This window comes from Capricornis sumatraensis, chromosome 3 (assembly GCF_032405125.1).
Source record: "Capricornis sumatraensis isolate serow.1 chromosome 3, serow.2, whole genome shotgun sequence".
Taxonomy (NCBI): Eukaryota; Metazoa; Chordata; class Mammalia; order Artiodactyla; family Bovidae; genus Capricornis; species Capricornis sumatraensis.
In genome coordinates this window covers 177,424,308-177,671,686 of record NC_091071.1, presented here as the reverse complement: position 1 = coordinate 177,671,686, position 247,379 = coordinate 177,424,308, and the positions used below count along the sequence as shown (strand labels likewise).

General features: G+C 53.5%; 3 protein-coding genes across 5 annotated transcripts; 1 reads left to right on the top strand and 2 right to left on the bottom strand.

Moving 5' to 3' along the window:
- Positions 1-11,313: 11,313 nt before the first annotated feature.
- Positions 11,314-17,580, bottom strand: LOC138075698 (aflatoxin B1 aldehyde reductase member 4-like). The gene is made up of 7 exons (XM_068967643.1): positions 17,253-17,580; positions 14,671-14,858; positions 14,399-14,503; positions 13,486-13,582; positions 13,171-13,270; positions 12,467-12,596; positions 11,314-11,694 (listed from the first exon to the last, which is right to left on the bottom strand). Exons 1-7 carry the CDS (start codon positions 17,578-17,580, stop codon positions 11,533-11,535), a joined length of 1,110 nt encoding a protein of 369 aa, XP_068823744.1. The 3' UTR covers positions 11,314-11,532.
- A 229-nt stretch (positions 17,581-17,809) lies between these two features.
- On the top strand, positions 17,810-37,398 carry SLC66A1 (solute carrier family 66 member 1). The gene is made up of 10 exons (XM_068968297.1): positions 17,810-17,844; positions 18,676-18,735; positions 23,059-23,273; positions 29,566-29,695; positions 30,300-30,387; positions 30,963-31,105; positions 31,255-31,347; positions 31,921-32,106; positions 33,384-34,464; positions 35,831-37,398. Exons 3-9 carry the CDS (start codon positions 23,110-23,112, stop codon positions 33,453-33,455), a joined length of 876 nt encoding a protein of 291 aa, XP_068824398.1. The 5' UTR covers positions 17,810-17,844; positions 18,676-18,735; positions 23,059-23,109; the 3' UTR covers positions 33,456-34,464; positions 35,831-37,398.
- Positions 37,399-40,617: 3,219 nt separating this feature from the next.
- On the bottom strand, positions 40,618-178,583 carry CAPZB (capping actin protein of muscle Z-line subunit beta). Of its 3 annotated transcripts, none has more exons than XM_068967252.1 (9): positions 178,490-178,583; positions 112,956-113,045; positions 80,152-80,273; positions 74,667-74,780; positions 58,267-58,408; positions 57,824-57,940; positions 45,718-45,783; positions 45,227-45,303; positions 40,618-41,342 (listed from the first exon to the last, which is right to left on the bottom strand). In XM_068967252.1, exons 1-9 carry the CDS (start codon positions 178,490-178,492, stop codon positions 41,255-41,257), a joined length of 819 nt encoding a protein of 272 aa, XP_068823353.1. In that variant the 5' UTR covers positions 178,493-178,583; the 3' UTR covers positions 40,618-41,254. The 3 variants fall into 3 exon arrangements, with proteins under 3 accessions (XP_068823353.1, XP_068823352.1, XP_068823354.1); XM_068967251.1 differs by lacking the exon at positions 178,490-178,583 and adding an exon at positions 177,155-177,244; XM_068967253.1 differs by lacking the exon at positions 40,618-41,342 and adding an exon at positions 43,796-43,913.
- Between the last annotated feature and the right edge of the window lie 68,796 nt (positions 178,584-247,379).

Below are 247,379 nucleotides of genomic sequence, written 5' to 3'. Positions count from 1 at the left end.
AGCAAGGTCCAATGCTGTAAAGAGCAGTATTGCATAGGAACCTGGAATGTCAGGTCCATGAATCAAGGCAAATTGGAAGTGGTCAAACAGGAGATGGCAAGAGTGAACGTCGACCTTCTAGGAATCAGCGAACTAAAATGGACTGGAATGGGTGAATTTAACTCAGATGACCATTATTATATCTACTACTGTGGGCAGGAACCCCTTAGAAGAAATGGAGTAGCCATCATGGTCAACAAAAGAGTCCGAAATGCAGTACTTGGATGCAATCTCAAAAACGACAGAATGATCTCTGTTCGTTTCCAAGGCAAACCATTCAGTATCACAGTAATCCAAGTCTATGCCCCAACCAATAACGCTGAAGAAGCTGAAGTTGAATGGTTCTATGAAGACCTACAAGACCTTTTAGAACTAACACTCAAAAAAGATGTCCTTTTCATTATGGGGGACTGGAATGCAAAAGTAGGAAGTCAAGAAACACCTGGAGTAACAGGCAAATTTGGCCTTGGAATACGGAATGAAGCAGGGCAAAGGCTAATAGAGTTTTGCCAAGAGAACGCACTGGTCATAGCAAACACCCTCTTCCAACAACACAAGAGAAGACTCTATACATGGACATCACCAGATGGTCAATACTGAAATCAGATTGATTATATTCTTTGCAGCCAAAGATGGAGAAGCTCTATACAGTCAGCAAAAACAAGACCAGGAGCTGACTGTGGCTCAGATCATTAACACCTTATTGCCAAATTCAGACTTAAATTGAAGAAAATAGGGAAAACCACTAGATCATTCAAGTATGACCTAAGTCAAATTCCTTGTGATTATACACTAGAAGTGAGAAATAGATTTAAGGGCCTAGATCTGATAGATAGAGTGCCTGATGAACTATGGACTGATGTTCGTGACATTGTACAGGAGACAGGGATCAAGACCATCCCCATGGAAAAGAAATGGCTGTCTGGGGAGGCCTTACAAATAGCTGTGAAAAGAAGAGAAGTCAAAAGCAAAGGAGAAAAGGAAAAATATAAGCATCTGAATGCAGAGTTCCAAAGAATAGCAAGGAGAGATAAGAAAGCCTTCCTCAGCGATCAATGCAAAGAAATAGAGGAAAACAACAGAAGGGGAAAGACTATAGATCTCTTCAAGAAAATTAGAGATCCCAAGGGAACATTTGATGCAAAGATGGGCTCAATAAAGGACAGAAATGGTATGGACCTAACAGAAGCAGAAGATATTAAAAAGAAGTGGCAAGAACACACAGAAGAACTGTATAAAAAAGATCTTCATGACCCAGATAATCATGATGGTGTGATCACTCACCTAGAGCCAGACATCCTGGAATGTGAAGTCAAGTGGGCCTTAGAAAGCATCACTACGAACAAAGCTAATGGAGGTGATGGAATTCCAATTGAGCTATTTCAAATCCTGAAAGATGATGCTGTGAAGGTGCTGTGCTCAATATGCCAGCAAATTTGGAAAACTCAGCAGTGGCCACAGGACTGGAAAAGGTCAGTTTTCATTCCAATCCCAAAGAAACGCAATGCCAGAGAATGCTCAAACTACTGCATAATTGCACTCATCTCACATGCTAGTAAAGTAATGCTCAAAATGCTCCAAGCCAGGTTTCAGCAATACGTGAACTGTGAACTTCTTGATGTTCAAGCTGGTCTTAGAAAAGGCAGAGGAACCAGAGATCAAATTGCCAACATCCACTGGGATCATGGAAAAAGCAAGAGAGTTCCAGAAAAACATCTATTTCTGCTTTATTGACTATGCCAAAGCCTTTGACTGTGTGGATCACAATACACTGTGGAAAATTCTGAAAGAGATGGGAATACCAGACCACCTGACCTGCCTCTTGAGAAACCTATATGCAGGTCAGGAAGCAACAGTTAGAACTGGACATGGAATAACAGACTGGTTCCAAATAGGAAAAGGAGTACATCAAGGCTGTATATTGTCGCCCTGCTTATTTAACTTATATGCAGAGCACATCTTGAGAAACGCTGGGCTAGAGGAAGCACAAGCTGGAATCAAGATTTCCAGGAGAAATATCAGTAAACTCAGATATGCAGATGACACCACCCTTATGGCAGAACATGAAGAGGAACTAAAAAGCCTCTTGATGAAAGTGAAAGAGGAGAGTGAAAAAGTTGGCTTAAAGCTCAACATTCAGAAAATGAAGATCATGGCATCTGGTCCCATCACTTCATGACAAATAGATGGGGAAACAGTGGAAACAGTGCCAGACTTTATTTTCTGGGGCTCCAAAATCACTGCAGATGGTGATTGCAGCCATGAAATTAAATGACACTTACTCCTTGGAGGAAAAGTTATGACCAAGCTAGTTAGCATATTCAAAAGCAGAGGCATTACTTTGCCAACAAAGGTCCGTCTAGTCAAGGCTATGGTTTTTCCAGTGGTCATGTATGGATGTGAGAGTTGGACTGTGAAGAAAGCTAAGCGCCGAAGAATTGATGCTTTTGAACTGTGGTGTTGGAGAAGACTCTTGAGAGTCCCTTGGACTGCAAGGAGATCCAACCAGTCCGTCCTAAAGGAAATCAATCCTGAATATTCATTGGAAGGACTGATGTTGAAGCTGAAGCTCCAATACTTTGGCCACCTAATGTGAAGAACTGACTCATTTGAAAAGACCCTGATGCTGGGAAAGATTGAGGGCAGGAGGAGAAGGGAACGACAGAGGATGAGATGGTTGGATGGCATCACCGACTCAATGGACATAAGTTTGAGTAAACTCTGGGTTTTGGTGATGGACAGGAGGGCCTGGCATGCTGCAGTCCGTGGGGTCTGCAGAACTGACTGAACTGATATCACACTCCATTGTATGAATGTACCACAAGTTGATTGGTTGTTTCCAATTTGGGGCTCTTGTGAATGAACTGACATAAACATTAATGTGTATGTATTTGAATACTGAGCTTCTCTTCTCAGGTGGCACTAGTGGTAAGGAACCCATCCGGCAATGCAGGAGACTTAAGAGGTGCAGTTTCCATCCCTGGGTCGGGAAGATCCCCTGGAGGAGGAAATGGCAACCCACTCCAGTATTCTTGCCTGGAGAATCCCATGGACAGAGGAGTCTGGCGGGCTACAGTCCATGGGGTCGCAAAAGAGTCGGACACGACTGAAGTGACGTAGCGTGCACTGGTGGCTCAGTGGTGAAGAATCCACCTGCCAATGCAGGAAACACAAGTTTGACCCCTGGGTGGGGAAGATCTCCCAGAAAAGGAAATGTCACCCCACTCCAGTATTCTTGCCTGGGTAATTCCATGGACGGAGGAACCCGGTGAGCTACAGTTGATGGGGTCGCAAAAGAGCTGGACACAGCTGAGCAACAAAACAACAATAAATTTGAACATATGTTTTTAAAAATATTTATTTTTATTTACTTATTTGGCTGTGCTGGGTCCTAGTTGTGGCATGTGGGATCTAGTTTCCTGACCAGGGATTGAACCCAGGCCCCCTGCATTGGGAACTTGGAGTCCTGGCCCCTGGACCAGCAGGAAAGTACCTGCACATGTGTTTTCCTTTCTCTTTGGCGCATATATAGAAGTGGGATTGCTAAATTATATGCAAATTATATTTGTAACTTTAGTTTTAGCAAAAGTGAAGGACCTCTGCTTACAGGAAGATAAAATAGACATATGTTTCCTCTTATTTCTCCTACTAAGTACAAATAAAAACCCTGGACACCGTGTGTAACATAAATATAAGAAGACTCTGAAGGTGGAAGGAAGAAGTCAGACTAGCTAGGGACCTCAGGACCCAAGGAATGACCAGGATAATTTTCCTGAGTTTTCTTTTTGTTTCTGATATCCTAGACTTAGAGCTGAAGAAGCCAGCAACCTGGAAATACTGACACAGATAGAAAAAGCCCCAACGAGAGCCTGCTTTTTCCAGCCGAGGAACTAGGGAAGGGGCATCATGGCAAGACGGAGAAGTTTTAGACAATAACTGCTTTACTGCACATGCCACAACACCGCAGAATAAAATGTGGGGTCCCCTCAGCACAGCCCTGGAAAACAAACACTGAGAAAAGATGGAAGTGGCGCAGCAATTTTTCAAGCGCTGAAAGGAAAGCGTCACCAACCTAGAATCTTATACCCAGCACTATATCCTTCTGGAATGAAGGGGGAATCAAAATATTCTCAGATAAAGAAAAATTATGATTTTGTTGCTAGCAGATCAATCCTTAGTGAATCGATAAAGGAAATTCTCTAAACAAACAGAAAATGATGAAAGAAGGAATCCTGGAACATCACAAAGGAAGAAAAAACATGGTAAGCGAAATATGGATAAATATGATAGGTTTTCCTTCTCTTAAAAGTTTTCTGAGTTATACTTGATGGTTGAAGCAAAGACTTGGGACTTCCCTGGTGGTCCAGTGGCCAAAACTCTGCAGGGGGCCTGGGTTCGACCACTGGTCAGGGACTAGACCCTGCACGCCCAACTAAGGGTTCACGTACTTCAGCTAAAGATCTCACAGGCCGCAGTGAAGAAGGAAGATTTCGCATGCTGCAACTAACACTGGTGCAGCCACATGTATAAATAAATTTTCTAATGACCTTACTACATATTTTCTACAGAAAGTCACTTACAGTATAATGATCCAGCCAAACTGAAAGTAACAGGATGGAGAAAGAAAGACAGTGAAAATATTGATCAAGAGCAAGCTAACATGGCTATACCACTACTACCACTAAGTCGCTTCAGTCGTGCCCCACTCTGTGTGACCCCATAGACGGCAGCCCACCAGGCTCCCCCGTCCCTGGGATTCTCCAGGCAAGAACACTGGAGTGGGGTGCCATTTCCTTCTCCAATGCATGAAAGTGAGAAGTGAAAGTGAAGTCGCTCAGTCGTGTCTGACTCTTCGTGACCCCATGGACTGCAGCCCACCAGGTTCCTCCATCCATGGGATTTTCCAGGCAAGAGTACTGGAGTGGGGTGCCATTGCCTTCTCCGACCATGGCTACAGAAGTGTCTAAGAAAGTAGACTTCAGAACAAAGAAAACTATTAGAGACAGAGAGGGATACTATGTAATGATGAAAAGAGTCAACACATAGAGGAACAGCAGTCCTAAAGAAACACCAGACAGCTGCCAAAACACGTGAAGCAAAAACTGATAGACCTGGAAATGGAAAGAGACGAATCCACCACTACCGTCGGAGACGTCGCACCCCTCTCTTAACAACTGGCAGAATAACTACCCAGAAAAATCAGCAAGGATACAGAAGAACTCAGAGGAGCCGTCAGTAGCAGAATCTAATCAACATTTATAGGATACTCCACTTAACGATCGTATATGGACTGTTTCAATGCCAGTATCTGGGTTATGACAGCGTAGTATAATTTTACAAGATGTTGGGGGCACTGGGAAAACGATACAGTGCATTTCTGTATTATTTGCTACAACTGCATACAAATCTAAAACTTTCTCAAAAATTAAAAACTTTAATTAAAAAAGAACACCTGTACTTTACTTCTCATTTAAGATTACGGTTGAGGGAATTCCTTGGCAGTCCAGTGGTTAGGACTCTGCTTTCACTGCCCTGGGCCCGGGTTCAATCCTTGGTCAGGGAACTAAGACCCCACAGACCACATGGTACAGCAAGAAAAAAAACAAAGTACAACTGGTTCTTGAACCACAAGGAGGAAAGGGGCGCTGACCCCCTGCGCAGTGGAAAATCTGCATTAACTTAGAGTCAGCCCTCTGCATATGAGGCTGCTCAGTACCCATGGTTCCCTCTTCCACGTCCTTGGGTTCAGCAAACTTTGGATTGTGCAGTACTGCGGTATTTACTACTGAGTAAAAAAAATCTGTATACATGGACCTGCCCAGTTCAAACCTATGTTGTTCAGGGGCCAACTGTCGTCAGAAGGTCATATATATTAAACTTATACTTCTAAGATCTGTTTTTAGCATGTACACAACATAATCTGAGACTTTAAAATTCTATCTTGATTTCAGGCAAAGATCATCTATAGATGAAACTGTTAGGGGAAACACTGACTGAAACCACGCCCTTGGACCAGGCACCATAGTAACCATTTGCAGGAGTTATTTTAGGACAGAAGGTGCTGGTAAGAAACAAGGAATTAACAAGCCACCACCAACCAGAAAAATCTGGGCAAGGTCAAAAGGAGAGAGGAGAGGCCAACCCGTATGTCCTACCAACTTCCCAGAATCTTCCTTGTTGGAATCCATCTTGGCTGAGCAATGTGTGTGCCACCAGGAAGTACCCGGAGTCAGAATGATTGGCCAGAGACAGCCCAGAAACTCTTCCCATTACTATAAAACCCGAGCCTGTGGGCCACCTGGCAGAGCCGTCCTCCTGGGCTCCCTGACCTGCTCTCTGCCCAGATGCCCCTTCCCCATAAGGTCCTTGCTCTGTCAGCATGCTTTTCTCCTCGGACAACTCATTCCCAGGTGTTAGACAAGAGCTCATCCTCGGACCCTGGACAGGGTACCCTTCCTGCAACGAAACCCTAAAATGAAAGATTGGGAACCCGACAGTGGAGGGAGCAGGCTGACACCACACGAACCCACTGCTTGATGTCAGCATTATCAGGAGCGGATCACCCCCGGTGTTGGTATCTCCTTGATGTTACGCATTGGGAAGTACAAGGGACCACTGATGAAGCATTCTTAACAGGGAAAAAAAAAAGTTGAACTAGAATATAATCAAGTCATTAGCACTTCCATTTGGTGAAAAATATGAGGAACAAGTTAAATGAAACTATGACTATGCAAAAAGAATGTGAGATGTCCTATAGGCCAACTGGTAGGTCCCTTCCATAAACAAATGCATGAAAAATGGTGAGACTGCTGAAGTTTAAACTAGACTTTTGAAATATAACAACCAAGTGTAATGTGTCAACCATGTCTTATCCTAATGGAAGCCAACTGAAACTTTTTTAATTTTTGATCTCCTGCATTGAAAACACAGAGTCTTAAGTACTGGACCGCTGGGAAAGTCCTGAAGCCACCTGAAACTTTTTAAAAACAATCAGGGATATTTGAATATAGCTGTGGTATTAAGTGACACAAAAGAATTGTTCATTTATTTTTAGTGACAGTGGCTTTGTAGTTAAGTAAGAAGTTGCCTGTTGTAATGCATGCCCCCTGGCATATATTGGCATCTCTAGTATCTCCAGCACAGTATTGAATGAGAGGTGTGAGAGTGACCTTGGGTAGCCTCCCCCCACAATGGCTTGAAGCGGGGCTTGGGTTCCCAGTCAGAGATTCAGGCCGTGTTGCGGCGCTGAGAGTACCAGATCCTAACCACTAGACCAGTGGCCACAGACAAGGGCTCTGGCCCTTCAGTTGTGCAGAAAAGGATTCCCACAAAGACGGAAAGTAGTGGAACAGGTATTTTTTAAGTGGGAAGAGTACAGTACATGTGGATAGATACGCTGCAGACTCGGAGAGAGAGGAGAGCCGCGCCCTTGTGGAGTCTGGATTACTTTTATCAGGCATGTCTTCCGGGTTTCCTTTGGCCAATCATTTCGATTTGCCTGGTTCACAGTCCCCAGATAGTATATCTCAGGCTCCTCCCATGTGGGCGCACACATCCCTTAGCCAAGATGGATTCTACCGCAAAGGCCTATGGGTAGAGTATCCCTTGATATCATTCCCCTTTGACCTCCAAGGAGCCCTTCTGTGCATGTGTGGTTGGGAAGGTCTCCTGACTTCGAGAATGAGGAATATGTGGTCTGGGCAGGGTCTGGCTACTTCTCTTCACTGTCCTGCTCTCCTCATCTTGGAGTTTCGGTTCACAGGGAATGACTGTCTAATCGGTTTGCTCTGGTGGGACCCATCTACCTCCTGCCTCAAGAGCAGACATCACTGCCTGGTTACCAATCTTAGAGGGAGAATTGTTTCACTATTAAGTATAATGGCAGCGATATGTTTTCTGAATATGCCGTTTTTCATTTTGAGGAAATTCCCTGTTCTTATTTTGCTGAGGGTTTTTTTTTTCTTTCTCCTTCATGAATGGGTATTGAACTTTGTTCAATGCTTTTTCTGCATCTATTGAGATAATCATAAGCGTTTTATTCTTTGACGCTAGTATGTGTGAATGCTAAGTCACTTCAGTCATGTCTGACTCTTTGGGACCCTAAGGACTGTAGCCCACAAGGCTCCTCCTCTGTCCATGGGATTCTCTGGGCAAGAATACAGGAGTGGGTTGCTGTGCCCTCCTCCAGGGGATCTTTCCAAGGGGATCTTTCCAACCCAGGGATCAAACCCCTGTTTGTCTCCTGCACTGGCAGGCAGGCTCCTTACCACTTGCGCCACCTGGGAAGTCCCTGGTGTTAGCACACTCAACTATATCGATTGTTTTCCTGCCACCTTGCAGGCCCCAGAACTCAGCTCTGTGGTTTTCTTGTTGGGACTTGCCAAAAGCTCCAGCCAGCATTTGTATTTAAGTACTGAAAGAACTCAAGCGAAAACACCTTTCAGGAATGAAAGCAAAATACTTTGTTCTGACAAAGGTTGGGGAGAATGCATAGGAGCCAGCTCTCACTATGGCAAATATGTGGAAAAATCCTTTAGAAGGAAGAAATGTTGGATTTATACACACACAAAAGGAAGAGTGCTGGAAATGATAAACGTGAGGATAAAGATAACTTTTAACCTTTTTTCATGTTTAGCCTTTTAAACAGATAAGTGAGTTTTTATAAAGTAAAAAATGCACTTACTATATGACTCAGCAGAAACTAACCCCAGTAGTCTTCATGAACCTACCTACAAAAACCTTTGACCCATAGAGTTCACTAACATCAACTGATTGATGTCATTGCAACACTGATTGCTTTGCAAATATAAAGCAAACTGTATTCTTGGGATGAAATGTAATGTCAGGGCGTGTTATCCTCATTGTATATTAGTGTATTCGGTTGGCCAGAGGTTTTGTAGGTGGGTTCCAGGAACAGCCTCGGGTCTCCCTTGAGCCAGCCCAGCGTTCTGAAGCAGCCCCTTAGCTCTCCCTGGCCTGTCAGGAGGTCAACCTGCCCCGCTGGGCTCGCAGCACCCTCAGTATCTCGGCCCCTTGCTCCCAATAAGCGCACTCCATTCCGAAATGCTCTGTGTCTGGAATTTTTTTTTCCAACCTGAGCTCAGACTGCCTCAACAGATTCCAAATGCACTCATCAAACCATGCAGTTCAGGCAGGGAATGGCCACTGTACTTTAGAGACGACATCCTCTAAGGTTCTCATGTTCAGTTCAGTCTCAGGCCACAGTGCCAATCCCTGTATCAACAAGACACAGAATTTTACAGAACACTCCCTCCACCTCAGTATAAACCTCTCAGGTTTCGTGTCTCCTCCCTCAAGGCAGGGGATGCATTGGCACAGAAGAGCTATTATTCTTCCTTAAAACAATAGACTATAGTTCTGTACTTGATCTCTTTAAGCTATTTCATAGACATTGCATTGAATCTTCTTAGGTCAGTTTTGGATTTCGTCATCTTAAGCAACAGAATTTTGGGGTGCTTTGCTGTGCAACAATAATTTTTATATTATGATTAATATGAGCAGATGGAGAAGGGAACGGCAACCCACTCCAGTTTTCTTGCCTGGAAAAGTCCGTGGACAGAGGAGCCCGGTGGGCTGCGATCCGTGGGGTTACACGCCTGAGCATGCGTGCACGAGGGTGGAGGGAGGTGGGTTGGCAGCAATAAGCTGGTAGAACTAAAAGAATTAGTAATAATAATGCGAGGAGGGTAATTACCCCACTTGGGGGAGCATCCATTTTATTATAAGACAGAGGAGGGTGTCTTTGTTGTAAATAAGACTTTACCTGCAGGGTGTGTGTCTCCTTTCATTAATAGATGGCGAGTAGGACCTTCCTTTGAACAGAATCTCTTTTCAAAAATTATTTATCTATTTATGGTTGTGCTGGGTCCCTTTTTTTCACATTTTTAAATTTTTTTCATTTTTAAAAATTCTTTTTATTTTAATTGGAGGCTAATTACTTAACAGTATTGTAGTGGTTGTTGCCATACATTGACATGAATCAGCCATGAGTGTACAGGTGTCCCCCATCCTGAACCCCCTCCCACCTCCCTCCCCATCGCATCCCTCAGGGTCGTCCCAGTGCACCAGCCCTGAGAGCCCTGTCTCATGCATGGAACCTGGACTGGTGATCTCTTTCACATATGGTAATATCCATGTTTCAGTGCTATTCTCCCAAATCATCCCACCCTCACCTTCTCCCACGGAGTCCAAAAGACTGTTGTTTACATCTGTGTCTCTTTTGCTGTCTCGCATATAGGGTCATCGCCACCATCGTTCTAAATTCCATACGTATGCGTTAGTATATGGTATTGGTGCTTTTCTTTCTGACTTACTTCGCTCTGTAGAATAGAGTCGTTTCATCCACCTCATTAGAACTGACTCAAATGCATCCTTTTTAAGTGCTGGGGCCTTGGCGCTGTGCGCGGGCTCTCTCCAGCTGTAGCGAGCGGTGATTCCTCTCGTTGCAGAGCACGGCTCCAGGGTATATGGGTAGCACATGGGCTTAATAGCTCCGTAGCTTGTGAGATCTTCCTGACCAGGGATTGAACCCATGTCCCCCGCATTGCCAGATGGATTCTTAACCCCTGGGCCTCCAGGGAAGTTCAACAAAGAGCCTTTGACTGGTGGGTTCGTCTGAATTTCCCAGTTTAGCCCCTTTCAGCACCTGCTGCCTCTTGGCCCACGAACCACCCCCGGCCCAGGGTGTGATTTTACCGCCCTGGGCATGTTCAGAAAGCAACCACCAGGCCTGGGATTGCGTTTCTTCTCCAGTCTTGGGTACTTCCTACGTGGAATAGGGACTTGATGGGGGAAATGGGGTTCCTGACTGCCAACACCACTCCCATCAAGAAGGAGACCCAGGAGCAGAGTGGAGAATCTGAGGTTGAGCAGAGGACGGGAGCAAGGAAAGTCGCCGATGAGGTGACTGTGCATTAAAATGCCCCGCAGCATCCTGGGGGGTTTTATCTTTCTTGGAAGGTTTTTGTCCAAATTATTCCCTTTCTGAGCATCCAGTGAGATAATTCGGACAGAAAATCCACCTCAGGGTGGACGGCCCTCTTTCCCTCTGTCATGTGGGAATGTGAGGGCCGCCTGCAGCCCCACCGAGAGGTCAGGCTGGGAGACCCCCCGCCGCCTCTGCCCCGGGGGCTCCAGCTCGAGGGTCCACCCCTCGGGCAGGAAGGCGCAGGCAGGGAGGAGACGAGTCACAGCAGCTGAGAGAGAAACCTGCGGGGCCCACTCAGTGATTGGGCCACAGGCAGGGCTAGCGCTGGCTTTATTCAGACGGGAAGCGCCCCAGAGGGGCTCAGCCCAAGGCGTTACACGTTGTGAAGGCACCTGGGAGGGAGACAGGGGTCTAGAAAAATAACGCGTGGATCCAGACGATGGAGGACGACCACGAAATCAGCTTAAGGCAAAGGCCGGCCAGGGAGAGAGCAGGAGAGGCGACGGAAGAGGGAGACACCTCCGGCGCCTGAGCCGGGCGGGGGCCTAGCGGAAGTAGCTGGGACAGTCGTGGGCGACCAGGCGCCAGGCCTGATCAAAGGCCTGCACGACGGCCGGCTCCAGGGGCTCCTCCTCAGTGGCCGCCAAGTTCTCTTCCAGCTGCTCCAGGCTGGACATGCCCAGGATGACCGCGTCCCCGTGGGCGCCCTGCAAGGGGAGACGGCCGGACGTCACGCACTGATACCCCACAGAGAACCCGTCACACACCCCCCCGCCCAGCCCTGCCCCTGCCAAGACCTGGGGTTGGGCAGACTCTTTATACGCTACATAGTTGTACAAAGCACTCATGATGCCTTCAAGGACTGTAACTGTGTGACCCCAAACCCGTCTTTTTCTGTCCTGCTGCCGCAACACTCACCCTCATTCAGACCTCAGTTTACAGCCCAGTTCTGCCATCAGCGGCTGTGTAAACTTGGTTTAGCTTTTTAACCCCCAAGACTCAGATCTCAGTTTTCACCATGCTTATGGGAATGAGAAATTACACAAAGCACCTAACTTCTATCTATCAAAAACCTGCTGTATACATGCCAGACACTATGCAACTGTGTACGGCTGGAGAAAAGGTGTAGCCAGGAAGACGGGGACACCAAAGAGAGGGAACCCCGACTCCCACAGAGGAGCAGGACCAGCAGGCTATATATGAAGTCCGTGACAACTTTCTCTCCCATTCACAGCTGTGTGCTCATCAGTAAAACTGGAATAATCCCACTTCATCAGGCCTAAGCAATCGTTCAATCCATGCTTGTAAAGCCCTCGCGACAGGGCCTGGTTCTTCGGCAGCTACCCAGAACAACAGGAAGGCTGCCTGAGAACTGGACCAGAGAGATTTCAGAGGGAAAAATGACTTAGAAATCATGCTGGCTCCTCAAAGAGAGCGGGGGCAGGGCTTCCAGGGATGGTGGGGGCGGGGGGAGGTTACCTGGAGCTGGGAATGGTGGTACATCCACCGGAGGGCGGCTGAGGTCATGCTGGGGGCGCTGGTGCCATACGCAGCCTGCAGGGCCTTCTCCACCAGGGCGATGCCCTCGAAGTGGTGCTCCTTCCAGTAGCTGGACAGGTGGGGACGGTAGCACGGGGTCAGGACCACGGGTCACACGGGGGGCCACTGCCTAAGAGCAACCCAGGAAGCCCCCGCAGCATGGAGGGGCCAGGGTCCCCTTGGGCAGGGCGTCTCCTGCTTTTCTGGGCAACAGAACCACCCAGGACGCTGGCTCCCTCACCAGAGACCTCAAGGATGTCTCTGCTCTTAAGAATGCAAACCCTGCCCTTACTTTACCTGGAAAAACAGGAAGCCAGGGCGGGGGCACAGCCCGGCCCCAGGCCTCCTGTTCCTCCATCTGGGGCCCTGTCTTTCCCCCTTGGCAGGTGACCAGTTTTCTTAGGCATGAGTTATGACCTGGAAGGTCGGCCATAAGGCCCAGGGGTCAGCATTCCTCACGGAGGTCCCAAGAAAACAAAATGAAGCCTTGCAGAGGGTTTCCTAATTCCTCCAGGAATCAAGAGAGCTAGGTCCAGGCAGCAAGGGAAGGCCCTGAAAGGAAAGCAGCCCCAGGGACGCCCCATTTTCAGACTGTGGGACCCCTCCCACTCTGCCCGTCCTAGCGCCGTCTGCCCCCAGCTCACCGATTCCTGTAGACCTCTGCCCAGCTGTTCCCAAAGAAGCGGCCCACGGGCTGTTTCCCGTCCTTGTCCTCATACTTGTACCTGCCGGTCAGCAGGCCTCCTGCGGGAAGGCTGCGGTCAGACCCCCAGGCACTGCCCCAGAGCCCGTCTGGCTGGAAGTGGGGGTGATGGCGGGGAACAGGACGAATGGAGGTCCTGGCAAACCCCTCCCCTTCCCAGGCCTGAGGCCAGGCTTCTCCCGGGTCAGGAAGGGGCAGAACGGGGTCAGGAAGGCCCTCCCACCCAGGGGAGCCTGTGCCCGCAGCCAGCCCGTACCAGCCAGAGGGTTGTAGGCGTAGAACCTCAGTCCAAAGCGCCGGAGGCAGGGCAGGAGCTCCGTCTCCACCTGCCGGGTGGTGGCGTTGTACATGCCCTGCAGCCAGAAGGGCCAGCTGAGCGGGGGCCCGGCCGGGGAGCCCCAGCCTGCTCTCAAAGTCTTCGGTCAAGACCCCCGGGACCCCAGCATGGTTTCCAGAGTCACTACTGGTGGACGGGGAGATGGGGCTGGGCCCCAGGAAGGGACGGCGGCCTGGCTCTGCCATCCCACACACATCCGCAGGCACCAGCCATGGGCTGGACCCCAAGCTCTCAAACACACGTGGACCTGGTGAGCTCTCTGCTTCAGGAGATGTCAGAGTCGAGTTAAAATCAAAGCAGAGTGGACGCTCCTGATGGTTCAGTGGTTAAGAATCCACCTTGCGATGCAAGGGGCACGGGTCTGAGCCCTGGTAGGGCAACTAAGCCTGAGAGCCGCAACCGGAGAGTCTGTGGGCCACAATTAGGGTCCCGTGTGACGCAGCTGAGACCCGAGGCAGCCAAACAAGCAAGCAAGCAAACAGGACGGGACAGATGAGCAAAGGTGGCTTCTGTGATCACGGCAGATTCTCAGAGATACTCGCTCAATGCATAAAGCTGGGATCTGGAGACTGGAGGACCCACGGGGCTGTCGGGAAAGCCTTCCAGAGGAAGAGGTATCTAAGTGACACCCAGGCACTCCTTCCAGGGAGAAGGGGCAGGCGAGTTTGGGCTGACCGCAGAGCCAGAAGCAGGCAGGAAGGGGGGCCAGGGCCTGAGGGCCCCGGGGGGCCGTCTACAGGCTGGGAGCAGGGGAGTGGGAGAGGGCGGGGGGCACAAGAGGACCTGGGATGGCAGGCGCCCTGGAGTTGGGCCTCTGCAGCCCCGGCCTCACCTGGTACACGGTGGGCAGGATCCAGCCATTGCTCCTGCACAGGGTACAGATCTCAGCCACCTCCCAGGCGGCATAGTTGGAGAGGCCGAGCTCCACGAACTTGCCCTGCGGGGGAGAGGCCACGGTCAGACTCCCCCGCAGCCTAGAAGGCCAGACCCAGAGACTGGAACCCTGGGCGTGGGGTCCGTCCCCTGCTCTGCTCCAGGACAGCCCTGGAGCCTCTGCTCTCTGGGCACCAACAGGCCAGGATGGGGAGTGGGGGACGCCCTCACCTCCTGGTGCAGCTGGTGGCAGGCGCGCAGCGTCTCTTCCACAGGCGTGCCGTGGTCCGGCGCGTGCAGATAGAAGAGGTCGACCCGGGGGCACTGCAGCCGCTGGAGGGACGTCTCCAGCTGGGACCGGAGGCTGTCAGGCTTCAGTGACTTCCCCTCCCAGGGATTGGCCTTGGTAGCAATTTTCACTTTGCAGGAAGAATGTAATGGTTAATATAACCACTTGCTAGCCACGTGACCCTGGAGAAATTACTTAGATTCTCTGAGTTTCAGTTCTCTAATCTACAACTCGAGGGTGTCCTCATGAGGATTAAATAGTGCCTCATGTGAGCTCCTGACATTCACTGCCGCCATTAGTCACCACTGCTGGCTGGTGAGCCTGGGGAAGAGCCCAAGTATTGGAGATGAAGGAATCACACTCCGGTCTCTGCCCTCAAGGCGCTCACAGGCTAGAAGCCGATGTTAAATAGGGAAGCGCACTGCAGGCCAGAGCAGACCTGCGTGTCCAACTGAGGAATTCCAGGGAGGGCTTCCTGACCCCCGAAACTGAGTCTCTAAAAAGAGTCGCAGCCAACAAGGGAGCACGTTTGGAGGGAGGGAACTTGGGCAAAGGCAAGAAAGCAGAGTAGGTGGAATACTGAGATATAAGAGCGTGAGCCCCAGGCAGGGAGCGCTGGGACACGAGACAAGAGAAGAGGGTCCAGACCCAATTCCAAAGGGTTTTCTCAAATCCCATCCATTGTTCAAAGGTTTCCTGACTGAGCCAGTCAGCTGCACCACAGACAGACACGCCTGGAGATGGAACAAGTATACACGCTGCTCCAAGAATTTGGGAAGAGATGCAGCTGAAAACACGGCCCCCGGCAGGTCCATGTGAGAGAGAGGAAGAAGGCGAAATGGGCAGAAGGCAGTGGCAGTCTGCCTCTCCCTTCTAGACTCCTGGAAGCATGCACCCCCACCCCCAGCAGAACAGGAGAGTGCTCTGTCATGCGAGCAGCTGGGAAGTGCTGTGAGGAATGCCTTCTCTCTGGGCGTCTCTGGTGGCCCAGTGGGTAGGACTCCGTGCCCCCACTTCAGGGGCTCGGGGTTTGATCCCTGGTGGGGAACTACTCAGGCCTCAGCCTCGCAATGCAACAAATACCGAAAATGGGAAGAATGCCAGCGCTCTGGATTCTGTCCTTTCCACACGTGGCAAAGGCAACTCGGTGGCTCAGAGGGGAGGACCAAGTCCCTCAGCTTCCAGCCCAGATTTTCTCCGTTCCCACACCTGTCAGCCCCCCTGCTGCACTCTTGGCGTGAACTTTGCCTGGGTCCCCCGCGAGGACTTGGACTCAGTGAGTGCCTGGCCTCAAAGAAGGAAGCGGGGCAGGGCCGGCGGGAGAAAAACCAGTTCAGGAACCAGATTTTCATTAGCCAAGGGAGGCAGCCAGGTGAGCTAGAGCGTGGGTCTGAGATGCACATTCCCAGTTCCTGTGGATCCACCAAGCTGTGACTCTAAGGCAAACCCAGAGGGCACCACCCACAAGGGCTGGGAAGGAAGAGCCTCAGGATGAAACAGAGGAGGCTCGTCCAATGGCATTAGGCCGATGAGGGACCATCCCTCCACACACACACATCACTCAAGCCACACCTGCCTCCAGGCCACCCTTCCACACACCAGGCCTGGCACAGCTATGCTCTCTGCCTCTCACACCCCTTTCTCTCATTCTCTGCCCAGCAAACTACAACTGGTCCTCGAGGGTCCAGCTCCGGGGCATTCTGAGCCTTTCCCAGGTCCTCCTCCTGCCCCTCACGCCTTCCTCCCTTAAAAGTGCTTCCTCTTCTAGGCTCCTCTGCCATCATTTGCTTCCGTCTTCCCCACTAGACGACGAGCTCCCTGGAGGCGGGTGATACCTCCATAAGAAGCTGGCACGGGGCTACAGAAGTGGACAGAAAGCCCTTACCCCCTCTCTCACGCCTCCCCACTCTTCAGCCCACCACCCCTGCTCTCCCAGCCTCGCCAGGGGCGATGCTGCAGCTCTCAGTGGGAGAGCCAGGGGTACTGCCAAATGAACGAAGTCTAGGGCCTGATGAAAGAAAAGGGAAGAGAAAAGGGAGCTCGGGCGGGGGGGGGCGGGGGGCGCCCCGGCAATGAAGGCAATGGGGAGAGGGGCGCAGGCCGAGCGCCTGGGGACCGGTTACGCGCACCGGGCAGCGTAGGAGGCGGGTTAAGGCACAGCTCTGGAGACCAGCGCCGCAAAGAGGAGCACCAAGAAAGCAACAGAGACAGGAAAGCGAGAACTAGGCTAGGCTCGGGTAAGACTCTGGGGCTACCGAGTTGCAACCCCAGAAGAGCGGAGGGGAAGGTGGTCCGGATAAAGCGCTCTTCAGCTGTCCGGACTGGATGCGCACGGAGCTCGAAGAGCGAGCCCGGGGGTCCACAAAGCTGCGGGACGGCGAGGGGAGGTCGGCGCCCCGGGAGCGGACGGAGCTGCCGGCCCTGGCCGCTGCGGGGGTGTGGCTGGGTCGGGTTGGCGTCCTGCGCACAGATCCGCGCGGCACGCGGCTGGGTGAGGACGGGCGGTCGGGGCGCCGGGCTTTACCTGTGCAGCCGCTGCCGCCCAGCCCGAGCCCCAGGCCGCCCAGGATGCTCTCGGGCAGGCCGTCGCTGTACATGAAGGCCGTGTCCAACTCAGCGTGGCCGCGCTCCAGGAAGGCGCGCACGGCCGCGGCGCTGGCTGGCGCGTCCATGCGGCGCCCCATCTCCATGGTGCCCAGCACGGTGGCGGGCCGGGCCGGGGAGCCAGAGGAGGCCCGCGGGGACCGAGACATGGCGGCGGCGGCGGCGGCGGTGCGCGCCCCGGGCAGCTGGGGGCTGCGAGCGCAGCGGACCGCAGCGCGGCCCACCGCGCGAGTCAAGGTCTTCAGCATGAGGCCGGCGCCTGCGCGCTCGGGCGCCTGGGCCCCGCCCACTCACGGCTGGGCGGGGCCCGGCGTAACCCCGCCCCTCCGCGCGCCCGGCTCGCTGGCCACGCCTCCAGGGACCGCCCCCACCGGGAGCGCCGTTCAGGAGGCGGAGCCACGCAGCTCCGGGGCGTGGCGAGGCGGGATGGGACGGGGCGGGGCCTCTGATCAGCTGACCCAGGCAGAATCCGGAGAACCGAGAAGCCGGGCGGTGCGGACGATCTAGACGCGGTAAGCCGAATTTGAGGCTGGGGCTGCGAGGGGCCGGGGAGGGGACCCCGGGCCTTCGCTGCCATATCTTTCCAACACCTTCCTCCAGCCCCGGGACGGTCCTGAGGGCTGCTGCCCCCACCTTGGGGCTCGAGATCCTGGAGCCAGGCTCTCTGGACTGGAATTGGCAGGCCCTCGGGGGCCCAATTCCCCACCGTCTTCCCCATCAGAAGCGACCATCACGACCTCTCCGGCCAGCCTTGCACAGAGGTTAGGGTCTGGGTCCGTTGTTCATCTCCCGACCCCGGCCGACTGGCCCCTTTTATTCTGACGGCTTTGTTTTTCCCTCAGGGGAGGGGGCCTCGCGGCGAACGAGCGCTGACCCCAGCGGCTTCCCTATGATTATCTTCACTAACAGGCGGCCCCGTGCTGGGCTGAGTCACTCGAAGGGAATTGTGACCGACGACCTGGAAGGCTGGAATGGGTGGTAGCCCCTAGCCGAGATGCTCCTCCACTCAGATGCGCCCCAAGTCTGCAGGGAGCCTGGATTGCTCCCTGTTACCACATCCCTAGGACAGGTTTCCAGAGTGCCTACATGGGCAGTCTGCCTTCGGAAGTATGAGGGCTGGCGTGGTCTTGTCTATTCAGCGCTTGCTGAAGCCTGCTGTTTGCCAGGGACTCTATGTGGGGGAGGGGAATGCTTCCACCAGAAGGGAGTAACACCATCCCTCCTTATTCTACTGAGTGTTTAATCTGTGCCAGGCACCATTCTGATCGCTCTGCCTGGATTATTTCATGTAACTCTGCAGCTAGCCTCCCAGGTGGATACTTACATTATTCCCCATTTTACAGGTTGGGACTCTGAGGCCCAGTCACTTGCCCAGGAATTCTACTCTAGCGGTCCTCAGGCAGGTCAGTTCCAGAGAGCTTTCGATTAGGTCTCGCTTCCTCCCTTTGTTTCTCTCCCTTTCTTCCTTCTTTCCTTCCTTTCTCTCTCTCCCACCCTCCCTCTCTGACTGTCTCTTGCTGTGTTTTGAACCTTTACCGTGCAGCTGTTGTGTCTAGGTTCTAAGAATAAGTTTCCAACTAGGATGACAGAGAGGAGTGAGCTTAAAAGCGGTGGTCCCTGAGGACTGTGATGAGCATTCTTCTGGTGTGTGGAGGAGGGCAGGGGAAGAGATGACAGGTGCTGTCCAGCCACTCCTGTGAGGCTCCTCTGTATTGAGAGGACAGTTTAGAACTGGTCTTAGTGTCTTTTTATTATGCCCTTCAGGGTGAGGGAGAAGCCTGGGGGAGGAGACAGCCTAGACCTAAGTCTGGAGACCTGGGAGGAGCCTCTGAAGGTCCAGAGGGAGGGACAGGAGATGGGGAGGGGCATCTGGAGTGCCCTGGGGCTCTGTCTCAAGGCATTTGTACGTATCTGGTAGATGAAGGCAGTTTCAGCAGCGAGCTCTCTGTGGCTCAGCTTGGGATCTAGAAGAGTTGCTGGCTGTTGCAGGGGATACCTTTTCCAGGGCTGCCATTCTCCAGATGTGATCGTGTACACAGAATCCGAGGGCTCGGGCTCTGCTGGGAAAGCTTCTTACATCCCTGCTCCCCAGCCCAGCCCCACGGATCCGGAAGTTCAAGCATGCGGCCTTCATGCTCACAGGCACCCCTGATCGGCTAGGCTTCAATAAAGTTAAAAGCACCACCAGCATCTATAAGGCACCCCTGAAGTACAGCTGCTAAAAAAAAAAAAAAAAAAAAACAAACCCTGTTGTGGTCCTCATCACACCTACAGACCTGGGCAACTTTTGTTTCAACCCTGGATATCCATTCACTCGGTGCTGTTGGCCAGAAGGTAGGCCCAGGCTGGCTTCCTACTTGGATCAGAACCTGTGAGTGATAGGCTCTATACGCAGCAGCCCTCAGGGGAAAGCACCTTCTGTTCGGGGCTCAGGTGTGTCTCAAAGGTGTGTATCCTGAGCCCAGAGCTGCATGGACAGGGGACCACCTACCCAGAGCCCTGGGCCCTGTGAGCCGAAGTACCTCCCTCAAGACACCCCTCCCTCCCTCACCAGGCATGTGTCCACCTTTTTAAAAAGAAATAATGTTATTGTATTTTTGGCTGTGCCGGGTCTCCACTGTTGGGCCAGTGGAGGCCACCCTCTTGTTCTGGTGCTCGAGCTTCTCGTTTCAGTGGCCCCTCTCTTTCAGTTTGCTGTCTGTTCTGTTTGGCTCTGGCTGGTCTGGGTCTTCACTGCTGCGCAGAGGCTGTCTCTCACTGCAACAAGCCGAGCGCAGGCTTGGTGGTTGTGCACAGCCTGGTCTGCGGCATGTGGGCTCTTCCTGGCCCAGGGATCGAACCCGTGTCTCCTGCATTGGTAGGTGGGTTTTTTTACCGCTGAGCTGCCAGGGAAGCCCTCCACCTTCTTTCTTCCTAGGAGTGGATAGCTAATCCCTTTTCCAGCGGAATTTCCCGACCCCCGAATTGAACCCTGGTCTCCTGCATTGCAGGCAGATTCTTTACCAACAGAGCCGTCAGGGAAGCCCCTCTTTCTTCACTCACCTGGTGAAAAGACAGGGGGAGAGTGGCCACGGGTTGCCTGAGATGCTAGTCTCTCATTCTCAGTCACTCCTGTGGCATCAGGCCCTGGGCTAAGAGCTTTGTGTGTGTTTTATCGGTACAGCAACTCCAGAGCATGAGCGTCGTTTTCCTCAATTTTTACCCAGACTCAGACAGTTACTTGCACAAGCCCACTCAGCCTTATCTTTAAATGAGGACAGTGTTCCCCTTGCAGAGAAGTTAATGAGGATGGTGGTGTCCTACCCTGATGACCTGCGGTGGTGTGTGGGTTCTATTGTGCAAGAAGAGGGTGGAGGAGGCGATCCAGGGGTAGGGTGGTTGGGGAGCAAAAGGATTGATTTCGAGGTGCCTTTGGTGCCGCAAAGTCACCCTTCCTACCTGGACTGGGTGTCAGCCTGGAGGCTGCATGTAAGATAGACGGCTCCAACCTCAGCTGTGTTGAAGGTCAGGGTGGGCCACTGAGGCACAGGAAGAGGCTTTCAGCCCCCCTTGCGAGGCCCCAGAGGGACTGCGGTAAGAACCAGCCAGGCAGTGACCTGCAGTGCCCTTACCCCCAGCTCCGGGGCCCGCTGGCAAGTCACATTAGCGCTGAGAGCCTGGAGCCTCCTGAGAAAAGCAGCAGACTCGCTTCCTTTCCCTGCCTGCTGCTCCCTGATTGCTGCGGCCTCAGCAGTTCCAGGGTCCAGCAGGGAATCTCAGCCCATTCGGGCAGCTGTAGCAAAGGACCATCGTCTAAGTGGCTTAGAAACAAACATGGATTTCTTACGGTTCTGGAGCCTGGGAAGTCTGCAGTCAGGATTCTGGGAGAGTCAGTGTCTGGTGAGGACCCACTTTCTAGTTCACGGATGGCTGTCTTCTCGCTGGGTCCTCAGCTGGCAGAAGGGCCAAGGGAGCTCCCTGGGGTCTTTTTTTTTTTTTAAATAAGGGCACTGATCCCATTCATGACCTAAATACTCCCCAAAGGCTGCACCTCAAAACACCATCGCCCTGCAGGGCAGGTTTCAACACACGAACCTGCGGGCAGGACATAGGACTGAGTCTGTAGCCTTGTCTACGGGTGTCGTTTTATGAGGCTCTTGGGCCTTCTGACGCTGACAGGAACTGAAAGTGGCTAGAGAAGGCCTCATCCTCAGTGAGGAAAGCCCCTCTGAGCGCAGTGAGAAAAGGGGAAGCTTTGGCTGCAGGAGGCCCTGGGCAGCCCTGCCAGACCACACGAGGGTGCTGCTGTGCCCAGGGACAGAAGTATGGTGCCATGAGCGCTTCCTGCCTGGGCGGCCCCGGGAAGTCGCTTTCCCGGGTCCTCTTGGACGTATCAGTAGCCCCCACTTCATAGAGGTGTGGGGTGTGTGTGTGTGTGTGTGTGTGTGTGTGTGTGTGTGCATCCGACTCTTTGTGACTCTTTGGGCTGTAGTCTGCCAGGCTCCTCTGTCCGTGGGATTTTTCAGGTAAGAATACTGGAGTGGGTTGCCATTTCCTCCTCCAGGGAATCTTCCCGACCCAGGGATTGAACCCGTGTCTCCTGTGTCTCCTGCATTGGCAGGCGGGTTCTTTACCTGCTGAGCCATGAGGGAAGTTGGTGTGCAGTGAAATGCAGAGAAGCTTACGCGGTGCTGAGCACACAGCTGGCGAACCACTCAGCGATCAGGGGTTGATCCTGCCCAGCAGAGACGCTCCGGCAGCCCCGCCTCCTCTCCCTCCCCTGAGACTGTCACTTAAGCAGTGACGGTCTGGGACAGACTCTGCTCTGGGACAGGCACCTGGAGGGGACTTCCCTACGCACCCCTGCAGCCAGCCAGCTCCTGGCATTGGTGGCGGTGAAAACAGGGAAGTGGCTCCCGGCTCTTGCCAGCAGATTCCCCTCACACGCGGGCTGCTGGGAGAACATGGCTTAGGAACGCCAAGCTTGAATTCCAGCCACCCATGTAACTTGGACTTACCTGGTCTTTCTCCGCTGCTTAGAGCACTGCTCCGACAACGTACTCTTTCTTTTTCTTTTTTTTTTGGTTGCACCATGTGGCTCTTGGGATAGTTCCCTGAGTCCACCACTGGATCAACAGGGAAGTCCCAGGACAGTCGTACTTTTTAATTTTTCTGGCCACGCGGCTTGCAGAGCTTCCCTGACCAGGGATCAAACCCGGGCCCCCTGCACTGGAAGCATGGAGGCTTAGCCCCGGGACCCTAGGGAAGTCCCTAGCCATATCTTAAAGCAGAGGATGTACCTAGAGCACCTGGTCTCAGCAGACCCTCGCAGCACGATTTACAAGAAGAAAAGGTTGGAAACTACGGAAACGTTCAAGAGTTAGAGCAAAGGTGGCATTGTTTGAGAGCTCCGTCCTCCCCGCTGGATTTATGAACTCACTGAACCCTCACGAGTGTATGGGGTGGAGGGAGGCATTGTCATCACCCCATCCTGCAGATGAGGAGACTGAGGCACGGCGAGGCAGAGCGGCTTGCCCGAAGTTACGGTGTCCACAGGCAGAGCGGGGACTCGCACGCACCTGTCTGACTGCAGAGCCAGTGTATGGCCACTTTGATCTCTGTCCTCACTGTGTCCTGGGGTTCAGGGGCTCCATCAGGGCCAGGCAGGAAGCCTGGGGTGGGCTTAGAGTGGCAGGACCACAGCGAGGACTGGACCTTCTGAGGCTGAAGGTTCCTCTCTTCTGCAGAGCCGTCTCCTGCCTCAGCACAAGGCTCCCTCCCTTCATCCCTCCGCAGCCATGGTCTCGGTGAAGCTGGGCCCCGCCAACTTCTCCAGCTGCCCCAACGGCTCCAGCCAGTGGATATGGGACGTGCTCGGCGAGTGCGCCCAGGACGGCTGGGACAAGGCCAGCGTGGGCCTGGGCTTGCTCTCCATCCTCTGCTTTGCGGCATCCACCTTCCCGTGAGTAGCACCAGGGCTGGGTTGCACGGGGTGGGCAGGAGGCTGTCCCGAGAAGGGGCTGCCTGGCTGGCCCTGGGCCTCTCCAGACTCACGCCAGGTGGGCACCCCCCAGCCCTGCTCACTCACTTCCAGCGCCCCCCGAGGGCCCTGCAGCAAGCCCCTCTGTAGGCCTCACCCAGAGCTCAGCCATGCTGATGCGCAGATGATAGTCATACCACCTGTTCACTGAGTTTCCCCGTGTACCCAGCTCTTTTCTAAGAACCTGACGTATTTTCACCCTATTTAATCCTCATAAGCTGAAGCGCTGATACTTTGGCCACCTAATGTGAAGAGCCCGCTCATTGGATGAGTCTTCCCTAATGCTGGGAAAGACTGAGGGCAGGAGGAGAAGGGGGCAACAGAGGGTGAGATGGTTGGATGGCATCACCAACTCGATGGACATGACTTTGAGCAAGCTCCGGGAGTTGGTGATGGACAAGGAGGCCTGGCGTGCTGCGGTCCATGGGGTCGCAGAGAGTTGGACACAACTGAGCGACTGAACAACAGTCTCCGTAACCACCCTGTGAAATGCGTACAGTTCCTCTCCGATCTTTACTGGAAACCCAGAGAGGTTAAGTAACTGGCTCTGGGTCGCACATCCAGTTAGAGGAGGCAGAGGAGTGGAGGACTGGGGCGCATCCGCTCGGCCTCTGTCCCGAGACCGTCTGGGGACGGGCACGCCGTGATTACAAAACAGCGTGGCCACTGCTGTGGTTGGGGAACACCAAGCCGGCGGGACCCGTACGTCCCCTCACTGCCCTGGGCCTCAGTTTTCTCGTTTGTAAAATGAGGATACTGTTCCCTACCTCACAGGGCTGCTATGAGGATCGCCTTTACACATTGTGCGAGGCAGTAAGGGGGGCCGGGGGCCAGGGAAGGGTGAGGTCAGCAAGGTCATCAAGGGCCCTGCAGGGTAAGAGCATTCTCCACCTTTAGGGCGTGTTACGATCTTTCTCCTCTGGCAGAAAGGGAAGTGGTTTAACTGAGAGATCGTTCATATGCTGTGGAGTTTGCCCCTTACGAGTATCCGTTCACGCTTTTAGTATCTGCAGAGCTGTGTGACCGTCACCACAGTCCGTTTTAGAACATTTTCACCACCCTGCAGAGAAAGCCGGGAAGAAAGGAGCCGTCCCTCATTTCCCTCTAAAGCTCGCGGCCCAGCCGCCACTCCGCTCTCTGTCTCCAGACGCCCCTGTTCTGGGCACTTCACATGAGTAGCTCATGCCGTGACGTGCCCTTCTGCGACTGGCCTCTTTCGCTCAGCATGCCTTCAGGGTTCATCCATGTTGTACGAAGCGAGTGTCAATACTTCATTGTTTTCTTAAAAATATTTATTTTTATTTTTTAAATTTATTTGATTGGCCGTGTCGGGTCTTAGTTGTGGTGCATGAGCTTAGCTGCCCAACCAGGGATCAGACCCGCGTTCCCCCGCATTGCCAAGCGGATCCTTAACCCCTGAACCGCCAGGGAGGTCCTAGCGCTTCACTCTGTTTCACATCTGAAGAGCAGTTTGTGTGTGTGCGTTTTGTTCATTCGTCCATCCATTGGTAGACACGTGGGTGACTTCTGCCTCTGGCCAGTGTGATGGAGACCGCTCTGCAGGTTCCCGTAGGCGTCCTCGTGGGACGTGTGTGTCTGCTTCTCCTGGGTGTGTGGCCAGGAGTGTACGGGTATACTGGGTCACTTGGTGGGTGTGTTCGGTCTGTGAACTGCGCTTTGTTTCCTTCTGGCTGTGCTGGGTCTTGGCCGCTGCGTGCAGGCTTCTCTGGCTGTGATGATCGGCGCTGCTCTGGTCCAGGTGTGGGGGCGTCTCGTTGCAGTGGCTTCGCCTGTTGGACTGCGCAGGCCTAGGCACCCCGCGGCGTGAGGAATCCCCTGGACCAGGGGCCAACCCTGCGTCTCCTGCACTGGCAGGTGGGCTGTTAACCCCTGGATCACCAGGGAAGTCCTGTCTTTAATCTCCTGAGGGACTGCCAGACTGTGTTTCCAAAGCAGTTGCACCATTATACGTTCCCACCTGCAGCATAGGAAGGTCCCAGTTCCTCTGAATCTCCATCGACACTTGTTATCGTCTATCTTTTTGATTACTGCCATCCTAGTGGGTGTGAAGTGGTGCCTCACTGTAGCTCTGACTTGTGTTTCCCTGATGGCTGGTGATATTAAGTAGCTGTCCATGTACTTATTGACCACCTTCTGTTCTCTTTGGAAAAAGGTCTGTTCAGACTCTTTGCCCACTTTCCAGTTGGATTATTTGTCTTTTTGTGGTTGAGTTCTTTGTATAGCCTAGGCATACTTCGCCAAGATTTTCTCCTGTTCTGTGGGTTGCCTTTTCACTTTCTGGATGGTGTCACACGAAGCACAGAATTTCAAAAACTTGATGATGCCCAGCTTGTCTAGTGTTTCTCCCGTTGCTCAGACTTCCGATGTGTATGGCTGTGTGCTGTGTGACTTCAGCCCTGACTCTGTGACCCCGTGGACTGTAGCCCGCCAGGCTCCATCCATGGGCATTCTGCACCAGGAGCACTAGAGTGGGTTGCCATGCCCTTCTCCAGGGGATCTTCCCCACCCAGGGGTCGAACCCACATCTCTTATGTCTCCTGCCCTGGCCGTGCTTTTGATGTGATTTCTAGAAAATGGTGGCCTATTCCTGGTAAAGAAGAGTCACCCTCATCTTTTCTTCTAAGAGTTTTATATAGATTTCTCGAAGTCTGACACCAGTTCTGATGTGTGTCTTTTCCCCACACAGTCAAGCAGTCAATTCTTACACTGTCTACGCCTGAAGACAGCTTCAGATCCCACAGATTAAGGACCCAGTCCTCCAGGTCCCAGAATAGTGCTCTCTTCTCCCCTCTTCAGAGACCAGTCCAGCGTGTCCCCAGTGCTTCAGACCTCCCGCTGTGGATCGGGGGTTCCCCCACCCCTCCTCAGGTTTGATTAGTTTGCTAGAGAGGCTCATGGAACTCAGCGAAGTGATTTTTACAGAGGCTTTATTACACAGTCATTGGTCATTAGTGACTGGGCTCACTCTAGCCTTTCTACCTTCTGGAGGTGGGTGAAGGGGGCAGGACAGCCCCCACCCCCAGCCGGAAAGGCTGTCTTAACCATCTGATCACACAGTTGGTCCTTATCCTCAGGCAACCTAAAGGCTTTCCAAAAATCAACTCGTTAAGGCTACAAAAGACGACTCTCTCCCTCTCTCTCTATTTTTCTCTCTTTCTCTCACCCCTTAGGACATTCCAGGGGTTTTAGTAGCTTTGTAGGGAGCAGGGAAGAAAACCAAATTTGCATCTTTCTTGTTATAAATCATGGCATCACAAGTCAGCTCTTGATGCAGAGCTTCGGTTCAGCTTGAGCTGTGTTTCGTATGTGGTGTAGAGGTGGGGGTCCACCCTCACTCCTTTGCACGTGGCGCCCAGCTGTCCCAGCACCAGGGGTTAAAAAGACTGCCATCACCCTCTGTCCCCGCATGCTGCTGGGAAGTCGACTTGTTTCTCACTCACCTTGTCCCAGCTGCCACTCCGGATGTGCCAAAAGAAGGCGGAGCTCCCGTTAGAGAAAGGGGGAGAGGGCCAGGGAGAGACTGGAGGCACAGAGGCTGCCTCGGAGGCTGTGCCAGGTGCTGGCAAGCGGTGGGGTCAGGGCGGCCGGCTCGGTGGCCTTGAGGAGGCAAGCTGGCCGGAGCTGGATGACCAGTGGAGGGAAAAGAGGGGCTTTCCATTCTAGGGTGCGGGCGTCTCCAAAGCCACAAGGAAAGGGCTAAGACGTCTCCTTTCCAGCAGGGCATGATGCCAGCCTTGTGCCTGGCTGATTAACCAGGGACGGGGCATCAGAGGCTTGGGAGAAGCCCCAGGTGAGGATGGAAAGGCAGCCACCTGCCTGCTTCTCCTTAGGGCTCAGCCTTTCGTGAGGGTGACGGAATGGCCTGTCCCTGAGACGTACGGAGACTCAAGTCACTGTGTCCTGGGAGGGACTTCACTCGGGGCCGTGTCAAACTTAGGGGCCTCCTCAGGGCCAGGCCCTGACGGGACACGGTCCCGTCCCTCAGCAGGCTTGAGTCCGGCAGGAGGTGGCTGGCGCGGACAGCGCTCTCTTCCGAGACGGGCCTGAGCAGGAACTGAAGTTTCCTGAAGGGCTGCCTGCTGAGGCGAAGTTTGGGGGGGGAAAGTGCAGAGGCGGGGGGCCTGCAGGCCTGGGGGCCCGGTCAGGATGTGCTCAGGAGGGCAGGGGTCCTTGCTGAAGACAGTGGGAGGCTCTGAAAGATTTTGGCAAGACGGGGGATTTTAGAAAGATCCTTGAGGGCTTCCCTGGCGGGCCCGGGGGTTAAGATCCGCCTTTCAGTGAGGAAGCCTGGGCCTGATCCCTGGTCAGGGAACTAAGAGCCCACAGGCCATGCTGTGTGACCAAAACAGTAAATAAAAATGAGAAAGAGAAGAAAGGTCCTGCGGGGGAGGCTGGAACTTCGGGGCGCAGGCTCACAGAGGGTGGGGCGCTCAGCAGGAGGCGGCGGGGGAGGCCCAGGGCCCGGCCCAGCTGCCTGCTTTCTGTCTGCAGCGATCGGGGTGAGGTCCTGTTTAGCTGTTCCCTTTTACTAATTTAAATACACGCAGACGACTCAAGAGAAGTAAGCGGCAGGTGGCCTTGGCGGAACGACTCAGAGCAGGGCTGGAGCCCGGGAGCCAGGATATGAGTCCTGGTTCCTGGACTTTCCACCCCCAGAGAGGCCCATCAGCGACAGGGACTTGACCCCTTGGCATCTGTAGTGAGACAGCCGCAGCCTCGCCCCTTCTCTGATGCCCTTGATGATAACAGGCACAGGCGAGGTCTGGCCCATCTTATCTTCCATCTCCCTGCAGATAGGGCGGCGGCCACAGCCATCCGTCCTTCACGCCACCCCCCACCCCAGACCCCTCCATAGAAGGGAGGACCCTGGGTCTCTGGGACACAAAGCGTCGGGACCCTCTGAGCCCTGGTCCCAGTGAGAGCCTGCTCTGGGGGGAATCTGTACCCCACCTGACTCTAGCAGGATGCACATCCCAGAGAGATGGGCTGGAAGGGATTCCCCAGTGAGAAGCCCCGAAGGGCAAAGATGCCACCCAAGGGGGGTCGGTCCCCAGTGGCCCCTGTGCGGCCGCGCCCCAGCCCTGGTCTCCCACATTTACCCTCCACGTGGTGTCACAGCTCTGAGCACACATCTCCCTCCTCCCCCACGACCGCCTCCTCCCCCACGACCCCCTCCTCCCCAACTCCCTCCTCCCCCACGACCCCCTCCTCCCCAACGTCTCCCTCCTCCCCACTGTCTCCCTCCTCCCCCACTGTCTCCCTCCTCCCCCACGACCACCTCCTCCCCAACTCCCTCCTCCCCCACGACCCCCTCCTCCCCAACGTCTCCCTCCTCCCCATTGTCTCCCTCCTCCCCAACGTCTCCCTCCTCCCCACTGTCTCCCTCCTCCCCCACAACCCCCTCCTCCCCCACGACCCCCTCCTCCCCAATGTCTCCCTCCTCCCCACTGTCTCCCTCCTCCCCCACGACCGCCTCCTCCCCCACGACCCCCTCCTCCCCAACGTCTCCCTCCTTCCCACTGTCTCCCTCCTCCCCCACAACCCCCTCCTCCCCAACTCCCTCCTCCCCCGTCTCCCTCCTCCCCCACGACTCCCTCCTCCCCAACTCCCTCCTCCCCAACGTCCCCCTCCTCCCCCATGACCCCCTCCTTCCCCACCACTCCCTCCTCCTCCCCGACTCCCTCCTTCCCTACATCTCCCTCCTTCCCATGACTCCCTCCCCATCCTCCTCCCCCTCCTCTCCCTCCCCCCATATCCCCCTCGTCCCCCACGACCCCCTCCTCCTTGTCTCCCTCCTCCACCCACTGTCTCCCTCCTCCCCCACGACTGCCTCCTCCCCCACGACCCCCTCCTCCCCAACTCCCTCCTCCCCCACGACCCCCTCCTCCCCAACGTCTCCCTCCTCCCCCACGACCCCCTCCTCCCCAACTCCCTCCCCATTGTCTCCCTCCTCCCCGACTCCCTCCTCCCCAACTCCCTCCTCCCCCTGTCTCCCTCCTCCCCCATGACCCCCTCCTTCCCCACCACTCCCTCCTCCTCCCCGACTCCCTCCTTCCCTACATCTCCCTCCTTCCCATGACTCCCTCCCCCATCCTCCTCCCCCTCCTCTCCCTCCCCCCATATCCCCCTCGTCCCCCACGACCCCCTCCTCCTTGTCTCCCTCCTCCACCCACGTCTCCCTCCTCCCCCATAGCCAGTACATCAAGGCCTGCAAGACGGGCAACATGGACCAGGCCCTGTCCCTGTGGTTCCTCCTGGGCTGGATCGGCGGAGACTCCTGCAATCTCATCGGCTCCTTCCTCGCTGACCAGCTGCCCCTGCAGGTGGGCCGGTCCCCAAGCAGGGTGGGCTGCCAGGGACAGCCACGGCAGAGGCATCCTTCCATCTAGTGAGGGCCCCCCTCAGCCTGCTGCCCGACGTGACAACGGGCTGGTCACTGCCCTCTTGTGGGCCTCAGTTTTCCCATCTACAAAATTAGCACATCAAACCAGAGGATGGCTGGGGTCTTTGACCTGAGATGCTAAGATCCTGATGAAGCTTTCAGGGCCTGGGGCCCTGGAGGAGGAAGCTTTCCCCATGGGAAGCCTGGATATCACCCTTCTCCTGTGACTGGGTGGAGCTGAGACTCGAAATCGGGACCCTCTTGTCTCCCCAAGGGGCGCCGTGAGGAACTGCTCCAGGGTCAGGCCGGACGGCAGCCTCCGCTTGACTGGTACCCCATTTTGTGCTGCCAGGCCCTCCCCTACCTGATGTCTAGCTCTGCCAGGTTAGGAATTGCCACCCCCTCCGCTCCAGACCTGCAAACGGAAGTCCCGAGCGGAGAAGGCCAGGGTCACCCGGCCGGCGTGAGGCCGAGCTGCCCGGTGCTGGCCTGTGGCCCCCAAGCCTGGGACCGCCGCCAGCGCCCTGGCCCACCCCCTCTTGCAGGCCTACACGGCCGTGTACTACGTCCTGGCCGACGTGCTGATGCTGTCTCTGTACTTCTACTGCAAGCTTAAGAAGCGCCCCTCTCCGTGTGAGTGCGGGGGCCCCTGGGCGTCAGGGGCTGGGGGGGCCTGGGAGGCGGGGAGGAGGCAGTGTCCCATTGCTGGTGACACAGCGAACCCCAGAAAGGCTTCCTCTGGCCTTATCTCACCGCCGCGGCCTGATCCCCCGATGAACCGGGGGCAGTGAGCACGCCCGGGCAGGAGCACGGGGCGTCCCCGTCATGTGCACAGCCTCCTTCAGTGAGCGCAGCATCGGCTGCTCTTCTGCACCCGGCCCACAGCCCATCGCTGCCCTGATGTGTTCCCCAGGGGTCAGATCCCCGGCTTCACAGGAAACGACCCAGGCTCGTGGGGCGGGGCTTCATGAGCACGTCCATACTCCGTAACCCGCTCCCTGCCCCCACCGCCCTCACTGAGTCACCTTACAACCCTACGAGAAGGGTAGCCTCGTTATACCCATTCTGCAGATGAGGGATGAAAGCTCAGAGAAGTTAGGTCACTTGCCCAAGGTCACACAGCCACTGAGGGGCAAGGCCAGGACTCAGCCCTGTCTGTCTGCCCGCACTCAGACCCCTCATCTCAGCGTCCCCCTGCTCATGTCCAGGGTCTGCCCCCATCAACTCTCTGCTCTTGTTCATCCTGGGCGTGGCGTGCACCACCCCACTGCTGAGAAGCGCTGGCTCGGGGGCTGCCCCGAGGGAGGTCTTCCGGGGGCGGACACTCTTGTCCGTGGAGCCGGGCAATAAGGTGAGATGCAGGCATGAGAGGGTGGAGTGGGGTTGGGGGTCTGGCGTGGCCACATGGTTGGGGGGATCGCTCCCCAGAAGGGAGCTTGGGGCCCTCGCCCTTCACCCTTGGCCTCTGCGGGGCACCGAGCAGCCTCCCCACCCTCTCAGCCCTTCACGGAAAAGGAGGTCATTGGCTTCGCCATCGGCTCCGTGTCCAGCGCGCTGTACCTGTTCTCCCGGCTGCCTCAGATCCGCACCAACGTGAGCCGTGGGCAGGGGGCAGGGCCGTGGGCAGGGCCGGCTGGCAGCTTGGTCCCCTGGGTGAAGGACTGGCATGGGGTGCGGGGTCTTCGTGGAGCAGGTCCGGTCTACTCTCACTGTTGGCTTGGGTAACTGAATCCGGTTCTCCAAGCCTCCTTGTCTGCCTCTGGAAATGGGCATCAGATGCCAGCCTGCTGTCTGGGGTACAGGACCCCTGCGTGCCCCGGGGAGGTAGGAGGTCAGGTGGGAGCGAGAGGCTGAGGGCAGGAGGCGAGGAACCAGGGCCGTGGGGGCTTGCTGAGCTGAGCTGGCATGGGGCTGAGGAGCGGGCAGCTTGGGGCTGGCAGGGTGGCGCAGCCCCAGTCTCCTGCCGACCTGGGCGAGGATGTTGGAACGGGGATGAGGAATCAGGCCCTGGAAGGGACAGTCTGGGCCCCAGGCCTGTGTTGGGCACTGGTCACACCCTGTGCAGTCAGCTCAGTGTAACAGGGCAGACAGGCACGTGGATAGTTTTGGTCCAGAGAGACAGGAACACTGTTGGAGGTCTCTGACCCTCTCCTCTCCTGTCTCCAGTTCCTGCGGAAGTCGACCCAGGGGATCTCGTACTCATTGTTCGCTTTGGTGATGCTGGGGAACACGCTGTATGGACTGAGCGTGCTGCTCAAAAACCCCGAGGAGGGCCAGAGCGAGGGCAGCTACGTGCTGCACCACCTGCCCTGGCTCGTGGGCAGCCTGGGCGTCCTGCTGCTCGACACCATCGTATCCTTCAGGCTGTGAGGGTGGGTGGGGCGGCTGGGGCTGCAGCAGCCTCCCCTGCACACGATGTCAGCATCCGTGCATCCACCTACCCATCATCCAGCCATCCTTCTATCCATCCACATATCCCATCCATCCATCCATCCATCCATGTATCCCATCTATCCATCCATCCATCCATCCATCCATCATCCATCTATCTATCCATCTGTCCATCCTTCTATCTATCCATGCATCCATCCATCCTTGTATCCATCCATGCATCCATCCACCCATTCAAGAGTCAAACCTCCCATGTGCTGGGCACCCCTGAAAGGTACCAGACCCAGTCGTGAGCAAGAACAGATGGCCCTTGCCTCGGGGAGCTTACAGCTCAGTGGGGAGGCTGACAGGACACACATAATCATAAGTAATTCATTGCGGTGCCACCAAGTACCGTGGAGAAAAGCTGTAAATGTGTGTGACCAGGGGGCTGTCCTGGTTTAGAGGCTCAGCAGAGGCCTCCGTGAGTGCCATTTGAACTGTGCCCTGAAAGAGAAGAAGTTAGGGGGGCAAGGGCAAGGGAAGAATGTTTGCGGCAGCGGTTTGTGCAAAGGCCCTGGGGAACAGGGCATAAACCAGCCCATCCAGGCCGCAGAAGGGAAGCTGCACCTTGGAGACCCAGGAGCATTGGAGCCAGAGAAACTCGAGTTCCAGTCCTGGCTCCTCTGTGTCCTGTGTGACGCGGGGCACTCTGCATGCCCCCATCTTGGTGTCTCATCGGGTTGCGGGGCAGTCACATGAGCTGAGGCCTCTGGAAGTCCTCGGCAGTGGGCCTCGCACACCGCGCGTGCTCAGTGAGGGTCTGCGGGCGGGGGGCCAGGCAGGGCGTTACTTTAATCTCCTTCGGCAGAAGGTAAATGTAGCCCTTGTTTCAGTGTCTGTGGCGTTCATGGTGGCTGCAAAGAGATGAAGAAAAGCTAAGCTCTAGTGTCCCCAGATCCCTGCCCACCACCATCGCCACTTGGGGGACCCCCGAGGATATCAGAGGAGGGGAGGAAGGCCAGACGGTGAGGCTGGGGTCAGAGGAGGCTGCCTTGGGGAGGGGGACCCCGGCACTGGACCTGGCAGATGGATGGGGTTTGGCGAGGGGGACAAACAGGCTGGGAGGCCACGGCTGACCCTGCCCAGCCGGCAGGATGCAGGGCAGGGAGAGAGGGCAGAGGGGAGCAGCTCTGAATGGGCCCCCCGGGGCGGGGCCAGCCCACCTCTGTATGTTGGGCCTTGACGCCGACCCCCAGATCTCCGTGCAGTTCTTCCTGTACCGGCATGCTGCCCCCTCGTCCGAGCGCCAGCCGCTCCTCCCCAGCTGAACAGGACCGGGCCAAGCCCGGGCCTGGGGCGGGGTGGTGCCCGGGGCCTCTCGACGCCCCCAGGAAGGGAGAAGCGCGCAGTGATGGGGCTCCTCGCCCTGGTCTAGGCCAGGGGGGCACCGGGGAGCCCAGAACTGTCAGCCCAACCGCCCCCCAGCACCCTCAAAGGCTCGTGAGCTGAAGCCCTGGCTGACCACCTCTTGCAGGAAAACGGCCCCTGGCCCATCACCCCCACTTGGGACTTGTCCTCCCCGGGGCCTGAGGCCACTCTCCCTGGAGCCCGGGGACCAGCTGCAGCAGACACTCACCTCTCAGAGGCCCTGAGCCCCGTGACGCACCTACCTCACTGCCTGTCACCCCCTTGGCACCCCTCACCCCCCAAGGAGGGGCCCAGGCGCACCCAGGCCTGCTCCGTGCACCGCACGCGGCCTAGTAAACGGTACTCCCAGGCGGCCTGTGGTGGTCTTCCCCAGATGCCAGGCTCTGGGGAATGGGGAGGGATGGGAGTCAGGCCCCAGGTGGGCCTGAGGGCTCAGAGTATGGGAGATCTAGGCCGGAGGGGGCTGTGTCTGCTGGCCTGTCCCTGCCTAGCCTCCCGGGCCTCTGGGTTCTTCAACCTGTTTCCTCCGTGACGGCTCCACACCTGGTGGTAAGGATGCAGCGGCGAGAAAAGACCCTCCAACAGGGGGTCCCCGCTCTGTGGCGCTCAGCAAGAAGCAGGACAGATAAGGTTCAGACCTTGGTTCCGCACCTCCGCTTCCCTGTGCCACACTTAGCTCATCTGTGCAATGGGACGATAGTACCACCACTTCTCATGCCCTTCTAAGGAGCAAATAAAATGGTGTGGTTATGGAGGTTACCCCAAGTCTGGCGGCAGTCAAAGCTCCATGAAGGTTAGCTTTGGTCATTTTTTGATGGCGGAGGACAATCAGATTCCCCTGGAAATCGGGGAGACCTTCCAGGAGGAGGTGACACGGCAGACGGATGAGCAGGAGATAACCCCGGGGAGGTAAGGGTGTTGCAGGTGGGCAGGGTGGAGAGGAGGGCGGAGCTTAGCCCGGAGCTCTAGCTCCTCTGCCCCAGCCTCCGTGTGTCTCCCAGACCCCATGCCGAGTCCACTTCCTCTTGGCCGCAACCTTGTGGGGGCCTGGGGACAAAGCTCCCCTCTGGCCCCACACACCGCTCCCTGGCCTGCCCAGGTCCCAGGAGCCATCGGGGTGGGAGGCACCAGGTGAGGCTGAAAGCTGGTAGGGAGGAGGCGGGCCTCAGCGTGAGCCTGTCTCTCAGCATTTTCCTTCTCCAGCCTCGGGATGCCTGGCCCAGTCTGGTGCCACAAATACTGCCAAAGGCAGCTCTTCTCTCCACCCTGGCCCACACTGTGCTGGGCACCTGGGGTGGACCAACTCTGGTCCTCACCGTCAAAGAGGGGAGATGGTTGCCGGGCTGTGGAGGGAAGGACTGGCCAGAAGGTACAATCTGCTGGAGGAACGAGGCAATCAGGGAAGGCTTCCTGGAGGAGGGCCCTGGAGCAGTCGAGGGAACAGTGTGTGCAAAGGCCGAGGGTGGGAGTCAGGGCCGCCCCCTACGTGGGGCTGATGTGAAGACGGTGGTGGGGGCTGGGCCGGATGCCCAGGCTGGTGGCAGGCGGCTGGATTTGGCAGGGGCGGGTGGCGAGAAGGAGGGAACTGGGGTCTGGGGTTCGCTGGGCGCTGGGGCGAGGGGGCCCCGTCACCTCAGCTCCATCCTAGATGGGCCTGCAGCTGATGTTTGCTGAGCACACGCTGTGTGGGGTCCGGGCCGTACCCTCTCGCTGCCCACAACCCCCTTGGAGGGAGGTGCGGTCATCGTGGCCATTTTCCAGATGGGAATACAGGCTCGGAAGAGCTAAGCAGCGTGCCCAGGGCCTGGGGCCAGAAGCAGTTCCTTCTGCCTGAGGCCACTCACTGCAGACACCGCCCCCCACGCCCCGCCCCCGGCGGCCGTCAGAGGCCCCGCCCTTGGCTGGGGGTCCAGCCCCACCCTTGCTCGTGGGGGCGGCACCACCCTGTTGGGCTCAGGCCCCCTCCCCACTGTCCCTAGCAGCACCTCCCACGCCCACGTGCCAGCTGCTTCAGTGCCCTTTGCAGCCAGGGTCTGGCTCCACCCAGCACTGTGCCGGGCTGGCGGCCCCCCAGCCAGAGGACCTGGGGGCTCAGCGTGAAGCCAGGTGCGGGCCTGGGCTCGAGCTGGGCGAGAAAGAGACACAAGCCAGCCCGGCCCCTGCCCTGGGGGGTGACATAATCCTTTCCTTCTGGGGAACACCCCGTCTGGTGGGGTGACGGCTCTTGCTTGCAGGCACCACCCAGTCTAACGAGAGCTCTGTCTTTCCTCCTCAGTGAGTCCGATGGAGACACGGGCATGCCCTGTCTGACGGAGGCCATCGTGGTAGTGGGCTCACAAGGCAGGTTTGCCAGGTGAAGGCTCATCAGCGTGTCCACCCACACGTGTCCACCCAGGGGACGCCCTGGGTTCCTCCCAAAGTGGGCGGACCAGTCTGACCGTCGTTCAGTTCTATTGCCCAGACTGGGCTGTGCTCACTGGCCGGTGAGGTCCCCGAGGTGAAAGGTCCCGGGTGGACTGCCTTTCTCCCCTGGCTGCATGGCCTTCAGTCCCCGAAGCTAAGAAAAAGCAGAAACCTACAGTCCCCTCTCTTCACCCCTCCTCCTGCTGCACTTGGCTCTCATCGGAGAGGAATGGTGGGACCACAGGGCTCCCTGAAACAGAAGGCGCTGCATGTCCAAGCGTCAGCCTCATCAGTTAGCGTTAGTCCCATGGCAGGGAGTGGGGAGGAGCTAAAGAGCCCTGATGGCAGAAAGCGAAGAGAAACTAAAGAGCCGCTTGATGAGGGGGAAAGAGGAAAAAGCTGGCTTAAAACTCGACTTTCTAAAAGCTAAGATCACGAATTCCGGCCCCATGGCAAACAGTTGGGGAAACAATGGAAACAGTGAAAGACTTCATTTGGGCTCCAAAGCCACTGCAGATGGTGACTGTGGTCATGAAATTAAAAGACTCTTGCTCCTTGGAGGAAAAGCTATGACCGACCTAGACAGCATATTAAAAAGCAGAGACATTACTTTGCCAACAGTGTCAATCTAGTCAAAGCTATGGTTTTTCCAATAGTCATGTATGGATGTGAGAGTTGGACAATAAAGGTTGAGTGCTGAAGAATTGATGCTTTTGAACTCTGGTGTTGGAGAAGACTCTTGAGAGTCCCTTGGACTGCAAGGAGATCAAACCAGTCCATCCTAAAAGAAATATTTATTGGAAGGACGGATGCTAAAGCTGAAGTTCCAGTACTTTGGCCACCTGATGCGAAGAGCCAACTCATTGGAAAAGAACCTGACGCTGGGAAAGATTGAGGGCAGGAGGAGGGGACGACAGAGGATGAGATGGTTGGGTGGCATCACCGACTCGATGGACATGAGTTTGAGCAAACTCCGGGAGTTGGTGATGGACAGGGAAGCCTGGCATGCTGCAGTCTTTGGGGTCGCGAAGAGTTGGACACAACGGAGCGACTGAACAGCAAGGGAGTGGGGAATGCCTTGTGCTGTGATTAACAATCCAGAGGATAACTACGAATCTGTCCCCCAGCCCCGTGCCACCCATGACACAGCCACCCACCAGAGGCTCTGCACCCAGCGCACGTGAGGGCTCAAGAGACTTGTTGGCGAGTATTTCCCTACCTCCACCAGACCATATACCAATATCCCCCGTGACCATCACGTCCCCACGACAGGGGTGAACAAACGAGTGAGTGAAAGCCTGAAACACAGTCCCTCGAGAAGCCCTCAAGCGGAGAGGCACGTAACCATCACACAACTGTTGGACTGTACAGTTTATTTATTTTATATATATTTAAATATTTAAATTTTATTTAAGTATGAAAGTGTTAGTCTCTCTGTTGTGTCTGACTCTTTGTGACCTCATCGACTACAGCCCTCCAGGCTCCTCTGTCCGTGGAACTCTCCAGGCAAGAATACTGGAGTGGGTTGCCATTCCCTTCTCCAGGGGGTCTTCCCGATCCAGGAATCAAACCCAGGTCTCATGCACTGCGGGCAGATTCTTCACTGAGCCACCAGGGAGGCTCCTTATCTAAGCATAATTGATCTAGAAATGTGTTAGTTTCAGGTGTAGAGTAGAGTGACTCCATTAAGCATGGATTTCTACACCTTATTTTTTACGGCTATGCCAAGCAGCATGTGGGGTCTTACTTCCCTGCTGCTAAGTCGCTTCAGTCGTGTCCGACTCTGTGTGACCCCGTAGACGGCAGCCCACCAGGCTCCCCTGTCCCTGAGATTCTCCAGGCAAGAACACTGGAGTGGGTTGCCATTGCCTTCTCCAACGCATGAAAGTGAAAAGTGAAAGTGAAGTCGCTCAGTCGTGCCCAACTCTTGGCGACCCCGTGGACTGCAGCCCACCAGGCTCCTCTGTCCATGGGATTTTCCAGGCAACAGTACTGGAGTGGGGCGCCATTGCCTTCTCCACTGACCAGGGATCAAAATCGTGTCCCCTTGCAGAGGATGTGTGGAGTCCTAAACGCTGGGTCGCTGGGGAAGTCCCTGCATTTGAACACTAAATGGGTGAGCTGAATGTGAATTGTATCTCGGTAAAGCTGTCTGAATAAACATCACATCAGCTATTTTTAAAACTCGAATGGTGAGTTATGGGTTATGAAAATGAATCTTGCAACATTGCTGCTGACACAGTTACTACAAAATAACCTGTGTCCATGTGCGTGAGGAATGGGTGGTCAGTTAGGTGAGTGGAGGAAGTAAAGGATTTCATTCATTAGACTTGTCAGACATACACACACATATACACACGTATGCACACACACGTACGCACATATCCATGTGCACGCATATATATGATATTTAGTCATTCACAAGGAAGGTAGAGAATGGTCATATGAGTGTGTTCATGAAGTACTATTTTATTATTTAAAGTCATATTTTAAATTACTTAAGAAAGTAGGAAATTCAAACAAATGTTTAAAATACTGTCCCACATTTAACTATCTTTCAGAAAACTTCTTTAATGAGTTTATATAAAACACTATTTGTATTCTGAAATTCCCATCTTTTTAAAAAGCTAACTAGAGTTGAAGTGACAGAAATTATGTCCAAACTTTTTATAAAACAAGAAAAATTTTCAACAATGAATTTTAAAATATCAATAGACCACCTGTTTTGTGAACAGCTGAAAAGTGATTTGCAGAATCAGTAAGAAACCTCTCACGCATGAAGTAGGAGTTTTGTCTTAAGTATCGACTTGACATGGTGTGATTAAGTATAATCTGGATTTCCTGCTGAAGGTTTTACAGGTTTTAGTTACATTGAGAAAAAATGGTGACACATTTTAATTTATAATATTGAACTTCTATAATATTTATCATGTTTAATAATACTGTTTGGAATGAGACATACTGTCTTGTAATAATTTGCTATAGATACTTAAAATAACAAGCAACAATCACTGGTCAGAAGAAAAAGGTCCCCTCTCGGAAGCGCCAGCCAGGGGAGTAGGGTGAGCGAGGGGGCCGGCTACCCTGGGGGGCGGGCTGCCTGCCTCTGCCTGTGCTGAGGGCTTACAGCAAAGGCTGCCCCGGCCCCTCGGGGCCGCGGGGAGGGGGTGGCAGTGCAGAGGAGCCCAGAGCAGGTCCACAGGCCTGGGCTACCCTCCTGGCGGAATGGTCCCCTCGGGCCTGCCCTACAGCACAGCGGCTGCTTGCTCCAGGATCTGAATGAATGAAGGTTTGAGGACAGAGTCTTGGAATCTGGGGCTCAGGAAGGGTTCCATCCGAGAGGCTGGCCTGTTAAGGTTGCAGCAAGAGGGGAGTGGAAGGGCCGTGCAGAAGGAATCCCCGGGTCACCCGCTGGAGCCCTCGTGCTTCTAGAGACGGAGAACATCACTGGTGCCAGGCGTACCAGGGCGATTCCGGTGGGGCTGAGATCAGAAGGCAGGCGAGATCGGAAGCCCCGGGCCCAGACCAGACTCCTGCTGCCCCTCCCTCGCCTCAGCGACCTCCCATCATCTGTCAAGTGCCAAGCAAGCACCTCGGGTGCCCCTGGAGGGGGCATGTGATGCTGCCCCCAAGCCCCAGGAGTCAGCCGCAGCAGGGGACCCAGGGAGCCCCCGACCCCCCACAGCCCGTGTGCGGCTTCCCCAGCCTAGCATCCCTCTGCAGAACGCCGGGGGCCTGCCGGCCACCACGATGCCCACCTCCGTGCGAGCAGGGTCAGGACTGGCCAGGGGGTGGCCCTTAGCCAGGGGCTCACACCGCTCTCCTGCCACTTGCTTCCCCTCGCCGGGGACATCTGGTCTCTGAGCCCATGGTTCCTCATCACACCAGTCTGACTCAGAGCCGGAAAACAGCAGCGACGGCCCTTCCAGTGACGGCAGATTCTAGACCAGTAAGGTCAGGCCTCTCATACGCCGTAAGAGTTACAGCTTCTGGCTTTCAAGTGTTACTCCTGACCCCGAGGCTGAACACCTACTAACAATGAGCTCGCTTGTCTGAGCCAGGCATTCTGTCCCCAGGAGCCGAGAGGATGTCAGCTTGGCGGCACACCTGGAGGGCTGTCCCTGGCTCCACCCGCCTTCACTTGTCCACCTCCCTCATCTCCACCTGAAGGTCCTTGAAAGGCGCTGCGTCCAGGGGTCTCTCGTTCCCTGCCTCCATCTCAGCGGTGCTTTGCACTCAGAGACGCACCCCCATCTGGGAACTTTCTCATCAGACTCGGGAGAGAAGCCAGGACTGCGTCCGGACAGGTCATGCCTGTGCCCAGGTCTACCGAAGTGAAAGGGGATGGGGTCGGGGAGCCCCACCCCATCATGCCCGACCGCGTGACGGCCCCGGCTCTTCAGGACAGGCAGGGCGGGGTCTGTGCAGAGGCAGGCCCAGAGAAGCAGCTGCTCATTTGCTGTGCGGGCTCCGCACTCCCTCCACCCGACACCTGCCGTGTCCCCTGCCCCTGCTTGGGGTCAGCCCTCCAGCGGGGCAGCCAGAGTCGCGTGTCCTGGGAAAGTGGGGCAGGCGAGAAAGAACACAAGGCTGAGTCCCAGTTTCTTTTTATTTATTTATTTTTTGTTTTTTTTCTTTCTTTTTTTTTTAAGTATGGAAGCTCAAGTATAAGATGTAGATTTTTTTAAGCTTTACAAAAAAACAAAATAAAACAAAAACTCCTTTTGCATTCCATAAAAATTGACAGAAAAGCACCTGGCGAGAGGAGCAGGGCGGCCCGCAGGCCCCGCCCCCACCGCGGGCCGAGCTGAGGGCCACCTCTCCTTTCTCCCAGAGCTGTCCCCTGTCCCCCGCCGGCCCCCAGCCCCAAGCAACTCCCAAACACACGTGGAATCAGATTTCCAGTTTTTCTTCTCTCACACACCACAGTTATTTCATAAAATTTTTTTGTTTTACATTTTTTACACCAATGTAACAAAAAGGTGGGAGGGGAGGGAGGCAGACAGACAGTGTATTTTTATGCCGATAAACGGGTGGGGGGGGCCGGGGCGGACAGAAAACGCGGTCTCTATGGGAATACCGAGTTGTGATAGCAAAACGTGGTGGGGGAAGGAGGCCTCCGAGACCAGGGCTGTTTACCGGGTTTATTCTCGGGAGAGATGGCGCTGCGGTGGTGATGCGAGTTGTTGTGCGGCCTGTCGGGGAGGGAAGGGACGAGGCAGGGAGCAGGAAACGAGTGTCTAAGAAAGGAGCCTAACAGCGCACGGCGTCTCCGGTCAGTGGGGAGCAGAGGCTTTTAACACTGCTGCTTTCTCTTCAAAGCCTCCACCAGGTCGTTCTTAAGAGCTTCTTGTTTTGATTTGTCTGCGAAAGTCTGCACAGACCTGTGGGGTGGAGGGGGGAAGAATCGTCATGAGCAGGCAGAAGAGACAAGGAAAAGAGGGTGAGAGCTGCCATGCGGTGCGTCCGGGGTGGGGGGGCCGGGCGCCCCTCCACCCACGTCGCCTCTAGGAGCGGAGCTGCAAGCCGTGCGGGAAGGTCGGAGGGTGCAGAGGGGCCCAGAGCCGGAGGCTGGTCCCTCAGCACCTCACCGGGCCCTGCAGGGGAGGCCACGGCCCAGCCCTGCCCCAGGCTGGCTGTGACCTGGACTCTGGGCACACGTCACAACATGGGCCTGAACCACAAGTGGCTTCCGGGTCAACTCTTGGATTTGTGGGGAAACGCTCGTGTGAGTGCACGGACACAGGGGTTAGATGAGGTGAGCAACAGCTAAGCTTTGTGGACATTGTGTCATTTGTCATTCATAAGTGATTCCCAAGCACACTTCCCTCTCACAAGCATCACAGAGGAGTCCGAGCATTAGTCCCAATTTACAGATGAGGAAACTGAGGCTCTGAGAAATGCTGCTGGCAATGACCTTAGTGACCCTGGTCAAGGCTCCCCAATGTACAGGCTAACCAGGGGCTTGTTAAACTATGTACAGGCTTTATAGCAGTCTCAAGGCAGTAGAGAGCAAGGGCGGCAGGCTGCCTGGCAGGACCACGGTGGAGCCACAGGAACCTCAAGCTTGACACGCGCTGGCTGTGAAGCCGCACAGGAAGCAGAGACCAGACAATAACCCCTCAGCCAGTGCCAAACGGGGCTTAAGTACAATGAGGTAGGACCAGGAGCATCCATATGGAATGCTGGCTACTGAGTCCTGGGAACACCATGGGAAGCGCCCTCAGAAGGTAAAGAGGGTGGCAGAGACAAGACTCTCAGAGAGTCTGTGTACAGCTAAAAAGCCTCCCATGAGAAATGCTGGCATTTCGGCTGATGCTGCAGGACACACGCTTCTGAGCGCTCGCTCTGCTCTGCGGCAGCTCCCACGGCTTCCTGGCTGGAGCCGTGCTGGCTCTTCCGGGAGAGGCACGCCAGGCCTGGGCTGCACCCAGCACCCCCACCCCCACCCCCGACAAGGAGAAATGTCCAGAGGGAGGACCGGTAAGGGACAGAAGGTTAGGCCAGAGCAGCTGGAGGCAGGAAGGGAGAGCGCTTGTTCAGGGAAAGGAGCTCAGGAAGGTCATGGCCAAGCCACCAGGAACCAGCGTCTGCAGGAGGCTCTGTGTGTGTGTCTCAGACAGAAGTCGCCAGGCTGGGCAGCAGGGGATGGGGGCGCGGGGGTCCCATATCCCCACAGGGCCTGGCCAAGGGGAGGGGTCCAGAAGATTCTAGACCCACCCTGGAAGAGGAGGGCCTGGGGAGAACTGTACTGTATGGCATGCTTTTAAAGGCAGGGAGACAACCCAGGCCCGACGCCGGCGTGCACCCAGACCAGACGGCTGCAGCCACAGCAGAGGAGCCTCCTGGTTGCACAAGGGCCGCCCCCCGAGCCTCTTCTGGGCTGGGGCCCCGTGTCCAGCTCCCGGGCCTGGGAGGAAGCCCCTACTCCCGGGCTCTGCAGCCCTGCTCAGCTCGGCTCGCCCCCTCCTCTCTGGGGGTGCTGCCGGCTTTTGCACATCCGTATCCATCACATGCTCAAGTCATGTTCTTGGGTGTCGTCCACAAGCAAGACTTTCCCCTCTGTCAAGCATAAGGCATTTAGGATGATGGGTGCAGCTCATTGGGGGCGGAGGGCAGTGCTGGTCCCGGCGGCTCCAGGGGCACCTGGTCTGGGGGCACCAGGCCTGGCTCAGACATTATAGCCCCGCTCCGGGCTTCCCTGGTGGTTCAGAGATTAAAAATCTGCCTGCAGTGTGGGACAGCTGGGCTCCATCCCTGGGTCAGGAAGATCCCCCAGAGGAGGGAATTTTTACCCACTCCAGTATTCTTGCCTGGAGAATTCCATGGACAGAGGAGCCTGACAGGCTACAATCCACGGGGTCGCAGAGTCGGAGACGACTGGGCAACCAGCAGAGGGCTCTTAAGAGACCCAGCTCTGCGTCCCACTCTTAGACCCAGGGCGGTACACCTCAGATCAGCTGACCCAGGCAACTGCCCCCCGAAAAGGGATCTTTTTGAGCTTCCGGGGTCCTTGGTGGAAAGGTGGCAAAGCTCCGGCTGCACACAGAGCAGACAGAGAGGCCGCCCCAGCCTCCGGCGAAGCAGGCAGCCCCTGGGAGCGGCGTGGGTGACCATGACCCTGGCCTGCCGGCCTGCCCCACACGCAGCCCTGCCCGGAGTGCCGAGCACACACACTGCACACGTGATTCGGGCCCTGTTACGCAGGGCCAAGTCAGCAGTTACGGGGCGACTCCTGGCCGAGCGGACACGGGTTAGTGGTGTTTAAGGGGCTGGCAGGGTCTCGGCGGGCTGGTGAGTCCTGTTTAGTGGGGCGGCGCTCAGGCCTCTCGGGCAGGGTACCTGGAGCGGCTTAGTTATCGGGCTGGATGTGGGTCTGGCGCTGCGTCAGCACTTGGGAAAGCTCCCTCTGCAGCTGCAGGAACTTGGGGTTGTCGGGGATAACGTCAACAGATCTACAGAGAGCGCGCAGAGTGAGGGCCGTGGAGGAGCCCCAGTGTGGAGGAAGCGGGGGCCGCGGGCAGGAGAGGAGGCGTCCCTGGGGCGCAGCCGCTCAGGGCTGTGGGCGTCGGGGCCGCGGGGCTCGGGGGGGGGCGGGGCGGCTGTGGCTCTCAGGGGCCCGCCCAGCCCCGGCAGGCTCTCTGCGGCTCCCTTTGGTTCTCCAGCCTTTGCCCGGGATGGTGCAGGCCGACAGGCGTGTCTGGTGTGTCTGATGACGCAGGGGCCCCAGGCCGGGAAGCTCTGAGCAGAGAGGACTCCCCAGGCCCCGGGCTCAACAGCCGGAGGAGAGCAATGATGCGTGGGGTGAGCAGGGGAGTAAAGCCAGGGGCTAGACCAGGCTCCCCACAGATAGGGAATCAGAAAGGCAAGTCCAGAGCGGGCGCCACCCTTACAGCTGTCTGAGAGAGACTGAACTGCCTCCTCTAGGCGGACTCAAACCAGGGCCAGCCCAGGCCACTTCCTGCCACTGCCCAGCCTAGAGGGGTCTGTCCACAGGGGGCCTGCAGGGCCGGGGGCCAAGGCCAGGCCACGAGCCCCTGGACTCGCGGGGTGGCGATGAGACTCAGACCCCATCCTCCCTGCCTCGGGCCCCCACCCCAGCTCCTGGACGGGCGGGACGCCCCCGAGAGGAGTCCCTGCTCTAAGGTCACAGAGCTCGGGGTGGCAGAGGCTGCCTGAGACCTCAGGCTGGGACTCCAAGGCCGGGGCTCTCTCCCCCACAGCCTCCACTGCCCTCTGTGACCGGAAGCCCCTGAGCCTCCCTCAGCCTTCGCTGAAGAACCGTGGAAACAAGGCGTGGGGGGACTGGGGGTGGAGCCCTCTGCAGAAAGCAGCGGCCCAGGGCTCTCTCTGGGGGATGCTCCGCTGCCCCAAACCCAGCCAACTGGGGGCCATGCAACCTGCTGCGTCTCAGGGTCAGACCTGGGGGTCCTCAGGCCCCAGGGCCGGCAGCTACACGGAGAATCTTCAGGCAGGACTGGGCCCACGGGACCGAGAGGTGGCTGCGGGAAGGAGGGCACCACGGCCGTGAAGGCAGACGGTCCCCAGGAGACAAACGGAGGAGCTCAGCACGCACGTCTACCCTGAGAACAAGTCCTGCGCGTGGGGCTTTAGCTCGAAAACCTGCATCACCGACCCTGTCAGGCGGGCACTTCGGCCCTGGTTTGCAGAGGAGACTGGCCCCAGGCAGTGGAGCTGTTGAGCGGTGACCTCGGACCCACAACCCCCATCTCCCGGGTTCCACGGCCTGTGCTCCTGGGCACGTTACCTCAGCCCGTTGACGATGTCCTTTGTCTTCCCGAAGTAGATCTCGTTCAGCGTACTTCTGATTTTATTCTCCATGTCCTGGAAGGGAGGCGGCCAGTCAGGGGCACGGTCAGGAGGCGCCTGCCCCACGGGCACCCTGCAGTCCCCGCGGCGGCCACACGGGGGTGCGCGGGAGCCCCCGGCCAGGGCCTGGCCTGCCGTTAGTATGGGAGACACCCGAGTCCTCCCGTGGGCTCTGGGACAACTCTGCAGAGCAACCCCTTCTTCCGGAGGGCATGGGGAAGGCGGGGTGCTGAGGGCTGGCTGTGGAGGCGGGGCAGGGCTGAGGGCTTCCCGCGCTGAGTCCTCTGGGGGCAGCAGAGGAGGGGCCTCTGGCCCTGAGCCCGGCTCAGAAGGCACAGAAGACACCAGGCGGGGCCCGGAAATGGGCGCCGTGCTGCTGGAAGCTGGCGGGAAGCTGCCCGGGAGGCCCCGGGGGAGGCAGCTGCTCACCTCGACCAGGCGCCCGATGTTGGCTATGTGTGGAGAGCAGTCGCTCACGGTCTCATCCTTCTCCATCTGCAAGGGAACGGGAACACAGCTGAGTCAGAGCGCTGGGCGGGGGCGGCTGCCGGGCTGCACAGAACCTGCTGTCCTGGCCATGGGAAGCCCAGCACGAGGATCACAGGCCTGTCTCCGGGGGCATCTCCGGCTCCACAACACAGCCTCCCCGGCTCCACGGCAGGAGGGCACTTGCAGAGCTTCGGGCCGTGATGTCACGGTGAGCCTCTAAGGTGCCTGCCAGCGGCGGCCGTGCCTGGCAGCTACAGAGGGAGGGGTAGGGGGGGCAACAGCCCGGGTGTTAGACAGGGGACCCCAGGCTCAGGCCGAAGGGGCGACTCGCCCAAAGTCACACCCGCGGGGAAGGCAGAGCCCGGGTCACTGCCATGCCCACTTCCCAGCCTGTGTTCCGTCTACTCCTGCTGAAGGCACGGCCCCTCCTGGGGAGTGCGTGGCCAGAAAAGGACGTGCACCATCCACCACCTACAGCTACGAAAGCACTGCAGGAGAGCCTCCGCTTAGCCGTCTGGTGGCCCAGCTCTTGCCTTCCTCTCTGCTACACCTGTCGAGGGGGCACAGCTCTTTTCTCCCGACTTCCTGTCACTCATCCCAGTATTCTTCTTCTCAAATAATTCTCTCAGAGGCCCTCCGCTATTTTCCAAATTGTCCAAACCAATGACTTTTTTGAACTTGTGTCTCTTTAGTATCTAACAACGTAGATGGCCCTTCTGCAGGGACGATGGGGGCTCTGGAGGAGAGGTGCCCCGCGAGTTGGTTCTGGCCCAGGGATGAGCCCTCTGAGGGCCGACAGGAAAGGGGAGAAGGCAACGAGGCCCCTGACGTGAACGCCGAGTCACGGCACGACACCACGACTGCCCGCACTTCCTCCCCATGTTCGGGGCTTATTCTCTCCACGATCACACGTCCCTTCAGGGCAGATGCAGCTGTGACGCTCACGGGCACCGAGCGGACCACTAGGCGCCCGATGCCGCCCACCCCTACCAGCGCCTGACTGCAGTCACTGTTGCTGAGGAAACAGACCCTGGAGGTGCCCGAGAGACAGGACGCAGAGACAGGAGCCAGGTCAGGGAGGCGAGAGTGCAGGAGGAACTCAGATCAGTGAGAGTGCAGAGCGGAGGTGGACGGCTAACCACCTTCAGAGCTGGGGAACAGGGCAGGGCGGACGCCTGCGGTGGATGGCAGTCTGTGCAGAGGCTAAAGGCCTCCATCGCCTCACTGGGTTTGACCTCTCTTACCGATGAATTTCAGGGTGACTTCTAGGCTGGGAAGGGTACAACACACCCAGTTAAGAGGGAGACAGAGCTGGAAGCAGGTGGTGATAGCAGAGAAACAGATCGTTTAAAATGATTAGGCTTCAGGGCCAGACAAATCTGACTCCGAGACACAGACCTCCCTGAAAAGCTAGAGGACACTTCAGAGGTACCAGAACTCTGCAGAGGGCGGAGGCTGACTCCACTTTCATGACAGAAGGCAAACACTGGCCTGACGCTGATCCAGGCCACAACTTTTGATGGGACCAGTAAAAAAAAAAGCCATCTGCTGGAGCGTTTTCAAATCAGATGCTCCAGGAGCCAGTGCAGGCTGGCTGTGGACACGACCTACCGTGAGAGTCTCCAGTTTCTGGCGGTGACGGGGATGCTGGGCTGAGGAACACAGGCTCCTCGAGAGCGCGTCTTTGCGGCAGCTTCCCACCCAGGATCCCGCGGCTCTGGCTGGACCACAGCCCGCCGGCTCCCCGGGGCCGCCCGCAGGATTCCCTGCTGTGCCCTGGGTCTGTCTGTTTGTGCAGGACCTAAGGGAAGGCGCATAGGGTTCGTGGGGTGGGCCACCGGCATCAAGGGTGGAGGTGATGGACGGGTCGCTCCCAGACAGTGGCCCGGGTCGGTGGCGGAGCACAGAGCTTCCGGGCCTCGGTCTGTCTGCCCCTCCTCAGGACCACCACGCGCCCGAGGAAGCAGGCGGGCAGACATCACAGAGCCTGTCCAGATGACAGCCCTGCTGGGCCTTCCGCTGCAGTGTGCCTGCGTGCACCCGGGCAAACGCAGACCACATACTTTGGCTCAGACGTTAATCTCACTGAGAGCAACATGGGGAACAGGTCCAGCAGAGAGACTTGTGGGTTTTGGGTGATTTCCCTTGACAAGAATACGAGATGCCTGCTAGGACGGCGTTCGTGCACCTTTCAGGATCAAAATGAAACTGTTCCTGGTGCCCAGATCAGGGGCCGCGTGCCCACCCCCTTCCCTGATGGAGCTGCAGGGCCCCGTCTCGGCCCGGCCCCATCGGCACAGCCGGGTGCAGTCTGGGTTTCAGAGAGCCACGGACACGCTCTTCTGTGTCAAAGGTCTGCATGCCCCGAACCCAAGAAATGGGAAAGCACGTGGGCGTTTCAGGCCAGGAGGAGGAGGACACAGGAGGTCGTGGCCGCGCTCTGAAACCTGCTGCCTGGCAGGGCGGTCCAGCGATGCCCGTCACTGCCGAGGGCGGCGGAGCTGTCACAGCACCTGCTCACACAGCCAGGAGCTCTGGGTCCCCAGAGGGGTCCCTGGAGGAACAGGCGGCCCTGTGTCACGACACTACAAGCTGGGGAGGGGGGAAACCAGAGTGGAGTGACGGTCTGGAAGCCAAGTCCTCGCCTTCCAAAGCCAGGATGCCAAGTCTCTGAGAGGGAAGATGCCTGGCTCTGAGCAGACTGCTCTGTGGAGGGCTGGCCAAGCCGGAGAGGGGGTGAGATGCCAGCAGGACCGGCTGCTCTGCCCCACCCCTGGGCCCCCCAGGCACTCTAGCCAAGGGTCCCGGGGAGACTCGATCTTCAGAGATGCCAGGGGTCCCCACAAAGCAGGGGGTGTGCATGCTTGTGAACGTCACCACTTCAAGCATGAGAAGCGCCCCCGCCGGGCAGAGTCACAGCATCCGTGAGATGCGCTCGGCCCTGGCGGCTGGAGCGCGTGCACACATACTCAACAGGGGCCAGAACCCCGCCTGCCGGGGGAAGGATGGAGGCTGCCCACCCAATCCTGAAAGGTAATCTCGACACCAACACGCTGTCACCCAGGATTCTCTCCTCTCCCAGGGAGAAGGCTCCTGTGCCTGGCCTGATGGCCGCTCAGAGCTGCTCTTCTGGGCAAGGAGAGGCCTGGGGCTCTGGCCCAAGTGAATTACGTCCTCCCACAAATCAGTTTCCCCAGCTCCGCACGGCCGGTGGATCCCTGGCACACCCAGGGAAGCATGGAGGCGGTGAGCTCAATGAGAATCCCACCTTAAATGAGCACCTATCACCCAAAGCTGAGGCCAGGACCGGAGGCAAAGGGCTCAGGGCCGTGGGGTCAGTGAAGCCCCATCGGGTGTTGGACAGCTTGGGCATCATCTCTGCTTCAGAATCGGAGCTATCTTCCCACAAAGGGAGAGGCTGGCACTGCCAGGCTCTCAGAAGTCGAGAGGCCTGGGCAGGGGCATGAGCCTTCTCTGGGAGCAGACAAACTCTCTGGGAGGACCCAAGGGGCTGCGAAGCTCGAGGCCAGAAATCTGACCCCAAGGCAAAGGCCCAGCAGGGGCCCGGGGAAGGGAAGGAAGAGGGTGGGCTGGGAGGGGGACAGGGGCCTGGCACACAGACGTGTTTCCACAGCCCCCCTGCTGAATCCCTCCACACCTGGTCAGGGTCAGCTCACTGGCAGTGCTGACCCACCAAAAACAAAGCTATTTTTGCAACGCGGATATTATTACATCTCATAAAAGCGGCTGCCAGAGGAAAACATTTTTATGGGCTGTGGTCGCACAGATGTTCCACAAGGTGGTTCCAGCCGAGTCTGAAGTCAGAGCCCAGCTTGCCCACCCCCGTCCGGTACCCCCGGCTCCCCTCTGCGGCCGGGAGACGCGGAGGACACGGGCCTGTTTAGAAAGCAGGCTGTTTTCCTCAAAAGGGAAAACGTGAGCAGAGTGCCGAGCAGCGCTTCTCCGGGGCCCTGTGGGAAGCCAGCCTGGCAGGCGGCTCCCACTCTGCAGCCCTGGGGCCAGGCCTCGGCCCGGAAAGGCCTCCATCTCCTTGCTGCTGCTGTGCTCGGGATGAGCCAACACCCGCCCCGGGCCCCGAGTGGCGCCGGGCTCCACGGCTACACAGTTCCCGGCATTCGCCTCAGGCTGGCTCCAGGTCAGCCTGGGGCTGGAGACCAGGGCCTGGCACGCTGGCAAGCGGAAGATAGTGGTTGGACAGCCTCGCAGCAGAGCTTCCGTCCACCCAGTTCAGGAAAAATTTAATAGAGCCTAGCTTGCATGGTACATGGTACCAGCAGCAACAGCTACTATTTTATTTACCAGGCAGAACCTGTGCCTCAAGGCGGCTTTTATTTCTGCTCTAACAGTTTCCAAAGGGGCGTTATGGGCTCACTGGTAAAAATGCTGAACTTCAGAGAAGGGAAGTGGTTTGTCCAGGTCACACAGCTGGAAGGAGAATGGGCTGGGATTGGGACGACAGCCTGGATGATTCCAAAACCTGTTCTCTTCCAGAAGACTTCTCCATTCGCTCAACCTCATCCATGCTCCTTACGGGAAAAATCAAGGCCAGACCGCAACGCAGGGCTCAGACGTTCCAAGCGGCTCCGTCCCTGCCCTCCCTCAGATCTCCACTCCACTCCTGCCCGACCTTCCTGGTGGGGCACGGCACAGGGCGGCAGCCTCATGCTGGCTCGCCCCCTGGACCAAGCCGGGGCCGTTCCACCCCAGGTCACCAGACCTGCACGGGGGCGCCCCCAGAACCCACACCGTGAAGCCTCTCTACCCCGAACCTGGGAGCCTCAGAGAACAGGGACCAGCTGCAGCTGGGCCTCCCCCAGGAGAAGGCCCTCCCTGAACCACCCCCGGCCTGGTGCGGACTCGGCCTCCCCACATCTGCAAGGGAGGCCACGGGCCTCTGCCTGGCCCGAGCGCCCAGCAAGGGTCGAAGTGGGTTTCCCGGCCTCGACCCACAGGCAGGGGCGCCGGCTGGAGCCTCACTGCGTGCAGACGCCGCGCGGGGAGCAAGGGACTGGCCTCACCTCCCCACCCCACGAGACATTCCACCTTTGTTGTTAAATATTTAGAATCTGAGGAAAAAAAAAAAATCACACATCTGCAGGGCCCGGCCCATGGGTTTCCTTCCAGAGACCCGCGGTCCCGCCTTTTCCCACGTCCCTCTGACACACAGCAGTGACCTCGCGGTGCGGCATCCTCAGGCGTGCTGGTGCTCGGCCGGCGGCCTTCCCGCGGGGGCCCGGGGGCCAGCGCCTGCCCTCGCCCTGACAAGGTCGGGCTGTGAGAGCCCCTGTGAAGACCACCCCCACTTGCTTCCCACGGCCCCACGGCTGCAGGGACTTGCCAAAACATCGTGTCTGCTCTGTCTTCCAGGGATGTGTGGCCCTAAGGGACGCCCTTCGGTGAGGAGGAAACAAAGGCGGGGCTGCAGGTGGCGGGGAAGGCGCTGTCGTCTGAGCATCAGCACTGCTGGTGGGTCAGCCAGGCGGGCACGCTCACCGAGAGGGAAAGACAGTCAGCGCAAGCAGCTCCTACTGTCCACACCGAGCAAGGAGGGCACGGAGGCAAAGCCCGAGGAGCCAAGGAAAGGGGCCCTCAGGGACCGGGGGGGTGGGGCGGCAAATGCCGCCAAGCCCGAGCCGGGGCCAGGCACCAGGAGACTTAGACCCTCATCTCCCAGCAAAGGGGCCCGGGATCGATCCCCAGTCAGGGACCCAGACTCCATGTGCCACAGGTGCAGACCACACATCCACTGCTAAGACCTGGCCCGGCCTGTCACTCAAGACAGGCGGGGGAAGTGGGAACGCTGGGGAGCCTGGGGCACCCCAGGAAGGGCAGCCCAGGCTGGGGTGGCTGTGGCGTGGCCAGGATGTGCTGGCAGCCCACGAACCGGCTGGCGGCTCCCGACCCCTGGGGCCAGGGCGGCGGGGGCGCAGCACCGAGGCCCCGGGGAGACGGGGCCCTCCCTCCGCACACTCAGCGTCAGCAACTGCAGCCTCACAGAGGTACTCATGCCAGGGAAGAGCCCTCTGACCCCAGGGCACACACCTTTGGGGGGTCACCCCAAGATCCTCTAACCTACCCCTCCTCTCCTCCTCCTGCCTCTGCCCTTCCTTGTATTTCCTGCCATGACGCCCCTTCACTGACCCGCTGGCCACCCCTCTCCTGGGCGGGTCTAACGGCCCCCTCCTGCCAACCCGGCCTCCACTCCATGAACAGAGCCACCTTTTGAAGATACACATCTGATCGGTCGACTGCTTAAAAATCTTAAAGGCCTCCTCACTGCTTCCGGCGGTGAAGGCGTCTCCTGTGGTCAACCTGGTTCCTACAAGAGACACCCAAAGGGCAGCACGGCTGAGCACGGCCCAGGGAGGCCTGGCCCCTCCAGGTGTGGCCCACTCACCCACGGCCGCTGCCCCCCAAAGAGTCCCTGGGTGCCCACGGGGCAGCGTCCTGTCTACACTGAGCCAACTGCTCAACGCACGAGTGTGCAAATGCTCACTGAGCATCTCACGAATACCAGGCGTGGGGACAGGTTAAGACCAAAAGATGCATGTGGCAGAACGCAGCCTTTTCCCATTTTCCTAAGGGACAAAGCTGGGTTCACGTCCCAGCTCTGCCCGCCACTTCGTTAAGTCATCACGGGGCAAACTACTGAAAAGCCGGAACCCCAGTTTCCTCACCTGCTAAGTGATGCTATGCTGTCCACAACCTGACCCGTGGAGACAGCCCACGCCACCCGTGTCCACCCTATTGCTGATCCGCTCGGCTTTCCTGGAACCCCCTGGCTTCCCGTCCAAGAGAACCAGAGGCGTTTCCCCCAAGGTTCACCTGGGACAAACAGCTAAACCCACAACTCTCATTTCCCCGTTTGCGCAGAAACTATGCATCATCAGCTTAGATTTCATCTGTCACCCTTGTGGCCTCCCGGGCCCGCCTCCTGCAGTTACTTACACTGGAAACCAGCCCCGGCTTTAATGTGCCTCGGATGAGTTATGTGACTGGCCGCGAGGATGATGACAGAAGCCCGAGTTTCCTCATTAGAGCCGAGAGCACAAGGCAATCCACACAGGCCCGCGGCCCGGCCCGGCGCGCTGAGGACAGCCTCTCATCGGGCCGGCGTTTGGCTTGGCAGCAGGCGCCGTGCACGGCAAGCCGGAACCAGGCCCTGGCCGTGGGCTGACAGCTCTGATTTAAACTATTAGGAAGGCTGGGGATTAAATATTTGTCCAGGTCACTGTAAACTGGGTGGAATTATAAACAGTTCAGAGCGGTAAGTGATGCAGGAAGCCGTCTCCGGATACGGATTTAGGATTTTCCAGCACTCCTCGGGTGGCGGGGTGGGGGGAGCCAGCTGCCTGGGGGTTCCATTGCCCCACCTCATCAGTGCCTCCTGGAAAACAAGGGTCTGTTTCCTTGGGGAAGGATGGGCTCTGCCCAGCAAGCACTCGCCTTGGTTCTGGGAGGGTTTGGAGACAGCCCTGCCCTGAGGCCAGAGAAGGGGACCCCCGAGACCCCCTGTGGCTCCAGGCAGGTTTTCTGTGGGTGCCTGAGGCTCCGACTCCCAGTGCAGGCACGGGCCTTGCACTGCTTCTGTTCAAGAGCATGGAGACGCTCCTGCGACTGCAACGCAAGTGCAGGTAAGTTGCCAAGGCGAAGAGCTGACTCGCGGAAAAGACGCTGACGCTGGGGGGCCTGGGGGCAGGCGGAGAGGGGACGACCCAGGGTGAGACGGCTGGATGGCGTCGCCGCCTCGATGGACGCGAGTCTGAGTAGCTCCGGGAGTGGAGGATGGACAGGGAGGCCCGGCGTGCTGCGCTTCACGGGGTCGCAAAGAGTGGGACACGACTGAGCGACCGAACTGAACTGGAGGTCAAGAGTGACGGGACATATGTATACCTATGGCTGATTCATGGTGAGGTATGGAAGAAACCTGGAGAAGGAACTGGCAGCCCGCTCCAGAATTCTTGCCTGGAGGATCCCATGGACAGAGGAGCCTGGCGGGCTACAGTTCAAGGGGTTGTAAAGCGTTGGACACGACTGAGCAACTAACACAGGAACGCACGGAAGAAACCACTGCAATGCTGTTAGGTAATTATCCTCTAATTTAAAAAATACTCAATGAGTTAAAAAACCAAAAGTTACTAAGGGGTGTTCCTGGTGGCACAGAGCACAAGGATCCACCTGCCGGTGTAGGGTGCACAGGCTCTATCCCTGGCCTGGGAAGGTTCCACACGCCTCTGAGCTACTAAGCCCGCGGGCTGCAATGACTGGAGCCGGGGTGCCCAGAACGTGGGCTCCACAGCGAGAGGGGCCAGCACGTGGGACACCTGTGCGCCCGAGAGCAGGCGACCCAGCCCGCTGCAGCTAGAAAAAGCCCGTGTGCAGCGATGAAGCCCCCAGAACTAACCAAGCTCCCAACTGACAATTTCCGCCACGTTAAAAAACATTCAATGGCTATTAAAAGTATAATTATTTTACCGAAAAAAAAAATCTTGATATTAAAAGGGATCCTCATGGAGTTCCAGGCTGAAGACGTGAACAGATGTTCTCAGGGCTGCTGCAGGGCTGCCAGCCCGGCTTCCCCGAGGCCTGCGCGTCCTCTCCTGTTACACAGAGGCACCACCGGCCCGGGGCAAAGGCCTCCCCAAGGGATGGCCTGTTACGAGTCCTAAACGCGGACTCTTGAGCAAGGGTCTTGAACTTGCTTAGAAGCTTAAGGTAGCACATGAAGTAGGAACTGAAGGCTGCTCTAGGGGAGGGGGCACCTCGTGGTCCAAGCTCCCGGTTCACCTGACACACGCTTGGAAGGGACGTCTTGGAGACGAGCTGCTCATGATAACCTGAGCCAAAGACAGGCGAGAGACAGGCTCACAGCAGCTGTGATACTGTGACTCGTAAGGAACACGCACTTGGTCATTCGGACGACCCAAACCCATTCCTCATGTGCCTCTGGCCTTCATCCATGGCTCCTGGCTCACAGATCCCGAATCCCCTGGAGTTTCCTGAGTGAGAGCAGCAATGGCAGCATCTTTTACGATATTCGGGCACGTCTGCAGTTCCTGACATCAATCGCTTCGGGGACATAGAGGGGAAACAAGTGCCCTGTCACTCACAACAAGCTCTTTCCACCACGACTGGGTTTCTGTGAACACAGTGAGTTTTGGAAACCACTTCAGGATGGGGCCTGGTCACCAGGGGCACCAATCACTTTTAGTCCCTCTCCTGGTTTCCAGGCAGTCGGGGAAGAAGGGCTGGAGGTCAAATCAATCACCCATGAGTTAATCAATCACGCCTTTGTCAGGGAGCCTCTGTGTGTGTGTTAGCTGCTCAGTCGTATCAGACTCTTTATGACGCCATGGACTGTAGCCCTCAGGCTCCTCTGTCCGTGGAAGTCTCCTGGCAAGAATACTGGCGTGGATTGTCATTCCCTTCTCTAGGATCTTCCTGACCCAGGGATCAAACCCTGGTCTCCCGCATTGCAGGCAGATTCTTTACCGTCTGAGTCACCAGGGAAGCCCAAGGAGTCTCTGTGAAACCCCACAAAAGATGGGAATCAGAGAGCTTCCAGGCTGAGAAACCAACCGGCTTCCAGGTGCCACCGTGCAGGGCCCCAAAACTCCATCGGGACAGCAGACCTTGCTTGAGACCTCACCCTCTGGATCTCTTCAGTCTGGCTGTTGATCTGAAATGTTTCAACGTCTGCTGCAATAAACCTGCAGGCTAATGAGTAAATGGGTTTCTCTGGGTTCGGTGAGCAGCTCTAATAAATTAACGGACCCCAAGGAAGGGTCGTGGGGACCTCTGATGTGTAGCCAGTAGCTCAGAAGCGCAGGTGACAACCTGGACTCGCCACTGGAGTCTGAAGGTGTGTCTCGGGGGGGCGGGCAGGCTGGCGTTTGGGACTGAGCCCGGGATGCGCAGCCTGGCACTGTCTCCAGGTACAGTGACGTGCAGGACACTCTCCTGGGGTCGCGCAACGGTTGTTGGTGGCATGGGGCGTCACCCCCACCCCTGCCAAGATGGCACTGGGTGTGGAACCCAGAAAAGTAGTGTCTGTCAAATGTTAATGGGCACGTAAATTACTTGGAGACTTGTATGAAATGGGGGTCTCAATTTGGTAGGTCAGGGCGGGGCCCTCGCGCTCTGGATCTATGCCCAGCTCTGCGGTCCACGGCGCTGACGCAGGGCCCTCCTGCACTGGACTGCGGGCAGAAAGGTGCCACCGAGCTGCAGAGGGCGAGCCTCTCAGCGAGCCTGCCTGCCCCGCCAGGCTTGCAGGACCACAGCGACAGGGAACAGAGCAGAGCAAGGCTTCTCGCAACATCCAAGGAGCCTGAGGTGCAGGGACGCGCTGAGTCCTGAGGATGAGGAGGGTGAGGCCAAGCCTGCAGCCACCTGGTCCCAGCATGGCCGGGAGCAGGCGGCATTCAACCACAGGTAGCTCAAACAGCATCTATTTGGAAATGTGAAGTCTGCTTAGGTGGTGAATGAGAACCGAACCAGCTCACCCTAAAGACCGGCACCCCACAACTTCCTCTACGGAAGTCTCTGACAGCCATCCCGGAGAGCTCTGAGCTTGGCTGCGAATGACTACGAAGACAGACTCATTCATCTGAGTTAATGTGTGGGAACAAAGCCGGAAGGAACAACGAACCCAGGGATGATGGGAACCGAGACACAACCTATCTGTCATGCGCAGAAGGGACAGAGTCCAGAACGTGGGTCCACAGGGAAAACCTCGTTTTAAGCAAGATCAACCACACAGAAACAGAACGGGAAATCCCTGGAGCGTCAATAGTTCACGGGAAAGAGGTGGGAGCAGGGGCGCCAGCCCAGCCAACCGCACACCTGCGGGGCGCCCGCCAAGCGGCAGGGGACCCACACTGGAGAGCAGGTTCTCTCCTGATGCCACTTCCTGCAGAGGCTGACATGAAGGAAGCGGGTTACCCCCCAGGGCCGCGCACCCCGGGGTGCCACCAAGGAGGGCGGCACAGGGTGTCCCGTCGGGTTGGGAGATGCCCTCTGAACTCCTCTAATGTGCAGACGCTGTGCCTCACGCAGGCTGTGGACTGCTTTAGCCAGACACGCTCATTTTTTTTCTGAATGAGATGAACAGACACTCTGGGGGGTCTGGAGAGTGCCCTGCTTGGGTTTGGAGTGGATGATGCTGCTGACTGTCATTCCCTTGCGACCCCGTGTCCCTGGGGCACTGCTGGGGGTGGGGGGGCCAGAGCGGAGCAGAGAGGAGATGTGACCACGAGGCAGCTGCGGGGGGAGGCTGGTGACTGGTTCGGAGACTGAAGCAGGCTCTCCTCCTTCTGAAGCCCTGCAGCTTCCAGCTCAGCCGCTTCTCTCCTTCTGGGGACTGTGACAGCCACCCCCCAGCGGCCTGGTGCTCAGACCCCCTGGCCGCCATCACTGCTCACGCTGCCCACACCGACCCCCTGCAAAACTATGAAAAGCTGCCCAATTTCACTTCAGGAAACTGACTCCCCCTGTTCGTCTAACTCCACCCACAGGTAGTCACGTGACCCCAGCCCCCGGAAGTGATTCTGTTCTGGACAAGCAGCCCGAGCCAGCAGGGAGACGCTCTCCCCCAGGATGGCCAGAGGCCGCCAGGCGCCCCCATGCAGAGATTCGGGGTCCCGCCCACATCACGTGTGTCTTAGACCCCACTGGGCTGGACAACGACGGGACCGCACAAGTACGTGAGCTGACTTGTTTCCGTTTTTGCTTAAGCTGGTTTTTACTTCTGCCACCTGCGGGCAGAAGTCACAATTAAGAAATGAATCCATTCGAAAATGTAACCAGCAGCATGTCCCAAACATCACAGGAGCATCTTACCACAAATACCTTGACCCAAGGGGAAAAAATCTCCTGTGACTGAGTCTCAGCAATCACCCACAGGCCTGCGGGGGGACCCCATTAGTCACAGAGGCCGCCCCTGGACCCTGTGGGGGCGGCTGCCCACGCATCTCCACACACGGCCAGCGCTGGGGCTGGCCCGGGCACTGCCCACCCACTCTACCTGTCTGGTAAGGCTGCCTCCGAGGTTCATGGTGCCAGAGCCAGATTTGTTGGTTTGCAGCCACAGCATCACCGTGGAGGTCAGCTTGTAATGGGCGGTGCGACCACTGGACTTCTCCTGCAGGATGCGACAGAGATCAGAACCTCGCGTGTGACCCTGAGCTGAGCCCCAAGGGGCCCCTGAATTCAGGTCATTCGAGCCTTCCCTTCCTAAGACCTCACCGTGACGTGACCTTCTAAAGATCCCAAACGGCTTTTAAATTTAGGGCTCAATCTGCAATCATGTACCCCAGTCCTCCGGGGATCTTTTTCATCCGTGACGACTGCACTCCTGCCTTGCCTCTGTCCACGTGGCCGTGGGCACTTGCAGGAAGCAGCAGGTTTACACATCACAGCATCCCCTCATCACTCAGCATCCCCAGGGCAGCCGCGGGGGAGCCTCACCTGCACTTCCACCACGTGGATGGAGTCCCAGCAACCTTTGATCTTCTTTGAGCCATCTCCAGCCTTCTTTATGAGGATCACTCCAGCAAATCCATGATCCAGATCCCAGAGGTAGACAGATGAGACACCACCTTCAAAATACCTGCAGGAAACAGGCCCACATCTTGTTAAATGTTAAGCCCATCAAACTGCAGATTACCGCCCCAGGCCCCGGAGGGGGCGCGTTGGCCCAGAGTCGTCTGGACGTCCGTCTGGGTTTACAGGCCCTCCCTATGGGGGCGCCACGGGTGGTTCGCGGCTGGGTCCTGCGCGTCTGCTGGGCAGGGGAGAGGGTGCTGCGCCCTCTGGGGCCGGGGAGCGGGTCACAGAAGGAGCACAGAGCGAGGAGTCCTGAGCTGACTCTGAGCTTGAGCTGCTCCCAACACTAGCTCTGCGGCCTCTGCCAAGCTGGCTCAACGCCTCCAGGCTTCACATCACTTTCAGAGGAAGGATCCACTAACGTGTGTGACGTCTAACAGACACTCAACGGGGCTCACTACTATTGAGTCATCGTTACAGTCTGATATTCCTATCTTTGGGGATGGTTACTTTACCGGTAAAAAAGAAGAGGGGGAAAAAAAAAATACCCACAGCAACAACGGCCCAGACTCCTCCCGCTGAGAGCAGATAGGGCTCTCCTCCCCTCCGGGATGCTCCAGGGCCTGCACACCCCTGGGGTCTATGGGTCTTTCAGAGCACCGGCTGCGACAATGAGGCTGGAACTCAGCCTCCTCTGCAGGTCTGCGGCAATACTGAATCAGAGCTCCTGCTGCTGCTGAGTCGCTTCAGTCGTGCGACCCCAGAGACGGCCGCCCACCAAGCCCCCCCGTCCCTGGGATCCTCCAGGCAAGAATACTGGAGTGGGTTGCCATTGCCTTCTCCAATGCAGGAAAGTGAAAAGTGAAAGTGAAGACGCTCAGTCGTGTCGGACTCTTAGCGACCCCATGGACTGCAGCCCACCAGGCTCCTCCGTCCATGGGATTTTCCAGGCAAGAGTACTGGAGTGGGGCGCCACTGCCTTCTCCAATCAGAGCTCCTAATTCAGCTCAAATGCAAGAGGCTAAGAAAAGGCCAGAAGAGCCAAGAAAATCAGGAGAGGATCCCAAGTCCAAGGGCACAAGGCGGCGGCTGTGCATGCAGGTCTGAGGGACGCGGGAAGCAGAGGCTGCGTTCAGCGCCTCCCAACTAAGACCCGGGAAGAGCTCAGCTCTGGCGGCTCACGCATCCTCTCCTGGGAAGTCTGCGGCCTCTCTGACCCCAATTAACCCCGTGTGGATGGTGTGGCAGGCACGTTCCAGGTCCCTCCAGCAGGGCCTGGGCCACGCACGGCCTCAGACGCAACAGCAGGGCAGGCGCCGAAACACGTGGGCGGGGCATCAGGCGGACGGGGGTCCCCATCCCGGCCCGCCAGTCACCAGCTGTGCCGTGCGCCTACCCGCCCAACGACGACTCATCCACAGCAACGGCCTCGGTCTCCTTACGACACAAGGTCACTGTCTACTCTACAGGACTGTTCAGAGATAAAAACAATATGCGAGGACTTCCCCGGTGGTCCCGTGGGTGAGAACCCACCTGCCAACACAGGAGACACAGGTTCAGTGCCTGGTCCAGGAAGATGACCTGGCTCCTCCCACGAGCCGCAGGGGAACTAAGCCCGAGCACCCCAGCTACCAAGCCCACGGGCCCCGGGGCCTGGGGGCCGGAGCAGCCACTGCAGTGAGAGGCAGCGCACCAGAGAGAAGCCTCCGTGCGCTGCAGCTAGAGAGAGCCCAGGGGCAGCAACAAGACCCAGCACGACCAGACACAGACGCTTCACAGGAGGAGGCACCGGCCAAAGACGATCTCAGCAACAAGGAAGGAAAGCAAGCGTCTCTGTGAATTGTGCCTCGATGACGGTGTTACATAACGGCAATATAAATGGTAAACAGTGCTCTTTAGAGAATGCATGTGATGGATGTGCAAGAACTCTTTGTATTCTTGCCTGGATAACTTTGCTATAAATCTGAAACTCTTTCAGACTAAAAGTTTTTGCACAGAGGCCCCAGTGTGCGATCCACGCCAGGGTGAAACCAGGAGACCAGCGGACGGAAGAGGCAGGAGCCCCGTGCTGCTGAGCTGCAGGCCCCCGCCCCACCGCTTGGGCCCAGCGCAGGCCCCTGGGCTGGGTGCCCGCCCTGCCAGGACCCTCAGGCAGGCACTCCCATGCTGCAGGCCCTGGGGTGGCCCGGTCCCCCCGCTCAGGCCCAGCGCGGCCCCCTGGGCTGGGCGCCTGCAGCTCCCCAGAGCTCATCCTGCCAGGGCCCCTCAGGCAGGCTGCCCCTGCCGCTCATCCTGTGCTACCCACGCATCTAACTGTCAGCTGAGACTCATGGCTTCGTGTCCCCTGGCGAGCCGACCGCGAGGAGGGGACTGACGGCAGGAGGACATTTGGGGTGCCGGCCCCCGGGCTGAATGTCAGTCAGAAGACCGAGGCTGGGGCGGACTCCGGCTCCAGGTCAGGGCGGCGGTGCAGGGAAAGCGCAGGAGAAGGGAGAGAGCTGCTTGGGGGGCCCAGTAACCTCCAGGAAACTGGCCGGCACCGGGCACTCGGGGACCCCTCTCAGGATGGCTCTCTCCCTTGTTCTAGGTCTCTCTTTGAACCCAGAGAGGGCAAGGCTTCTGGCTCAGAGCCTGAGAATGCCTCCTCCGCCCACAGGGCCACCTGGATCTGGCCCGGCGTGCAGCGGGCTGGGTGCACACAGGGCCCCCCTGGATTGCCCGGCCCTCATGCAGGCGGGCAGACGGCGCGTCTTTCCAGGGCCCTGCCCGCTCGCTCTCCTGGGTTTTACCCCCTCCCCCCACCGCATCCACCAGGAAGCAGAGCAGTGCCACTGGGCAGGAGTGGGCAGCCCACAGCAGACCTGCCGACACCCGTTCTGGCGGGACAGGCGGCTGGCTTCCAGCGCACAGTTTCCCTTCTTGTCTGCATGTCGGGAGAGCAGCCCCACATCAAAAGGGAAAAAAACGACACCTTTTAAAATGCGGCTTTTCCGGCGCATAGCCTCTGGCCTCACCTGCCTCCCAGACCAGAGTGCTGTTCTCCCTGCTGGGGCTCGGGGCAGGGCAGGGCAGGCCATGCTGGGAGGGAGCCAGCTGAGGGCCTGGCAGATTGATAGCCCTTGCCCACATCACCCAGCGAGCGGTTCAGAAGCACCAGGCGGTCTGTGGTCGAGCCCTCAGTCCCCTCCCTGGGATCCCTGTTTTCTTCCAGCGGCGTCTGACACGGAAGGCGGAACCAGCCGCTCCCGGCTCCCCCTGGGGGCGGCGTTTCCCTGGCATCTCCACTGCCCCGTGGGCCACCCTGGCCAGGGCCCTTTATGTTCACGACTTGGGGACACACAAGGGCAGGGCAAGCTCGAGTCTGGTCTCATGGGGGTTACTATTCTTTCCTCCAAATTAAAAAAAAAATAATCGTTACAACATTGTTCTATGAAAGAGAAATTTAACATCTAGCCCCCAACACCATAAATCAACGTTTCCCATAAGCCTCATTTCTCCAAGCCCTGCTCCGGTCCACGCCCAGACGCTTGCTTGCATGTAACTGGAAGCACAGCAAGGGGACTGCGCTGGGCGTGGCTTTTCCCCCTCGGCCGGAGCCACGCGTACCTTCGGGGGCCACGTGACCGCCAGAACTGGTTTTAACAGCGGGGACGGTATTATGGTGGGTGGTGTCCGAATTTACAGTCCCTCTGACTTTTGATAAAGCAGTGATGGCAGCTGCACCCCAGGGGCCACGGTTCCTCGTGCACTCAAGCTCGGACTCGCATTCCACTCCGCCTAAAGGGACCTCCGGGGACGTGTGTGGCTGCAAGTCTCGACCTGACGCTCGAAGGCAGAAGGCGCAGGGATGAGAGAGCAGGCAGGGCTGGCTCAGCACCGCCCAGAACGCCAGCCGCTGGGGGAAGGTGCCTGCGGGGCACAGACAGCCTGCGCCCCGCGGTTTATGGCCCAGCTCTGAGCGCGAAGCATTAATTAAAGAAGGGACCTGAACAGGTTTCCGGAAACTCATTCCTACCTACCTTACTTTGATCATAATGACATGAAACGGGGGAGGAAAAAAATAATTCTTATGTGGTTCACATTTATGAGTTTTTACAGAAAGGCTTTTGTGGGTATTTTAAGAATGTGCTAAAATGTTGTCTGAAACCACATAAAGCCATCTGAGGAGCCGCCCGCCAGAACTAACAGCGCGCACATGGAAGCACTTTAGCCGGCCTTTGTATATTTAATAAGTCAAATAGTATTAATATTGTTTAAATGCTAGCATGCCATTTCAACAAGGCGGCTCCGCCATCGCCGGGGACGTGAATGGGGTTCGCCTGGCGGTCTGTGCTCTGACTTGGCTCCGTTGGGGACACTGGGGACCCCGTCACAGGATCGCGGCCACAGCCCCACTGAGCTGGGCTCGACGGAAATGGTCCCCAGTCAAGTGGGCCGCCTGGGGAGCATCGTTAAAACGTGGATGCCCCAAACTGAACCCCTTGGGCGTCTCTCAGGCCTTCAGGGAGCGAGGGCTGAAACCCACACACGTGGTAAGGCTGTCAGTCGGTGGGGACACGGTGAAGAAGCTGCCGTGGAAAGATGGGCCAGGAAACCCCGGGCCCTTCAGATCCCAGGATCATCAGGAGTAGCGGATGGGAGAGCAGCCCAGACCAGCCCAGTAACGAGAGGAAAACGCGGCTTTGCAGTCCGCTCGAGAGGGAGCGCCGTCAACCATGGGCTCCAGTCTCGGTGGCTTTCAAGACCTCCCCAGCCAAGATGGACGTTTCTTAAGGCAAAGGTAGCCATGCAGAGCTCAGACAGCAGGGACTACAGTCAGGCGGCACTTGGGCTGGCTCTGTAAGTCCCACCGTCTGAAAAACACCATGCTGACTACAACCAGGTTTTATAAACTTCAAAAAGGCCGAGACCCCAGGAGCCGGGAGTCGTGGGCAAGCGCCTGGGTGGAGGGCCACTGACCTGCACAGCCAGCCGCGGTGGCGTGCCTGGGCGGGTGGCCTCTTTATCAGTGAGCCCCTGCACCCGGGTCAGTGAAGCGCCCCGGGCGGCCGTGACTCTGTTCTCCCCAGAGAGCCATTCCTCCCCCTGAAATGCCCTCCTCCACTGGGCCAGAGTCAGGGTCACACATACAGATTCTATGACCGAAAGTCTCCAACCTCAGGACTTCTGGGGAGGAGAAGAGAAAAAGGGAAAAATATAATACTTCACTCTCAAAATGATCTACTTCACCAAAGAAAGGAATAAGAAACAACCACCTATTCTGGCTCCCTGAGCTTTATGGGGTGTTTGAGGCTGAGGTATGCATGGAGACGGGGATGGAAACTCGGCTCAGGAATCTGGGCTGTGACCCGCCTTGGCCAACATGGGGCTGCGCGTGTAACAGGAAAGGCAGGACCGGACGGGCTTCAAGGCTGGCCTCCCTCCCTCCCGTCAAATCGCCTCCTGGGAGCCGGGCTAGACTCAGCTCTAACGCAGAGGCCCCAGCAAGTGACGATCACACACCACGACCTGCACGCAAGAGCCACGGCCGGCACAGCTCTGCGGGCACAGGCCCTCCGCGGCTTCACTCCGACGTGCAGGCCTTCAGCCGGGAGCGGGCGAGGCTGTGGGTCTCTGGCAGGGCGATGACCACCCCCCACCCCGGAGGCGGAGGACGCGGGTCACCCCCAGACCCAGACTGGTCAGGGGAGGGGCCACCACCAGGCCCCGCCCCCAGGTGCTGGGCTGAGCGCTGCACAAGCAGGCTTCCTTAAGGAAAGCCGGGAGGAACACGAGGGGGACGCGTGGGGTGCCCGTGTGGTGCGCTCATTCCTCAGAAACGCTGGCCCTGACGACGCTCCAGGATCTGGAGGCTACGGGAGGGCTGGTGTGAGGGCGGCTCCGAGAGCCGTGGTGCAGCCTCCTAACCCCTCGTCACGTGCACTGGCTCACACACCTCCAGGGATGGTCGGTTCTGCCAGGGTTTTCAGGACCCCTGCCCGCGGCCTCGGGACAGGTGTGTGGCAGAAACGCCTGCAGCACACAGGTGCGGACGGGCGGACGGGCTCGGGTGCACGCTGCTGTGACGCCGGGCACGGACGGGCGGACGGGCTCGGGCTCACGCTGCTGTGACGCCGGGCGCTCGGCAGGCACAGCTGGGCGGACGCGCTCGGGCTCGCGCTGCTGTGACGCCGGGCGCTCGGCAGGCACAGCTGGGTGGAGGCTGTGGCGCTCTACAGCCTCTTTACAAGGCTTGTGCTTCTGTCCAGGAAGAGGGATGATGAAGGCCTCGCCAGGAACAATGGCCCTCGGATCTGACCGCGCGCCCCGGGAGACATGGACAGTCAAGGTCTTCCCGAGTTTCAGAGCCACTGCCCGAAGCCTGCCAGCTGTGTCACGGGGTGTGCGTACGTTATCTTAGAGTTAAGATCACGGACACCCAGGGAGAGAAAGGAACGCAGCCGGGTCACACAGCAGAGGGGGGGAGCTGGCGGGGCCCCAGAGCCGTGCCCTGTTCCACTGGCCTGGGTGCAGCCTGTGACGTTGGACTCAAGTAAGCTCACCACCCCCACGCAGATGTTTCAAGGTGGATGAGCAAAAAGGGCAGGGAGGCAGGGGTCTCCAGGAGTCAGGCGGCGCTGAGCACCCCACACAGGGAACTCTGGAAAGGAGGGCCTTCCACTCGCAGGGGGTGGCAGGGGCTGCTGGCTGAGCCTCTGTGAGACCACCACCCTGGGCACCTGCACAGAACTGCTTTCCCAGGGAGCCCGGGAGGACCAGGGAGGCCCACCGCCAGTGGGAGCAGATCCTTGCTTCACCCCAACACACGCAGCCGCGAAGCCCGACGCGCGGCCCTGGAGGCGGCAGTCCCTGGCGCTGACCGGGATCTGTCTATAAATGGAGTTGTTCTCTGCCCGCTCCTGTTTTCCATTTAACTTTCTTCCAGCAGATGACAATCAATGAGTGCCAAGGCACGCAGGCCCTGGGCACAGCCTCAGGACCAGGCAAAGGGGACCGAGTGGCTGGGCTGTCACTGGGCTCCAGGCTGGGAGCAGTAGGCGGCCGTCTGGACCCCGCCTGCAGGGGCTCCAGGCACCTCCGCTGACGACCCCACCTCAGAAACTTACACCACGAGAGCCGGAAGCACTCAACTCCCCCCAGGGTGGACGGGCTTCTCCCCGCTTGCCTCCCACACAATCAGAGCAGTGCAGCTGAGGCGACCCTGACCTCCCTTAGCTGCTTCCTGCACCTCACCCCAGCCCAGGTCCGCAGGCAGGGCGGGTTCTGAGAGACCCTCCGATGGACGCGTGGCTGAAGACACAAAGAATGTATGTGGAAACTCTAACTACGCTGCCAACGTGCTCAGAGCCAAAGGTGGTGCCCCCCGCTCTAGCCCTCTGTCCCCACAGGACAGGATTCGCAGCAGGGGCAGCCGTGACAGAGCCTCCACGCACAGAGAGGCCCTGCACCTCTGGGCAAAGCAGACGAATCCAAAGGGGCAGACGAATCCAAAGGGGCAGATGGCAAGGGTGAGGGCCAAGGTGGGCGGTCCAGGACTCGCCTTCCCGAGAACTTTCCTGAACACTTCTTTGACATCAGCTCACGCTGCTCACTGCTCCCACCTGTTTCCCACCTGGGTTCTCATTCTGGAGACCTGGGGAGCTTGGACCGGCCATCTCTGGGGGCGGGGAGGGGGGCGGACACAGGGTAACCTCAGGCCACAGGTGCTACACAGTCAGACCAGGAGGAGCCCAGGTCAGGGCCTGCCTCCCCAGCCTGCAGAGCCTTGGGGGGACAGCAGAGGTCGTATAGTGAGCACTGCCCATGCGCTCCAGGACCCGCAGCCCCTTCCCTGGGTGTGGAGGACGACCCCCCGGCCACGCCGCACCGGGGCCTCTGCAGCTCTCTCCACCCTCCGGGCCACGCCGCACCGGGGCCTCTGCAGCTCTCTCCACCCTCCGGCCCTGGCGGCCTGCGCTCTCCCGCCTCACCTGCACGCCCCTCGGCTCAGAGAAGCCCGCCCGCTCCTCCTGGTCTGGGTACACAGCCTGGCCTGGCTACCCATGACCACCTGAGGCTCCATGATTCGCCAGGAGGACTCACTGGACTCAGAAGAGCCATGCTCGTGGCCCCGAGTCACTCCAGGGAAAGGAGACAGCAGAGGCCGTGGAGGAAACCAGGGGTGGGCTCCCGGCACCAAGCCGCGTGGAGTGCCCTCAGTTCCCAGCGACGGGCAGCGGAGCGCCCCAGAGTCTCAACACCCACGGCTCTTCCTGGTGAGCCCTCTGCCTTGTACATAGGCTCTGGGAGAGGGAGGCTGCAGCTCAGCACAAACCACGGTGTCTACGGGACAGTCTCCGCACCGTGACCATTCCTATCAGGGAGAACAGGAAGCCCCCAAGTCCAAGTTCCCGGAGGCCAGCCCAGGGCCACCCTGTGGGGAGCGTGGCCTCCGGCGTGTGATGCTGGGATGTCCCCTGCGACAGGGACGCTGCTCTGGGGCCCCACGGCCCCGCTGTAGGTGTTCCCCCCTTCCGCAGTGCCCGCTTTCTGGTCTTCCTTAGTGCTTCCCAAGCGAGTCCTTTATGCCTCAGTTCACTTCGTCCCCTGGGGACCCCTTGCCCGGGTGGCACCCGCACCGCTGAGAGCACCGCAGGGTCTCGGGAAACCCCGGAGGCTCGGCCACAAGGACTGCCTCCCATCACTGCACACGGCGACCACTGCAGCCCGCTGCTGAAGCAGACCTCCTTGCGGCCTCGCTGAGTGCTGGCCGGGCCCCACCAGAGCCTGCAGCCTCCTGAGCGCGGCCCGCTGTCCTGCGTCTGGGGAGGAGCACCGCCCCACGGCCACAACCGCAAATACACCCGACCCAGGACCGCACACACGGGACTGCTGCCCAACGAGGATGGTTCCGTTACCCTCGAGTGGACACAGGGAGCCTTGGGAGGGGAACAGCAACCCCCACCAAGAAGGCCACGGCTCACTGAGAGACAAGGAGACAGAGGCTCAGCAAGCGGACCCCTGGCCCACCGTCAGCGAGCAAGGACACAACAGAGGACTGAGGCCCGGCCTCCTCCACAGCACAGCTCCTGCCCGCTCTGCAGCCTGACCCGGACACAGTCCTGGGGTCAGAGCCAGCTCCTGGGAGGTATCTGGGCCCACCCACCCTGTTACCTGCTTCCCAGACTTCTGCTGGGCTTCCTGGGTGGCGCGAGTGCTAAAGAGCCCGCCCGCCATTGCAGGAGACACAAGAGACGCAGGTGTGACCCCAGGTCGGGAAGACCGCCTGGAGGAGGGCACGGCCACCCACCCCAGTGTTCTTGCCCGGAGAACCCCATGGACAGAGGAGCCTGGCGGGCTGCAGCCCCTGAGGCCACAGAGTCGGACACGGCTGAGTGAGCACACCCACGCACATGCACGCACACGCCTGCCACTCCCGCTCCGTCGGCAAGCCTCCCGCTGCCACCTACGGGTCCCATCGGGACAGACACAAGCTCCTGGCCCAACGCTCACGTCCCAGGAAGAGGTGGCCCCTCGGGGCCCAGGGTACGAGGTCTCAGTTTTGAGGACACAAGAAACCTGGGCAACTTTTTCCTTACACGCCCCTGGATGTCCTGCACTTGCCAGCTGGTGTTGCTCAAGCACCATCTGACGGAGGCACGGGGGATGGAAGGGAGGCAGGAAGGAGCGGAAACAGCCACAACTGTAACGCGGGCCCCAGGGCAGGGAGAGGAGGCAGAGGACCGCAGCCGCTGCCGGGAGAGGCTCACGGGCCCTGCGCCTGCCACAGGGGCGCCAGCCTCGTTTCACTCTGTAAACTTCTTCCAGACAAGAGCGGCTGATTAGAAAACCTAATTAAAGCACTTGAAGATTATCTCAGACCCAAAGCAAGGAAGAACACAAAGTGCCTTCCCGCCCCACGCCTCCGACCCCTCGACTCTGGCCTTCATTAAGCTTTGATTTCAATCAATTGCACACCCACTAAAATTAACTTATAAGGCCAATAAATTGCAACCGCATGTTCGAAGGTATTATCTGCTGTGAGCCAAGAGTCGAGGATCGCAGAGCGTGGGGCAAGCTGTCTGGCACAGATGGGAGCAATCATGTCTGAGAGAAAGCAGTGCCAGGCCCCTGGTCAGAACATCTGGGCTCGGAAGAATCCGGGCTGACCGAGGGCCCAGTGTGGAAGCCAGAGCGGGGAAGGCTTCCTCTCTTCCCTGGGAACCTGGGAACGCAAAGCGCTGACCGCGGGGTACGCGGCGGCCTGCTGGTGGCTCATACCGCAAACGAGATGCTTCTCTGGCAGCAGCAAGTGCCAACCCAGGCCTGGGCCTGAGAAAGCGGAGGCTCTGCCAGTAAAGCAGCACCCCCGTGAGCCAGCTGCCTCAGAGGTGGCCCTTCCCGCTCCAGCTCCCGGCATCCAGGGGCTACTGGGGCTGGAGACCACCTCAGGGCGTGGCGGGGGAGACTGGGAGCCGCTGGGGTGCTGGCAGCCAGGGTGGGGAGGCCTGGGAAGGAGAGTGATGACATTCCAGACGGGCGAGCAGGCCACGGCCTCCCCCGGCGCAAACACTCCAGGGAAACCCGCCTGTCATCTCCTGAGGACTTTCAGCAGACGGACTGTTCCAATCTAGAATCAGAGCTGTGCAATCAACAGCTGCCTAACAGTTATTCTCCTGGGCAAGTTTCCCACCAGGATCCCTCTCTGTCACTAGCGATGGCAAAGCAGGAAAGCAGTAATTGTGGAAGGGATGGGAGGGAAAGAAGGCGGCAGGGAGCCGGGAGGAACGGGGCTTCACGGGAACCAGGCAGGACCCTGGCTCAGCTCTCTGGGCCCCCAGGCACCTCGTGCCCGCTGTGGGAAAGCAGGCACGCTCCCAGCTGCTGGCACTTCTAAGCCACACTGCAGAAACCCTGTGCTCGGGCAGGAGAGGGGGCACCCAGAGGTGGCAAGCCGGGGGGCCTGCTCATCAGTCGGTCCCGGCCTGGCCTCTCACTCAGACTGTATCAATTCAATGTGCCGATGACTCATCCTAATCCCTACAGAGTCAGAACCTCGACGGCTGGGCGATCCAAGCCCGGAGCCCGAGCACAGAAGCCAAGGCCTTCCTCTGGGAAGACGGTGATGGAGCCTCCAGCCCCCATGCCAGAGAAACGCCTCTGGGGGCTGGCGAGCCCCCCTCTCCAGGCAGGCTGGCTGGCCTGCTGCCGCCCAGGACACCTGGCTGGGCCGCAGCTCAGCTCCACCTCCACGCTCACCGCGGACTCCTTCCCCGCGTCTTGTTAGGAGAATGCCAGGAGGCGGAAGGCTGGGGGACCAGGGCCGGGAACCAGGAGCTGTCTTCACTCCCAGGCCCTCAGGTTCTGGCTGAAGACATAAACCAGAGGAGGGCCCCGGGGCGCGGAACGGCAGGAAAGGGTGCCTTTGGCCCATTTTTGTTTTTCTTTGGTTGACCCCCCCGCCCTCCGTGAGAGGAGCTCAGTGCGCCTGCCTGGTGTAGATGAGGCTCCTTCCTGCTGGGAGCCACTCAACGAGGAGCCCCTGGAGGCGCCTCTCGGCAGGAAGGGCTCCAAGCCCGAGGGCAGCGTCCCATCCCCTGGGGCGGGGGGGGGTGGTCGAGAGGCCAGAGCACAAGGCAAACCCAGTCCTAGTCCTGCGACCCACCAGGACCCCAGAATTCAGGAGCAGCAGGGGTTAAAGTCCGGGTGAGCACAGGGGAGGGCCCGCCTGCCGCAGTCCTCAGTCACCAGGGCACAGGCCTGGAGTCCGCCCCCAGAGTCACGGGCACCCGCCTCTCCTACGGAAGCCCTGCAATCACTCGCTTCCCTCTGGGTCTGCCCAAGGCTCTGGGCGCCTGTCCACAAGCCCAGGACACGGGCCATCTCCTCAGCCTCTCAGGCAGCGGCTCAGCGACAGAGCCAGTGGACGCGAGGCAGTGTCACCCTTCTGCCTGAGCCCGTTTGTTGACGTGTAAGGAAGCAAGTGTTGGAGGAGACTCTTGAGACTCCTTTGGACTGCAAGGAGATCCAGCCAGGCCATCCTAAAGGAGATCAGTCCTGGGTGTTCACTGGAAGGACTGATGTTGAAGCTGAAACTCCAATACTTTGGGCGCCTCGTGCGAAGAGCTTACTCAATGGAAAAGACCTTGATGCTGAGAAAGATAGAAGGCAGGAGAAGGGGACGACAGAGGATGAGATGGCTGGATAACATCGCCAACTCAATGGACATGAATTTGCGTGGATTCCGGGAGTTGGTGACGGACAAGGAGGCCTGGGATGCTGCGGTTCATGGGGTCGCAAAGAGTCAGACACGACTGAGCGCCTGAACTGAACTGAAGCAAGCTAGGGGGAAGGCTCCATGGAGGAGCGCTGCGGCTTCCTTCACTGTGTGTGTTTGTGCACGCTCAGCTGTGTCCAATTCTTTGCAGCCCCATGGACTGTAGCCTGCCAGGCTCCTCTGTCCATGGGATTCTCCAAGTAAGAATGCTGCAGGGGGTGCCATTTCCTCCTCCAGGGGGCCTTCCCGACCCGGGGACTGAAGACCGAAACCACGTCTATCGCGTCTCCTGCAGTGGCAGGTAGAGTGTTTATCGAGAGCACCACGGCAGCAGCAGAGGAGGCTTCCCTGCTGCGGGGAGAGGCCTAGACTAGGGAGGGGCAGGAATGAAGGACAGGGTGAAAGGCGAGGCCCTGGCCCCAGGAAAGCTGCAGTGACCCCTGGCCTGCGCTGACCAAGGCAGGGCCGAGGCCTCTGAGCCCTGGGCTGATCTCCGTCTGCCCCAGAACCACAGCGGGCAGGGTTCAAGGTCACTGACCTCTGACGACCCACAGCGCACTTTGACAACAGGAAGTGGGCAAGATACTAGGGGGTTGGGGGAAGGAGGGGAAAGGAAGGAAAGAAAGAAAAAGGAAACTTGGATTTGTAATTATTAAATGAGAATGGGTTGGCTCAGCAACTGGGGAAATGGTCCTGACATGGGCCTCAGGAGAGGGCGTCCCTGCGCACTGACGACTCTGACCACCCAACGACAACTCCCAGCACGGTCCCTCTGGGGGCCTGGGACCGCTGTGACGGGATGACCAGGCCGCGCCCACATACGAGGGAGGGAAAGGCGCCCTGCCCTCGCCTGTGGGCGCCGCCTGGAGGCCGCAGACCGTCCCCTCCCGCCTAGAAGAGCACACTGATTCAGCTGGGGGCAGAACAGCAGCCTCCAGGCCCGGACCCCAGCTCCACAGACCCTCCCAGGACCTCAGGGGCAGAAGAGCATCCTCTGGGCCTGGACCCCAGCTCCACAGACCCTCCCAGGACCTCAGGGGTGGCTCTGGGCCCAGATTCCACCTCTCCAGACAGTCCCAGAAACTCAGGGCTGGCTTGTCCTGTGAGACTCCCCCCTCCCCACTTCCCCGCAGGTCAGCTCACCTTCAGAGGGGAGCAGAGGCAACACGCACAGGTCCACAGAGATGTGGGTCATCAAGGCGGAAAGCCCCTTCAAGGGGGACTCTGCCCAGGCGGGGGAACCTTCTCAGGAGGCGATGCGGAGTTAGACCTGGGGGATGAAACCCGCCTCCGGCCAATTCCGAGCGGGTTAACCGCCTGGAGGACCTCCCTGAGCAGGGCCCTCATGGCCTGGCAGACAACTCCCACGTACCCTACAGAACCAATGTTCCGACAGGGAAGCCTTGTGAAGGGGGACGGGGAAATGCTCTACCGTATGAGGCCAGCCAAGGCCTCACAGACGGCACATGCTGAACAGACCACACGTCATTAAGACACGTGAAGCAGCAAGCCAGCAGGCAGGAGGGGGCAGTCAGAGAGGACACGCACCTCTTCCCAGGCCTGCCCCCACCCGACTCCACGGCAGCACAAGGGGGGCAGCACACGTGGTCACCGTACCCAGGGATCGCCACTCGGACGCTTACGCCTACACGCAGCCCGAACTGGCCTTGTTCCGATCCTCGAAGGACCCATGAGCCACCCTGCCTGGCTGCCCCTTCCCACCAGGGCACCAGAGCCCAGGTCAGCTCCCGGACAGGCGCTCCGACCCTGCCACGCAAACCCCGGTCACTCTCTGTCCCATCACCCTTCAGGGCACCGACCCACTATCACTCTATCGTCTGTGTGTCCACAGCGGGCGCTCCACGCGGGCAAGGACATGGCCGTCTGGACTCAAGGCCGGAGCCCTAGGACTCGGCGAGCATCTGGCTTGCATCAAACAGGCCAATGCTGGTCAAGTCAATGCGTTAAGTTCTGGACCCTGGAGTTGGATAAGGATGGTTTTAAACTGGAATAGAACCTGTGAAATACCTATGAATCTGTAAAACGGGGATAACCCTCTTGCACGGGACGACGTGAAGATTCAATAAGACCGAGAGAGGCAGTGGACGCCAGGCTCGCCCAGGTACTGGCTAGTAACTACTGCTATCAGCACTGCCGTTTCACTATCAACATTATCATTAACCCACGAAACTGACTCCACTTGGGAATCCCCGCTCAGCAGCTGGACAGGCTCCCTGCCACATGGCTGGGTAAGAACAACCACAAATGAACCAGAAACGCCAGCAACAAGACCACTCCTCGTGAAGGAGCTGCGCTGCTACAGGGCAACGTTCTCGATGTCGTGACTCCTCAGCCACTGGAGTTTACTCTAACGGTGAGACTCGATAATTTGTGGAGACATCAGGCAAACATAGACTCAAACGCTAGCTCTTCACCTCGAGGTCCTGCGTGTGGGGGGTTCACTTAGCCTCTGGGAATCCGAGTCTCATCAGTAAAAATGGGAACATCAACTGCCCCAGAGGTTCTTGAAAGGATTAAAGATACTGCATGTAAAACGCTGGCACGTGACCGAGTGAAGACAAAGCCGACTTGTGCCGTGACGCACCTGGGGCGGCGCAGATGTTAAGGGCCTCGGTTCCAGCTTCCTCGGAGCCGTGCTTTTGCTTCTGTGTTGTGGGTCTTTTTGTTGACACACGTGTCAGATGGACATATATAATTCTGTATGGTGTATTATATATATCAAATCTGCTAAAAACTGGACCACCACGCCCGCTGTCTGCAAGATGGAGCCTGAGCTCCTTCTCCAAGGGCGGCACCACCGCGTCCGGACGGCACCGCAGCAGGCCGGGTGCTTCGTTTCTCTCGTCGCTTTTTCCCACCTGCATCCTAGGCCAGGGCCAGGGTCAGGGTGGGCACACTCTAGCCTGAAGGCCAGATGCCACCCACCTCCAGGCTCAAGAGAGGCCTTACGGTTTTAAAGGCTGTGGGATGTGTGCTTAGCTGCTCAGTCATGTCCGACTCTTGTGACCCCAGGGACTGCAGCCCACCGGGCCCCTGTGTCCATGGGATTCTCCAGGCAAGAATACTGGAGTGGGTTGCCATTTCCTCCTCCAGGGGATCTTCCCAAACCAGGAATTGAACCCGGGTCTCCTTCACTGCAGGCAGTCTTTACCAACTGAGCTACGAGGGAAGGATAATTATACATAAAAAAGAAAGAATAAAGAAGTGACAGGACTTATGTGGCCTGCAAAGCCTAGAGTGTTCACCATCTGGCCCTTTACAGACATACGTGCCAAGTCCTCCCCTGAATCACTGGGTCCGTACTGAGGTAGCACTGCGTGTATTATAGGTTTGCTGTATTTTCAATACAGAGCGTAATTAAAAATGAGAATCTATTAAGAAAAAAATGCTTTGGAGATAATCTTCTCTGGAGCCTTTCCATGCGTGGTGCATGGAGTGAGTGGCTGCCCTTTCTGGGGGTGCAGCAGGAGGCAGAAATCTAAGCAGATGCAGCAAAAACACTTTCCCAAGTGCATGGGGTCGCAAAAGAGACACGCCTCAGTGACTAAAGTACAACGGCACAGTGCAGGCCGAGGCCCCCAGCGACTCCCCCACATCCCCCCCGGCCTCGGAGACTGGTCTGGGAGCAGGGCCCTGGGCCCCAGGCGAGAACCGTCAGGTAGGCGGTACCGTAAAACCCAGAGGGGCCTCTGCGGACAGACGGACCCGGGTTTGACCCCTCGCTCTGCCTCTGGCCTCTGACACAATTCAATGAGTTGTTCTGAGCTGATCTCTTCCTCGGCAAACATGGGGACTACCAGAGCACCAGGCTGGGGAAGATCTGAGACGACGGGTACGGGGCATCGGGCCTGGAGTCCTGCATGTGGGCGGTGCTCACGACGCAGGGCGGCGCCCGGACACGCCAGCCGCCTCTCAGGACGGGCCCAGGGACCACACTCCCGCCCAGCGTCCTGCAGGGCGCTCAGAGCTGCCCCTGGTCAGGCCCGCCGGGGGGCTGGTCGTGTCTCCTCTCCGACCTACGTATCAGGGGAGCCCCTTAACTCACAGGTCTCGGTACTGGTCAAAGGCGTTGTTGGCTTCCACCTCCAGCTTCCTCAGGCGAGCAGAAGGCATGGCCCCATCTTCCAGGGGAGGGTCATACTTGTTACTCCATGGTGACCTGCAGGGCAGAGGGAGAAGGTCACACGACTCGTTCCAGGGAGACGGGGCCGTCGAGCCCGTCAGCCCCAGCTTCTGAGAGTGCAGAGGAGCGGCCGCGACCCGCAGGCCCTGGCCACAGACGTGGCCTTCTTTCTCGAGGTTCGGAGAGCAAGGGCTCAGGCTGTCAGACCTGGGCGTGGCCGCCAGGCCCCAGCTCTCACTAGCTGTGTGTTTCCGGCACGTGTCTTGACTTCTCTGAGCCCCTTTCTCCTCGTGTGTAAACGGAGGCCACTCTTTACCCACAGGTCTGCTTTGCGGAGCAGAGGAGGAAGGTACACCAACCGCCCAGAGACCCGCATCTAGCTAAGTGGGCAACAAACGCCACCTCCTTCTCGTCTTCCAAAGACCTGCCTTTGTTCTCACCGCTGCACTGGTGAAGGCAGACCCCTCAGTCCTTCCTGACTCGCCAGCCATTCTGGAGAAAATGTGACTCTCCTCCCAGATCGTCTCAGACAATTAAGGATCAAAATGAGAGCTGTCAGTTAGGGCAGCAAGAGGCCGCAGATCACACGTAAGGACACCCCAGGGACGGAGCCCTCCCCGTGGCAGAGGAGGGCCCTCCAGCCTCCACGGGCTGTGTGCACACAGAGCACTGCCAGGTAATGAGAACCAGCCTCGCTTTTTCCAGCCCAAAGACTCGCTGTGCTTTTAAAAATGTATTTTGCCACATCAGGAAAGCATTTAACCACAGAGAGTGCTGGGAAGGCGGCTGTAAGGGGAACTCACTCGTTAATTCCCGCAGGTGGACTTCACAGGGCTGGGGGCGCAGAGAGAGAATTACAAAGGTGAGAGGGAAAAACAGAGGAGGGCAGGGCAACACAGAATCCGGACAAAGTCCTTCACAGCCTGGGCCGTAAAGACCGAGACGCGCCCGTGGTCAGAAACCCCACTGCCTTTCCCATTTCCCTGCCTGCCCACACCACTCCACGTCGCGAAGGACTCAGGGCTGACTGATTTGGGACTGATGGTAAGGGGCAAAAGGCATCCCCATCCCCTTAACAAGTCCTGCATACAAACATCTTTCTTCCTGGTATCTGACACCCGGCTCCTACTTCAGCAAGATCCGTCATGTCAGCCGGGCAACCTCCACACTGCCCTCGGGCAGAGGGCCCCCCCTTTCAAAGCTGCGGGTCCACACAGGTGAGGGCAGAGTCGCTGTGCCCGAGGGTCTCCCTGCACCAGCTGCCCCCAGAGCAGGAGGTGCTTGGGCACCCTTCTTTCCATGCCAGCCCCCCACCTCACCCACCCACTCGTGTCAGGAGAACTTGCGACAGTGGCCTGAGACGCCCCTGCTGCCCCGTGACCAGCAGACAGCCTGCGGGTTACACTGGGCCATGCCCAGGCCACTGGCAAGGGTGCCGGGACCCGCCAGGGCCCCTCCTGGCTTGGAGGGCAGGGCCGTTCTCATCGTGCTCACCCCTCAGAACGGCGCTGCCCGGCACAACTTCCCCGACAACAGCAGTGTTCTGCATCTGTGCGTCCAGGACGGTAGCCGGGAGCTTCAGGTGGCTCCTGAGCACTTGTGTGGCTGCGGAATTGAATCCTAAAACTTTACTGAATTGGAAACTAGTTTAGACGGTCATCTTGAGAAGCTGAGCTTCCGGAGGGCAGGGCATGTCTGTCCTGCTTCCCCCCGTTTGCTCCCCACCTGGAAGGGGGCCTGGCACTCCACCACATGCTCGAGAACAACAGCAAGGCAGGAGGGCGCAATCATCACTGCACGCCCGTCTCCACACTGACACGCAGCAGGAGGGACCGTTCCTCTGCCTGTCCGCTCACCCCCTGGCCGCGGTCACAGCCCGGCCCCCCAACCTTGCCCCAGGCAGCAAGGGTGCCCTGGGCAGTAGCCCGCGGCGCGCTCTGCCCTCGTGGCCCGGCGCCCAGCACGGAGCTTGCGAGCTGAAGCCTGCCAGCATGGGGCGGGGAGGAAAGGACCCCCGGCCATTCTGGCAAATGCTCCTCCGAACTGACAGAGATGAAGCAACTCCCTGCTCTTTCTGCTGGGGGACGCCTAAGAATTAAAAAAAAAAAAACAACGAAGACCTCTTACGGGGCCCAAAGATGAAGAGGGCTGTCACCGCCAGTATTTATACGTAAACCAGGAGGTTTCGTACCTCCGCTCGCCAAGAGGGTGAAAAGGAAGCCGAGTGTGAGACCCCCCACCCCTCGCCTGCCCGGCCGGCACCCTCAAGAGATCTGCCCTTTGCGGCCATGGTGAAGCGTCCCCCGCTGTCCGGGGGGCTGGAAGACCCACCCCAGCTGGCTTTTGTTTAAAGGCGACCCAACTGAGACATAGGAGCCCATCTCTCTTGCTGACTGGGAGTCTGGAATTTTCAAGAAGCCTGTAACTCACATCTCCCCTGGCTCACAGACGACAGCATTTCTAGCCGTTAGTCCTGGAGCCGGGGTAATTGTAGCTGGGGGAAAAAAAATCATAACATTACCCAGAATATTCTGAGTGGAAGGGGCACTCAGAACACATTAAAGAGCTTAAATGGAGGCCATTTGAAAAAAGACAGATGGACAGGAACGCTTAGATTTCAAAAGTCAGGCCTTTCATTTCCCTCAGAGAATGCTTTTTGTTTCAGCTAACAGGTTTCAAACAGCGCTCCTGGCAAACCATCACACCATAAGGATCTTATTTAAGCAAACGATCAAACACAGTTAGGACAGAAATGTGTGGAGAAAATCAGAAGACCTTGAAGTTGTATACCAAGAAGACAAAAAATGAAAGCCCTGTGCCCGGGCTCCTCTTTGGTCGAAGACCCCCAGCCCCCCGGGAGCCCCCAGGAATGTGGGTGGGAGCCGGCAGCGTGACCCAGCGGGGCCATGGGTCCCATGTCCCCAGGAAACCCGGCAAACTTGCCTGGAGTGGGAAACGACCCCAGCCTTCCACTGTTCACTGGGTAACAGCTGTCTCATACAGCAAGCCCGAATTTTCAGGAGGAAACAAGAAATGTAACGATGATGTTGACTCAGCAAGCCTCAGCCCTGGGGCTCCTCTTCCAGGACGCCCCCCTGAACCCTGTGTCTGATGACGCACTCCGCGGCATCCTTTCATCACGGGCTCCCTGGCCTGCCAGCCCACTTAGCGCCCTTGGGGCCTCGCCCCCACTGAGGACGGGACGCGGCCCTCTGCCCACGATCCGGGCCGTGGCCAGACCCCTCAGGCTGAGCCAGACCTGCCTCAGGCAGTCTCACCACCTTGAAGCCGGACGCCCACCTCTGTACGTCCATCCCTACCCAGACCTCCCTGGAGTCAAGAATACACACAGGCTGTCTGATTCCATCTGCTGGGCATCTGGAGCTTAAGATGCCCCCAGAGCCCTCCTCACCTCCACGCTCAGGGACCCCGCCGCCTCTCCAGCTGCTCCTCCCCGACCCCCTCCACCAGCAAACCCCACTGGCTCTATGTCTAAACCCGACCTCAAACCCGACCACCTCTCCCCGTCTCCGCTCTAGGCTCCAGTCTGGATCAGGCCGAAGGACATCCTTTACCCAGCTTCCATCTGAAGCTAGGAAAGAGACACCATCCTAGGACAGCTGTCCAGTCTCCCTTAAGCAGCATTAGTGCTTTGTAATTTCCGCCCCAAGTTCTGGAGAACGGCTACCCATCCCCAAATTCTTGCCTGGAGAATCCCCACAGACAGAGCAGCCGGGTGGCTACAGCCCATGGGGCCGGACACGACTGAGCGAGTGACACTTTCACGCCACTGCACTTTCTGTGCTGTGTGGCACTTCAGGGGCGTTACCTCCCTTAACCCCCACGTGCCCGCACCGAGCCTGCGTCACCCTCGCCTTACCCTGCAAGAGCGCCCTCCACCCCAGCTCCCCTCCCTGCCGGGCTCACTGCGTCCCACCCAGGGCCTTCACGCGGGACGCTCTGCCCCCAACCTGTGCGGGAGGGAGCCTTCTCGCCCTGAGGGCTCACGTCAGCCCCGACCACCCGTCACGCCCGCCTCTCCCTGTCTTCTCCGTATCTCCATCTGCTCTTCAACCATCTCCACGGTTCCCACGTCTGCTTGCTCTCTGGAGTCCTCAGCAGGACACAGAAGCCGCGCAGAAGAGTGCCGAAGGGCCTGGCGGACGAGTGCCTGCTCACACAGACGCGCGGCTGAGCGTGCTGTGAGAAGAGCGAGCCCGGTCACGTCCAGCTGACGCTCGAGAGCCCAGAGACTGATCATCAGAGTCCCAGCTGCTCCAGCAGGCGGTGCTGCCCCAGAGCCGCTTTTACTTCTTAGGGCCCACCCGTCCCCCAAAGAGCACGAGGCCAATGCATCAAGACTCAGCTCAGGTTCTGTGGCCTCCACATAAACCTAAGGCACCATCCTCCAAGGCACTGACTACCACCACCCATCCCAGGAATACCAGACAGGCTTAAGGATTCCTCATCTTTCCCCCACTCCACCTGTATCAGGCCCTCCCTGACGGCTCAGGTGCTGAAGAAGCCGCCTGCAGTGCAGGAGACCCGGCTTGATTCCTGGTCGGGGAAGATCCCCTGGAGAAGGGACACTCCAGTATTCTTGGGCTTCCCTGGTGGCTCAGATGGTAAAGAATCCGCCTGCAACGTGAGAGACCTGGGTTCCATCCCTGGGTGGGGAAGATCCCCTGGAGAAGAGAAAGGCTACCCACTCCAGTCTTTTGGCCTCGAGAATTCCATGGACTGTATAGTCCATGGGGTCACAAAGAGTCAGACATGACCAAGTGACTTTCACTTTCACCCTTTTTTAATATTTAAGAACTTCTATGCACCTTTAAAAACCTAGCTCACACATCACCTCCTTCAGAAAGTCTTCCTGGAGTCAACCTCGGCCTTCTCTATGCTGCCCTCAAATAAGCCTGGCCATGGCTGCAGCAATCAAGTCACAAAGTGACCAGACCCCGGTGTGTGCGCTGCTCGAGCCTGGTGATCGCCAGGGGGCAGGGATGAGCACTGACCCAGTAACTCACGGCTCTGGAAGGGGTGAAGGCGGAACAAGGGGAGAGCTGCATGTCTGACAAGCTTCACTCACATGCCCTCAAGTACACAGGCCCTCCCGCACTGGGGATCCCTGTCACAGGGACACCCTGGACCTTCTCCTTTGCAGGATTCGATGAGAGTTTTAATGAAGTAGCTAGCTGTTTTTCAGCAACCTCTCTCTTCCGTTGGACTGTGAGCCCCCAGAGCAGAGGCCTGCTGTTCACTGCTACATCTCCCATGAGCACTAGGGGCGCTCCACAAACACCGGCTGGTCGAGGCCGGGTGGACGGAAGGATGGAAGCATGGGCAGGACAAGAGAGGAAGGCTGGGCTGCTGGCGGCGGCAGTGGGCGCCCGGGGCGCGGGCTCACCTGTAGGAGTCCCCGTCCCTGTTGTAGTCACACAAGAGGTAGTCCTTCCCCACCACCTTGTCTCTGGCGATTTTCAGCGGCTGGTCAACCGAGGACAGGAGGTCTTCACACAGGCTGGGCACCTGGGGGGAGAGAGGAAAAGGCAGAGCCGGGGTCAGGACCACACGTCACGCCCCGGCTGGCTAGCGGCACCGCAGCTGGCCCGTGGTCAGCATGTTGAACATCTGGCCCTTGGTGCCCTGCCAGAATCAGGGGCCCGTTCCTTTCTTTTCCATATGTGTCTGACACCAACTGCGTCCCGCTGTAAAGAAACCAGTTCTTGGATTACAGTGGAGCGTGAGCTCCCACACGGCATTCCCTCTACCTGTGTGCGGCTTTAATGATGGGGCCGCCAGGGTGGCCCAGCACATCTAAGTCCGTGTGTGCTGGGACCTGGTCTCTGGGGGGCAAAGCACAAGCTGGAGTCCTGAGAAGAAGGGAAACACTTCACACACACAGGAACCCAGAGAACTCGGGGGAAGAAGAGCCTGTCCGTGCCGGGCACTCCACAGGCTCCCACACTGGGTGGAGTTTCCAGCTCTTTCCAAGCCCCCGGCCAAGCAGTACCAGGTCGGTGCATAGCATCAGCCCTACCTGCGGCAAAGGTAGCTTCCCGCCAGCTTCCCCCACGCCGAGCTCCAGCTGCTGCGCTCAGGCTGACCGTCCTGGGACCCCTCACTGAGGAGGGGGCCCTGGAATCCCAGGGCAAACGCTGCTAAACTGGACGCAGAGCTCTGCTCGGAACCAGGCCTCTGGCCTCTTCCTCCCAACTCAAACATCAACTTCCACCAAAATATTCCAGGCAGGGAGGGCTGCGTCCTCAGGAACAGATTCCTCCAGGCTTGAGTCACTTCCACGCTATCTTTTCAACGTGCTGACTTACTCGCTTCATGGGCCTGGGTTAACAGAGGCCCCGCCGTATCGTTTACCAGACAAGTGGGCCTCCAATGGCACCAACAACCCTTCCACATGGAAAAGTTAGATCATGTGGCAGACACCCAGCAGAGGTGCTGACACCCACGCCAGTCCCTGGGTGCCCTGGAAGACCCTCGCTGCGACCAGAGACACGGACAGGGGTCGCCGCCACCTCGGAGACCACCAGCCTCCACGGGCTTCTCGAGGCGCCTCTGCTGACTGTGGGGTGCTTCTGAGCTCAGCCTGGAAGGCGTTGTCTGGCACCCCCAGGAGGCGGCGGCCGTGCCCTGTGACTCACAGCTGTTTCATGTGAGCAAAACACTGGGCAGCACCCTAGACACACACACACACACACGTGCACACACATACACACATGTGCACACACACGCGCACAGACGCACCATTAGCCCCTTTACACGACGCGCTTATTTCAGTATTCCTTCTGGATGCAAAACCCACCTGTGTGCCCAACTCCCTGCCCAAAATAAGACACACAAACAAAAATGGGGCTGTTTTCAGTTAGTGCTGGTGCTGAGGACACCGGGCGTCGGTCATGTGTCGCGCCCTGCGCCAGGCCCTTTACAGATGGTATGCTGCCCACTGGAAGCTCACGCCGTCTTCTGAAGTCGTGGTGCATTATTCCCACCCTAAATATTCATTGGAAGGACTGACGCTGAAGCTCCAACACTTTCCACTTTCGAGTGGAAAGAGCCGACTCACTGGAAAAGACCCCGATGCTGGGAAAGATCGAGGACAGGAGGAGAAGGGGATGACAGAGGATGAGATGGCTAGATAGCATCAACTACTCAATGGACACGTGAATCTGAGAAAACTCCAGGAGACGGTGGAGGACAGGAGAGGCTGGTGTGCTGCAGTCCATGGGGTTGCTAAGAGTAGGACACGACTTAGCAACTGAACAAGAGGAAGGAGCGTGCACGCCCAAGGCACGCCCGCTGGGAAATGACCCCACCACGGCTCAGCTATGGAAGGCCACAGAGTCTTTCACGTAGAGAAGTCCAAATCAAGGCAAGGAAGATTTTAGTAGCTTCCGCCCAGGGCAGCTGGGATTTGAAGTGGCCTTGCTTTCCTGTCGGTGGCCACGTGAAATGGCCCCAGGCACCTATGTGCCTGCCTAGCACGTGACAGCCTCTCCCTGGCATCACTGTTCCCTTGCGCTGGAACCTTGGCTTACCTGTTGGGCCCTGACACTACTGGCCTGATTCACCCTGGACTATAGTAAAGACCAAGCGAACAGGCTCTGAAGTCACACTTCCTCATTCCACTCCTCACTGGCCTCTTGGCCTGGGGCAACTTACTGGACTTCTTTCCCACCTGCAGAGTGGGATAAAGAAGAACCAACCCAGCTGGAGGTGACGCCTTCGATCGGGACTCAGCACAGCGCCCAGTGGAGGGGGCAAGTGTGCCCATCAGGAACCGATGCACTGATGTCCCTGCCGCCCCGCCCCGCCCTCCACACTGTCCCTGCCTGCTGTTCTCAGCCAGCAGTTCCGGCCTGGGCAGTAGTAGCTCCAGCCTAGGTCACACCTGAACGTACTATACCGCCCCAGGCACTGGAGGGAAATGCACCACTGAGAGCCGGCTCTGCCCAGAGCCACACTGCCCTCTCCCCCCAGCCCTGCCAGGGATGCTCCCAAGACGATGGGACTTGGTATGAAACAGGCTTGACTTCACTCCTATCCAAGAGGCTAATGTGTGGAACAAAGGTATCTCAGTAATTTCTTCCAAGCACTTACAGTAACACTGAAACCATCTTTGTTTTTTTTTTTAACACTGATTTTTCACTCTCTCCCCAGAATATAAGTTTTTCCAGGGCAAGGACTTTGATCCTGTTCACCACAGAATCCTTGGTCCCTGGACAGTGAATGACACACAGCAAGCCCTTGAAACACGGCAGGGGTGGGGAGAAAGGGAGGAGTTTTACAGCACGTGTGTGTGTGTATGCGTGTGTGTGCATGCGTGTGTGTGAGCCAAGTAGTTTCAGTCGTGTCCGACTCTCTGCGACCCCATGGACCACAGCCTGCCGGGCCCATCTCTGTCCATGGGATGCCATGCCCTCCTCCAGGGGATCTTCCCGACCCAGAGATGGAACCCACATCTCCTGCAGTGGCAGGCGGCTTCTCCACTGCTGGCACCACCTAGAGGCCCCCGTTACAACATGGGGCCCCCCGGAGGCCAAGCAGCTCTACATTAATAACTTGATGCACAGCAAGACTCTTCATCCAGAGTGCCTGGTCAAGAACTAAACTTTGATGGTCACCAACGACAGTGTCAGTGCGGCTCCAACCAGGCGTCTCAGACACGAGCCGGCGGTGTGGCTCCAGAGCAGCAGAGACAGCGGGAGTCTTAGCGGAGGTCCTGGGTGTGTGCCTCTGTGTGCGTGTCCTGGGTGAGTGTGTCCTGGGTGTGTGTGTATGTATGCAAGAGTCTTAGTGGAAGTCCCGGGTGTATGTCCTGGGTGTGTGTGTATGTATGCAAGAGTCTTAGTGGAAGTCCCGGGTGTATGTCCTGGGTGTGTGTGTCCTGGGTGAGTGTATCCTAGGTGTGTGTCTATATGTGTGTGTCCTGGGTGTGTATGTATGCGAGAGTCTTAGTGGAAGTCCCAGGTGTATGTCCTGGGTGTGTGTGTCCTGGGTGAGTGTGTCCTGGGTGTGTGTCTATATATGTGTGTGTCCTGGGTGTGTGTGTATGTATGCGGGAGTCTTAGTGGAAGTCCCAGGTGTGTGTCCTGGGTGAGTGTGTCCTGGGTGTGTGTGTATGTATGCGGGAGTCTTAGTGGAAGTCCTGGGTGTGTCCTGGGTGAGTGTGTCCTGGGTGTGTATGTACGCAGGAGTCTTAGTGGAAGTCCTGGGTGTGTGTGTCCTGGGTGAGTGTGTCCTGGGTGTGTGTGTCCTGGGTGTGTGTGGGTGTGTGTCCTGGGTGTGTATGTATGTGGGAGTCTTAGTGGAAGTCCCGGGTGTGTGGGTGTGTTTGTTACCACATGACCCCAAGGAGCACAGCCACAGTACAGGCTAAGAACCGAGAGACCTGGGTTCGCGCCCCTGCCTGCTGCTGACTCGCCACGCAGGCCAGGGCTGGGCCCGAGGTGGTTTGTCTGGCAAACAGCAGGGGCGCCGCATCAGACACAGACGGCTGCTGCGCTGCGGTAGGGGCCTCACGGCTTCAGTGCAGACGATTCGGGTAAAGACAGACTCTCATCAAAACGATGTCGAGCTGCTCGTATGGGTAAGCGTATTCACCCTTTATTTGAGAATGCCTTCTTTTTTTGAGGAGGCGGGGCAGGGGATATTAAAATGTCTGAAATTTTATGAGAGGATGGGTTTTGTTTTAAAGGTTCACAACCCAGTGACCTCCTCCTCCTCTTCTTTAAATGTTTCTGGTCTGGTTAAAGCAAAAAAAACGAGGCAGCCAGTTTTCTGCAAAGTGGGATCCAGTCCTTTCTGCCGCCCAAGCAGATCTGGGTATTTTCTAGGTTGGCATAAAGGCGTAGAAGCGCCCCCTGCCACACCACTTTGTAACTCAAGTCCTTCGAAGAACAAAGCAGATTAAAGCAACAGGGCTGCCACAGGGCCCCGCCATCCACATGGTCGGCCATCTCTATGCTGCCAGCACCCGCCAAGGGCAACCAGAGGGCCTCAGCTGCTGCTGCATGCCGGGAAGAGTGCTTCTGGGCCGCAGAAGGTGGTGGACGGCTCGCCTTCTCTCTGCCAGGGCAGCTGGGCCGGGGGTGCAGCAGGCATCCGGAGACCCCCTCCCTGCGTTCCTGGGCACAGCATAGCTGTGGAGACTGTACCTGAGTGCCCGGATCTGGCCCACCTGGAAGGTCTGCGCCTGGACTCCTCAGAATCTATGGCCGGGAACTAGCCCGCCTCAGGAAAACTCACATCTGAACCGCGACTCACAAAGCCACAGCGGACCACAGACACACTCAGGGCACTCGCGAGTGACGGCTGCCTCGCCCAACGGGGAGAAGCACGGGGCGGTGACTTCTGCCTCCCAGACAGACTCTCAACGTGGGCCACATCCTTGTATACAACCTTCGCCCCACCCGTCCCGTTTCTCTGATCAAAGATAAGACGCTCTGTAGGAATAACCTGACTGCCATCACGGGGAAGGGGGAGTGTGGGCTTCACGGCGAGCCTCCACATCTGCACAGCGGTCAGGACCTGACCCAGCCCCGGCTCAGTGGGATGTGTCCTGATCCTCCCTCTCCCCACCCCTCCACTTTCGCCTGCGCCCTCGGAAACCACCACGCTGTCCTACGCACTGTTCCGGGACACACAAGTCTAAGCACGCGTTCCTCCACTTAAAAACCCTCCCTTCTTCTGGATAAGGGAATGCACTGGTCAGTTAGATTCTTGTTTCAGATACATAATGAATAATATTTTAGTATAAGAATGCCTGGCTTCCCTCGTGGCTCAGATGGAAAAGTGTCTGCCTGCAATGCGGGAGACCCAGGTTTGATCCTTGGGTGGGGAAGATCTCCTGGAGAAGGGAATGGCAACCCACTCCCGTACTCTTGCCTGGAAAATCCCACGGACGGAGGAGCCTGGTGGGCTACACTCATGGGGTTGCAAAGAGTTGGACACAGCTAAGCAACTTCACTTCATCATAAGTATGTCTAATTATACTGATCCTATGATACTGATCCTACCACCCTGCAGGGATAAGCCCAAACTCCCAACTTCTTTATCAAGATGCCAAATTCTTTGGATTCCGCAGTGACATGGATGTGAACTGAACCCCAAGCGCTCTGGGGATGGCTGTCCTAACGCTGGCCTTGGCCACCAGGTTACTCCTTACTCTGCACTTGGCATTCTTCACTGAGCCCTGAGTCGGCTCTCCCAGAGGCTGGTCCCCGACCCGAGCCAGCAATGCACACACTGGCGGGTGCTCCAGCTGCTCGCGGAAGTGGGTGTCAGTCCTGTGATCTGAGGCCACAGGGTTTATCTCTGAAATCCAGTCAATCAGTTAATGACTCTCTCCCTGCCCTCATCCCAACCCTACCCCACCTCCTCCTCTTGTCAAATGCTTACAACAGGGAAGAAATCACATTAAGTCTCAGGGATCACGAGCTTGCAAGCAATTTAAAAGGAAGGACAGGTCCAGACAAAGCTGGGAGATCCCTTCAATGTGCGTTTCCTCTGCGGCCTTGTGGCCCGAGGCAGCCCTGTCGACCACTCGAGGGTGGATGGTTTCTGTCCAGGCTGCCCATCTGATCTGCTTAACGGCCTTTGCGAGCAAGGTCCAGAAAACACAAAGGTGTCAGACCAATCCAAACTGTTGGGGGGGATTTAAGCCTAATTCCAAGTGATGTGGAATAATAAACAAGGCTGCCTGGGCCAAGACAGCCGTCCCGCCCTCCTCCTGGTGGTGAAGTTCAGCCCTCCACCACTGGTACCCACCACCACCCGGCTCACAGGTGCCCACAGGCAAGACGGGGTGACATGGGCGCGGCGGGGGGTGTGTGTGGCTGTGATAAGCCCAGAAGGTGGAAGGCAGTAGAGAGGCCAGTAGGCCTCGATCCACAGCCTCAGGGGACACCGTAAGCAAGAGAAGAATCGAGAGGAGGAGGAAGGAACCGCCGGCGCCTGGTGGGGCCCGCCGGGCGCTGTAAACTCCGCCTGTGCCGCCTCCTTGAATCCTCCGAACGGCCCTGCATACAGACTCGTGGTCCCTCTTCCAAAGAAGGGCCTTATGGAAGTCACCTGCCCCAAGCCACACAGCTCCCAGCCAGTGTCTAAGAAGAGACATGCGAGATGCAGCTGGGTTAAAAAAACACCAACAGGAATTACATCCCCTCTTGCTGTTGCCCCAGACGGCATACTTTCCCACTATCGAGCCCAACAGCTGATCACATGAAGAGATACAAATCAGAAGCTTCCGGCCACGAGCGAGGCTTGTGTTCAGGCCGCCATATGGTTCTACTTTGTCTCTTCCCCTTCTCCAATAGTTATTAATGTTGAAAAAAACTGCTCAACCAGAAAGAGAAACTCGAGATGAACCTTAAAAAAAAAAAAAGCACAAAAGCCAGGCCAGTTCAACTCCATGGATAACCTAATTCATGGCGCCCGGTACCTCAGCTTTTTGTTTTTTTTTTTTTTTTAAATAGGGCCAAATGAACACATTCTGTCTTTTGATCTGCGCGCTGGCTGAGAGCCCGCCACCAGAGAGATAAGAATCGAAAACAGACCCTGCTCGCTGGGTCGCACGCTCAGATGGGGAACGTGGCCGCAACCACGGCTGGGCAGAGCACAGCGGGTCAAAATGCCGGAGCTCCCTGCCTGCGGCCAGCAGAGGTCTCTGCTTACAACCTATTCCTTTTATTTTTTCCAGGGCCTCAAACTTCCCCCGATTCTCCCTAATAAAAATTTAAAAATGAGAGTGTTTCTAGTGACACACGCCCGCATCACAAATCCAACCTATGGGGAAACACCAACCCCCAAATCAAAGCCAGGTTCAAATCCTTGGTCTGCCACTTCCTGGCAGAGTGCACCCTTCCTGAACCTCGGAACTGGGGGCTGCAGAGCCTGCCTCTATGATCTTGAGTACCAGGCGCGCGTGAGGTGCCGTGGATTCAGAGGCAGACGAGGTGGACGGGTGCAGCCCTGCTCTTGCAAAGCGAACTCCAACTGCTGGAAACAGGCAAGGCGGGAGGAGCCTCCCCAAGGGCTGAGGGCCGTGACAGGAGGGGGGCTGCAGGGGCCAGGGACCCAGGAGGCAGACTGAGAGGACCAGGAGTGAAGGAGTGGGGAGGCGCTGCCTTGGGGAGAGGGCAGCCGGCACGGGCCTCGGAGAGGACTCGGAGGAGGCGCGAGTCTGGAGAATGCGGAGGGGCCTCGGCTGGGGGAGCGGAGCCTGTGGGCCCCTTCCAGTGTGACGCCAGGCCTTGCACTGTTTTATAAAGCACCACCCCCACCAATCTCCCAGGTTTAAGCACGCGCTCGAGGACCCATCTGTGAAGGCGGGCCCAGGCCCCGACGGGCGGACACGGTGAGGGGCTGCCGCTCCCACTGCCCCTCCAACAGGCTCTGGAGGGAGGAGAGCTGGGGAGGACCTGGGGTCTGCACGGCCCCTGCCTGCCCCCCTCCACCCCTGCTGCACTGTGGGCCAGGACCCCCGCACCAACCAGCATGGCCCAACCCCAAGGCCTCCAGCCCCCTCGTGTCTCGGGTCCTGACCGTCTCCCAACGAGACTATCGAAGGCCTCGCAGGCAGTGCCCTTCAGTGCAAGTTCAGGCTCTTCATCTGCAGACTGAGCGCTCTGGGAGGGCACTTGGATGGAGGGCTTCCCAGGAGGCTCAGAGCCAAAGAATGTGCCGCAGTGCGGGAGACGCAGGTTCAGTCTCTGCGTCGGGAAGGTCCTCTGGAGGGGAAATGGCAACTGGCTCCAGTGCCTCTGCCTGGGAATCCCACGGACAGAGGAGTCTGGTGGGCCACAGTCCATGGGGTCACCAGAGTCGGACCCGACTTACTGATTAAACACCACCACCACACTGAAGGAAAACGTGAACTGCACATGATGAGCATTAAGAAGCAACTTCCCGATTTCAGCAACATTATAACGTGCGTGAGCTGTGCCTCTTGGATCCGGGCCCCGGCTCGAGCTCGGTATCAGCACGCACTGCCCGCCGGGTTCTGCCACCAAGGGTCTAACACACGTGCAGCTGCCAACGTTCGGGAATCGGTTCCGATCGACACACACTACTCTGCTTGGAGACCCATCTCTCACGTGCCATTAACAACAGAGAGCTTTCTCAGCAAACAGTAAGCCCGTGCTTCTTCTCTGAGGCAGGTGCCTCAGACCACCCCCAGATGGGGGCAATAGAAACTCCCCAAATAATAAACAAACGCAGACTTCCTGGGCTAGGTTTCAGCCCCTCATCCCCCAGGGCTCGGCCTCCGGGAAGCTCACAGCCTGGAGTGAGAGGCCAGAAAGGTTTTTCTAAGGGAGAGTCAGAACAAAGAGAAGACAGGCTGAAAGGAGAAATTAAAATCAGGATACGTGGGTCGCCCAGGGCACACAAGGTTCCTGGTTTCCACGTGTAACCCTACGCTTCCCGAAGGGGGCGGACCAGGTGCTCGGTGCCTAATTAAATTCGCCGTTCCCTGGCCAGCAGTGACCTCATCACCTGTGTGCACAGAGGGGCCAGGGTTTTCCTAAGCTGCCTGCCTCTCTAAGAGCTGGACCCCAGGGATTGGGCACGCTACACAAGCACCTTCGAGAAGTCAGAGGCAGAGACTCACTGCATCCCACGTTACCCAGACTCCGTCCAGAGGGCTGCACACAGCCACTGAGCTATGGTCAGGGGCTGCAGCACACAGGGCGGCCACCGCCTCGGCCTCGGGGGGCAGCGGGCAGAGGTGCCACCCTCCAGCCCGGGCCCAGCCTCCTGCTGCAGCCCTGCCCACGAGCCCCCCCCACCATCGCTGTCCCCCAGCCCGTCTCTCGGCCTGGATCACCTGTCCCCCAGTGCCACCTGGAGAGCCCCACTTCTCCTGCAAGGTCCCCTTCCACACACGCCCAAGGCTTCCTCAGCCACGGCGATCCCATCATCCACGGTCTGCGGGCCGTGCCCGATACCCTGGACCAGACCCAGCCTGGGGCCCAAGATTCAGGGTGGGGGGCTCTTTCCTCAGGGCAGGGAGGTCTGCACGCCCCAGGCCAAGTGGGATACTGGTAGGGCTTCCTAAATGTCCAGTCAGTGGGACTGTTCTGAACTGTGGAAAACCAGGGCCACTTGGGGGGAGCTCTGATCCCTCTTTTATCTCCTTCTGGCCGTGCTGGGTCTTGGCCGTGGCCCGCAGGATCTTCCGTCTTTGCTGCAGCTTGCAGGACCTTTTCTGTTGTTGCAACACGCGGGATCTTCATGGCGGCATGTGGCATCGTTTCCTGACCAGGGATCAAACCCCAGCGCCCTGCACAGCGAGTTCGGAGTCTTGGCCGCTGGACCACCAGGGAAGTCCCCAAGTTCTGACCTTCTGAAGCTCCCCCAAACGTCCCGAGCTAGACCAGGGACTGGCTGGGTGAGCGAGATGGACACGGAGGGCCATGGCCGGGGAGGCGCCGCGTCACCGTGACCTCCCGAGTCCGGCACAGACTCAAGCTTCCGCACCCTGTCCCCGGGGGTTGCCAACCGCTCTGCCCCCCAACTCCACGCAGGTGCCCCCAGGAGCTGCGCCCACAGCCTCCCTCAGTAAGGGAGGCTCCTGAGACAGAGCGGAAACCTCCTCCCAGGCAGCCCGCAGCCCTGCTTTCTCAGGCTGAGGGTGAAAAAGCATTATTAAGGTGCTGGCTGCATTCTTACAAATCACCCCCCAACTTTCTGGGGAAAAGACCAGGTAAAAATACATGAAAACTCATTTTTGCAAAGACAAAGCGATTTCATGGGCAGGACAGAGGATCCCTCTGTTTTAGTTTTACTATTTTAACATCATCAGTATTAAGGTGAAGATCCTAAGGACTGCACACCTTTCTTTTTAAGTGCCTGCTATGCACGAAACACTCTTCTAAGCATGGAATACATATCCTCATTTTAAAATCATGGCAACCCTGTACGAACCAGTTTATGCCAAATTTCTTACTACTCACAGAGGAGTACACAGAGGCACAGAGAGGCCGAGCTCGCACAGTTTGGAGGCGGCAGTCAGAACTGAAGGAAACCCACCCACTCCCACCCCGGGCCCCTCAGAGCCCTGCAGGGTGGCCTGGGAGCTCATGAGCCTCAGGGCCACGCAGCCACTGAGCCACATGCCACAGTCCTGGCTCTGCCCACCACACGTTCCAAACTCTCGTGACCGCCACCTTCTGAACCACCCGGACAGTGCACCAGCCCGTTAGGATTTGGCGACACTACTGATGCCACGTGTGCGTGTGTGCGCGCGTGTTTCTGAGAGGCAGGGAGGGCCAGCGCTGGTGCGCCACGTTATAGGAGACAGACCCGGCAAAGCTGGTGGCTCTTTTTTTTTTTTCCTTTCCCCTCCCTTAGCACAAAAACCATCCGGGCTGGCTGACCACAACGTTTCACACCGGATTCCTTCCACTGGATGGATGTCTCAGCAAGGTTTTGTTTTCATTTCACTGAGTCACTCAGAGAAAATGACCGCACACCAAGGGAAGCTGTAACTCTTCCTACTGAGGAAACAGCTCCACTCAGGAGCAACAGATGTGTGCCCTGTGCTGGCCGTGTCTGCCCTGATCAAGAGCGCCTCTGTGTTTCCACTTTGGCTCATTAGGAAGTAAAACTCAAATCCGCCAGATACAGTCTGCCTAAGTGTGTGAGAGATGAAATCCGCGTCCCCAGGCCGAAAATCTCAGAGGAGAGACAGCAGGGCACAGGGGAGGTGCTCTGGGCCCTGGAAGGGGAGGACTGGATGCCACAGACACGAGGTGCACCACCCGGAGTGCCTCTGGGGTGGCGGAGGTGCGGGCGAGGCTAGGGAACAGGTCTCAAGGGGCTGATGCCTCCACTTGGCCATAAAAACTGAAGCCCGCAGATGGGGAGTGGGTCACAGAGAAGCCGGCGGGACTGCCTACCTGGTCAGAGAAGTGAGGCGTGGAGTGTCGAGCACAGAGGGTCACACGACTCTGTGAAGATGCGGAAAGACCCCTGCACACTTTAAGGGGGGTGTGATAGTACATGGGTTATATCTACATAATCACAGTTATCTCTCTCTCTTTTTTTAAAGACTCAATGGAGAGAACATTCCAGGCAGACAGCACAGGAATACCCAGGGAACTATTATAAGTTCAGTGAAAATACAAAAACACCACTTGGGGTTTCTAGCAGGTAAGAGGATGCTACGTGACCTAAGTTCCAGTGTAAAAAGTGACCCCCAAGCACGAGGCATCCGGAGCAGGTCGGATCTGCTCGAGCATCTTCCCAGCTGCTTACAACCTTCCGCTCTCCTACATCACAACAGATCAACGCAGCACCGGGCGGGGACGCACCACCGCCTGGAGGCTGGGGCGGGTCTCAGTGAAGCGGGGCTGGATCACCAGATGAGCCACAGCTGCCCTGGGCCTCAGTGTCCTCATCTCGAAAATGGACCCAAACTGAACAAGGTGGGGCTGTGCTTCTCCAAGGCAGAGAAGAGGCAGTCGGTGGGGGGGTGGGTGCCGGTGGAGACGTGGGGGCCCCGGGTGGTTAAGAGGAAGAGAGGAAGTCTGGGCCCACCTCCGTCTGTTTTGTTCCAGTTTGGCAAAAGACTGAGTTTGAAAGGAGGGCTCCACTCGCTTTTAAAAGGAAAAAAACACTTAACTAGATGACGAGCAAGCGTCACTTCAGTGTTAAGATCCTACAAAATCTCACAGGACAAGACTTAAGTTCACTAACTTACTATCTCTATGGCCATTCAGGATACGGTGGCTCAGATGGTAAAGCGCCTGCCTACAACATGGGAGACCGGGCTTCAGTCTCTGGGTTGGGAAGATCAGAAGGCAATGGCACCCCACTCCAGCACTCTTGCCTGGAAAATCCCATGGACAGAGGAGCCTGGTGGGCTACAGTCCACGGGGTCACAGAGTTGGACACGGCTGAGGGCTGTCACTTTCACTTTATAAGAAAAAAAGTTGTGACGTTATTAAGAAAACAAAAAAAGTTTGACATTCTTCCTCAAAACAAAATGTCTACGCAGGAAGGTCCTGGGTGAGACCCCAAAGTACCGAAACTAAGCTCCGGGCCCGTCTCCGAGGTGCCCACGTGGGAATGACCCACCACAGGGGAAGAAAGGAAAAGCCTGTGGCTGCAGGATGCACTTCTCTGAACTCTGGCCCAAACTTAAAGTCCTAGGAAAGCTCTCTATTGGTAAAACCCAAATCGTCCCCCTTCCCTCTCCAAGGAGCGGTTTCCCCAGAGCTCCCACTCCAGCTACTCCCTAACCACATGCCCGGCCTTGCTGCTCCCCACGGTCAGGCCGGCATCCAGGACGTGAACGACAGCCCCCTCACTCATCTGAGGTCCTGCAGGACCCGGTCCCCAGCCAGCTTCAAAGGCGGGGACGCCAAGGGTGTGAATCAGCCTCCCCAGCCAGACACGCCCTAAGGGGGCGATCCAGGCTCTCCTGCTCCAGGACCAGCGCCCGCGGCCAGCACCGGGGCTCCTGACGGCCGGCCGCAGAAAGGAGACGCTCTCTGCTTCTGCTGGCCCGGCACCTCCCTCCAGCTCACCTGCACCATCAACCAGAGGGCGGGGTCTGACCCAGACTCCTTGTCCCTCTTCACGAAGTGCTCTGAGCACACCACAAAGCCCTGCTCTGTAAGGGCCCCCAGCAACAGGGTGCCTGCCACACAGTTCCTGAGATGCTCTGAGAGCCAGACAGACTCCAACTAGAAACTATCAGGGCAAGGCCACGGCAGGGGTCTTCAGGCGTTCATGATGACTCAGGCCTCCGGGGCCAGCTGATAAGAACGAGGCGGGGCAGGTGGAGCGCAGCCTCCTGCCGACACCCCGGCCACTACCGAGGCCAGACCCTTCCGAAGTCCGTCCCTGAGCCTGCGTGGCACTTGCGCTGAACAGAAGCACCGAGGACACAGCTCTCGCGCTGATTTTACCCAGAGTGAGGCCAGCACAACCCTGCAGTCCCTCACCTAGAGGTTACCGGAGCACGGCCGCCGCTGCCAGCGCCGTGCTGACACTCAGACCTAAGGACCACAACAAAGCGAGCCCAGAGCATCTGCACACGCAGTCCAAGAGAGACGTAAGCTTCCTCTGTGGAGGCGGAATAAACGCCAAAAGAAATAAAACCTTCCCCCCAAACAAAAGTGGGGCTTTCAAGGAGACTTGCTGAGTGGGGCAAACATTTTGGAAAGATGGAATTTTAAACACAAACACCAAAGGGCAGAGATTTGAGGCAGAAGAGCTATGCACGCAGCTGGGAGGCCCTTTAATTAGGGAAAGATTTGCAAAGCCTGCGGAGCATCGGGCAGATCTCCCCTGGTCTCCGGTATGGGAAGAATGTGTAAAGCAGTGGGGTAGTCGACAAGTTCGAATCTGCTGGACACTCTCACCAAGGAGGCGCGTGACCTGGTCCCTGGCCGCCTTTCAGGGGTCCCAGTTCAGTTCAGTTCAGTCGCTCAGTCATGTCGGACTCTTTGCAACCCCATGAATTGCAGCACGCCAGGCCTCCCTGTCCATCACCAACTCCCGGAGTTCACTCAGACTCACGTCCATCGAGTCAGTAATGCCATCCAGCCATCTCATCCTCTGTCATCCCCTTCTCCTCCTGCCCCCAATTCCTCCCAGCATCAAGTCTTTCCCAATGAGTCAACTCTTTGCATGAGGTGGCCAAAGTACTGCAGTTTCAGCTTTAGCATCATTCCTTCCAAAGAAATCCCAGGGCTGATCTCCTTCAGAATGGACTGGTTGGATCTCCTTGCAGTCCAAGGGACTCTCAAGAGTCTTCTCCAACACCACAGTTCAAAAGCATCAATTCTTCGGCGCTCAGCCTTCTTCACAGTCCAACTCTCACATCCACACATGACTACTGGAAAAACCATAGCCTTGACTAGACGGACCTTAGTCGGCAAACTAATGTCTCTGCTTTTGCATATGCTATCTAAGTTGGTCATAACTTTTCTTCCAAGGAGTAAGCGTCTTAATTTCATGGCTGCAATCACCATCTGCAGTGATTTTGGAGCCCCCCAAAATAAAGTCTGACACTGTTTCCACTGTTTCCCCATCTAATTCCCATGGAATGATGGGACTGGATGCCATGATCTTCATTTTCTTAATGTTGAGCTTTAAGCCAACTTTTTCACTCTCCTCTTTCACTTTCATCAAGAGGCTTTTTAGTTCCTCTTCACTTTCTGCCATAAGGGTGGTGTCATCTGCATACCTGAGGTTATTGATATTTCTCCCGGCAATCTTGATTCCAGCTTGTGTTTCTTCCAGTCCAGCGTTTCTCATGATGTACTCTGCATATAAGTTAAATAAGCAGGGTGACAATATACAGCCTTGACATACTCCTTTTCCTATTTGGAACCAGTCTGTTGTTCCATGTCCAGTTCGAACTGTTGCTTCCTGACCTGCATACAGATTACTCAAGAGGCAGGTTAGGCCCCAGGGGTCCTTAAAGCAACCAAAGAGGACTGCCAGGTCTTGGACAAGACAGGCGGGACCTTCTCCTTCCTAGGGGTGCCTCCCACAGACAGCATGCAGGAAAGCTTTTCTGTAGGGGAGATTTAAGGCAAAAACAGAAGTCAAGGGGAAACTACCCGGGCCCTCCCACCCCGCCCCGCCCCGCCCTAGGAACTGTTTTTTCCCTTTGCGTGTACTACGCAGCACTCTCAGCCATTTCCAATGGACTTAAATATCCTGCGTGCAGGCAGACGATCTACAATCACATGGGAAGATGGGATCCCCTGCTCTGTTCAGAGGGAACCCTGGACTCCCGCGGGGCCGGATCGGAAGTGGCGGCTCTCCCCAAAGAGCCGCCGTCCACACTGGCCCTCTCCTTTCGGGGCGTGAGGACACTCAGTGCAGGTGGCGGTGGGCCACCGGGACTTGGCTCTGCTGCGGAGGACACCCTGTGTGAGGGCGCCCAGCAGGTAGGAGAAGAGTCACCAAACCTCAATAAGGGCCCCAAAGGCAGACTCTGCACCCCTCTCCTCCACCAAAACCCAAGAGCTCAGGAAAAGATGGAAAGTCAAAAGTTGAGTCTGGGGTCCCTCGGGGGCAGCAGCTGTTACGGAGCAGAGCTGCAAAGGTGGCCCTCAACAGGGCACCAGACTGGCAGGATACAGGACGTCGCGGGTTGCTGTGGGTCAAACAGGACAGAGGCAGGGGGCGCTGGCAGCTCCGAAAAGCACATTGTCTCGGAAGGGCCAGTAAGGCCATGCCTCCTAGAGAGGCATGATGTGGGCAGAGGCACGTGGAGTTACCTTAGGAAAGGGCCCGTTTCCCGGCTCCAATCTTAAAAAATTACACAGCGCTAACTGATCGCTGGCCCTTCCCTCACCCGCCGAGAAAGTCTGAGCAGCGACCAGCAGCTGGCCCTCAGCGAAGCTGGCATGTGCAGCCATCACCCGTGTGCTGGCAGGGAGCCGTGAGGCCCGAGCCGGGGCCCACGCTCAGGGACGGGACCTGGGGCAGAAACGCATGACCCCTGCCCTGCCCAGCCGGCTCCCTTGCTGCCGCCCTGCTGGACGGTGTCCTAGGTGCCACCTACTCTGAGGGGCTTTCCCTGAAACCCACTCACCCAGGGAGGGCTTGGTGCCCTGGGCGGCGCTTGCACAGAACTCTGCCTTGCTCTCACGGGAACCCTTGCAGCAGAGCCTCCTGGCCATCTGCTCCCCCTCTTTAAGGACACAGAGCTCACTGCGCCATTGCTGACCCCAGGGCTTCAGCTTCGGCTGCAGCCCTCAGGAGCCTCCCCTGAGTGCCCGTCACGCACCCCATGAAGGAGGGCAGAGCAGACACGCTCCCCGTCCTCAGGGGCTGAGAGCACAGGTGAGCCCCATGGCTGGGGAGGTGCAGGGGGGTGGGGGGTGAGGGACAAGTGGAGGCGGGCAGGGACACCAGGCTGGGCGTGAAGGTGTGCTCCCAGTGAGGGGACAGCGCAGACCCAGCAAGGCAGGGCATGGGGCCTGCAGGAGACCCTGGAGCAGGGGGCCTCGGGGCAGGCAGGAGGGGGCCACAGGGCCAGGTCACGTGTACTCAGACGGAGACTGCCATCTGGGCTCAACCCTGCTGACAGGCAGGAGTGAGGAAGGGCCACACACGGTGAGCACCGCACGTGCAAGGCTCCTCTGGCTGCAGGCGGGGGACCACGGCCACAGAGGGCCTGGGGCTGGAAGGGTCACCGCTGATCTCGGAGGGGCAGCACAAGGGAGGCTCCCTGGACTGCTCCACACGGGGACAGACACCCCTTCGGCCGGCTGGCTGGCTGGAGGCGGCGGTGCTCTCTCAAAGTGACCGCTCTGGGCTCGTGGATCGTGTCTCCACTCGCCTCTGGGGGTTCTGAGCTGCGCCCAGCGCCGCTGGGGCCTGCCCCGCCCCTGGGTGCCCAGCGGTCACGCGTCTGCTTACCCCACTGTCCTGAGCAAGGCCCCCCACTCCTGCCGGGAGAGAGCACCGTCTCCCAGAACCTGATGACGCAGGCCTCCCCCTCCTTAGAAGGACGCTGGACAGTCCCGAGCAGGGCCAAGGGCTCAGGGGGCGGACTGCCCGCCCCTCCACTCACCGCCCGCTGTCCTCGGGGCCGCGAGGTCTGCCCTGTGGTCACGGCAGCCCAGGCTGCCACTGACCCAGCGTGGCGGAGACTGGGGCCGGCGTCCTTCTCCTCCCGGCACACATGGGGAAGCCGAGGCAGAGAACTCAAGCCGCCTCCCTGAGGTCACCCAGACGTGCAGGGCACACCCGGAGGCCGCAGAGTCAGGCCCCAAGAGTCTTTGCGACTTGCAGTGACTTCTGCCTTTCCACAGGCTGCCCCCGCCTGGGGGCACCAGCCCTGAGGATGAGGGGCTGCGGTCTCCGGAGTTGCGTCAGCTTCGCGAGGCACCGCGGTCTCCCTGCAAGCCTTGGCTTCGGACGACGCAGCGTTGACAGAGCCTCACCACGCCCCTGCCCCTCGCCGAGCTTGGGGGTGGGTGAGATCACGGCCTCGTCAGGGCTTCCCCGGGGGCCCTAGCGGGAAAGAACCCCCGTGCCGATGCAGGGGATGTAAGAACCATGGGTTGGCTCCCTGGGTTGGGAAGATCCCCTGGAGAATGGCATGGCAACCCACTCAGTATTCTCGCCTGGAGAATCCCAGAGACAGAGGAGCCTGGCAGGCTACAGTCCATGGGATCACAAAGAGTCGGACTCAACCGAAGCGATTTTGTGCACACGTGCACACACGCATTAACCAGTATCTGCTGAGCTCCGACGGGGTGGTCGAGCACCACGCAGTGTCTGGGACACGGGTAAGCACAGCTCCATCCCACAGGCGCTTCCAAGCCAGAGGGTCCCGGGCGCCAATACCACAAATTCACAGCACACCATCGACCGCGAGAGCTCTCAGCCAGGCCCTCCCGTGTGAGACAAGGCTTCCCAGACACGCGGGCTGAGAAGACGAAGCACCAGCGAACAGGCAGGAAGACGCTGGGGGGCCCACGGCAGGCGGGCACCGCTGGGGGCCTGGGCCACACCCCTGCTCCCGGCCGTCGTCCACACACACTCAGACACTCGTGTGACGTGTGAAGAAAGACCCACTTGTGTGAAGGATGAGCGCTTCCAGCCCGGGGCCAATCTCCTCAAGGGTTCTGTTCCGAACCCAGGTGTCACTTCAGCTTCTAGTCACCAGTAATTGAGGGTGCCTGTACATTCCAGAAGAGCGGACGCGGAGACGAACGCTAATGAAGCCTCTTCTGTATTTGGCTTCGAACCTCGAGAGGCCTGCTGTCAGACGCTTACTCCGAAGCCTCCGTCTGACGTGACTCCTACCACCACCGTCTGTAACGTCCAGTCTGCCCTTAGCTTGAAGGATTCAGTTACACAGAAGCGAAGAGGCCCACGGGACCCCCGAGTCTGGAGTCTCAGAAGAGCCGCTCACACCTGCCCTCCTGCCCCCCGAACGCCCGCAGTCTGGAGGGGAACCGTTGGCGGGGGTGGGCACGGCCCGCACGGCCCCCTCGTGAGGCCTCTCATGGGCAGGCTCTGTGCGTCTGTGACTGACAGGCTCTCTGATGAACCTTAATTGTGAGTGCGATGGGCCCAGGAAGCCAGCAACAGATGTGGCAGAGGGGCAGCCGCAAACCGTCCGGCTGATGGATAGCAAGCGTCTGGCCTGATGGGGCTGCTGACCCACAGAAAGAGGGGGGCGGCGTCCCTGCTCAGCCCTGCACCGTTTCTGCAGCTCTGACCCCTTCATGCGAGCGCGAGGAAGCCCACTCGTGTGAAGGTGAGCGTCTCTGCCACGCCCATCTGCCATCCCCCGACAGAAAGCACGGGGGCAGCAGTGCCACTGCGGGGTGTACCCATGGCCCGGCCGCGGGGACCATGTGAGTGTTGCCACAGACACCTGTGCCTCCGACTGCATCCCGGCTCAGAACTACGGGAGCCCCGACTGGACGCCCTTTCAACACGGGAAGGTGAAAGCCACACTCTGAAGACGGACCAGCATCCTGCTGGTGCTAACGACTGTGACGGTATCTGCGTCCAGTCCGCCGTCTGCTGGTGACCTGCGCTGACAGCAGAGAGCTGCTCGGGGGAGCCGTGGGGCACAGAGCAGGCGGGGAGGGGCGTCTAACCCTGCTGCCTACTGATCAGCCGCAAGGCTCCGACCAGCTCGGCAAAGCTTCCAGCTTCTTCATCTGTAAAATGGGGCTCTCAAGAGTCTGCTCCAACACCACAGTTCAAAGGAATCAGTTCTTCAGCACTCAGCGTTCTTTTTTGTGGTGCTGGAGAAGACTCTTGAGAGTCCCTTGGACTGCAAGGAGATCCAACCAGTCCATCCTAAAGGACATCAGTCCTGGGTGTTCATTGGAAGGACTGATGCTAAAGCTGAAACTCCAATACTTTGGCTACCAGATGCGAAGAACTGACTCATCTGAAAAGACCCTGAGGCTAGGAAAGATTGAGGGCAGGAGGAGAAAGGGATGACAGAGGATGAGATGGTTGGATGGCATCACCGAGTCAATGGACATGGGTTTGGGTGGACTCTGGGAGTTGTGATGGACAGGGAGGCCTGGCGTGCTGCAGCTCATGGGGTCGCAAAGAGCTGGACATGACTGAGCAACTGAACTGAACTGAAAATGGGGCTAGAGAAGACTGACCTTGTGGTCAATGGGAAAGGTATCTTGAGCCGCCTCTGGCAGCTGACACTTATTGAGTAAAGCCAGAAGACCGGCATGGTGTTTATTTGCTTGCACTTGACCACATCACAATTATACTAGTCTGGGGGGACCTTAGAACCCCACTCAGGCCCTCAAGGCCATGTACTGCGCTAAAGCTTTCCATTCACCATCTCCAGTTCTCAAGATCCGTGTCGTCAGACTCGTTTCCTAGACGGGGAACTCGAGACTCTGAGGACACGCCGCTAAGCTGTGATGGAGACGAGAGCAGAGTGTGGCTGGGCCTTCAGAGTGTGAGCCGAGTGTGGCTGGGCATTCAGAGTGCACGGCACTCGACTGACTCACACCCAACTGCTCACACTAGGAGCTGCCCTAAAAACACCTAACCAAGAATTTCACAGAACCGTGACCTCCAAGTATATGCAAAAAAAAAGGGTACTTTAGCCTGGCGAATGGGGGTGTGGGTGGGGCACAGGGAGAAGGAAAGCACTAAATAGCCCGTCTCTAAGGGAAGCGCAAAGCAAACAGCACTGCTTCCAGCCCGCCCCACAACGCCACTCTGTGGCTGATGACGCACGTGTGGGGTGAGAACAGGCAGGAGTCAGTGAGAGGCTAAAAGAGCCCCCAGCACAAGCAGCGGCTTCAGGGAGGCTCCGAGGGGCCACCAGCCATGGAGCAGAGAACCACCGCCAGCTGACTGCCAAAGACCCTTAGGGGTGGGACTGGGTCTCAGGCTGGAGAGCAGGTGCCTGGGGTCACACTGGCCACATGGACGAGGCAGAGAAAGGTCAGACGGGTTCAAGCCAGGGGCAAGAGACAAGCAGTCTTGATGAGCTGCAAGAGCGAAGGGAACGAAAGTGCAGGTGGGAGAAAGCAGGACACTGGAAACAAAGGGACCCCGAGGGCTCAGTGCTCCCGGGCGGCTGGCCCTGGGGGTCAGACGTGGTTACAGGTGGGCTCCTGGTCCCGGAGGCCCCAGGGGTCAGACCCCGTCACAGGCGGGCTCCTGGGCGGCTCCCCTGGAGCAAATGCCACAGGGCCAAATGACCTGGATCCTCCCTGGATGCTAAGATCAACCTTAAAACCCCTCTCTGCCTTGTTGGACAATCCAACGACTGTTTAGGGTTCCCGCCCCAGGCTTCCAAAGGACTCCAAACGATGACCGACCAGGAGGAGTTACGCATCCTGGGAACTGGAGCAGGAGGAAGAACGGCTGCCAGAGCAATGAGCAAGGGGTGTGGAAGAAACCCAACCATCCAGGGACCCCCCAGCCCCGACCAGGGCAGACGGAGAAGCAAGCAGGCTATCAGACTACCCCATCTCTGCAGAACGACAAACACCATCACCAGTCATGGAGCCACTCAGCCACGGGCTTTGGGGGTGTGGGCAGCGGCCATCACCAGCTATGGAGCCACTCAGCCACGGTCTGACCCTGGCCTCCTCCACGGGCTTGGGGGGTGTGGGCAGCAGCGTTTCCCAGCTTTCTGTGCAGGGACCCCAACACGGGAGCCTGGGGAAGGCGGAGGCGGGGGGAGTCCACCCTCAGTGCCTCTCCGGGGGCCACGGCACCTCCTCCCTTCCAGGAGAGACCAACCAAGTCTGCGATTGGGCACTGGCTCGTAACACCCCCCAACCCCCGCCCCCTGAAGGTCAAGGCCCGGGCGGCCTCCACCTGTGAAAACAGCCAGACAGGTTGCTTGGAACATGAGCACATAGCCACCAGGCAGGCGGAACATGGGGGTCAGCAAGCAGGTCCGAGGAAGCCAGTGAAGGAAGAAAAAGCCTCAGTGAGCACTTTCCAAGCACCTGCCTTTCCTGCACACGTCAGCGCTTCGTGGAGACCCCAGGTCTCACGACGGCCCCAGGAATGCAGGCTCTCACTGCCACCTAGGATCCTGGAAGCAGCTCTGGGGTCAAAGGAAGCTGCCTGCGGTCTCGGAGCTGGAAGGCGGGCCCCAGGTCTGGCCAGCCTGGCTCTGCCGGACAGCAGGCAGCCAGCGGATGTCACTTGCCTCTCTCCACAGAACCAGCCTTCAGGGCAGGGCAGGCTACAGACTCACAGAGCTGAGGGAAGTCGGTGCCTCTTCTGCCAGCAGAGGGGGCCCGGAAAGCAGTGACATCAACTCAAGGGTGTCCACGGGGATGCTCTTTTAGTTCTGGGTGACGGAGCCCAGATGTTCAGCCTGACACCAGCCAGCTGCCGCTTCAGAGGGGGAGCCGGAGACCCCTGCAGGTCACAGGGCAAGCTGGCAGCCCCTGAAGGCACAGCGCAGGCCCTGACGGCCAACAGGGCTGCTCCATGGCGCGGCGCTGCCTCCCGCCCACCGAACGAGCTCCATGACCAGGAGAGCCAGGACGCTGCACCACGCATTTGAGAAAGTTCCAAACACCACGCGTAGGGCGGCTGCCCAAAAGGATCTAGAACCCAGGTCATCTCCCATGCTGGAGAAGGGCATGGCAACCCACTCCAGTGTTCGTGCCTGGAGAATCCCACAGACAGAAGAGCCTGGCGGGCTACAGTCCACGGGGCCGCAAAGAGCCGGACACAGCTGAGCAACTGAGTGTGTGTCTCACACGTACGCCACAAGCCCTCCAGGAGACCCGTGTTCTCCACACTGGAGTGCGTGACGATAAGTTAGAGAGATGGTGGGCTAAAGGAGAGAGGGCTCTTCTTTTTCCAACTGTAGGACTTCTCAGAACCTTTAAATGTGGCAATATGGGGAGAAGCTTCTAGAAGGTAATTAAGAGTACGCCATGTTTCTCCAACTGCTCGTTGTCTTTGTTCCTCAAGAGACTCAACACCAAAGGGCGCTGAGCAATGTCACGAAAGCTGGGGCAGGCGTAAGTTGCACCATGCCCTGAGCAGAAGAAGGCTCAGCGGGGCAGGGGCCTTCCCAGCCAGCTCATCTCGTCTTGTCTGCAGACGAGGCCTCTGCCCCGCCTCCTCTGTGGCATCTCGCTGTCCCTGTGTTCTCACTGCTGGGGGCAACAGGGCGCAGCAGTGCAGGACCCTGGGCTGCCTGGGCTCACAGCCTCACTCCTCGGTTACCACAAGCTGCCGAAGCCCCTGCTGCTGCTTCCCCCAGGTGGGCACGGAACAGCCTCAGAAGAGGTTTTCTGAAAAGTTAAGGAGATACATTCCCTGCCAGAAGCTACAAGCTATCTTTGAGTTTGTTCTCTGCCTTTTAACTTCACTTTGTTGAAACTTTAAAATTAAATTTGCACATTTCAAGCCCATCACACTGGCATGAGCTTCCGTGCCTGGTGAAGGCCTTCCCCCCAACTCCCAACATCAGTATCACTACTGTTCTCCACCCCCCGGTTCTCTCGTGTTCATGTAATACTGGTGCCTTAGTCCATCAGGAGTGTGAGGACACGCTGCTAAAGATATTTAGCTTCGTTTCCTTCACAACTATTAGCTGTTTCAGCTATTTTATTGAACGATCAACTTGTTTCTCGCAGTGAAGCGTGACTATCGCTTGTAACACACCCTAAGCGCCTACATCCCGGGGCCTGTGCTGAGCGGTGGGCCGCCTGTGCTCTGGCCTTGCTGCCCCCCGAGGGCAGCCTGCTCCGGGGCGGCACGCTGTCCCGCTGTCACCAGTGGGATCTTACCCTCCCACCCCCTGGCGTCATTTGCACTCTAAGCGGTTTACGCCAGCGTGGACTTTGGTACCTTCGATTTAAAGGCAGTCGCTTTACTGACCTGTCCCTTTAGTTCCTGCAGGGCAAGAATCTGCTTTTCCTAAAAAGTTTAGGCCTGCTTTAGTAGCTTAGAGAACAGGGCCACACTGCTCGGGTTTCGACAGGACGCCTTTCTAAGGGGCGCTCTGTCTGCAGTGCGCACAATGCTGTGTGTGTGTGTGTGCGTGCGCGCACAGAACGCCTTTCTAAGGGGCGCTCTGTCTGCAGCGCGCACAATGCTGTGTGTGTGTGTGTGTGTGTGTGTGTGTGTGTGTGTGTGTGTGTTGGGGTGGGGGCATCTCCTAAGAAGCATTCACCCTGGCACAGCTCTGTGTGTGTGTATGTTGGAGTGGGAGTGTCTCCTAAGAAGTGTCCACCTTGGCGCAGCTGTGTGTGTGTGTGTGTGTGTAGAGGTGGGGGCATCTCCTAAGAAGCGTTCACCTTGGCACAGCTGTGTGTGGGGGTCTATCTGTGTGTGTATCTGTGTGTGGTGTGTGCCGGGATGGGGCCGTCTAAGAAGTGTCCACCTTAGCACAGCTGTGTGTGTGTGTGTGTATCTGTGTGTGCGTGGTGATGAGGGGATCTCCTATAGAAGCGTCCACCTTGGTGCAGTGGGCCCCACAGCCAGCCCAGGCAGAATGGGGCAGCAGTTTCCTTGCTCATCCCAGTCTGAAGGGGCTTCACAGCAGAAGACAGATTCTAAGGGTCTTTTGTTCCTGAGGTCCTTATAAGTTCCATGGTGTCCATCTGCCCCCATCACAAGTAACTTATAGTTTCACTGTAGGAGATGGTCTGGCCTTAGGAGGACATGTCAGAAACGATCTGTTTTCCTTGTTAAAGGCAGCAGTTCAATGGACAACACACCAGAATCAACAGCGGGGCCTGGCTCTGCCCTCCCCTCGGTCGTGGCTCAGGCCCGGGGCTCACGGGTGCTGGGACAGCCTCGGTTTCGTCTGTAAAAGCGGTCCCTCCCACCTGCCTCACAGAGCGGCCGTGGAAACGAAACACGGTAACGGGGGAGACCTGTTAACAGCGAGGCCCTTCCACCAGCTCCTGACACTTGACGGACCTCCACTGTGGCGAGTCATTTCCCTCTGTCATCACTGAAAAAGGTCTTCTGACAAATGACAAGAGGGGGGTCAGATTCTCAATCTGAGACCAAACCAAAAAGTTTCCATCTTGCCCTTGATGGTCTAACAGAAGCATACTACTCGGAGGCCGACACCAAAGCAGACGGGAGGTCCCTAACTTTCAAGTCGCCGAGCTCGGAGAATTCCAAGCCCGCAGACACAGTAGTAACCTCCTCGGCTGCTCCAGAATGCTCGGGACGCATCCCTGGAGTCGGCTCCTGGCAGACCCCTCTGCTCCCTGTGAGCACACCCACAGCACAGCACGGGGCCTTGTGCTCTTCTCCTTTAATTGGTTTCAAGTTCTAAGGCTCTGGACTGCATGATCAGGAGGCAATCCAGGCCATCCTGCACTGGATCAAATGAGGGTCTGTTAGTCTGCACGTAACAGAACTCATCAGAATTCCAAGCAACTTCCAGCCATCCCTATGGGGGAATCAGAGGAGTGCCCCCAGGAAGCCCTGTTTCCTCTAAGTAAATCACGCCATTTCATCCTGACATCAATCACCATCAGGTGGCGGGGTCCTCGTCTCGCCAACAGGCTGGAGTCATGAAGGGCCACCTCCACCGCGGTCTGGAGCGGGGAACAGAGGGCCAAACCGGGCACCCAGAGTCCGGGGTCTGCTTTTTCCCTCAGCCTTGCTTTCGTCACTACAGCTGCAGGCCATTTGACGAGCAAAAAACACTTGCATGAAAAGGCTCACCACAACTTTGCAAGGAATGGAGTTCATTAAAATCCTGCCGGAGGCCCTTGGCAGGAATGCTTTTTCCCCTTGTAAAAGGGACCTGCAGCACCAGTCTCCTGAAGGAGAGCTCAGGATAAGCTCAGAAACATCAGGCTGGAGGGGTCCCTGAAGAGCACCGGTGTCCATTCTTTCCCCAGGGCGGGCTCCAGAGACAGCACTGGCTGGGGAGAGAACGCTTCCTGTAGACCCCACGACACAGGCAAGAGCGGAAGCCCAGTGCCCCTACCTCCAGCAGAAACCCACAAGCCACTTGCCAAGGCGTGAGTGGAGGCTGACTCCCTGCCTCCTCCGTGCCTGCAGAGCTACGGAGCCCTGGCTCCAGGCAGGGGAGCCCCCTCCCCTTGGCTCTCGGGCGCCCCGACAGCAGGGAAACCTACATGCGGTGGGGAGGCCCAGCCAAAAGGCCCCGCTGAGCATCTCCAAACAAGGTTCCTGAGCATGGGGGGGGGGGTGGTGTCGGGGTGTCCTACTTCCCGGAACACCAACTGGACTCAGGGATTTGGTGAAGAAAGCATTCTTTTTTATGTTAAAATGTCTTGCATGTGGGCAAGTTATGAACTGGAATGCAATTTTTTTTTAAAGACAAAACAAAATTCTTTGCTAGAGACGGCCACTTTTGGCTTTGCCCTCAAAACTCCAGAGGTATGTAAATATTTGCTCTCCTCAGGAATCCTTTGTCAGGGAAACTTTGGGAAAAGAACCTAAGGGACGGTGAGAGGCGGGGGGAGAGGTGGCCACAGCCAGGGAGAAGAGAGCGCAAAGCTCCCTGAAGAGCCGGACCGTTGTTACTCAGAAGCAAAGACACGACCGTGCCTGCCGGGTGCGTGACAGACAGGGAGCGAAGCTGGCGCGGCCAAGCCGTCCTCCTTTCAGAAAACCTCGCCTGAATTCCTGATTAAGCGCTGGCGCCGCAGAGCCAGGCCTTTCATCTCGCACCCGCGGCACCCAGAATGGCGTGTGGCACCCAGGATGTCAGATGCTTACAGGAAGAACTCGGCTCCTCAACTCAGGACAGGCGTCCTCGGAGCTCATCAGCTGGTCAAGTCCAAAGGGGCGAGAAGCTCCATCTGAAACTGTCCCTCTTTCGGATCCAGCTCTAGGATCCCTGCGTCTTTTCTTCCCCGTGACAGAGAAGCTGAGGAATACAGGCGGCACACTTCTTCCCGAGCTGCACGGTGTGAGCTTCGCACGGAGTGCTCACGAAATGCTGACTGAACCCACTCCCTCCTCCCCTGCTAAGTCTAAGACTGCTTCAGAAAGCAGACGTGTTTAAATACCGTCTTTGAGATAAAGGAGGAAAGCACGCTGGTGTGGGACTGTTTTAAGCAGCAACAATCCCGGGGAATCCAGGCAGGCAGAAAACACAGGAGGCCTGGTCAGTGTTGACCACAGATGGAGCAGGTCACGCCTGGCCTCGAGGTCCCAAGGAAGGCTCAGCTTCATCTCCTGGGGACAGAACTTGAGTTTGATGCTCTCACGACAGACAGCTATCACTGAGAAAACCATTCCCAGATTTCATGGGTTCAGCTACTAAAGACTGAAAACTAACAACATGTAGCAGAGGTCAGATAGATAATCAGTGATATTAGTGACCGTTAAATAACAACAGCAGCCTCAATGTTAATCACAGAGGCGTGAGAGCGTGGCTCCAGCGTCCTGGCCAACACAAGCTGGAGGTCTCCACCACTGGCTCACGGGGCCCATGCTGAGGTGCGCCCTGCGCATGCCGGCCTCCTAATCTGCCAAGTGGGATCTCCCCGTGGACCTCCGTATCTACAAGTGGCCCGTTTCTGTGAGCTGCTCAAAGTGTAGGTACTGCTGAGGCTGCCCTTCTATTTCTGGAGGGCAATTCTGGCTGCTAAGAGGAAATATGCTGAAATGAAAACCGATCAAGTTCTCAACTCCCTGGTCAGAGCATCAGGCCCTTGTACCTCTAACTCACAGACTGAGTAGGATGGCCTGGGTGCTTTAACCCCTCAGTGGAGTAAATCCAGTAAGTCCACCCAAGAGCTGGACCTTTGGGTGACGATAAGCAAAGGAGGGAGGAAGAATTAAAAAATGAAGTGACTGACATTTGCAGGCAAAGATGTTTCTGCTTAGTTAAACAGATTTAGGTCTATTTTTGGTTTGCTCTTAAAAAGGCAAAGGACGGCTGCCCTGCTGGGTGCCAATTTTCAGAAACAAACTCCTTCCTCAGCTCAGGGCTCAAAATACACCCCAGTGGAGAAGTTTCGGTGCTTGCTGCCAGTGTGCAGAGTAAAGCCATAGAAGGTCAAAGTTGAGGAAGCCAAGGGACCATCTTAAAGTCATGTGATTCTAGGCCCACATGGACCTGCGGGCATTTCTGAAGCAGCTTAACCATGGCTTCTGGCTGGCTTCACTTGAGCACAATGGGATTAATAAGTAATAAAATGATGCTTTGGCCATCTGCAAAGGAAGGTCATTTTCCACCAATCAGAGCACGCATCATAATCCCAGGCAGCAAAAGCTCAGACAGAGGAAAGAAAAAAGCACACCGACCTGGCATGCTAAATCGGGCTGCCTCGGCCCAAAGCTGCCAGGCACCCTCCACGTCTCTTTAATGCTCCTCGGGAATCGGGCCACTAGTGGACCCAATGGATTCCCCGCACTTCCCTGGCTCCGACATCTAAGCGAGGCCATTCCCTTCATGGGCAATGCTGGCAAATCCCAATGTTCAGTCTCAAGAGCTGGAGGCTTTTCTTGAGAACAGCACCACCTCCCCGTCATTACTGGGGGCAGGTAAGCTGGGGAGGAATGGCTGTGATGAACGCCAGGCCGGGCCGATAGCGGCTCTGAGAACGTCTGCCTGATCCCAGATTACAGGGAACAAAGGCCTGGACGCACGGCTTCTAGACGGGCTCAAGACAGGGCGAGTCTCCTCAATTACCGCTTTGAAGAGGAACTAAAACTGCCAGTGAATTTCAGGGCCACAGCGCTACACCCAGCACAGACTGACTAACAAGAATGAAGGAATTCTGCTCATCCAGTTAGAAAGAAAAAACAAAAGCAAAAAAACAGAACAAAACACAGACAGACCTGTCACGCCCAGGGAAAATGGAAGAAAAATAGCACTGGTGAAAGATAAACAATCAAAGAAGTAACTTCCAGGACCTACAAAACCTGCCCAAGTGCTCTGAATCCATCACAGTGCAAGGCAGGGGCCTCGGACGGGTTTCTGAGGCATGTCAGTAGAGTTTTAACGAGGCATGCCTCATCAGACCCTAATTCAGTGCAAAGTCAGGCTCCATTTCCATCTGGACACTCATCATACTTCAAGTTAAAAAAGGAGCGGGGGACTTCCTTGGAGGTCCAGTGGTCGAGCCTTCACCCTCCACTGCAGGAGGTGGGGGGGTTCGACCCCTGGTCAGGGAGCTAGGATCCCACATGCCCTGAAGCCAAAAGACCAAAGCACAAAACAGAAGCAATGTTGTAACAAATAGGTAACTTAAAAAATGGTGCATGTTAAAAAAATTTTTTTTTTTTTTAAATAAAAGGCTGGCCCCACACGGCCCAGTGCCCAGTGAAGCAGTGGGCCACAGCGGGCTGCACACCCCGAGTGGCCAGCCCACAGGGAGCAGCTCCAAGTCTCCGGCTGTTTCCCATAATACCGTCTGTTTTAAATGCTGTACATCACTAATAACATTTCCCCTACAAAGAGGTAAGACAGACAGATGAGGAAGAGGCACCACATTTAACCTGTGGCTGCGGTGTCAGCAATACGAAGTAAAGGCACCCAGCACCACCCTGCTTCTCCCTCAGAGTTTAAATCATCCAGTAAAGGAGGAGCGGTCCCACGTACACTGGAGGGGTATTGTGAAAATCAGTGCGCGCGCGCATCAGTAGTGTCTGGCTCTCTGAGGCCCCGCAGGCTGTGGTCCTGCAGGCCCCTCTGTCCGCGGAGCTTTCCAGGCGAGAGTCCGGGACCATGCTGCGGCCCTGCAGGGCCCCTCTGTCCGCGGAGCTTTCCAGGCGAGAGTCCGGGACCGTGCTGCGGCCCTGCAGGGCCCCTCTGTCCGCGGAGCTTTCCAGGCGAGAGTCCGGGACCGTGCTGCGGTCCTGCAGGCCCCTCTGTCCGCGGAGCTTTCCAGGCGAGAGTCCGGGACCGTGCTGCGGCCCTGCAGGGCCCCTCTGTCCGCGGAGCTTTCCAGGCGAGAGTCCGGGACTGTGCTGCGGCCCTGCAGGGCCCCTCTGTCCGCGGAGCTTTCCAGGCGAGAGTCCGGGACTGTGCTGCGGTCCTGCAGGCCCCTCTGTCCGCGGAGCTTTGCAGGCGAGAGTCCGGGACTGTGCTGCGGTCCATTTTCCTCCTCCAGGGTGTCTTCCTGACGAAGGAATCGAACCTGCATCTCCAGGGCCTCCTGCACTGTAGGCGGATTCCTTACCTGCTGAGCCACCAGGGAAGCCCACATATAACGCGTACGCAGACATAAAGAGGCCAACGGCAGAGCCCATGACTCTACTGAAAAGCTTAGTCATGAACCAGGTATTACGATATACAGTTACAAGTTTATAAACAGTTGGAATACACTCAAGTCGCTTGCTCAGATGACGAAGGCTTACGATCTGTAAGGTTTGGCTGAGGGAGCATTCCCAGCGGTTTGAATTTTAAAACTGCCCCTTTTCTCCTCTCTTCTTTTTGGAAAATTAGATGAAATAACTAGTGTCCAGCTCAGTCCTGAGGACGCAGCACGTGCTCACCGAACGTTAGCTGCTGACCCCCAACCTCCACCCGCCTCCGTCCCTTCTCCAGTCATTCTTCTACAGATAACGTTGCAGGTGGGAGAACAGCCCCGACAGCGACCTCTGGGGTGCCGCTTCCTCCCCGTGGCCCGTCAGGGGCTCCACAGCGCGGGACCCCACCTGGGCCAGTGCTGTCCTGCAAACTAACCCCCGAGGCGGGCTGTCATCCGGCCAAGGCGAAGGGTGGCCTGTGACTCACTCCTGCATTCACCATCAGCGCTGCGACTTCCCTTTTGAGCCCAAGGAGAACCGGCCTACACAGCTCAGGAACCCACTGACCAGGTTTCCAGCAAAGCGGCTACATGCACGTCTCTGCAGCAGGGACGAGGGCGCCACTGAGACAGGACACAGCTGTAGGAAAACACTCCAGTTGCCATAAGAACAAAACAGCCCGCGAAACACCAAGAAGACTCTACCGAGAAAAACCTGCCCATCATCTCTGACTTCCACATTTGCTCTGTTCCCAAAACATAGTAGTAACTCAACTGCAAGCTGAATCGCCATGCAGCCGGGCACAGCGTGACGCTCAGCAGAGGAGCAGCAGCGTGGCCTCCGAGCTGACCGGCTGAGGGGCCTGATCCTACCCGTGGCTTCTGCCTACCCCGGGCCGCGGCTGGCCAGCTAGAGCTCTCCAAGGAAAACAAGCCGTGCAGCTCGGCCCAGCCTGCCTCTCGCGCTGCGACCTGACGGGACTGCTGAGAGGTAACCAAGGCCATGCCAGAGAAAGCGCTCGGTACAACGCACTGCCCACGAGGGACAGGAGTCATTTCAGATGAGCGTGAGGGAACAGAAGGCTGTGGTGATGATGGGGCGATGGTGACGATGCCACGTCAAATCCAAGCCCTCCTGATGACTTCTAAGGACACCTCCCACCCATCCAACTCGATGTTTCATCATTTCCCAACAAAGACCGTTTCTCTGACTCACATTTCACATGCCTATGCCATGTCTGAGCCAATGTTTAAAAATTAGGATCTCTCACATAGAACTCCCAATGTACGGCACTCCCAGAGAAATCTGGAAACAAGCCCCAGAGAATCAGAGCTCCCAGGGCAAGAAGCAACAAGAGTAAACGGCACACTGGCCAGACCTCGTCTGCACACCAAGGCCGCTTAGGCCTTGTGGCTGGCCCTTGTCAGGTGCCGGGTGTGGGACCCCCGATTCTGAGCACATAGTGGGTTTGCGTGCAACTCAATTCAGCCTGTTCCCTCACACTCACCTGAAATGACTCACTGCCCAGCCAGGACCTGCCGCCGTTTCTAGCCACCTCTGCCCCGTTTCTATCACAAGCGCCAGGAGCGGGCTTTCTCATCACGGCTCTCTTCCTGGAGAACCCTTCTCCTTCCTTCCTTCCAGAACTATTACACAGAAAAGGCAGCAAGCTCACAGGTCCGTCCACCAGCTCGCCCTGTCCACACAGCGGCCTCTGTTTTGGACCCTGTGTCTCTATAGACTGACAGCTGCACCATGGACCTTGGGGACTGCTGGCAAGAGTTTCATCTGTGAATGGCCTGAGTCTCCTGCAGTAACGTTCTTCCCCAGTAAAACGGTTCTGAATGCATACAAGGGAACTAAGGACATCGCCACAGCATTTGAACAAGTTATCGAGCTGCTACCCTTAAAAGACATCTGACTGGTGAGCAACAGCTGGTGACTGGTCATCCCTCTGAGAAGCTGAGGGGACACAGTGGCAACAACAGGGGCTGATCGGGGCAGGCTCAGGTTGCCACCCGGGGCCAGAACCCACCGGCCAAATGATCTAGTACCTCAGCTGTCTCTTGATCTTATTTGACTTCTTTGCATGATTTCTCACAGTTTCATAGGTTTTTTTAACACTTTAAACATTTTCAAATAACATTATGGTGCCAGTGACTCTCTGGCATCATTCTGAGACCAGTCACTCAATGTATGTATATATACATGAATAAACAAATGCTTTTTTAAAAGATACACGTGTTTAGTTATCTTGAAATCCCATTACAAAATAATCATTTTGTGATATCTCAGTTAAGTGCATACATATAATATTTTAAAAACAGTTTTACTAATCAAAGAAGAAATCTAAATAGAATTACATTCTACTCCAATCAATACTGTCACAAAATCCCAAAAGTTTCCACAGAGGACCACAGGGAAATCACTCTTGATGATCTCGTGTTGAAACTGCATTGTTTCCCATGCTAAAGAGTAAGAGATTTTTCAATACAGAAAGTGTCTGTCTAAAAACGTTCCCTTCTGGATCATTTGTTCTCATACAAATAAATATTTTAAAAATAGATGTGATGAGCTCTTTAAAAGCCCAGTTTTGTGCTCTGTGCCATTTCAAGTTAGAAGTGAAGCCACTGAGGCACCTGGGAGGCTGGATTTTTGTCCTGCTTTGGCTGGAGAAACGCCCACAGCGGCAGAGACTAGCACAGCCTGGAGCCAGGTCCTCTGGGGTGCATGCGGCCCCTGCCTCCCGAGCCTAACTGCAAGCATCCAGCGCGTGGAAGCACGGCCGCTGGAGGATGGGGTGCACAGTGTTCGCTTCAGAGCCCCCATCTTGGCTTTATGAGCACAGCCAGCGCAGGAAGAGGGAGAGTCAGGGGAAACTCCTCCCCTCTCTGGAGGAGCCTCGTAAGCCAGCGGCGGCGTCTAGCTGGGGGGGAGCTGTCTTGTGTGGTCTGAACTCCACGTGGAACAGGTGTATAAGGCAGCCTAGTATGGCCCCAACCCCAGAGGAAACCGCACAAACAAGGCACCTACCAGATCGATCAGGTCACTGAGGTTTTTCTCGATTTGCTGCGGAGGCAGACGCCTCATCAAGTCCAAGGCACAGTCCAGCTGCTGATCACTCTGCCAAAAGACAAACAGGAGTGTCTGAGTCATTCTGCCGATAGAAACACCAAAACCCCCTGTTTCAAAGGCGCTCCGACAGCTGCAGCTTGCCCAGGTATCCTGAGAGCAGACAGGCCTGCTGCGGGCCCACTGCCACGGCTCCTGGGGGGGAGACCGGCCGGGCCCTCCAGGATGGCAGCATCCGTCTCAAGTGGAGGATTCAAAAGATAGTTACATTTGCGGAAGGGGGCTGAGGGGTTCGGAAAGCTGCCCTGCTCAACACACATCTCAAAGTCTCGCGCACTTCCCTTCTCCACCTCGACAGGCTGGCAGCCGTAGGGCCCCTAACTGGTTCTGCCGTGAAAAGGCTCAAGAAGCAGTCAGGCTTTATTCTCTGCTGTCACCTGGTCGTGACCGCCAGGACATGTCACCAGGTGTGGCTGCCCGATGAGCTCCAAGCCAAGGACAAAAAAGGCAAAGAACAAGACACGCGCCGACATGTAAGGGCTGCAGTCATTCATCCGAGGCTGGGCCTACCTTCCCAGGCGCCAGGCCCTTGCAAAACAGACCAAGAGCTCCCTCCCGCTGGCCAGGTGGACAAGGGCGTAAGCTGGGGTCGGCACTCTGCAGGGCCAGGAGGATAAAGACTGCTCTCGCTCTCACACTCATTTCTTCATTTAATATTCATACTGCACAGTTTCCCTGATGGCCCACTGGTAAAGCATCCACCTGCCAATGCAAGAGACTCAGGTTCGAGCCCTGGTCCGGGAAGATCCTGCCTGCCTCAGAGCAACGAAGCCCGCGAGCCACAGTTACCAAGCCTGTGCCCTGGAGCCCAGGAGCCGTAACTATGAAGTCCTCGTGCTCGGAGCCTGCGCTCCGCCCAAGAGAGGTCACCTCAGTGAGAACCCCATGTTCCACAACTGGACAGCAGCCCCTGCTCTCTGCAGTAAGAGAAAGGCTCGCATGCACTGAAGACCCAGCACAGTCAAAAGAAAGAAACTCTAACATTCACGCTGTGGACACACACCGAGAGCCTCTAACATTCACGCTGTGGACACACCCCGAGAGCCTCTAACATTCACGCTGTGGACACACACCGAGAGCCTCTAACATTCACGCTGTGGACACACACTGAGAGCCACCGTCAGGCATGGCAAAGAGCAATGAGCCGCGGAGGGAGGGAGCCAGGAACTGAGTTGGGGTGAGACCGGGGAGTGCAAGCCATTATAATTCAGTGCGCAGTGGGCTCTCACACAGAAGGAAGCCAGGGCTGCGGACCTGGGAAGACGACGAGGACTACCGCATGTGATGCTAGGAAGTGCAAGTAAGGCAGGCGGGGCCCCCGACACAGCCAACCGGAGGCGCGTCTGATCTGCAGCCTTAATCTGCTCTGTGCAGACCCGTCTCAGGTCTGAAAGCCCTAAACCAACAAGCTCCAGAATCTTTATAAACTACACGAGGTAATCCTGGAAACGCTACATTTGACAGTAATAAAATATAAACTCTGAATCCGACCACCTGCACTTCCATGTACATCAACCACAAACAGGCTGTGGGACAAAGACCCGCTTTATACACACGCAGAGACAGAACGCATATGCTAGCTGAAGGCAGTTTCCCTCCCAGGTAATCGATAGAGCATATACAGCAGGCTGTTTGTAAAAAAAGAAAACCAAAACAAAACCCCTGGCCCCTGGCTCAAGATGACTATCAACGAGAACTCAGACACGACAAACAGGCTGTACTCCGCAAAGAGACCTACGCACACTCCAGAAACCATACACACTTGTTCTGCTCAGTGAGACTTCCCAGCAGCCAGGTATTCCCCACGTGTGCCAGGACCTCTATGCCAGCCAAGCCCCCGGGATGCGCGTCTGGCCCACCGACGTGGAACACACTTCAGTACTTCTAGGCTCAAGAACACACACATAAACTAATTGGACGCTGCCGACCTCTACTCAGTGCTCTGTTCTGCCATTCATTAACTTAGGACCTTGGGCCAATTTCTTAACCTCTAGGGACATCTATTCACCCTGTGAAGGGTCAGAAAGGGAGCTACATTTAAAATGGAGCCAGACGGCCAGAAGGGGGAGCTCTCAAGCACCAACACACACAACACCAGTGACACACTCCAGCTGGGAGAGAGGACCCTGCATGCCAGGAGGAAAGAGGATTTCTCCTTGTCCAGCGGCAAGCCCAGCCCAGGGGAAGACATCACCACCTCGAACCCCCGAACTCTCCCCTTCCTCCAACGGCCATTCCCTCTAAGCACCCCTTCTCGACTTCCTCCTTTTTCTCTATAAAGTAAGGTTCCTCCCCTTTGTTTGCTATACTTTGCTTCTTTTTCCTAAACTGTAATTCTTTGCAATTCCCAAATAAGTCCATTTTGCTGGTACAGTAACCAGCTATTTTATTTCTAAAGGTTGATAATCCATAAAATGAGGATACTATCTACTTCACAGAGTTGTCAGGATGATTTAGAGAATACTTGTGAAATGCATAATACATATTAGTATATATTTGATTAGGAGTGTTTTTGTGTATGCACACAAATACATATTTCAATTTTTAAAAATATTTTTAAATAAAATATTTTGTAACATTTGCCCCACTCAAGCCAACCCAGAAGTCTCTCCTATTGTTCTCAACAGAAGCTAGCTGTCCAAAACTCTGTAAATAGCTCTGTACTCCCTTGGCCACGCAAGAAGAGAAAACCCTAAATGAATCAAGTCAAACTAGTTAGAAAGTATAAACTAATGAGCCAAAGACCTTAACAGATGTCTCATCAAAGAAGACACACAGATGGTAAATAGCACCATCTGAAAAGGTGCTCAACATCACACGTCACCAGAGAAACACAAAGCAAAATGAGATTCTATTACACATCCATCTGAATGGATCGAATCCAGAATTCTGTTAACACCAAAAGCTGAAAAGAACGTGGCACCACAGTAACTCTGATCCGTTGTCAGAGGATACGCAAAACGGTGCACCCACTTCCAAAGACAGCTTGGCAGTTTCTTCCAAAACTCAACATACTCTTACCACACAATCCAGCAACCATGCTGGAAATGAATGTTCTCACGAAGGCCTGCCCTCAACTGTCTATGGCGGCTTTATTCATAACTGCCAAAACTTGGAAGCAGTCAAGACAGCTTCAGCAGCTGAGTGGATAAAGAAACTGTAGTAACACAGACAAGGGGGTGTTATGACGCCACGAAAGGGCATGCGGGAGACAAATTCTGCACGCCCACCAAGTGGCAGAAGCTACTCTGGAGAGGGTACATACTGAATGAGTCCAGCTATGACCTTTCGGAAAAGACAAAACTACACAGACAATTAAAAAAAACACCAGTGGTTGCTAGGGGCTGGAAGGGAGAGTGGGATGAGCACAGCACGGGAATTTCAGGGCAGTGACACTATACTCTACATGTAGTGGCGACAATGGCAGGCAGCTGTCATTCGGGGCGTCCCGGCAGCTCAAATGGCAAAGAATCTGCCTACAACGCAGGAGATGTGAGTTCGATCCCTGGGTCGGGAAGACCCCCTGGAGAAGGAACTGGCAACCCACTCCAGCATTCTTGCCTGGGAGATCCCATGGACAGAGGAGCCTGCATGGGGTCACAAAGAGTCGGACATGACTCAGTGAAACACACACACACACACACACACACACACACACACACACACACGGGCTGACCTGCCTGCCTGCCTGGCTGTGCTGTGTGCAGGTATCAGGGGGATGTGTCGTTTCAAATCTGTCCAAACCCACAGGATGCACAGCCACCAAGAGTGAGCCTGAATGGAGACCATGGATCCTGAGTGATGGGGATGCAGGGCGGGGGCGCCAGCTCTGACTCTCGCAGGGGACGCCCACCGCGGGAGAGGCCCAGGGTGCAGGGGAGATGTCTGCATCTCCTGCTGACCTTTGCCGCGCACCTAGAAGCGCTCTTTAAAAAAAAACAAACCGGCGTTTCCCAACTGGGATGGATTCTGCCCTCCTCACAGCCCCCCAGGAGATGTGAGGACCATACGGAGACATTTTCAGCTGTCATCACTGTGCAGGAGGGGACCTAACGGGAAAGCGCCCAGGACGCTTCTAAACGAACATCCTGCGACGCACAGAACAGACCCCAACAACCTGACCCAACAGGGCAGTAATGCCCAGCTGGAGAGACCTCAGCTTAGAAGAATTGTTCTGGGGAATTACAAACTCCCAGACTCTGGTTAAAGCCAAGAATCCGGAAAACTGCACACACACAGAACATTTTATGTACAATTCTAACTGACAGACTACCCATAACCCTAAAATGTCTGGTATTTGAAAACAGTCTCACCTAGATATTAACAATGTTCCTAAGAACAAGGGAAAGTTCTTAAATATAAGCCTGCTGCTGCTGCTACTAAGTCGCTTCAGTCGTGTCCGACTCTGTGCGACCCCAGAGACGGCAGCCCACCAGGCTCCCCCGTCCCTGGGATTCCCCAGGCAAGAACACTGGAGTGGGTTGCCATTTCCTTCTCCAATGCATGAAAGTGAAAAGTGAAAGTGAAGTCGCTCAGTCGTGTCCGACTCTTAGCGACCCCATGGACTGCAGCCTACCAGGCTCCTCCGTCCATGGGATTTTCTAGGCAAGAGTGCTGGAGTGGGTGCCATTGCCTTCTCTGAAATATATAAGCCTAGCTACACTGAATCTTTAATTCAGACATAATGGGAAGTTCAGAAGGGATTAACCAGAAGCTGAGTATTTAGAAAAAGGAACACAACTTGACCAGAAAAGGTCAACATGAAAAGACCTGTTTTCATGCTTCCTAGGAGCCTGTTCACATGTCCCCCACCCCAATGCACTGACCACAGCCCCACCCCTCGAGGTGCCGGTAGCATGAAGGCTTTCCTTCTGGACAGTCCTCTGACTGCATTGAGTTTGGAGGCATTAAAATATTACTGCAAAATGGTCTAACTTGTATTTTGCATCAATCCCAACAATCTCAATAGGAAATACTCACTACAAATTTCTAAGGCTAAGGATGTCTTCAGCTCAGTTCAGTCGCTCAGTAGTGTCCAACTCTTTGTGACCCCATGAACCGCAGCACACCAGGCCTCCCTGTCCATCACCAACTCCTGGAGTCCACCCAAACCCATGTCCACTGAGTCAGTGATGCCATCCAACCATCTCATCCTCTGTCGTCCCCTTCCCCTCCTGCCCTCAATCTTTCCCAGCATCAGCGTCTTTTCAAAATGAGTCAGCTCTTCACCAAAGCACTGGAGTTTCAGCTCCAACGTCAAGTCCTTCCAAATATTAAACACCTGGAACACCCAGGACTGGTCTCCTTTAGGATGGACTGGTTGGATCTCCTTGCAGTCCAAGGGACTCTCAAGTCTTCTCCAGCACCACAGTTCAAAAGCATCAATTCCTCAGTGCTCAGTTTTCTTCAGTCCAACTCTCACATCCATACATCACCACCGGAAAAACCATAGCCTTGACTAGACGGACCTTTGTTGACAGAGTGATGTCTCTGCTTTTTAATATGCTGTCTAGGTTGGTCATAACTTTCCTTCCAAGGAGTAAGGATGTCTGTCGTTAAATTAGTAAATGACTAAAAAGCTTCCCATAAAGCCAACCAACATGGGAAAACTTAATGACAGCTTGCAAAAAAATTTTAAATTATAGTTAACTGGAGCCCTCTGCTTAGGAGTCATCCCAAATCCTTAGAGGCCCAAACAGGAAATAGCTCAAGAGGAGGAAGAAAACATGGCTGGTCCACAGCTACAAGCAACATGAGTGGCCCCAGAAATAGAATGAGAGTGGGGCTGGGGAAGCAAGTCCCAGAGGACTACAGAGGGCGCTGCCACTTTCAAAAAGCTCAAAACCCAGCAGTACTGAACTCTTCTCTTTAAACTAAGACAGCAAGGCTTTCTTTCCCATTTGCTAAGACAAGGGAATGATAAATACAAAATTCGGAAGAGGGAGAAGGAGCCACAAGGGAAAAATAAAACTTGCCATTCATCGAGGTCCTGCATGAAATAATGGACTCAAAGATATTCATAATATCAGGATGCTTAAACTTACCCATGTGTTAGTATGGTCCTTTACAGCTATCAGCGATCTAAATATTTCTGAGTGGATGTGTGTACAGTTTCAGACTTTCGCACGCGGCTGTCCAATTTCCCCAACTCCATTCAGTGAAGAGACTGCCTCCACTGTATACTCATTCTTGACTCCTCTATCCAAAGTGAACTGACCATACATGCATGGGTTGATTTCTGAGTTCTCTTTTTTATTGTCACTGTTTCACTTCACTCAATATTTTTTAAAGGTAACAGGAAAAAAAAAAAAAACGAGAGCAAGCAAGGACAGGCACTGGGATTAAGGAGCCCAGAGTCTAAAGCCTGTGGAGGGGAGGAAGGAAGGTGTTCTTGCGTGGAACCTACCCCCACCCAGCGTCTGACTTCAGCGCCAGGACCGGGCGCTGAGAGCCTCGCCTTTGCCCCAGTGCGATCCCTTCACGACCACCACCTGGGTAACCACAGGAGCTTGGCAGGAGGCGGGTAGGGGGCTCTGCGACCCCTGTAAGATCTTCCCTCAGGGCAGGAGCTCAAGGCCTCTTGGGGCTTTCGCCTCCAGCCCTTAGCGTGGGGTCAGGAGTGCTCTGCTTTGGTCTTAGCCGCATGGCCTGGGATCTGGGGAGAGGACGCTAAGATTTCCCCTGGTGGGCTGCGCACCTTCCCCAGGGTAAGAGCAGATGCACCCGCCCTGCCCTTCAACACCCCCTGCAGGCCTGCGACTAGGTTTCAGCTCCACCACAGAGCCCTGAGTGGGCACAGGGACGGAAACCTAGTCCCGACCCTCGAGGAGCCGGCCGCAGAAGAGCCCAGGGTCACGAGGCGAGTGTGAGGTCCCCGACCAGGGGTCACGGGAGCCGCAGAGACAAGGCAGCTCGCGGTGCACCGCGAGTGCGCCTCATCGTGAACCAATTCGTCCCCTAGGCTCTCCAGGCTCTTTATTTTCTGCACTGTCACCCTGTGACCGGGGGTTTCCACGAGACGGTTCCTTCGAAATCCTAACTGGTCCTAGACACACTTCCCTTTCATCAAAGGAGCTTTCCCGGCTCCCCCTTCCACTGGTGGCATTTTTCAGGCTGAAAGGTAAAAAGGACAAGAATGACCGTTTTGCGTCACTCTGGAATTGTCTACCCGTTCCATTAGCTGTTGAATAGTTTGAGTGTTCCCGAGGTGACAAGCACTGGTTCTGACACCGTCTCCAGGGGTTCACGGAGCAGTCAGAGTCCACACAGAGAAAGACGGCAGAGGAGTCCTTGCTGGGTGTCGGCACACAGAGAGGACGGCCAGCCCGCTTTGCACTGCTGAGGCTCGCGGCATCTATTTAGACCTCTGGTTGTGTTTTTCAGGACATCAACAGCGAGGGAACGTTTTCACTCTGCTGGTTTCTCACACGGCTTGAAGAAACACAGGAAGTGCTTAAAATCACCTGATGACAAGTAAAACAACTGCTAATACTTTTTCAGGACAGTGAGTCAAACAAAACACTATAGCTGAAGAGATACCCTGGGATTTTCAGAGGCTGGGCGATGCTGCTAAGCATCTGCACGCAGTGGAACCTGCCGGCCACAGGAACTCCAAGGGCAAAGACTAACTCGGAAATCAGCAACAACGGCGACTCCACCTCCAGCTGGGGGTGCAGAGGACAGGACATGTCCTAGCCGGGGCTAAGCTCAAAGCTTAATGAAAGGAACACCTCTATCCACAGAAACGAGAAACCCTGGAGCAAATGTGCACGAGTGGTGCTGGGACCATCAAAGACTCCTCAGCAAGAGGGGAGGGCGCCCGTGGCCCGTTAGGCCTGGCTGCGCAAGGCTGCCCCAGGCTAACGTGGAGACCATGGGTGCGACCTGGCTGCGCAAGGCTGCCCCGGCTAGCACACAGACCACGGGTGCGACCTGGCTGCACAAGGCTGCCCCAGCTAACGCGCAGACCACGGGCGCGACCAGACAGAGAGGCTGGGAAAGGCTGTGGCCTGGCTCCAGGAGGAGCGAGGGGGCAGCGCAAGGCCGGCTTCAGCCCAAACCCCAGGGGGCAGCGGTTTTCTCGGCAGGCTCCAGGGAAAGGAACGGAACCTCAGTGCTCCCAGCAGCTTTGCGTTGGTCGACTTCGTAAGTACAGCTTCTGTGGCATTCTGCTTGGCCTTTAAAACTCTAAAACCTGCTTCTCCAGGAGGGACTGCTAACTGCTAAGTTGCTTCAGTCGTGTCCGTCTCTGGGTGACCCCAGAGACGGCAGCCCACTAGGCTCCCCCGTCCCTGGGATTCTCCAGGCAAGAACACTGGAGTGGGCTGCCATTTCCTTCCCAGGAGGGATTAGGAGCCCCAAAGATTTCTCCACAGAGGACTGAGAGGAATATGTCATGTCTTAGAGAATGAAGCAGACTAGTTTCCAAAAACCCGCCTGAACAAGCTCTCCCACCCCTCGCCTGTCTTGCAGCGTGACTCGGCCATTGCCCCCGCTGAGGGGTGGAGCCCACGTCCCCCCAGCCCCCTTTGGGATGGGGAGTCTTCTGACTCCTACAATCAGCAGGGCCGACCTCGGTCACTTCTGAGCCATAAGAGGTCATTCATCCTCCCCCTTGCCTGCTCAACACTCGGGCCTGCCGCCCCGCAAGCCACGCTGTGGGGAAGAACCGCCTGATGAAGACAGCCCACCTGAAGAGACGCTTGCACGGTGAAGGGAGAACCCTGGCCAGCCTGCAGGTGCTGCCGGCTTCAACAGCCTGAGATCCTGAGCCAGAACTGCCCGGCCGAGGCTCTCCCCTGAATTTCCAGCCCCAGAACCAATTGAGATAACACGTGACTGCGGCTCTTTGTGGTCACCAGGTTCTGGAGTGGCTCTGTGAGATGGCCACAGTAACTGACGCAGGAGGAGGCCCGTGGCGCCTGGGGGAGCCAGTGTGACCAGGGGTGGGGCTGGAGAGGGCGGGAGGGCCAAAGACTGTAAGAGGCAGGACACACAGGTCAAGGGAGCCTGCTAGAAACGAGGGGTCTGAGATGCCTGAGCTTTCCAGTGGGGGCCCTCTGCCCCGCACCAGACGATGCCACAGCCTCACTGGTGTGTGTATGACTGTGCGCGCCCTTTTAAAACAGCGTCTTTCATTTCAAGGACACGCAGGAACTTCAAACTGCTCTGCTCTCGGAGCAGAAGCCCCGCCTGGCCTGCTCCAGGGACTGTACTTAACAGCATCTGTCTATACATAAACAACCAGCCAAAGCTTCAAGGCCTTTATAGTTTGTTCTTAAATTCATCAAGTCCTTCCCTCGTTTACATTCCCAAGAGGCTTAGCAAATACTTCACAGACAACACAAAGGCCAACTTCGCTGGAACCCAGGCTGATTTATCACAAGTTTATGGAGTCTAAAGGCACCGTGGTTTTTGTCTTGTATAATCTGTGACCCAACAGGCAACTCTGTTTAAAAGCTGAATCTGTTTTCTGCCATGTGGGCTGGGAACAATGTGTGCCGGGGGCTAAATGGGGAAGATTTGCAGGGCGGCCCGGCCAACCGCTCATCTGCAGGCCACTGGGAAACTGCACAGTTTGGATTAACAAAAAGAAAAAGTGTTTCCTTGCCCTGACTGAGTGCCCTCTGGTTGAATCCTCTGCGAGGGAAGCGGTGATGACAGCGGCCGGAGGGCGGCAGTCCACCAGGCACACACATGGCGTGCCTTCCCACGGGAAATTCCAAACCCTACACCAAGCCCCGCAAAGCCACAGGGGAAGCCCACCTGGCTGACCAAGCCTCCACTGAGGCTCTTCACTGCTGGGTCATCTTCAACACAAAATTAACCGTTTCAAGGTGAAAGCAATTCAGTGCCTTGGGACAATGTTGTTTTGATCACCATGAAAACATAAACACAAGTCTCTGCTTTAAAAAAAATATTCTTAAGCTAGTGCTTAAGAGTCCGTACTTCCAGCACGGTGGGAAGGGGTGGGTGGGTGTGCGAGTTCAATCCCTGGGCGGGGAACTAAGATCCCACATGCCAAAAAAAATAAAACGAAATTAAAATTAAAAAATAACAGAAGTCCTGCCAGGATCACAGGGATTTAGATCCAGATGGACCTTCCAAGTTCATCTAAGGCCTGACCCCCTGTTTTACAGACAGACAGTGAGGCTCAGAGGAAGCTGTGCAGGGCCCCACGGTCAGCGGCAGAACCAGCGCGGGCCCCGGGTGGTGCGGGGAGAGCGTGCTCCCACACTGGGCCTCCTCCCACCCGACTCTGGCCCCGCGCCGCCGCCGCGGGAGGAGGCACCGCCCGCGAGCTGAACGGCTGAGACGCGCGCGGCCCCTGCCCACGAGGGGGACACGGCCGGCCGGCGCCGCGGGGAGCAAGGGCCGTGGGCCCTCCACAGAGCTGACCTTCCAGACGCCCGAGGCGCCCGAGCACGCGCGGATTCCGGTCTCCGCAGCAGCTCCTGGGGCCAGCGCCGAGGCGCGGACGAGCCACCTTTCCATTAACCCTGAGAGGGGCTGCCTCTAATGCTTCCGCACGGCAGCGCAGGAGCGCGGTGACAGCGCCTCACCGGCAGAGGGGCACCGGCGGGCGGCCCGCTCCCGCAGCGCGCTCCGCCCCGCTTTCTGCATTCCTCCACCTCTCCGGTCAGGCCACCAGCCACATTCCCTGCCCTCACCTGCCATGGCTGGGGAATCAGAAGCCTGCAGACAAACAGAACACAACAGGGAACAGACCCAACCGCGAGAGGAGCAGCAAGTCGCAGAGTCAAACACTTGGGTCCAGAGTCACCGTCCCAGAGTCGGTGAGCACCTGACACCGCATGAAGCTAGGTGTGTGTGTGTGGTGTGTGCGGTGTGTGTGTGTGGTGTGTGGTGTAGTCTGTGTGTGTGTGTGGTGTGGTGTGTGTGTGGTGTGTGTATGTGTGGTGTGTGTGGTGTGGTGTGTGTGTGGTGTGGTCTGTGTGGTTGGTGTGTGTGTGGTGTGGTGTGTGTATGGTGTGGTATGGTGTGTGTGGTGTGATGTGTGAGTGTGTGTGTGTGTATGGTGTGGTGTGTGTGTGGTATGTGTATGTTGTGGTGTGTGTGGTGTGTGTGTGTGGTGTGGTGTGTGTGTGTGGTGTGGTGTGTGTGTGGTGTGGGGTGTGGGGTGTGTGTGGTGTGTGTGGTGTGGTGTGTGTGTGGTGTGGTCTGTGTGTGTGGTGTGGGGTGTGTGGGGTGTGTGTGGTGTGGTGTGTGTGTGTATGGTGTGGTGTGTGTGTGTGGTGTGGTATGGTGTGTGTGGTGTGATGTGTGAGTGTGTGTGTGGGTGTGTGTTGTGGTTCTTCCCCTTTCCCTGCGAGGGGAATGAAGCAGGTCAGCCCTTCATCCTCGCAGCGCCGGGCGAGTCTGGCCCCCAGGGCGTCCCCAGGCCCGCGTGAGTGCTGGCGCTCTCCCGGGCTGGGAAGCACACAGCTTATCTGCCAGGACTTCTACACAATAGCTTTTGGGTGCTCCAGGGCCCTTTCCTCCCTCATTTTCTGCTCACTTGACACAAGTTTTCCATTTAGGCTGCCAGGAGTCTCAAGAAAGGCAGGTGGAGTGTTATTTCAAGTTTCCAAGTCATTAAGTACCGACAGAAAATGGCAGACTTCCCAACTCCCACCCCACCAACACCCTCCTCCCAGTTTGTAAGGAGTGCATTGCTCCCCTGAAACCAGAATGGGAGACGGGACAGAACTTCTGGGGAGAAAACAATAAAGAGCTGACCACAGTCCATGTTCACCCACAGCAGACCTCCTGCCCTTTGTCCTCCTGGGTTCTGTTCAGCTTTCTTTCCTCAGTCCTCTGACCCTCTCTTCAGCCCAGAATGGCACCAAGACATGGTCTTGCCATTTTGCTTTTCTCCCTGTTTACTGGAGTCCCCAGGGTCAGCTTCCCTGGTGGCTCAGACGGTGAAGAATCTGCCTGTAATGCAGGAGACCCAGGTTTGATCCCTGGGTCGGGAAGATCCCCTGGAGAAGGGAATGGCAACCCACTTCAGTACCCTTGCCTGGAGAATCCCGTGGACAGAGGAGCCTGGAGGGCTGCAGTCTACTACAGTCCATGGGGTTACAAAGAGTGAGACACGACTGAGCCTCTAACACTTTCCCCAAGGCCAGCTGAGGCCATCAGAAACATACAAACGGCACAGTCCTAGCAGAGACCCCAAATTAGCTCAACTTCCCCTCCAGCAACGAGAATGTCCAAGTGCCTCTCCCCCTGATGTTTACTCTGCAGCAAAACCTAGCAACCTCCATACAGGCTCCATGTTGACTCCTTCAGCGATCGGCTGATTTTCCCGTACACATCCTTCAGGGAATGAAGGGTCCAAAATGAATCACTCAGGAGGTGGAGTGCTCTCTCGGCTGTGGGGTGGGGAAGGGAAAGGTTTCCAATACTCAATGTTTACATTCCCCAAATCTCTTAACTGCAGACCAGGGGACAGCTTCTCTGCAGGGACAAAGCTAACGTGGTGAGTTTGGTGCACAGTGAAAATTCCCAACCAGAGTCAGCAACTGGGGTCTGCAAGGAGGCACCAGGGTGCAAGCGCACTCTACCTGCTCAGGCAGAGTCCCTGCTGGGAGCAAGGCACGCAGCACAGGGTGTATTCTGGAAGCAGATAAGGGTCCCTCCTCTGGCACCCTCCACCTCTATCGGCCCCGGCTCGCAACCTCAGAGAGCCTGCCGACCGTCCTGCGTGTGGGCACTCCAGTTCCAATCAGCACTCAGCCTAAAGGCATAGTCTTTTCTCGGGCTTCCACTCTGGGCCACCGGAGGGCCGGGCACTGTCTGTGCGGCTTTCGGGAAAGCCTCACAGCAGCTTTGTGAGATGGGCACCGTCACCCTGGCTTTACAGGCAGTAAACCGAGGCTCAGAAAGGTCCGGATCCTGAACACGCACGACAGAGGAGGACACAGAATGAAATCCACGTTCTGCCTCCTGTGAACACACGCTGTGTGTGTGTGTGCACGTGCGTCTAAGTCCAGATCCTGAGCACGCACGACAGAGAAGGACAAAAAACGAAACCCACGTTCTGCCTCCTGTGAACACACACTCTGTGTTTGTGTGTGTGTGTGTGTGTGTGAGTGTTCCATTGCTAAATCGCATCAGACTCTTTGCAACTCCATGGACTTCAGGATGCCAGGGTTCTCTGTCCTTCACTGTCTCCCAGAGTTTGCTCAAATTCATGTCCGTTGAGTCAGTGACGCCATCTAACCATCTCTCTAGAGAATGCTACACAACCCAGACTGGAAGAAAGTTAACTTCAAGGGACTGGGAAGAACAACTTGCTAGCTCAAGAAATCAGGCAGGGGCAGCAAGTCTCTGATTCCAGGCTGGGCAAACGAGGGCCAGCTCGACCTCCTAACAGACTCTGAAACCTCCTGTCCCCCTGCACTGCAGACTCTATTCTTACAAACACTATCAGTGATGGGTGCATTTCTCGAAAAAGGCACAGACTGTCTCTCTTGTAGATGGTTTCCGGACTCCTCAGAAGATCTGCAAGGCGCCATGACCTACTGTCTGATCGTGGATGTTTCACAGATGTCTACAGCTGCTGCCTCTGCAGGGTCCTGGCGGGTTTCACGTAACAAGAGACTGATCCCTCCACTTTGTCAACTGGTAGCTAAAGACACAGGTAGGGGGATCCCAAGGAGTCTTCAATGGATGCCTTGCATGCCGTCCACTTCCACCTTGATGGCAGAAGAAATTCAAGAAGCCGCTCACCAAAGTCAAAGATGACTGGAACAGAGCATCCTTGTATTCCACAGAAGAGTTAAAAGAATTTTGCGGGGGGAGAAACATCATCCACGTGTTCATGGACGAAGGCTGAGGAAAGGATACTCCTTTCTCATGGCAGAAGCAGCCAATTCACATGAACCTTCCTCTAAACTGAGATGGGCTGGAGGAAATTCGCAACATTTTGGCTGCGGGTTTCTGCCAGTAACACACTGCACATGCTTCCAGAGGACTGGCCCAAAGCGCCACCAGCACAGAAGGACAAGCTGCGGTGGGAAAGCTGGAAGATTTAGAGGATGCGAGGGAGATGAAGCCTCCTTCCAAGCACTTCAGCTAGAAGAGGGCAGTGCCGCCTTCTGACTTGCATCCAACGGGCAGCGTGAGGAAAAGAGGAACACGGGGCCAAAACATCCACCAAAACAGCTGGCCCACTTCTTCCCTGGTCCCTGACCTCTCATTTCAGACGCCAGCGGGAGGCAGCACAGAAAGCCCCATCTCCGCCTGCCCCATCCAGGTCAAGGGCAGCTCCTTCGCATGGCGCCACACCTCACTACCAACCACGGGCACAGCACAGCCCAGTACAGGGAATCCCGCAACAATGCCAGGCCCTCTGGCGCTCCCAAACACAACCCAAAGCTTCCACCGCCTTTGGTGACGATGAAGGACAATGGAAAGTTTCCCCAACCCGTGACGGATTTGAAATCCAACTCAAGATCTGGTACAAGGCTCTCCTCGTCCAGCTGTCAGGACCCACCGGACGGGGAGGTGCCTAAAGGCGAGGTCCTTCCAGCTTCCTTATCTAGGACCTAAAACAGATCCCCTCGCCAGGCTCCAAGTGGCACAGAAGACCCCAGGAGTCAGACAGACGTGGGTTCAAATCTTTCAACGCCACCTCCTAGAAATGGAGATCTGGGAAAGTCCTTCACATTCCAGAGTCTCAATTCAGTCATCTGTTAAATAAAACTAATAATAACACCTACCCTGCAGCCTTGTTTTGAGAATTTTATAAAGTGTGTATACAGAAACTAGCAGAGTTTCTGGAACGCACTAAGTGCTCAGTTAAACAGCAGATACTATCGCCAACCTCTTCCACGGAATCTAGCTTCGGGGGCACAGGACTCAGCATTCCCACATGGCATTAACACGCCACCTACCCGCGTCTGCGGTTCACACTGCCCGAGGGCACGCCAGCTGGGCAGCCACGGATAGGGGCTGAGCAATCAAACCGGACGTGGCCGCCTCTTCTGGGCCAGAGCAAACTGGTCTTTTCCTCTCTCAAAAGACAGGTTTCCTTCGAGAACAGCTCGCCAACAAGACGTTTTCACGAGCTCCAAACCTTCTTTCCATCCTTCACTGAACACTGAGTGCTATGTCTCGAGAAGGTTGCTGGCTGAGCGAGGAGCTTAAAAGTCCTTCAGTGAGTAAAACTAATTAAATGAAGGGAAGCACCAAGTGCCAACCCCAAGATATCTTTGTCACTGGAGGGCAACCGCTTTGCAGGGGTGCCTTAGCTTTTGCTGTGCGGCAGTGCAGGTCGGCTGCCCCGGCGTACATATCCCTGCCCTCTCTTGCGCCTCCCTCCCCTCCCGCTCCCACCAATCCTCCGGGCCGTCAAGGGGCACCAGGCTGGGCTCCCCTGCTACACGGCAGCTTCCCACCAGCGACCTGCTTCACACAGGGCAGCATATACATGTCAGGGCCACTCTCTCCACTTCCCCATTCTCTCCTTCCCCCGCTTCTATGTCCACACCAAGGCAGCTTCTTGAAAACTGGACACTGGATCTACCCTGGTGGTCCAATGGTTAAGATTTGGTGCTTCCAGGGCAGAGGGCGTGGGCTCAATCCCTGGTCAGGGAACTAGGGTCTCGCACGCCCCATGGGGCACAGAGTAAAAACAATAAAAGAAAGAAACAGAAACCAGAGACTAAGCTCAAATGCTGCCCAGCACCATGGAAACCGCCTCTGCCTCTACCGCCCAGAGGAGACCCCGCCAGCAAACACCGCCACCGCCAACAACGCCTGTCGCCGGGCAGGGACTCCACGGCAGGACCACACTTACGGGCTTAGAAGGCACTAATAGAGACAACAGCTAAAACTTACTAACATTGCTCCAAGGGCTTTAAATGCCACTGTCTCCCCTAATCGCACAGAAGTGGAAAGTGTGGCGCCGGGAGGGTCCCCTGGTAACAGCTGGGGCGGGGCTTCAGCCTGCCTGTGACCCCAAGGCCTGCCCTGTGCTGTCAGGCAGCCAGGCCACCACCTGCTGCCACCACGCTCCCTTTTTGTCCTAAGGACCTCGGCGGCCACCGCTTTGTTTTCAAGGCTCCAAAAGAAGAGCAAAGAGCTTTGCACAGCTGAGCAGCCTGGGAGGGAGGCAACATAGCGCTCCAGCTGACAGTGCAGGCTGGAGAGAAAGGCCTGAGTTCAACCCTGACCCCGCCAGGTCTCAGCCGTGTGCCCCTGGAAGAGTGACTAAGCTCTTCCGTGCCTTACTCAGGTCTCCCCATCTACAGATCAGGCGTAACCACAGCGCTCCCTGGCAGTCTGGTGGTTAGGACGCCGTGCTCTCACTGCTGGAGGCGCGATCTCTGGTAGAGGCCCTCAAGGTTCGATCTCGGGTAGAGGAACTAAGATCCCACAAGGCCCGTGTTGCAGTTAAGAAAGAAAGAAAACAAAAAACGAACAACAACAACAAACAACCGAAAATCCCCCCAAACGACAGCAAGACACCCACAGGCAGTTAATTAAGCAGCACCACATCATATACTGGCATTTTAAGGGTCAAGCGGGGGTCGTCCTATAGAGCACTCAGCACACAGTTGGGACACGGTCACCGAGTGCATTTTACATGGAAGATCAACAGAGAAGAGCAAGGAAGAAAAGGTAGTTGGATACAACCCAAAATTTCAGAATAAAGGCTTCGCGGGCTTTCCGCCAAGTGCTGGGACACAGGGCTGGGCTTGTGTGTGTCCAGACGCAGTGCCAGCGGGGCCTCAGGACAGCAGAGCCCCACGGGCTGACGGTCTGATCAGAGAAGGGCCAGACGAGGCTCGGAACTGTGGGCTGAGCTATTTCAACATGCGCCTCTACAGAGCCAAAGTTCAAGGATGGCTTGTCTTATAATGCTTTACGACTCTGAACACTCAACTTCTCAGAACAGCGTTCTCCTGGTCCACAGGAGATAAAACCGTATCTCATCCAGATACAAATATCCACTGACTGATCACTTTCACTGAAAGCAGTCTTGCAATTTGGGACCTTCAGTAAGTAAGGGTATTCCAAGAAAATAACATCTGAGGACCAGGTGCTGAACAACTCAAGGGCCAGGATGTTATCACCCCGGTCACCTCCAGCTCAGACAGTCCTCACCCACAGAGGAAGGTGACACTCAGAGCAGGCAGTGCACAGCGGAGCCTCACGCGACATGCTCTCCTAAACAAGCTTTTGAGTGGGATGCTTGCTAAATTTCCAATACAGGAAATAAATGGTGACATCAATCACTTCCTGTCTCTTGGTCACAGGAATAAATAGAGACGGCAGAGTCAGCTGGCCTACGGCGCTCAGAGCCCTTCTGCATGGTCTGAAAGGGCTTGATGTGAAATGGAGAATCTGTGCAACTGGAAAAGCGATCAGGAACCAGACACACTGGGCAGTGAAACTCCCAGCAAGGCGGCCTTCGAGGTCTCCACGGCTCGCAAGGCATTTTCCCCGGGTTCCCAGCAGCCCAGGGAAACTGAACACACTGTTTACCAGGGACCCCAGAGAAGCCAGCCTCAACTCACCAGCGGGACAGCTTCATGGACACAGAGAGAAGACATGCTTGCTGCACTTTGCCAATTTCCTTACATTTCACTCCTAAGTTCTGAGACCGAAACGAACGGGAGGCGCCACAGGAGAGCTTAACAAAGCAGAGGGGCTGTTTTGCTAGGCTCCTGCCTCCAACGTGAAGGGAGAAATCAATTCACTTTCCCCTCTAACCCGTGAATCCCAGGAGAGGGCCAGTGTTTGGATGGCCTACAAACGCTCAGCTTCCCCGCAGTGCCCCAGACGGGGATCCATCCATCCACGTATTGTTCTTACCTCCCACCTCCTCCCTGTTTGGGGGAGGGGGCCGGGCACACAGTTCCGAGGTCACGCTCCTCACTTGAGGGATCGTGGGAATGCTTACGGACACACTTGCCCCAGTGCCGCCAGCTGGATCGCCACGTCCTGATGGGCTGGGGAGGACGGGGGCGCATGGAGGCAGATGTTCTGTGTTATCGTAAAACAAACAGACAAGGATCACGCTGTGCACCCCTGAAATACGTGCCGCCCTGGGCTTCGGTTAGAGCCCAGCAAAGCCGGGGGAGAAAAGAAAAGCAACAAAGCGCCGGCCACTCTTCCCCCCCTCCGGAGTGTAGTGCCGCCCGAGAGCTCAGGGGCCGCAGGTTAGAATGAGAAAATTCAATTAGGAAGCAAGGATGAGGCAACCCAGAGCATGCCAAGCAGAAGAGGAGGTCTTCCCAAGGTCCCAGCGCCGAGCGGCACCTCAAAGCGCCCTGGAAGGTGACCCGGGGGCTTCCCATGCCCTCCGAGGGATCCGGGGCCTTGTCCTAGCTTTTACTCGTGGAACTGGAATCTGGACCAGGTCTGCCCTACACCATGCGCTTTCCCGTGCGGCTTCCCTAGCGGGCCTTGGCACAGAAGCCAGGGCTGGAGCAAGGTCCCCGCTCTCAGATGCGCGGAGCTGTTCCCAGTCTACACGGACAGGTGCCCAGCTCCCCACTGGAGGCTCACGGGCTCTGAGGGGCCATCAAGGTCACCAGCAAGGGCTATCCTTTGCTCCTCTAGGGTTCCTCCATAGCCAAGGGCAGGCAGCTGGTCAGTGTTGGGAAAATGGCTTCGCTGACGCTCACAGGATTAAATCCAGAGCAAGGGGGCAGGGGCAGGAATCTGTTTCCAATCAGTGATGGAAAACAGATTTCCTCTTCAGCCAGGATTCTTCCTTGCACGATGTGACCATCAGTGGGCTCCACCCGAGACCAGAGAAAAGCAAGGCGGTATGGAGCATGGTGATACACGCTAAGAGATGAGCCCGTCACAGTCAGCAAACATATGCCCCGCGGAAGGTATTAGCAAAACTCCCATCACGGAGAGATGAGATGAAGTACATATCCACCTCCTCCCTGTAACCCACTTCCTTCCCTGTTCTACACGTACAGAAATAAAGTTTCAAAACCATCTTAACTACTGTGTCCTTCCTGCAGAGCACAGGCATGCACTTTCACATTAACACGGGAGAAGATGGTTATCAACTCCCAAAGTCTTTGAGTCAAAGGTCTTTTGTCTTTGAAGAATCGAGAACCTAAAGAGTTTTCGTGACTTCAGAGGCCCACTTCCCCCTCAGGAAAGCCCTGAAGCACCCAGTCGTTCAGCCTGATAGGTGTCGGCGGTGGCCGACTCCCCGCGTCCCAGGGCGGCGCTGGGCGCACACCTGCCATCCCCACCCACCACCTGTCCGGGCATCCAAAAACGCGCCACTTCTGGGTTGGCAACACTGCCTCAAATCCCTGCCACAAGCCACCATGTCCTTCCTCAGCTCCCGGCCACACTCCAGGTTCTGCCTGTGCTCTGCCTGTGACACAATTCAGGGGGGTCCCCGGGGTCAATCCCACTGATGTGCCGAGGGCTCACCATGTGCCACTCATCCTGGAGCTTATTCCTGTTAGATTTGGCCCCTGGCGTCTCCTTGGGTGTTTTTTTCCCTTTTTTGATGGTGGGTTTGTTTATCTTTGGGGAGTTTTTTCGTTTCTTTGAGGGACTCAAGGTCCTAACATCGAGTGCTTCCTCGGCAGTTTCTCCGGCTGCCCTCATACCCTTTGCCCAGGCATAAGCAAGCAGGACGGTGCACAAGGGAGCAGACCCATGTGTACAGAGATGATGCGCACCGCCGCAGGGCAGAAACTAACAGCGCTGCAGAGCGGTCACAGTCCAGCAGAGAGAAAAGAGGAGAGCGGCACAGGGCCTGGGCACGAGCAGGCGGGTGGCTGCCCAGTTCCCAACAGCTCCAGCGAAACACACATCAGCCGCCTCCAACAGACCACCCAGAAAGTACTTCGAGGTACACGCATTCAGGGAACACACCAGTACAAGACCCACTGGTAACGAATATTTGTTAGAAGTGATGCTGGGAAAGATGACGTCAAAACAACTTGCTCTCTTATGCAGAAGTATTTCTCCTGAAATCCAGCCCTGGCCGCTCAGTCCAACCTCTCCTCACAGCAGAGGGTAAATCCTGGTCCAGCCCAAGGCCAACTGCTCCGGACGGCGACCCCTGGATCCGAAGCCACGTTGCCAGGACGTGTGGGCTGCACCCCACGGGCAAGGTCAGGAGAAGTCTGTGGACATCCAAGCTGAGGTCCCGGAGGCAGAGTGACCCAGAATGAGTGTCTGGTACCTATCCCTGCATGCCAGTCTCCTCACGCGCTCCAGCTCATCCTGAAGGCAGGCTATAGCATGTTACAAACTACGCTCTCAAAGAACAGTGAAATTAGAAAACACACCTAACACTACTCGGGGCTGCAAACTCTAAGAGTGAATTCCAGCTGGTTTGTCAAGCGTTTCTCGGCTGTGCAGCTTGAGTCCAGGCTGGAGCCCGGTCCGCCCGTCCCTGCCTCAGCACCCCAGGAGGGCGCCTGTCTGGGGACTCTCCTGGGAAGCGGAGTGAGAGCGGGGGTGTCCTTGGGAGCACGTCACGTCCTCTGGGACTCAGCCCGCCCAGCTCCGGGAGAGAAGGGTTTCAAGGCAGAAACAGAAGGCCTGCTGGCCCCAGGGGAGTCAGGGTACGGGACCCCTGTCTAACCTCCTCCCTCGAGCACCGACCACGCATATAAAGAACGAGCCATGGACGGCAGGCTGTAACGGGTGTGCTCCACTCGGTACACAGCCACCTGGCGTGTCCCCACTCACTGCCACTGCAGAGAAGACGCCAGACCCTCCCTGGCTCCAAGAGGCAGCGGCAACGGGGACGCCGGGTGACGGGGGTGGGGAGCAAGAGCAGAAGGGAGAGAGGGCCGAGGCCCGAGACACCCACAGGGCCCCTTCAGAACCACACTGGGCGTCTCCAGGTGGTGCAGCTATCAGGGCTTGAGAGCTTTAACCTTTGGGATTGCCAATTGCAATGGGCATGCATTGGTTTTCTTAAATCACAACAAAGGCTAAAAAATTATTTAAACCAACAATTTTCAAACAACAAAAGCCAGCGATCCCTCTGGTCGGTAAGACCGCAGTACACCATGTAGGAGAACTCCGTTCTCAGGATGGAGGGGCCCAGATTGCTCACTGAAATGAAACCAGACAATCTGATTCAAACTAATTTAAGCTGAGAGAGGCTGGAGTGGGCGGGTATAGATGGAACAAGATTGGCCATGGCATCAGGTAAACGGGGCTTATTATTTTATAGGCTTGAAATTTCCCATAATAAGAACTGTCTTAAGAATTTAAATCAGGCCCCACTCCCCTGCGGGAAGCCCCAGGGGCCGTCGAGGCTGGGCTCTTGCCCATGTCAAGGCCGGCTCGTGTCTAACGGTCACTGGACGTCAGGCGACCTTCTCTTGCTTGCACTTGGTCCATAGAGACCCTCCTAATGAGGGAGGAGAGGAAACCCTAGCGAAGCTTTACAGACCAGGCACTTCAAGGAGCAAACACACAGGGTCTCCGCTAATCACCAATACCCCTTCAACCTGGAAAGCTGTGCTCCCACTGGTTTCCTGTAAAGATGCCACCAGATACTCTAGGGATCTTCCTTGTATGCCCCACGTTAGGAGTGCAGAGTCTAAATCACGGGACCACCAGGGCAGGCCTCCAACTCTGATTTTAAAACAAACACAACACTGTAGAGCAGAATCGCACTATCGCCGCCCCATGCGGGGCCCAGTTGGGAGAGCGAGGTCACCCGGGGCAACGCCTGGCGGCCTTTAAGAACGCCAGGAGCTGGAAGCTCAAGTCATTGTTTCCACGGGAGTCGGGATGCCCCCAGTGCACCCAGCTCTTCACAAGTGCAGACACTGAAGCGTAGTGGGGCCGGGTCACCTGGCCAAGCCCACGCCGTGGACACACGGCAGCTGTGGTGTCACGGTGCACCAGGCACGGCCTGCCCTGGGGAGGAAGACCCCAAGTGCAGAGGGCCGCGCGGGCCTTGCCCTCTGTGAGGCCACAGCGAAAGCAATGACGAGTCAGAGGCCCTCTCCCCAGGAAAGGACGAGCAGACCACAGTGAGTAAGGTACCCGGTGGCTTCACAGTCCCCCGCCCCACGCCCTCCAACGTCCCGCAGTGAGTAAGGTACCCGGTGGCTTCACAGAGTCCCCCGCCCCACGCCCTCCAACATCCCGCAGTGAGTAAGGCACCCAGTGGCTTCACAGATTTCCCCGCCCCACGCCCTCCAACGTCCCGCAGTGAGTAAGGTACCCGGTGGCTTCACAGAGTCCCCCGCCCCACGCCCTCCAACATCCCAGGCTTAAACCCTCTGTTCAGACTTTAAAGAACCTCTGCTGAAAACCAAGGACGAATTTTAAAAGGACTATTTATGGAAAACACAACGTGCCTAAACCTGGTCCAGACGATGACATTTTGTGGAGACAGACGATGTCCTGGCTCCTAAGGGCGCTGCCAGCCTTTGTGGGTCCTGGCTCGGCTCTTCACTCGCTTCCCTGACACTTCTGGCCCTGCGTCCCACCCTGCGGTAAAGAGCCACCTACTGGAAACGCTAGAATTGAAGCCAGTCATTTCAAGGAGCAGGTGAAATTCAGAGAACTCCGCAAAGCAACTCTGCAAGAACAGTTTCAAACTGGGAGAAAAAGGTTTTCTTTGGGTACAAAACCCTTGGCCCAGAATGTGGCAGAGGTCTTAGACAAAGCTTTTCACAGACGTTTGATTCAGCACTATTTATATTAGCAAAAGAGTAAAAAGCACCCCATGTAAGTAAATTATGGTACAACCATTAACATTCGAACCACTGGAAATCATTAACAGGAAGTTTTGCAAAGATGTTTTATGTTAAGTGGGGAAGGACCTCTGTGATGCCAATGAGAAAAAGCAGGATGCAAAATTTAAAACATGAAAGCTGCATTTTAAAAATGTGCTTAGAGAAAGCTGAAAACACAAAGGTTTAAAGTAAAAGGTGGTTTTCTCCATGAGAGAGGAGGAATTCTGAGTGACTGTTATTTTTTCATCCTCCTTATGCTTTTTTGGTGTCTGCATTTTCCACATATGTAACACACACCATCTTCCTGTTACCGTTTTCTTCTGACTGCAAATATTAGTACTAGCTTGCTGTAAAAAGACTCAAGCGTTATAGAGAATGAAAACTCCTCCTAGAGGGACTTCCCTTGCAATGCAGGGGATGGGGGTTCGAGCCCTGGTCGGGGAACTAAGACCTCACAGGCTCTGGAGCAGTTAAAATCCACACACTGCAGCAACTGAGCCAGCGTGCCTCAGTCACAGAATCCGTGCTCCATAAGGAGACCCCCGGCGGCACAGTGAGGCACCACGTGCCTCAGTCACAGAATCCGTGCTCCACAAAGAGACCCCAGCGGCACAGTGAAGCGCCACGTGCCTCAACTACAGAATCCGTCCTCCACAAGGAGGCCCCCGGCGGCACAGTGAGGCGCCACGTGCCTCAGTCACAGAATCCGTGCTCCACAAGGAGACCCTGGCGGCACAGTGAAGCGCCACGTGCCTCAACTGAGCCCCAACGCAGCCAAATAAATAAATAAAGTTTAAAAAGAGAAAAGGCCTCCCATAATCCCACCACCTAGAGGTAACTACTCCGCAAAGGTCACGACCAATGACGACTTGGTGTCCGCTCTTCCAGGTGTTCCCCAGCAAGCATCACCTTTATAATCATATAATTCCTTTTAAAGGAATAATCTGTAGGGGGCCACACGTATGAAAGGTCCAGAAAGGTCTGTAGTGGCAGGGGTGGGACCCGGGAGTAACCACACATGGTGCATGGGAACATTCTGGGGTGTCCACCCCCTGGGCTGTGAGATGGTCCCATGACTCTGTACTAAAAAATTTGGGAAACTGAATGATTCACTTAAAACGAGGGCATTTTATGATATGGAAGTCACACCTCCATGAAGCAGCTGGAAAAGATAACACACACACGCCAGAGCCAGCAGGTCTGCAGGCCCCAGGGCTGCCCCGCCTCTGCCCAGCTCCGTGCCCGGCTCCTCTTGGGAGCACATGGGAAGACCATGCAGCAGGAACAGAGGAGGCTGGCAGCCCCTCAGAATCACCGGACAAACAGCCTGCCCGGGGAGGCTGAGCAGATAACAGGGCGTGCGTGTACGTGTGAGGTCCAGTGCACACAGGGTGCAGGAGAGCACTGTGTGTGTGTGTGTGTGTGTCTCTGTGTGTGTGCGTGCGTGTTTGTGTCTGTGTATGTGTGTCAGGCCCAGTGTACACAGGATGCAGACCACTGTGTGTATGTGTCTGTGTGTGTATCTCTGTGTGTATCTCTGTGTGTATCTCTGTGTGTCTGTGTGTGCGCGTCTGTGTGTGTGTCTGTGTGTCTGTGTGCATGTGTCTGTGTGTGCATCTGTGTGTGTGTATCTGTGTGTGTCTGTGTGCGTGTGTCTCTCTGTGTGTGTGCGTGTGTCTCTGTGTGTGCATGTGCGCGCGCGCGTGTGTCAGGCCCAGTGCACACAGGAGGCAGGAGAGCACGGGCCCCTGAAAGGCTGCTCATGGGGCTCGGGCGGAGCTGCCGGCTGGCCTCAGACAAGCGGCCGAGGAGACAGAGGCCTAGCCCAACCGCCCACGTGCCCCACAGGTCTCAGGAGGCCGCCGGGCAGGACAGCTGGGAACGCTGCTCTCATTCAGCAGAGGCCACGAGCTGCCCGACAACGTGCCATCCCCTGGGCGTCCTCAGAGCTGAGAAGAGACGGGCCAACATTACAAAGAGGAGCGTGACAGCAAGCCATCGGAAGAGGGGAGTGGAGACCACGCGCACATAACAGGCACAAGGACCACAGACTGGAGAAGGGCAGCTGGGCTGCCTGGAGGGTGACAGCAGCTGGCAACTATGCATCCGAAGCTTCTGCAGTGCTCATACCCTTCTAGGATCTAACCTAAGAAATCACTCACATCTATGCACAAATACGCCCACTAGTTTCCTGCCAAAAAAGAGAAATAACTTCCCAACAATAGGAAAATGATCAAATAGTATGTATTATTGCCATGTTTGTGAAGAGCGTCCTTAAGGGAAAGTGAAAGCTGCTCAGTCACATCGAACTCTTTGTGACCCCGTGGATTCTACAGTCCATGGAGTTCTCCAGGCCAGAATACTGGAGTAGGTAGCCTTTCCCTTCTCCAGAGGATCTTCCCCACCCAGGAATTGTACTGGGGTCTCCTGCATTGCAGGCAGATTCTTTACCAACTATCAGGGAAGCCCAGAGCATCCTTAAAAACATGGGCAATTATCCTACGTTAAATTAGCAAAGTTGGATATAAAAATTTAACGTCAACTAAAAAGCAAGTGGAAGTTGCTCAGTCATGTCCAACTCTTTGTGACCCCATGGACTATACAGTCCTTTCCCTTCTCCGGGGGTCTTCCCAACCCAGGGATCAAACCCAGGTCTCCCACATTGCAGGCAGATTCTTTACCAGCTGAGCCACAAGGGAAGCTTTCCAACTAAGAAAAAGTTCTTAGTTTCTCTTTCAACTAAGAAAAAGATGTCCAAATCCTGGAGAGAAACAGTAAGTGAAAATGTCAGCAGTGTTTTTCTTTGGGTAGGGAGATTGAGAGATTCTTTTTCTCCTTTTATCTATTTTTCAGACCTTTCCAAATTTTTTATAAGTATCTCTCAATCTCTAAAAAGCCTATGATCCATCTGCCAACTGGATTCTGTCAACTTTACCCTCTAGGGTTTGCACTGCGTAGAAATTACGCTTTGTTTTCCAGACATAAAATTCTAATCCTGAATGTGCTCTCTCAAATTACAGCCCCACTGATTGGAAATTGATGGCCACACAACGATGATGGTGAGCCCTCCAAGGAGTGCTGCATGGCCAGCCCGCCTTGAATAATCTCTATTGCTGCTGCTGCTGCTGCTGCTAAGTCGCTTCAGTCGTGTCCGACTCTGTACGACCCCATAGACGGCAGCCCACCAGGCTCCCCCATCCCTGGGATTCTCCAGGCAAGAACACTGGAGTGGGTTGCCATTTCCTTCTCCAATACATGAAAGTGAAAAGTGAAAGTGAAGTCACTCAGTTGTGTCCGACTCTTAGCAACCCCATGGACTACAGCCTACCAGGCTCCTCCATCCATGGGATTTTTCCAGGCAAGAGTACTGGAGTGGGGCGCCATTGCCTTCTCCGATAATCTCTATTAGGAGCATACAAAACTTAACAAAATTTCTATCATCCTTTGGGAAACAGGGCTTCCCTGGTGGCTCAGCTGGTGAAGAATCCGCCTGCAGTGTGGGAGACCTGGGTTGGGAAGATCCCCTGGAGAAGGTACAGGCTACCCACTCCAGTGTCCTGGCCTGGAGAGTCCCATGGAGTGTACAGTCCACAGGGTCGCAAAAGTCGGACACGAGTGAGCGACTTTCACGTCACTTTCCTTGGGAATAAGGGTTTTGCAGCAGCTGCTGCTTTGCTTTACGCGAGAAAGAAAAAACACTTACAAATTTAAAACCAAACAGTCCCTGGTCAGGACCGGGCAGAACCCTCAAGGGAACCTCGCGTCACCGAGAAGGGAGTTGGGACCACACGCTCCTTCTGCATTCCTGAGTCTTCTGCGGACACAACGATCCAGCTGAGTGAGTCTCACAGGTGTGCCCCAAGGATGCCACCCCAGGTTCAGGGTCAAAGGCAGTTCAGCTGACAACTGGCGGCCGTGGGGGCTCGCCTCCTGCCCCTCCTGCCCCTCCGCCGGGCAGTCTCCATGCCAGGGCTGCCCCACGGCCGCCCGAGCTATCTGCCAGGAACTGCAGTAGAAGGACAAAGTGCACTCACATTTAAGAACTAGAGGACGTGTCTGGTGGTCCAGTGGTCAGGAATCTGCCTTCCAACACGGGACAAAGGTTCGGCCCCTGGTCCAGAGAGACGCCCTGGCAACCGAGCCAGTGCTCCGCCGCGGCTGAGGCCCAGAGTCCCCGCTGCCGCAGCCGGGGGCGCTGCGAGCAGCCTCCAAGGCCCAACGCAGCCAAACGAACGAACGAAAGGAGCCAGAGCAGACCCCACGTCTGCTCTCTAATCGGGACCCTCTCACCGGTGTGCTAGTGAGCTTTCTTACGGGCGACAGGGTACAGGAGGAGGGTGGGTGTGCGCTCGGTCGTGCCCACTCTGCAACTGCAGCCCGGCAGGCTCCCCGTCCGCGGGATTCTCCAGGCGAGAACACGGGCTGGGTGGCATCGTCCCAAGCCAGGACTCAGGGACCAAACCCAGTCTCCTGTGGCTCCTGCAGTGGCAGGTGGGTTCCTCATCACTGAGCCACCTGGGAAGCCCCTGAGTGGGGGGTGGTACTGGGCAAACCCCAGCCGCTGCTGTGGGGTGGGCGGGACTTCGGATGGGTTAAAGGCCAACCCACCTACCAGCCACCTGAGTGTTTGGGGGCTACAGTCTACAGAGGGATGGGAAGTCACACCATCTCCACGGGATCCCACCTAAGACTGAGGCTGCATGCCTGCCGCTTTTAAGGGAGGAGTGTGGCCTGGTGGGGATAAGCCGCCAGCAGGGACAGGGCCGCAGGGGCCGCCCCAGGGGTGACAGCAAACCGCAGAGAGCCCCCGTCTGCTGGCACTTTCTCCCTGGAGGGGCCTGGTCCAAGCAACTCTGACTCCTCGTGGTCAATCAATCTGAAAGCGTCCTCTCCTCTCCTCCTCCCTCCCACCCTCTGGCGCATCTGATGAACGTTTCCCTACTCTTGTTGCTCAAGATGAAGGGCGTATAGAGCCTGAAATAAATATGTCACTTCCCTACTCCAGCACCCTCCTTACCCCACAAAGCCCAGAGGTTAAAGACTCACATATCTTTCCTCTCTGAACCGCGAATCGAAACCTGGGGGCAGCTGTGACAACCGGACCAAAGATGCAAAGTGTCTCGCGTCTACTTCCGAGAACTGCTCTCTATTCTTCATTCAGCTGCAGATGGCTCACGTTAGAAGCTGCCCGGTGACCTGACCAACTCTGCTCCCTGGCTGCCCAACAAAAGATGGGGGTGGGGGAGGGGACACCGTCGTTCTCAGGGTCTGCTAGCGTGGCCGTGCTCACGCCGGAACCTCTCTCCTACCCACGCGCCGCGTGCACCCCAGTAACCCTGCACTTCTCTCTCCCGCCAGCTTCCTTTGCCAGGGTGGTGAGCGCATCCACCCTCACGGCCCCGCAGCCAGCCACCCACCCCCTCTCCACCAGCTCTGAGACTGGGTCCCTTCTCCAGGTGCTGGGTCAGATCCTCTGGGCTGCCTGGGGTCTGGGCAAGAGAGCGCCGTACCCTGGAACCATCTGGAGGGTGGAGGAGGTGAAGGCCACCGGCTACCCTCTGCAGCTGGAGAGGCCGGGGCAGTGGAAGAAGCCCAGAACACCAGACGCTGCTCCAGGCCTCAGCGCGGTGCCCCTCCTGACGTCTCCACCTGGCTTCTGTCTGGGCCGCGCGGCCAGCCGGGTGGTTTTCAGGCACCGGTGGAGCCCTGCCGGCCAAGGCCACCGGCCCCGGATCCTGGCGTCACCGTAAAGCTGACTGGCACAGAGCGGGCCTGCCCATCACTGAGGGGGCCTGCAAGGCCACGCGTCCCGGGGCCGGAGCCGGGGGGCAGAGGCACAGAGTAGGGCCTGGGTGCTTGAAAATCCTGACAGCAGCCAAGAAAGAGCAAGGCATTGGTGTGACAAGGCTGCCTCCAAGGCTGGGCCCAGACCGCGGACAGAGAAAGAGGACTCCAGGACGGCCGTACTGCTGACACGCCACCCACAGCGGGGACAGGGCCTTGTCTCTGTCCTGCCAACACGCCAACAGAGAGAGGGAATGAGCAGGTCTTCAACGCGAATCATGACATGTCCACGCAATGCGATATCACAAAACAGTGAAAATCGGGCTTAAAAAGAAAAGCCAAAGCGCTACAAAAATGGTGACTGTAAGTTACACTGACCAAGGGATTTCTGCAGGCCAGATCCTGTTCCAAGTGCTTTATTTACATGGGTTAACTCACTCGGTCCTCACAACCTGCCTAAGACAGCCTCTGCTATTAATCCTGTTTCACAGACAAGAGGCCTGAGGAACAGAGAGGTTAAGGAACTTGTCAAAGATCACAAAGCTAGTAAGTGGCAGGGCTAAAACGTGAACCCAGGCAGCTGGAGTCCAGAAGCTGTGTTTCTGACTCCATGTAATACTGCCAACCACAATGTAACACAGGCATTCTAGTATCTATGTATATACCCTCCAAACAATTAAATGACAAGGAAAGGCCAGGGAGAAATACTCCAAAATAACCAGCAGTCTGTCTAAGTGGTGGAGATAGGGTGATTTTAATTTACCCCCTACTCTGCTATATTTCTAACTTTCTAATTTACAAAATCAGGAGGAGACTGTGACCACCATCATTTATATGTCCTTAAAAAAATAAAAGAAAAAGATACTCAGTTTGCCGGCACTAGGGATTGCCAGAAATCAATCCCAGCAAATCTAATGAAACTCTCACCTGGTTACTGAACTTCCCACCCAACTAGCACACGTTTCTTAAGCTACGAAATGGGAGGACCACTTCCTAACATCAGAGACTTGCTGGGATTGAAACTGGAGCACAGGAGGAGCTCCTGGCATAAATCATGGCATCCTTTCCTGGGGGCCCAAAATGTTACTAACAGCTGCCACTTCTTGATGCCCACCCTACTGGGCATGTAACGTACGTGTAACATACATGCCTGGTCAACTTTTCCTCATTCCCTAGGGCACGAAAAGAAGTAAATGAAGTCCAGGAACTTGCCTGGAGCCATGGTGCCTGGAAGAAGCTGACCAAGATTCAGGTCACGTCTGCCCACCTGCAGGCCCACTCCCCTTCCACCATCCCCTTCTCCTTCCAGGGCAAGTTTCAGGTGAAGATGGACAGGCCACCACCAGCATGGGCTTCTCATCACCACTGCTCTCTTTTCAACAATTTCAGGCTCCTTAGGACCCAGGGAGGAGAGCGCACGCCTTATGCTAACACGATTTTAATGCAGGTCTCGGGACCCCTCAGTTGAATTATCCCAACGATCCTTATGTCAGTCCAAGTTCACAGACAGGGTGATGCTGGCTAAGTCTTGGGAGTGAGCTTCGGCCCTTGCCTCTTAAAGTTGTACCTAGGAGCAGCTCTGAATTCAGGCAGAAAGATTTAGCTGCCATTCGCTACTTTGAACTCTAGGTCAGAGTGGTGTGGTGGTCTTTTAATACACACTTGGCCTTCGGACACTAGCCCTGCCCAGGTCACCCTATCAGAACAAAAAGCTCAATCTAAGGAGGCTTGGACGGGTAACAGAAACGGCATCGCTGTGGATTACGGTCTGGACCAGTGGACAAGTGTCCACTTGCAAAACCAGACACTGGAGAGCTTCCCAAGAGGCACCTTCAAAGAGGGAACAGTAAGCCACATGGCCAGGCTCTGATGTTGCTTCCTGACGCGCTGGCATGGGGGGAGAGGGAGGCGGGGAGCCCTGCTAAAGCAAACCAAACAGGTGAGCATTCCAGTCCTTTCCCAGAGTGCCCACCCTCCCACTCCCCAGAGACCTCCTACCAAGAATAACCACATGTGGCAGAAGAATTATTCACTTTAAAATATAATAATTTTTTTTTAAGTTCATTATATCAACCCTAAGGGTGTGTCTGACATACAAAAAGTCACCGTTACTGACTGTCCACTTCCAGAGTTTCCCTACCATCTAGGAGCAAAGGCCAGGCGCCGAGATCATCCGCTGACGCAGGACGGGGGACAGTGCCTGGAGAGGGTCACAGTCCACCCCATCACTCCACAAACCAGAACACTGGGCCTGACACGACAGAAGCTGGCCCAAGACCCCGTGGAAGCAAAGCTGCAAAAACTACCCTTTTACACCTCTGCAGCGTCACCTGATATTTAGGCTTGTGCTGGGAAATCCCGTTCATCTGAAGGATAACGGGGCCAGGGAGGGAAAAGTACCTAAAATGCAGACACTTGCCACATCTGACTGAGAAAGACCACCCGGGAGTCCACGAGAGGTTACAAAGAGCCTCACCGGCACCATCGGCACATGCCTGTCTATGGAATAACAGAAAGGGATGTTTATTATTTGTAGGCATTATCTCTGCTATTACATGACTCATTCCTGCATGCCAGGAATGCTCTCATCCGGCGCCAAGCAAAGACTGCCGAATTACAAAGTTTGTAACAATTATCATTGCCCCATACATGTCTCACCGCAGGGCAAACCGACAGGCAGCAAGTCAGCTGGTGGAGGAACTGTTACTGTGCCTCTCATTACCACCAGCTGTTCCTCCGCTGCTTGAAGGCCTTAAGGATGTTGTCGTCCAAGAGCTCATCAACCTCCAGCCGCGGAACCGATCAGACATGCTCACGGAATCAGCGAGTTCCCAAGGAGAATCCACCGCAGGGATCTGGGTGGATCAGGGCACCAGGAAGGGGAACGGCAGGGGCAGAGGCAGAAACGGGCGGCAGGGTGGAGAGAACGACACCCGGGTGAAGGACTACAGCTGAGAAAAAGGCTCTCCTGAGCTAGGCGGCAGGCGGGCAGCCTTGAGGAGCAGGGGCGAACAATCCTCTGCATGGAGATGACCCAAATGCATGGGGAGGGTGGAGGGGACCAGATAAAAGGACACCCTCGCCTGCAGGCGAGCAGCACCCAAGGGCCTGCAGCGCGCCCCCAGCAGGGTTCCTGGACCCTCAAACAGAGCGGCAGGGCAGGCAACAGCAGCCCCGCTCCACACAAGAGGGGCGGGGGCCTGGGAGGTCAGCGCCCCGGGGTTGCACGGCCACCCCGTGACAAGGCTGGGGCTGGAAGTGAGCACACTTCTGCACAGGACAGTCTGGAAATATCAGCAAAGGATGCGCGTCTAACTGCATTGCCTCCACTGCTCTCCGGATGACTCAAAAGTGCCTCAATTTATGTAAAGCAAACCTCAGGGTTTCCCCTACCAAAGCCTGTAATTATCATGTAAATAATAGCTAACACTTACTGAGCATTTTAGTTTTATTGTGTCAGTAATAATACTACGACGCATTTAAACTTATTACTTACTGCAATTATTATTTTATTATTGTGTCTCTCCATCCCCATACCAACCCCCCCCCGCCAAGCCACTCCCGGGGCTCACCTGCCCCATCTGTCATCTCCTGTGGCAGCCCCCTCCTTTCTCCACAGCTTATCACCCCTCACTGACTGTACCCTTCAAGGGTCCCCAGGACAGACAGAGCCGCCGGCCCGTTTCCTCTGTGCTCCTTCCTTGGCAGGCGCTCTTCCTTCCGCCTGGGCGGCTACTCCCTCTGCTCAAGCCCCGCCCTCCCTGACCGTCCCTGCCCCGTGGCGGCAACCCTCTCGCTGGGCACAGCGACCATCCGCTGGTGTCCATCTCCACCTGGGCTTCCCTGCTGGCTCAGACGGTAAAGAATCCGCCTGCAATGCGGGAGACCTGGGTTGGATCCCTGGGCTGGGAAGATCCCCTGGAGAAGGGAACAGCTACCCACTCCAGTGTCCTAGCCTAGAGAATCCTATGGACAGTCCACGTGGTCGCAAAGAGTCGGACATGACTGAGTGACTTTCACATATCACATCTCCCCCACGAGGCTACAGGTTCAGGAGAGTTAGGGTGATGTCCTTCTCGGTCACCTCGGTATCACCCAGGCCTGGCATAGTTTAACTCATGGTCAGTGAATAAATGGCCTCCCAGGTGGCTCAATGGTAAAGAACCCGCCTGCCGATGTGGGAAATGCAGGAGACGCAGGTTTGATCCCCGGGTCAGGAAGATCCCCTGGAGGAGGGCATGGCAACCCATTCCAGTATTCTTGCCTGGAGAACCCCATGGATGGAGGAACCTGGTGGGTCACAGTCCATGGGGTCGCAAAGAGCTGGACACGACTGAGTAAGCACACGCGCACATGGTGAATCGACATTCACAGGGAAAACTGGGGGCTCTGCCCTCGGCCTGAGTGCCAGGAAGAGACAGGGCTGCAGGCTGCGCCCCCGTCCTGGAGGGCCCTCTACTCCCACGTGGGTGCAGCAGGGAGGTGTGGCGAGAACACTGCCGGTCAAGTCTTCACATGCGCACGGGGAGGCCCGGGGTGCCTGGACCTGCAGGCGTCCATCACTTAACCCAGACAAACCCCAGGGGCCTCCTAATAGGAATCAATGTCCACCGCCAAGTCCTGTGATTCTGAGCAAGCCCCAGTGCTATCCGCCTCCGAATTCTCCCTCCCTGGACACCTTAAGGATTCCCTCTGCGTCCTCCCTGGTCTCCCCTGGTCGTCAGAATGACCTATTTCAGCATAAGACCACAGCATTCTCCCGCTTAACATCCTGCAGCCTGTTGTCACCCTCAGAATAAAGCCTGATGCACACGCCTCCAAGGCCTTCCGGGGCCAGGGCGGTGAGAGAAGCCTGAGACTAGAAGCTCGGCCCCTCTCAGGATGAGAAGGGTGAGGAACGCAGGGAGCAGCTCCAGCCCCGCAGCGCGGACCTCCACCCCGGGGGCTGCCCCTCATGCTCCCGGACCACAGCACCGACCGGGGCTCCCAGAGGGCAGGCACTCCTGTTCCGCGGCATGCTCCCCAGGGCCCAGCCTCTCCCAGGTGGTCCTGGAAAAAAGCTTACGAGAAACTGCAGGGTTGGGGCAGCGACCCCAAGGCCAGGCCAGGCGGGCAGCCCAGCCCTCTCTCACCCACCCCCGAGGAAGAGGCAGCTCCTCGGAGCACCGAGTGCCAGCCACAACAGACCCTCTGAGGACAAGTCCGTCCCATGAGGCCACTTGTTTCACCCTTAAATACGTGCACCCTGGTTTTTAAAAACCTTTCCACAGAAAATGGGCATCTGCTTGTCCAAGCAAATGACAGCTGCGAGGGGTTCCTACTGCTCTTGTCGGAAAGTTACACACACTTATCAGCAGATACCACGAATTGTCTCGTACGCATTGCACAGGAACACACCATCTCCACTTCCTTAAACCCTGCAAGGCTCACAGCATCGTCCCGACTGACCGTCTCTGCTGAAGCAGCAGAGCTCGGAGGCGGGGAGGCCCGGCCGAAGCCCCCGCGAGCGGAGCCCGGCTCTCCCGCGTGATTCCTGCGCGCCTCACCGCAGCTGCACACTCCCTGGGCCAGAAGCCACCAGCGTCGGCAGGGAGCCTCGAGGAGAGCCGAGCTCCTGGGGAGAGGGAGCAGGAGGGCGCTGCTCGGGGCAGTACCAACCGCGGATTCAGGACAAGGAACCAGCCCACAGGGAGGAAGCCAAACTGCAGACCCAGCGGCTGAGACACACAGAGCCCAAGCCAAGCACAGGCGGCTCGACCACCACCCTCCCCCAAATCACAGGCGGTCCAACCGGGGAGGAGCAGGTGGAGACAGGTGCCCTGTCAAGAGGAAACAAAGGCGGCCCTCTGAGAAGCACGAGAGGTCAAAGGTGAGCTGAGCGCGGGCGAAGGGGAGTGCCGCCTGCCGGGGGAACACACCCAGGACTCCCCATCCCTACTTTCTATCTCAAATTCAGCTCTAAAACAGGGCGATCTACCTGGGGAAAGGACAAGAGAGATGAGGGAGGTTAAGAGACAGAAACTTTCAGTTAACAAAAGAAATGAGTCATCGACACTAATGCCACACTGTGAAGAACTCAACTCCAATTTTTAAAAAATCCTGCAGTAACAACAACAAGTCAGAGACAGGAAGTGTAACAGTGGCGAATATGGCCAACAACGACCGACTCCGTCTGTACGTGACCGACGACAGATGGACTTTCCACTGTCGTGGCGATCCTTCTGAGACTCACAGAAACACCAGAGCACTACGCTGTGCAGCAGGAACCAGCAGGGTTTAGGCCTGCCGTACCTCAAAACCAAACTCACTCGTGGAAAGAGAGACCATACTCGTGGCTACCAGAGGTGGAGGTGAGAAGGCGATGGCGCCCCACTCCAGTACTCTTGCCCAGAAAATCCTGTGGACGGAGGAGCCTGGTGGGCTACAGTCCATGGGGTCGCGAAGAGTTGGACACAACTGAGCGCCTTCACTTTCACTTTTATGCACTGGAGAAGGACATGGCACCCTACCCCAGTGTCCTTGCCTGGAGAACCCCAGGGACGGCAGAGCCTGGTGGGCTGCCGTCTCTGGGGTCACAGAGTCGGACACGACTGAGCGCCTTCACTTTCACTTTCATGCATTGGAGGAGGAAATGGCACCCCACCCCAGTGCTCTTGCCTGGAGAATCCCAGGGATGGGGGAGCCTGGTGGGCTGCCGTCTCTGGGGTCGCAGAGTCGGACACGCCTGAGGCAACTCAGCAGCAGAAATGGAGGTGAGGGAAGGTGGAGATCAGATGACGGTAGTCAAAAGGTACAAACCTGCAGTTATAAGATAAATGGAAAACTGAGAAGAAAATTTTAAAAGAGGCCAAAATTCAGGAGGGCCTCTGCATGCCCACCTGATGGGCCTACCCAGCAACAAGAGGTCCAGACAAGCAGGAATCTCTGCCTGGTCCTCAAGATCTGGCCTGGGACCACTGGTCTTTGCTCCTGATTTAATCTATCCTGTAACACCCTGGGGGCTTCCCAAGTGGCTCCAGAGGTAAAGAGCCTGCCTGCCAAAGCAGGATATACAAGAGACATGGGTTCCATCCCTGGGTCGGGAAGATCCCCTGGAGGAGAGCATGGCAACCCACTCCAGTATTCTTGCCTGGAGAATCCCACAGACACACTGGTGGTTTAGGATAAGCAGGACAACCAGGCCATATCTATCGTGGCCCTGCCACTTCTGGGGTCTCTCCGGCCAGGCCAGTTCACTGACATCCACTCACCAATGTGGCCCTTTGGATTTGCAATCCTGTTCTACAAAAGTCACCAAGGCCCTACAGATGGAAGACAGCCCCGAGGCCCGAACATGCCGGTCATCCAAAATTCTTCCCAGAGGGCAGGCAGGCGCAGGGCCCAGGCCCCAGCCACATCCAGCTCCATGCAGATGACCAGATGCTTTCTATGCTATGAAGAGGTCACAGAATCAGAGCCAGTTATTGATGCAAGAGAAATAAAAAAAACAATTCTCCTGCATTTCACAGGGTTCTTATATACAATGCTAATTTTAAAAAGAACGGATACAGTAAATGGAACAAGTTAGAGAGAGAAGTGAAAGCTTCAAGAAGCAGATGAAAGAAGCACAAAACTAATTTCTGAACACTAATAAAACCTCTCAGAAGAGGGTCTGCTGCAAACCCAAGGCAGGATCAGGTGTTCTGTAGGATGCTAGTACACGTATGTTCACACACGCACACGCACACACACAACAGATCTGATTCCACAGAGCCTGGCATACAGCAACATCTTTCCAACACCGCCAGCCTCAAGACCCCAGTCGTGAGTTCCCTTAAATGTTAAATGCAGGTCCCCTCGGCTCATAAATACACGGCTTCAGAAGGGGCGCAGAACCACCCGCACCCTGGCACGACTGCACCGAAGGGCAGGCACGCCCCACCCCCAGCCCCATCTCTCAGTCCCGGCCCCTCCAACCAGGGACGGCCCCAAAGTCTGACCTTCCAGAGCGCTGCCCCTGCAGTGTGCATGGGAAGGGGGAGCACGGCAGGCTGACCGCTCTAATTCCCGCTCAGACCACAGGAAGCCAGACAGAGCCCCGCACAAGCCCGCTGGCATTTTAAGGGGAGAAGAAAGGCGGACCAGCTTCGTTCTGACAGCGACTTCCGTAAGAGGTGCCACCCCAGGTCACCAGGTGGGAAGGGGCACGATTAAGGGTCATTACAGGCACCTTAAGGCCCTGGAGGATTTTCATCCAGGAAATGAAATAATGACCAGCATTCCAGACTATTAACTCAGATTAGCTCAGAGGTGGGGGGAGGCGAGAGAGGAGGCTTTAACCCCAGAAAGGCAGAAGTTCCAGGAGAAGGCTGTCATTCCACCCAAGTCTTGTGGGAACTAAAGCCCAGCAGGAAAATCAAGGGAACCCAAGGGGAATTAGAGCTGGTAGCAAGAGGAGGGGCCATGGGATTAATGGACTCTTTCATTTTCGAATTTCCGGAGGTTTAGGGCTAATTAGGCCCTTCAGGCATACTGAAGGCTTCCCTACTGGCTCAGACGATAAAGCATCTGCCTGCAATGTGGGAGACCTGGGTTCAATCCCTGCGTCGGGAAGAGCACACACAGCTCAAAGGTGGGAGAAATGACACTGAATGAAGGCGCCCAGCAAACACGTGCGTGAGCAAAACACTCACACCTGCTCTCACCCACCAGAGAGACGTAAGGTACTGCTTTTGGCTTCTTAAACCAAAACCCAGGGAGACAAACACCCCAGGTTGACAACGAAGCAGTTCACTGACAGGCATTACTGCTGGGGGCCTTATGACGTGGCACGCCACTGGTGGGAAGACGAATTGGCGGTGTTTGTCAACAGTGAGTGTGTGCACACTTTAACATGGTAGTGCTACCCTGGGAGTGCATCCTACAAAGGGATCCAAACACAAAGAAAACTGCAAAAAGGACCACAGACACCGGGTCGCTGCTTATAACGCAAAAACCTAGAAGTGGCCTAAAGGCGGAGTGTTCCAGAAGCCACTGCTGGGTCTGTCTTCTCTTCTCTGAGTCCTGCGCAGCCACTGAGGAGTCATGGATATGAAGACTCCCTAATAATGTAGAAAAAGTCCTAAGTGATGTTAATTTTAATAGATTTTTTAGAGACGCTTCACATTCAGAGCAAAATCTCACCAAACGTAGAGTCCCGTATAACTCCTCCCCGGCTTATGCACACTCTCCCCCGATAACCAACACCCCCCAGCACTCCGAGCGGTGCCCTGGCTGTAACTGACGAACCTACACCGACAGTGCCATTAACCCCCAAAGCCCACAGTTTACGTCACTCGGCTCCAAGTCCACTCTCGGTTACTTACAGCCTGTGGGTGGACGGATGCACAGCGGCACGCACGCTCCATGCACAGCACCAGAGACTCTGCTGCGCGGAGGCCTCTGTGCGCTGCCTGTCCTCTGTCCTCCCCCAACCTCTGGCAACCGCTGATCCTCCTACTTTCCCCACAGCGTTGTCTTTCCAGAGCGTCACAAGGCTGGAATCGCACAGTGCCCAGCCTTTCCGGATGGGCTCCTTTCACTTAATAATACGCACTAAAGGTTCTTCCGTGACTTTTCAGGGCTTGGCAGCTTAATATACCATTGTCTAGATGTACCAGAGTTTGTTTATCCATTCAACCTGGTGAAGGACATCTTGGTTGCTTCCAAGTTTTGGCAGGTGGGGTGTTCAGACATTTAGAGTGGCCGTTCTGGAGTGGAAAGTTGCTTTACAAATGCTAAGTGTGCAAGGTTAGCATGTAAACATGTTTTTGATTCCTCTGGGTAAATACCAAACAGCACAATTGCTGGATCACCTGTTCAGTTAACAGTATTTTGTTTTTTAAGAAACCATCAAGCTGTCTTCTCAAGTGGCCGCACCATTCGGCAGTCCCAGCAGCGATGAACGGAAGCGCCTGTCCTTCCATCCCTGCCACTTCGGGTGGTGTCAGAGTTCTGGATTTTGGTCATTCTAACAGCTATAATGTTCAGGGGTTCTCAAGGCAAGAATACTGAAGTGGTTTGCCGTTCCCTTCTCCAGCGGACCATGTTTTGCCAGAACGCTCCACCATGACCCGCCTATCTTGGGTGCCCCTACACAGCATGGCTCATAGTTTCATTGAGTTAGACACGACTGTGGTCCATGTGATCAGATTGGTTAGTTTTCTGTGATTGTGGTTTTCAGTCTGTCTGCCCTCTGATGGAGGCTTATGGAAGCTTCCTGATAGGATAGACTGACTGTGAGGTAAACTGGGTCTTGTTCTGATGGGCGGGGCCATGCTCAGTAAATCTTTAATCCAATTTTCTGTTGATGGGCGGGGCTGTGTTCCCTCCCTGTTGTTTGATCCGAGGCCAAACTATGGTGGAAATAATGAAGACACTGGCGACTCCTTCAGAAGGTCCCACGGAGGCACTGCTGCGCTCAGTGCCCTGCAGCAGCCACCGTCACCCACGCCTCCGCCGGAGACTCCTGGGCACTCCCGGGCAAGCCTGGGTCAGTCTCTTGTGGGGTCACTGCTCCTTTCTCTTAGGTCCTGGTGCACACAGCGTTCTCTTTGTGCCCTCTAAGAGTCTGTGTCCCCAGTCCTGTGTAAGTTCTGGCGGCTCTATGGTGGGGTTACTGGCGACCTCCTTCAAGAGGGCTTATGCCACGCCCAGGTCTGCTGCGCCCAGGGCCCCTGCCCCTGCGGCAGGCCACTGCCGACCCGCACCTCCTCAGGAGACACTCACACTCAGCTCTGGCTCAGTCTCTGTGGGGCCTCTGGGTCCTGGTGCGCACAACGTATGTTTGAGCCCTCTGAGCGCCTCTGGCGGGAAGGGGTTTGATTTAAATCTCGATTTCACCCCTCCTACCGTTTTGCTGGGGCTTCTCCTTTGCCCTTGGACATGGAATCACCGACTCAATGGACATAAGTTTGAGTAAACTCCGGGAGTTGGTGACGGACAGGGAGACCTGGCGTGCTACAGTCCATGGGGTCACAAAGAGTCGGATACGACTGAGCAACTGAACTGAACTGAACAGCTATACAGCAGTATCTCATTGTTTGGTCACACTGATTTTTAAAAAAAAAATTGTATGGAGCCTATAACTAATCACAAACCATAAGTAAGTAAGTAAGTAAAGTCGCTCAGTCGTGTCCAACTCTTTGCGACCCCATGGACTGTAGCCTACCAGGCTTCTCCCTCCATGGGATTTTCCAGGCAAGAGTACTGGAGTGGGTTGCCATTTCCTTCTCCAGGGGATCTTCCCGACCCAGGGACTGAACCCAGGTCTCCCGTATTCCAGGCAGATGCTTTACCCTCTGAGTCACCAGGGAAGCCCCATCATAAACCATAGGGATACACAAAAAGAAAGGACTCACACACACACACACACACACACACACACACACACACACACACACACACACTTGCGACAAGCCATTCTCCTTCTAGGACCCAAACTTCCCCCACTGAAGCTTACGTTGAACCATATCAAACTGCTAATGACCACCCATTTCTGGCCTACAAAAAGTGCAATTTCATATGGTTCAAGCTAATAGTTGTATAATTCAAGTAATTTTTAATAATGTCAGACATTTGCAATGTTTATCTTTATTTTATACCACCACCCACTCTTTAATATTAATATAAAGAAACATTTCCAAACATATGGGTAAATGGGTTGATGGGTCTAAAATTCACCTTTAGAATTTTCTAATCCAAAAAAAAGTAAAGAAACCCTTCTAAAAGAATGTGAAACAGTTAATAGAAAAAACAGCTAAAGCAAGTTTCACCATATTTAAGCCCAATTCTGAACGATGCGGCCAGGTTCTGCGCCCACTGCCGTGATGGGACTTCTATGCCATAAATTCAAGCAACTGGCAGAGAACCTTCACCGGGTCAGGAAAGCCAGAAGGTAAAGGCAAACACTGGAGCGACTCTTTGCAGGAGGGTGTTCGGGGTGCGGTGGAGTCCGTCCCCTCCTGGATTCCCCCTCTCGTTTCTGCCTGCCCTTCCACCGACCCGCTTCTCAGGCCAGCGGCTGAGAGGACATCTGCTTCCCTTTTCTGGCCTCAGGACAAGGCTGATTTATTCTGCGAAGTACCCTGATTCCTTGTGCCCAGGAGACAGGATCTGAAGGGCAGGAAGGCTCCCGGTGAAGGAGACAGAGGGAAGGTGCGTCTACAGAGGGTGGGGCTGTTTGTTTTTTTAAGTATAAGCACATGTGTTGAAAATATCCAGACAAGTGTGTCTATCAAAATCTGTGAGGTGGGGGGAATAAGGCTGCTTTCACTTTCCAAGTTACACAGTTCTTTGCTGTTCAGATGGATAAGGGATTACTTCTGCAGTTCGAAAAACACTAAGGGAAAGAGAGAACGGGAGATGCTTTGACTGACTTATCGCTCCTCACTCAGCCTGCCAGCCCCTACTTCACCGTTCCCACGTGGCAGGATTTCTTGATTCAAACAGAGGGGAAAAGGGGGGTTCGGAAAAAGAAACACCTTGTACCGGAGACCGCCAGGGCGGGGCACTGTGCTCGGAGCATCCTGCGCCTGAGCCTTCTGCTGGGGTACCAACCCAGCTCTGCTAACACCAGAGCTGGGCTAACCAGCTGTCTCCTTAACTCGCCAAAACAATCCCCGTAGGCAGGTCCCCGAGATCCACGGCCCTGTATTGAGGATGGGAAATGGAGCAATCGGAACAAAACTTCACGGGCCCTCCCTGGTGGCACAGTGGATAGGAATGCGCCTGCCAACACAGGAGCAAACCCTGGTTCGGGAAGATCCCACACGCCGCAGAGCCACTGAGCCCGGGAGCCACAACTCCTGAGCCCGAATGCCTAGAGCCCGCGCCCCACGACCAGAGGAGCCTGCGCGTTGCATCCAGGGAAAGCCGCACGCAGCCACAGAGACCCAGTGCAGCCAAAGTGAGTTTAAAAATTCAATTTTTCAAAGAATGAGGCTTCACGAAGGCATGGGCTCTCTCGCCCTCTGGCGCACGGGAGAGTCGCAAGCAGTACAGCTGGCAGAGGCAGGAAGGAAGCTCCAGGCTCAGAGTCGGGCGTGATGGGCACGAGGCACTGTCCAGCCAGTAAGCAGGTGGCAGGCCAGGTCGACCTCCGGTTCCAAGTCTGTGAGCCTGGAACAAGATGATGTTTCACGACCGAGGTCGGCGTCTTCCCCTCCCCACCCGGTGCTCCTGGGCGTCCAGAGGGGGTTCAAGGTGGGCCTTTCATGGAGGTGCGCGGAGGGGCACGTGCGCGTGCCACGTGAGCTGGCCTCTACCACGGCACCCGCTCACCTCGCTCCTAAACTCCCAACACAAGCACGACTATTTAAAAAAACAAAACAAAACCTGATTGAATTTTCACTTAAGAGTTGCAAATGTTTAAGGAAGCGATCTATTTCTAAAACAGCCATTGCATAAAGCTGTAACTGAAAATGAGTGAGAATGAGGCAGACCCAAGTGGGAATTCTGAATTCCACAGTGAACTGCCAACAAACATAACTCCAAGTAAACTACGGAACCCTGCAGAGCCCCAGTGCTCTCATTTGTGAGACTAGAACACCTACTCCCCTGCGACCAAGTGATTAAATCATTCCATTTAAATGAGATAACACATTTACTTACTGTCCTGGGTACAACTGCTGGCACACAGAGGTGTTCAAAAAACAAGAGTTATTGCCATTAATGACAAAATCATAAACCTGACTGCACACGAAAGGACTTTAAAAAGCCCATCTGGTCCAATATTCTCATTACAGACGGGGACACTAAGGTCCAAGGAAGGTAAGTAACTTAGGTAACTTCTGATTATCCAACACAGCACTTACCAAGGTGAGTACTCTATAAATAACGAGAATTCCAGAAAAAAATCTACTTTTGCTTCACTGACTACGCTATCAAGCCTTTGTGTGAATCACGACAAACTGTCAAAAATTCTTAAAGAGATGGGAATACCAGAACACCTTACCTACCTCCTGCGAAACCTGTATGTAGGTCAAGAAGCAACATTTAAACCGGACATGGAACAACGGACTGGCTCAAAATTAGGAAAGGAACACATCAAGGCTGTATATTGTCACCCTGTTTATTTAACTTATACACAGAGTACATCATGCGAGACACCAGACTGGATGAAGCACAAGCTGGAATCAAGATTGCTGGGAGAAATACCAATAACCTCAGATATGCAGATGACACCACCCTTATTGCAGAAGGCAAAGAACCAAAGAGTCTCTTGATGAGAGTGAAAGAGGAGAATGAAAAAGTTGGCTTAAAACTCAACATCCAGAAAACTAAGATCATGGCATCCGGTCCCAACACTTCGTGGCAAATAGATGGGAAAACAATGGAAACACAGAGACTATTTTTTTGGGCTCCAAAATCACTGCAGATGGTGACTGCAGCCATGAAATTAAAAGATGCTTGCTCCTTGGAAGAAAACCTATGACAAACCTAGACCGTATACTGAAAAGCAGAGACATTATTTTACCAACAAAGGTCCATGCAGTCAAAGTTATGGTTTTTCCAGTAGTCATGTATGGATGTGAGAGTTGGACCATAAAGAAAAAGTTCAGTGCTGAACAATTGATGCCTTTAAACTGTGGTGTGAGAAGACTCTTGAGAGTCCTTTGGACTGAAAGCTCAAACTAGTCAATCCTAAAGAAAATCAGTCCTGAATATTCACTGGAAGGACTCATGCTGAAGCTAAAGCTCCAATACTTTGGCCACCTGATGCAAAGAACTGACTCACTGAAAAAGACCCTGATGCTGGGAAAGATTGAAGGCAGGAGGAGAAGGGGACGACAGAGGATGAGATGGTTGGATGGCATCACTGACTTGATGGACACGAGTTTCAGCAAGCTGCGGGAGTTGATGATGGACACGGAAGCCCGCGTTGCTGCAGTCCATGGGGTCACAGTTGGATGTGACTGAGCGACTGAACTGATATAAATAACACCCCAAATGAAATGAGGTAGCCATCTAATCTGCTTAAAAATCACTTAAAGCAGGTGCAGTGTAACGGTATTCTCTATGATTTCTATCTAGAATAAATGTTTTAATTAAAGAAAATTCAACAATGTGAGTCAATATCCACCTGGACCCATGCTGACCCATACAGTAGCCAACAGCCACGAGATTACTAAGTTTAAGTTTTCATTAAAATTAAATTAAAAATTAAATATTCAGTCCCCAATCACACTAGACATATTTCAAGGGCTCAAGAGCCACAAAGTAAAAGTCAGTCAGTCGTGCCCGACTCTTTGCGACCCCGTGGGCTATACAGTTCATGGAATTCTCCTGGCCATTATACTGGAGTGGGTAGCCTTTCCCTTCTCCAGGGGATCTTCCCAACCCATGGATCGAACCCAGATCTCCCACACTGCAGGCGGATTCTTTACCAGCTGAAGCATCAGGAAAGCCCCAAGAGCCACATGTGGCTAGTAATCAGAGGAGCACACAGACATTCTGAGCAAACTCCGGGAGATGGTGAAGGACAGGGAAGCCGGGCATGCTGCACTTCATGGGGTCACAGAGAGTCAGACACAACTTAGCATCTGAACAACCACCACCACCCAGACCAAGAGCACTTCCAGCATCACCTTGATGCCCTTCTAGTTGCCAATACAGCTGCAGAAGACCTTCTTAGCAATATATACCTTTTCTCAAACAGTGGATTTGGTTTCTTAAATCCTATTGTCTGCTAACAACATTACCAGAAGACAAGCAGGGAAAGACCTCAGCAGCCTTCTTTTTTTATGCAAATCTGCACATTCCAAGGAGCCTAATCTCCCTCAGAAAATTCACAACGTATATCCTTGGGGGAAGGAGGGATGCTGAAGTCCGGAAAGCAGTGGGGACCAGGGACAGGTGAAACCGTGTCTTTAGTAAAAGGAGTCCTGAGCAAACACATAATTTGCACCACTGTCCTTCATATTAATAAACAGAACTTTCTTCAAAACAGGTCCGCCAGCCCCTATTAGCCTCACTTACGCAGAAAAAAAGGGTAGGCATTACCTCTGCTAACCATCTGTGGTTTTGCAACAGGATGTGATTGGTGCACAAGCTAATTTCCTTCACGATTCTGATGCCAAAGCACTCACGTGACCCCGTCGAGGCCCAGCGGAACCTCAGTCACCCTCTCTGCAGCCACACCCGCCAAGCTCCCAGCAGGCCAGGCTGCCACCCCGCCCAGGAGCCAGGAAGACAGCTCTGCAGGCTTAGTCCCGAGGACATGCACACGGGGCCGAATCAGAGGCTGGACAGGACCTCCCACGTGGTGTTCAGGCCCATTCGAGAAGCACAGGCTGCCAGAAGTGTCTCTAGAATAGTTCACCCTTTATGTACAAAGTGGGGGAGGAACAGAATTTATTCGTATTTGTCTGTTATGTTGAAAAACACAAGGACCAAAAAAAAAAAAAAAAACACAGCTACACAAAAACTCACCACTTTAGATTTATAACAGAACTATTCATAACACCCCAAACCTGGAAACACCACCGAATGTCCATCAACTGGTGAATGGGCACACTGACTACCCAAACCATGGGGTACTTACTACGGGTTCCCACTGGTGGCTCAGACGGTAAAGCGGCCACCGGCAGTGCAGGAGACCCTGGTTTGATCCCTGGGTAGGGAAGATCCCCTGGAGAAGGAAACCGCAACCCACTTCAGTACTCTTGTCTGGAAAATCCCATGGACAGAGGAGCCTGGTAGGTTACAGTCCACGAGGTCACAAAGACGCGGACACGAGTGAGAGACTTCACTTTCATTTCGGGATACTACAGAGTCCCATACAGCTCTAAAAAGGAACAGAACAGCAATATATGCAGCAACACGGAAATTTCCAAAAAAGAAACCACGCTCAATGAAATCGATCACGCACAAGGCTATGTACTACGACTCCATTTCTATGAAATTACAGAAAAGGCAGAACCATGGTGACGAGGCAGATCGGCAGTCGCCCCAGGGAGGGGGGGGGGCGTGCACTTTTCCAGAGAACTTTCTGGGGTGGGGGAACTGTTCTGTAACTTGACTGTGGGAGTGGTTATGGGATTATTAACAAAACTCATTAAGCTGGACACTAAAACTGATGAGTTTTACTGTATGTAAATAACGCCTTAAAAAGACCCTAGAAATATTAGCAGTAGTTACCCAGGGCTCAAGGATTTAGGAAGGGAGGGGCAAGCTGGAGGAGAACAGGAGTGAGATTTTTTATCACACAATGTTTTAGCCACGTATTTTTATTTCTGGAGGTTATGACTATATTGCCTTTTCCAAAACTGAGTTACAATTCTTTTCCAGCCGAATGCAAAGGAGGGCTTTGTACGCAGGCTCAGCTGGGCCACTGCGGTCCAACACTGGGTTCCTGTTGGAGGGTTAGACACGAAAGGCTTAAAGCAGGCGGGGGTGGGGAGGAGGAAAGGTCTGATCCAACAGGAGTCGTGGGTGGAACACTAGCCCTCTCGTCTCACTCCGGAACCAGGCCTCCTGCCCAGGTTAGAAAAACCACAGCCACCATTTCCAGGGCACTTCCTGTAACCCCGCTGCTACCCCTCAATGGGACAGCATCATCTCATTAGGGTAAATCAACACCATGAATGGAGCCCTCACTGCCTGCTAAGTACCAAAGCTTCTCCAAAAGACCCGGTGATGAGGAACTGGTCCCAGAGAGTCACATGAAGCCCTGAGTGGTGCAGCCAAAAGTGGAGCAGCAAGAACCGAAACCCAGGCCGTCCGGCTCCAGAAGCCGAGCTTTACACGGCTGTCCAAGAACCACTCTGCTCCCAGGACAGAGGCAACACTGAGGTCTACACCACGTGGGCTGAGGGCGGGCAGGGAACCCACCTCAGACACCACACGGCTCAATGCATCTGGCCTCCTTTGCAGCGAGGGAGCCCTGCCAGGAGGGCCTTAGATTCCCACATCAGGGAGGTGGAGCCAGAAGGATGGAAGGGTCACAACCCTCCCTCTGCGCCCTCGAACAAGCTGCTTCCTTCCTCACTGTTACCGAGCAGTGACCACCGAAACCCAAATGAAAATAGGAAGCCCGTCTGAAGACAAACTGTTCCCGAACTCGTGTTTTAGAAGTCTCTACTTCTTTGAACAAATCAATTACACGTCCAGGCTAGAGTCCTGAGCTGCTGTCAGAGGGGCTAGGAAACCACGGCAGCACCGCTGACCTGCACCCTTTCAGCTCCTAAGCCCGGAGGCGCCCGGTGCTCTTGAGTCCAGTGGGAAGCAAATGAGGCCAGGAGGCAGGAGGGGAACAGGTCAACACCACACAGCGGGTCAGGGGCCAAGATGCAGTCAGGATTCCAGGCTCCCGGAGCAGGCACTCTTTCTGCCACTCCGGCACTTTCCAGAGCACGGTATGCAGGTCAGCGGGGTTTGAGAAAGGTGTGTCAGAAGGGATATGGACCAATGCAATTTAGTGGTTTACCTCTTTTTAATACGCATGGGAAAAAATATAACTAAGCACATCTAAAGTGTGATTTCACAGATGTTTCTGCTTCAAGTTGATTGAGGTTTAAGGCTCAAGACAATTTAAAGAAAAACATTACGACAGTCAAGTAGGGGAGCATGTCCTCCGCCATCCTGGCTCACTCCGGGGGCAGATTAGAGCAAGCAGAATAAAAGGAAAGGGTGAGACAGAAAGAAGGGAGGATGGAGGAAGCCAGAGGAACAGCAGAGGTGCGGAGTCCTGCCACGGTCCCCACAGGTGACCCAGCTCCTGCACCAGGCCCAGGGCCCTGCAGCAGAGGACAGAGTGCCTCGCTCCTCCCGTCCAATGCCCCACTCCCGCTGAGCCGACCCAGCCTACACTACACCCCAAACATGCTAAGGTCCAAACATCAAGTGTCAGCCCAGTCGGGGGAGTCAAGGTCCTGCCCCCCATGGAACCCCCGCTCAAGAGACTACTGTCAAGGTGACCTCCCTCTGCTCCCTACCCAAGCCAGCTGTCAGTGTCTGAGCCCTTTCCCCACCTTCTCTTCTGCTTCGAAAGCCCTGATTATCAGGCTGCTTTGGTCTAAAGGACAATTCGGATCACACGTCTTCACATCAGCACCAGAGGCTCACAGCGTGGCCGGAAACACTGCGGGTAGCGGCGCCCCCGGAGTGCCATCCGTCCCCACCCGTGGGTCAGCAGCGCGGCCAAAACACTGCAGGGTAGCAGCGCCCCGAGTGCCATCCGACCCCACCCGTGGGCCTGACGAGTGGGACTCTCGTCTGAAACCGCCAGGGAGGGACTTCTGTGGTGACCCAGTGCCTAAGAACCCGCCTTCCAATGCAGGGGGCGTGGGTTCAATCCCTGGTTCAGAAACTAAGATCCCAAATGCAACTGAGACCCAACAGAGGCAAACCGACAAGCAGGACACAACGAAGGGCCTCGCCGTTGCGCTGCGGTCGGGCCTCCTCTGAGCGGCGAGAGAACACCAGTTCCAAGACAGGGAACAGTGACTTGCAAAGTCACATCACATCTTCTCAGGCGTTGAGACTCACTGATTAAGCAGAAAAGTAAGTATCAAAGACTCATAGGGATTATCCTTCGCTCCACACCACCCACCAACCAAAAAAAAAAAAATCAAAACATGCGGAAGAACTCTACTAAAGTCTTATTTTGTAAGCGTCCTCACTGTAACTGCATCTCCCTCACCAGGCAGGCTTGCTGAGTAGCTGGCAGGAATCGATTCATCTCTAACTCAAGTTCCACTCTGCAAATTCACCCACTCGCTAAAATGTATGCGTAACCCCCAAATCAATACTTGGGGCCACTGGTGGGGTCATCCAGACACACGCAGAGTGGAGAAGAATCCAGGTCACCCAGCGCGCCCGACCCAGCCAAGTGTGAACGAGGCGACCTCTGCCCTTTTAGTTGCAGCTCTCTGCTGTAAACGGAGCACTTCTCACAACCTTTTAGCGCCACTTTCCGCCTCATTGTGGACTCTGTTGTTTAAAAACAGCCCCGCGCAGTGCTGCCCAGCGTCCCAAGGATAGAAGGGCTGAGATGCACTTACAGAGAAAACATGTGATGGACACGCTGTCGGCCCTGGTTTCAATAACAAGTCATCAATATATATGAAGTAAGGTGTCCTTAGCAGAAACACACATAAAACGGGGAAAAAAATTTTTTTTAATGTTTCACATTAGCTCATCTCAGAGCTGAAACTCATCTCAGAGCTGAAACTCACATCCTTTTTACCCACCTCTCCCTACCTTCCCCGACTCCTGACCCGTGACAACCAACTTTCTACTCTGTTTCTAGGAATCTGATTTTTTTAAGAGTCCACATACAAGTGATACTATGTGATATTTGTCTTCCCCGGTTACGTAACGATCAGGCGACAACAATTTCACCAGAGCATCCCAGGACGGTTCAGGATTTGCCTAGCGTTGGTGGTGACTTTACAGAATGAAAGCCCAAAGCAACAAGAACACTGTATACACTCGGGTGAGGAGAGCTGGTCCACACCTTCAGACACAAGCTCCTGGAGCAGTCAGAGCAGAGGAGGAAAACAGCAGAGCTGGACAAAGACCCTCAGTGCAGAGCAACACACAGAGGAGACTCAGAAACCCCTACGTGCCCAACTGTTAAGAGTGAAAGCCGCTCAGTCGTGTCCGACTCTTTGCGACCCCATGAACTATCCAGTCCGTGGAATTCTCCAGGCCAGGATACTGGAGTGCCTTTCCCTTCTCCAGGGGATCTTCCCAACCCAGGGATGGAACCCAGGTCTCCGGCATCGCAAGCGGATTCTTTACCAGCTGAGCCACCAGGGAAGTCCAACTCCAGGGTAATGGTTAACCAAGTGACTGTATTAACCAGTCGAAATATTAGTCATTTAAAATGTTCTTGAAGGGTTCATAACAAGAAAATCTTATGGGGAAAAAAGCGTAATATAAAATTAACACAGGAGGATGCCTGATAGTCCAGAGGTTAAGAGTCTGCCTGCCAATGCAGGGGACACGGGTTCGAGCCCTGGTCAGGGAACTAAGGCCCCACAGGCTCTGGGACAGCTAAGCTCCTGCACCACAACTGCTGAGCCCTGGCACTCTGGAGCCCGTGAGAGGCCAACGTGAGACAAGCCCCATGACAAGCAAAGATTCCACATGCGACAACTAAGAACCGACACGGCCAAAAATCAAATAAACAAACACTGTGGAAAAATAACACAGACCAACATGAACTCCATCACAGGAAAACCTTTAAACTGTACAGAGACAAAGCTGCTGAACTGACATACCAAAAGGTGAAGAGCAGCTGTTGGCAGGCTAAGATTATGGGCAATTTTTCCCCTCTTTTTCTGTATTTTCCAGCTTTTCTGTAATGAGCACATTATTTATTTGGCCATGCCATCCAGCTTGTGGGATCTTGGTTCCCTGACCAGGGATTGAACTGAGGGGACCACAGCAACAAAAGTGCCAAGTCCTCAGCACGGGGCCACCTAGGAGGGCCCCGAACGTGCTCCTTTCGTACGAGAGAAAACAGGACAAAAAGCTTTCACAATGATGCCAGGTTCCAAAGGGATACCGAGCAGAGGGGACGCCTCCCCGGCCCCTGCCGCTGGTGCCCATGGCCATCCAGACAGCCAGGCCTCTCCTCCGCCAGCCCACAGGCAGCTTGGGCTGGGCCCGCCTGTCTCTCAGCCCCGTGCTCCGGGCCTGGCACAGCACACAGCGCCCAGAGGCTGGGTTGGGGGATTGTGGGGGCGGGAGTGAGCACGCAGCAAATGACACCCAAGGAAAGCAAGCCGCCTGCTGGGCTGCCGTCCGGTCAGGCTACAAAGGGTGCTGCAAGGGACCGGGCAAGAGTGCCCCCGGAGCCTCCCTCACGCGCAGCCCTTCCCTGCAAGGGGCCCCGCCTCTGCGCCGAGCTCGCCCACCCTCCTGCCTCTGGGGACGCGATGCTGCCGTCCGGGTCCCTGAACGTGACTTCCGCATCCCAGCACCCGCTGTCCTCTGTACCCGCCCCCGTCCTTCTGGCAAAGGTTTCTTTTCCTGGACCTCTCCCTGGGGGCCCTGCCCGACGGCCCCCAACCGAACACCTCCTTCAGGGCCCCGGCACACACCCCTGCCCACCACGGTCTTCCCTCCCCCGGGGTCTTCGGAGGCCCAGAGACAGGAAGGCGCCGGACACCGGCAGTCACCAGCATCAGCTGGTCCACAGACGTGCCACCTCCCACATCCACAGTCACTCAGGTTTGTTTAACGTGTACTTTCTACTCAGGGCAATTAATATTAGGCTTCCACTTGTGGTAACGACAAAGCTTCCCCTTAAATAACTCCTTTTTTTCCTTTCTTTAAAAATACTCATTTATTTGGCTGTGCCCACTCTCAGCTGTGGCACCTGGGACCTTTAGTTGCAGCGTGTGGGATATAGTTCCCTGACCAGGGATCGAACTCTGGCCCCTGCATTGGGAGCGCGGAGTCTTAGCCACTGGACCACCAGAGAAATCCTTCCGCTTAAATAATTTAAGTTGAACAGATGAGGCAATTCAAAGAAAACTCAACAGTTCTATATGGAGAGAGAGGCAGCAAAACCATCTAAAGGCAAACACTAGATTGGGCTACTCTGCAGGAAAGCAAAGAGCACTCTCAACTGGTCAGATCAGAGGGCCCCAACGGGCAGCCAGCGAGGCAGAAGCGACGGCAGCTCCCAGAGCGAAGCGCCGGGAAGGCTGGGCGCAGAGGAAAACGCGGGTCCTCTTCAGCCCCGCGGCCCCACTCCTGAGGAGTCAGCTTAAGTGACTCAAAAGGAGGGGAGACAAATACACACCACACACACTCGTGTGTGTGCAGATAAACATCACTCCCGCCCAACAGACACCCCGCCGCTTTCAACCCTCCTTTCTTTCCATCTACAGTACCTTCTACCTATCTACTTCCTGTCTCTCAATCTGCACTCATTTTCTCCAGCGTTTCATCACTGCAGCTCACATCTCCTGTGTACACTGCAACACAACAGGAGCTCTCAAAAGGCCCCGGGTTTGAACCTGGATCTGCCCGCAGATCTCTCCTTTAACTCAGGGTACTGACCTCCTGGGGCTCCCCAGGTGGCTCAGTGGTAAAGAGTCCGCCTGCAACGCAGGAGACGTGGATTCCATCTCTGGATCAGGAAGATCCCCTGGAGGAGGGCATGGCAACCCACTCCAGTATTCCTACCCGGAGAATCCCACGGACAGAGGAGCCAGGTGGGCTACAGTCCATGGGGTCGCAAAGACTCGAACACAACTCAGTGACTAAACAACAGGAACTCAACAAGGTCACGTTGAAAAGTGTGGTCTTTCCCTGCGTCACTGGACAAGCACGTTCAAAGACGAGTTTTCAAACAGGCCTGAGTTTCTGTGGCAGAAAAGACAATGGCCTCCTCCAGGGCGTGGAGTCAATTCCAGAGCGTTCAGACGGAAGACCCTAGTCCCAGTGCCTGGGGACTCACGGTGAGATCCAGATGGGATCCAGACGAGCCGCCGGCGCCGTGTGAGTGATGAAACTCCACAACACGGCAGAGGCTTTAACTGCAGAGCAGCTGGGTGCCAGTCCGGACTCTGACGCTGATTAGCCATCTGAAGAATCTCTAAATTCACACAACGTATAACTTACCTATGGAGAAGGCAACGGCAACCCACTCCAGTACTCTTGCCTGGAAAATCCCACGGACAGAGGAGCCTGGTAGGCTGCAGTCCATGGGGTCACTAGGAGTCGGACACGACTGAGCCACTTTACTTTTACTTTTCACTTTCATGCATTGGAGAAGGAAATGGCAACCCACTCCAATCTTCTTGCCTGGAGAATCCCAGGGACGGTGGAGCCTGGTGGGCTGCAGCCCATGGGGTCGCTAGGAGTCAGGCATGACTGAAGCAACTTAGCAGCAGCGGCAGAACTTACCTAAAGTCCTAAATTCACAGGACTTCATGCTTAAGGAAAATTCAGGGAACTAACAGGATAATGCATGTCAAGCGCTAAGTAAAGTGCTAAGTGACAGCTGTTCCTGCCACCCTTTCCTTACTCACTCCGAGGGCCTGCTCAGCGCTTCAGCTGATCTGGAATCTGGCTGCACTTGTTCCAATACACAGCCCATCACCTGAGGCTTAGAAACCTTGTTTTGTCTTTTTTTCCTTTCCTTAGAGATTCTGCCATGTGATGGAATTCAACTCACAGAGTTTCAGCAGTTAATCCAATGCTTCACAAGGATGTGAGAGTAGGAGTCTAGCCTCACAGACCACTCTGAGCTCGCCACAGAAAGGTCCAATGCTATTTCCATGTCCACGTCCTGGTAATTAGTCACCCGATGGGCGGGCCCTTCCTTGGGAACCACAGCAACCAGTTCTTGTCTGTTATTTTCAAGAAATGCTTCCTCAACAATCAATGTGCACCAAGCAGATTCCATGAAATCGAAATAAAAGCAGGATCCCAGAGTAGAGTCCCAGGGAGCTGCTGTGTGCTCTCCGTCAGAATTCAGCAAGTTCAGAAACCACAGTCCACCATATGCAAATACTCAATCATTATGTTGTACACTTGATACTAATAGATGTTGTCTGACAATTGTACTTTGATTTAAAAAAATAAAAGCTCAATCTCCTTCTTAAAAAAAAAAAAAAGGTGGTGGTGGGGAAGAAACCAATAGTCCATCAGCACACAAGTCTTATAAAGCCAGTTGTATGGGACGCTGGAGGACAAGGGCCATGACATAAACGCCCGTGGAGGAGGTTATTTAAAGGAAGGAATGAAGAAATCACGGTGGATAAGGAATTGGGAAGATTGGACCTATTTCCCAGCAACACCATCGAGTGCCCGACGAGCTGATCGGAAGTCACAGAGACCCTGCCCGTGCTGTGGATGGCCGGGTGCTGACAGCAAGCCCGGCGCTCGAAGCTCCCTGAGGACGGCAGCCTCGCTCAGCACCCACGTACAGGCTCGCCCCTTGCGGCTGGCGCGCCCCGCCGTCCACCGGTTCTCCGGGAGCGCTGCGGTCGTGACAGCCTGTTTCTCACTCCGGCCCCCGCGGCAGGGTGGCTCTGAGTCCCCATGTCCGCTTGCTCACGACAACTGCACTATTTCAGAGTCCACCTGGACATGCCCAGGGGTGAGGAGACGGTGCAGGGAGGAACAGAGGGTGCGGTGCCTGGGGCCTCAAAAGGGAGGCCACCCCTGCCATGGGTCGGCAGTTCCCAGCAGGACGTGAGGCTCCCTGCAAACGAAGGACTGCAGCTACTGCACGCTCACCCAAGGCTCCAGGGTCGATGGCATGGATGGGCCAAACTGCGGGCAGCTGGCTAACAGTCTGCTTCGAGCTGCGGAAGGCTTAAAAACTGCTGAAGAACGCTTGGTAGATCTTCAGAAGAGAAAGCCTGTACGTGAAAAGGCACCCTTGGGCCAGCCTCCAGTACGTACTGTGGGCAGGATTCTGTCATCAGAAGGATAGAGTTTAAAGGCCACCCCTGCCCCGACTAGCTGTGTGATCCTGTACAAAGCTCACTAACTGCTGAGGCCTCCATCTTCACAACTGCACAGCAGGGGCAGGACCAGGGCCCGGGGAAACGTGACAGGAGATGGTGCCCACGACGCTCAGCACAGAGAGGCTGACATCATGCAGGCCCCTGCGCGCGATAAACCCTCTAAGCCAGCGTTCAGAGGGCGGCCCAGCCAGAGAGCCAGCCCTGGGGACGCTGGAGGTCAGGACTCGGCTCGGGGTCATCAGGGCACCAGCTTAGATTTAGGGTATTCCTTAGTACAGGGATTTCTAGAGCCATCCAATTATCTTCCCAGTGGACCGGTGCTAAGTTGCAAGACAAAAGATGAGATTCCTATAGATAACAAGGGGTCTTCATATGAAGCTTGAGCTACAGCACTAACGTGTATTATTCTTATTTGTTCCTCTGAGAAGAGGAGGAGATTATGCCCATTTCACCGATGAGGAAAAGTTAAGGCTCAGAGAGTAAGTAGGTAGTTCAAGCTCACACCGTCCCTGAGAAGCCAAGATTCAGGAGTCTCCCTTCCACTATACTACACCAGGCTGCCTTCCAATGATCATTTTTCCCTCCATTTTCTTTTATTGTCCCTCCTTCTTATACTCCTAAACCCCAACACTCCACACACGTTAAAATCACGTCCTTAAAAATCAAACATGAAATCCCTGAGGCAGTGAAGTCTGGCAGGCCTGCAGAAGCTCACAAATGCAACATTGCTTAGTGGCAGCTGAGAGCCCCTGTGAAAACCTGCCACCTTCAGAAAAGGAGAAAATAGATCAGAACATCCAGGGGGGTGTGGGGGGGACGAGGCCCACTGATTAGCACCCTGCCCTGCTCCCCTCACAGGCACTGGGTGCTGTATGTAACTGGCGCCCCAGAGTTGGCCACTCATGCCGAGAAAGAAAAAAAAAAAATTAAGCCATTTTCCAGAGGAGTGACTTATATTATAACCCGGAACAAAAGGACCATTTCCAGCAACCTGCTCCTGGAGAGGCAGGTGCATGCCTGTGAGGCCTGTGCTAACAAGGGTGCGTTTCCAGTGAGCTCTGGGAGAAGGAACGCCTTCTCTGGGAGACTAACAAAAACAGAGTCCAAACTCCTTCCAACACAAAGCAGAGGGAGTTTCCACGTCGCAATTCTCTTTAGGCTCTAACAGCACGCCAAAAATCCATGTCACTGATAATAATGCAGTATTATTAATAATAGTAGTCAATGTCATCCTGTGTCTGGCTTTACATGCATTAACTCATGTAATCCTCATAAAACCCATCAGAAATATCCCACCATTTCACTGTGAGACAAAGAAACTGAGGCAGAGAGCGAAGAAAGCTGCCCAAGGCTACAGGTTCAGACCGGGACCTTGGCGGTCCAGCTCCAGAACTTGCCCCTTGATGACCTGGACTCTGGAATCTGACCTCCAACTCCAAGGACGGTCAGCTGTGCGACCCTGGGCCAAGTGCTCGGCGCCCCCGCGTGCAGAGATACAGTGAATGCTGGCAGCATCAGGGCCCCCTGTCCCTCACAGCCCCGATCCCCCACCACTGGCCCCTCCAGTCTTCGGCACCAGGAGACCCAACCCCACAGGCAGACCCTGCTCGGCTCCTTCCATTCCCGTCATGCCCACCTGGAGTGACACTGACCGACTAGGAGCCCAACACTGCTGTCCTGAGAAGCCAGGTGTGGCCAAGGGCTTAGGTCCCATAGGAGATCTGGACCAGAGCTAGAAAGCCTCACTCTGGAAGTGCCCTGCGCTCTTGTTTGGTCTGTTATAGGCTGAACCACGTGAAATGCGGGTATTTGGCCATTTCTGGCCTAGGAAAATGGCAAGTTCCCAGGTGGCACAGTGGTAAAGAACCTCCCTGCCAATGCAGGAGATGCAAGAGACCCAGGTTCGATCCCTGGGTTGGGAAGATCTCCTGGAGGAGGAAATGGCAATCCATTCCAGTATAACTGCCTAGAGAGTCCCATGGGCAGAGGGGCCACAGCTCACAGGAAAGCAAAGAGTCTGACACAACTGAGTGACTTGAGCACACATGTAGTTCAAACAGGCTTCCCCGGTGGCTCAGAGGGTAAAGAACCTGCTGCAATGCAGGAGACGCAGAAGATATGGGTCTGATTCCTGGGTGGGGAAGAGCCCCTGGGGGGAGGGCTCCCCCCCCAGGCCCCCCCGCCGTGCTCCTGCCTGGAGAATCCCATGCAGAGAGCAGCCTGGCGGGCTACAGTCCACAGGCTGCATAGTGAGATGTGACTGAGCATGCAGGCACATGCGTCCAGGCGACGGGGAGAGGGCACTCACGTTCACTCAGGACCTACTAGACATTCGCCCGTTCAACGTGAACACGTGGCCCACGGCCCAGAGACAGCGGACCACGGCGCCCACACACGGCTCTGAGCTGAGTGGGGAACTGGCACTTGTCTTCTCTCCCAAGGACAAGAAACAGAAGGTATCAGGCATCGGGAGGGTAACCAGCTCGCCCTGCCCAAGGTCATGCAACTACTAGAACAGTCAGTACGGTCTTTCCCCGCAGGTTCCCAGGCACCCTGACCTGGCCTGTGGTGCCCAGGCTGGGACGGGCCTCACAGGGAAGAGCCCAGGGTCCCCACAGAGACCAGGACGTGCACACCTACAGCACGATGGACGACAAGTGCTGCCCGGAATGCCCAGGTGCCCCCTAAGGAGGGCAGATGAGACGCACCTACCACCTGAAGGCTCAGCAGGCATCTTTCTGAAAACAGACCACGGCTCAGGAGGTTCCAGCTGCTTTCATTTTCAACACCCTGAACCAAAGAGTCCTCCGAAAAAGTTTTTTTTTAGTATTTACTTATTCGGCTATGTCAGGTCTGAGCTGCAGCACTCGGATTCAAGTCGCGTCCCGTGGGATCTTCCACTGCAGTGCACAGACTCTGGAGTTGCGGTGCTCAAGCTCAGTAGCATGTGGGATCTTGCCACCGCCCCCCTCAACCCCCCGCCAGGGCTTGAATCCAAATCCCCCGCATTGCAAGGCAGACTGTTAGCCACCAGGGAACTCCCAACCCTCTGAACTTCTAACCTAAACTCAGACTTCTTCAAGCCACCGTGGCGGGACCTGCAGGTGAGCCCCGTGGCCCCGGGTTCCTCATCTATAAAATAAACATCCCGGTGGATCCACGCATGAGACAGGCCGGACCACAGGACCCACCCGACAGGAGCAGGGTGGGCTGGATCCGAATGCCGGCTTTGGCACCGAATAGCCAGGCCCCTTAGGCAAGTTACTACAGCTTTCTGAGCTTTATCTGCAGGAGGAGGAAACAGACCTCAAAGGGCTGGGGCTGAGAGAGTCAGAGAGAGTGATTGCACCCAGAAGAGGCCAGGGCAGAAGGGAGGTGGCTCTGTGACTGAGTCCGGGAGGGAGACCTGATAGCGCGTGGGAGGGACGCTGCACCTCCGTTCCCTGCTCCTCGAGACCAAGTCAGAGGCCTCAAAACCCAGGACTATTGGGGCTCCACACTCCCTACGGCTGCAAGAGATCTGGAGACAGGAATTGTCTGGAGGAGGAACAGAAGGAAGCAAGGACGGCGCACGTCAGAAAATCTGAGTGAGACTTCCCTGGTGGTCCAGGGGTTAAGACTGCCTTCCAATGCAGGGGCGCAGGTTCCAGCCCTGGTCAGGAAACTAGATTCCGCCTTTGCCGTGTGATGTGGCAAAAAGAAAAGAAACTCTCACAGAGCCAAGCACCTGAAGCAGGCCAGCCCGGCCGCTGCTGAGTTTGCATCCAGCTCCAGGAACCGCACGCTGACCAAGCTGTGCTCAGCGGAGATGCAAGGGGCTGATAAAGTAAACGAAGCCTCGGGTCAGACCGTGACAAACCCAAAGGAGCTCCTTCGGGGGCCACGGGGTCTTAGATCAGACTTCTCCGCAGGAGCATGCGGCGAGTAAAAAGCTCGTCCTCCCAGCTTCTGGGCCCAGGACTGCCCGCAGGAAGCCTGTCCACGCGGAATCAAATTAACTCTTCAGGGCCGAAGACTCATGGAGACGCCTCGAGCGGCAGCGGGCCCTGTGAGCAGGCCACACCCGACCTGTCTGCCTCTCTCGCCGCCACTGACAAGGGGGAGAGAGCCCCTGGTACCTCCAAGGGGACGCTGCTGTCATGGACCCCGGCAGAAAGGGCACGAGCAAAAGAATCTTGACAGGACCCTCACTTTTTACACTGAAGATACTTCACTTAGTACCTATAGTGAGTCCTCCACCCAAATCTGAAGGAAACCTCTGAGACGGTAAGTCCAGGCGATGCTAAACTAACAATGATTTCCGAGCAGATCCTAACTCAGAAGGGTCCTGCAAGTTCCGTGCTAGAAGAGGAAGCTTTGTGGAGCGGTTTAAGCAGTGGGTGGAAACGGTCGGGCCGAGCCAGTGGACACGCACGCTCGCGATCTGCAGTGCAATAAGAGCTTCGCGGGGAGAAAGCACGGGGCTGGAAGCCCCTCCGATCGCCAGGCGACGGCGAGGGCCTCTGCCTCCCTGGGGTCTCAGCAGAACCAGAGCCACTGGCACTTTGCTCCCAGGCGGCCTGGAAGTTAAGTGAAACACCACCTCTCAACCATCGATGTTAGTAAAATAATCAGTCCCACTGTACTGACAGAGTACCGGGCACCTTCTACCCTTTCCACGTGCAAACTCACTCGATCCTCACAATAACTGCCACAGGGCAGGTGGATGTAACAGCCAGGGCTGCTGCGGCCTTGGAAGAAACAGCTGCAGACGAAGGTTCCTCTCAGAGGTGTTCAGAGCTGCCTGAAATCGGGGGTGGAGGGGGGCGTGGCGGGGGGACCAGGTGATGGCCCAGTCGGGCACAATCTCAGAGCAGCCTGTTTTCACCTGCCTCCTCTGCTTAAGAGCCACCTTCTAGTAGGTCTGACTATTGGGTGAGCAGCCAGGGGATGAATGACCTGATGGAAAAAATCACGAGGGACAGAGGCGCCTGGTACCCAGAGCTCAGGTCCTGGGGGCTGATGGGCAAGGTGATGCAGGGGACATGAGGGTCACACAGGCTGAGTGGGAATCGGTGCCACCGCAGAGGCAGAGAGGGCTAGGCGGCTGGGTCCCTGGGCTAACCAGACCGAAACCCCAGTCCAGGCATGAGGAGGATATCAAGGTTTTGCAGACACCACTATCTAGGATTTAAACTGCTCAGAAATAGCTGTTGGGTCAGTGATAAAGCATCCTGTCCAAATGCTTGAACAGGGCAGCTCCAGGACAGGTTTCCCGCAGCCCAGACACGATCAATCACGACGGCGCACAGCTTTCCTATCTTCATCTTTCTCACCCACCCCGTCCCTTTCCCTCCCCGCAGCCACTCGGCGGGCCAGGACCCTGAAAACTTCGCAGGGTGATGCTTGTAAACGCCTCCCTCCCGGCTGCACACCACCGCCAGATGCCTCTTCCTCAAATACCACGACTCTGCCAGCCTCCTCCAATTTCCACCTGCCCTGTCAAAAATCTAACTTGGCTCCATGCTGTCCCAGATCAAATGCAAACTCCTTAGCTTAGCAACTCAGGCACTCCACAACTCCCTCCCGAGACCGAAGCTCCCCCACCCTGGCGTGCACTCTGCAGTTGGTCCCCAAATTCGCCAGGTGACCGTCACCCTGACCTCTGCTCTTGTTCCAGGCCCCTGCACCCCACCCCTTCTTCTCCACCTGGTCATGGTCTCTCAGGGCCTCACCCCACCCATCCCCACCAAAGCTTCCTGGGGAGCAGGCAGTGGATTGAGAGGCAAGCCCTCGGGGATGGGCAGACTCGTGACCCGCTGAGTCTCTCCTCTTACTACTTCCTTCCGGCTGCACTTAGCTTTCTGGATGCACCTGGCCTCCCCTACTGGACCCGAGCGTGGGGATCAGGGCAATTCATGTCCTTACCGTGGAGAGAACAGGACAAGGCAAACGACAAGCATGGCGACCATGCGCTGTGCGCCAAGCACTGGGTTAAGCACATCACCATGTCCACCTCTTCCTCCCCGGATCCCGATAAAACGCCACCCTCGCTCTGCCTGTCGAGGGAGAGTAGGATCCTCGCTTCGGTCACATACTGAGTTGCAGAAACAGGACTCCTCACCCATGTGCCGAACCCCAGAGCCCACGTCCCGGGGAGCAGACCACTCTCAGTGCCCACCACTAGTTCATTCTACGTCTGTGAGGCGCTCACCAAGTGCCAGGAGGCCCATGCGAGGTACGGGTTCTTGGTGGGACCCAGACAATGTGTCTGCCCTCGAGGAGTTCACAGGCTCACAGGTGTGGCACAAGGCACGGACTCCGTTCACTGGGGGCTCCACCGGGCACAGACCAGGTACCTAGAGCCCGAGACACAGCATCAGGTCATGGTAACACACAGTATCCGGAGCACACAGCGCCTGGTCCTCTGCGGTGGAGCAGAGCCTCAGGCCCTGCCAGCAACGTGCTTTGTTCAAGACACAGCCCAAAGCCAAACAAACTTCATATCTGCCTTCACCAGGCTGGAAGGAGTGGAGGAAAGGGGTCTACCTCGGAAACCAGAAAACTTGGTTTTTCCACTTAGTAGCTACAGACAGACAAACCGCTCACCCCTCTGACGCCCATCTGTTAAATGGTGACAGCGATAGCCACGATGCATATTAATTATGTGCCGGAAAGCACCTGAAGAGTATTATCTCATTTAATCCTCATAGAAGCCTTACGAGGAGGTAGTGTTATCTCAATGGCTGTCTGGCTCCTAAGTCTTAACTTTTTGCATGTGATGCTGCCTCCCTCCTAAGGCTGGATGGACCTTCCTGGTGGGGGTGCTGCAAGAGGGCCAGAGCTCCCGCAGCGGGCAAGCCTCCACCTCCTCACCCCAGAGACCTGATCTCTAAAAGCCTAGATTCAGAAACGGTATGGCTCTTACTGATCTTTTTTTTTTTTTTTTTAATTTGGCTGCACCGGTATCTTAGCTGCAGCTCTTGGGATCTTGAATCTTCGTTGCAGTGTGCAGGATCTTTAGTTGCGGCGTTGTAGCTCAGCTGGAAAAGAATCCCCCTGCAATGCAGGAGACCTGAGTTCGATCCCTGGGTTGGGAAAATCCCCTAGAGAAGGAAAAAGGCTACCTACTCCAGTATTCTGGCCTGGAGAATTCCATGGATGCAAAGAGTCTGATATGACTGAGTGACTTTCACTTCACGATCTCTTAGCTGCAGCTCGTGGGATCTACCTGACCAGGGATGGAACCCAGGCCCCCTGCATTGGGAGTGTGGAGTCTAAGCCCCTGGACCACCAGCCAAGTCCCTCGCTGGTCTTATCCAAGTGTGTTTGTGGGTGATGCTGCACACTTTGGACGTCCATGCCCCTTTCACTGGCAGAATCCACCACAAGGAGAAATGGGACCAGAGTCTGTACTGGGGTCCCTGGTGCTCGCCATTTCTTAGGAACCGAGTGAATGTCTGGCACAGGGGATGGGTGGACCCACCACTCACACCAGTCACTCAACCTCTCCAGCGTCCATCCAGGGATGAGGCAAGACCTAAGTCAGGTTTCTGGATGACGGCCGATCCTCACTCAGTGGTCGCTACCCAGAAGAGAAGGGCTGGATTTCCATGGCACAAGGTTACCGTCCCCGCTGGGAGAGCTTCCGGTCTGCAGGGGACAGACCGTGGGGCCAGCGCCGTCTCAGAGGCGGGTGCACACCCCAAGGCCAGGGCTGAAGCCGGGCACAAGCTCCACCCTTCTCTTAAGTCTCGCACACCATCTCACGCCAGTGCGTTCACAGCTTTATTAAACAAGGCTCTGCTTCCTTAAACTTCAGGTAAGAGGGACATGCCTTCCAGCCAAGTAATGCAAGCTGCGAAGGCGTGGACCCCTGTCTGTCTGGTCCCCATGCACACAGAGCAGCACAGAGAAAGCCCTCACACATACGCTGTGTACGGTGTATTAATCTCACCCATTAGCTTCCAGCACCCCCTCACACCCCACTCTCTGCTTGATGGCATGCATTTCCCTGTCTAAGAAGCAAGAGTCTCAATGTTCAAAGGACCTGCCCAGCCACCATTTCCCTGTGCAGTCAATCATCTGTCCCCTCCCCTCCCCCAAGGAACATAAAAGAATAGGACTTCCGGGTTATAAACAGGAATATCTGCTTTCAATCAGATGATTTAGCATCTCCTTAACCTCAAGCCAACTGATCCATCGTGGGCCACTTTTTTTGAAGGATTCCACCAAAGAACATCCAGCTGGGTTGAAATGAACAAGGCTGTACATACATGTGGAGTCTGAGCTGTGTATCTCACCTACAGGAGAAGACCAACCAAGACACCAACAGTATTGTTTCCCCTTGTCACAGTACAACAGGCTTCTCCTCTCCTCTCCTCTCTTGTCAGGCCAAACCATGTGGGAGCTGGAGGGACAACTGCAGGGGGGGCCCGGTGCATCCCCGCACACTCCAGCCCCGCCACCCAGCACCAAAATCGCCACTCTAAATCAACAATAACTCCTACATTAGAAGTTAGAGCTGCACAAGGAAAAGTGCTCTGAAACTACAAAGCACTTGCAAGAGTGAGATCATTACCTGCTAAGAGAATGCAAAGAAATTCTATTTGCCTATGCATTTATAACTGATGCCAACAAAAATCATGGCATTTTCTCCAAAGTCCAGAGGAGTTTAGATTCTCAAACTGCTGTTCCCTTCTAAGTTAGGTAACTGAGAACTAGCTGGTTTCTCTGCCATCAAACCTACTGAAAGTAAAAAACAGAGTATGCAACCCTGCACCACCATTTCTGCCCTGTCCCAACTGGTCTATGTCAGTTTATTAGTCAGAGTATTCAAGCAGGGAAGAAACTGAACAATAAGCAGTCAGAAATTACTTACAAGCCTAGGGGGATACTAAGAACAAGTTATTAAGACCATGAGTATGAAATCCAAACAGCCAAGTTCAAGACACGCCCCCAAAGGGAACACTCCAAGCTGCTTCCTTCAGTGCCAGGTACCGTTCTAGGCCCCAGGGATAGACAGGCAAAACAAAAGACAAAACTCCCTGCCCTGAGAGAGTTCACGTCTAAACCTGCATCACCACATCACTGTTTCACTATGAAGTGATATCCCTGTGCAAACAACCAGGACCACGTCAGTAGCCAGCAAGTGCTGCTCCCCCCTCCCCATCTCTGAGTGACCATCCTCACTGTTTCTAAACAGTGTCCTTCACATCCTCAGCACACAGACAACCTGGGACAATGGGGAGGATGCAGTTAGAGCCTTCTGTCAACTAGATGGCATCTTTAGTAAGTTATCCCACCGTCTGGACCTCAGCTTCTTCACCTGTCAAATGGGGACAGCAACTGCCTCACAAGGCCCCTAGCAGCCCCACCCACCCTTCCAGAAAAGGCCTCTTCCCACCACTCCTCCCATGATCCTTTCAGATTATCTAAGTAAGACCCAAATACAGGATGCTCAGAAGCCTCAAGTATCATCCAGTCCCTTCTGGGTCATTACAGGCATCCTTCCATCACCTCTGGGGCTCAGGCCAAGGCAAGATGCTCCCCACTGCACCCAACCCCCACAAAGCCAGAGATGCTGCGGTGAGCAGGTCCACTGGCCACGCCAACCCTCCTCCCCGCCTCTGCCCTAACAGCAAATGTACAAAAGCTCCCTCCGAGTCCTCACCCAAAACTGTCCTGGAGCAGTCCTTCCCCACCCAAGCCTGGGTGGGGTTGGGCCACCTCCCCTGCAGTCAGTTCTCCACTGATGCTATCGGAGAAGGCCAATCACAAGGGCCACGTTTTTCATCATCACCATACAGGAAGGCGTTAAGAAAAAACCCGAGCTGCTCTGAATTAGTCACCCTAGTTCAGCAGCAACATCTCTTCCTTAAACAAGGAACCGAGAGCCTCAAAACCCTTTGGGGCCCAAAGTCCACATGCAAACATCTGCCTGCCCCCGGCCTGAACACTCAGTCCACTCGCCCAAGGCTCCTTGGCCACTTGAGGCAGAAGCCCTCTGGCCCTTCCAACCTGGGTGCTGGGCTTGCCCGCCAAGAAGGTTCCAAAAGTGGAGGGCTGGCCGACGGGGGGCCTAGGTGAAATCTCAGGCCAGTCAGAGCGCCAAGCAGCTGCCTTCATTACCAAAACAAACAGCAGAGCGGAGCCAGCGGCGGCTCACCTGGTCCGAGGCACCTCCATAATCTGCAGTTCCAACCTTCACGAGTTGACAGTTGAGGGGGAAAGGGAGGCTGCGTCTGCAGGGGTGCATCGTGTCCGGGCCGTCTGCTGGCCTCGGAGCCCGGGGAGGCCCCCAAAAGCGGCAGCCTCACAAGGGCGATTGTGCGCTCATCCCCGGCCCGCGGTTCCCCCGCCCTCACCCCTCGGCTCGCGCGCACACCCCGGGCGCCCTGCGGACCCCGGCAGAGCGCTCCGCTAGTCCCGCGCCCCCCGGCGCCCAGGCGGCGGTCGTGGGGGAGGGCCCGCGGGGCGCCGCGCTGCCTTCCGGGCACACTGATGCCCGCCCTGCCCTCGCCCGCTCGCTGCCAGGAGCAGCACCGCGCAACCCCGGGATCGCGTCCCCACCCGGGCCGGGGGGCGCCCCTCGTTTCCCACGGGCGGCAAGGAGGGCGCGCCCCGGGAGGAGGTGAGGGGACCACCTGGGTCGGGGCCCCCGGGCGGGGGGCGGGCCCAAGCCCAGGACAGAGTGGAGCTGACGCAGGCCGAACGGTGAGAAGTCCAGGGAAAGGGGACGGCGGGCGCGGAGGGGGTGACGTCCGGGCGAGGGCCCGGAGCGCAGGAGTGCGGTCCAGACTTGAGACCGCGGAGGAAAGAGACGAGCCAGGCTGAGGCCGCGGAGCGGAGGGAAGCAAATGTGGGCTGGAGTCATGGAGAAGGGGCGAATGGGGGTCCGGACTGAGGCCATGGAGAAGGGGGGCGGGGGGACTGAGGCCAGGGAGAAGGGGGGCGGGGGGACTGAGGCCATGGAGAAGGGGGGCGGGGGGACTGAGGCCATTGAGAAGGGGGCAGAGGCCACGGAGAAGGGGGAAATTGGGGGTCCGGACAGAGGCCAGGGAGAAGCGGTGGGGGGGGACAGAGGCCAGGGAGAAGGGGGGGCGGGGGGACTGAGGCCTAGCCCGGGCCGGAGGAGGAAGAAGCGACAGCCCAACCTGGGCCGGAGGGACAGGGGATGGGGGCCTAGGCCGGGCCGGTCCGGGGGGAAGAGGGACCACGCCTGGGTGTCCGAAGGGGGTGCCCGGCCGGGACCAGGGGTCCAGATCTGGCCCGGGCTACGGGAGAGCGCAGCCTGGACTCGGACATGGAGTCCAGCTGGAAGCAGGGGTGGGGGCCGGGGTCGCCCCCAGCCGGGCCTCCTCCCGAGCGCGGGAGGAGGTCCCCCCGGGCTCCGGGCGCGCCCCTCCCCCACCCGGGGAGCCCACCCTCAGCGGGCCGGGCCGGCGGCGGGAAGGGTCCGAGCCCCGGCGGGGCCCCGGGCCGGGGGCCATCGGGCCTTTACCATGGCGGCGGCGGCGGCGGCGGCGGCGGCGGCGCTCCCGGTCCCGGCGTCTGTGGCTCTCCCCCCCGCTGCAGGGCCCGGCGCTTCCACTTCCCCGGGTGCCCGAGAGTGAACATCCGGGTCAGCGCCCCCTCCCCCCGCGCCGAGCCGCCGCCGCCGCCGCCTTCCTTCCTTCCCCGCCCCGGCCCGGCCCGGGCCCGCCCCCCACGCAGCCGGCTCTCGGCCAATGAGCGCGCAAGGTCTCGGCGATCGCCAAGTATGGAGCGCGGCGAGGAGGGGCGGGGCGCCGAACCCGGAAGCGAGGGGCAGGGGGTGCGAGGGGCTGGTCCTGTTGGGGGCGGGGCCTGCGGGCGGGGATGCGGAAGGCGCTGGGACCCGGAGCGTTCAGCCGCCACCCCCACTCCGCTGCACGCGCTCGCCCCTGCGGCGCGCCCGGAACTGGTGCGGCCGGCGGGGCAGGCCCGGCCGGGAGACACGGCGGGGCGAGCGATCCCCGAGTGCAACCCCCGCGCTGCCGCTTTTTGCTGCGTGTGGGACCTGCAGCCAGTCGCTGCGAAAACGGGGCCTCGGGCCACATTCCTCTCTGAGCAGCCAGCACGCACCGAGCCTGGGGTGCGGCCCCGAAGATCGCAGGGGTGAACGGGACATGCTCCCGAGGATGCTGTCAGCACCACCCAGGCAGAAATGAGAAAATCCGGCACGAGAAACGTCACACGTTAAGAGGAGCGCCCGCCCATTTGCCCAGGGGGGCTGCTTCATTCCGCACAGGGACTCAAATGTTCTTTTTCCTTCGCTCAACAAGTATTTACGCTTGAGCTAGAAGTCAGGAGGCCTGGGACGCTAGCCCCGCTGGTAATAACTGTCTTCCCTAGCTTGCTCTCTTTCTCTCTTTTGTAAGATGCAAATTAGGCCACTGGTGAGCGGCTTGTAAACTACAAAACATTGTACAAATGACAGGAATGGGCAGCACCAGCCAGGCCGTGACACCCGCCCCGTCCTCAGGTATAGCTCACAGTCAAGTAAAACCGCCACTGGCATTGAAAGTGGCGCAGATAAGTCCCCCAAGAATGATTCAGGCCTGTATTAAGAGGATTCAGACAAGGGCGTGGCGTGTAGGAATTTTCTCTTGGTATTTATTGAGCATCTACTGTGTACCAAGCCCCGCTCTAGGCTCTTAAGGATAGAGCAATGGACAAGACCCTTCCTGTTGCAGAGTTTAAACAAGGGAGGGGAGACAATTAGGTACTAAGTAAAAATGGAAATGTGGAGGAAAATCAGAGTGAGGGAACCAGCATCAGATTAGCAAAAGTGGGGCCAAGGAAGGCCTAACTTTTTAAAAAACTAATTTTTATTGCAGGAGACCTGGGTTCAATCCCTGGGTCAGGAAGATCCCCTGGAGAAGGGAATGGCTACCCACTCCAGTATTCTTGCCTGGAGAATCCCATGGACAGAGGTGGGCTGCAGTCCATGGGGTCACAAAGAGTCAGACAAGACTGAGCAACTAACCATAGTTGCTTTACAACGTTGTATTAGTTTCTACTGTACAGCAAAGTGAACCAGCTATACGTATACATATAGCCCTTCTTTTTTGGATTTCTGGAAGGCCTAACGTTTGATCAGAGGGAGGTAGAGGAACAGCAAGGGCAAAGTCCGAATGAGGACAGTCCCTGCTGTGTTTGTGGCACAAGGAGGTAGAAATGGGTGGCTCAGATTGAACACGGGGAGAGAGGCAGGAGCTGAGTGAGGTCAGAGAGGTGCAGGGCACAGACAGGATCTGGCTTGGCCTTTCAAGGGATGGGGAGACTGCTGTGTTCTGAATGGACTGTAGGGGGACTAGGGCTGTTGGAAAGCCCTTTCTGTATGAAAGGCATTTGTTATTTATTTCAAAAGCACTTATATGGGACTTCCTGTGTGATGGGCACTCTTATGCCCTCTACAAATAACTCATTTAATTCTCATAACGGAGGCCTGGGGAGATAAACCCTAGGTCACACAGCAGAGAGATGCAACTCTGGGCATGAGAAGAAAGGAGTCAGGATGATGCTAAGATTTTTCAGCTTGATCAGCACCAGAAGGATTTGCCATTTACTGATCTGTGGAAGGTTAGTGGGGATTGGCGTGGAGCAGAAGTCTGGGTATTTTGGTTTTCTTTTCTTCTTTTTTGAGGGGTTGGCTAGTAAGAATCAGTTTGGGGTAAGTTATGTTTGAGTTGCCTTTCAGAGGTTTAAATAGAGATGTCAAGTAATCAGATATGAAAGTTTGGAGTTAGTGATAAATGATGAGAACTGTCAGCTAATAAATGATATTTTGAGGTACTTAAATGCATAAAACACCTAGGTGAGTTGACTTAGGAGGTGAACATAGAAGTGAGTGAGCCTACACTCACGACCCCAGGTCTGATGACATCACTCTCCTGCTCAAAAACCTTTGAAAGTTAAGTTCACTCATAAAAAGAGGGCCCGGAAACCAACCCAGAACTCAGGGACAGGCTAGTCCATCCCTCTCACGTGGCCCCATTTCTGCTGCTTTTGACGAATCTGCTGCGTTCTCGACTGTCTGACATCCTCAGTTTGCCTATAGCCCTATTCCCTCAACATTTCAGCCTGCATGGGAGTCATCCTGGTGACCTTTGTCCCTCTTTTATTCTCTGCATCAGTTTGTCCTATTAGCTGGCAGATTCTTTGGTGTTTCATACCTTAGCTCCTAAGACAGAATCCAGTCAACTCATCTCATCTTTTAATAATGACAGTTCGCTGGGCAGGTCACTGGCCAGCTCCACAGACTGGCTGCCCACAGATCAGAGCCCACCCCTTAACCAGTCATCTGTGCTATGAACACGGGGGCAGGTGGCATTAAACAGCTACTTTTGAGGGGCGGTGGGTAGGAGGCAAATTCCATCATTACTTTTAGTACTGTTTCTTCTTTCCTCTGTCAAAAGCCCAACCTTGTGTCATATTCCTCCACCTGCCACACCTCCTTTACCCGTTCTTCTTGGCCAACCCTGGTTAAACTCAGCTCTTCCCCTACTCTCTGCCTGCATCAGAATATCTGAACATTGATGGAAAATTAAAAGCGACAGGCGTCATTTTAAGTTGATGTCCACTAGTTTCAAATGAGCCCTCAAACCTGCCTAGCCTTCCTGCTGTATTTTCCTGCTGTATTCGGTTCCCACACTCCACGAGGACGGTTTCTCAGTCTTCTTTCTTTGTCCCTTTCTCATCTTTCACTCCAAGCAGATGAGCTGGTCTCTTGCTTCACAGATGTGATGGAGCTGAACAGAAACCTTCTCCTCTACCAACATCCCTGATTTTTAAATTGAAGTTGTTCCTGGGAAGAAAAACTATGACAAAGCTAGACAGCGCATTAAAAAGCAGAGACATAACTTTGCTAACAAAGGTCCGTATAGTCAAAGCTGTGGTTTTTCCAGTAGTCATGTACAGATGTGACATTTTGCCCATAAAAAAAGGCTGAGCACCGAAAAATTGATGGTTTTGAGTGGTGGTGTTGGAGAAGACTCTTGAGAGTCCCTTGGACTGTAAGAAGATCAACCCAGTCAATCCTAAAGGAAATCAACCCTGAATATTCATTAGAAGGACCGATGCTGAAGCTGAAGCTCCGATACTTTGGCCGCTTGATGCGAAGAACCAACTCATTGGAAAGACTCTGATGCTGCGAAAGATTGAGGACAGGAGGAGAAGGGGATGACAGAGGATGAGATGGATGGATGGCATCACCAAAGCGATGGACGTGAGTCCGAGCATACCCTGAGAGATAGTGAAGGACAGGGAAGCTCGGCGGGCTGCAGACACAGCTGGGTGACTGAACAACAGCAGTTGATCCGCAGTATGGTATTAGGGAAATATTCTGGTGGCCCGGGGCTTAGGCCTCTGCACTTCTACTGCAGGGGGCTGAGTTCAATCCCTAGTCAGGGAACTAAGGTACCAGAAGCCATGCAACATGGTCAAAACCAGAAAACAACACCAAAATAGATTTTTAGCTTCAGGTGCACACCTCGGTGATTTATTATATGTGCTTTTTTCCAGTTCTTCTACTTCATAGATTAGTACAAGGTATTGAATATGGTTCCGAGTGCTTTTTAAAAAATTCATGTAAGTGCAGTTGCTTCACAGTGTTGCGTTAATTTTTGCTCTACTGCAGAGTGACGCAGATGTGTGTGTGTGTATATATGTGTGCATACACACACACCCTTTTTCATTTTCTTTTCCCTTATGGTTTATCACAGGTTATTGAGTATAGTTCTAGTTGCTTTTGCCTTTTTTCCCCAAATACTTTTTTGTTTGTTTTATTTATTTTATTGACATATAGCTGATTTACAGTATTGTGTTAGTTTCAGGTATACAGCAAAGTGATTCAGTTTATCTACATATATACATACATCTATTCATATACAGATACATATATATATATATACATATGGGGCTTTCCTCAACGGTAAAGAATCCACCTGCAATATAGGAAACTTGCAGGAGAAATGGGTTTGATTCCTGTGTTGGGAAGATCCCCTGGAGGAGGAAATGGCAACCCCATTCCAGTATTCTTGCCTGGAAAATTCCATGGGCAGAGGAACCTGGCCAGCTACAGTCCATGGGGCCGCAAAGAGTTGGACATGACTGATCAGCTGAACAAACAGCAAGCAACATAAGACGCGTGAACAGGGCGTTACCCAGAAGTGCGCCCGACGTGGTTTTTCTTCCTTCAGTTAAGTCCCCACAGCTGGAACTGTCGGGTTAATAAATGCACAGTTGTTGCACGAGCTGAGACTTGTTTAAAATCACCTCTGATTTTAACAGGCTAGAGCATGCTTCCTAAGTTGGGGATCTTCTCATTACTAAAAGTGGTTATAGATGTTTTACTGTGTCTTTTGGAGATATAAGAGAACCCTAGAATTAGCCAGCTTTTAAGCCCTTGCTTCTCTGAATTCTGCAGATGAGGCGTTTACACCATATCCCTTGAACATCCTAACTCCATATATTGAAGGTTCAGTGGGATTCAGTTCAAGGATCTTTGTTACCAAGAGTCCCAGGAGGGAAGCAATACCACCTGGTATTTCCATCTTCCCCATCACTCAGCTGACGTAGTGGTCTTTTCTACCACTCAACCCTTCCCAAACTTCAGACATTTAGTTTGGGTGGAGTGGAGCCCATCCCCAGCTCCCGAGGACAGGAGCCTGATTGGCTGAAGCCAAAGTATAGCCTGGGTTTAGGGCTAGGCCCTTGACCTAATTTGAACCCCAATGCTCCCTGCAGAACGCTAAACTCTGAGTGAAGCCGGGGGATGGCTCATCAAGTAAATTTGAGAAATGTAGAAAAAAAGATTCCTGCTTGGGGGAGTCTCTTTTTTTTAAGAACCTCAGTCATTCCATCTCCCCCCAGATAGTTTTTTATTTTTTAATTTTTAAATTCTAAAAATTTTTAAATTATTTCTTTGTTATTTATGGCTGTGCTGGGTCTTTGTTGCTGCTAGGCTTTTCTCTAACTGCGGTGTTTGGGGGCTACTCTTCACTGCGGTCACAGTTTTCTCCTTGCGGCAGCTTCTCTTGTTGCCGCGCGCAGGCTCTAGGGTGCACGGGGTTCAGAAGTTGTGGCCGCGGGCTCTAGAGCTCAGCAGTTGTGGTTCACGGGCTCAGTGGCTCCTTGGCCTGTGGGATCTTCCTGGATCAAGGATCCAACCTATGTCTCCTGCATTGACAGGCGGATTATTTTGACCGCTGCACCACCAGGGAAGCCCTCCCCAGATTGTTGAATGATTCCCTCCGAGCTAGATGATTACTGTGGTTTTAAACATACCCAAATGTCTCATATGTTAAAAAAAAGAGAAAAAGCCTACATGGATCCCTCTAGCCTACCACCTTGTCCCCCGTCTTTCTCAGCTACAAAGAAAGACAGTATGTCCTGTCTCCTACCTTCCCTTCCAGTCCATCACTCCCCTGCAGAAATGATCCTCAGGTCACCCATACCTCCTCGTCAAAGCACACATGGATAGGTTTCAATCCTCAACTCCTTGGACTCCCCAGTAATAACTGACACTATTGGTCAGTCATTTAAAAAATTAAAAGACGCTTGCTCCTTTTTAAGGAAGAAAAGCTATGAAAGCATATTAAAACCTAGAGACCTAGAAAGCATATTAAAAAGCAGAGACATCACTTTACCAACAAGGGTCCGTCTAGTCAAAGCTATGGTTTTTCTAGTAGTTAAGTATGAATGTGAGAGTTGGACTATAAAGAAAGCTGAGCACCGAAGAATTAATGCTTTTGAACTGTGGTGTTGGAGAAGACTCTTGAGAATCCCTTGAACTGCAAGGAGATCCAACCAGTCCACCCTAAAGGAAACCAGTCCTGAATATTCATTGGAAGGACTGATGCTGAAGCTGAAACTCTAATCCTTCAGCTACCCGAGGCAAAGAACTGACTCATTGGAAAAGACCCTGATGCTGGGAAAAACTGAGGGCAGGAGGAGAAGGGGATGACAGAGGATGAGATGGTTGGATGGCATTACCGACTCGATGGACATGAGTTTGAGCAAGCTCCAGGAGTTGGTGATGGACAGGGAAGCCTAGAGTGCTGCAGTCCATGGGGTCACAGAGAGTCTGACACGACTGAGCAACTGAACTGAACTGACCTGAAGTGGTCAGTCACTGCTTCCTCTTTTTTTTTCGCCACACCACACAGCTTGCAGAATCTCAGTTCCCTGACCAGGGACTGAACCCGTGACCCAGTGGTGAAGGCGCAGAGTCCCAACTACTGGGCCACCAGGGAATTCCCACTTTTTCCTTCTAGAAGCACTCTGGTCCACAGGCTTCCCTGACATCAGATAGTTCTCCTGGTCGCAGTCCCACCTCTCTGACTGCTCCTTCACTGTTCTTTGCAGACTGATTCTCTCTACCCTCTAAGTGATGGGCTTCTCACCTCCTCTGACCTTGCAGCTTCTCCTTAGACAATCTCACCACACCCATGGCCCGAGTTACCAGCAGGCCTCGGTCATGAGCCCACCCCTGGAGCTGGCAGGATAGGGACCCCATAATGGAGGAGGGGGGGAGCTGTTTCAGTGTAATGAGGGGGGACCAGGGTATTATTACCAAAAGAAGAAGAAAAGTTGCTGAGGAGTAGAAACACACAAGACCAGACAGTCACAACAAGCATGCATTCTGGGTAAGCTCATCCAAATGATCAAAACAGGCCCCTTTTAGGTCTCATAAATTTCTTATCATTGGAATCCTAAGCAGGACAGATTAGAGGTCCCCAAAATGCTGATTTCCTTTGAAGACAGAACATTACGTGCTTTGTAGGGGTGGTGATCTTGGCTAAACAGCTTAAATCAACTTTTTCCAGCCCTCAGCAGCTTGAAAGTACATAGCAAGAAGTAGCGGTGGGGGCGGGGGGCGGGAGGCAGACAGGCCACTAGCTCTCCGGTTCTTTTAAGCACCCCTAAGTCTTCAGCGCCAAGGGGATGCTCTGTCAGAGGATTAGACATCATCTTCTCGAGGCTTTTGTTTTTGCTTTTCTAATAGGTACCTGGGAGAACTCACAGCTGCCTTCTGCTAGAGCAGAACTATTTGTATCCTGACCATCTGTGGGGTCTTGCTCAGAGTTAGAGCAAGGCTTCTCACGTGTGGGCCAGCTGTTGGAGTTTTTACTGATATATGCATAGTTGGGAGAACTCATGTTTTGTTTATTAAATTGGCCAGCCAGCCACCCACCAGGCTTGGGATGTCCTCAACAATGCACCTAAGGCTAACTCTGCAAACCCAGAAGAGTGGTGGTCTCCTCCTTCGTGTAGTATTCTTTGCCGATCACCTGGAAAGCTGAGTTTGGGGGCCTCCTTCTCTGTGTTCCCGTGGAAACCCTGTTCTTAGGACACCTTTTCACGTGTAGTCTGCCCCTACGACCCTCGGGGCTGCCTGAGGCAGGGACCATGGCTCACATCACCATCAGAACGGATCTGGAATATGGTGCCCGTCAAGTGCGGGGCCACTACTGAGGTGGAAACCTGGGTCCCCCACGCCTCTTCCCAGCACTCATCCCTCAGTCCAATCAGGCACGAAATGTTCTGAATGAAACTAAACCAGCTGCAGAACCGATGTAGGAGCTGGAAAAAATGGCAAGACTATTTTTTTCACGTGAAAACCAGTCAAGTGAAAGGCTAGATCAGTGGTCCCCAACCTTTTTGGCCCCAGGGACCAGTTTTGTGGAAGGCAATTTTTCCATGGACCTGGGTGGGTGGATGGTTTCAGGATGATTCAAGCGCATTGCGTTTCTTGTGCACTTTATTCATATTATTACTGTATTGTGATAGATAATGAAATAGTTAAACAGCTCACCATCATGCAGAATCAGGAGGAGCCCTGAGATTGTTTTCCTGCAACTAGATGGTCCCATCTGGGGGCAATGGGGAGTGACTGTAACTACAGGTGAAGTTTCCCTCACTCATCCACTGCTCACCTCGGGCCATTCAGCCTGGTTCTTAAGGGACTATGGACCGGTACCAGTCCAAGGCCTGGGGGTTGCGGACCCCTGGGCTAGATCAAAAGACCAGAGCCACAACCAATTGGGAGTAAAATATTTTAAAATACCATTTACCATAACACAAAACACGAAACACTTAGGGATATATTTAATGAAAGATCTGCAAATCCTGGGTACTCTGAAAACTAGGAAACATTGCTGAGGGAAATTAAGTGAAAGTGAAAGTCACTCAGTCGTGTCCGACTCTTTGTGACTCCATGGAGTATACAGTCCGTGGGATTCTCCAAGCCAGAACACCGGAGTGGTCAGCCTCTCCCTTCTCCAGGGAATCTTCCTAACCCAGGGGTCGAACCCAGGTCTCTAGGATTCCTTACCAGCTGAGCTACTAGGGAAGCCCAGAGGGAAATTAAAGATCTAAATAGATATTATACCCTATTCATGCATTGGAAGAAAATATTGTTACGATGTTCATCTCCCCGAAATAATCCATAGATTCAATGCAATCCAATTCAAAATTCCAGCAAGTTTTTTTTTTTTTTTATAAATGAACAAGTTGATTTTAAATGCATATGGAAACGCAAAGATCTTAGAATCTTGAAAAAGGAAGAAATACGTTAAAGGACCTATATTATCTGATTTCAAGACTTACCATAAAGCTGCAGAAATCAGAACAGTGTGGCATTAGCAAAGCATAGACACATAGATTAATGGAACAGACTAGTTCAAAAATAGAATTGCATAATGACAGTTTTTTTCTTTCTTGTTTTTGGCCATGCTGGGAGGCTTGCAGGATCTTAGTTCCCTGACCAGGAATTGAAGCCAGGTCCTCAGCAGTGAAAGCATGGAGTCCTAATCAGTGGACTGCCAGGGAATTCCTAACAGTTAAAAGATTTTTGACAACAGTTCCAATGTAATTCAGTGAGGAAATAGCAGCATTTTAAACAAATGGTGCTAGAAATAAGTCTCGACCCTTACTGCACAATATTAACACAAAGGGATCACAGACATAAACATAAAAGCTAAAACCATAAAACTCCTAGAAGAAAATGTGAGAGAAAATCTTCACAACATTGCATAGACCAAGGTTTTTTTAGGATACAAAAAGTACAAGCTAAAAAAAGAAAATAAATTGAGAAATTTAATTTGGTTAAAATAAGAAAATTCTGTTTTTCCAAAATTACATTTTTAAAAAAAAGGATTTGAGAGCCCTGTGAAACATTATTTAAATTCACGTAGGATTTTTTTAAAATTTTGGAAAAAAAATAGTATTCTCTTCACTGCATAAGCTTCAACGTTTCTAAGTAAATAAACACATTTCAGCTTTGTTTTTGTGAACCAGTGGCATGCAGAACATGAGAGAACCTTGGTTGAGGTCATTAACTCTTAGGCCCAGGCTAGACATAGTGACCTATTTATCTAAGGCAAACAATGCCACTGTGGTCAGAAACACTCCACATTTTTGGCCCAAAATGAAAGCAAAGGCCAAGGCAGAGAAGTGGTGGTAAATATGTGGTCTGGTAGGTAAAGCGACTGCAAGCGGCGCTAGTGGTAAAGAACTCGCCTCCCGGAACAGGAGACATAAGAGACACGGGTTCGATCCTTGGGTTGGGACGATCTCCTGGAGGAAGGCATGGCAACCCACTCCAGTATTCTTGCCCAGGAAACCCCATAGACAGGGAAGCCTGGTGAGCTACTGTTCACAGAGTCAGACACGACTGAAGCCACTTAGCTCACAGGTGGAGAAAATGAATCACCAAGTATAAAGGTAGGCAGACAGAGAGCCAAATGCAAAGGGGGAGAAATGAAGGGATGGTGGAACAGGGTGATTTAGAGAGAGGCCCAGAACGACACTAGCGAGGGGACCCGTTTCTAATATTTGGTGTGCTGCCTTCTTTATAACTAAAGACTGCCAGGGAAGATCAGACGCACTTGAGCTAAGATCCTGTAAGGTGTGGCCCAGTTTAAAACCAACCTCAGAAGGATTTCCCTGGTGGTCCAGTGGCTAAGATCCTGCCCTCCCAATGCAAGGGGCCCAGGTTTGATCCCTGGGCAGGGAACAAGGTCCCAAATGACCTGACTAAAGATCCTGCATCCCACAACTAAGACCAAACAGAGTCAAATAAATAAATATTTTATTTAAAAACATGTTAAAAAAAAAACCCTAGGGCTTCCCTGGAGACACAGTGGTAAAGAATCCACCTGCCAGTGTAGGAGACACAGGTTTGATCCCTGGTCCAGGAGGACCCCATGGAGCAAGTAAGCCCGCCCAGCACAGCTACTGAATCTGTGCTCTGGAGCCCTGGCTCCGCAGCAAGAGAAGCCGCTGCCCTGAGACGCTAAGAGAGCATCCCCTGCTCACTGCAGCTGGAGAAGAGCCTGTGCAGCCATGAAGACCCTGCACAGCCAGATAAATGAATTTAAAAGAAGTCTACGTGAGAAAACTCTGATCACCAAGGAGTTCTCTTGGTCAGGCACCACTGCCTGGACGACTGGCATGGCAGTTCCTCTGAGCTTTTATCTTGATCTTTATTTGTTCTCTGCCCCACAGTACTTATGATTGCTGTAGATAAGTGGCACTGCCAGGCTACAGATTCACCTTTTCCATTTCCTCTTCCTGGGCACAAGAGCTGTCTACATTTCCTGGCCTCCCTTGAGTTAGGTTGTGGCCATGTGATTGGGCTTTAACAAATGGAATGTAGGGGGAAGTGCTATGGGCCGTCTCCAGGTTTGCCCCTTGGGACCTGCCCCGTTCCCTCCCTCTCTCTGTTCATCGGCCAGCTAAATGCAGGGGATACAAGAGAGGACTCCGAGATAGAGGAAGCTTGTATTGCATCCAGGAGAGTCTACTGGAAACATACAGATTATGTCAAACGGAAAAAAGAAACGTTTATCGTCGTAAGCCACTAAGAACTGACGGTGGTTTCAGCAGCCAGCACTCTCCTGACTAATAAAGGTCTAAAAAGCTACTCACGACAGCTTCCAACATAGCAGGAAATGATTGGGATGATAACATTTATAAGCAGGATTTCCATGAATGTGTTAAGCAGGATACCTCAAGTAGAACCAGTGAAGATGAGCAAGGGTCCCATAACTCCAGAAAGGTGAGCCAGGATGTGAACAGAGTTGATTGCTCCAAAAAGCCTACACTTTTTTCATTCTGATCTGATTCTGTCTTGCAGTTTTAAGCTTTAGTACTATGCGTTTTTCACCCCTTTTTTCGCATAACCCCAAACAAAGAGGTGTTTAGGTGTTTTGAGTGATGAGCATGCTGATGACAGGCTCTAGGCTTCTGTGTAATTTACTCCGCGGCGCATTTGTGCTACATATTCCTGCAGCATATCTAGCACTTTCCACAAACCAGTGAGGTTGGCTATAACGACGCCCTGTGATCCTCATTTTTATATCAACATCATCCCCAGGTACTCAGAGGAGGGCAACTAAAATTAGTATTTTCTGCAGGATCAACCTAAATGTTTACCAGTCTGGTAAAAGATTTTGGGGACCATGCATAGAGGTACCTAACTCTTCCTTCTCCTTCTGCCCCTCCCTTCCTATCTCAACCATTTCCGTCATAAACTGGGCTCCACACCTCTCCTTGTTGAATAATTGCATCTTCTTTCTCCCTGCAATGGTGAGAGAGAAGGTGACCTAACCTGCACATCCTGGTTTCCACTTCTGGAAAATGAGTATGTGATGCCTTGCGTTGTTGTTACTGGGCTTGGCATGCATGCTCAGTCGTGTCTGACTCTTTGCAACCCCAGGCTCCTCTGTCCATGGAAGTCTTCAGGCAAGAATACTGGCATGGGTTACCATTTCCTACTCTAGGGCATCTCATTGACCCGAAGTCTTCTGAGTCTCCTGCACTGGCAGGCGAATTCTTTACCACTGAGCCCCCCGGGAAGTCCATAGGATACATGCCACATACAATTGTCATGAGATTTAGATAAGATAGGCAATAAGCTGGCGGCACATGTGCTATTTGATCTGATGCACAATCCCTTCTCTTGCCCCCAACAGTCCTCACTGTTGTTACTGAATATGAAATGATTCATGGTATTTTGAAAACACACTTGCCGGCCCTATTACATTGATCGTATGTTTTATATGTGGTTATGCCAGCCTTGTATATACTTTTTAAATATTTATGTGTTTGGCTGTGCTGGGTCTTGGTTGTGGCACGTGAGATCTTTGATCTTTGTTGGGGCGTGCAGGATCTTTAGTTGCAGCGTATGAGATTTAGTTCCCTGACCAGGGATTGAACCAAGGCCTCCTGCATCAGGAGTGTGGAATCTTAGCCCCTGGACCACCAGGGAAGACCCAGCCTTGTACATCTCTGATGGTAAACTCTAAATAGGCGGAAAACCCATAGTTGCTTAATATTTATTGGCCCCATGTACCGTACAATTCGTTCATTATCTTCAACCACAACAAGAGATCGTTGAGCACTTTCTATCTTATGAGATTTATACAAGGACGTTCTTGGACTAAGAGTCTGTTTCTGCCCATAAAGTCCATCAGAGGTGATTTTAAAAGGCATGGCAGCTTATTCTTCTTTAAAATAGCTTTTTAAACATCTGACTACAGAATTACATGCTTATTGTAAAAATTATAGATACAACACCCAAACCAGAAAATTACCCAAGGAATAATCACGGCTCATCTTTTTAGAACCTATCTTTCTACCCTTTTTCCTTTCCACGTGCATACATGTTTCGCAAAAATGGGATCATATTGCATGCACATTTTTGTTACCTGCTTTTTTCCTGAGAACACATCATGAAGGTATTACATGTTATTAAAGAGTCTCCTGTAGTGTGATTTGTAATTCTGGCTTAGTATCTATCGTATGGATAAACAGTGATTCTTTTAAAGAAATCCCCTCGTGTTGTATCGTTTGATTTTTTCCATTCTTCCACCACTATTAGCAATGAACACCTTTGTATGAATTTCTCTGCTCACATTCCTAATGATTTTCTCAGAACCCATGAATAGACATTTGCTTCACAGAAAGAGCACCCTGTCAAGGCTTTTCCTACCCATTGCCAAGTTTTCTATTAGAAAAGTCCTCTAAATTCACACTCCCACCAACAGTGTATGAGAATGCTATAATAAGGGCTGTTGGCCAAGATGATGATTATGAAAAAAAATAAATAATCAAGAAGATAAGTATTTGCTAAAGGCTGTCCCTGCGCCAGCTGTGTTTATTTGTTGAACGCTGTAGTCTTGTTCCTTGGAGCAAGCACTGAAGGTTCTTTAGACTTTCCGTTTATTTAGCGCCTCTTTCAGCACTCTGAGACTTTGACCCGAGTTTTATCTGAAAGAAAGATTTCTGGTAAATATAGTTTCCAGTTTGGAAACTCAGCCCAAGTACTTCCATCGCCCGCCCCAGTGTGGACCACCTCTGTGGTTTTAACTGCTGGGAATCCGTCAGAAAGTACTGCTGTTGACTTGGAGCGGAGAACTGAAGTGCTTAGAAGAAATGAAAGAGTAGATCTGGGGTGAAAAAGTCATGTTTCAAGTTACAAAGGGAAACCAATAACCACCCAAGGGGTTGATGTTTCACTTGACCCGCTCTGATATCACTATGGTGATGTTCTCCATAAACAGTTGCATAAGAGCAAGATGAAAAAGAACGAGCAAGTTCCATCCAGGAGGTCTGGAGTTATTTTAGGGATCAAGGCAGTGTCATCTGGGGTAAATATGGAATGCAACGTCTGTTCTTTTAATAATCATCCCCTTCTTTTGTGAGGCTGAACGAAGGCCTGGGACATCAGACGTTTGGGCCGAAAGCAGCGCTGACCTAGTGCCTTCAGGGCTCGGGAGAAAACTCGGCCAAAGGAATGGAAATAACAGTTCATAACAGATGCTGGAACGATTCCTCTCACACCCCTGGCCTCTGAGACTCTCCTGAGCCCGATGTAGAGTCCAAGGGTGGAACAAGGGTGATGTTCTTGGGATGGGCTGGCCCGGTGGAGAGGCAGAGAGGGGGTCCCCAGGGAGCTGAGCTTAGCTGTCTGCCCCAACCTTGATTCCTGGGCCAGAGGGGGTGGAGGCCACAGCCTGTCTCTGGGGCATCACCATCTGCTGTGGATGACATCGGCCACTCCCACCTTCATGGTCTTCTCTTTGAACCCCTGACTCAGCGAGCCTCAGTCCAAAAAGCAGAACTAGCTATTTTTGCATCAAAAAAAATAGTCAGACAATACACTTGCTGAACTCCTTCCTGACCCTGAAACTCTTACTCTTTGCACTTAACCCCTTGTTCTTCCCTTGTTCTCTTTGCTCTCTTCTCAGCTGTTAGATTGCGAGGTGGTGTCACTACTGGTAAAGAACCCGCCTGCCCATGCAGGAGACTTAAGAGACCTGGGTTCAATTCCTGGGTCAGGAAGATGCCCCTGGAGAACGAAATGGCAACCCACTCCAGTATTCTTGCCAGGAGAATCCCCATGGACAGAGGAGCCTGGTGGGTTATAATGGAGTTGCAGAGTCAGACATGACTGAAGCGACTTAGCATGCATGTACTCGTATTTGGGGGGCTTCCGTCGGGGCTCAGCGGGTAAAGAACCTGCCTGCCAATGCAGGAGACATGGGTTTTGATCCCTGGATCTGGAAGATTCGCTGGAGAAGGAAACGGAACCCACTCCAGTATTCTTGCCTCGGGAAATCCCATGGACAGAGAAATCTGGTGGGCTACAGTCCATGGGGTTGCAAAAGAGTCCATCCTGACTTACTGGCTAAACACCACCACCACCACCCTCATCCTTAGCAAAGATCTTCAGAGGAAAGGGCTGTTCTGCGGTCGTGGAGGCTGGCACACAAAAGGTTCTCCATAAGAGTCAGCTGATAGCACGTGAATCCAAAACCCCATGCCTACCCTGATGTGGAGGTCTCTGAAATGATGGCTGTTTCTTTATTCACTTGTTCAACCAATGTTCATTCAGCACCTCCTGAGAAGCCGAACTTCTGCTGGGGACCAGCGCTACAGGGACCAACAAGACCCCAGGGCTCTGTTCTTATGGAGGTGATGCTCTTGTAGACCTCAGGATCTGAGTGGTGAACACAGCTGTCATCACAGAGCCTTCTCTGACCATTGGATATAAAATCCCCCTTCCCTGTTTTATTCTGCTTCCCAGAACTTAGCATCACAAGGCATAATATATACTTGTTTGCGTGGAGTGGGTCTTTTTGGCTGCGCCATGCAGCTGGTGGGAGCTCCTTGAACAGGGATGGAACTCTGCCCCCTCCCGACCACCAGACCAGCCGGGAAGTCCCTGCTTGTCTGTTTTTGTCAGCCTTACACACAAAAAGGCGTGCTCTTTGAGGGCCATTTGTCCATGGCGTTCACTGCTGAGTCCCCATAACGATGGCTAGCACGCAGTAGGCACTCGACATATATATTTCAAATCAGTTTGTTCAGTGTACTCTACTCTCTAGAAGACCTTTGCAACAAAACTCTCCAGGGAGCGCGTTAAGAAGAGCCCCAGGACTTCCCTGGCGGTCTGGTGGTTAAGATTCTGTGCTTTCAAAGCAGGGGGCGTAGGTTCAACTTCCCGCAGTCGGGAAGCGAAGATTCCACGTGCTGCCCAGCATGGCCAAAAAAAAAAAGGAAGAACGCCAGAGGGTCAGCACGACAGATTACGACCATCCAGAGCTTTACAGAGTGCAAAGCAGGGAGGTGCGCTCGGCTGAGCACGAACGCTCATTTCTCAGGGGTCTGGTTTACTCCTTGTAAAGTGGACATAATGTTGCCGGCCTTTGGGGACCATTTGTCCATTGGAAAAGGGAATAGGTGTGAGCCGCCCCGCCCCACCCCCCGGGACCTGGCGCTCCACGCTTGAAGGCTGAGCACTGCGGTTTCTTTATTATTGGAGCTTCTCAGTTTCATGTGGACTTGTTAACATCATCCCCGTTTTAACCCACAAGGAAAACCCAGCTCACAGGGTCTTAGGAGTTTGCTCACAGAGGCTCAGGCAGGACCAGAGCACCCCAGAGGGACAGAACCCCACGCACAGCGCCTTGCCTGTGGCCGTAGGGCAGCCGGCTCTGGCAGCGTAGCCTCCTGCGCTCCCTCCTCTCTGCTCCTCCGCCTCTGTCTGACATTCCTCGCTTTCAGTGCATCACCCCACCCACCGCTGTGGGAAAAGGAGAGCTGTGGAGAGAAGCAAGCCAAAGGGGAAGTTTGTGCAGTTGGTTAGGAAGCGAAAGTCGCTCAGTCGTGTCCGATTCTTTGCGACCCCGTGGACTATGCAGTCCATGGAATTCTCCAGGCCAGAATCCTGGAGTGGGTAACCTGTCTCTTCTCCAGGGGATCTTCCCAACCCACCGATCGAACCCGGGTCTCCCGCGTTGCAGGTGGACTCTACCAGCTGTGCTATCAGGAAAGCCTAGTTCGTTAGTAGGTGAAAGGCAAATCCTCCTCGGCGCTCACCTCCGCACCCATTCTGCCGCTTCCCTCGGTGTTCCCCCCGCCCCCATTTCTAAGCTTTAGGGTCCCTCTGCCTCCCAGCATCTAAGTTGATGGCGATTCTGGTTCAATCAGGTGGGATGGGCCATGAGACTTATTAGCATAAATCAGGATATTTCTTGCAATTGAGAGGTACTCAGATTATAAACACTACTAGAAACTCAACTTTCTAAAACTGATTATAATTTTACAGGGACGTCCCTGGCCGCTCAGTGGTTAAGACTCTGTGCTCCCAATGTTGGGGTTGCGGGTTCAATCCCTGCTCAGGGAACTAAGGTCCCACAAGCCACACAGCCAAAACGATAAAAATAAATAAGGTAACAATAAGGATAATAGTTTGAAAAATAAAAATAGTTATAACTTTAAAATATTTATAATAGTGTTATAATTCATGAGCTTCTTCTTGGTTCCAGACAGTGTGGGTGGAAATTTACAAATACCTGATGACAACCAAAAAAGGCAGATATTATTATTCCCATTTTATAGATGAAAAAAATTGAAGCTCAAGGATGAAGGATCTCCTCAGAGGTTACGTAGCTACTAAGTGATGAAGGCCCCAGATTTAAATCCATGTCTGTCTATATTCAAATCTCCTTCTGCTACACAAAAATAAAAAGATTCAGAGGGGTGGAGTTAATGTGCCTTAGAACATCTGTCCCAGCAACCCTCTGAAGAAAATTGAAAATATCCTAAAGAAATGCAAGTCAGTAGATGGCTATATGAATTATATATAGGGAATATAGCCAGTAAAATATTTTTCAATTATTAAAAATTATATATATATATTATATATAGAATCTTATGCTAAATGGAAAATGTAGGATATAAAATGTATCTCCATGGAGATTATAATTGAAAATGTAGGTCTACTACATAAACATGCCTGTGAATTATAAACAAACCTACGCAAAAGACTGAAAGGAAATATATAAATATGATCACAATTCTGTAGTGGAATTTGGAAGGATTTTTCTGACTTCTGGTTACTAATCTTTCTGCGATGTGTTAAGTTACTTTGCAATTTACAAATTTAAAAGCAAATTCTAAGATGGTCTTCTCTGAAGTACTGTCACTTTGCAACAGAGTACCTGAATCAGCATGCATTGTGGGGGATTATTTTGTTGTTGAAGAATAGTTAATTAACAATGTTTGAGATGTATAGCAAAGTGATTCGGTTGTATTTATACTGGTGTATATGTATATATATCTGTATATTCTTTTTCAGATTCTTTTCCATTATAGGTTATTATAAGATACTGAATATAGTTCCCTGTGCTGTGAATAGGTCCTGGTTGTCTATCTCTTTTATATATGGTCGTATGTATCTGTTAATCCCAAATCCCTAATTTATCCCTTCCCCTCCTTTCCCCACCGATAACAGTGTTTGTTTTCTATATCTGTGAGTCTATTTCTGGTTTTTAAATAGCTTTCTTTGTATCACTCAGCATCCATTTTCTTTTTAGTTTATTTTTATTCATTTCTGGCAGCTCTGGGTCTGCATTGCAGGGTGCAGGCTTTCTCTAGCTGCGGCTAGCAGGGCTTCTCTTGATTTGCGGCACGTAGGCTTCTTATGGGGGGCTTCTCTTGCTGTGAATCATGGACGCTAGAGCACTCGGGCTTCAGAAGTGTGGTGCACGGGCTCAGTTGCCCCGCAGCATGTGAAATCTTCCCAGATCAGGGATCAAACCAATGCCCCCAGAACTGGCAGGCGGATCTTTTAACCACTGAACTACCAGCGAAGTCCCAGCATACATTGTTTTAAGTTGCTAACTAGATGACTTTCCTTGATCAATTGCTCCCATGCCGAAGACCCCATGACCCCAGCCGCCTGCGGGTTACAGCGTTTCCTGCGCGCACTCCTGGCCGAGCCAGCGCTGGGTATGGCCCTCACCCACATCTGCGCTGACTCACACCACGCTTTGGTCCAGAGCTGCTCCATCCAATAGGGGGGCTATTGCCACAAGTGCATATTTAAATTTAAATTAGTTTAAGTGAACACATAGTTGAGCTCTCCAGTCTCACTGACCCTATTCCAAGTGGTCGATAGCCACATGCAGCTAGTGGTTATTGGAGTGGAGAGTGTAGATATAGAATGTTCCTATCATAGCAGAAAGTTCTCTCAGACAGTACTGCTCCAGCGTCTAGGCTGAAGACAATTTCTTAAACCCTGGGATCAGGATTTCCTGGCCACTTACCATCGGTGGCTTGAGCAGACAATACCTTTTACGTTCTAAGATTTTACTCTCTCATCCTATTTCTATGCTCCTGAGACCTCAAGGGTAAGGGAAAATTAAAGATGAGCCTTCTCTACTACAAGGTAGAGGCTTCCCAATTATTGTTAATTAAAAATGCTTCACAGGTGAAGATTGATTAGGCAAAGTGGGCAAAGGGGGATAATTAATTAGAAGTTTTTTCTTTTAATATAAATATTATCAACAGAAGTCATTGATTGATGCCTACTGTGTCCAAGCACTGTTTATATTTTTTCCCCTATTAATTCTTACAACCCTGAAAGATCAGTTTTACTCCAGTGTGTACTATGATGAAGACCCAGTGAACCAGTGAGGTTGCTCAGTTGTGTCTGACTCTGCAACCTTCTGGACTGTAGCCAACCAGGCTCCTCCATCCATGGGATTTTCCAGCCAAGAGTACTGGAGTGGGTTGCCATTTCCTTCTCCAGAGGATCTTCCCGACCCAGGGATTGAACCCAGGTCTCCCACCTTGCAGGCAGACGCTTTACCATCTGAACCACCAGGGAACCCATGATGAAGACACTGAGACTCAAAGAAGTAAAGAAACTTGCCCAGGTTCACGAGCCAGAATCCACACCTATGGATGCCGAAGATCATACTCTTTCTATTACACCAACATTCCTCATGGTGGGGAAATTACAAATCTCATAGAAGGATCTGATTGGTCCGCTTGGGGAACAACCTTATCCTGGGACCAATCACATTGGAAGAAATATTAGCCAGGCCTAAGTTACTAGCCTAAAAAGCCTCTTGATGAAAGTGAAAGAGGAGAGTGAAAAAGTTGGCTTAAAGCTCAACATTCAGAAAATGAAGATCATGGCATCTGGTCCCATCACTTCATGGGAAATAGATGGGGAAACAGTGGAAAGAGTGTCAGACTTTATTTTGGGGGGCTCCAAAATCACTGCAGATGGTGATTGCAGCCATGAAATTGAAAGACGCTTACTCCTTGGAAGAAAAGTTATGACCAACCTAGATAGCATATTCAAAAGCAGAGACATTACTTTGCCAACTAAGGTCCGTCTAGTCAAGGCTATGGTTTTTCCTGTGGTCATATATGGATGTGAGAGTTGGACTGTGAAGAAAGCTGAGCGCCGAAGAATTGATGCTTTTGAACTGTGGTGTTGGAGAAGACTCTTGAGAGTCCCTTGGACTGCAAGGACATCCAACCAGTCCATTCTAAAGGAGATCAGTCCTGGGTGTTCTTTGGAAGGACTGATGCTGAATCTGGAACTCCAATACTTTGGCTACCTCATGTGAAGAGCTAACTCATTGGAAAAGACCCTGATGCTGGGAGGGATTGGGGGCAGGAGGAGAAGGAGACAGAGAGTGAGGTGGCTGGATGACATCACTGACTCGATGGACATGGGTTTGGGTGGACTCTGGGAGTTGGTGATGGACAGGGAGGCCTGGCATGCTGCGGTTCATGGCGTCGCAAAGAGTTGGACACGACTGAGCGACTGAACTGAACTGAACTAAACTGAAGTCACTATCCACCACTGTTCCAACAAGGCAGTGCCTGATGGTGCTGTTAGAACCATCTGAGATCAGGAGAAGACAGTCATCAGTCAAATGAGAAAAAGACGGAGCACAGAGACAATGGGGCTCACTGCTTTAGCCCCACTGTTATTCTCACTGGGCCTACCTGTGTGCTGATCTCATTTTTATTTTTTATATGTATTTATTTATGTGGCTACAAATCTGTATGCAGGTCAGGAAGCAGCAGTTAGAACTGGACATGGAACAACAGACTGGTTCCAAATAGGAAAAGCAGCACATCAAGGCTGTATATTGTCACCCTGCTTATTTAACTTATATGCAGAGTACATCATGAGAAACGCTGGGCTGGAAGAAACACAAGCTGGAATCAAGATTGCCGGGAGAAATATCAATGACCTCAGATATGCAGATGACACCACCCTTATGGCAGAAAGTGAAGAGGAGCTAAAAAGCCTCTTGATGAAACTGAAAGAGGAGAGCGAAAAAGTTGGCTTAAAGCTCAACACTCAGAAAATGAAGATCATGGCATCTGGTCCCATCACTTCATGGCAAATAGATGTGGAAACAGTGGAAACACTGTCAGACTTTATTTTGGGGGGCTCCAAAATCACTGCAGATGGTGACTGCAGCCATGAAATTAAAAGACACTTACTCCTTGGAAGAAAAGTGATGACCAACCTAGATAGTGTATTCAAAAGCAGAGACATTACTTTGCCAACTAAGGTCCATCTAGTCAAGGTTATGATTTTTCCAGTGGTCATGTATGGATGTGAGAGTTGGACTGCGAAGAAGGCTGAGCGCTGAAGAATGGATGCTTTTGAACTGTGGTGTTGGAGAAGACTCTTGAGAGTCCCTTGGACGGCAAGGAGATCCAACCAGTCCATTCTGAAGGAGATCAGCCCTGGGATTTCTTTGGAAGGAATGATACTAAAGCTGAAGCTCCAGTACTTTGGCCACCTCATGCGAAGAGTTGACTCATTGGAAAAGACTGTGATGCTGGGAGGGATTGGGGGCAGGAGGAGAAGGGGACAACAGAGGATGAGATGGCTGGATGGCATCACGGACTCGATGGACGTGAGTTTGAGTGAACTCCGGGAGTTGGTGACGGACAGGGAGGCCTGGTGTGCTGCGATTCATGGGGTCGCAAAGAGTCGGACACGACTGAGCGACTGAACTGAACTGAACACTGGGCTCTAGTTACAGCATATGGGGTGTTTGATCTCGGTGAAGCATGCAGCATCTTTAGTTGTGGCATGTGGAATTTAGTTCCCTGACCAGGGATCAAACTGAGGCTCTCTGCATTGGGAGCACAGAGTCTTAGCCCCTGGACCACCGGGGAAGTCCCTCATTATTTTTCAAAATCATCTCAGAGAGAACAGTAATAACAGTAACTACTATCTCTTCTTGAGAGCCTAGGTACCATGGAATACGCTTTCTCCGTGCATTATTCTTGAGCCTCACGCTCATATATATTGTTGGGCTCGTTTTCTAATTTTGGGTACAAGTCACAAATCTCATTTCCTGGATACTCAGACTTGACCTTCCTAGGTTTTCCATGGTCTGTTTCCCACAGCTGGCCCACCCCCTGCAAGATGTTCTGAACTAATCCAAGACATCCACGTATTAAACATCAAATCCTCTGCCCTCAAGCCTACACTCTCTCTTTGGGAGTTAAATGAGTAAGACATTCACACACAGGATTACTCATTGGGTTGGGCACCACGGGGCCAATTCTAAACAAGAACCTTGTCTACACAGTCCAGCCTGGGGACTGGACAGTGGACCAGAGGCTGGACCAGCTGCTCTCCAGAGGGCCCTGTAGAGCCCAGAGGTCTGTGATTTAATGGTCAGGGGAGAAGGAGGAATGTTCCCGGGCCGTGGCTTCCCTTGGATTGAATCCAGCCTACACAAGGGCCGCTTGGGGCCCAAGTTGTCTAAGTAAACACTGATTCCTTGACGAGTTTCCAAAATTGGGAACAGAGCAACTGTTTGGTTTGAACAGGCTGTGCTCTGTAAACCACTGCCTGCATATCACCAGGGTCCCGTGTAAATATTTTAGCTACAGATTGGAAGAACACAGCTTTAAAAGAAAAAAAAATCCCATCGCTTTGTTGCTAGACTGAAGATGAATGACGCGTCATCTCTGTTGTTAGTCTTAGGATGAATGCTGTCTTATTTCCATGTATTGGGAGGCCCAATTCTGTGATTTTATTATAAGCGTCTCAGATGCGCCTCTTTCGGGACTGTTAGGGTTGGGGGAAAGGCCGATAAATAACGTGACACTTTTTTCCTGCTTGAATTTGGAATAAAATGAAGAGGAAACACAGAAGCAAGTAGGTAGAGATGAAAACCTTTTGGGACCAGTAAAACTGATCATGGGGACGCTGGCTTTTGGTGTCTGATGAAGGGGCCTTCTAATTCCTCACCCTAGAATTAGACTGACCACTCAGTTTGAGACGGCAGTAGCCTCCATTCTACCACTGCTTGCGGGGTAGAGCCTGCGCCTGTTGGACCGAAGGCTTGGAGGAGCAGAGATGTGTATTGCCAGAGAGGAGGGAAGAAGGCTCTGAACTGAGCATGCCTGTTGCTTCTCCCAAACCCGCCAATCAGATCATCACCCCTCCTCCTATGGGCAGCAATACGAGAAGGAACCAAGAGCCGCTGACCTGTTCCTGTGATGGACTTCCTGCCACATGAGAACATGAAGCCAGAGAAAAGGAGATTGGTCTGCAAGAGACACTTTGATGAAGGATAAGGCAAAGTGACAACCTGGTCAAGGAACCCCAGACACAGCCTCCTGGCAGAGAAGGTGACCGCTGCTTGAATCAGGAAGTAGAACTTCCTCCCGAAGTGAAAGTTTCCCTTCAGGCATAGTTGCAACCACGTTGGTAACACTCGGGCCACATTAGAGGCAGAAAAGTTGTGACTCAAAGCATTGCTCCAATAACCACAGTCAACATCATCTGCCAAGAACGTGCCACCCTCTGCCCAACAAACCCGCTCCCCACCCCCTTGACGTTGGCAGACAAGACCTGTGTTACCAAAAGAGAATGCATCGAATGGAAATTGGCAACCCGAGTGTGACCCTGATCATTTTCATGTCTTCTCTCTTGGGGGTGTGGCAGGATGGGTTTCCCTGGGTTCTGCACTCTCTCTCCGCCTTGTCATTCTCAGTCCTCGAAGGAGATGAGAAGGCAGATCTCTTTCAATTTTTGGTTGCACCCACCCCATGGCATGTGGGATCTTGGTTCTCCAACCAGGGATGGAACTTGTGCCCCCTGCATGGAAGGCAGAGTCTTAATCACTGCACTGCCAGGGAAGTCCCAAGAAGGCAGATCTTTTATTGTGATAGTGTCACAAACGTCTACAAGAACCTATTAATATTGGTAAGATAGAAGTAAGTTTCTTTAGAAAAAAAGAAAAAACAAGTAAGTCTCTTTAGCCTCAACCGCAAGGGGTTGTGGCTAGATGAAGCCAGAGGCCCTGGGGGAGGCTGGCGGGTAGAAGATGGAAGAGAAGGCAAAGTGGGAGAAAGGGTGCAGAAGCAGAGAGCACAGGAATAGCCACGATGTTTTACATCACCTTCTTGACTTTGAGGATGTTTGCGACTGGTTGGCTGTAATCAGATGGGGAACTTCCTGGGAGTGGAGTCTGTCTGCTTGCCCTTCCAGAAGTTGGTGGGCATAAGGGCAGGGTTTTACTTACAAGGCTTCACCATCCTCAAAATTATCAGTGGCCTCTCTACCACGTTCCTCCTTCCTCTTTGATTACCAAGCCTCATTTCTTCCTTTTTTTAAAAGAATGCTTTTTTGTTTGTTTGTTTTGGCCGAGAGGCATGTAGGATCTTAGTTCCATGGCCAAGATGGAACTGGAGTCTCCAGCAGTGGAAACACAAAGCCCAAAGCCAGACAAGTCCAACGCCTCACCCTTTATCTGTAAGGTCTCTCATCTTCCTCGTTTCTATTCTCAGTGCGCTATTCCTCACCTCTCAATTGAAAACCTTCTTACCTAGACTTCCTACCTTTATCACTTCCCTTCTGCACCTATGGTTCATTTCCTACCAGACTGATCTTTCTGGAAAACAGATCTGATGTGCTCAAGGCCTTCTGTTATTTAAGTCTTCGTTCATTCCTTGTTGCCTATAAAAGAAAGTCCAAGATCCGAGATCCTCTGGCAAGCAGTCACCTTCTCACCACTGTGATCATTCATACATCCTACACACAAAGGCAAGTGTAGCTAAGTGAGTGAGGGGTGTTGAATTAGAAGGAAAGAGGCTGAGGGTAAAGTGGACGAATGGACCGGTTTTGCAGATCACTGGTGGGAAGGAGACCTGACCTAGTGTTTATAATATATGCTGAGTCTTCCTGAATGTCCAACCAGAGGGAATAGTGAAGTGATTTATGGACCCTCTGCCTATGGTATTTAACTTACAGTTTAAGATTATATTTTACAGTTCACAACCGGGGTAATACAAAAAGCAAAAACAAAATTGAGGTGATATGTATACCAAAAAATCCCATGGTACATTCATATAATAATTATGAAGCCATTGAAAAATAAGATTTTGAAGTTTATTTCATGTGGTTGTAATATGACAAAGTAGAACAAATCTATTATTATAATGATTTCTATGAGGAGAGAACAGACTGGAATGTATTACAAACACACGCTAATAATGCTGGGTAGGATCATAGAAAACCTTTCATTCTTTTTTGTTTGTTTGTTTTTCATTCATTTTTATACTATTCTGTATTTTTCAAATGTTCTACAGTAAGTATGCAGGCATGCATGCTCAGTCTTGTCCGCCTCCTTGCAAGCCCCTGGACCATAGCCCGCCACTCCTCTCGGCCCGTAGGATTATCCCGACAAGAACACTGGAAAGGGCTTCTGTTCTCTCCTCCAGGGTATCTTCCTGACCCAGGGATCCAACCCGTGTCTCCTGCATTGCAGGCAGAATCTTTACCGTTGAGCCATCTGGAAGCCCCTACAATAAGCATGTACCACTTTTACTCTGGGCTTCCCCTGTAGCTGAGCTGGTAAAGAATCTGCCTGCAGTGTGGGAGACCAGGATTCGACCCCTGGGTTGGGAAGATCACCTGGAGAAGGGAAAGGCTACCCACTCCTGTATTCTGGCCTGGAGAATTCCATGGACTGTACAGTCCACGGGGTCGCAAAGAGTTGGACACGACTGAGTGACTTTCACTTTCTTTCCACTTTCACTTTTATTGTGCTATCAGAAAATATGTTTCCAAGGTGTGTAAATAGTATGAGGAGATGTAATTTGTTGTAATGGTAAATTTTTAAAGAAGAAAACAAAATTATAGTGAGACATCTCAACTGTGTTAAGAACTTTTATTGAAAAGGTGGTGGTCCAGTGCTTGAGAACCCACCTTGCAATGCAGGGTATGTGTGTTTGATCCCAGGGAACTAGGGGCTCACATACATCAAGCAGTAACTAAGCCTGCACATCGCAACTCCTGAGCCCACCCACCAGAACCAAAGGTCCCACATGACACAGCAAAGATCCCGCATCCTGCAACCAAGACCGACGTAGCCAAGTAAATAAAAGGTTGTTGTTGTCCGGTTGCTAGGTTGTGTCTGACTCTTTGTGACCCCATGGACTGCAGCACGCCAGCCCTCCCTGTCCTTCACCATCTCCCAGAGCTTGCTCAAACTCATGTCCACTGATTCAGTGTTGCCATCCAACCATCTCCTCCTCTGTCGTCCCCTTCTCCTCCCACCTTCAATCTTTCCCACCATCAGGGTCTTTCCCAATGAGTCAGCTCTTCATGTCAGGTGGCCAAAGTATCGGAGCTTCACTGTTGATTTCCTTTAGGATTGACTGGTTTGATCTCTTTGCTATCCAAGGGACTCTCAAGAGTCTTCTCCAGCATCAAAATTCAAAAGCATTAATTCTTTGGTGCGCAACCTTCATGATCCAACTCTCACATCCGTACATGACTTTGGAGACCAAGAAAATAAAATCTGTCACTGTTTCCACTTTTCCCCCATCTATTTGCCATAAAGTGATAAGATCAGATGCCATGAGCTTAGTTTTTTGAATGTTGTGTTTTAAGCCAGCTTTTTCACTCTCCTCTTTCACCTTCATCAAGAGGCTCTTTCCTCCTCGCTTTCTGCCATTACGGAGGTATTACCTGTGTATCTGAGGTTGCTGATATTGCTCTTGACAATCTTAATTCCAGCTTCTGATTCACCCAGTCCGGCATTTCACATGCTGTTCTCTGCATGTAACTTAAATAAGCAAGGTAACAAAATAAAAGGTGGAAGAAAATATATCCAATATTAGCAAGATTGTCTTGGTGAATTTTTGTTAATATGCAAGTATTATTTTTTATTTTACGGGAGAAAACATTTTAATAAAAAAATTATCACGGCGGTGTATCATGTTTTCCAGGCTTCTCCGCAGAAACAAAAGCAGTGGGATGGATTCATTCGTCTGGATTACAGGGGCCGAGCCTCACAGTTATGGAGGCTGCCGAGTTCCGTCTGCAGTGTGGGCGGACACTGTGCTGAGCATCTTACGTGTGTTGCTTCATGTCTTCCTCATTAGCACCATTTGCATACAGTCTGTCATTTATTCCCATTCTCCAGGGAGAGTGAGGCACCGAGAAGTCAGGCGACTCTGCCAAGGCCGCAGGGTCAGCGGGCAGGGCATCAGGACCCCTGACGGCGGCTTCTCCATTAGGCACAAGAGGCTCATCGGATAGGATCCACGAAACCGTTAGGGGACCCCACGTTGTTTTCCTTTTCATTTATTTTAAAGTCAGGAGGAAGAAAAACGAATCTAATGATAATGAATAAATAATACATTTAGTCTGGATTCATCTTTATTCCAACAGTCATAAAATATATTCAACATTTTTTTTATGGAAGGAAAGGCGCATAGACAGGAGTGCCTGGGGCCCACGAATCAGGCCCTCTCACTCCAGATGCCCTTACTCCAGGCCCCTGGACTTCAACTGTTTATGGCTCAACCCCTCTCCGAACCCCAGAGAACCCACTTGAAACTTGGATGCCTGTGTAGACTCAGACAAGTCACCCCGTCCGTGCCGCAGCTCCTCCTCTGTAAAATGGAACTCATACCGAGTGTGGACTCGTCTCCGGCCATGAGGGTGCCCTGATGCTCTGAATGTCCGCGCACAGCATCTCAGCTACGTGCCTGAAGCTGAGTGAGGGCTCCGGAAGGATGCGCCGCGTCTGACGTCACTCTCCCCGCAGCGCAGGGTCTGGAGCGTCCAGGCCCCTCAGGGGCTCCGGGAGAGGCCAGCTGGCCGAGGGCCCCGGCGGAGCAACACCTCGTCAGGCGCACCAGAAATGCCGCAGCATCTCCGCAGCAGTCTCGGGGGATATGCTGATGAGTTCTTCCACCAACCAGGGAGATCTGAACCTATAAAAGCTTCCAGGCCTGGGCAATCGTTCCCCACCCCCCAGCTCCCTGGGGCCCTTTCTCATCTTAGCTCCACTTCTGCAGAAAGCGGGACAAAAAGAACTCGGTTTGATGCGAGTGGAGGAGAGAGCACAGACTCGGAGCTCTCAGGAACTGGCTTTGCAGCCCAGTGCTGCCAAGACTAGCTTGGATGAGTCAGGCAACTTCTCTGGGCCTTCATCGAACAACAGGAACACAATTGAAGTAGGGATAATGCATGTGACTATTAGCAGGAGGAGGAGTGTAAAGGCACTGGGGGTCAGAGTCCTTCAGCTCAAATCAAGGCTTCTGCCTCTTGACAGTACCTGGCTTCCCTTTTCCAAGTCTAAGTATCTCATTTGTGAAATGGGGAACAATAATAGTCTCAACTCAAAGGGTTAAATCGGGAGGATTTGATGAGATAATTAAAGTTCTTTGCAGCAGGAGCACACGGTAAGTGCTCTATGAAGGTCAGCTTTATAATTGTGTAACTTTATAATTTGTGTCTCTTTAAGAGCCCTTTAGCATATAGTCCAAATTCCCAACTGCACACAGTAGGTGCTTAATGGGTAGCTGCGGAATGGATAAATGAATGGATGAAACAAACTCACCATCCCTTTTGATCCAGGACCCTTCTTCATGCTGAATCCCCTTTGACCTAAATGCAATAGAAATTTTAGCAGCCTCAAGGCATTCAGTCTTCAGTTTCCTCTGGGCTGGATGAGGCAGTTGAAACTATGTCTGCAACTCTGACACCCTCTTCAAAACGTGGACCCTAATTTCCTTCCCCTTGACTGTGAGCTGGACTTCCTGCCTTGCTTCTAACCAATATAATAAAGTAGAAGTGACAGGGTGCAAATCTGAAAACTAGATCATAAAAATCACGGTCTTCCTCCTGGATCACTTGCTCTGGGAGAAGACAGCAGCTGTGTCATAAACACACTCAAGCAGCTCTATGGAGGGGTACCTGTGATGAGGAGCTGAGTCCTCCTGCCAACAGCCATGTGCGTGAGCCGTCAGGGAAGCAGAGCCGCTGGCCCCAGTCAAGCCTTCTGATGAGGCAGCCCCAGCCAACAACATCAGAGACTCAGCAAGGACCAGCCCTCTGAGTCTCTCCCTGGTTTCCTGACCCACAGATATCATGAGATAACAAGTACTATTTCAAGTGGCTGTGTTTAGGGATAATTTGTTGCAAAGCAACTAATAACTACCATACTTTGTATGAATATTCTTCGACAGGATTTGTTATTTATTGGTATTTCTGGCTGCTCTGGGTCCTCGCTGCTGAACAGGGCTTTCTCGAGCTGCACCCAGCGGGGGCTGCTCTCCGTCGTGGTGCGCGGGCCTCTCGCTGTGGTGTCTTCTCCCGCCGCAGAGCTCAGGCTCTAGGGCACGTGGGCTCCAGCAGTTGTGGCGCGCCAGCTTGGCTGCCCCTTGGCCTGTGGGATTGTCCCAGACCAGGGATCAAACCTGTGTTCCTTGTGTGGGCAGCTGGATTCTCAACCACTGGACCATCAAGGAAGCCCTGTATGAATATTCTTAGTAAAAATTTGAAATGAAGTCTTTTCTAATCGTTCCTGGCTCATGGAGGCTTCTGACTGTTCATTCTACGTAATGTCTGAACTCTGTTCAGAAAACCCGAACCCATACTTTCCTTGTGACGTCACTGTTATTAGACCATGCCTGCTAGCCAGTTAAGGGCACCCCCTCACCACTGCCGCTCTGAGATCTCATGGGGGCTGCGTCTTGACCTCCGCTCTACACCCACCCTTAGTGGGATCTGGTGACTAGATCCCTGACCTGCAAGGGGGAGTCAGGCCCGGTGGCAAGCAGGCTTCTGTCCTGTCAGTAGCTCATATTTGAAAGCATTGTATTATCAGTTTCAGGGGGCTTCATCTCAGAGAGACTATTTCCTTACTGCCAACTCCCATGCTGTTTCAACAGCAGCTAATCCTTTCAGCTTATTTGGAGAGAGCTTCAGAATCCTTTCCCCGGCTAGCCAACTCTCAATGCTCACTGGAGAGAATTCTCTGAGGCTTTGCCCGTTGGAAGTGTCTGCCCAATGTGGAGTAGAGTCTGGAAAGAGTGTCCGGGCCTGATCAGATTGAAGGCTTGGAGCTGAAAAAGACAAGCCAGCTCCTCTTATCTCCTGATGAGGACGTTAGCAATACAGCTGTCCTGAAGGGGTGGACAGGGTGGCTGTGGCGGTCAAGTTCATCAGTCTGACTGAGTGCCTGCTATGTGCCAGTGAGACACTGCAGACACAACAATGAGCAACAAGGTCCTCATCCTCAAAGATTTCATGGTCTAGGTGGGAAGACAGGCAGACCAGTGAATAATTTTAGTTCAGAGCAGTACGCAGAGAAGACGTCCCTGGGGTCCCGTAGCTAGACGCCACACTCCCTATCATTCAATCCTTGTTCAGGGAACTAGATCCCACAGTTCAGTTCAGTTCAGTCGCTCAGTCATGTCCGACTCTTTGTGACCCCGTGGACCGCAGCACGCCAGGCATCTGTGCCTGTCCATCACCATCTCCCAGAGCTTGCTCAGATTCATATCCATTGAGTCAGTGATGCCATCCAACCATCTCATCTTCTGTCCTCCCCTTCCCCTCCTGCCTTCAATCTTTCCCAGCATCAGGGTCTTTTCCAATGAGTCAGTTCTTCGCATCAGGTGCCTGAAGTATTGGCGTTTCAACTTCAGCATCAGTCTTTCCAGTGAATTTTCAGGACTGATTTCCTTTAGGATGGACTGGTTGGATCTCCTTGCTGTCCAAGGGACTCTCAAGAGTCTTCCAACACCACAGTTCAGAAGCATCAATTCTTCGGCACTCAGCTTTCTTTATGGTCCAACTCTCACATCCATACATGACCACTGGGAAAGCCATAGCTTTGACTAGACGGACCTTTGCTGGCAAAGTAATGTCTCTGCTTTTTAACATACTGTCTAGGCTGTTCGTAGCTTTTCTTCCAAGGAGCCCACGTCTTTTAATTTTATGGCTGCAGTCACCGTCTGTAGTGATTTTGGAGCCGAAAAAATAAAATCTCTCACTGTTTCCCACACATTGCAACTAAAAAGATCTTGCACATCTCAAGAAAAATTGAAGATACCACGTGCTACAACTAAGACCTGGAGCAGCCAAATAAATAGATAGTTTTTGGTTTTTTTTTTAAAGAGCAGTAAGCATAGCTTGATCTATACACAGTGAACTGGGAGCATGAGAGATCAAGGAAGGGTCCATTCCTTGGGGATGGACAGGGCAGGGCAGATTCAGGGGATCCCAAGAAGAATGATAAGCCACAAGCCAAGCAGAACAGAGGAAGGCCCAGGCTAAGGGCTTTGAAGGTTAAGGCAAGGATTCCTCTGAGTTCTTGGTCATAACTTCTCAGGGTTGGCAGGATTTGATTTATCCTCTTCCTATCTCTCTTAGCGTCTAGCTGGGTCATTAACCACAAAACCAACTTTGAAATTTGCAGGCAAATCTCACAAAAAGAGGTAGAATTTTATCAAGGATTCTGAGACAAGGATTGAGTGCAGATTTCTTATCAGATCTGGAATCTGTTTACTTGGCCCATCCACATTGCCTCATGCTTGGACTACTGCTGAAGCCACTTTAACTCAGCTCCACGTTTCTACTCCCTGTTTTAAATCCAGGCTTTGCAGGTGGCTCAGCAGTTAAGAATCCATCTGCAATGCAGGAGACCCAGGAGACGTGGGTTCCATCCCTGGGTCGGGAAGATCCCTGGAGGAGGGCATGGCAACCCACTCCAGTATTCTTGCCTGGAGAATCCCAGGGACAGAAGAACCTGGCGGGCTATGGTCCATAGGGTCGCAAAGAGCTGGACACAACTTAGAGACTCAGGCCTCACACGTGCATCCTGAATCCAGGCCCCTCGTGGCAGCTACCATGATCCTTAAGATTTGCTGATTGGACAATTCCACTTCCCTATTTAAAACCCTTGAAGAGCCTTCTGTTACTCTTTGGATAAAACCCGGCCTCCTTTCTGTGCCCCATTGGGCCCCTGTGTCTGCCTTCTGCCCACTTTTCCAATCTCCTCTCCTGTCCCGCCTCACCTGCTCACCCTGTCCCACGCACTGGTCTTCTGTTGCCCACTCTCAGAGGCATTCACTCACTCAGAACATATTTATCAATCACCTTCTACATGCCAGACATCATCTTTGGCACTGTCCTTGGCAGGGAACAAAATGCACACAAATCATTGCCCTTAGGAAGTTTACATTTTAGTGAGGGCAGACAGACTGTGAATAAGACACATCAATAAGCACCTTGTTGGTGAGATTATACAGTGGAAGTGACAAATGGATTCAAGGGGTTTGATCTGATAGACAGAGGGCCTGAAGAACTATGGACAGAGGTTCGTGGCATTGTACAGGAGGCAGGGATCAAGACCATCCCCAAGAAAAAGAAATGCAAAAAGGCAAAATGATTGTCTGAGGAGGACTTATAAATGGCTGTGAAAAGAAGAGAAGCGAAAAGCAAAGGAGAAAAGGGAAAGATATTCCCATTTGAATGCAGAGTTCCAAAGAATAGCAAGGAGACATAAGAAAGCCTTCCTCAGTGGTCAATGCAAAGAAATAGAGGAAAACTATAGAATGAGAAAGACTAGAGACCTCTTCAATAAAATTAGAGATACCAAGGGACTCTTTCATGTAAAGATGGGCTCAATAAAGGACAGAAATGGTATGGACCTAACAGAAGCAGGAGCTATTAAGACGAGGTAGCAAGAATACACAGAAGAACTGTACAAAAAAGATCTTCACGACCCAGATAATCACGATGGTGTGATCACTCACCTAGAGCCAGATATCCTGGGGTGAAGTCAAGGGGGCCTTAGGAAGCATCACTATGAACAAAGTTAGTGGAGGTGATGAAATTCCAGCTGCGCTCTTTCAAATTCTAAAAGATGATGCTGTGGAATTGCTGCACTCAATATGCCAGCAAATTAAAAAATATATATATGCCAGCAAATTTGGAGAACTCATCAGTGGCCACAGGACTGGAAGAGGTCAGTTTACATTTCAGTCCCAAAAAAGGCAACACCAAAAGCTCAGATGGTAAAGCGTCTGCCTACAATGCAGGAGACCTGGGTTCAATCCCTGGGTCAGGAAGATCCCCTGGAGAAGGAGATGGCAATCCACTCCAGTACTCTTGCCTGGAAACTCCCATGGACCGAGGAGCCGGGTAGGCTACAGTCCATGGGGTCACAAAGAGTCGGACACGACTGAGCAACTTCACTTCAAAGAATGTTCAGACTACAGCATATTTGCATTCATCTCACATGCTAGCAAAGTAATGGTCAAAATTCTCCAAGCCAGGCTTCAACAGTATGTGGACGAGAACTTCCAGATGTTCCAGCTGGATTTAGAAAAGGCAGAGGAATCAGAGATCAAATCGCCAACATCTGTTGGAGCATAGAAAAAGCAAGAGAGTTCCAGAAAAACATCTACTTCTGCTTTATCGACTATACCAAAGCCTTTGACTGTGTGGATCACAACAAACTGTGGAAAATTCTTCAAGATATGGGAATACCAGATCACCTGATCTGCCTCACGAAAAATCTGTGTGCACGTCAAGAAGCAACAGTTAGAACTGGACATGGGACAACAGACTGGTTCCAAATAGGAAAAGAGTACGTCAAAGATGTATATTGTCACCCTGCTTATTTCACTTCTATGCAGAGTACATCATGAGAAACGCTGGGCTGGATGAAGTACAAGCTGGAATCAAGATTGCCAGGAGAAATATCAATAACCTCAGATATGCAGATGATACCACCTTTATGGCAGAAAGCGAAGAGGAGCTAAAGAGCCTCTTGATGAAGGTGAAAGGAAAAAATGAAAAAGCTGGCTTAAAACTCAGCATTCAGAAAACTAAGATCATGGCTTCTGGTCCCACCACTTCATGGCAAATAGATGGGGAAACAACGGAAACAGTGAGAGATTTTTTTTTTTTTGGGTTCCAAAATCACTGCAGATAATAACTGTAGCCATGAAATTAAAAGAGGCTTGCTCCTTGGAAGAATAGCTATGACCAACCTAGACAGCATATTAGAAAGCAGAGACATTACTTTGCCGACAAAGGTCTGTCTAGTCAAAGCTATGGTTTTTCCAGTAGTCATGTTATGGATTTGAGAGTTGGACTATAAAGAAAGCTGAGCACTGAAGAATTGATGCTTTTGAACTGTGGTGTTGGAGGAGACTCTTGAGAGTCCTTTGGACAGCAAGGAGATCCAACCAGTCCATCCTAAAGGAAATCAGTCCTGAATATTCATCGAAAGAACTGATGCTGAAGCTGAAGCTCCAATACTTTGGCCACCTCATGAGAAGAACTGACTCCTTAGAAAAGACCTTGATGCTGGGAAAGATTGAAGGTGGGGAGAGCAGGGGATGGCAGAGGATGAGATTCTTGGATGGGCTCACCAACTCGATCAACATGAGTTTGAATAAACTCCGGGAGTTGGTGATGGACAGGCACAGAGGCCTGGCGTGCTGCAGTCCATGGGGTCACAAAGAGTAAGACTGAGCCACCAATTGAACTGAGGTGAAGTGAATGAGAATCAGCATTAAGGGAAAAGAAATAAAGCTGAGAGGGAGTCAGAGAGGCTGAGGAGCGGGTTTGCAAATTTCAACACGGTAGCCAAGGATGGTCTCAATGAGAAGGCGACATTTGATACTTGAAGCAGGTGGAGGTAACAATCCAGGCAGGAATGTGGGTTGAGGCAGTGATGAGCTCCGAGGCCCTGAAGCTGGGGCATGCCCAGTATGTTCACAGAACAGCAAGGATGCCAGAGATGAGCGTCAGAGATGAGGTTCAAGAAGCAACACGGATATTGGGGCATCCCCGGTGGCCCAGTAGTTCAGACTCTGTACTTCCATTGCAGGGGCAAGGGTTCAACCCCTGGTCAGGGAAGTAATATCCCACACGCTGCTTCGGTGCCGAAAAGAACGAAAGAAGGAACAGGAATCCCGGTCAAGTGAGTCTGACAGGCTAGCACAGGAAGTTCAGCATCTGTAGAGACCTCTGCCTGGAACATTCCACCACAGCTCTTCACACGCTGGCCCCTTCCCATCTTTCAGAACTCAGAGAGACTTTCCTTGATCCCCCTCATTCGTCACCATTGCAACACCCTCCCTTCTTCATTATAAGCACCAAAACATGCGACTGTATGATCCAGTTCCACGCCCTTCTCTGTTCACCATCCCACAAGCTCCACCGAGGGCAAAAGTTCTAGTTGCCCTGTTGACTTGCAAACCCAGCACTTAGCAGACTGTCTGGCACTCAGTGAGGGTTCAAGAAATCATTTGTTGAATGAAAGAAATGGAGAATTCTGTAATTATTATTCTTAGTTTGAGCCCTATGGGATATGAGGAAATATGTTTTGACCTTGGAAGAGCATCCCCAGGAGACTTGTGGGCATCGGCCTGGAGGTCAAAAAGCTTTCAGACAGAGAGAAAGACAGAGGAAAGAAAAACCAGAAACATGCCTCATTTATGGACTTGGAAACTAGAAGGGCCTTCAACTTCTAAATAATAAATTACATAGGCGCTAGAAAGCAAAGGGACAAAATCTTCACAACACTAAGTGGAAAATGCTATTAACAAAGAATTCTACATCTAGCCAATCTATCAATCAGATGCGGGGGAGGGAGAATGCATAGCTGCAGACACGCAAGCTCGCAAAACTTTTACCTCCAATGCCCTTTTCCTTAGAAAATGATTGATGATGAACTCCACCCAAATGAGACAGAAAAACTCAAGACAAAGACAAGTATCCAGGAGACAGTGGCTCCGACCCAGGCCAGAGGCGAGGGATACTCCCACACTGAAGGCAAATGGAAGACGCGGCACGACTGCTGTGCAGACAGCTCAGTCCAGATGGGCACGGAAGGCAGAGATCGCCTGAAAGATAGGGAAATTCACACGTCATCCACTCCATGCACCCAGGATCGCCTGTGTCGTTCGCAGAGCCTGGTGCAAAGTCAGACTGAAGAGGCAAGGCCTCTTGCTTGAAAATTATTAAGAATTTCAAGATGGTGGGACTTCCCTGGTGGTCCACTGGTTAAGAATCCAAGCTTCCACGGCACGGTGTGCAGGTTCGGTCCCTGGTTGGGGAACTAGGATCCCTCATGCCTCGTGGTATGGCAGACCCACGGAAAAAAATTTCAAGATGGTAAAAGCCCAGGAAGTCGGCCTTGCATGTGACCTTGTGAAAAACTGTAATGATAGCCGTGCCTATGTGCAGTCTAAGAGAAACCAACTCTAGTTGGCTTATGGAGAAAGAGACTTTATTCAAAGAAAGTCAAATGGTCCATAAAATCCCAAGAGGGTTAGAGAACACTGTTAATATGTACCCTACTAGAAAAGCTTCTCAAAGCAGTCTGTGAACTGGTACAACGAGGGTGATGCCAAAGCTCTCCCCAAGTACCAGGCACTGCACCTTGCGGATCTGATCCTGCTGGGTCCCTGGGCGTGGGTCAATGCCATTGCCTCTCCCTGCTGCCCCAAGGCAACTCCTTCTATCTCAAAAGGGTTTCTTGCAGTTTTTTGTCTCTCCGGTCATTAGTTATCTATTCAAAGTCAGAAATGTGTATGCATCGGATGGGTGGAGCCCAAGCCAAGTGCCCATGACCTAAACGGCAAGAGGCTGGGAAAGTGAGCTTCTAGAATCTTCCTCTTCTGTGTTGGAAGTTCCACAAGTCTCATTAGGGGTGATTTCCCAAATACAGAAGGGCAGCCAGGAAGAATGACAAATATCCGCTATCAAAGTATGGAAAGAAATGGTCACACCTCGACGAGAACAGAGGGAAACAACACACAACCTAAGCAAAAGGAAGTAAAAGATAAAACAAGCAGAAACAGAGACTAAAGCTAACAAGTGTTCAGAAAGGAAACACGAGGATCGCGTACTGTCCAGCTCCTGAGGGCTCTATATTTGCATATTCTGGACAACATCATGGCTGAGTGTGGGGCTGCTGCTGCTGCTACTGCCAAGTCGCTTCCGTCGTGTCCGACTCTGTGTGACCCCATAGACAGCAGCCCACCAGGCTCCTCCGTCCCTGGGATCCTCCAGGCAAGAACACTGGAGTGGGTTGCCGTTTCCTTCTCCAATGCAGGAAAGTGAAAAGTGAAAGTAAAGTTGCTCAGTCGTGCCCGACTCTTCGCGACCCCATGGACTGTAGCCTACCAGGCTCCATGGGATTTTCCAGGCGAGAGTACTGGGGTGGGGTGCCATTGCTTTCTCTGAGTGTGGGTTTAGTCCCCCAAATTTCATGTTTATTACCTGGTGATGGTGGAAGGAAGAGAATTAGGGTACTTGGGTTGTGTAAGAATGCGAAAAAAATCATCTTCCATAATGGGACGTCAATAGATAATGCCTAAAATTGATACACAAAAACTTAGAAGTAAAATTGTATGTAGAGAGACTTCCCTGGTGGTCTAGTGGCTAAAACTCCACATTCCCAATGCAGGGGGCCTGGGTTCAGTCCTCAGTCCAGGAACTAAGCTCCCATCTGACACAGCTAAGTGTTCACATGCCACAAGAAAGACCTGGAGAAGTCAAATAAATAAACAATAAAGTTAAAAAATCATATGTAGACATAGAGACATCAATGCCCAAAGAAGCTACTAAAATATTGAAAGTGGTCCTCTGGGGAATAAGACTAGAAAGTGAGGAGAGGTCAGGCAAGGGAAGGGAAGGGAAGTTGCTCAGTCGTGTCTGACTCTTTGCGACCCCGTGGACTGTAGCCCGCCAGGCTCCTCCGTCCATGGGATTATCCAGCCAAGAGTACTGGAGTGGGTTGCCATTTCCTTCTCCAGGGGATCTTCTGACCCAGGGATCGAACCTGGGCCTCTCCATTGCAGGCAGATGCTTTACCATCTGAGCCAGCAGGGCAGCCCCAGGTGAGGAAACTGCATTTTCATTCTGTCTGCTTTCGCCCTGAGCCTTTCTGCACTCGTTTTGATCAGGCTGTATGTGCCATTCCACGCTAACTAATAAATCCTGAAAACCTCAGCGGCTTGTGAGAATAGCAAGGTGTTTTGTAGTTTTCCCCTCATTCATACAGAACCCAGTGTGGGTTGGGCGGCCCTCTTAATTTTGTTTTCTCATCATCTAGATCAGGGTCATTGCAAAAGGAAGGACATGCTGGAGTGTGAAGGTGGGTATTTTGAAGGGCCAGGCCTGGAGATGACTTCCACAGTTTGTACCCACGTTCCTCTGCTCAGGCCTCAGTCACTTGGGCCCAGCATAGCTCTAAGAGAGCTGGGAAATGTGATCTTCTCAGGAAGACACATAGCATTGTCTTAGCCACAATACTTTTCACATTTTAAAAAATTAATAGACTTTAGGGACCTCCCAAGTGGTCCAGTGGCTAAGACTCCAAGCTGCCAATGCAGGGGGCTCAGGTGCTATTCCTCTTCAGAGAACTGTAATAGACAGACGCCACATGTCACAACTAAGAGCTTGCGTGCTTCAACTAAAGATCCCGCATGCTGCAACGAAGACCCAGCAAAGCCAAACAAATAAACACATAAATATTTTTATAAACTGATGCTGTACTCAGTTGCTCAGTCGTGTCTGACTCTTTGCGGCCCCATGGACTGTGGCCCACCAGGCTCCTCTGTCCATGGGATTTCTCCAGGCAAGAATACTGGAGTGGGTTGCCACGCCCTTCTCCAGGGGATCTTCCCAAACCAGGGATTGAACTAGGTCTCCCACATTGCAGGTAGATTCTTTACTGTCTGAGCCACCAGGGATCATTTAGAGCAGCTTTAGGTTGACAGAAAAACTGGGCAGAAACTATGGCGTTTTCACATATCCCATCTCCCCCGTTTGTGGCTTAGACAGTAAAGAATTTGCCTATAATTCAGGAGACCTGGGTGTAACCCCTGGGTCAGGAAGATCCCCTGGAGAAGGAAATGGCTACCCACTCCAGGATTCTTGCCTGGAAAATCCCATGGACAGAGGAGCCTGGCAGGCTAATGTCCATGGGGTCACGAAGAGTCGGACACGGCTGAGTGACCAACACTTCACACCTCACATCTCCCTCCACTACACACCATGAATTCCTCCATTTTTAACGTCTTGCTTTGATGTGGTATGTTACTTATAATTGATGACTCCATATTGATACATTCAGTTCAGTTCAGTTCAGTCGCTCAGTCGTGTCCGACTCTTTGCGACCCCATGAATCGCAGCACACCAGGCCTCCCTGTCCATCACCAACTCCCGGAGTTCACTCAGACTCACGTCCATCGAGTCCGTGATGCCATCCAGCCATCTCATCCTCGGTCGTCCCCTTCTCCTCCTGCCCCCAATCCCTCCCAGCATCACAGTCTTTTCCAATGAGTCAACTCTTCGCATGAGGTGCCCAAAGTACTGGAGCTTCAGCTTTAGCATCATTCCTTCCAAGGAAATCCCAGGGTTGATCTCCTTCAGAATGGACTGGTTGGATCTCCTTGCAGTCCAAGGGACTCAAGAGTCTTCTCCAACACCACAGTTCAAAAGCATCAATTTTTCGGCGCCCAGCCTTCTTCACAGTCCAACTCTCACAAAAGTCCACGGTTTACAGTGGGCTTCACTTTTTGTGTTAATTCTTTGTGGGACTTCCTTGGTGGTCCAGTGATTATGACTCCTCTACAGGGGGCATGGAGTTCCATCCCTGGTCAGGGAACTGAAAATCTCAAAAGCCGTGAGGCGAGACCAGAAATCTCCCCCAGAACAATCGCTTGCGTTTTAAGAAGCGCATGGTGTCGTGTATCCATGATCACAGAGGCACATGCAGTAGTTTCACTGGCTTAAATATCCCCGGTGCTCCACCTACTCGTTCCTCCCCACCATCCGTGCTCCCTGAACCTCTGATCACTTTACTGTCTCCATGTGTGAGCTAAGTCGCTTCGTTCACGCCCCACTCTTTGTGACCCTATTGACTGCAGCCCGCCAGGCTGCTATGTCCATGGGATTCTCCAGGCAAGAACACTGCAGCGGGTTGCCATGCCCTCCTCCAGGGGATCTTCCCGAACCAGGGATCAGACCCATGTCTCTTCGGTTTCCTTCATTGGCAAGTGGGTTCTTTATCACTAGCACCACCTGGGAAGCGCACCGTCTCTATAGCTTTACCTTTTCCAGAAGGTCATAGAGTTGGAATCATGCAGTCGTCAGCCTTTTCTGAATGGCTTCTTTCATTTAGCAATACGCATTTAAGTTTCCTCCATGTCTTTTCATGTCTGGATAAACTTGTTTCCTTTTAGCACTGAATAATATTCCATTGTCTGCATATATCACCGTATGTTTATCCACCCAAGCTGCTGAAGAACATCTTGGTTGCTTCTAATTTTTGGCAATTATAAATAAAGCTGCTATAAATACTCATGTGCTGGGTTTTGCATGGACATAATTTTTTACTTTCTTTGAGTGAATACAAATACAATTGTGGGGATGAAATTACTGAATCTTACTGTAAGACTTTGTTTAACTTTGTTTTAAAAAAAATTACCAAACTGTCTTCCAAAGTGGCTGTACCATTTTGAATTCCTGCCAGCAGTGAATGGGACTTCCTCTTGTTGCATATCCTTGCCAGCATTTGATGTTATCAGTGTTTTGGATTTTAGCCATTTTAGTAGACGAGTATCACGGTTGTATCATATTGGGGTTTTTTTAGTCTGCAATTCCTTAGTGACCTATGATACTGAACGACTCTTCATATGCTTATTTGCCATGTGTATATCTTCTCCTATTCAGATCTTTTGCCTACTTTTTAACTGGTATGCTTGATCTCTGACTGTAGGATTTTAAGTTCTTTGTATGTTTTGGATACAAGTCCTTCTTCAGATATGTGTTTTGCAAAAATTTTGTCCCCGCCTGTGGCTTCCTTTTTCATTCTCTTAACTGTGTCTTTCACAGATAAATTTTTAGTTTTAGTTAAGATCAACTTATCAATATTTTCTTTCACAGTTTGTGCTTTCAGTATTGTGTCTAAAAACTCATTGTCCTATAGGGGGAAGGGATTAACAGGTACAAACTGTTATGTATAAAATTAGCTATAAGGATATATTGTACAATATAGAAAATATAACTGATATTTTATAATAACTATAACTGGAGCATAGCTTTTAAAAATTGTGAATTACTACCTTGTACACCTGTAACTTATATAATATTACACACCAACTATACTTCAACTTAAATAATAATAATAATAAAAAACTCATTGCCAAACCTAAAATCAGCTAGATTTTCTCCTCTATTTTCCTTTCTAGAATTGTATGGGTCTTTTTGAATGCTTACTTTTATTTATCTATTTGATTTTATTGACTTTTTATTTGCTTTTTATTTTTAGCTTTTTATTTGCTTGTTGTGCTGGGTCTTAGTTGCAGCGTGTGGGATCTAGTTCCCCAATCAGGGGTCGAGTCCAGGCCCCCTATGTCGGGAACACAGAGCCCCCCGGGACCACCTGGGGAGTACGCAGAAATGCTACGATTTGTGTTTTCCTTTTAGCTTTGTGATCCGCTCTGTGGAAGGTGTAAGGTCGGTAGCTAGACTCATTTTTATTGCGTGTGGATGCCCAGCTGTTTCAGCATCATATGTTGAGAAGACTATCCTTTCGCCATTGAATTGCCTTTGTTCTTTTATAAAAGACCTTTTGACCATACTTGTGTGGGTCTAATTTTGGGCTCTCTATTCTGTTCCATTGATCAATCTACTCCTTTAATACCACATGTCTTGATTACAGTATCGTTATAGTGAATCTTGAAGTTGGGTAGTGTCAGTCCTTTGAATTTGTTCTTTGATATTGCGCTGGTTGTTTAGATATTTGCTTCTCCATGTAAACTCAGTTTGTCAAAGTGAAGTCACTCAGTCGTGTCCGACTCTTTGCGACCCCATAGACTGTAGCCTACCAGGCTCCTCTGTCCATGGGATTTTCCAGGCAAGAGTACTGGAGTGGGTTGCCATTGCCTTCTCCAGAGGATCTTCCCAACCCAGGGATCGAACCCAGGTCTCCCACATTGTAGGCAGACGCTTTACCGTCTGAGCCACCAGGGAAGCCTATATCCACAAAATAACTTAGTGGGATTTTTACCAGGATTGAAGTGAATCTCTAGATGGAGTTGGGAAGAACTGATCTTAACAAAAGTGCTCCTATCCATGAACAAAGAATATTTTTTAATTCTGTTACCTGATTTCTTTCATCAGAGCTTTGTATTTTGCCTCATATGAATCTAATACACACTTCGCTAGATTCTATACCTAAGTATTTCATTTTAGGGAGCCCTAATGTGAATGAGTATGTCTTAGCTGCTTAGTCATGTCTGACTCTTTTTGACCTCATGGACTGTAGCCCTCCAGGCTCCTCTGTCCATAGAATTCTCCAGGCGAAGATTCTGGAGTGGGTTGCTAGTTTCTTCCCCAGAGACTCTTCCCCACTCAGGGACTGAACCCCAGTTTCCCGCGTTGCAGGCAGACTCTTTTCCATGTGAGCCACAGGGACGTCCCAGTGTAAACGGCATTGTGTTTTGATGCTTGTATTTTCTTTTTGGCCCCGCTGCACAGCATGTGGGGTCTTAGTTCCCCGCAGGAATCAGACCTGCACCCTTTGCATTGGAAGGTGAAGTCTTAACCACTGGACCCCCAAGGAAGTCCCCCTCCCCGCTCCCTTTAACTTTTAAGATTTTTAAATGTAGACCTTGTTTAAAGTCTTTATTGAGTTTGTTACAGTATCACTTCTGTTCTATGTTTGGTTTTTTTGGCTGCGAGGCCTGTGGGATCCTAGCTTCTCAACCAGGGATCAAACCCGCACCCCCCTGCATTGGAAAGCGAAGTCTTAACTGGACTGCCAGGGAAGTTCCCATTGCTTACTTAAAAAAGAAAAAAAAAAAAAAAGTTCTTTGCACAGCACGCATTTAGTCAATCCTCTTTGGAACATGACAGATTATTTAAATAAATAAAACACAAACGGGTAACGTGAATGAGCGCCTTACAGATTTGGTCGTCTATTGTCATGAATTTCTAAACATCATCAAATCCATTACTTCCAAAGACAAATACAATTCCAGGGCCAAGCGAAATTCATCTTGTGAGGCAGAAGGAAGCAATGAAACATTAGGGGCAGACTCTTCAATTAATATATTTCATATCTCTTTGTAAACAGGAAACATACGGCTCTAACAGCCAAGCAGTTGATGAGGCGAGGAGGGGGGAGGAAGCCTGGGATCATGAATGAACTAGTTCCGGAGGCAGTTATTGTTCACTGCAGGCCTGACTGAACCTTCTAGGAAAGAGGTAGAAGTTACAAGTATGCAGTGAGGAAACGCTTAAACGCATGGATGCCTCATAAATCAAGACGACACTAATGACTTCTGTTCGTGGTAATCTGCTTTGGGCTGTTTCTCCAGAAGTGGGAATGAGGGACTTTGAGTTGTCCTCACTCTCCCTTCTTGGTTTTTTTTTTTGCATCTATTTATTTGGTTGTACCAAGTCTTAACTGCATCACACGGGATCTTCAATCTTGGGTGCAGCATGGGTGAGCTAGCTCCCAGAGCAGGGATCAAACCCAGAACTCCTGAGTTGGGAGTGTGGAGTCTTGGCCACTGGGTCACCAGGGACGTCCCAATCCCTGCTTCTTTTCTTTCCTAAGAGCCACATAGAATTAAATGAAATTGAATAAGTGTTGCATCAATTAAAGTTCTTGGGTGCAAGCTACAGAAATGACTCTACCTTAAGCAAAACCAAAATACATGGCAAGGGTGTTATGGACTCAATGTTTATGTCTCTCCTAAGTTCACATGTTGAAGTCCTGTCCCCCAGTGTGGTAGTACTTTGGAGCTGGAGCCTTTGGGGGATAATTAGGACAGGATGAGCCTTGAGGGTGGGGCCCTCACCATGGGATTAGTGCCCTGTTAGTGCCATTATGAAGGGGGACAGTGGAGAGCTAGCTCTTCCCCCCTCCCCCTAAGCACACATCAAGAAGAGGCTGTGGGAGCCCACGGCAGGATGGAGGCTCCCTATAAGCCAAGAGAAGAGGCCTCAGAAGGAGCCTCACCTTGGGCTTCCCTGGCGGCTCCGTGGTAAAGAGACGGAGGTTCAGTCCCTGAGCCGGGAAGATCCTACGTGCCGTGGGGCCACTAACCCATGTGCCTGGGCTCCAGAGCCCGGGAACCGCACAACTGAAGCCTGTGTGCCCCAGAGCCATGCCCCGCAGCAAGAGACGCCACAGCAACGAGAAGCCTGTGCCCTGCAATGAAGAGCAGCCCCCGCTCACTCCAACTAGGGAAAGCTCGTGTGCAGCAACAAAGGGCCAGCACAGCCAGAAATAAAAGATCACTTATGAAAAAAAGAAAAAGAATGAACCCCACCTTGAAAGCACCTTGATACTGGACTTTGTGGCCTCCAGAACTTTGAGGAAATAAATCTCAGTTGTTTAAGCCACCCAGACGATGATATTTTGTTATGGCAGCCTGAGCTGACTAAGACCAAGGATACAGGGATTCATAGAATCAGAAGTAAGCTATGGGGCCAGCTTGGAAAGCCAGGAACAAAAGGACCTCTGAAGACCTAACGGTCATCTTTGTACAATTCCTGGGGCAGAAGACACTCACTTTGGCCAGGAGACACTTTGGTCAGCAAACTATGACCCAGCAGCCAGAATTCTAGCTTTCTTTATGTTCTTATAGGCTTCCCAGGTAGCTCAGCTGGTAAAGAATCCGCCTGCAATGCAGGAGACCCCAGTTAGCTGCCTGGGTCAGGAAGATTCTCCTGGAGAAGGGATAGGCTTCTACTCCAGTATTCCTGGGCTTCCCTGGTGCCTCAGATGGTAAAGGATCTGCCTGTAATATGGGAGACCTGGGTTCAGTCCCTGGGTTGGGAAGATCCCCTGGAGGAAAGCATGGCAACCCACGCCGGTATTCTTGCCTGGAAAATCCCCAGCACAGAGGAGCCTGGTGGGCCACAGTCCATGTGGTTGTAAAGAGTTGGACACGACTGAGAGACAAGCACGTATGTTCTTACAAATAAAGTCCTATTGGAACGACCTCTTTCTTTCAACATTGCTGGTTTGTTCCCTTAGGGCTGGAGAGAACAGCTGCCCCCAGAACGCTTATCACTCTGCATGTTGCCTAAGGCCCCCTCTGCTCTGTGGCAGCTCAGTTGAGTAGCTGTCATAGAGATGATATGGCTCACAAAACCTAAAACATTGGTGGGTAAAGTTTGCTGACTCCTACTGTAGACTAAGATAGAATAGCAAGAAATGGCGCCTCTTGCCCTGGAGCTGTGCAATGCCCTAATGGCCTTGTCTGAGGAAGGCTGGGCAACAGAACCAGCAGGAAAGGCTGTGCTCCAGACGGGCCGTGCGGCCTCTGTGATGAACCTGGGGCCTCCTCTTTTCCACTCTCTTTGTGTTTGGAGAGTCCATTGGCTGAGCTTATGTCATGGACCCCCCCCAAGGGACAGAGGGTGGAAGGATCCAGCCCTCTAAGCTTCATTTGTAAGTGTGAGTAAGGCTGTCAGGAATAACCCCTCCTGTAAGATACCAAGTAAGTTCCAACAGAGGGGGCTTGATGTATTAATGGGAGGAGATGGGAGTTGGATACCGTTTGGCAAAAGTCTATGAATATTCTCCTGAATAATTACAAATATCCCCATCATTGTCATATGGCCCTTCAAGGTACACCTGCTTGGCTCATTAGTTGTCTTGCCCACATCCAGACTGGGGCCACTTTTCACTGCGGGCACTGTGGCTCCCTCAGTCCAGGCCAGCATCACCTTACTTGCATTATTGCAGCAGATGCCCGACCCACCTCTCTGCTTCCAGCCTTCCTTAATGCGGTCTGTTCTCCACACAGCTGCCGGAGTACTCCTTCTGTTGTGGGTCGATTGGTGGGTGGGATGATTCTTTAAGACCCGAAGTCAGATCACGCTACACCTCTGCTCACGCTGTCCAGCGGCTCCCTGTCTAACTCAGGGTGGAAGCCAAAGCTGCCACCACGGCCTACCAGGGCGTGATCTGTCCTTCCGCTGCCTCTCTCATCTGACCTCCTACCATTCTTCCCTTCGCTCTCTCTGTTCCAGCCACACCAGCCTACAGGCTGTTTCTCCAATAACACAAGCGTCCTCTGGCCTCAAAGCCTTTGCTCTTGCCCTTCTCTCTGCCCAGAACTCCGCTCCCCCAGAGAGCTACATGGCCCTCTCCATCAGGTCCTCTGTCTCTGTTCAAATGACTTCCCAATAGAGAGCACTTCCTTGACCACCTTGTGACCCTCTGTTTCCCTCACCCGCCTTTATCTTTTGTCGTTTTCCATCACCAAACATCTTCTACAAGTCTGTTGACTTATTCCTTGTCTGTGCCTCGTCGTATTGAGTGAACTCTGTGAGGGCTGCGATAACACTGTGAGCTTTGCCTGAAGCTGAGTAGGCACTGGATGGATAATGTGAAATAGAAGAATCCTGACCCAGGATGTGGCTTCACTGAAGCACCTGGGAAGCTCAGGACCCAGGAGCCCCCTATCGTGGGAAAATGAACGTCTTTCACCACGCCCGGAATGTTGATCCTGAATTCCCTCGCTTTGCACCCAAGAAATCTCCAGACTGTAGAGCAAAATGCTGATGGCATTGACCTATTAAGCCCCCAAATGCCCCAAGGGCAGGGAAAGGGCACTAGTTTTCCTTCTCTTCTCTCCGTAACCCTGCTCTGCTTGTCTTCATAGCATTTGCCACTAATTGGACTGCAAGGAGATCCAACCAGTCCATTCTGAAGGAGATCAGCCCTGGGATTTCTTTGGAAGGAATGATGCTGAAGCTGAAGCTCCAGTACTTTGGCCACCTCATGTGAAGAGGTGACTCATTGGAAAAGACTGTGATGCTGGGAGGGATTGGGGGCAGGAGGAGAAGGGGACGACTGAGGATGAGATGGCCGGATGGCATCACGGACTTGATGGACGTGCGCTTGAGTGAACTCCGGGAGATGGTGATGGACAGGGAGGCCTGGCGTGCTGCGATTCATGGGGTCACAAAGAGTCGGACACGACTGAGCGACTGAACTGAACTGAACGGAACTGAAATGGACCTGAGGCCCCATCTAGTCATCTATTCCTGCATTTTAAATCTGTTCTTTCTGAAACTTTCCCTCTCTTCTGATTTTCCTTTGAGGACACCGCCTTTCCCCCGCGCTGGATCCATATGACTTGATTGGCGTAACTGTCACCCCAGCCCCTGGAACAGGCATGTTAGCCAGACCCACACTCATCAGTCTGCTTCATCCCTGTGGCCACAGTGACTGCTTGGAATGTGACTCCATTCAGACCAAGGAAACTGGGACCAATTCAAGTCAATGGGACTGTCAAGGAAAGAGAGCATCATCTTCCCTGTGGGTTTTAAGACAGAACAGAGTGTAACCCTGGAGCCGCTGGTGAAAGTGCCACAATGTGGGTGGACTCTTCCTATATAAAGTTCCACAATAAAGAGATAGACAGAGACTAATCTTGGTACGTTTGAGCCCCTGGATCCAGCCATACCCGAAGCTAACACACTTTTCAGATACATGTTGCCTAATCCAGTTTAAGTAGAATATTCTGTTACTTGCCACCACAGGATCTTTACTTTTTTACTCACTCTTCCCTCCCAACTTACTGTTGGTTAATGTCCTCTAACTCCTCTTCTGTTAATAGGAGTTATATCTCGAGGTCAGACATTGAACCCTGAAATAGGATGCGAAAGCACTTCCTGCTCAAAGCCAAGACAATTGGATCCAGCAGGGGAAAGGTCAGTCCATTTTCCCCATGTTTCCAAACATTTGGATGTTGTCAATATGAAGATAGAACTTCTAACTTTTGATCTGGTGATATCAGAGCTCTGTTAATGCCAAAGGGCCTAATTCTCACACTCTCCTTAGAACTTATTAGACTTATTAGAATTTGACTGAAGTCTTACAAATGTGCAGAGTCGACACAGAAGGACGCTGAATACATTTGCCAAGATATTTGCACAACTTCCTATTAATCTATTAAAACGCTGTCACTGTTTTCAGAGCATTTAGAGCTGTTTTTTACTTTTAATGCTAAAAAAATGGCATTAGATACATATATAGCTCTGTATCTTCATTACTTTAAAAACATTTAATTTTAATCATCTATTTTAAAAAAATTATTAGTTTTTTTAAAGGTGACAGTCTGGGTGCTTCTTTTTTCTTTTTTTCTTTATGAAAATAAGCTTATTTCTTTATTTCGGTCTGTGTAGGGTCTTCGTTGCTGCAAGACCGTTTCTCTAGTTGCAGCAGGTGAGCGGGGGCACCTCTCCAGCTGCACGGTATCGGCTTCTCATCACAGGGGCTTGTCTTGTGGACACTGGCTCTGGGCACTTGGGCTTCAGTACTTGCAGCCCGCGGGCTCAGTACTAGTGGTGCACGGGCTCAGTTGCTCCACAGCACGTGGGATCTTCCTGGACCAGGGAGGGAACCCGGGGCTCCTCCACTGGCAGGCGGATTCGTTACCACTGAGCCACCAGGGAGGCGCCAACTCTAATCATTTTGTAAACTGAAGTCTTAGAGGAATAAAACATTATAGGAATGTATTAAAGAGGATATGTGAAAGGGCATGTGTAGGGCTTGCCTGGTGGTAGAGAGGGTAAGAATCCGCCTGCCATTCAGGAGACACGGGTTCCATCCTTGTCCAGGAAGAATCCACAGGCCGCAGGGTAACCGAGCCCCCGAGCCACAGCTAGAGCCGCCGCTCTCCGCAGATAGAGAAAGCCCACACACAGCCACGCAGACCCCACGCAGCCAAAAGAGGAAAGAAAATTAAGGGGATATGTCAGTCTTGGGCTGTCTAGAGATAACGATCGACAGTCTGGTGGACATCCCAGCACGTACTAAAATGTTAAGTCCTGGGATTCCTTGGAGGCTCAGTGGTTAAGGCTCTGCACTACTCAATACGTAGTCACAGAATTAAGATCTCACAAGCCAGGTGGTGGGGCCAAAATAACAATAATAATAAAGTTCTTAGACACATCAGTTCAGTTCAGTCGCTCAGTCGTGTCCAACACTTTGTGACCCCATGGACTGCAGCACGCCAGGCCTCCCTGTCCATCACCAACTCCCAGAGTTCACTCAGACTCATGTCCATTGAGTCGGTGATGCCATCCAGCCATCTCATCCTCTGTTGTCCCCTTCTTAGACACATAGATTATACCATACATCACTGTTTGTGACTGTGTATATATCACGGACAAGTCGCCTGTCTTTATGCAGACCTATCACCACCTACAGTGTCGAATTTCACAGTGTGCAGGGCTGTGTGTGCTATGTGAGTTGCCACTGGGTAATAGCTTTGATTGTATAGAGATTCCATGATTTATTTTTTCCATTCTTTTGTTGATGGACATTTGGGTTCTTTCTAATGTTTGCACTAATAAATAATGGTATCTTTACATCTTTCCAGGCTTGTGCAAGTAGGTAGAATTATCTCTAAATGTGGAATTGCTGGGTCAAGTATGCAAATTTTTATAACTAGCACCTAACTTTCCTCTAAAGGAAAGTTTTTAACATTAATGCATGAGAGTGTTTGAATGGAGAACATGTTTTCCCCTGTTATTAATAAAAATGATTAGTAGATAATAAACCACCATAAACTAAGTGGCTTATAAACAATGGAAATTTATCTCTCAAAATTCCGAGGCTGGGAAATCCAAGATCAAAGTTTGGTATTTGGCAAGAAATCAATTCCTAGTTCATATACTCCCATCTTTTTTGCTGTCTGCATAGGCGGAAGAGACAAGGCAGCCCTCTGGGGTCTCTTTTGTAAGGTCACTAATCCCATTCTTGAAACCTCCACTCTCATGACCTAATTATTTCCCAGAGCTGCCACCTCCAAAGATCATCACATTGGGGATTGTGGGTGTGTACTGTAGCTCAGTTGTGTCTGGCTCTTTGTGATCCCTATGGACTGTAGCCTGCCAGGCTCCTCTGCCTATGGAATTTTCCAAGCAAGAATTCTGGAGTGGGGTGCCATTTCTTACTCCAGATCTTCCTGACCCAGGGGTCGAACTTGCATCTCCTGCGTCCTCGGCATTGACGGATGGGTTCTTTACCACTGAGCCACCAGGGAGGCCCTCAATTCATTCCCTGTGTTTGCCGTTGTTCAGTCACTAAGTCAGGTCCGACTCTTTGTGATCCCCTGGACTGTAGCCCACCAGGCTCCTCTGTCCATGGGATTTCCGGGACAAGAACACTGGAGTGGGTTGCCTTCTCCTTCTCCAGGGGATCTTCCCAACCCAGGGATCGAACCCGGGTCTCCTGCATTGGCAGGTGGATTCTTTACCAGTGAGCCACCAGGGAAGGTCAGTTCATTCCCTAATACTGACTAAACAGTCAAATTTAAAAAGTGCAGTCCTACTTCAGTAGACTGAATGTTTGGGTCTAGAATGGTCGTATTTATTCATGTGTTGAAATCTAATCACTGGGCTTCCCAGGTGGTGCAGCGGGAAAGAACCACCTGCCAAGGCAGGAGGTGTAGGAGATGCTGGTTCGATCCCTGGGTCGGGAAGATCCCCTGGAGTAGGAAATGGCAACCCACTCCAGTACTCTTGCCTGGGAGATTCCATGGGCAGAGGAGCCTGACAGGTTACAGCCCACAGGGGTCGCAGAGAGTCAGATATGACTGAGCAGTTGCGCACAGGGAGTGTATTGCAATGAGCTCTTTGCTTTCATTTATTTCCGTTGTATCATTCAGAAGCCAAACTCAAAGTGTCTTGGCCAAAAAATGGACTGAACAGTGAAGTAAATGGTTTCAGGCGTGATTGGATTTAGGGCTGAAATAGTGACATTGGGGCTTCCCTGATAGCTCAGTTGGTAAAGAATCTGCCTGCAATGCAGGAGACCCCAGCTTAATTCCTGGGTCGGGAAGATCCTCTGGGGAAGGGATAGGCTACCCACTCCAGTATTCTTGGACTTCTCTTGTGGCTCAGCTGGTAAAGAATCCACCTGCAATGAGGGAGACCTGGGTTCGATCCCTGGGTTGGGAAGATCTCCTGGAGAAGGGAAAAGCTACCCACTCCAGTATTCTGGCCTGGAGTATTCCATGGACTGTATAGCCCACGGGGTCACAAAGAGTCAGACTCAACTGAGTGACTTTCACTTCATTTCAGTGACACTGGGGCTCCTTTTCTGTTTCCCACTGGGTTGGCCTTATTCTTCTAAGTTGTGGCCCCCGTTATCTCCAGGCTTTCTCCTTTTAGTGACAAGGTGGTTGCAGCAGCGCCATCCTTCTTACTCTCTCAGATTCAAGTTCTGCACACAAAAGCAAGTTTGTTTCCCAATAGTCTAAGTCAAAGTCCTGATAGTCACTCTTATTGGATATAAATATCATTGACCCAATCATAGTGGCCCAAGGAATAGAGAGGATTCGTCCAGGTCTAGGGTGGTCAAGTTCTCCACCCTGGGAGGATTGGGGGAGAATAGAACCAATCCCCATCACACCACCACAGGACCTGTGAGCGTAGGAAAGAAAGCTGCTGACAAGCGCTCAGTGTCCGACCCTTTGCGACCCTCTGTCCTCTGTAGCCCTCCAGGCGCCTCTTGTCCTTGGGATTCTCCAGGCAAGAAGACTGGAGTGGGCTGCCATTTCCTTCTCCAGGGGAGCTTCTCAACCCAGGGATCGAACACGGGTCTCTTGTGTCTGCTGCACTGCAGGCAGGTTCTTTACCATCTGAGCCACCAAAGAAGCCCCAGGAAAGGCATAGCCCTAAATGAAAATCTGTGAGTGCTGAACGGCTGCTGGGGAGACAAAACCTTCCTCCAGTTCTGCTGGTCACTGTTGGCGCCAGTGTCTTTCTGAGCTAAACTCCTTCTCCAAACTGCAGCCGGAAAGAAGTTCTCGAAAAGGAACAAATCTGAGCCTTTTTAAAACCTCTTCCGTGGTCCTTCCTTGCCCTCGGGGTAAATTTTATCCTCCTGAGCGAGGCCTCCAAGATCTGGCAGGCCCCTCCTTAACCACCGCAGTCGGGGCCAGAGTTTTGGATGCCTGCGAGCTCCGTTGTGTCTGGCTCTGCAGTCGCAGCCTAACCAGAATTCTTCCCGCATCCCTCCTCACCCCCACTCCCTAGCATTCCTCAGTAAAGCCATGTTGAATCGCTGAGCTGTCTGAATGCACCCTGTTCTCTCTCCCACTTCTTGGCCTTTGCATAATAGTCGTGGTGATTTATAAAGAACTTGCTCTAAGTGCCAGGCAATGTGCTAAGCATTATATGCGTCCTTTATATTCCACTCGCGTCCTCGCGATAACCTAGGAAGAGCAGCAGGGTGTGCGAGGTGAGCACACTCCCCAGACGGCCTGCTGAAGGTCAGTCTCATGGACTGATCATGTTTTTATTTTCTGTATTTATGATGCTTTGGCATTCCAGGCCTTTGCTAAGCCTGGAGAGACCGCCCCTCCCGGGGCCAGCTCATATCTAGAGATAGTAAACAACTTGCCTAAGCGCCCTAGGAGCTGTTCCTCTGCAAGCCAATCAGTCCAAAGCCAAACACCCAACCACCTCCTCTATCTGACTCTCACAGCCAAGTCAACATTGCCTCTTCCATCAATCAGCCCAGGGCTGCGTACCAGATAACTCGGGGCCGGCCTAAAGCCTGGAGCCTGCTGAAATCATTCAAACTAGCCAATCCTGATTTACGTTGCCTCTTTCCTTCCTTCCCATGAAAACTACAAAAAAAACTTTTGCTCATTTTTTTTTTCCTATCTAACTGACCCTGGTGTTTTCCCCTACTACCCTGTGTAGCCTGGCATGCTCCACTCCTCTTGAGAATTGTAAATAATACTGTCCTTAGTCGCTCAGTCGTGTCTGACTCTTTGCAACCCCACAGACTGTAGCCTGCCAGGCTCCTCTGCCCATGGGGATTCTCCAGACAGAAATACTGGAGTGGGTTGCCATTTCCTCCTCCAGGGGATCTTCCCAACCCAGGGATCAAACGCAGGTCTCTTGTATCACAGGTGGATTCCTTACCAGCTGAGCTACCAGGGAAGCCCAAGTAAGCAATTCATTCTTCTACTAAAGACAGTTATCTCCACATCTGTCATCTTTCAGTACCTGATTAAAAGAAAATCTTAGGTACATTTCACAACAATTCAGCCTCTTACTAGGTGTGAGACCTTGGACTCAATCTCTCTCTGCCTTGAGTTCTCTTTATCTAAAATACGGATAATAATACCTCAGATAGTAATGAATCTGCCTGCACGGCGGGAGACCTGAGTTCAATCACTGGGTCAGGAAGATCTCCTGGAGAAAGGAATGGCTGCCCACTGCAGTATTCTTCCCTGGAAAATCCCATGGACAGAGGGGCCTGGGTGGCCATAGTTCACGGTGCAACAGGAGGGAAAGGGGCACAAGTTTTGAAAGAATGACGTAGCCCAAGGACACAACATAAACGGATTAGAATCAAACGGGTCCAAGATGGCAGAGAAGCTGACTTTGATTGGACCTTGATCTTCAATCAGCAAACTAAATGACCACCTAGAGGCATCATGAGACCCGCTGGAGGAGGGCATGGCAACCCACTCCAGTCTTCTTGTCTGGAGAGCCGCTTGGACAGAGGAGCCTCCGGGTTACAGTCCATAGGGTCACAGAGAGTTGGTCAGGACTGAGCATGGACGCAGATGCAGAGACATCATGATAGGTCGAGCGACCCCATGGACTGTAGCCCGCCAGGCTTCTCAGTCCATGGGATTCTCCAGGCAAGAATACTGGAGTGGGTTGCCATTTCCTTCTCCAGGGGATCTTCCTGACTTCCCTGTTAGAGGCAGATGCTTTAACCTCTGAGCCACAGGGAAGCCTCTATGATAGTTCCCAGGCACTGTCAAAAGACAAGGAGTGGATGGTGGCCCAATTCCTGGAAACCTCCACCCTTCGCTCAGACAGTAAAGCATCTGCCTGCAATGCAGGAGACCCGGGTTTGATCCCTAGGTCAGGAAGATCTCTTGGAAAGGGAAATGGCAGTACACTCCACTACCCTTGCCTGGAAAATTCCATGGACAGAGGAGCCTGGCAGGCTACAGGCCACAGGGTCCCAAAGAGTCAGACACAATTGAGCAACTAACACACTCATACTCCCCAAAATAATTTGGAATAATCCTCTCACTCATTAGCATATGAAAATTACCCAGCCTATAAAAACTAACCATGCCATATTTGGCTACCACACTAGCCCTCTCTGATGACCCACACTCTGTCATGGAGTGTGCGTCTCTCTGAATCGGAATAAATCCACTTGCCTATCACTTTGTCTCTCACTGAATTCTTTCTGTGATGAGACATCAAAAACCTGAGCTTCATTAGGTCCTGAAACCAGATAGCATGAGTTTTAGCTAGGTTCTAGTCCCACCCACATGAGTTCAGGTCCAAGCAGGGTTTTGGCTGGGTTTGAATGCCAGCACACCAAAGATGGAGAAGCTCTATACAGTCAGCAAAAACAAGACCAGGAGCTGACTGGCTCAGATCATGAACTTCTTATTGCAAAATTCAGACTTAAATTGAGAAAGTAGGGGAAACCACCAGGCTGTTCAGTTCAGTTCAATTCAGTCACTCAGTCGTGTCCAGCTCTTTGCGACCCCATGGACTGCAGCATGCCAGGCTTCCCTGTCCATCACCAACTCCCAGAGCTTGCTCAAACTCTTGTCCATTGAGTCGGTGACACCATCCAACCATCTCATCCTCTGTTGTCCCCTTCTCCTCCTGCCCTCAGTTTTTCCCAGCATCAGGGTCTTTCCAATGAGTCAGTTCTTTGCATCAGGTGGCTAAAGTACTGGAGTTGCAGCTTCAGCATCAGTCCTTCCAATGAATATTCAGGACTGATTTCCTTTAGGATGAACTGGTTTGATATCCTTGCAGTCCAAGGGACTCTCAAGAGTCTTCTCCAACACCACAGTTCAAAACTATTAGTTCTTCATTGCTCAGCTTTCTTTATAGTCCAACTCTTACATCCATACATGACTACTGGAAAAACCATAGCTTTGATTATACAGTCCTTTGGAGGCAAAGTAATGTCTCTACTTTTCAATATGCTGTCTAGGTTGGACATAGTTTTTCTCCCAAGGAACAAGCATCTTTTAATTTCATGCCTGCAGTCACCATCTGCAGTGATTTTGGAGCCCAAGAAAGTAAAGTCAGCCACTGTTTCCATTGTTTCCCCATCTATTTGCCATAGAGTGATGGAACTGGATGCCACGATCTTAGTTTTTTGAGTTCTGAGTTTTAAGCCAACTTTTTCAGTCTCCATTTTCACTTTCATCAAGAGGCTCTTTAGTTCCTCTTCACTTTCTGCCATAAGGGTGGTGTCATCTGCATATCTGAGGTTATTGATATTTCTCCCGGCAATCTTGATTCCAGCTTGTGCTTCATCCAGCCTGGCATTTCACATGATGTACTCTGCATAGAAGTTAAATAAGCAGGGTGACAATATACACAGCCTTGACATACTCCTTTTCCTACTTGGAACCAGTCTGTTGTTCCATGTCCAGTTCTAACTGTTGCTTCCTGACCTGCGTATAGGTTTCTCAAGAGTCAGATCAGGTGGTCTGGTATTCCCATCTCTTTCAGAATTTTCCACAGTCTGTTGGGAACCACACAGTCAAAGGCTTTGGCATAGTCAATAAAGCAGAAGTAGATATTTTTCTGGAACTCTCTTGCTTTTTCCATGATCCAACAGATGTTAGCAATTTGATCTCTGGTTCCTCTGGCTTTTCTAAATCCAGCTTGAACATCTGGAAGTTCTCGGTTCAGGTACTGTTTAAGCCTAGCTTAGAGCAATGACACCCCACTCTAGTACTCTTGCCTGGAAAATCCCATGGACGGAGGAGCCTGGTAGGCTGCAGTCCATGGGGTCGCCAAGAGTCGGACACGACTGAGCGAATTCACTTTCACTTTTCACTTTCATGCATTGGAGAAGGAAATGGCAACCCACTCCAGTGTTCTTGCCTGGAGAATCCCAGGGACAGGGGACCCTGGTGGGCTGCCGTCTATGGGGTCGCACAGAGTCGGACACGACTGAAGCAGCTTAGCAGCAACAGTAGCAGAGAATTTTAAGATGAGTGCAATTGTGCAGTAGTTTGAACATTTTTTGCCACTGCCTTTCTTTGGGATTGGAATGAAAACTGACCTTTTCCAGTCCTGTGGTCACTGCTGAGTTTTCCAAATTTGTTGGCATATAGAGTGCAGCACTTTCACAGCATCATCTTTTAGGATTTGAAAGAGCGCAGCTGGAATTTCATCACCTCCACTAACTTTGTTCATAGTGATGCTTCTTAAGGCCCACTTGACTTGGCATTCCAGAATGTCTGGCTCTAGGTGAGTGATCACACCATCCTAGTTACCTGGGTCATGAAGATCTTTTTTGTATAGCTCTTCTGTGTATTCTTGCCACCTCTTCTCAATATCTTCAGCTTCTGTTTGGTCCATACCATTTCTGTCCTTTATTGTACCCATCTTTATATGAAATGTTCCCTTGGTATGTCTAATTTTCTTGAAGAGGTCTCTAGTCTTTCCCATTCCATTGTTTTCCTCTATTTCTTTGCACTGATCACTGAGGAAGGCTTTCTTATGTCTCCTTGCTATTCTTTGAAACTCGGCATTCAAATGGGTATATCTTTCCTTTTCTCCTTTGCCTTTAGCTTCTCTTCTTTTCACAGATATTTGTAAGGCCTCCTTAGACAACCATTTTGGCTGTCTGCATTTCTTTTTCTTGGGGATGATCTGATCCCTGCCTCCTGTAGAATGTCATGAACCTCCATCCATAGTTCTTCAGGCCCTCTATCTATCAGATCTAATCCATTTAATCTATTTGTCACTTCCACTGTATAATCGTAAGCGATTTGATTTAGTTCATACCTGAATGGTCTAGCGGTTTTCCCTACTTTCTTCAATTTAAGTCTGAATTTGGCAACAAGGGGTTCATGATCTGAGCCACAGTCAGCTCCCAGTCTTGTTTTTGCTGACTGTACAGAGCTTCTCCATCTTTGGCTGCAAAGAATATAATCAATCTGATTTCGGTATTGACCATTCAGGTTGACCTAAATCAAATGCTTTATGATTAAACAGTGGAAGTGATAAACAGGTTCAAGGGATTAGGAGATCAAACCAGTTCATCCTAAAGGAAATCAGTCCTGAATATTTATTCATCGGAAGGACCGATTCTGAAGTTGAAGTTCCAATGCTTTGGCCACCTAATGTGGAGAACTGACTCATTTGGAAAGACCCTGATGTTGGGAAAGATTGAGGGCAGGAGGAGAAGGGGATGACGGAAGGAATAGATGGTTGGATGGAATCACTGACTCCATGGACATGAGTTTGAGCAAGCTCCGGGAGATAGTGAAGGACAGGAAAGCATGGGGTGCGGCAGTCCATAGGGTTGCAAATAATAGGATACAACTTAGCGACTGAACAATACCAGTGTTCATTTTATTGTTCAGTTCAGTTCAGTTCAGTTCAGCTGCTCAGTCGTGTCCGACTCTTTGCGACCCCATGAATTGCAGCACGCCAGGCCTCCCTGTCCATCACCAACTCCCGGACTTCACTCAGACTCACGTGCATCGAGTCAGTGATGCCATCCAGCCATCTCATCCTCTGTCGTCCCCTTCTTCTCCTGACCCCAATCCCTCCCAGCATCAGAGTCTTTTCCAATGAGTCAACTCTTCACATGAGGTGGCCAAAGTACTGGAGTTTCAGCTTTAGCATCATTCCTTCCAAAGAAATCCCAGGGTTGATCTCCTTCAAAATGGACTGATTGGATCTCCTTGCCGTCCAAGGGACTCTCAAGAGTCTTCTCCAACACCACAGCTCAAAAGCAGCAATTCTTCGGCGCTCAGCCTTCTTCACAGTCCAACTCTCACATCCATACATGACCACAGGAAAAACTATAGCCTAGACTAGATGGACCTTAGTCGGCAAAGTAATGTCTCTGCTTTTGAATACACTATCTAGGTTGGTCATAACTTTTCTTCCAAGGAGTAACCGTCTTTTAATTTCATGGCTGCAGTCACCATCTGCAGTGATTTTGGAGCCCAAAAAATACTCTGACACTGTTTCCACTGTTTATTTACCCTGAACTTATTCAGGTTAATTGATTGAGCAAGCTAGCGTTATTCCTGTGTAACATTTATAACAATGAAGAAATGTTAAAAAATGATTCAAGTGAATTGAATCATTATTCTGACAAATCTTCACAGTGACCATGTCTTATAGTGTGCTAGCAACAGATAATATCCAAGATCTTCAGATGACTGAGCCTTGTGTGTGTGTGCGTGTGTGCGTGCGTGTGTGCGTGCGTGTGTGCATGCATGTGTATGTGAGTGTGTGCGTGTGCACGTGCATGTGTGGGTGCGTGTGTGTGCATGTGCATGTGTGCGTGTGCATGTGTGTGCGTGTGCGTGTGGGTGCGTGCGTGTGTGTGTGTGCATGTGTACCTGTGTGTGTGCGCGTGTGCGTGTGTGCATGTGTATGCGTGTGTGTGCGCACACGCATGTGTGGGTGCATGTGGGTGCGTGTGTGTGCATGTGTGTGCGTGTATGTGTGCGCGTGTGCATGTGTGCGTGTGCGTGCATGTGTATGTGTGTGCGTGTGCGTGTGCGCACGTGTGCATGCATGTGCGTGTGTGGGTGTGTGCATGTATGTGTGCGTGTGTGTGCGTGCACGCGCGCGTGTGTGCGTGTGTGTGTGCGTGTGTGTGCTCGGACGCTCAGGCTTCTGGCTCTCTGTGGCCCTCATGGACTGTCGCCCGCCCGGCTTCTCCGCCAGCGGGACCTTCCAGGCGAGAATCCTGGAGAGGGAACACCACTTCCTCCTGGGCAACTGCCCAATCCAAAACGGAACCTGCTTCTCTTACGTCTCCTGCGTTGGCAGGCAGGTTAGTTTCCGTTAGCACGTGAGATGATATTAAATCAAGTAATTTAGTCGCTGATACCTACATAATTTCTAAGGTAGAATACTGAAGCGCTATTAACCAAGCATAGCTTTAAGTTTACATATTCTGCAGATGTGCTATAGAAAAGTTACATTTCGCGTTCTGTTAACGAGCGTTTTTAAAATGTATAAGAGACACCTGTGGCTGTAGAAAGTTGCATTGCAAGCTTTGATTGTCTGCTAAAATACTTAGGTAAGGCAGACAGGTTTTAATTAACTTACCCCCTACCCCAACACCCTACTGTTATCTGTGAATCAGTAGTTGGTTACTTTGCTAAAAAGTAAAACTGGTTAAAAGCAAAACTTCTACGAGTGGTTGAGAGTAGACTAGCAATAACAGAAATATAATGTGTATGTGAGCAGAGATTCTCAGGCTTTTGCGGGGACCCTGCCTTCTGATCCCTTCACATTCTCTCTCTCTCTCTCTCTTTTTTAATATGTATTTCTTTCTGGCTGTGCTTGGTGTTCGTTTCTGCGCACGGGCTTTTTCCGACTGTGGCAGGCGGGGTCTCCTCCCGGACCGTGGTGGTCAGGCCTCTCACTGCCGCGGCTTCTGCTGCTGCAGAGCGCCGGCTCTAGGCACGTGGGCTTCATTGTTCCGAGGCAAGAGGGATCTTCCCTGATCAGGGATTAAACCTGTGGTCCCTGCATTGGCAGGCAGAGTCTTAACCACTGAACCACCAGGGCAGCACCCTTCATATTCTTGACACATATTAAGGACCCCAAACAACTTTTGTTATGCAGTTTGAAAAAATATATAGTTTATTTATTTTTCCATATAGAGATTTTATATTTTATATTTTCATTTCTCACTTATGAAAAAGCTGATTTTTTTTATATTTTAATATATGCTATCTTATTTTGTTCATGCAAATTTAAATTTAATGATTACCATATTGGAATTAGAGACTGGGAAAAAATTTTTAACTAATTTTAAAATATTTATTGATTCCTTTGAAGGTAAAAAATGATGTACTCATTGCTTGTTAACATAATATTAATATGAAAATTGTTCTGACCTTGTGGGCTCACTGAAAGAGAAACACTGTGCTAAGTTTAAGCGTCAGTTTGATTAGAATACAAAAGAGCATTTATATACAAGTAAATTTTACATCCTTTGGTTTGCCATACCTGAATCTGAAAGGAAGCTTGAAATATGTCAAAATTACAACAAAGTTTGCTCAACTTTGACAGACTTGCTTCCACTGATTAATGCTTTCACCTGCTTATGTAAGCATTTTCTTTACTTTCTGTATTATTGCCTAGATAGAAAACTTTCCATGTCTTAGCAATTTTCTGTGATCTATTTGTATTTTATTATATCCTTGATTATTTAAGGGTGGGGGAAAGATCCATCGTTTCTCACTTACGAAAAAGCTGATATTCTTTACTATGCTGTTGCCTTCTATGCTCATCTTTAAATGCTTTATTATCACATACAGACAGACACTCGAGATCCCCTCTTAATCAAATATCCAAATCTCTTCTGATGACGTTTTTGAATTTTTGCTTTTCAGCACTGGATCCTAAATATGGAAAAGAGTAAAGAAAAATTTCAAAGATACCCCTACATGTAAAACTCTCTTTGCGAATTCCCTTAGGGCCTCTGGAAAATCACAAAAATTTGCTCTTTCACTTTATTAAAAAAAAATGTTACATATAATCAATTTGCTTGAAAATTTGCATGTAAAGGGTTATCAAATCACAGGAAATGCTAAGCTTTCTCTAGGTTAAATATATCTAGATCAAATGTTATTTATACAAACATTTAAAAATTGTATCCTTTATGGGAAATCCCTGGGACTGTGTCCTTGCTCTCCTTAGTAGGTATTTGTCCTCGAGGAAAGCAGTTTCCTGAACTAGTTCTCGAAAGAGCCAGAGCCATCCAGAAACAGCTCTGCTGAGCGTCCCTCCTCTCCTCGGAGTCCCATCAGTGCTTTGCTGGTGAGATCAGCCACGCCAGTACAGTGTATCAGCCTTGAGCTCAGATAGTGTTTAAAATATTTACTTGCTACTACAATACTTGGGTAAGGATTCCTTCTTTTCTTTTTCTTTTTTTTGCACCATGTGACTTGCAAGATCTTCATTTCCCAACCAGAGATGGAATCTGATCCCCCTGGCAGTGAGGGGGCCAATTCCCAACCACTGGGCCACCAGGACGTCCTGAGGACTCCTTTAATTTGAACCTAGCATGGTCTAGGCCAGCGGGATGTACATCAGACTTCATGGAACGGAGATCTGTAGACATCTGTGAAATATCTAGACCCCACTCCAGACTTCCTGAATCTCTTTATTCCATACTCTTGGTACAAGAAAACAACATGTCTCAGGATTACTATATGTTATTTCTCAAGATTTATTCCTCTCTATAAATTATGTTTATCCATTTTTATGAATCAGATGCAACATTTACTGACTTCTTTGAAAGTAGGCTTAATCACTATCTTTAGAGATATTTTGCCCAAATTTTCTTCTTTTGGGAACATCTGATTATCTTTGTTTTACTTGCCAGAAACACAAAATTTCCTTGTGTTTCATGATTCTTAGTATGAACTCTCATCAGATCTCTCACACTGGAAGATCAGTAATAAATTAACCACATCCATTTTGGTCATTGCTATCTGTGAGATCTCTGAGGCTTGCCCTGCTATAAACCACAGACCAGAGTTTGTGTTCTCAACAAAGGACAGTCTCAGAGCTTCATAGAAAAGGACTGTACCAGATACCTCAAACTATTGACATTCAAAGCTGAGTTGACCTGGCTTAGACAACTTTTAGGCTCTACCAGTGGATGAGTCAGGATTTCTAGGACTCTATAGTCAAGCATGCATGCTTGCTAAGCTGCTGCTCTGTGCGACGCTATGGACTGTAGCCCGCCAGGCTCCTCTGTCCATGGGATTCCCCAGGCAAGAATACTGGAGTGGGTTGCCATGCCCTCCTCCAGGGGGTCTTCCCGACCCAGGGATCGAACCTGCATCTCTTATGCCTCTGGTATTGGCAACCAGGCTCTTAACCACTAGTGCCACCTAATCAAGCAGATGGCTTCTTCCGACACCAACTCGAGTGTCCTCAGAGGACATCCCTAGTAGCGTGGTGGATGGGAATCCGTCTGCCAATGCAGGGGACATGGGTTCCGTCCCTGGTCCAGGGGGATTCCACGTACCTCAGAGCAAGGAAGCCTGTGAGCCATGACTCCTGAGCCTGCAAGCCCTGGAGCCTGTGCGCCACAAGAGAAGCCTCTGCAAGGAGCAACCTGCATTCGCGACGCAGAGTAGCCCCTGCTCGCCGGAATATGTGTTTGGAATACTGTTGATCTTGTTTAGTGCTCTCTTTTCCAGATTTATAAGGAAGCCCTTCGTCTTCTTAAGCCATCTGTAACCCATAACAACTGAGTAGCTTCTGCTTTTGTCAGGGGAACCAAACATTGACTGACTTTGCAGAATTCAGAAACTCAGTGCACCCCTGCTTGTCCAGGCAAGGGTTATTGCAGTTTCAGTAAGTATACGCCCTCCTTCTCACCAGGAGAAACTGATCAGACTTCAAGGCCTGGAGTGTCATTTTCGAGAATGATGCTCTTCAGGTCAGATGCAACAAGATATTTCAGGGAATAAAATTTGATACTGAACTGAACATGGTCAGCTCGCCCTTGGGCAGCAAAGCCATCCTGCTAACACCGGGCTGTGGTGAGGGAACATACATTACTGACGGCCCAGGCCAGGAGAACGGGCAGCTCATGTCCAAAAGATGCAAGCTCCCCAGTGACTTTCAGGGAAGAATTTTTAAAGGCAAAATTAAGGGTGAGGGCGGCGAGACGCGTGATCAGCTCATGGACTTTCTTGTGACGGGTTGGTGGTGAGGTAGCAGGGTGATGTTTCAGGATTCTTAATCATCAGCCTTCTGGTTCCAATCAGTCTGGTGTCTACGTGCTTGTGGTCAGCACTGAGTAACCATCCCGGACCTGGGTGGGGGTCTTGGTTTCTGCAGAACAACTCAAAAGTTATGTGTAAGATTGTTAAGTACATCCCTTGAGACAGACCTAGGACTCTGTTTTGTCACAAAAGTATTGTTCAAGGGATCATTACTTCTCTTGCTGGACTGCTTTTCCTTTGCTTCTGCATCCCGTCACTTCTCTAATTAGTAACCGCTTGGCTCTGCTCTTTGGAAGACCTAGGAGACGAAAGCGGCTTTGACAAACAAGAAACAGTGGACATGGAAGGGCTCTTGTGTCTGGGAGGGCTCTGCAGGGTCCTGCTCCTGTTCAGTAACTCTTTTCCTTTGATACTCTTCAATCCTGAGGGGAACAGGGCGGGACAAGAAAGGGACTCATGTTTTGAATACAGAGGTTACTCACAAACTCCACAGGGTAACTCAGTTTTAAGGAACTCACTTTCAAACTTGGCTATACTTGCGGAACTAACCCTTACAAAGCTCTCTAAGAAAATCGGTCTGGCACCTGGTTTAAAGACCCTAAGGAAGGACATTTGCATGCGTGCTGGCCCAGTCGCTCAGTCGTGTCCGACTCTTCGCAGCTCCATGGACTGTAGCTCACCAGGTTCCTCTGCCCACGGGGTTTTCCAGGCAAGAACACTGGAGTGGACTGCCATTTCCTAACCCAGGGGATCTTCCTGACCCAGGGATTGAAGCCACGTCTCTTGAGTCTCCTGCCTTGGCAGGAGCTACCTGGGAAACCCAAGGAATGGAATTTGGATATTTGGGGGACCTAGGGCTTCCCCGGCGGCTCAGAGGTTAAAGCGTCTGCCTGGAATGCAGGAGGCCTGGGTTCGATCCCTGGGTCGGGAAGATCCCCTGGAGAAGGAAATGGCAACCCACTCCAGTAGTCTTGCCATGGAGGGAGGAGCCTGGTAGGCTAATAGTCCATGGGGTTGCAAAGAGTCGGACACAACTGAGCGACTTCACTTTCACTTTCAAAAAGAGGAATTCATCAAAATTTACAGGTACAACGGATGAGAGAAATCTGCTGAAAAAAGAGTTTCCTGGGTTGGCTTTCTTAATCTACGAATAGCAAATAACAGAGCCTTTAGAAATCTCAAGTGGAAGAACTTCCCTGGCAGTCCAGTAGCTGAAACTACCCTTCCACTGCAGGGAGCGCAGGTTTGATCCCTAGTCAGGGAACTAAGATCCAACGTGTGGCTCTGCCCCTCAAAAAAAAAAAAAAGAAAAAAGTGGACATCCCTTATAAGAAATTCTAGACAAAAGTTAATTTTCAATCGTTTAAATTTGTATGGCTTTGAATTTTGTGAAGACTTGTATGACAAATTAATACTCTCACTGCACCTACATAAACAATTAGGGCAAATCTAACGAGACCAGCTTTACTTTGTGATCAAGAATAATTTTTCTTTGAGACTCTGATCATAAGGGGTTTGGAGAGACCATAGGGACAAATAGGAAAAACTCCAAAGTGTATCGGGTGTCCTGACTGGCTCAGCAGTCAGGGAAAGGCTATTTCTACCTTTCAGTATCTTTGAACTACTTTCTAGCTCTGTAAGTCACAGAAAAGGAACAGTAACGCAAATGACTCTTGTCTATAGAAACGCAAATTGTGTCCTGCGAAATGCGATTTATGATTTATTGTTTTGTGGATATTGACCAACTTTGCCAGTTTTGTATCTATTTGTGACTTAATTTCATTGATCCTTATCTCACTATACTTGTGGAGTACTTTGGAGTTTTTTTTTTTCTTCTTTTTTTTTTTTGACTATGCCACACGGCATGTGGGATCTTAGACCCCCTACCAGGGCTGAAATCTGTACTCCCTGAAGTGAAAACATGGTGTCTTAACCACTGAACCACCAGGAAAGTGCCAACTGTGGGGTACTTTGATTCCTTCTCTGAATGAGTCATAACATCTTTCTGGTTCCTTCATTACTTAACAGATTCCATACAATCTTTGATACAGGTTCATTTCATATCTGTATGAGAGTCAAATTTTTATCTTTTTTGGGGAAAATTATCTTTGAGCTAATATGTATTGGATGTTTGAAACAGTTCCTGGCACTCAGTACAGGCTTAGTAATTGTTAACTTTTGCAAGTAAAGGACTCAGATTATCCCCATTTCACAGATGGGGAGAATGAGGCACAGAGAAGGTAAGCACATTTGCTTGAATGGCACTGCTTGTCAGAGGTAGAGTAGAAGTCCCGTCCGTATGTCTTCAAAGCCTCTGTCTTTTTGTCCTCACCCTCACCACACCCCTCTTACCCATCGTCCTCTCTGGCTGGGCTTTGCTAAGTCCCATTCAAGTTTCATAGCTGGAGTCTCTCTGGATCTTTCTGGGCTAGCAGTGCCCCCTCCAACCTTGTAACTTCCCCCATCAAGCTCATATCATAAGTGTGTTACAACCATTACTTTCTTCATCTAAAAGAAGACCGGGGACCAAGACTCTCCATCCCTCCCCAGCACGGAGCCCTGCGTGCAGCAAGGGCCAGAAGTGGGGTGTCATGCAGGTGTGGCATTTTCTTCCCCTGGGATGGAGAACAGGATGCTTTCTGAAACTGCCAGAACCCCTCTGACTCTCTGTCCTCTGCCAGCCCAGCACTCTCTGGGCTCCCGGCCACTCTAGGGAGTAGTAAGTCACCTAAAGAGGACGCCCAGAGCCACTGGGCTCTCAGGACTTGGGTTCCTGGTTTTTGTTGTTGTGTTTTCCCAAATCAAATTCCAGAAATCCAGGTTTAAAAATAACCGAGAAATGCAAGCTTCTCCACTAAGCCGCCTGGCAAAAACAAATCCTCAACAGAGGCCGAAGTGCAGCCTCACTCCACTTACTCACTTTCAGACGCCAGCTCGACTCTGTTTTGGGCGGGGAGGAAAAGACTCCTTGGGGTCGAAGGACAAGGGCCCGGGAGCAGGGCGCAAGCCGGGCCCGATGCGTGGCCGGTACACGCCCTTGTGGGCAGACAGCTGTTCGAGACCGCTGCGAAGTCCAGTTTTCCTTGGAGGCCCAGCTTGTTGGTCCTCAGCCCTGGTTCGGGCAGGAGATCAAAGCAGCTCTGGAAAATGGTCTCTGCGAGTGATCCAGAATTCATTCTCCTTCCCTGGGGGGATATCGGCTTCTGCTCAAGCCTGCCTTTCCCCATCATGACTTAGGGAACAGGTTGGTGGTAACAGCAAGTAGTGTTTAGACTCACACTCAACAACAACCTCCAGCTCCCTCTGCTTTTCTCTGTGGTCTATTTTTTGACCTGTCATCTTTCTTAATGCCCATTTTGTGGGCGAGGAAAAAAAAAGTGTGATGGAAGAGAGGAAATTTAGGAGCAGGGAAGGCCTGGAAAACTGTCAAACTTCATATTTCCTCCTTATTTGAATCAACATTTATGTCCCTCGATGGGGTTTTCCTGCATATGCTTGTATAACTCCCTTTTAAAACAATTTTTGCTGTTTTTTCCTTTCCCTGCCCCTGGGTGAGTTATTCCAATGACTACTTTCCACCTCAAAAGAGGAGTCGTGGACAGGAAAAAAGTGGTCGTGTGGTCTGTTGGCTACAACTCCAAGTGGAGCCAGGAGACTTTGGTTCTATTCTGAGCCTTTTTTTGGGAACACGACGAAAGCGAGGGACAAGAGCCCTGCCCTTTTACGGGAGTTCCCGGGACCCTGTGCCAACAGGACGGAGTTGCTTCTTCCAGATGCAAAGGGGCTAGGAATTAGCATCTATGAAACACCTGCCCGGCGCTTGGAGGAGGAAACAGCAACCCATTCCAGTATTCCTGCCTGGAGAATTCCATGGGCAGAGGAGCCTGGTGGGCTATAGTCCATGGGGTCACAAAGAGGTGGACAGGACTGAACAGCTGAGCACATGCAATCAAGATAGGCCTCATGGAGGAAGTGATGCTTGAAGACTCAGAAGAGACACGAGAGGGACTTCCCTGACTGTCCAGTGATTAGGACTCCACACTTCCACAGCAGGGGCCAGGGTTCGATCCCTGGTTGGGGAATTAAGATCTCTCAAGCTGCACGGCCCAGCCAAAAAAAAAAAGAGAGATGTGAGAGTCAGATGGAGGAGGCTGATGTTTGAGGGAAGATTATTACTGTCAGAGGGAACAGTCAGGTTAGGTCCTCTAAGGCTTGTCTAGCACATTTGAGGGGCAGCAGGGAGCCCACAGCGAATTTGAGATATGTGATTTCTCTCCATACAGGGCCAAATAAACAACATCCAAAAGCGTGAGTGGAGAAGTCCGTTTATGAGGAGCTTTCAAACAAGCCAGCCAATTACAGAGTTTTCCCACAACCACCCTCCTCTCAACCAGCTGTTTTGAACCCAAGGGTCCATGAACTTGGATGGGAAAAAAAATTACATCTTATTTTTCACTAACCTCTTACTTGAATTTAGCACTTCCTTCAATTATGAGTGTAGGCAACAAATTGCATAGTCTCAGCATGACCAGCTGCCACCGCCGCTGCTGCTCAATTGCTTCAGTCCTGCCTGACTCTGTGCGACCCTAGAGACTGCAGCCCATCAGGCTCCCCCATCCCGGGGATTCTCCAGGTAAGAACACTGGAATGGGTTGCCATTTCCTTCTCCAATGCAGGAAAGTGAAAAGTGAAAGTGAAGTCGCTCAGTCGTGTCTGACTCTTAGCGACCCCACGGACTGCAGCCCACCAGGCTCCTCCGTCCAAGGGATTTTCCAGGCAAGAGTACCAGCAACTGACACCAATAGGAATCATAGATATGTCCATTTCACATAACAGGTGTTATAGATTATCCCCAAATGTCTTTTACGCTCATGACTTTGAACTAATGGTCATTACAGAGCCTGCCACTAGCACTTATGATTCATCGCAGTTACAAGCACATATGTTGTTGTTGTTCAGTTGCTAGTCATGTCTGACTCTCTGCGACCCCACGGACTGTAGCTCACCAGGCTCCTCTGTCCTTCACTATCTCCTGGAGTTTGCTCAAACGCATGTCCATCACGCCGAGGATGCCGTCCTCTGTCACCCCCCTTCTCCTCCCGCCTTCCATCTTTCCCAGCATCAGGGTCTTTTCCCATGAGTCGACTCTCCGCATCAGGTGGCCAAAGGATTGGAGCTTCACCTTCAGCATCAGTCCTTCCAATGTTACTATAATACAAATGCAAATTTAAAACATCTTTTTTTTTTAATTGGAGGATAATTGTTTTACAATGTTGTGTTGGTTTCTGCTGTACAACGAGAATCAGCTGTATATAAGTGTGTGTGTGTGTGTATCTATCTATCTATCTATCTATATATATATATAAAAGCTTCCCTGGTGGCTCAGACAGTAAAGAATCCGCCTGCAATGTGGGAAACCTGGGTTTGATCCCTGGGTTGGGAAGATCCCCTGGAGAAGGGAATGGCAGCCCACTCCACTCTTGCCTGGAGAATCCCATGGACAGAGGAGCCTGGTGGGCTGCAGTCCATGGGGTCGCAAAGAGTGGGACTGAGCGACTGAGCACAGCATATATGTATACCCCCTCCCTCTCGAGGCTCTCTCCCACCTCCCCACACCCCACCCTCTAGGTCATCACCGCGTGCTTGGCCGGGTTCCCTGTGCTGTGTGGCAGCTTCCCATTAGCTAGCCTACACGCGGTGATGCTATATATCATTGCTGCTCTCTCGGTTTGTCCCACCCTCTTCTTCCCCTGCTGTGCCCACAAGACCGTCCTCTACATCTGTGTCTCTAATTAAAGCATCTTTAATAATGATATTTCAATTATTTAGTTTCCTTAGTCACCCTATGCATTTCATTGTTTGTATCTCAAATTATTCTGAGAAAGCCTGCATCAGCTGCTCTAAACTGCTAAAGGGGTTCAGGGCATAAAAGAGTTAAGACCCCTGAT

Excerpts from the sequence above, each read along its gene's own strand:
- LOC138075698 (XM_068967643.1), bottom strand. The coding sequence starts at position 17,580 with ATGCTGAAGACCTTGACTCGCGCGGTGGGCCGCGCTGCGGTCCGCTGC. Across the intron at positions 14,859-17,252 it reads GGGCGGCAGCGGCTGCACAG|TGAAAATTGCTACCAAGGCC; the intron begins GTAAAGCCCGGC and ends CTTCCTGCAAAG. Across the intron at positions 14,504-14,670 it reads GCCACCAGCTGCACCAGGAG|GGCAAGTTCGTGGAGCTCGG; the intron begins GTGAGGGCGTCC and ends TCTCCCCCGCAG.
- SLC66A1 (XM_068968297.1), top strand. The coding sequence starts at position 23,110 with ATGGTCTCGGTGAAGCTGGGCCCCGCCAACTTCTCCAGCTGCCCCAAC. Across the intron at positions 29,696-30,299 it reads CTGACCAGCTGCCCCTGCAG|GCCTACACGGCCGTGTACTA; the intron begins GTGGGCCGGTCC and ends CCCCTCTTGCAG. Across the intron at positions 30,388-30,962 it reads TAAGAAGCGCCCCTCTCCGT|GGTCTGCCCCCATCAACTCT; the intron begins GTGAGTGCGGGG and ends GCTCATGTCCAG.
- CAPZB (XM_068967251.1), bottom strand. The coding sequence starts at position 177,244 with ATGCACCCCTGCAGACGCAGCCTCCCTTTCCCCCTCAACTGTCAACTC. Across the intron at positions 113,046-177,154 it reads ATGGAGGTGCCTCGGACCAG|AGTGATCAGCAGCTGGACTG; the intron begins GTGAGCCGCCGC and ends GTCTTTTGGCAG. Across the intron at positions 45,304-45,717 it reads ACATCGGGCGCCTGGTCGAG|GACATGGAGAATAAAATCAG; the intron begins GTGAGCAGCTGC and ends CCTCCCTTCCAG.